This window comes from Molossus molossus, unplaced genomic scaffold, assembly GCF_014108415.1.
Source record: "Molossus molossus isolate mMolMol1 unplaced genomic scaffold, mMolMol1.p scaffold_m16_p_6, whole genome shotgun sequence".
Classification (NCBI taxonomy): domain Eukaryota; kingdom Metazoa; phylum Chordata; class Mammalia; order Chiroptera; family Molossidae; genus Molossus; species Molossus molossus.
In genome coordinates, this window is record NW_023425399.1 from 12,090,307 (window position 1) to 12,367,946 (window position 277,640).

Below are 277,640 nucleotides of genomic sequence, written 5' to 3' on the forward strand. Positions count from 1 at the left end.
TTCGTATGGTTTGTTTGAGGAAATATTTCAAGTTAAGTTATAAAGGCAACTGCAAATGTCAGAACAGGGGCTGAGGCTCCTGGGGTGACACTGTTTCTTACAGTCACAGTTATTGTCTTGGGACAGATGGAGAAACTAAGGCACAAACTAAGAAATGAACTCAGACAAGAACGAGCCATAGAAACCGGTCTCCTGACTTCCAGACTCTGAAGGGATGTTTTGTTTGCTTTTGAGACGGAACATAGTGTATTTGAGCTGGGGCTGATGAGGGAGGATGCTGCTATTTCGGGCACGGTACTGGGGAAGTGAAGGCCGGGTTCCAAAGAGCTCTGGGTCCGAGAGTTTAAGAGGAATCCAAGCCTCAGTTCACAGGAGTAGCACTTACTTCAGGGAGAGAATGTTCAAATTGCCCTGCCCTGTCCTTCTCTGTCCCACCCACCCTAGCACTGCCCAAACACTGGCCACTGTTTTACCTTTTCCTAGAAAGGACCAGTGGGTATCTCAGCAAAACTCACAGAGCATAGTCTTTCGTAGGTTCTGGGCAGGCACTAACGTTTCCCACAGAGCATGGGCCCATGCCCTGGGAGGTCTGACTGCTATTTCCTGCTACATTTCTGATAAGCTGTGAATTCCTGTGCACGTGTGGGTTTTCACTTACGCCTTGCGTGTGGGTTTCTATGTGCCTGTTGGGTCTTTGTGGTATATCTGCTTGCTGCTCAAGGTGCGGACCGCAGACCAGCAGGATCAGCAGAGCTGGGAGCTGGAGAAATAGTGTCTCTGGCCCCATCGCAGACTTGCTGAATCAGAATCTGCAGGTGAAGGTTCTGTGCACCCTGAAGTTTGGCAGCCCCAGCGTATCTGCATTCTCGATCTGGGCCTTTAAAGGCACTCGTGTGTGTCTCTGTACGTGAGGGTGATGTGTCTCTTGTTCAAAGGGGGAGTATTTCCTGAGGGCTGACGGTATGCCAGGCACGCTGAAAGTTCTTAACACATCATTTATATCCTCTGCCTCATTTCATTTTCACAGAGGTCTGAGGGGGAAGCAGAGAGTGGGGTTGATTTGTGTTGAAAGCCTTAAAGATATCCCCAAACTTCTGACCCAGTACATTTTCTTCTAGGCGTCTGTCCGAGCAGAAAACTCTGAAATAAAGAAAATGTGATTCATGCACAAGCTTTTCAGCTACACGGAATTCACGGTAGAAACCAAGAACTGGTAATAAGTGGTTTGTCCTGTGGAGTTACAGAAATGACATTGCTTTGAAGTGAACAACAGTGTGGCCATTAGCTGAGTTCAGCTGAACAGTGTTCCCTGGGTGGCCCGCCCAGGCCAAGTTCACGCGGTGGAGAAGATCCTTGAGCCTGCTCAACACGCTGAACACCGCCCCTGCTCTCACGGGAGATACTTACGACATTCGTGTAACATCCGGAGATGGGGCTGTAACGTCGACCAGAACAGAGGCTGTGAAATCACACATACAGCATAAGAACAGTGAGGGGAAAAGTGCACTTGGATCGGAAAGAACAACCCACACCTTCCCGCCAGACAGGGAGGAGGAGGAGGTCAGTGACCTGCCTGGACTCCAGTCCTGTTAAAGCCGTGCCTTGTTCTCTGCATGAAGTGTTTCTTATTCTCCAGAGCTTGCAGGAGTCACAGTTTGAAAGGAACAAAAGGGATGCTTTGTGAGAGAATATCAATGCTAGCTCTTTTGTGGCGAGGATGGCTGTGCAAATTATGGGCACTTTGGGAAAATGTTTCTCTTTCTCTGTGTAGATTTAGACTACGCTTTCTCAGAGTTGTTTATCCTTCAGGGGTTGTGCGTCATAAATCTGCCTGTCTGTCATCTGATCCAACCAACACTCGCTGGACCCTCCGAAAAATAGATGATAATCTGCAGTTCACAAGACTAGCCGTGTTATGTCAGTGACCGCCCTGGATTATTCTGGGAAACTCAGATGCCAAAGACCTCACTAGCCCACCCCCTGCGCCACTGCAAGGGCTCTTCCAGAATGAGGGTCCCAGGCTCAGGGAAATACACTCCCAGGAGTGTCCCCATGTGTCAAGAAGGCCAAGCCCTCCTTCCTGAAAGGAGATAAACTTCTCAGTTCCACACAGAACACATGCTGAAAACATGGTGACAAGATTTTCTTTCTTTCTACTTTTCTTCTTTAATATTCTGACAGTGATCACTTTTTATATACTTATTTTTTTTGGGTACGTGCCCTTAGAGGGAACCGAACCTGGGACTCTCTGGTCCGAAGGCTGACACTCCAACCGCTGAGTCAAACTGGCCAGGGCAGTGATCACTTTTTCAAAAGTGAAATGCTTCCTAGTGAATTAAAACACTATTCAGAGTCCAGAAGTTACATTTGGTTCCTTTTTTTTTAAAGACGAATTTCTAAAGCAGTGTTAGGCTCACAGCTAAGTCAAGAGGAAAGTACAGAGATTTCCCACATACTCCCCACCCCACACAGGCTTAGCCTCTTCCACTATCAGCATTCCCCACAACTCATCAGTTGCAAGAACCCACACGGACACATCACTCTCAGCCAAAGTCCATAGTTGACATTAGCGTTCACCCTAGTGTGGCACATGCTATGGTTTCGGACAAATGCATGACATGTATACATCATTATAGTACGGTGCAGAGTAGTTTCACTACCCTAAAGATCCTCTGTGCCCCACCTACTCATCCCTCCTTCCTCAATAGTTGAAATCGTATAATATGTGGCCTTTTCAGATTGGTTTCTTTCACTTAGTAATACGCATTTACGATTTCTCCATGTCTTTTCATGGCTTGATAGCACATTTCTTTTTAGTGCTGACTATTCCATTGTCGGGAGGTACCATCATTTATTGTTCATACCTACCAAAGATCATCTTGGTTGCTTCCAAGTTTCGGCAACTAAGAACAAAGCTGCTGCAAACATCTGTGTGCAGTTTTTGTGTGGACGTAAATTTTCACCTCCTTTGGGTAAATACCAAGGAGTGTGATTGCTGAATTGTATAGTAAGAGTATGTTTAGGTTTGTAAGAAACTGCCATTCTGCATTCCAGCAGCAATATTGCTCCACAGACTCGCCAACATTTGCTGTTGTCAGAGTTCTGGCTTTCGGCCACTCTGACAGGTGTGTAGCGGTATCTCATTGTTGCTCATATTTGCATTTCCCTGATGACATATGATGTGGCGCATCTTTTCACACGGTGCTTTGCCATCTGTACTTTAGTGAGGTGTCTGTTAAATCTTTGGCCAAGTTTTTAAATCTGGTTGTTTTCTTATTGTTGAGTTGTAAGAGTTCTTTGTATATTTTGGATAACAGTCCTTTACCAGATGTGTTTTTTGCAAATATTTTCTCCTGGTCTGTGGCTTGTCTTATTCTCTTGACATTGCCTCCACAGAGCAGTTTTTCATTTTCATATATTTTTGGGTAAAGATCACTTTTAAAAAATGTTTTTATTGTCCGGTTGGTGTGGCTCAGTGGTTGAGCATCGACCCATGCACCAAGAGGCTGCCAGTTCAATTCCCAGTCAGGACACATGCCCAGGTTGTGGGCCCTATCCCCGGTGGGGGGCATGCAGGAGGTGCCCAGTTGATGTTCTCTCTCATCAATGTTTCTATCTCTCTCTCCCTCTCCCTTCATCTCTCTCTAAAATCAATAAAGAAAAAAATTTTAAATGTTTTTATTGATTTTTTTAAAGAGAGAGGAAGGGAGAGAGAGATAGAAACATGGATGTGAGAGAGATACATTGATGGGCTGCCTCCGGCACGCCCCCTACTGGGGATTGAGCCCGAAACCCGGGGATGTGCCTTGACCAGGGATCCAACTAGGACCTCTCAGTTCATGAGACAGTGCTCACTCAATCCACTGAACCACACTGCTGGGCTTACTTTTTTTCTTTAATCTTCGCCCGAGGATATATATATATTTTTCCTTTATTGACTTTAGAGAGAGAGGAAGGAAGAGGGAGAGAGAGCGATAGAAACATGGATGAGAGACAACACTGATTGGCTGCCTCTCGCATGCCTCCCACTGGGGATTTGGCCCACAACCTGGGCATGTGCCCTGACCGGGAATCGAACTGACAACCTCTTGGTGCATGGGTCAATGCTCAACCACTGAGCTACACCGGCCGGGCTCACCCGAGAATATTTTTCCCTTGATTTTTAGAAAGAGTGGAAGGGAGGAAGGGAGGAGGAGAGAGAAACATCAATGTGAGAGAGACACATCAATCGATTGCCTCCCACATGGCCCCGATCAGGGCTGAGGATCTAACCTGCAACCCAGGTACATGTCCTCAACCAGGAATCAAACCCAAGACCCTTCAGTGCACAGGCCGATGCTCTAACCACCAAGCACACTGGCCAGGGCATGATCACTTTGTATCATCGTCTTTAGGTCAGTTTCCCTGGGAAACAGTCTCAGAGGCCGAGCTTTCCGAGCAGGAGGCCCCCTGGGGCGCATCCTGAGGAGCAGCACCTGGGAGAGGTGAGAGAAGCCGAGCTGGAGAGGAAGGTGGATGTGATGCAGCTGCAACGAAGCCTCCGCCACTTTCATGGGGAGCCCTGGAGCTCGGGGGCCTTTCCGAGGTGTCCCTAATCAAACAAGGGAGCTAGGCCTTTGAACTTGAACATCAACCAGGCTGTGGGTACAGGTTGCCCTGGGAATGGGGTGTAACTTTGGCCCTGGAAACTCCCAGGGAGGGACTGCGTTGTGAGTGTCAGCCACCAGCGCGCCCAGCGACTGGCCCTGAGTGCCTCGGCCCTAACGGGGGATCCGGACAGCATCACTCTATACTCTGCAAAAAACCAAATGAGCTTGGAAATAAAGGAAAAGATTGTGGGGCTTGGAGATAAAGGATATTCAACTCCACCACTGACTTACTGTGTGACCTTGGGTACGTCTCTTTGGGCCTCAGTTTCCTCATCTGTACCCTAATTGGGATGCCCATAAGTCATAATCACCAAGTAAGCAGATGCCCTGGAAGCTGACCTCAGCGACTAGAGACAATGGGGCTGAGGCGGGGCTGAAAGGGAAGCTCTAGTCACAGGGAGTTCATAGGACTAGATGGGTGACCATTCTACTGGGACTGTCCCTCAAGGTGTTTCTATGAATCATCAACTTGTGAAAGAGCAGAACAAAGTGGGACCTGAATCATCCTTTCATCATGTAAATGAGGAGTCAAGGAACGTGCCCGTGGTCACAGACCGAGTCAGCAGCAGACTGAGAAATCAACCTCTCAGTTCTTGAAACCTGGCCAGCGATTTCTCAATGCTCCCATGTTGCCTGTGCCTTGAGAGACTGAATCAAGGTTTGTTTTGGTTGGGACAAAGAGGTGTCCCCTCAAGCTCACTTCCATGATAGGAGACCTATTTGAAAAGAGTCAGGACGAAAGAAAATTTCCCTCACCCTCTTCTTTAAAAAGGAGAGACCAAGGGACCAGAAAGAGATTTGCGCACAGAACTCTGCGGTCAGCTTGGGACGGCTTTCAAATGTAGCCGGAGTGTTGGAAGGGCCGGTGCTGTCCTAGCACAGTAAGGTTAGAATTAAGGGACCCATGCGATAAGATCAGACTCCTTCATATAGACGTTGGAGGCTTTCAGGGAAAAGTAATCTTGAGGTTCAAATATTTGACTTTCAATAAGCTACTTGAGAGTAAGCTGGAGCCGGAGTGGGAGACGGTGACCCTTTTCCTCTTGCTCCACCAAAAAGATGACTTTCTCTCTCCTCTTCTGGACCCCACCGCTCCAGCACACAGAACCAATGCCGCTGGAAGCTGCGCTCATCCTCCACCCAACGCCAGAGGCATATGTAAGAGAACCGTGCTTGATCGTCAGTGGACCTGGAGAGTGACGACCGCTTATTTATACTTATTTATACGTGGTATTCCTGGAGTGAGGTTTCCGATTCCTCTGCTTTCACTTCCCACCCCGAACTCCACCCAAAGATGGACCAGAGACAAACACTTCCATGTGGGACCCGTGATGAAATGAAGCATCACGTAGAGCTCAAGGGCAGGAAATACAGCCAGACCACAGAGTGGATTCCAAACGGGGGTCAGGACTGCATTATTCATGTAGCAAACAAATTCCAGCTCTCAGTGGCTTAACACAAGAAGAATTTATTTCTTGCTCATGGCATAGTCCCAAGCAAGTGGGGAGGAGAAGCTGGGATCCACACAGAAATGCAGGATCCCTGGCTGCTTCCATCCACGTTCCTCTAGTCCCTTCCATGCACCGGCATGGAAGAGAAGTTTGATGGGCCAGGGCCAGAATTTGGACACATCACTCCCACTCATGGACCAAAGCCCAGTCATGTAGCTACACTTAAATTCAGTCTAGCTGTGTGCCCAGGAAAGAGCGGGGACCGTGGATGCGGGGGGACGCTAAGGTTAGTTGTCTGTAGGTCTCTCCACTCTGCTTCAGAGCCACGTCATTCTCTGTCCCTACCGGCCAGATTCGTGCTGTTAGCCGTGCTCCTGGCCCCCAGGGGTCTTCTAGCATAAAGAGCTCCCACTGCAAACCATTCGCTCGAACATTTCTCCAATCTGAAAACTCGATGTCCAGTTCTGTACCGTAGCCAGTGGGTACTGAGGATTCCTCGTGTCAGCAGGATGGGTTTTGAGTTTCTGTCTCTTGCCCTCCACGTGCGGCTTTTAGAAGAAGAAAAGATCAGAAAGATTTGTTTTACCCTGGCATTTGATACTAGGAGCCCCTAGCGAGGGTGTTACATCTTTCTCTTGTTTTCACGTGATACATCCTGAAGCTAAAGCAGCAGTCTCCTTGGCCAGCACTGCCAGCTTCTTTCAATTCCCCTTCAGAGGGACCCGTCAGCCTGCATTTGGTGCGTGTCCTCTGGTGCGTCCCCACAACAGCGGGCTGTTTCATGTGATTTTATTTTTTGTTTATTTTTATTTATTTATTTATTTTTTTATCCTCACCCGAGGATATTTTTCCATTTTTTGTACAGATAGAGTGGGAGGGAGAGAGAGGAAGAGATAGAGAGAGAGAGAAACATCGACGTGAAAGGGACACATCGAGTGGCTGCCACCCGCACGACCAACCAGGGCCGGGGACAAACTGCAACCGAAGTACGTGCCCTTAGCGGGAACCGAACCCGGGTCTCTCCGGACCGCAGGCCGACGCTCTAACTGCTGAGCCAAACTGGCCAGGGCTGTTTCATGTGATTTTAAAATACATATGAAGCCCTGGCCAGTTTGGCTCAGCGGTTGAGCGTTGACCTGCGGACCAGAGAGTCCCAGGTTTGGTTCCCGCTAGGGGCACGTACCTCAAAAAATAAAAAATAAAAAAAAATAAATAAAATATATGAATATTTCATACTACATATTTATATCAGCAATCTGATTTTCCCAGCAGTTTTTTTTTTATGGTAATATGTCTCCTTGTTGATTCATACAAATTTATTTTAATTTTTCTATAGCATGCCAAGGTATGAAAATGTAACCATTTCACCCATGAAGACCCTGTAGGTTGGTTTCCATTTTGGATTCTTTGGAACAATGTTATAATAAGCATCCTACTACGCATATATGTTCGCACTGGGCAATGTTTTGTCTTGCCTGTATGTCTGGAAGGAAAATTGCTAAAAGATTCATGTGTGTTTTTGTTTTATTAGGTGTCACCCACCGTTCTTCTAAGTGCCTGGACCATGTACATTTCTATCAGCGAACCACCTGAGTCTCTGAGAGTTTCTATGGTAGACTTTTCATTCTTGTCATTCTGATGGATGGAAAAGAGCGTCTCTGGTTGTTTTAATTGGCTTGTTCCTCGTAACTAGCGAGTTGGAGTTCTCTGTTCCCGTCGGCCCCCAGTTACAATGAAACCTCTCCGCTGACTGCTCCTCTGGTCACGGTCTTTTTCTGTAAGAGCTTGGCTATTTTTCTTACTGATTTTTTTTTTTTTTTTATCCTCACCTGAGGACATTTTTCTATTTTTGGTTCAGGTAGAGTGGGAGGGAGAGAGAGGAACAGAGAGAGAGAGAGAAACATCGATAGGAAAGGAACACATCGAGTGGCTGCCACCCACACGACCAACCAGGGCCGGGGACAAACTGCAACCGAGGTACATGCCCTTAGCGGGAACCAAACCCGGGTCTCTCTGGACCGCAGGCCGACACTCTAACCGCTGAGCCAAACCGGCCAGGGCTTTCTTACTGATTTGTAAAAATTCTTCACATATTTTTCACTCTATTTTTATATCAGTTATCATTACCCCAAATATTCACTTCAAAGCTATCATTTATTTTTAACCTCTTTTGTGTTTATACTTTATGTTGATACAGTCAAATGTACCTATTATTTTCTTCCTTCTTTGTGCCTTGCTTAAGGAAACCTTTTTATCCTGAGATAAGTCTAGCATTTATTGAGCTGGACTCCAAACTTCTTCTTTCTACTTCACAGGTGTGGGAGGAACTCCATACATGCAGACATTTCGTTCTCCGTCTCCACCCATCATACTCAATGAGTCAAAGAAGATGGAAACAGAGAAAACTTTGTACGTTTATTTATTCACTCATCAACAAACATTTCCTTTGTGCCAAGCTTCACGTTGGATGCGGAGGGTATGTAGATAAAACAGGTCACACCTTTACCCTCAAGGAGGTATCGGTCACACAGACACGTCTTCATCACGGTACTCTCATTTTCTCCGGGCGTGGGGGATAAGGAATCCCCAGACCACACATACCAGGAAGTCCTAGCCTTAGTGACCTGACAAGAATAAATCTGCAAAAAGAAAATAAAACAGAGCCTCAGCACAGGAACAATCCGAGTGACCCTTACATCCTTCCCACCGGGATGGGCCTCCTGCCGCCGGGCCCTACGTCTCTTGGGTTAAGTAGAGAGAGCGCATGGTGCTGGTCTGAGGTCTAGGAATCACGGACAAATCCAGGCTCTTCGCTGACTCTTGGCTTCAGTCTTCCCTCTGGTAAGATTAGGACACCGGGCCAGAGGACCCTGCCAAGGCCTCTGTGTTTGTGCACCGAGCTAGGGTCTCCTGTGGTTCCAGGTGACCCAGCCATTGAGGCCACAGCCACAGCGTACGGCCTCAGTGCACGCAGCAGCTCCAGTCTTCTTTGGTTTTTATTTTTTAGCATAAGACCTAGCTTTACTGAGTCATTATTATTTACAATTTATGTGTCAGATATCGTACTCAGAATTTTATTCATAGTACTATCTCACTTAATCTTTGCCAAGCTTTTATAAGTTATTATAAAATCATCAGCCTCATTTTGCAGACAAGGAAACTGAGGCTCAGGGAGGTTAAGTCTCTTGCCCAGCTTTTATAGCCGGTACGTGAAAGGGTCAGGTTTGTCTGACCGCCAAGCACTTGCCATAAACCACAGAGCTGGACAACCTACTAATTAGGTTTTTTTTTTTTAAATTGTGGTAAGGCGCACATAACATAAAATTTGCCATCTTAATCATTTAAAATGTTTTCAATTACAGTTTACTTTCAATATTATTTTGTACTGGGTTCAGAGCACCCCCAGTCTTAAAAAGCACTTTTACATTTAGTATTTCAGTGGATACAATTGCATCCATTTCACAGATGGGGAAACTGAGGCTACGAAAGATACAATCAGTCGTTCACAGTCACCCAATCAGTCAGAGGCAGAGATGATATTACAAGACAGAACTCTGTCCCCTTTTCATGGCTCCCTCCCCCTGGCTCATTCCAAGAATCCTTCCCTCCCAAGACCCAGCACTCCCAATCACAGGTGACCCTGGGGACTTCCTGTTTCAAGAACTGGGGGTAAACGGTGTTGACAGGCAGAAGATCTGCTTGGTGGTGGGAGGTATGGGGAGATGCCAAGCACCCTCCTTTGCATGGAAGGGCACCAGGAGGCTGAGGCTGCATTACGATGTGGGGAGATGTGGATCTTTCCAGATCCTCTTACCTCACACTGGCTTGACGCATACGTTCCCACACATTCCCTTGCAGCACTTGAGGCCGTTCAGGCAGTGGCTGTCATTCAGGCACTTGTTTGGGGGGTTGAGCATCATACATTGGCCAGTGACCACGGGACACTTCCCAGGATTGACCTTAACTGGTGAGGAAAAAGCCATAATTCAGAGCTTCCACCCAAGCTGCCATCCCCATCTCTATCCCATGTGTGGAAATCAGGTCTGCCCCCACCCCAGTTGGCACTTTCCTGGGCATACAGAGGGGCAGGCTCCATGTCTAGCTTTTTCTGAAGAGTAACAACAAAGAAGGGAGAAGGAGCTGAATCTGAGTCATGACCACATTCCTGGATGAGGAATCAGCTTCCCAGGAGAGGAGAGAAAACCTAACCCTGGTGGCTGATCCCCAAAGAAGGGAGAGAGCAGTTAGGATTTCAGTTTCAGGTGTGAGGCAGTGCCAACCTCAGCCAAGTACTCAGCCAAGAGGGCGTCAATGGCCCGGAAAAGAAGATACAGATTGTGGTGTGCTGATAAATGTTGTAAGAGGTAACCTCTGTAGCATTTGCCAATTTCCCTGGTGTAAATACTCCCACCGTGATTGATTTCAAGCTAATAATGTGATGTCAACTAGCTTGTAAAAGGCTTGAAAATTTACCAGTTGGCCATTGCAAACCAGGATAAGCCAGCTCCAGGACAGGGCTGCAGAGAGCTCATTAGGTATTCCTGGCCCAGGGCGAGGGAGAGATACGCCCTGGCTGGGAGGGAAGCCCAGAGGGGCAGTTATCAAGAGGGACAACTCATCAGAGATTGAAGAAAAGATAGTGGACAATAGAGAGATAGAAAAAGTGAAAGTGACCGTCGAAAAAGCTATGAGAGAAAAATTTGGAAAGGTGAGCCAAAGGGGATCTAGATGGTGCAACAGAGGAAAAAGCCAACAGGAGAGAAAGAAGCTTGGCATTTGGGGCCGTGGGCCGGATCCTGGGAAAGATGACTTCCAGGTCAGCCTGGGCTGAAAGGAGCCACCACTAACCTACACCTGGATAGCCTGAGAGACTCCAACTCACCTTTGCTAGCACCTTCCACAGCCGAGGACGCCAGGATGCCGAGGGCCAGGAGCACCACGAAGGCCATGAGGCTGTTCAACTTCATGGTGGGGGCAGGTGAGGCTGTGATGGTCAGTGTCAGCTGCCTCTCTTATACCTCTCGCAGTGGGTGTGAACCCACCAGACTCGCCCTGGCCCTCCCGCTGCTGTTTCGTAAGCAGGGAAATTAGGCAAAGATAGTGACCTCGCTGACCAGAGGGCGGTGGCTCTTCTCGAACCCAGGCAAAAGCCTGAGGCCCAGGGAGGGAAATGAAGAACTTGGAGCGGGAGGTGTCACGGGGCTGGCCAGGAAGCCACTCTGGACCACGTTAGGGGATGCTTTGGAGTGGGTGGGGGAGGGAAAGGAGGAGAGGAAGGGCAGAACAGAAGGAAGTTACAAAGGATGTCTTAGAAACCTGAAACAGTCACCAAGGCGCAGCAGTGACATCTCAGTGTTCCCAGACCACCTCACACTCCAGGACTCTTGGGGATTACCCAGGGCCACTCCCTTCCTTAAACTTCCGGTGACACGTTTGTCCTCATTCTCTCCTGACTCGTTTCAATGTGATACCTGCAGTTGCAGGGACTCTGCAGTCACGAGGAGGTTTCTTAAAGAATCCTCATTACACGGCAGATGGAGTGGGGATGTCAGTACCCGACCAGGTCACGCAGAGGGATTTGAGTAATGAGGGTGTGAGAACACGGACAGAGTACACGCCCTCCTAAGCGGAGGTGAAGCAAATCACATGTGAGCCATTTTCCCTGAGATGAACTGACAGGCGAGCAGCCGAACAGCCGGGTGGGGAAGGCGTGGGAAGGGCGAGCCGTGAACACGCCGGGGAGTCTCCCACGCCCCGAAGTAGTCCCACTGCTCTCCCAGGGTTGCAATAGGTTCTCTTTCGCTGAGATTCACTGAGCGCGAGAAGTTCAGATGAAACGATTCTAAATAGCAAGGGAAAGACTATTAAGACGAAATAAAAGAAAAATGCATCGGATTCAGAAGATATAATGTAGGGGAGAAAAGAGGGACCCCCCGACCCCCTTGAGGCTGGCGACAGAAGATCCCAGAGTGACAGGTGAGGACAGGAATTGCAGGGCCACCAGCCCAGACTGGAGCAGGTCGGGGGGCTCTAGGAAATCCATCTAGAATTAGTAGAACGCTGGATGCATATGGCTACATGGAGAGCAGATTTGGGTCACTGGTGAAGAGCTTGTGTTGCAGCAGTGGTGGGATATATAAAACCAAGCATTTCATTTCAGAGAAAATAAACAAGTTGTGTCAAGAGGACAAGTAGTATAGCTTATTACACAGTTGGCTGCCATAGTGTGTACGTAGTCATGGTGCAGAGCTAATCGAAATGATCACATAACTTAATTTCCCCCTTTTGTTTATTTATTTTTATTTATTTGTAATTGTTGAAAACGTTACAGATGCTCCCTTTTTTTCCTCATTGATCCCCTCCTCCCCTCTCCCACCCTGTTCCTTCTTTCTCCAACCTAATGTCTGTGTCCATTGGTTGCGCATATATGCATATAAGTTCTTTGGTTTATCTCTTCCCACCCCTCCCATCCCCCATCTCTCTGAGGTTTGTCAGTCTGTTCCCTACTTCCATGATACTGGATTTATTTTGGTCGACAGCTTATTTTGTTTATGATGTTCCACAAATAAGTGAGATCATGTGATATTTGTCTTTCTCTGATTGGCTTATTTTACTTAGCATAATACTCTCCAGTTCTCTCCATGTAGTCTCAAAGGATAAGAGATCTCTCTTTCTTACAGCTGCACAGTATTCCATTGTGTATATGTACCACAGCTTTTTTGTCCACTCATCTACTAATGGGCTCTTGGGCTGTTTCCAGATCTTAGCTCTTGTAAATAGTGCTGCTATGAACATAAGGGTGCCTATATTCTTTCTGATTGATGTTTCAGGCTTCTTAGTATATATTCCTAGAAGTGAAATCACTGGGTCAAATGACAATTCCAACTTTAATTTTTTTAAGAAACTCCATACTGTTTTCCATGGTGGCTGCACCAGTCTGCATTCCCACCAGCAGTGAACTAGAGTCCCCTTTTCTCCACACCCTCACCAGCACTTGTTGTTTGAGGATTTGTTTTTGGCTGCCATTCGGGCAGGTGTGAAGTGATATCTCATAATCATTTTCATTTGAATCTCTCTGATGATTAGAGATGTTGAGCATTTTTTCATGTCTCTTGGCCATATGTATGTCCTGTTTATCACATAACTTTAATGGGAGGGAGGGGATGGAAGAGTGAACCTATATGCTAGAGGTGTAGGGAGGAAAGAGGTGGACAAAAACCTCATTTTAAATCATGGGAAGTGGCCCGGCCAGTGTGGTTCAGTGGATTGAGCATCATCCCATGAACTGAGAGGTCCTAGTTTGATTCCAGTCAGGGCACATACCCAGATTTCAGGCTTGATCCCCAGTAGAGGGTGTGCAGGAGGCAGCCAATTGATGTCTCTCATCAATGTTTCTGTCTGTCTCTCTCCCTTCCTCTCTATCTAAAAATCAATTAAAACATATATTAAAAATTTTTTTTTTCTTTATTGACTTTTAGAGAGAATAGAAGGGAGAGGGAGAGGGGGAGAGAGATAGAAACATTGATGAGAGAGAACATCGATTGGCCGCCTCCTGCATGCTCCCCACTGAGAATCTGGCCCACAACCTGGTCATGTGCCCTGACCAGGAATCAAAATGGTGACCTGTTGGTGCATTGGTCGATGCCCAATTACTAAGCCACACTGGTTGGGCATAAAAACATTTTAAATCATGGGAAGTCAATAGTTTATATCTAAAACTGAAAAGTCAAGATGTGACATTACATGACTACTTAGGGACAGGGCGGTAACTGCCACTATGATCAGCTGAATGGTTTCTTCTTGGCGGAGGGGTCGTGTGTGGGGGCTGGTAAGCAACTGTTGTTTTTTATAACAACTTCTGTAAAACTATGTGACTCTTTAGTCTATCTGTATGTATGACTTTTAAGAAAATGTTTTTATTGAATTTTTAGAGGAAGGGAGAGAGAGAGAAACATGTGAGAGAGATACATCAGTCATTTGCCTCATGCACGCCCCCTGCTGGGGATGAAGCCCACAACCCCAGGCATGTGCCTTGACTGGGAATCAAACCCCGACTTCTCAGTCCATGGGACGGTTCTCAATCCACTGAGCCACACCAGCTGGGCTATCTATATGTATAACTTTGATAAAATAAAATAAAATATTTAAAAAGAAAGCCTATTATTTCTATTATTTCACTTACCTCACATGATGATGTACAATCACCCAGGTAAGTCACTATGCATTCTTCTTCTTCTTTTTTTAATCCTCACCCAAGGACATTTTTCCATTTTTTATTCAGACAGAGCGGGAGGGAGAGAGAGGAAGAGAGAGAGAGAGAGAAACATAGACGTGAAAGAGACACGTCAAGTGGCTGCCACCCGCACAACCAACCAGGCCGGGGACAAACTGCAACCGAAGTACATGCCCTTAGCGGGAACCAAACCCGGGTCTCTCCGGACCGCAGGCCGACGCTCCAACCGCTGAGCCAAACCGGCCAGGGCTATGCATTATTCTGAGGACAGGATTCTTCTCTCTCTGTTTCTCTCTTTCTGTCTCTCTTCATTCTTCTTTCTGTAAAAAATCAATTTAAAGAAAGAAAAAAGAAAGCCAGATAGACACAGACAGGGAATGAGATGAAGAATAAAAACAAAGAAAATGTCAAAAATGAGAGTGAACCAAAGTATAACGTGGCTAGAATGAGGGTGGGAGACAGAGCTGTCCTGTCAAAGGATAATTTCAGGTGGCCCAGGCACACTCCCAGATGAAGCCTCTTTAAATACTTTGGTCCCTATTTGCCAGGGTTCTCCTTCCTGGAATGCCCAGTGCAAGACCTTGATTGAGCTCTGGCCGTAGAAAAAGAAGAGCTCGCCCCGGCCGGTTTGGCTCAGCGGTTAGAGCGTCGGCCTGCGGTCCGGAGAGACCCGGGTTCGGTTCCCGCTGGGGGCGCGTACCTCGGTTGCAGTTTGTCCCCGGCCCTGGTCGGTTGTGCGGGTGGCAGCCACTCGATGTGTTCCTTTCACATCGATGTTTCTCTCTCTCTCTCTCTGTTCCTCTCTCTCTCTCTCCCACTCTACCTGAACAAAAAAATGGAAAAATGTCCTTGGGTGAGGATAAAAAAAATAAAAATAAAAAATAAATTAAAAAAAAGAAAGAAAAAGAAGAGCTCACCCCCAAGGTCACCAGGAATTGCTCCCTCTCTGAACCAGCTGAGGGGCTCGGGCTCCTCTGAGCGGTGACTTTAATCCAAGCACTGTCTTTCAGCCTGGCTGACCCTTTCTTAGTATTGTACTGTGTTCTGAGACTCTTCCTCCACAACCCTCCATCCTTCCCTCCTCCTTCACTGGAGTCAACCCTGCGTTGTGGTCTGAGGGTTCTCCTGGGCTCTCCTTATCCCCTCATTTCCTGTTGTTCCCTCATAGGCATCTCCCCAATAAACTCTTCATTATCTACTCTTGTCTTGACACCCACTTTGCAGAGGTCCCAAATGAACCCCCTCACCATTTCATTTGTTTGGAATCGTTCAGGCAATGAAGGGAAAGAAAGTGGGGAGGCAGAAGAAGATTAGGAAAAGAAAAAAAACGGGTTGTTGTTTTTTTTCCTAGTAGCTATTACTATCAAATAAAGATGGTAATTAGATTCCATTAGAAACATGTGAGGTTTCTATTTTATTTAAGTGACAATGTTTATCATAGTCCTAAAATTTTATTACTGGCAACTATGTAAGTTATGGTGAAAATATTATATGTCAATTTAAAACATTCTAGGGAATATGTAGTTTTTTTAAAAAAAAATTGTATAAAGATGTATGATTCAAACAGAAATAAATTTTTTTAAGATCACGCGCCACGACCTGAAATCTCTGTGTGATCTTTAATCAAGACAGATTCACGTAGCAGAAAGTGAGAAAATACAAAGCTAAATAATACTTCATTATTGAGCAGATTAAGGGTTCAACTCCCAAACGAAGAGTTAAAATAGTTAAGCTGGGCAACAGACAAGACTTTCTTTTCCTGATCTATGATGGCCTAAATTTTAAACCCTATAGTAACCTAGGACCAAGGCACTGTCTTTCTCCATTTCTAACCCTAAGTCCCAAATCTGGTCGTAGGTCATAGGACTCCTAAGTGGAAAGGCCACCAGCAGAGCCGCAGAGAAAAGGCAGCAGAAAACCTTGCTCCTCCATCTCAGAGTAATGTGCACACCTCCCATGGGACCCAAACACAGCAAACGTGACTTGAAATGCCCCGGGGCCCAAGGTCAGATTTTGGAGTCAGAAATCTGCCCAACAGGCAACCTGAGTGTGAGAAGATGCAGAAACAGAACACAGAAAAGTAAGCACAGGAATTGATCAAAACGATACAGAAAACAGCACCCCCATCCCTTTTTAACAAACCCTAAAAGATCTTCCCCAAAAGCTGAAGTCAGAGAGATCCAGCAGTTATTGATTTTCACGCACAGTGTTTTGAAACATATAGCACTTTATTTCTTTGTGTTGTTTCCATATTAAGCATTGATTGCACTCTGATGAAAGGAAGTCTCGGGTCTGAGAAGAACATGGAAGAATTGGAGACCAGTTATCCGCGTCTACCTGTGCTACCAGTCTTCTCGGCCTGGTTAGGGAGGGGTTCTACCTGGGGAGAAAAGACGGGGTCAGATATAGGCGCATATGGCAGGGGCCACCGACTGTCCCAAGAGCACGGCGGCCTGAATCCTGCTAGGTACCCTTCTCCCAGGAGCACTAAGAGTCAGGGCCTAGGGATTGGGAATTCTAGGCAAGCTGTCCTAAGGAATTATATAATCTTATCCTTTATTGCACAATTTAAATGTGAAGAGGAAAGGAACTCATTATTATAAGCCTGGAACTAAAAAACAAGGGCAGCCCTGGCCGGTTTGGCTCAGCGGTTAAGGGGTCGGCCTGCGGTCCAGAGAGACCCAGGTTCAGTTCCCGCTAAGGGCATGTATTTCGGTTGCAGTTTGTCCCCGGCCCTGGTTGGTCGTGCGGGTGGAAGCCACTCGATGTGTCCCTTTCACGTGGATGTTTCTCTCTCTCTTCCTCTCTCCCTCCCATTCTATCTGAACAAAAAATGGAAAAATGCCCTCGGGTGAGGATAAAAAAATAATAATAATAATAAAAAAAAACAAGGGCAATTGAAAAGAGTCATAATAAACATTCAGTAACCGTCCGGGAGCCCGGAGATCTCATCCAGAAGTCGCAGCCGTTCACAGAACGGCGGAGCCCACTGCACTGAAGTGAACTGTGCATCTGGTGAGGACAGAGGTCTCTGGCTGTCCTTAAGGCACATTTTTCAGGGCATATTTTTAAACTGTGAAAGCTCTGATCTCAGTGATTTGCAAGGGCACTGGCGGTTCTCAGCTCCCTCTGGGCACCTGGTTCCCTGGGAACGTTTCTGGGCAGTGACGGGCAGCTGCCAGGCTTCTTACCTCATTTCTCCCTGAGCGACGGCTCCATACACTGACGTCTACAGTTGTAGAAACAGCACTTCTTGGCGTTCTTGCAGCCCTTATCGAACTTGCACATAGGAAACATTGTGAAAGGGCAACCAACAAAGAACTCTGGGCAGTGTCCGGGTTTGTCCACAGCTGAGGAGCGAGGCCACAGGGTGAGTTGGGGGCACCTGGGCATCGTTCCTGGGCATCTGTCCTAGCTCGTCCCATGAACTCCTCTGAGGAAACGTTCCCCTCCCCGACCACACGCAGGAATGCCTCGCCCTACACGCACCCTTTCTCTTTGTTCCAGGCTGTGCTGTGTGGAGGCAGAGGAGGAGGAAGACCACGGTCAGTACGGAGAAGCCACTCTGCTTCATCTTGCAAGAAAAGCCTGTGGGTGAACGTTGTGGCTGAATCTATTTGTATCGGCTATGGCAGGGGCCCGCCGACAGGGGGAGCTGTAGTCCCCATGGCCAAGGATCAGAAGTGCCTTCATTTGACCTTTCTTCTCTGCTGTTCCTTTCGCTGCGCCCAGGAAGAAGCGCTGTAATAAGCTCTGGGGTTGAACTCTGGGAGCCCATAAGTGCTTCCTCTTTTTCAGGGAGCGTCAAGGCTGGCCTGGCCCTTCCTAATTCTTACTTTATACGGTGGACTTTGAGGTAATGGGAGGGAATTGTCTTTCCCAGGGCATTTCTCAGGTCTGACATCTCCGCTTCTCACTATGTATCCGGAACAATTGAAACCATACTCCTCCCAACAGATTTCATAAATGGGTCCATTTGAAGAGTTTACTTTCAATAAATGGGCGTTTGAAACACACAAAGGCACCAAGACAAGGCGAGATAATGAGCCAAGATCATTCCCAGACTTGGGACTATATTGTGAACTGCAGAGACACAAATTTAAATTGTGTGATGAATATTTTCTGCTTTACCTCTTGTCTTTAGGTCTCCATGACTTTGTTTATTTTTAAATATGTTTTTACTGATTTTTTTAGAGAGAGAGGAAGGGAGAGTGAGGGAATCATTGATGTGAGAGAGATACATCAATCAGCTGCCTCCTGCATGCCCCACACTGGGGATGGAGCCCACACCCAGGCCTGTGCCCTGACTGGGAATCGAATTGGGACCTCTCAGTCACGGGATGACGCTCAATCCACTGAGCCACACTGGCTGGGCGGTCTCCATTACTTTGTATAGACTTCATTTGTTTTTAAGGTCAAAAGTCTAAAGAGGTCATTTTGGAATGTGAACCCTGGGCCAAAAAACCCTCTTAACTCTCTCTGCGCGCCTGTAAAAGTGTGTTGCTCCTGCCTGCTTGGTGGCAAAGGGCACACCCTTTCTTAAGTCATGGTAAGAACCATATTCATGGATGAACGCAGGACCATTGGTACCAGGGTGAGAGGCAGAGGGATGCTAGGAAAAGGATGGCCCTCTGGAGCAGCAACTCTATCCACCTATTTTCTTTCTCCTCTTTCCTTCCTTCCTTCCTTCCTTCCTTCCTTCCTTCCTTCCTTCCTTCCTTCCTTCCTTATTAAAGTATAGTTAGCATAAATATTATATCAGTGTCAAGTGTAAAACGAAGTGAATTGACATTTACATACCTTATGAAGGGATCATCACGATAAGTCTAGCAGGCATCAGTCACCATACAGTTATTACAGTATTATTGACTATATTCCCTATGCTGTGAATTTTTTATTTTATAACTGGAAGTTTGTACCTCTTATTTCCTTTCACCTTTTTCAACCATCCCCCCACCCTCTGGTAACCATCAATTTGTTCTCTGTCTCTGTGATTCTGTTTCTGTTTTGTTTAGATTTCACTCTTTTTCATGGCTGGATAATTCATATATATATATATATATATATATATATATATATATATCTCACATCTTCTTTATCCATTAATGTATCTATGGACACCTAAGTTGCTTCCCTATCTTGGCTATTATAAATAATGCTGCAATGAACATAGGGGTGCATATATCTTTTTGAATTAGTGCTTTTGTTTTCTTTGGATAGATATGCAGAAGTAAAATTGCTGAATCATTTGGTAAATCTATTTTTAATTTTTTGAGGAACCTCCATACTGTTTTCCATAGTGGCTGCACCAATTTACAATCCTACTAACAGTGTACAAGGGTTCCCTTTTTGCCACGTCTTTGCCAACACTGGTTCTTCATTTTTTTTTTTTTAAATAATAGCCATTCTGGTGTGAGGTTCCTCTTCTTTCTTTCTAGTGCAATCCTGTAGTTGCCTCTTGAGGCTTTTTCACTGTGCACCTACACTGCTGTCTTCCAGCTCTAGCTTGGTCTGTCCTCTGCGCATTTCAGTCCAAATTTAGGGGGAAATGTCCTTTCCAATTTTTTTTTTTTTTATCCTCACCTGAGGACATTTTTTTCCCCATTTTTGTTCAGATAGAGTGGGAGGGAGAGATAGGAAGAGAGAGAGAAACATCGAAGTGAAAGGGACACATCAAGTGGCTGCCACCAGCACGACCAACCAGGGCCGGGAACAAACTGCAACCGAGGCACATGCCCTTAGCGGGAACCGAACCCGGGTCTCTCTGGACTGCAGGCCGACGCTCTAACCGCTGAGCCAAACTGGCCAGGGCCTTTCCAGTTTTTTTTAACAGGCCAATAACTTAGCGTCTGCACTTCCATTCTCAAGATGTTTGTTTTCAGTCCCACAACCCTCTTGTAACCATCATGTTGTCAAAGAACTCTGATATTGCAACTTTGATACCAAAACATGACAAAGATATTGCATGCAAGAAAAATAGATGCTGATCTTGCTAGAAAATAAGGTAAAAATTCTAAACAAAATATTAGCCAATGAATTTTGTCATATATAAAAATGGGGATATGTCATGAACAAATGGGGAGTTATTTCAACAATGTATAGTTGGTTTAACATTCAAAAGTAAATCAATGGACTATTCCCTATTAATAGATAGAGGAAAAAGTCATGTGATCATTTTCATATCAATAGTAAAATGTGTGAGAAATCACTCATCAATTAATAGATTAATCACTTAATCCACTAGTGATAGAAGAATATAATGATACAGGATTAGAAGGACACCAAAATGACGCAGAACACTTGGCCTTTTGTGGAGCATTCATTTATAGTTGAATTGTTCTTATCTTCTCTCCAAGTTTCAGCCCTTCTATTATCCTGAAATTCCTGCTGTGCACTTGATTTCTGGTTCAGGTAAGACAAACAGATCAACAAGTCTTTCTCTTATTAGTTTTTATTTTTTTCATTTTTTGTTCAGATAGAGTGGGAGGAAGAAAGAGGAAGAGAGAGAGAAACATCAACATGAAAGGGACACAACGAGTGGCTGCCACCCGCACGACCAACCAGGGCCAGGGACAAACTGCAACTGAGGTACGTGCCCTTAGCGGGAACCGAACCCGGGTCTCTCTGGACCGCAGGCCGACGCTCCAACCGCTGAGCCAAACGGGCCAGAGCAACAAGTCTTTCTCTTCAAGGCTACTCGTGCCCTCGCCGGTTTGGCTCAGTGGTTGGAGCGTAGGCCTGCGGACCAGAGAGACCCGGGTTCGGTTCCCGCTAGGGGCATGTACCAAAAAAAAAAAAAGGCTACTCGTCCTCCTGACTTAGTGAACATCCTACAGGAGAACAAGCATATTAGGACAGGTAGTTCCTGGCCTCGGCTCTGCCCTTGACTCGTAGTGCGAATTTTCATAGGCTTCGGTTTTCCCACCTGCAAGATGAGGGTGTTTGTCTGAATTGCATCTAAGGGGACTTTCAACTCCAAATTCAGTGGAAGATGGTGGTTTGGGGCCTCTGGGATAAGCTGAGAAGCACATGGTGTCTATGCATGACCCTTGTCCCTCTAGACTCCTGGGGGCAGACACACATGGCTGGCTAGAACAGAGTCTCCTTATCTGAGGAGGTTCTGGACAAGGAGAGCCTCAGAAGTGGCCGAAGAATGTCCAAAAATTATCAGCGAGCCTGGCTGCTCACCCCTCAGGGGGCACACGGAACAGCCTGCAGATATAACATCAGGGTTACCGCTCAGCGAAAGCTCCTCCGCTGGAGGACACCGTGTCTCCGGGAGGAGCCTGGGAGCAGCCAGCTATTCCCCATTAGCCGCAGGCTTTGGGACCGCTTTGCTCCTCCTGGGCGCTTCAGTTAGCATCTCTGAATCAATGCACTAATATCGTGCAGCCCCCAAACTGCTCATCTTCCCCATCATTCCTGAAAAGGCCTTTTATGAGGCTGTAGGTGGTTTGGTGAGTATCAGCCAGAAGGCCCCGGAAGCCCTAGTAGCTCCAGTCTCCTTCCTTTTCCTCGTTGGTTAAACCAGAGGCTGGAAGCTGGGGCTAGGACACAAAATGACACAAAATGAAGGGAGGGCGCCTAGCAGCTGCCCTGACAGTGAGAATAGACTGGTATAGACAACATTCGCCTCTTGACTGCTCTGCATACAGACACCGTTTCTATATTAGGGCATATCCACCGAATCAGCCTTGGGAGCCGGAGCCCATGCCTCCACCGCAGCTGGATGGTCCAGATGCTGCCACCGCTCCGTGTGTGCGGACCGGTTCAGACGCCACGTGCACAGGCTCCATCATGGGCGCTTGGACTAGTGATGTAAAGGAGCAGACACAGAGGACGGACAGAGTTAGAATTTATTCCAGCAGCAATGGCAGCAGCATGTCACTTTCAGAAAGAGGAGTGGCAGTGATATCCAAGGCTGAGGCAATGCTGGCTGGACAGGGTGGGACATCAACTCGCCCAGAGGCGCCGTGGTGTGATTGGGGAGCAAATGATTATGGGACAGGCATTAGGGATGAATTAGTGTCTCCATGAAAACACCATGCTGCAGGAAGGTGAAATACCATTTAGTGTGAAAAAGCTGAGACTGTGACCTGTGATGAAACTAGGGGCAGAAAAATAATTCAGGGTCATCAAAAGTGACCTTGGGATATAAATGGCTGTGGATGGAGAAGACAGAAGAAGAGTCTTGCTGTCTAGCTTGATATGAGAAGGCACTTCTCTAGGGACATGTCCATGGTGACTGGGGAGTGTGACCTTCTCTTTCAGAGGTGGCAACATTTGTGCCATTCTCCTTGCATCTGCCAATGGAAAGAGTCCTGGGAGTTTGGAATCCTGCGAAAATCCACAGCGTGGGGGATATTGGTATGTTTGTTGACTGCTCACCAGATGGGATTTCCTTCTGATGCTTTGACACCTTCCTATCTGAGGTGATGTATGAGAGCTGGCCTCCCACTGCAGAAACTGAACAAAACAGAGGGTCTCCCTTCACCCCTGACACCAAGGGCTGTACTAAGATGTTCAGCAAATCCGATAGTCCCACCTGGCACTTGAGTGGTTCAAGCACCAAGGATGAAGGGGCATTCTTTCCCAGGGCAATGCAGTTGTCACCCACAGCAACACCTGATTCAGGGACAGCGGAGGCCGTGGTAGGTCCGGGACTGCAGCAGGAGTGTCCACATCCCACCTGGTTGAGGTGTGGGTCTGCTGTGCTTACTCGGTTGGACTCTCATTCTTACAATGCCGCTGAACCTGAATCGTCCTAATTCCCTGAGCCACGTTTTCCAGGCTGGGTTCTCGGGGCAGCAGGAGCTGAGACGGAGTTAGGAGCTCAAGTTTCACTGCAAAGCAACATCTGTGAAAGTGAAGGAGAAGAAGCAGGATTGGACACAGGGAGCTATCACCATGTCGGACTGAGGGCATCTCTGCCAGCCCAACGGCGAGCTCTGGAGCAAGGATTTTCACCTAGAGGGATCTTCCCTTGGGCAGAAAAGTAAAGGCCCTCATATCACAGCCTTACTCTGTCCCTGGCTGGAGGCCACATGGGTAGGTGTGATCTCAGCTTAAGCACTCACGTAGTGCCTGCGAAGTATTTGAGGTCAGTGGCCGGATAACCACACTCCCTGCAGCTGGGCAGCAAATCGCTTCTGGAAGGGGGTCTGAGCTGCACACCTTCCTACCAGACACAGTGCACCCCTTGTGCTGTGGGGTCCACAGCACATCTCCCTACACATTCAGAACAGTTCCTCCAGGACTCTAGGGGGCACTCTTTCGCCAGGAAACCATAGAGCAGCACTTCTCAACCTGTGGGTTGCAACCCCTTTGGGGGTCGAACGACCCTTTCACAGGGGTCGCCTAAGACCATCGGAAAACACATATTTCCGATGGTGATTCATAACAGTAGCAAAATTACAGTTATGAAGCAGCAACGAAAATAATTTTATGGTTGCGGGTCACCACAACATGAGGAACTGTATTAAAGAAGGTTGAAACCACTGCCATAGAGGTTGGAGATAAGTGTGGCGAACTGTAGCCCAGCCACTGCAGTTGGTGTCAGGGCTGCAGCTGCTCCTCCTCTTCACCCTCCTCCCTCCATTCTAAAGTCTCCTTGTCCTCAACCACCATCAATGCTACTCTCAGGGGCTTACCTGGTGCTGTGACCCAAATCCTAGTCCCCAAGGGGAAAAAGTATGCCACTCATGTAGTAAAAACACTGAGGTAGCTGTGCTAATATCGGACAAAATAGACTTTAATTGGAAAATGGAAATGGAAGAGCAACAAGATGGAAGGAACCTGGGTCTCTGAGAGGGTCTTGATTGGGTGAAGCCACCTGACTAGCCATAGACTGCTTACACTAGACTGCTTCCTCAGAGAAAAGAAATGATCTTATCAGAGCTATTCCATACTCTCCCTTTGTGTCAGTTTAACCTATATGTTAATATGAATAAGAGGTGATTCTTTTAGTTTTGCAAATGTGAACCTACAGTCTGAATCCTGTGTGTGGGTGTTTTTAAATCCAGGCTTTATACATTGGTTTGGAACATGACATTGATCTAACCTAAATCATATATAATAAGGCCTACTTTTACATGTTTGTTTGTTTGTTTTATCCTCACCCAAGGACATTTTTGCATTTATCTTCAGGTAGAGCAGGAGGGAGAGAGGGAGGAAGAGAGAGAGAGAAACATCGATGTGAGAGAGACACATCGACTGGTTGCCACCCACACAACCCCAACCAGGGCCAGGGACAAACTGCAACCGAGGTACGTGCCCTTAGCGGGAACTGAACCCAAAGCCCTCTGGTCCACAGGCTGACGCTCTAACCACTGAGCAAAACCGGCCAGGGCTTTTGCATGTTCTTTTGATTGACTTCTCTGTCTGACACTTTATTCATCTAACAAAACCATCATATTATTTGTTATTACTTATTTTTTGTTGTTAATCTTCACCCGAGGATATTTGTTCCCCCTTGACTTCTTAGAGAGAGTGGAAGGGAGGGAGGTGTGAGGAGAGAGAGAAAAAGAGAGAGAGAAACATCAATGTGAGAGGCAGGGGATGAACCTGCAACCCAGGCATGTGCCCTTGACTGAGAATCAAACTGGCCACCTCATGGTACATGGGATGATTCTCAATCAACTGAGCCACACTGGCTGGGCTGTTATTACTTATTTTTAAGGCTAGGAGGTTCAAATGTCTTCAAGTTCATCTTCATTTTCAAATATTGAAATTTTCATGGATATTCATAGGAACTTTTTCTTCTATATGATCTTTTTTTCCTAACAAAAGAGATTTTAATATAGGAATGAACATGGGTTCTGTAAGCATGATTTTTAAGTTTCTTGAATCACCATCACTACCAGCCCTCCACTTCCAAAAACATCCCCAAAACCACAACAACAAGAAGAAACAAACTGGAGTTTTGAATGTGTTACCGCAAAAGAAAAAAAAACAAAACAAAGAATTCAGTTAGTAAATGGGCAGAGGACTTGAATTGGTTGTTTTCCAAAGAAGACATACAAATGGCCAGCAAGTATATGTAAAGGTGTTCAACATCACTAATCTTCAGAGAAATGCAAGTCAAAAACCACCAAGAGATATCACCTCCCACCTGTTAGAATGCTATTATAAAAACATTTTTTTAAATCAAGAGATGATAAATGCTGGCGAGGCTGTGGAGAAAAGGCATCACAGGTGCCCTTTTGGTGGGAACGTAAATTGGTATGGCTACTGTAAAAAACAGTGTGGAGGTTCCTCAGAAAGTAAAGCTAGAACTACCATGTAATCAAGCAATGTATTTCTGGGTCTGTATCCCAAAGAGATGAAATCACCATCTTGATAAAATAGCTGCACTTCCAAGTTTATTTCAGCATCATTCACAATAGCCAAGACATGAAAACAAATGAAGTATTCAATGGCAGATGAATGGATGAAGAAAATGTGGTACAGATGCACAATGGAATATTAGTCGGCCATGAAAAAGAGGGAAATCCTGCCATTTTTGACAGCATGGATGGACCTTGAGGGCATTCTGTTGAGTGAAGTCAGTTAGAGAAAGACAAATACTGTATGAAATCACTTATGTAGAATCTAAAAACACCAAACTCATAGAAACAGAGAATAGAATGGTGATAGCCAGGGGCTGAGGGGTGGAAGAAATGGGGAGAAATTGGTGAAGGGCAGACACTTTCATTTATACCATGAGTACATTCTGGGGAGCTAAGGTAGAGTATGATGACTATATTTAATACTGTACTGTATTCTGGAAAGTTGCTATGGGTTCTCACATAACAACAACAACAAAATAGGAACTGTGAGGTAAAGTATTTGTTAACCACCCTTATTACGGTAAACATGATATATATGTGTATTAAATTATTAAATGGTATGCCTTAAATTATACCATGTTATATGTCAATTTTATTGCAATAAAGCTGGGGGCGGAAGTAAATTGAAGAGGTAAATATTGATATCTTCACTTTGTAGAGTCTTCCCATTCAGAATTAATCAAGCCTTTTTTATGAACATCATGGACAGCTGTATAGGGTGTTTGTTTTTAAGTCTGCCTGCCTCTTGTTAAGTTTATTTATAGGAATGGTATAATTTTATTGATATCATAAGTGAGAATTTCTTTCTGTTCCATATCTGATTATAGCTAGCTTACAATATCAATAGGATTTACCAGCTACATGATTTGGGGTGGTTACTAAACCTCTCATAGCTCCAATCTTTTAACAAAATTAGAGACGTGTATTAGACCCATCTGAGAGAGTTCTGTGAGATATAAATAAGACTATACAGCTAACATACTTAGCGTGGGACCTGGAACAGGGAACACTAAATACATAAATTACTTTTACCGCCAGTGGTGTATTTTGTATTTGTTCAGGCAAGAGTTTAGCCACATCTGTCATTCGTATGCCCAGATGCTCTGGTATCAGAGCTCTAGCCCAGTCCAGCTGGTCCCCTGGAGCGGGAAACCCTGGCTTGTACGCTCCCGGACAGCAGGGTGCCGGTGCTTCCTGTTCTCTCACCCCAAGCTTCTGCCCACCCCCTTCCACCCACAGCAGAAGCCCAACATGAACAGTTGTTTCAGGTCCAGAATGGCCCAGCTAGATTGTACTTCCAAAGTAATTGCCTGCAACCCCTCACGTTAAATAGACAACTAAGGCTCCGAGAGGGAGAGACATTTGTCTGAGGTCATCCAACAAGATGGGAGGCAAAGCTGGGGCTACAACTCAGGTCTGCTGACTCCCAAGCCTGGACTTTCCTGACTCCACCCAAAATGCTCTTCCTCCTGCGGCTTTGGAGCTTCTTTGTCCAAGGGCAGTGGGGCAGGGGGGCCAACAGCAGAGTCACGAGGTCATTTGAGTTTGCCCAACATATACCCTCCACCCTGGTCACTGCTCTGGTCTCCCCTGGACACTTTATGTCTCCAGAGGACACTATTTACATTCCTACTAAAGGATCAAGGTCTTTGTGTGTCTTGTCTCCTCATTCACATCTTAAAATAGAAAGCCGGGAGAGGATATTGCTTAACCCAAAGGAATTATGTGTTAATCGAGGCATCTCGGGCGTGAACAAGTGAAATTTCCAGGTTCCATTTCCTGGTGACACGGAGACTGTAGTTCTTGGGTTGATGATTGGATTTCTAACAGTAAGCCCGAGGAAAGGGCTTCGTGCTCCTGCCCCCTGTTTTCCTTCACACCAGGAGCAGCTCCCATGGGGCCCTCTCACCCCCGCCCCTCCCTGGGGAGAGGGAGTCCCAACTCCACATCCAACCCCAGGAGCTTCTAAGAGCTTTCAGGAGCACAGAAGTCAGGCGCCAAACCAATGAGCAGAAAGCAGTCTTTTATTAGAAAGTCAACGAGAGAAGCAGCCCAGGCGTGGGGATCTCGATGAGAGAATGAACAGTGTGGGAAAGGGGTTCCAATGCGCTGGGGACCAGGGACTGCAGCCCGGGGACATTCACAGTTGCTTCGAGGATGGGCTCCTCCTGGTGGGAGAGAGGAGAACCAGGGAGGTGATTCCGCAGGTCGAAGCCCTCAGAGGCCGCGGGAGATAGGATCAAGACCACATGTCACCCTCTCAGGACCCCAGTGACAGCCTCTGAGACCCTCAGTCTCCCTGTCACCTCCCAATATCCTCCATCTCACCACCCCAGGATCATTCCCTACCGTTCAGCTTTTTCTGTGCTCCCAGAAGTTACCTCCTCGTCCATTCAGTTCTCACCTCACCGGGGGTTCAAACAGGTCATCCCGCAAGAGCCCATGCAGCACTTCTTGGACCCCCTGCACTCGGCGTCCCTCATACAGGCGTTAGGGGGGTTCATCATGGCACATTTGATCAGAACTCGGGGGCAGGAGCCAGGCTTAATGGGCCCTCTTTGTGCACCTTGGCCAGGCCCTCTGACTGGATGTTGACCTCTAGGCGGACCTTGTCCTTTGAGCATACCATGACCTCTGTCAGCTTCTGGGCCTTTAAAAGGAACTGTTGAAAGAAGAAATGTACCCACAGTTAGACCCTGTGTCCCTGTTTCAATTATCTCGTCTTTCTTCTCAGTCCGGTCACTGCTCACTCCAGTGTCCCCCAAATTATGACCTGAGATGGGGCTGACCCGGCTCTGTGCTCTTGGAAGGTTACTCCCTGAGCTTGGGGGGAAGGCTCTAGAGGACCAGGGTTGTCTCAAGCATTCTTTACTCCCTGTCCCTGCTTTCTAAGTCCTGGTGCTCAGGAGGAGAAGGACACCTTGTCAGTCCTGAGGAACTTTAGTGGAGGGGACACACACGGCAGGAGACCTGAGCTCCTCCTGGCCCTGGAGATCACCCGACATTTCCTCACTCCTCTCCAGGGCGTGATGTCCTCCTTAGCAAAATGGCGGTCTTCACATTACAACAGGGCTTTCTGAGGCCCTGCTGGTTCTTAACCTCCTCTTAGAGGACTGGTTACTCTCAGGTGCTTTTACAGGGCAGACAGGCAGGGGACAGACCCCACACCAGGGCCCAGATTCCTGGGACTCCTCGCTTCGTCCCACAGAAGTCTCAATGTCTGAGGCCAAGGCCACATATCAACACTTTTCCCACAAACAGTCCTCCTAGTTCAGTCCTGAGGCGACATGCACGTGGGGTCCCCTGGGCAACTGCAATGGAAGTGACCACAGGCTGAAGCGTGGGCTCCAGCCCTGCTTGTTGCTCCAGAAATACTCCCTGTGGGCCCCCAGGTCGCCCCTGACAGCCTCTCCTCAACCCAGCCCACCCCCGCCAGGCTGACGTCCACTCACCTCCTCTGAGCGCCACCTCTACAACCAGCACCCCGAGGACAAGGAAAACCGCCAGGACCAAGATGCTGCTGGGCCTCATGTTGACAGACAGTGTATGGCTAAGGTCTGAGGGCAGGCCTGTTATATGAAGCCACAGCTTGGCCTGATGCCAAGGGCGGGCCTGTGGTTTTACAAGGGACAAGGCCTACATTTTTGTGTTTCTACCAGGAACTGTCCACCCCAGCCTGGGAGGCACCTTGGGGCTTTCCCTACAGATTACTCACGGGGAAAATGGCAGACTGTGTTACATCATCTCTGACAGTGCCAAGAGCTGTCCTACTTTCCCACGGAGAGGCAGAGCTCTGGCCCTGGACACCATCACGACCAAATGTTTTACACTTAGAAAGAACATGAAGCCCAGAGGAAAGACAGAAATCACCCAGCGTTGCTCAGCAAGCCAGTGGTCCTGTGTTCTGATTTCAGAATCAAGGGGTCCCCCCTTACTCCCTGACCCCGCAAGCCCCACCCCGACCTACTCTAACAGTTGACCCACCCCCAGCATCCAGCTGGGCTCACTCTTCCCAGGCCCCCCACCTCCCCCAAAAAATCTTGAAGGCAAATTTGCCTTAAAAGTCTAATGGCTCATCACTGCACTTTGCCATTTCACAGGTAGTCTCTGAGATGCACCAAAAAAGTAATAGGGAAGGTGAAAGTCTAGATCTGGAAGGGGATATGCCCTTGAAATCACAGTAAGAAGAAAGAAAACACCCAGAAAAGTAACAGGAAGAAAATAGGGATCATCTATAAGGTGGACATCTACAGTGCTTTCCTGCTTCTTAGAAGAGCACTCTGTTTCTTCTGTCTTGTGTCTTTGTATCATCAACGTTAAGAGTCGAAGGTGGCTGGTCTGGCCGGTTTAGCTCAGTGGTTGAGCGTCAATCCATGCACCAAGAATTTGCCGGTTCAATTCCTGGCCAAGACACCTGTCCAAGTTGTGGGCCCGATGCCCAGTGGGGGGCATGCAGGAGGCAGCCAATCGATGTTTCTATCTCTCTCTCCTTTTCACTTCCTCTCTCTCTAAAATCAATAAACGAAAAAAAAAATTTTTTTTTAAAGAGAATCTAAAGCAGCTGCTAATCATGCAAGTAAGGGTGTGCATTTGTGTGGCTCCATTGAAGTTCAGGTTGATTGACATTCTTTATTTGAATGGACACTACGGGGAAGAAGGAAGCCCCTCCTTCGGTGAAGATGCTAGATATGAGCCTGGGAACTCCAGAAGCTATGGTTCCAGGCTGAGAGGAGTTCAACTGTGTGAGAAGAATGTACCCAATTAATACACTGATAGTAGAGAAATCGTGGCGAGAGAAGCTCGGAAGGCGCCAGCCCACCCTTCACTCCCCTTTCTCTTAAGAGCAGCTCATCCCACACCCCTCCCACAGCTGGGAAGGCTTTCTGCCTAAGCTAGTCGGGGTTAGTATTTTGTCATAGCTATCTAGGTTGAAAGTAATGGAAATTAGTACCCAGAAGTTGGGTGTTACCAGGGACAGAACCTGAAGTGTGGAAGTTATGAGTTGAGTTCGATTGAGACAGAAGAAAACAGACTAATTATTGGATAGCAAACCAGTTGACTAACTCCCCATCCTTTGCCTCTTTGGACTCAGACCACATACCCACCGATGCCGACACGTTAGGGAGATATAAACAAAGATCAGGATGTTGAGGATTGTTGGCTACTTAAAAAAAAAAAAAAGTGATTGCAAAATAAATTATATAAACAAAAAGTGTGTTGAGCAAACTCTATTCTTTAAAGAACAGTATTAAAATAGTCAGTCTGGCCCTGGCCGGTTTGGCTCAGCGGTTGGAGTGTTGGCCTGCAGTCCAGAGAGACCCGGGTTCGGTTCCCGCTAAGGGCATGTACCTCGGTTGCAGTTTGTCCCCGGCCCTGGTTGGTTGTGCGGGTGGCAGCCACTCGGTGTGTCCCTTTCACATCGATGTTTCTCTCTCTCTCTCTCTTCCTCTCTCTCCCTCCCACTCTACCTGAACAAAAAAATGGAAAAATGTCCTCAGGTGAGGATAAAAAATAAAATAAAATAAAATAGTCTGTCAGGCACAGGAGGAGAATGTTTCTTGTATATTGTGTTACCCTATTATCCTACCTCTCCGGTTGCTTCTGTCCTCCTTCCCAGAGGTAACCATTGCCTGAATTTCTGTTAATTAGCCTAATCAAGTATTTTGCCCATTTTTTAATGGGATGTCTATCTGTTTCTTATTGATTTGTGGAGAAATGAAATTCTCATGCATTACTAGTGAGAGTCTACACTGGTGTAATCTATTTGAAAATTTGTTTGGAATCAACTATTAAAATTGAACATGTGCAAAATCTATGATCCAGCAATTACACTCCTAAAAATATACCTAAGATAAATATTTTCACATGTTCACCAGGAGACATGTGCAAGAATGTCCACAAAAGTGCTGTTTCTAATAACAAAATACTGAAAACAGCCCATATTACCAACAAAAAAGTAATGGCTATACATGTTAGGCATATTAATACAATGAAATATTATATACGTGTAGAAAGAATGGCCATTTAATATATAAATTTATTTATAAATGTAATGTAATTTATAGATACAAATACAGACACAATGTAACTCCAATTAAAATAATGTTGAGTGAAAAATGCAAGTCATGAAAGAAAATATTTAGAATTATATGTTTGTTATAAGGCTCAAAACTAAGGAAAACCATGGTATAGATTCTCTAGGCATACTTTTATATGTAGTGAAAGTGAAAGAGGGGTAAATAAAAATGAGGGGCCCAGCTGGTGTGGTTCAGTGGTTGAGCATCAACCCATGCACCAAGAGGTTGCTGGTTTGATTCCCAGTCAGGGCACATGCCCAGGTTGTGGGCCCAATCCCCAGTAGGGGGCATGCAGTAGGCGGCCAATCAATGTTCTCACTGATTGATGTTTCCATTTTTCTCTCCCTCTCACTTCCTCTCTCTTTAAAATCAATAAAGAAAAAAAATAAAATAAAAATGAGGGAACTCATTTATCATGACAGATGCACACAAGGAAAATATATAAAAATCAATTGTATTCTATACATCAACAGCACGTATCAGTAAATAAAGTTTTAATGATTTTTATAATCATATAAAAATATGAGGAACTTATAAATAAATGTAACAAATTCTGTGCAGGATCACTACAGAGAAAATGATAAAACTTCAGTAAGAGACATTTTTTAACACTCCCAATTAGAAAGGTATACCATGCTCATGGATTGGAAGACTCAATATGATAAACTTGCCAATTACCCTCAAAATGATTTTTAGATTCAATACAATCCCAATTAAATCCCCAGAAAAGTTTTTGTAAAAGTAAGCCAAAAAATTTTGGGTAATATGATTCAAAAATGTATACAAAATATGCAAAAGGCAAGATAGCCAAGAGACTCTCTTTTTTAATATATTTTTTTCAAATATGTTTTTATTTATTTTTTTAAAGAGAGAGGAAGGGAGAGAGAGAGAGATAGAAACATCAATGTGAGAGAGAAACATCAATCAGCTGCCCCCTGCATGCCTCCTACTGGAGATTGAGCCCACAACCCTGGGCATGTGTCCTGACCAGGAATCGAACTGGGACCTCTCAGTCCATGGGACAACACTCAATTCACTGAGCCACACTGGCTGGTCCCAAGATACGCTTGAATAAGAACAATTTATAGGACTTTGATATAGCAGATCTCAAGGTTTATTTTAAAGCTATAGTAACTAAGGTAAAGTGCTATTAGAACAATGATAGGCAAATATACAGATTAAACAGGATAGAGGGTCTAAAACCAGATGCTTGCACATAGTGAGAGTGTGTTTTTAATATGGTTATATTACATAAACATAGCTATAATTATATTAAGAAGGCCACACATCATAACATCAATATAGTTTCCTAAGTGGTTGATGGGAGGACAAAGCTAAAGAGGCAAGATAGAAGGCAGAAGGCAAAGAAAAAGAAGTAAATAAATATTGCTTCACCAAAAACCTCATCAGGTCTGATGTATCCTATTACGTTTATAAATATCTTAGAAAAAGAACAACTCTCACTAGATCTGTTGACTGACTTCTGGAAATGTCCATGAAACCTTACCAGAAAGAAAAAAAAAAACACGTTGGAGAGTGGTATCTGTGTTTAGATACTATTTCCGTTGAAACACATAAAACTCTCATATATGCTTATATTTATGGATGAAAAACAGGAAAGGTATGAAGGAATACACACTATGCTGACAATGGACAGGATTGATCCAACCAAGAAACGTTTGCAGGGCCGTCACCACCGCCATGGCCAGTGTGACACGGCATCCAGCATGCTGCTGCAAGTCCAGAAGCATGCCTGAGGCCCACCACCAAGTAACCTGCGGCTGAAGCAGGCCAGAGGCTCAGGCTGAAATTGCACCGTTCTGCCTGCAGAGGGAGAAGGAGTTCAAGGCCAAGGAAGCTGAGGCTCTGGATCCCCAGAATTGCAGCACTGAAGGGAAGGACACCCAGGAGAAGGGGACCACCCTCCAGACCTACTTCCCGCAGATCAGGGACGAAGTCCTGGCTAACCTCTTAGCCTTTGTCTGTGACATCTGGCCAGCCATTCATGAGAACCACCGCAGAAACGGATAGGGAAGAAGAAAGAAGCACCTGTTCCATGGACTGGCGTTTTAGGTGCCTCATTGGAACGGGAAGCTCTCGCGAAACTAGTTACATTCTTCTGAAAGGGCATAAAACTTTTCTACGTATAGTAGGTCCTTTTACTTTTGGAGAATAGCAGATGTAGTTTCTTTGTACAAACTTAGAGCTTATCCAAAGATTTCATCCTTTTACCTCATATTTCTTAGAAATTTAATAGGTATGCATTGATATCCTATGCCTTTTAACTCAAGCAAGATATAACTATACTTTTCCTCTCTTAGATGTAGTAAAAAAAAAAAAAAACAAAAAAAAAAAACAAACCAATTTTTAAATAAAGAGACTAAAAACAATTTTTCCTCCTAAAGCTTTCTTGAAGGTCAGGGGCTTAACTATGAAGAAGTAGTAAATAGTTATTTGTAACCTTGTAAAGTAGCAGGCAGCCTCAAAATGGTTCTTTCTGGTTAAGGGTTAGGACAATGAATATATTTGTTTGGGCTGCTTTTAGTATCTCTTAATCAAAATTACTTGATGATATAATTCAAGAACTTGTTACATGTTATTATTACTTGGTGTACTGATTGATAATCACATAAAAGTAAAGACTTCTCGTCATGCAAAAGAAGGAAACGTTTGCAGGAATTAGCAAAATGACTTCTGTTGAGCACTGAACATTTTGATCGCAGAACCGACTCCAAAGCAAAAGTGGAACAAATAGTTTGTACATATAATCTGCTGTGAAAACGCAGAAATAGCAAAACTTTGATCAAATCAGACAAGGGGAAGAGAAGGTGGATAAGAGAGTCAGCTCCCTGACTGCTTTATATGTAATAGTTTCAAGTTCTATTTTCCATAATAAAAATAAGTGCTTTTTCAAACAAGATTTTTTTATTGATTTTCAGAGAAAGAGGAAGGGAGAGGGAGAGAGAGAGAGAAACATCAATGTGAAAGCAACATCTACCAGCTGCCTCCTGCACTCCCACAATGAAATCAAACCGGCAACCTTTCAGTTGCCCAACCAACTGAGCCACACTGGCCAGGGCAAAAAAGGTTTTTAAAAGAGGTGCTCTTCCCAAAACAGGAAACTTTCACAAGGTAATGATGTCCATCTTGGCCAACATAATTTATACCTTAAATATAATTAAACTCAACACCTGGTGGGTTCTGTGTACCTGAATGAAATCACTGATTTAGGCAATGATCATCCATGGCTTCCAAAATCATTAAGTGAAAGTTTGAGTGAGCCTGGTCTTTACAGGGTGCCAGCTCATCACCCCCCAGTTGATTTGCTGTTTGTAAGTAGGAAAGCACAGCTTTACAATGGCGGCGTCAGGGGACACCACCCAAAACACATTCAACTATCTTCACCACACTGAAAGTGGGTGGGAAAACCCATGTTCCTCCTCAGGTGATGCAAGGAGAAGGCACACCTATAAAGGGTTCGTGCCAAGAGAGTTGAACTTGAACCTCACCAAGCCACTAGATCTAACATTCATCTATGGAAATACAAAGGCTGGAGAGGGAAGTTGCAAGAGATCACGGGGAAGTAATGTGGAACATTCTAGAGAACAATTCATCTTTTTTCTTCGACCAATAAGTGGCATGAAGAAGAAGGAGGAGGAAGGGAAGGAAGAGAAGTCAGAGTTGGAGGGACTGTTCTAGATTAAAAGACATGAACAAGAGTATACAACCAATGCAATGTGTGTACCTTGTTCAGATTCAGACTCGAACACACCAACTGAACAATGCCATTTTTTGAGACAATAAGAAAAATAAAATACAAGGGGAATATTAGATGATGTTAAGACATCGCTGCTAATTTTGTTAGGAATGACAACAACAAGCTGATATGTAAGCAAATGTCCTTATTTCTCTGAGATGCATATTGATGTATTTAAGGGTAAAATGTAAGACACTGAATTTCTTTTAAAATGTGTGAGCCAGAAAGGGGTGGGGATATATACAAAGGAAGTGTTGTGAACTGGTCACTGTTGAGAGTCTCAGTTACAAGATGAATATGTTCCAGTGATCTAATGTCCAGCATGGTGCCTATAACCATCTATACTGTCTTGTCTACTTGGAAGCCACTCAAAGTACAGCTTTAATGTTCTTACCATGATGACAACTACAACAAAATGGTAATTGTGTGGGGTGAAGCAAGTGTTACCTAACTTACTGTGGGAAGCATTTCACAATACATACATATGTGTATCAAATCATCACGTTGCACACCTTAAACTTACACAATGTTACATGTCAATTATATCTCAATTAAGCTGGGAAATATGTTAATTGTTGAATCTAAGGGAGGTAGGTATATGGGGCCTCATGAAAGTATTTACTGTTCTTTTGTGTATTTTTGAAAAATTATATGAGAATGTTTTACCAAAAGAAAAAAAGATTTATTTTTGGAACTTAAAAAATGGATTATTAGGTTAATAAGGAAGAATGAAATACTTGGGCCATGAACGACTGAAAATGGAGATTAATGAAGGGTAACAGGACACTGCCTGTCACTAAGACACATTGTGAGGCTGCAATGCGAGGGGTTACAAAAGCAATGCAGGAGAGAGAATGGTCAAAGGGAGAGAACAGAAAGCCCGGAATCAGCCCATGACATACAATGAGACTTGAGCTTCGGATAAAGCTCTGATTCCCAACCACTGACAAAAGTTTGAATTATTTACTAAATGATACTAGGACAATTGCTTAATTAACTCAGGAAAAAAGGCATTTCCCTATCTCACACTTTATGCTCAAATAAGTTTCAGTTGGATTAAAGAATGAATATGTCTCTCAAAAACCACAAGAGAATTATAAGTAAATATAGAGTGAATAATTATCTGACACTGGAGTCAAAGAGACTTTGACAGCATAAAAAGAAAAAGGGAGAGGCTGGCCAGTGTGGCTCAGTGGTTGAGCGTTGACCCATGCACCAAGAGGTCACCGGTATGATTCCCGGTCAGGGCACACGCCCAGGTTGTGGGCCTGATCCCCAGTGGGGGACATGCAGGAGGTAGCCAGTCGATGTTCTCTCTCATTGATGTTTCTATCTCTCTCTCCTCTCTTCCTCTCTCTCTAAAATCAATAAAGAAAAAAAATTAAAACACAACAAAAGAAAGGGAGAAAATCCAAATGAAAAACTGATCTAACTAACCCCAAATTGAAAACTTTGGTACAAAGTAAAAACAGGAAAACAAATAGGATAGAATTAAAATAAACATTTATCAAGCTCATCTCATTCAATTCTCAAAATCACCTTATAAAAAATATATATATATTTATTATTATTTCTATTTTATAGAAGAGCAAACAGGTTTAGAAAAATTAAGCGACTGTTCAAAGTCACAGAGCTTGAACCTGGTGGCATGTGTATTCAAAACCAGGTCTGCCTGACTCCAGCATATATCTGCTAACCACTTCACCATACTGCTTCTTGTGCATGACAAGTATTAGTATCCTTCATATATAAACAGCTCTTGAAATTCAATAATAAAAATAAAGGCACCCAATAAAAATGAGCAAAGTATAAAACCAGGCAATTCACAAAAGAAGAAATAGAATTGGTCCATATAAGCATATGAAGAAGTGCTCTCCCTCAGCAATATTCAGAGACAGGCAAATTAAAATGAGATTGTTTTCCACTGACAAAAGTTTTATTTACTTCTTTGTAACACTTATCGAGCCCTCAATGAACAGGAAAGACACCGTGTTGCCTGGCCCTGCTTCCAGAGGTGGTGGAGGGGCATCTGAATGCGTGAAGCAGGTAAGAGGCCGTTGGGTTCCCTCGCCCATCTCGGTGCAGGAGTCTGCAAGGCCTTCCTCACTGAAGGGCAGCTGTGGGGGGTTGACAAGCAGCACCCACTCTGGGCGCTGTCTGGGAGCAAGCGCTAAAAACGGGCCAAATGCAGCCAGTGGGGAGGATGGTATGTCTGCTCCCCGGATGGTGGAGGAGCACCCAGATGCTGTCCTTCGCTCAGAAACCACCTGGGAGCCTCCTGTTTTAGTCCAGTTCTGTCTCCCTTTTAGAGAGGGATGCTGGAATGAAGCTCCCACGCTTCCCTCCCCTTCTTCTCTGCCCAGGGCCCATTAGACAGCAGGCCAGGGCTGAGAAGGGTCTGCTGCGGCCTTTCTCGTACTCCCTGAGTGCTGCTCCTGCCCACGCACTGGTGGCTGCCAGGCCTGTCAAGGGTCTTGTGTCCATTCAGCACAGTGGTCAGGCTCTGAAGACACTGGCGGGCTGAGGGTCCCCTTCTGCTGTCAGGGAGCAATCAGAGGCTGCATGCAGGAGCCATGACGGGTTCCTAATGCCTGTCCCCTGGCGGGGTAGATCCTGTCCTGCAGGCTTCAAGGTTGGAGAGTTCTGGGTCCTCCATGCCCCCAGAGGGCATGCTGGCTTAGGTCCCCCATCTGGTTTCTTGAAGTTCACCCTTTCAAGGTGACCTTGAGATTTAAACTCATCCCAGTAGAGGAGGTCAGGTTTGCCTAGGGCTTCCAAGAGTTTCTCTCTTTCTTTCTCCCCTCCCCACCCCGCCCCCTCTTATTGATTTTAGAGAGAAAGGAAGGGAGAGGGAGAGAGATAGATAGAAACATCAATGAGGGAGAACATCGATTGGCCGCCTCCTGCATGCCCCCCACTGGGGACTGGGCCCACATCCTGGGCATGTGCCCTGACCGGGAATCGAACTGGCGACCTCTTGGTGCATGGGTCGATGTTCAGTTGCTGAGCCACACCGGCCAGGTGAGTTTCTCTATTTCTTTATCCAGAGGATCCTGATCTTTCTCAATTGTTTCTCGTCTGAGGGTAAGCATGTTGATAACCATGTTCCCGAAGCAAAGCAGCACATCTTCAGAGAGACTGAGGTCCTTCTTGCAGGGCCCTCGGGCCCTCTGCGTTCTCAGTCCTCCCTGCGTCCAGGTCCACCTTCTACCTGCTGCTTGTCCGCCAGCACCAGGTGCCCACCGGCCCGCTCGGCCCCGCTGCCCACTTCTTGTTTAATACCCTGCATTTGGTCAGTGTATCTTGGGGGCCGCTGGTTGCGAGCAGCGGAACTGGATTTCAGACTGTTCCCTAGACCACTGCCTTCTCCGTTCAGGTTTGTAATGAAAGCGTGGACAGGTTAGAGGGCATGGAAGAGTTCAGTGGTTCTAACCTGGGTCAAATGGCCTCCACTGTGACAGGGCACGTACCTGGTGATTGACAGCCAATCAGAATTACAGGAGGTGGGGCCGATGACTCCACCCAAGGAAGGGATGCGACAAAAACAAGAGGCGTCTCCCGCAGAGCTGGTGGAGGCTCCCACACACAAATTTACTTCCTTTTCAAAAATGTATTGGGGTGACATTGTTAGTAAAAATATTTAAGTTCCAGGTGTACAATTCTATACTACATCGTCTGTATATTGTATTGAGTGTTCATCACCCCAAGTCTAGTCTCCTTCCATCACCACTCCTCCCGGATCTACCCTCTCCTACCTCCCCTCACCCTTTCCCTCTGGTAATCACCGTACTTTTTCATTTACTTCTTTTCTGAAATGCAATTTTAGATATTCAAAGCCTGAAAAATTGCCCTGCCTTTTGATGTAGTATTTCTTTTTCTTTGCTTGTTTCTGGTTCTTTTTAAAAAAATTTTTATTGAGGTATAATTGACATATAACATTATATTAGTTTCTGGTGTACAACACAATGATTCAATATATGTATATATTGCAAAATGTCCGCCACAATTAAGTCTCGTTAACTTCCGCCACCACACATAGTTATAATTTTTCTGTGATGAGAAGTTTTAAGATCTACTCTCTTAGCAACTTTCAAAAATGCAATGCTCTATTATTTTTTTATTTTTTTTTTATTTTATTTATTTATTTATTTATTTATTTTATCCTCACCCGAGGATATTTTTCCATTTTTTGTACAGATAGAGTGGGAGGGAGAGAGAGTAAGGGAGAGAGAGAGAGAAACATCGACGTGAAGGGACACAGAGTGGCTGCCACCCGCACGACCAACCAGGGCTAGGACAAACTGCAACCGAAGTACATGCCCTTAGCGGGAACCGAACCCGAGTCTCTCAGGACCGCAGGCCGACGCTCTAACCGCTGAGCCAAACTGGCCAGGGCGCAATGCTCTATTATTAACTATAGTGACCATGCTGTACCCTATGTCCCCAGGACTGACTTACTTTGTAACTGGAAGTTTGACTGACCTCAAATTTCTAACTTGACAAATTTACCCCAAGAAAATAGTCACATGTGACTCAAAATGTAGGTACACAGATTGTTGTCACTGCTTTACTTATGAGAGTGAAAAAAAAGGAAACCTATATGTTCCACGAAAGGGAGCCGATTACATATGTTTTGGTCTATCAGTCTTTCAAAAGACCATGTTACTATTAGAAATGATGATAGTGGCCCAGCTGGTGTGGCTCAGGGGTTGAGCGTCAACCCATGCACCAAGAGGTCGCAGGTTTGACTCCCGGTCAGGGCACATGCCCAGGTTGTGGGCTCGATCCCCAGTGGGGGGCATGCAGGAGGCGGCTAATCGATGTTCTCTCTCATCGATGTTTCCATCTCTCCCTCCCTCTACCTTTCTCTTTTTCTAAAAATCAATTTAAAAAAAATTAAAAAGAAATGATGATAGCGGAGGGCACTTCTTCACCCAGGAAAATGTCTAGAAAATAATCTCAATTGAAAAAGTATTTATTTAATATACACATGTAGTTTGAAATCGGGGTGTGTGGGGGGGGATAGCTGCACAAAATTCTCCTTCTAAAGAAGCCAAGGGGATGCTAGAATTCCAAAAGCAACGTCAGATCACAGAATGTGAGGCGTGGTTCCTGAGAGCTCAGGAGACAGCATTCTGAGTTAAACCCCAGGAGGAGCTTCCGGTGAGGGCTGTCCTGGACTGGAATAGCTGCTTCTTTCTCAGGGTCAGGTGAGGTGCTGCCTGGCTTCCGAGGCCCAGGAACTGGTTGGGAGCTGGGGGAAGGCAATGCCGGTAGTCTCGGCTCAGTTAGAAATTAAGTGTGTGTCCTTGGCCCAGTTTCCTCATCTTTCAAATAGGAGAGTGGGGAGGGTGGTCTCGATCGCCCCCAGTCCTGGAAGGATACTGTGGCTCAGTGGGGCTTCTGTCTGGGGCCCCTCAGAGCCCCGAGCCCCAGTCGTCTTTTTTCCACCAAATGATGTGAAATCTAAGGTAGGGTTGTTGGCTGAGATGATTTTCTTTTCCCTCAGGATCTATTTGTGCTAGGGTAAGTGTCCTCGAAGCCACCTAGATCTGTTGTGACCATTGACCTCAACCAAACCCAAACCTGTGCTTCCTCTACCCCCGACAGCTGAGCCAGACCCAGACACAGGACAGTTGTACCAGCTGCCATTGGAGGTGATTCATCAAAGGCCCGGAGCTCGCTCTCTCTACCTTCCATGGAAGCCCAAGAGGAGTGGCCAGGGCTGGCCTCACTCACCGTGCCAGCTGGGGCCAGCCTTCTCCAGCAGGGAGCTCTGCCCCTAGCCCTCATGCTTCCTGGCACCCAGAACTCTGAAAATCCTTGCCATTCAAAGCCGACGTCTATCCCCCGCCTAAGCCATTGCTGGGGCTTCAAGATCTGAGAGCCAGGAAAGGGAGTCTCTGACTCAACAACCTTCGCCCATTATACGGATGAGGAAAACTGAGGCCCAAGGAGGGACAAGACTTGCCCAAATCACAGCCCAAGTAGCAATACAGGCAGGACTGGATCATAGCCCCCAACACCCAGGTCCTGCCTCCACCCATCATCAGTTCTTGCACAAGCACCCTGCACTGAGGCTCTTGGGCAGGGGGTGGAGCCAGGATGAGACAGACACCTGCTGCCGCTCCATCCACCCCCTCTTCGCCTTCCCTTACTCAGCTGCTGTAGCCTCCCTGGGGCTGCAGGTGATAATTTAGGGGCCCTGGGCCCTGATCTTAAGTGCTGCAGCAGAAACATGAGGGCCTGGAGCCTCCTCCTCCTGGTGGCCCTCCTGGCTTTGGAGAGCCAGCTGCCTGCTGCCTCTGGCAGGAGGAAGAAAGGTGAGTGTGGGTAGGTGCCTCTGCTCCGGGTACCGTGGTTTCTAACTCTCTGGGGAGCATAAGTGTTTGGGGGAGGTAGGTAGCTCGGTGCGTGTCTGTGTGTGAGCCTCGGATGTCTGCTTCTCAGTGCTCACGTTTTGTTTGTGCTTCTTTGTGCCCACGTCTGTTTCTGAATGCACAGCTGTGTGGGATTCTGGGTGCACGCGTGCCTGTCTCTGCGCATGTGTAGCTCTGTGCCTCTGTGGGCGGAGGACACGCTGTCCATACCCTCTCTGCGCTGGTGGTCTCCACGGAGGTATGTGGATCTGTGGGTCCACATGGCAGGAGATGACCCTTCCTGTCATCCCCTGTGGCCAAAACAGGCTGTGCCTGGTCTGGTCCCCACCCATCTTTTTTCTGTCTTTTTCAGGCCCTCTCTGTCCCCCAGCCCAATCTGTGACAGGGACTCCAGAATTGAGTAGGGGTGTGGTTTTTAGGATCTGGGATCTGTTGGGAGGAAGCTCTAGTCCTTCTTCTCTTCTCCCCACCTCCCCACAAAAGGCGGGGACTGACTTGTCACCAGATAAGGGAGGCCAGGCTGTCCCAGTGGTTAGACAGGTGCCTCCCCACCTGGGTGAGGTGTCAGCTTTCCCCCCCTTCCGGGGCTGGAACACTCTGACCTACATACTCCTGGCCAGCCTGGCCTGGCCTCGGGGAGGGGACAGGAACGGGGACAGGCCCCCAACTCTACAGGGCTCTGGGAGTTCCCTGCACCCTCCGTGCCCCCTCTAGCCTGGCTATGCCTTCCTCAGAGGCAGGGCCCTCCCTGGGGAGAGCTGGTTTGGGGAGGAGAGTGCTCAGAATCCCCAGGCTGAGGACGGAAGGATGAGGGCAAGCTCCAAGGCCAGGCTTCGTTCTGGCTGTGATTCATGCACCATCACCGCATTCCTCCTCGCTGCAAGGCTGTGAGGTCACAGCTATTTGTATCCCCATTTTGCAGATGAGGACACCGAGGCTCAGTGGGAAACCACTTGCTCAAGGCCAAAGACTGCCTCTGAGTCAGTGTCCAAGTTGGCAGCTGAGGACAGGTCTTTGCAATCAGGAAGACTCACCTCCCAAACCTGCTCCTTGTAAAATGAGGCCTCCTGCCTGTCTCTCCCCAGTTCATCACCTCCCCGCCCTTCCCTGACTCTCCCCATGAGCTCTCTGCCCGGCAGGGAAGGGGCGTCTCGCTTTCTTTCTGTGGAAGCACAGTCCCGTGTTCATAAGATTCCCTCCACGCACACATTCAGGTGAGCCGGTGTCTCTGACATGGAGAGACACAGTCCCTGACAGAGTGTCTAACAAGTGTTTCCAGTGGTTGTATTGTACTGGGAAGAGACTGTGTCTGTGCAGCTCTGTGCATCTGGTTGTGTACATGACTGTGTGTGCACGTTCACATCTTTACTCATAACCATGCGTGTGCTATACGTTTACATATACATGACTCTGTGACTGAGTGCATGTGTAATTTCTGTGTATAAGTACAGGATGGGCAAAAGTAGGTCTACAGTTGTGAGTACATGAAGCAGAGTTTATTCTTGTATTATTGTCTATTAATTATTGTATTATTTTCCATAGGACAACTGTAAACCTGCTTCCGTTCACCCTGTATTTATGTGGATAGGCATGTAATATATATGGCAGTATGTCTGTATATTTGTTCAGATGGACATATATCTATTCATGTGAATGTGTTTATACATATATATATAACTACCTTGTATGTATAACTATATATGACATATACATACATATATACAAATAGGTCAGACCATATAAAATTACTATTTTTGTAGATCGAAAGAGTTGAATATCCACATTTCGTATGGTTAAGCTAATTGCATGCATATATCTAAGTGTTTGCATATTTGACTATGTACGTGTACATGTCTGTGTGCATGAACAGGCATATTTAACTGTGACCAGGTAAGACTCATTTTCTGAGTTGGCATATCCAGAAGACACATGTACTGTCTGGCTGTCAGTGTGTGTACCTGGCCGTGTCTGTGTGTACACGTCTGTGGTGGGGAACCTGGGTTGGGAGGGAGGATGAGGACAGACAGATGAAGCCTTGAGTGGAACCCCAGACCCTCTCACACTGTTCCTGGACCTTCCGGGCCCTTATTCTCGCCCCACACTGTTGCTGCCACAGTTCTCCCTGCTTGAGATGCCAGTTCTCATCCTCCCTTCCTGTCTGTCTTTCCTCAAGGCTTAGGTCCTGGCCCTCCCCCCAGAAGCTCTCCCTGGCCCTCCAACCTGACCGACTCCACCCCAGCCCACAGGGAGCTCCCGCTTTGAGTTCAGGCAGCTCCCTCTGGCCCGGCTCCCTGCAGCCTGAGCCCCTCTGGCCAGGGCTGGACCTCAGAGAGTCTCCCAAGGCCCCTCCCAGCCCCAGCCTGGGAAGGAGAGGCTACCCAGGGTAGGGGGCTCCCCAAAAGGCCAAGCTGCTCTTTCTCCAGCAGGGGGCAGCAATTCCGTTGAAGCCACCCAATCACACACCCGAAGTTGACTTTGAGCGCTGTGTAGCAAGGTGCCTACTGTGTGTGCAGCCAGCGCCGGTAGGGGCTGGGGGGGGGGGGGTAGACAAAGGTGAAGTCACAGCACTGGATCTAGCTGCCTCTAGTGGGTCTTGACCCTTTCTCAGATGCTGAGATGCTGCACTGAAGTGAAGGCGGGGGACCAGTCCCTGTCCCCAGGACCCGCTGGCGGCCAGAGCAGAGCGGGGCAGGTCGGAGGGAGCCCTGCCTGGGAGGCGAGGACCCGAGTCCGGTGGGTCTGGGCAGTCCTGCCCTTTCAGGCCTCGACTCCTCCCCCTAAATGAAGGAAGATACTGGTCCGAGCCTTTTGCATGAAATCTGGTAATGGCCCAAAATGCTAACAAGAAGAGTGGCTAGGTGAGCTCCAGGACAGAACATTCTAGACTGTTCAAAGGACCTCCTGAAAGGCCAAGTTAATACAGATCCCCGAAACAATGCCACGCGCAGCAGTGCCGAGCACAGTGCAGATGTGGCCGAGGGTGACTGTGTGACAATGTACCAGGGCTGCCAACAGCCGACACACCTGTGATGTTGGAAGGCCCTTCAAAACCTTTTCTTGCATATAGTCACTGAGCCCCTAGTGTTTTGTGTCAAGGGCTGTGCTTCAGCCTAACGGTGAGCAAAGCGGGGTAGCAGGGTGGCGGGGTGGCGGGGTGGCGGGGTGGCGGGGTGGGGAGTCTCCTGTCATAGCTGCGGCCGAGGGAGAGAGGCAGACAAATACAGTCAGAGTGACCAACTGAAGGGAAGATCCTTTGGGAGCGCGTGGGGCACGGTGGTGTTGACTTAGTTCATCTAGGGTCAGAGATGTGGTGTTTCAGCAGAGAGCTGACGAATGGGGTGCAAGAGGGATCCCCGGCAAAGAGGAGAGTATGGGAGAGGGTCAGGAGCTGCGACAAGGAGAGGCGGCGGCCAGAGAGCCGGGCAGGGGCCGGGCCAGGCGCGGCCTTGTCAGTGCAGGTGGAGATTTGGAACTTCACTTTTTCCTAGTCTTTATGTCACCTGAGGCTCAAGCCTGTCCAGGAGGAGGAAGTCCAGCTTCCCATTTCACAGACAGAAAACTGAGGCTTGGAGTAGAAAGAAACATACTTGCCAGCCATTTGCAATGCAGACGGACCTTGAGGGCGTTATGCTAAGTGAAATAAGTCAGATAGAAAGACAAATACCGTATGATCTCACTTATATGTGGAATCTGAGAAACAAAACAAAAAAAAACTAAGAAATCCAAGCTCATAGATGCAGAGAACAGACTGGTGGTTGCCAGAAGCGGGGTGGTGGTGGGGGGTGGTGGTGAAGGGAGGTCAAAAGGTACAAACATCCAGTTATAACATAAGTAAGTCATGAGGATATAATGTACAGCATGGCATCTATAGTTAATAACACTGCACTGCATGTTTGAAAGCTGTTAAGAGAGTAGATCTTAAAAGTTTTCGTCACAAGACAAACATTTTTTAATAATGTGTGGTGGCGGATGCAGACTGATAGTGATCATTTTGCAATATATACAAATACGGAATCATTATGTTGTCCGCCTGAAACTAACATAATGTTACGTGTTGGTTATACCTCAATCAAAGAACTAAATAAAAAATAAAAAGGAAGCACGTCCATCCAAAAAATACAAATAATAATTTGCCAAAGGACAGGCAAGAACTAAGGGGAGGAGAATTCCCCAGGTCAGCCCTATTCCAGAACTCTGATCTGCCCCCGGCTGCGATACTTGGGGGGTTCTCTTCCAGAGAAGAACGGGGGGTGTCCACCGGACGATGGGCCCTGTCTCCTACCGGTGCCTGACCAATGCGTAGATGACAGCCAGTGCCCCACAAGGATGAAGTGCTGCCGCAGAAGCTGCTTCCGCCAGTGTGTCCGTAAGGTCGCAGGTAAGTGTCCCTCTCCACCTCGCCGACCGCCCAAACCCTGAGCCCCAAGCCCCAGGGCCAAGGCTCAGGCAGGGCTCACCCAGGTCCCTGTTTGCAGTGAAGCAGGGCACCTGCCCTGAGGACCGACTGCACTGCCTCAGCCCAATTCAGCACCTGTGCCACCAGGACTCGGACTGCCAGGGCCCAAGCCGATGCTGCCTCAGCGCCTGTGGCCGGGACTGCCGGAACCCTGTCAGAGGTGTGGCTCCTGTGTGCTGGGCGCCCCCCCCCCACCCCCCAGCGCCAGCTCTGAGGCTCGGTCCAGCTCACCGAGCCTCATAGGGCACCTTCCCAGAAGCCCCGGCCTCCCTGTGGCCATTCCTGGGGAAGTGGACGGGGGAGGTGAGGGGCCTGTCGGGATGATGGAGGAACTGGGATGTCCCCTGGACCATAACCCTAAACAGCCTGCTCTTGTGGAAGGCGGGGGGTGGGGGTGGGGGGGGGGAGTTCTGTCTCAGGGGCCACCAGGGCTGGGCTGCGGGGGGCTGGACTGGTGATCAAGCCCAGAACTCAGAGCCCTATTATGGGAAGGGTTAACCCTTTCCTGCTCTCTCCTCAGACTAATTCTGGTTGAGGATCCTCGGCTCTGACCCTCAGGATGGGGTTCCCAGCAGGAAGAGATGATGACGGAGGGGCCTGGCACTGGCCACTCAGCACTGTCCCTGTCAGCGGCAGTTCCAAACTTCTGATCGACACTGATCCATTGACGTGCCCTGCAGCCCGTCCACCCCGGGGTCTTCCTCCTTGGAATCAGGGTCCAAGGCCGGACCTCAGGGACGCCTCTGGGCACCGCCGGCACACTGAGCTCCTCATGCTCCTCACACCGCCTTCACATCTGCTTGTCCGCGTGTTTCCTCCACCTGAAACGCCCGGTTCAGGTAGGCCTCCCTTTTCGGGGTCCTGGCCTCTCCCCAGCCACCTGAATGTATGTTCCAGCCGTTTCCCAAGCATGTCTGTTCACATCCGTTTCTCAATGTTCACCAGACCTGCAAAACAGCATCGTGCTACTCTATGTACTGCCGTCCCCCCGTCTACCTAATGCTTTCCCTTAAGTGGACTCACTTTTGTATATAAATCATTTCAAAAGAAAAGCTTGATGTCACTTCTATAAACAGGGTAAGCAGGATCACTTGCCACAAATAGAATGTGATTATAGCCCTGGACAGTTTGTTCAGTGGTTAGAGCGTTGGCCTGTGGACCAATGAGCTGTGGGTTCGATTCTGGTCAAGGGCACGTACCTCAGCTGCAGTTCGGTCACTGGCCCTGATCAGGGTCGTGCGGAGGCCACCAGTCAATATGTCCCTCTCACATCGATGTTTCTCTCTCTCTCCCTCTCTCTCCCTCTCTCCCTCCCACTCTGTTTAAAGATAAATAGAAAAATATCCTCGGGGGAGGATTTAAAAAAACAACAAACAGAATGTGATTATAAAAGCAAATGCGCTCAGCCAGTGTGGCTCACTGGTTGAGTCTCGACCCGTGCACTAAGAGGTCGCCAGTTTGATTCCTGGTCAGGGCCCATGCCCAGGCTGTGGGCCAGATCCCCAGTGGGGGGCATGCAGGAGGCGGCCAATTGATGTTCTCGCTCATCAATGTTCTCTCTCATTGATGTTTCTATCTCTCTCTCCCTCTCCCTCTCTCTGTCTAATACCAATAAAGAAAATAAAAAATAAATAAATAAATAAGAGCAAATGCAATGAAAACAGCTAAGTCTCACTAAAATCATGTCCAATTAAACAATATTAAATGTTATTAAATTCTAGCTAGATACTGCCATCTGCCAAGATGGTGAGCCTGAAGCCGGCTCTCTGCTGCAATACATGAAGATTAACAAGGGTTAAAGGATTAAAGACACAGGTCTCCAACCTGAGACTTTCACTCGGAGCATCAGTGTTAGATAATGTCGCATCCCCCTACACCCTAAGGTCATTTCAAATTGCTCCACACTTGGGGAAATGTTGCTTGAGCAGTTGGGATATCATTACTTTGGGGAGGGTCTGTCTCCACCATTGGACAATCCCTCATTCACCTCCTTTCATGAGGCAGGGCCCAGTAAGGAGGGGGGAAGTCAATGAGGGAAGACAGCCATCCCAAGGGATATTCCTGGCCCCAGAGAGCTGGACTCCTGACTATCCCTTTCACCCAGGGCCTGCCTAGGGGAGAGGATGGAGCTGGGCTGACTCCTCCCTGCTTTGTCTGCTGGTCTGTTCTTGTACTGATGGAATCTGGGGCGGGACTGTGAGCTGTGGAGGTGAAGTTGGGGATGCTGGGTCTTCTTTCCTTGTTCCCTGGATGTCACACTGCGGTCACAGGTCGGTCACCATTCCGCCCTTCTGTCTGCCCTGTTGGAAGATGGAAAGAATTCTACTTCCTCGCTGCCACAGTCCTTCTTGTGGGACTCAAATGCCTGAGGTACTGACTCAAAAGCAGCAAATGCTAATTGTATGAATTCAAGCTGAGGCCTAGAAAGGAGAACAATCTGAGAGCCACAGACTCTACGAGCATGGATACTTCCCTTGCTCTTTCTGGGCCTCAGTTTCCCATCCATAAATAGGGAACATTGTATTGTTTGCCCACAGGCCCCCCTCCCCTCCCCACTCTTATCATGGCTTTGCTGGGGGAGAGTATACATCCATGGCCCAATGAATAGGGGTTCAGCCCTGGACTTGTTTTGGCTAATGGGATGTGGGCGCGATGACAGTGAGTTTCAAGGCGAGGCACCAGGCTTCCTGCAGCTTCCACCCTCTGCCATGAGAGGGGCTTGCCCAGAAGCCGCTGGTCCCGGGATGAAAGACACCTGGGGCAGGCTGAGACTCCTAGCCAATCCTCACATTTGCAAGAAGAAAATAAATGTTTGTGACGGGAAGCCAGAAAGATTTGGGTATTGTTTGTTACAAATTTGCTGCAGTAGGAGCTTGTCTAATGCAGATAACGATTATTAATCTTTAATAAATGCCCACGTTTTAAAACATCATTTCGTTCCTCCATCCTATAACCCTGAGAAAGGCGGGCGCTATTATTCCCATTTGACAATGGAGAAATGGGCTTTGAGATAAGTGACTTGCCAAGACTCCCAGCTAAGAGGTGAGCTGCCAGGATTAAGCCGTGCCACGTGCCTCCTGAGATACTGACAAAATCAGCATGGTTAAAAGTACAGTGCACTTACCCTGTGCCAGGAGTCATTTTAATTACTTTCCGTGTAAAATCTCATTAAATCTTCACAGCCTTACTATGTCAGCTTTATGATTTTTGCCCATTTCACATATGAGGAAACTGAGGCACAAAGAAGTTAATGTGGCTAAGTTTGTACAGCTTATAATGAGAAGAACTGGGATTCAACCCCAAGGAGTCTCAGGCCGAAGCTTACAACCTTATTGACTACACTAATTACCTTCTGTCTTAGAAAGTTCCTTCCACATCTGAAAAATGGGGATTACAAAGACCTAAGAAGGTTATATGACCAGCCTCAGTTCTAGGAAGCTGAAACCCAAATCTGTTTGTATACAGTTCATTGCCCTGGGTTTCTTTCCTAAAAGGCATCAGGAAGAAAATTAAGGGGCCCCAGGAGGAGGCTCCCAGTTAGGACTTGGCTGTTAAGGACCCCATGGCTGTCCTGAGGCCCTGATTTCTGGGCTTGTTTCCTGGTGGCAGGTCATAGGCCATGCTTCTCTGGCCATAGGTGGCAGCATCTACACGGTCCATTCTAGAGTTACCTGCTCAGCTTCCGGGCTAACTTGTTACCTGTTCCATCAGGTCTGTGCATTAGTCTGTGCAGTGCCAACTTTGTCCCCAGCTACAAATTCCAGCCCATTCAGCTCTAGCTCTACTGCCTGTGTCCACTGCCCTTCTGGAAAGTCTCCTGGGAGGCTGGACACCTGGGGCCAGGAGCCTGGGTCTTCAATCTCCAATCTTGCTTTCCTCCCTCACTCATTCAATACATGTTTGCTGAGCACTTAGTATAGGCTCTAGGCTGTGCCGTCAAAGAGCTCACGCACTACAGGATGAGACAAAACTCTAGCTTGAGAGTTGCGTGATATGCACCAGACTGGAGGAACCCTGGAGACTATGTGTGGGACCAGGAGGAACCTAACTCAGCCTGCAGACCAGAGACTTTCTGAAGGAGGTCATAGCCAAGTCAAGACCTTGAGTTTTAGTAGGAGTTGGCCAAGCATGACATTGCTAGTCACCCATTCTCCTCCTCTTCCTCACCAACGGCAAAATCCCCAGTTAGAAATATTTATCCAACCCCCAAACTACTTACTGGGTGCTAGTAACATTCTATATTTTGACCTGGATGGCAGTCACATGGATGCATAAATTTACAAAATATTCATTCAGCAGTAACTTAAGATTTGTACACTTTACTAAAAGAACATTACACTTCAATTTTTGTAGTAAGTTAAATTTTTAAAAATTTGTTTCCTTCCCTGACTCTCTTGCAGCTAGGGGTGGCCATGTGACTGAGAACTGACCAATCAGGAGTTAGGAGAAGTCTGCTGGGAGGGGCTTCCCAGAAAGTTACTGTTTTCCTAGCAAATGAGACAGACTCAGCCTTTTGCTGAAGTGCACCAGGAAGGGAAGAGATAACACAAAGGTGTGAATACCGGGAGGCAGACATCACTGGGCGATATTCCAGAAGCTTTAATGCCACACCCAGTTTCTACTTAATTCCAAAATTTCTGTATTTATGCCACATCAAGCTTACTCTTTAGGTAAAAAAATCCATAGGTTCAAATGGCCATTGGGTCCAGGGACTGAAGGAGAATTGGGGGAGTAGCCCATCCATGGCACTGTATGGATTCCCCTTTAACCCCAAAGGCCCATATGCCCCTCTTCCCACTTCTGTCTCACATGAATTCATCCAAAACTCCAGCATGATCTGGGGACAAAACCAGATCCTGGTTCCACTCTCTTCTGCCCTTAGAAAACAGACTTATCTTTTCTCTTTTCGGAAACAACTTCTCCAACTCCAAGGAGAACCCCCCTGAATTTTGGGGAGAGTGAAGGCTGCAGACAGAGTATAAGTCCAGGAAATGGGAGACCTACTTCTCTGCAGATCTGCCTCAGTTTCCTTTTTGGGAAAATGAAAGATTTGGCCAAGATGAGCACTAAGCATCTCCCTGCTCTTTTAACTTTGAGGGAAGACTCGAAGTGATAAAGCCTAGAGCTGCACTGTCCAATATGGTAGCCACTAGCCACACATGGCTACTGAAGACATGAAATGTGATTAGTCCAAATTGAGATTTGCTGTAAGTGGATGTAGTAGGCAGAGTTCTAAGATGATTGCCAGTGACCTTTGTCCTTGTATAATCTCCTCCTCTTTGAGTGTAGGTGCAACCTGTGAATGTGTGTTATATGGCAAAGGGAGATTGTCCTGAGTGGGCCTGGCGTAAGCAGGTGAATTCTTTAAAAGCAGAGCATTTTCTGCAGCTGGTCACAAAAGAGGAAGTCAGCACTCTCGTGTGCCTGGAAGAAGGCAAACATCCATGAGGTGAACTGCCTAAGGGCCACATGTCAAAGAACCACATGTTCCTCTAGGAGCTGAGAGTGATCCCCAGCAGACAGCCAGCAGGCAAAGGGGGACCACAGTCCTACAACCACAAGGACATAAATTCTGCCAATAATCTGTGAGCTTGGAAGAGAACCCCAAGCCCCAGATGAAAAACGTAGCCCTGGTTGAAACCTTGATTTCAACTAAGTGAGGCCGAGTAGAGAATCCAGTCATGAGTGCTGCACAGACTTCTGACCTTTAGAAACTGTGAGATAAGAAATGTGTATTGTTTTAAGTTGCTAAGTCTGTGGTAATTGTTACATAGCAATTAAAAATGAATACACTGGATTTTGAAGATTTAGTACAAAAATGAAAATGTAAAACGTCGTTAATAATTTCTTTACTAATTCCATGTTGAAATTATAATATTTTGGACATACTGAGTTAAATAAAATATATTATTAAGACTAATTTCACCTGCTTTCTTTTTTTTTTTTTTTTTTAATGTTGCTATCAGAAAACTTTAAATTATATGTATGGCTCACATTATATCTATTGCACAGAAGTTTATCTAGAGGACTCAGAAGTCAGCTATATGACCTTGGGCCAGTCAATTCACCTCTCTAAGCCTTATATTTCTTAGCTGTGAGGTTGGAATGATAATAGCACCTACCCCACAGATATATTTGCATCTTAAGTGAGATGAGACCTATAGAATACTTGGCCCAAGGTAAGTGCTTGATAAATGTTGCTCATTATTATTAACAACAATTAATATTTGTAAAGTAGGAATTCTTTCTTGTATCCAGGTCTAAACTCCAGCACCCTCTCCCCAACCAGGCACACAGTAAGCGCTCAATAAATGCTTGCAGATTACACAACCTTGACACACTCTTTGGCAGAGTTCTCCCTTGCCCTCACAAGCCACTCGGAAGGTGGGAATCAGGAACTTCTAAGCCCTGGCCAGTTTGGCTCAGGGGTCGGAGTGCTGGCCTTCGGACCAGAAAGTCCCAGGTTCAGTTCCCGCCAGGGGCACGTACCAAAAAAAATAAGGAACCTCTCTCTGGGCAGGAGAGGAGATGGAGACTGAATATCAAGGGGCAAAATGGTCTGTTCCCAGCTTCTCAGCCAGCAGGGTAACAGCTGAGGCCTTGAGAGGGTGAGGCACCTTCTCCTGTTCCCCTCTCAGACCATCCCTTGGGGAAGCCTTAGAGGATGTGAGTTCTTAACTGAAGTCCACAACCCCTAGCTAAGTGCCCTGAGCACGTGACTGGGCCTCATCTGTAAAAATGGGGAACATAAGACCCTGTCCCTGTCAAGTTTGTGTCAGCAACAACTTGGATAAGTCACCTGAAGCAGAGTGACCAACACATACCAATTTAGGAAGCTGTTATTACCTGAAATACCCCGTTAGGGAGGAACCCGTCCCCTAAATGAGCCCCCCTCCCCCGGCCCCTGGCTTGGGAAGACGTCCTGGCTGTAGGGCCCAGTCCCCAGACACCCTCACACACCCCAACCAAGTCAGGAATAGAAACCACCGCCTCCGGCCGCCCGCGGCTCCCTCCCTCCCCCGGCAGCGATCGATGTGGCCTCAGCCGCGGGGGACGGAGGAAGACGGGGAAGGAGGGGGCAGCGGGGCCTCTGCAGCAGCGAGGCTCGGCGGGGCAGCCCAGCCAGAGACCAGCCCCGGGTGGCCCGCGGGACAGACGCCCTAGGCGACAGGTAAGGGGCCTCCCTCGGGGAGGGGCGTGGTCTGGGAAAGGGGCGGGGGCTGCGCGAGGAGGAGGCAGTGCTGAAGGGTTCCAAGTGCTCTTGCCCTCTCGTAGAGACCCCCCAAGGAGGAGCAATGTGGATGGCCGAGCTTTGGGGGTGGTCCTGTTTGCTCAGCTGTCAAATAGGGTTAGAAAACCTCCCCGGTGGGGTAAGGGCAGGGATTCAAACCAGTGAAGAGTACACGGAGCCCAGAGAAGTGACCAGCACATAGTAGATGATCAAAATAAGTGTTGAAAGAGTCTTGAGATTCACAAAACCTAGTTTCCAGCCTTACCTGTGCCGTGGACTAGCAGAGTAACTTTGAGCACATCACTTACTCTTTCTTGTCTGTATTCAGATTCTTGTTGGGGAAGGCTTCTTGAATTGTCCCATTTCATAGAGCAGGAAGGTGAGTTCCAGAGAGAGAAAGGGATTTGCCTGCAGAGGGGCCGTGCATGGGTGATGGAACTGGATTAGAGACTTCATCTTGTGACACCACATCCAGGCAGAGGGGGAGATGCAGCTGCAGCGCACACATATTTTTCGTGCACATTTTATGCACCAGGGACTGTGCTGCTGATAAACACCTTGCCTCGTGTAATCCTCCTAGCTCACATGGAAAGGACGGTGTTCCCCACTTTACAGATGGGGCAACTGAAGCTCAAGGGTTAGGGTTTGGGTTAGGGCCTACTCAAGGTCAACAGTAAGAGGCCAACTCAGAATTAGAAGCCAGGTCTAACCAGAGAGACATGCAAAGGGTTAACATTTATTGAGCACTTACTGTGTTCTAGGGGTTTTGCACACATACTCACATTAACCCTTCGACTGAAGTGCTATTGTCCCCATTCTATAGATAAGAGAGTGAAAGCCCAGAGTGGGAGGAGACTGGTCTTTGGTCACACAAGTAACAGAACTAAAGACAAAACCCTGACTCGCTTAACATAAGCCCAGGGCAAGTGAAGGACCCACCCACTCCTTGCCAGGCACTGGGCCAGCTGCTTGATGCACACTCAATCCCTGTCCACCCCGGGAAGCAGGCATTACTGAACCCACAGTGCAGATGACATTACTGAGGTCAGGAGGTGAGTCACTGGCCCTCAATTCCAGAAGCACTCAGGGGCAGTGGTCAGTCTAACACTGAGTGTCTACAAAGGCTGAGCATTTCCATAACTTACCTTAATCCTCCAGCCTTCCTCGGGGGCAGGTCTGCATTTCAAAAGAAACTGACTTGAGAAAAAGCATCTTCTTCAAGGCAGTAGGTGCATCTAGGGTGGCAATAAGCAAAAGTTTGCCTGACTCCAGGAGACAATGAATGAGGTGGATAATTTATTAAACCTTTTTCTGGGAGCTAGGTCTGATAAAGACATTAGTTCATCTAACATTTTATTTTATTTTATTTTATCCTCACCCGAGGACATTTTTCCATATTTTGTTCAGAGTGGGAGGGAGGGAGAGAGCGAGAAACATCGACGTGAAAGGGACACTTTGAGTGATTGCCACCTGCACAACCCAACCCGGGCTGGGGACAAACCGCAACTGAGGTGCGTGCCCTTAGCGGGAACTGAACCCGGGTCTCTCTGGACCGCAGGCCAGCACTCCAACCATTGAGCCAAACCGGCCAGGGCCATCTAACCTTTTTAACCTCAGTTGGAGGTGGATGTTTTTATCTCCACTTGAGAGACACTCAGAGAGGTGACATGACTTGTCTACTACAGTCACACAAGAGAGCCAAGGTTCAATCTGACAGATTCTACAGATACTTTGAATAGTTTAAGCCAATGGCTGTCGAACTTGACTACACGTCAGAATCACCCTAAGAGCTTGTTAATACACAGATTGCTGAAACCCATCCTGTTTCTGATTCAGCAAGTCTAGAGCAGGCTGAGAAATTGCATTTTGACAAATTTCCAGGTGATGCTGACTCTGCTAGTCCAGGGAACACACTTTGAGAACTACTGGTCTATCCTTATTCTCCCCACAACCCTAGATGGTAAGCACTATCCCTATTTTTCTAAAGAGGAAACTGAGGTTCAGAGTGCTGGCGTGTCCAAGACCCCACAGTAGACCTCTGGGATTCAAAACCCCATTTCTGTCTGGGAAAGGGAGACATCCTATATGAGCACCCCCCGCCGCCTCCCGCAGATGCCAGGACATCCTGCCATTCAACTGCTCCCATAATCCTCCAAGGTAGAGCTCAGCGTTTGTTTATGCCGATGAAACTAGGGTGGGGATGCTCAGTGCTTTGACCCAAGTCCTCCAGTCCTACGCCTGAGTCTTCAGTCCAGAGGGTACTTGACACCAACTGAGCGCGAACTGCACACCAGAGGCTTCACACCGAGCACCCAACACCCCTGGCTGGTGAAGGGGGCAGGGGATTTGACGATCTTCCTGGAAGGAAGGTCCGGAGACGCTCTCTCAGCGCGCTGCCCCCCTGTCCGCAGAGCAGAGCGCTGCAAACATGGTGAGCGAGTCCCCGGGGCCCGGCGCCAGGGTCCCCTGGCGGCGAAGCGACGAGGCTCTGCGCGTGAACGTGGGCGGCGTGCGGCGGCTGCTGAGCGCCACAGCCCTGGCGCGCTTCCCGGGCACGCGGCTGGGTCGCCTGCAGGCCGCGGCGTCGGAGGAGCAGGCGCGGCGCCTGTGCGACGACTACGACGCGGCGGCGCGGGAGTTCTACTTCGACAGGCACCCGGGCTTCTTCCTGGGGCTGCTGCACTTCTACCGCACGGGCCACCTGCACGTGCTCGACGAGCTCTGCGTCTTCGCCTTCGGCCAGGAGGCCGACTACTGGGGCTTGGGCGAGAGCGCGCTGGCCACGTGCTGCCGCGCGCGCTACCTGGAGCGGCGCGTGGCGCGGCCGCGCGCCTGGGACGAGGACAGCGACACGCCGAGCAGCGTGGACCCGAGCCCGGGCGAGATCTCCGACGTGCAGCGCGAGCTGGCGCGCTATGGCGCGGCGCGTTGCGGCCGCCTGCGCCGCCGGCTCTGGCTCACCATGGAGAATCCGGGGTACTCGCTGCCCAGCAAGCTCTTCAGCTGCGTCTCCATCGGCGTGGTGCTCGCCTCCATCGCCGCCATGTGCATCCACAGCCTGCCCGAGTACCAGGCGCGCGAAGCGGCGGCCGCCTTGGCTGCGGTGGCCGCGGGCCACAGCGCAGAGCAGGTGCGCGACGACCCGGTGCTGAGGCGCCTCGAGTACTTCTGCATCGCCTGGTTCAGCTTCGAGGTGTCGTCGCGCCTCCTGCTGGCGCCCAGCCCGCGGAACTTCTTCTGCCACCCACTCAACCTCATCGACATCGTGTCCGTGCTGCCTTTCTATCTCACGCTGGTGGCGGGCGCGGCGCTCGGCGGCCAGAGGGGCGCGGGCGGCGAGGACCTCGGCGACCTGGGGAAGGTGGTGCAGGTGTTCCGCCTCATGCGCATCTTCCGCGTGCTCAAGTTGGCGCGCCACTCCACCGGGCTGCGCTCCCTGGGCGCCACGCTCAAGGTAGGGCCCTGAGGCCGGGCTGGGGGTCCGGGGGCGGCCGGTGTAACCATGGGCCAGTTTAGCAGGTGAACTTGCAAGCCTGCTGTGTCCAGGTGCACAGTGACTGAAACGACACCTTTTGTACCAGGCAAAGGCCAGATAGCAGGTGTACAGTTCACATCCAGTTTGACCTTCCCAGTAGCCCTGTAAGGAGAAGCTTCTGGCTCTCTCTCTGTCTCAGGGGAGAAAACTGAGGCAGGGCTTTATTGGTCTTCCTTTTCAAAAATAAAAATAAAAAAAACGACAAAGGTCACTTTTGATCTGTCACATACCAAATAACGCATAGGACAAAAATATGCAAAGCAGGATGCTAACTGGCTTCTCCACTGAGCCTGTCTTCTGAGGTTATCAGGGGGCACCGATACTATGGGTCACGCTTAATATACCAAGTCTAGTATAGCCCCCAAGCTTATACTTACCTAGTGCTAATTCTGTGCCATTTTCACATCCATTATTGATTTCATCCTCAGGACAGCTTCCTCAGGAAGATGCTGTTATTTATTCCCTTCCTGTAGATGAAGAACCTGAGGTTGGAGGTTGGCTTTTTAAAGCCTGGTTGCAATTTACTGAGCATCCTCCTTGAGCCTAGACCTGCACTGGGGGTGAATCACTGCCCTGGGAAGCTTACCCTTGAGTAGGTGAAATTAGCCTGGTTTGGGGAGGGAGGACATGTGAACAGCTTAGACGGAGGCCTGAAGAGAGACCAGAATGAATGATGGGAGTGGGACCTGGAGGGAGGGGGTGCCAGGTGATGGGGTTGAAGAGGGTATTGAAGGGCCATGAACTCTTGGCTCAGGATATTGGACTTTATCCGAAGGGAAATGGGGTTTACGCAGGGGCAAGTATTATTGTCACTACTTTGCAGATGTGGAAGCCGAGGCTCCAAGAGGTGACAGGACTTGAGAGGCAGAGCCTAGAGAAAAGTCCAGCTGTGCCTGACTCCAGCACTCACGTTCTTTCTTCTAAAGCCCTGTGTAACCCTGCTAAGGGTCCCTAGAAGGTGCCCATAGATCCCTGCCACCATGGCTTAGTAAAGCCTTTGGCATGCTCTCATGGCAGGGCAGCCAGGATGCTGTTGCAGCAGGGTGACCTGGGCAGAGTGAGGGCGATGGACAGGTACAGAGAATTCCACGAGCCAGACACCCTGAACTCAGCACCCCTCCAGGGATGATCCCTCCGTCCCAGAGCTCTGCCTTGCTTCCAGCACGCAGGGAGCCAGGGCCTGATGCCACCAGCTCTTTCTGCGAGGAGGGAGAAGAGTATTGATGGAGGCTTCCAGGGTCCAAGACACAGCTGTAAGACTCCAGACGAGAGCCTTGCTACTCAAAGCGAGGCCCCTGGCCACCAGCAGCTCTCTCATTACCGGAAGTGTGCTGGAATTGCAGAATCCTTGGCCCTACGCCAGACCCCTCAATTGGCTTCTACTTTTTTTATCCTCTCCTGAGGACATTTTTGCATTTATCTTCAGATAGAACAGGAGGGAGGGAGGAAGAGAGAGGAGAGAAACATCGATGTGAGAGAGACACATCGACTGGTTGCCACTCACATGATCCCATCTGGGGGGAGTGGGAGCGGACTGCAGCCGAGGTATGTGCCCTTAGCGGGAACTGAACCCGGGTCTCTCTGGTCCGCGGGCCGATGCTCTAACTGCTGAGCCAAACTGACCGGGGCAATTGGCTTCTACTTTTAAACAAGATCTCTATGCAATTCCTCTGTACATTACAGTTTGGGAGGCACTGCTGAGACTAGGAGTTCTCAGCCTCTATTAACATTTAGGGCCAGATACTTCTTTGTTGTGTGGGCTGTCCTGTGCACTGAAGGGTATTTAGCAGCGTTCTTGGCCTCTACCCACTAGATGCTGATAGCACACCTGTCCCAGTTGTGACAATCAAAAATGTCTCCAGATATTGCCAAATATCCCCTGCTAGGGGTGGGGGCAGAACTGCCCTGTTTGAGAACCACTGCCCTAGGGCTTGGCTTCAGGGGCAGAGAAATATATGAACCCGTAGGCAAGTGCATTCGGTGAGTGGTCCAAGGAACGTATATATCCTCTCAGCTTCCATGAGAGGCAGAAAATATTTTTGTACTTAGTAGAAATGAGACCAACCGGCCAAAAGTACACGAAACCAACCCTTTGAACTGTGGAATGTGAACTATGGCTCTCTCTGATTCTGCAACAGTGTAAAAATCACAAGCTTTTCATTAACCAGCCGGTGCCCTGAGTGCATCCAGAAGAAAGGAATGTGGCCCAGCAGGCACCCTGGACGATGGAAATCAGGCCTGTGCTCAGTCCCAGGGAGTTTTGCTGCTTATTGTAGTTGAAAGACCTTAGTTTGGAGTCAGGGGACCAGGGTTTTGGCACCAGCTCTGCCTTGCTCTGTGACTTCAGACCTGTCCTTTTTAGTCTCCGGGCCTCAGTTTCCCCATATGCCCAATGCCAAGTCTGTAAGCCCAGCCAGCACTGACTCGGCTTCCTCCTTCTCTTCCAGCACAGCTACCGTGAGGTGGGCATCTTACTGCTGTATCTGGCCGTGGGGGTGTCCGTGTTCTCCGGCGTGGCCTACACAGCTGAGAAGGAGGAGGACGTGGGCTTTGACACCATCCCAGCCTGCTGGTGGTGGGGCACAGTGAGCATGACCACCGTGGGCTACGGGGACGTGGTGCCGGTGACGGTGGCTGGCAAGCTGGCGGCCTCGGGCTGCATCCTAGGGGGCATCCTGGTGGTAGCGCTCCCCATCACCATCATCTTCAATAAGTTCTCTCACTTCTACCGGCGCCAGAAGGCTCTGGAAGCCGCCGTGCGCAACAGCGGCCACCAGGAGTTTGAAGACTTGCTGAGCAGCATTGATGGAGTGTCGGAGGGGTCTCTGGAGACATCCCGCGAGACCTCCCAGGAGGGAAGGTCTGCAGACCTGGAGGCCCCCAGTGGGCCTCCAAAATCTCAGATTTATTAAACCAGGGCACCATGTCCCCCTCCCTACCCCCTAAGTCAGCTACAACAAAGCAGAGATTTGTCCCCTGCTGAAGTTCTTTGTGGTAGCATGACCGCTCCGATCACTCACCCTCGCCTGAAGAATGACACCCAGAGGCTGGGTCCCTTCCTTTAAAGGCTCAGGGCAGGATAGTGTTACCCTAGACTCTGTGAGCCTGAAGGGCGACCCAGAGACTATTTATTTATTTGTTTATTTTAATGTGCTTTTTTTTTTTTTTATCCTCACCTGAGGATATTTTTACATTTATCTTCAAATAGAGCGAGAGGCTGAGAGGGAGGAAGAGAGAGAGAGAGAAACATCGATGTGAGAGAGACACATCGACTGGTTACCACCCACATGACCCCAACTGGGGGTGGGGGACTGCAACGGAGGTACGTGCCCTTAGTGGGAACCGAACCCAGGTCCCTCTGGTCTGCGGGCTGATGCTCCAACCACTGAGCCAAACCGGCCAGGTCCAGAGACCTCTATAAACAATTTGCCAAGCTATCTGGGAACCAGTATGAGTTGGAGAATGATAGTCGGAAGGATGCTAACAATTCCTGAACACCTGCTATCTATTAGCCAGATCATATTTGGCCTAATGTTGGAGGATGAGAATTATCCCCATTTCACAAATGAGGACACTGAGGCTCCAGGAGGTGCAGTGATGTGCTCAAATGGCACGCGACTAGAAGTGGTAGGGTCAAGTGTGGAATCCATGCCTGTTGGTCTGCCAAAACAATGTTCCTTCCACGGTCTTCTGCCCTCACGAAGCTTGCACGGGGTTCTAGTGGGTTCATGGACCTTCGGAGTTGATCCGTAGAGGGGGAGCCCTCTGTCAGAGTGAGGGACAGGACCGGCCAGGGGATTCAGATGTAGGAGCTCTGGACCTCAGCTGTGGTTCTTTTCCAGGAGCTTCCAAAAGGAGTCAGCTCCCTAAGATGAGGTCTGGGGGAAGAGGGAGCTGGCTCCTGATACCCGTAGCTTCCTCCCAGGGCTGGCTTGAGGTACAGAAAAGGGGCCCTGGCCTGAGGCCTGAAGTCTGGACCCCCTGTACTAGAACCTGATATGTGAAGACAAATCCTGCCCCATCTCCAGGTTTCAGCCCATCTGTGACACGGTGACAATCTGGGCCCAGAGATGAAAGCCCAGTGGGACAGGGGAGGCCCCGATTTCAAGCAAGCTTGGCTCAGAAATGTTGGTTGCCAGGAGCTGCCATGCATGGACATCTGTCCCTCCACCCTGGATCCCCCTAGTCTGACCACGACAGTTCCCGTCTGCCCACCCTGCGGACCTCCACCCACACCTTCAGTTCCCATCCAGGCAAACGCTTGCGGCTCCTGTCCCTTTGGGCCAGCTCTAGCCCCCTCACCCCCGCTGGGGGCATTATCTCTATACTCACCTACTGAATCCCCTCTCTGCTTGCTCAACAAGCTGGGAGGCGAGGGCCCCCAAGCCCTTTCACACACTGTTGCTAGAACATCATTCACATTGCCAGTGCCTGACTGTGGCCCTGTCTGTCCCCCACACTGAGCTTCAGGATGGAGGCCACTGTCTGGTGGAACTGGACTTGGTGCAGAGACGGTACTTAGTAAATGCTGACCGGATCCACTGATTTGTATAGCTACTGGGTGCCGGGCACTGGGGAGGAAGAAGAGAGAGCAAGCCCTGGCCGGTTTGGCTCAGCGGTTAGAGAGTCGGCCTTCGGTCCAGAGAGACCCGGGTTCGGTTCCCGCTAAGGGCGCGTACCTCGGTTGCAGTTTGTCCCCGGCCCTGGTTGGTCGTGCGGGTGACAGCCACTCGATGTGTCCCTTTCACGTCAATGTTCCTCTCTCTCTCTCTCTCCCTCCCACTCTGTCTGAACAAAAAAATGGAAAAAAGTCCTCAGGTGAGGATAAAAAACAAAACAAAAAAAAAGAAGAGAGAGCAAGAGGGAGACCTTGCCCTTGACAGGGTGTAGACAGGACCGAAAAGGAGGTCCTTTCAGTTCTGCCCCCCCTTCCTCCTTGCTTCTCCGAGGCTTTTACAATGATTGCCTTGTAGATGCTTGACTCGCTCATTCAACAAATATCCACTGGAAAAGTCATAAGCTGGGGCTTCACATGTGGCCGGCAGACAGATCTTATTTAGCGGAACAGTATCTTTAGTGTATTTGAGAAACGGGAATGCCGTTGGGTGAGGCATGCCCTCCGGCTCCCCAAAGTGCCCCTCGCCACCCACACACAGTCGCTCCTGTGTTAGCCCCACCGCTTAGATTTACTTTACCCACCTGGCCGGTGATTTATTGACATTTTACCAGATTCAACAGATAGAGTGCCAAGCAAAATATATAACCCTGTGTCTTGAAGCTTCCAGACTAGTGGGGAGACAGATTTTAATCCAATAATCACAAAAATATATAATAATGAACTCTACTAAATACAAGAACTATAAGGATATATAATAGAGCAGGGACCACTGACCGAGGTGATGGTTTACCTGCCATCGTATGGATCCACAGTGATTGCCAGTGGGGGCTCCAGGAAAGCAGTGTATCCAGGCAGAGGGGACAGCAGGTGTGAAGGCCTGTGTCACACACAGGGCCTGGCACACAGGCCTCCAGACGTAGATGGTTCCGGTCTACAGACTGGAGCTGAGACTGGAGCTAAGCCAAGGGGCTACTCACGAAGTGACCACACACACACACACACACACACACACACACACACACACACACGGGCCATCTGCACACTCCCCTTGTGACATCTAGGCCCAGCTCTGCCCAGGTCGGGGCACAGAGACAAGGAGGGCTGCATGCACCACCCCCATGGTCTCGCTGAATGTCCCAAGGAGCCAATTAGCTTCCAGACCTTCTGACCCCACAGACAAGTCCCTAAAGCTGGTGGGGGAAAGCTCAGGAGAGAATCGCCTGGCCTGAGTCTATCACGAGGTTGTGTGTGGTCCTGGCAAAAAAGCAACAACCCCCTCCCACTCCCATGTATCAGTGAAAATCATTATGCAAATAAAGAAGCTGGACCCAGGGACCTGTTTCTGCCTGTGTGGAGCTGCTGCCTGGCATGTTTTCTGCGTGGCGGGGAGGGTGGGCTGACGCGGGGAGGGGCTCAGGACCCCTCCTCTGGTTCCAGCATTACCTCTGGCGCAGGTTGCGAGTGACAGGAACCCGGCTGGAACTAACTTAGTCAGAAAGGGTGATTCATTAGCCTCAATCATCGCAGTGATGGACCACGGTTACAACTAGGGTTTTTTGGCTACAAGCAACAGAAACCTTAAGGAAAACAATGAATTTGTTGGAAGGTGTATTAGTTTCCTGTGGCTGCCATAACCAATTTCCACAAATCCGATGGCTTAAAACAACAGAACCCTCCTCTCGCGGTTCTGAAGGCCAGAACTCAAAGGCAAGGGGTCAGCAGGGCCACACTCTTCCGGAGGCTCCAGGGGAGAATTCTCTCCTGGCCTCTTCCAGCCCCCGGTGGCCACCGGCGTGGCTTGGCTTGTGGCGGCATCATTCCAAACACGGCCCCAGCATCGCAGCATCTTACCCTGTGTGTCAACTCTCCCAGTGCCCCACTCTCACGGGGACACCTGTGATGGTATTTAGGGCCCACTCGGATAATCCATGATGACCTCATCTCGAGATACTTAACTCAGTCATACCTGCCAACAGACCCTTTTCCCAAATACGGTAACATACACGTGTTCCAGAGATGAGGATGTGGACGTATCTTCGGGACCACCCGTCAGCCCACGACAGAAGCATATTGGTGCTCACCCAATCAAAGGAACAGCTGACGGACCAGGCCTCGGGAAATACAGGAATGAGGGGAGCACTAGGGATGGCAGTACAGGACCTAGGGACTTTGTTTAGGACACTGCCTCCTCTAGTACCTTCCTTCTCTGGATCATTCTGCTCACAGTCCCAAGCCTGGGAGGCAGGTTGCTTTGCCTGGCTTGCATCATATCCTCTCCCTTGGTGGGGATGGAGGGCAGGGTACCTGGGTTAACATCTATGACAGAGCATGGGGTGGAAGAAAGGTAGTTACCCAAAGAGAAGGCCATGTGATGTCACCAAAACAAAGGAGAGAGGTGTTAACAGGCAAAAATACTAGATTTCTACTGCAATCCAACTCTTGGCTGCCCAGCACACCTCCTTCCTATACAGAGTTGTATAAATGTTTCTGACCTAAGGAAACAATCTCTGCTCTCTAGGCCCTATCAGTGTGATTTAATCAATGCAGTGGATCAGTCTGAGGTCGTATAGGGGAAGCAGGGAATCAAAGCCTTTCTGATCCAGAGCTGGGGGAGAACTGTGGCGTCCCTGCGTGAACAGGAAAGGAAAACGCGTCCTTTCCAGCAAAAGTGGTTTCTGTTTCTTGGGATAATTAGACCAGGAGATGCCTCTTCGCTCCAAGGCTTCATAAGGAGCACATATCTAATGCAGCAGTTAAAATGGGAATCGCCACTTGCTTAAAATACACCCCCTGTCGTTTTCCAAGACCCATCCAGTGTTGCACCAGCCAACCAGGGGAAGCTCGTGGTGCTTTGATAGGAGTCGTCACTCTGCAGGGTCTCCGGTGGGGGCACCGGTCTCTGCAGCCTCCTCGAAGATGGGGTGCCGCTGTTGAGTTTTCTATTCTGGAACAGGTGCTCAACAGGCTTCTATTGGCCTCCATGGGTCAGGGAGCCAAGTGGGGATCTTTTCAAAGTATCATTCAGAAACTGGAGATAGAAGACCGCTTTGGGATCCCACTAGACCTCCAGTGACATGGAAGAAGGTCCAAACACGACTTTTCACGTGATTGGTGGACCTACAGTAGAACTCTCGGACTCAAGAAATTGGTATTAGCTCAAAGTTTTCATCCAAGGTTCCCTGAAAGATTTGAGTATTTACCTTTGTGCAGCACCCCCTTCCCCTGGTCCACGGCCACAGGTGCTGGAGAAGACGGGAAGTGTTCACGTCACATCCGTGCAGCAGCAGACAGCTGTCCTTCCTAGGGGCAGGCCGCGGGAGTTCCGCTCAAAGGGCTTTAGATCCGTAAGCAAACTCGTCTAGGAGACTTGAGAGAATTTTCTTTAGAGAACGTTTTTGGTTTCTGCTTTGTTTCTTACGTTTTGTTGGTAATACAAATCAAGAGGACTTGATTGGTCACCTCCGATTAAACTTTTTGGGGTCCCCTAACCTGAGATGGCACCTCATTCAGAGCCTGCTGAATATTACAAGGACCATTCCCACTTAATTTCTGAGGGTTAGATGCTAACATCTGGCTTCCCACATCTCTGCATTCTTCCTCCCCTCTGCTATCAGGGAGCCCCTGCACCCAGCAATCTTGACCTAGACTTTCCTCAAAGCAAGAGTCAAGAGCCCTGGCCGGTTTGGCTCAGCGGTTAGAGCGTCGACCTGCGGTCCTAGAAGACCCGGGTTTGGTTCCCGCTATGGGCGCGTACCTCGGTTGCAGTTTGTCCCCGGCCCTGGTCAGTCGTGCGGGTGGCAGCCACTCGATGTGTCCCTTTCACATCGATGTTTCTCTCTCTCTTCCTCTCTCTCCCACTCTACCTGAACAATAAAATGGGAAAATGTCCTCGGGTGAGGATAAAAAAAAAAAAAAAGAGTCAAGAGTTCTGGGTTCACTGAGGGCCGTAGTTGGAGGTATTTGTGGGAAGGAGGCACAACACAGATCCAGTCCAGCATCCCTGTCTTCAGAAATATTTGAATTCTTTCCTTTATGATGCCAAGGGATTTGGAGCCCTTTTTATTTATTTATTTATTTTTTTATCTTCACCCGAGGACATTTTTCCATTTTTTTTTTTTTTTTTATCCTCACCCGAGGACATTTTCCATTTTTTTGTTCAGATAGAGCGGGAGGGAGAGAGAGGAAGAGAGAGAGAGAGAAACAGCGATGTGAAGGGACACATCGAGTGGCTGCCACCCGCACGACCGACCAGGGCCGGGGACAAACTGCAACCGAGGTACATGCCCTTAGCGGGAACCGAACCCGGGTCTCTCTGTACCGCAGGCTGACACTCCAACTGCTGAGCCAAACCGGCCAGGGCCATTTTTCCATTTTTTGTACAGAGAGAGTGGGAGGGAGAGAGAGAGAGAGAAACATCGACGTGAAAGAGGCACATCGAGTGGCTGCCACCCGCACGACCCAACCAGGGCCAGGACCAAATTGCAACCGAGGTACGTGCCCTTAGTGGGAACCGAACCCGGGTCTCTCTGGACCGCAGGCCGACGCTCTAACCGCTGAACAAAACTGGCCAGGGCGATTTGGAGCCTTTGAATTAATTCCATTTCTTGTGGGCCAGCGCTTGGTCCAAGTGTGCGCTGGCCAGCCCTCCGTTGTTAGAACCCAGCCAGCTCCTGGCCCGCGCGGACAACGCGGGACCCTGGTGCAGGCCTGCATATGAAGGTCAGCCGGTCCAGCATTACCTTTCCCTCTCCCTTCAAGTGCCACAGAAATCCATTCCCACAAACACTTCCCATTTCTGATGGCACCAATTAACAAGTTTCTGCCCTTCTGAATGGCTCCAAGACTCTTTCCTACTCACTCAGAGTCTGTTTTCACCCTCTAGGCCAAAATGGATCCCCACCTTCCCGCTAGGCAGCCTTGAGGGGGGGTGAGCAGGCACTTGGGAGCTTTCTCCAGTACGGAAGGGCGGAGCTGCTTCCGCCCGGCGTTTGAGGTTGCCTTGGATTTGCCCCATGTCCTCACACAGCCATTCCACTTGTCACTGTCCTACTCTTCCTGTCAATGCCCGACTTCACCAACGTGCAGCAGGGCTGTGCACTCAGCAACTGCATCAATTGCCAACTTTGGTTTTGGAGATCTCGGCCCGACTGCCGAGTCAGGAGGTTCTTTCACCACCGTCATGGGAACGCGCTCCATTCCATTCTGTGCCCAAATTATTCTGGGCTTGCTTTGTTGACCTTCCCTTTACATTACTCTGTGCAGTTAGAAATACTGCATCTTGTCCCACAACCTGGGAATTCCTCACCTTTAACCTTAACTTTGGACTGGAACAAAACTACTCCTTTTCGGAGAGCCGCCTCCTCGGTGGTCATATGGTACCAAGTAACACGGGAAGTAGCCCTTGACCCCCAGTCTGCTGGCCCCAGGCCAGAGCATGAGCAGCGACCTCGTTGTGTCTCACCTCGTGACAACTTGATCATTTCAACACCCACATTTCCTGGAGAACATGTTGCCTGATCCGATTTCTGTATCAATCAGGAGTCTTTAGTTGCAAACAACAGAATCCAGCTCTGGAAAACTTAAGCAAAAAATGCCCTGGCCAGTGTGGCTCAGTAGTGTATCCAGGCAGAGGGGACAGCAGGTGTGAAGGCCAGTGTCACACACAGGGCCTGGCACACAGGCCTCCAGACGCAGATGGTTCCGGTCTACAGACTGGAGCTGAGGCTGGAGCTAAGCCAAGGGGCTACTCACGAAGTGACCACACACACACACACACACGGGCCACCTGCACACTCCCCTTGTGACGGCTAGGCCCAGCTCTGCCCAGGTCGGGGCACAGAGACAAGGAGGGCTGCATGCACCACCCCCATGGTCTTGCTGAATGTCCCAAGGAGCCAATTAGCTTCCAGACCTTCTGACCCCACAGACAAGTCCCTAAAGCTGGTGGGGGAAAGCTCAGGAGAGAATCGCCTGGCCTGAGTCTATCACGAGGTTGTGTGTGGTCCTGGCAAAAAAGCAACAACCCCCTCCCACTCCCATGTATCAGTGAAAATCATTATGCAAATAAAGAAGCTGGACCCAGGGACCTGTTTCTGCCTGTGTGGAGCTGCTGCCTGGCATGTTTTCTGCGTGGCGGGGAGGGTGGGGTGACGCGTGGAGGGGCTCAGGACCCCTCCTCTGGTTCCAGCATTACCTCTGGCACAGGTTGCGAGTGACAGGAACCCGGCTGGAACTAACTTAGTCAGAAAGGGTGATTCATTAGCCTTGATCATCGCAGTGATGGACCATGGTTACAACTAGGGTTTTTTGGCTACAAGCAACAGAAACCTTAAGGAAAACAATGAATTTGTTGGAAGGCGTATTAGTTTCCTGTGGCTGCCATAACCAATTTCCACAAATCCGATGGCTTAAAACAACAGAACCCTCCTCTCGCGGTTCTGAAGGCCAGAACTCAAAGGCAAGGGGTCAGCAGGGCCACACTCTCTCCGGAGGCTCCAGGGGAGAATTCTCTCCTGGCCTCTTCCAGCCCCCGGTGGCCACCGGCGTGGCTTGGCTTGTGGCGGCATCATTCCACACACGCCCCAGCATCGCAGCATCTTACCCTGTGTGTCAACTCTCCCAGTGCCCCGCTCTCACAGGGACACCTGTGATGGTATTTAGGGCCCACTCGGATAATCCATGATGACCTCATCTCGAGATACTTAACTCAGTCATACCTGCCAACAGACCCTTTTCCCAAATACGGTAACATACACGTGTTCCAGAGATGAGGATGTGGACGTATCTTTGGGACCACCCGACAGCCCACGACAAGCATATTGGTGCTCACCCAATCAAAGGAACAGCTGACGGACCAGGCCTCGGGAAACACAGGAATGAGGGGAGCACTAGGGATGGCAGTACAGGACCTGGGGACTTTGTTTAGGATACTGCCATCCAAAGGACCCTCCTCTAGTACCTTCCTTCCCTGGATCATTCTGCTCACAGTCCCAAGCCTGGGAGGCAGGTTGCTTTGCCTGGCTTGCATCATATCCTCTCCCTTGGTGGGGATGGAGGGCAGGGTACCTGGGTTAACATCTATGACAGAGCATGGGGTGGAAGAAAGGTAGTTATCCAAAGAAAAGGCCATGTGATGTCACCAAAACAAAGGAGAGAGGTGTTAACAGGCAAAAATACTAGATTTCTACTGCAATCCAACTCTTGGCTGCCCAGCACACCTCCTTCCTATACAGAGTTGTATAAATGTTTCTGACCTAAGGAAACAATCTCTGCTCTCTAGGCCCTATCAGTGTGATTTAATCAATGCAGTGGATCAGTCTGAGGTCTTATAGGGGAACCAGGGAATCAAAGCCTTTCTGATCCAGAGCTGGGGGAGAACTGTGGCGTCCCTGCGTGAACAGGAAAGGAAAACGCGTCCTTTCCAGCAAAAGTGGTTTCTGTTTCTTGGGATAATTAGACCAGGAGATGCCTCTTCGCTCCAAGGCTTCATAAGGAGCACATATCTAATACAGCAGTTAAAATGGGAATCGCCACTTGCTTAAAATACACCCCCTGTCGTTTTCCAAGACCCATCCAGTGTTGCACCAGCCAACCAGGGGAAGCTCGTGGTGCTTTGATAGGAGTCGTCACTCTGCAGGGTCTCCGGTCTCTGCAGCCTCCTCGAAGATGGGGTGCCGCTGTTGAGTTTTCTATTCTGGAACAGGAGCTCAACAGGCTTCTATTGGCCTCCATGGGTCAGGGAGCCAAGTGGGGATCTTTTCAAACTATCATTCAGAAACTGGAGATAGAAGACAGCTTTGGGATCCCACTAGACCTCCAGTGACATGGAAGAAGGTCAAAACACGACTTTTCACGTGATTGGTGGACCTACAGTAGAACTCTCGGACTCAAGAAATTGGTATTAGCTCAAAGTTTTCATCCAAGGTTCCCTGAAAGATTTGAGTATTTACCTTTGTGCAGCACCCCCTTCCCCTGGTCCACGGCCACAGGTGCTGGAGAAGACGGGAAGTGTTCACGTCACATCCGTGCAGCAGCAGACAGCTGTCCTTCCTAGGGGCAGGCTGCGGAAGTTCCGCTCAAAGGGCTTTAGATCCATAAGCAAACTCGTCTAGGAGACTTGAGAGAATTTTCTTTAGAGAACGTTTTTGGTTTCTGCTTTGTTTCTTACAGTTTGTTGGTTATACAAATAAAGAGGACTTGATTGGTCACCTCCGATTAAACGTTTTGGGGTCCCCTAACCTGAGATGGTACCTCATTCAGAGCCTGCTGAATATTACAAGGACCATTCCCACTTAATTTCTGAGGGTTAGATGCTAACATCTGGCTTCTCACACCTCTGCATTCTTCCTCCCCTCTGCTATCAGGGAGCCCCTGCACCCAGCAATCTTGACCTAGACTTTCCTCAAAGCAAGAGTCAAGAGTTCTGGGTTCACTGAGGGCCGTAGTTGGAGGTATTTGTGGGAAGGAGGCACAACACAGATCCAGTCCAGCATCCCTGTCTTCAGAAATATTTGAATTCTTTCCTTTATGATGCCAAGGGACTTGGAGCCTTTGAATTCCATTTCTTGTGGGCCAGCGCTTGGTCCAAGTGTGCGCTGGCCAGCCCTCCGTTGTTAGAACCCAGCCAGCTCCTGGCCCGCGCGGACAACGCGGGACCCTGGTGCAGGCCTGCATATGAAGGTCAGCCGGTCCAGCATTACCTTTCCCTCTCCCTTCAAGTGCCACAGAAATCCATTCCCACAAACACTTCCCATTTCTGATGGCACCAATTAACAAGTTTCTGCCCTTCTGTATGGCTCCAAGATTCTTTCCTACTCACTCAGAGCCTGTTTTTCACCCTCTAGGCCAAAATGGATCCCCACCTTCCCGCTAGGCAGCCTTGGGGGTGGGGTGAGCAGGCACTTGGGAGCTTTCTCCAGTACGGAAGGGCGGGGCTGCTTCCGCCCGGCGTTTGAGGTTGCCTTGGATTTGCCCCATGTCCTCACACAGCCATTGCACTTGTCACTGTCCTACTCTTCCTGTCAATGCCCGACTTCACCAACGTGCAGCAGGGCTGTGGACTCAGCAACTGCATCAATTGCCAACTTTGGTTTTGGAGATCTCGGCCCGACTGCCGAGTCAGGAGGTTCTTTCACCACCGTCATGGGAACGCGCTCCATTCCATTCTGTGCCCAAATTATTCTGGGCTTGCTTTGTTGACCTTCCCTTTACATTACTCTGTGCAGTTAGAAATACTGCATCTTGTCCCACAGCCTGGGCATTCCTCACCTTTAACCTTAACTTTGGACTGGAACAAAACTACTCCTTTTCGGAGAGCCGCCTCCTCGGTGGTCATATGGTACCAAGTAACACGGGAAGTAGCCCTTGACCCACAGTCTGCTGGCCCCAGGCCAGGGCATGAGCAGCGACCTCGTTGTGTCTCGCCTCGTGACAACTTGATCATTTCAACACCCACATTTCCTGGAGGACATGTTGCCTGATCCGATTTCTGTATCAATCAGGAGTCTTTAGTTGCAAACAACAGAATCCAGCTCTGGAAAACTTAAGCAAAAAATGCCCTGGCCAGTATGGCTCAGCTGGCTGGGCACTGTCCTGTGCACCGAAATGTTGCCGGTGTGAGTCCCAGTCAGACACAGGCACGGGTGGCAGGATCGATCCCCTGTAGGGAGTGTGCAGGAGGCGGCCAGTAGGGGGTGTGCAGGAGGCGGCAATGGATGTTTCACTCTCCTATTGATGTTTCTTTCTCTCTTTCCTTTTCCCTTCCTCTCTCTCTAAAAAAATCAATTTAAAAAATCTAAAAAAAAAAAAAATACATTAAGCAAAAAACGATGGCATTGGATAGCTACCAACTAGGATCAAAGTAAAATTAAACAACTGGGCTCCGAGAAAGACAGGAGCAAGGGCGATACGGGGACTGAGGTAGTTGAGCCCCATGAATCACCTCTCTAGGGCCCTGTAAGTGGAACCCCTTCGTGACAACTGCCTCCATTTTATGTGTCACTCTGCTCAAAGTTCCCTGAAGACGGAGTCTAACTGGACTGGATTGGGTCACATGCCTGTCACGTGGCTAGGGGAAAGGCTGGGGTCACAGACAGCCTCGCCAGGACACAGCAGAGGCTGAAGAAAAAGTACAGCAGGTCCTCAGATAACATCCTTTCGTTCAACGTTCAACGTGGCTTCGCTGTAATGTTGATGAGATGCCACAGGAACCTAACTCTAATTTACATCAATTAGCCTACAATACAATTGGCTTAGTGATGCATCATTTCACTTCAAGTCCTAGAACCTACTGATGTTAAGTGAGGATGTACTTTGTGTGTAGATGTAACAGGTTTTGTTTAGCATCAGGTGTTTATAAGTAACTTTCTCCCACCGGACTCCGTACAGGCTGGTCTCTGCCAGGATGCCTTCCCTGCCACTTCCCACCTCTCCACTGGCCACCTCTTCCTCCGTTTGTAGTTCAGGATGTACTACCTCCTCCAGAAGAGCTTCCAGGACTCTCCAGAACTGACTGTACCCTCACAGGCTGTGTACTTCCTTCTACCATGGTATTGCCGATGCAGCTCTCGTGTGTTTGACCGGCACCCTGGCTGGTTTGTAAGAACTGTGTCTGGTTCGTCTTTAATATCCCTGCCAACTAGCTCAGGACCGGGCACAGAGTAGGTGTTCAGCAGAAGTTTACTCCCATCCCACTACCTCCCCTGGCTTTGGATTCTAGGGTAAACGCAACACAAGGCCAATGTCACGAAGTTCACAGCACCGTCATCCAGGCTGTAGATGGAGGATCTCTTTTTTTTTTTTAATCCTTACCCGAGGATATTTTTCCATTTATCTTCAGATAAAGTGGAAGGAAGGAGAAGGGGGAGAGAAACATATCGACCAGCTGCCTCCCACATGACCCCAACCAGGGCCGGGGACAAACCGCAACCAAGGTATGTGCCCTTGACCGGAATTGAACCCGTGACTCAGTGGTCCGTGGGCAGATGCTCCAACCACTGAGCCAAACCAGCCACGGTGGAGGATCTTATTTTTAAAAAGAGGATAGTCTGTGGTCCAAAGGACAGTTTATTTAAAACAAAGGTGTAGGAAGAAGGAAGGAGGGAAGATGATTCCAACAAAAAAGCACATAGGAAGCATCTCAAATGAAAACAACCACAAGGCAATGAAGGAAGCTGTGTCTCATACATATACAAACCGCTAACTCCGACAGATTATTTACATCCAAACCTTATAAAACAGCATTCAAGTCAGAACTTAAGCCAGTGTTATTAGTTTGTTACAAAAAGTTAAAGCTACAAACTTCACATTTTTTAAGTTGTACATCTGAAACAGCATGTATGCTTTTTTTTTCCAAGTTGGTCTGAGTGCAAGCTGGTGGAAGAGATTTTTCCCCCCCGAACACAAGTAAGAACATGGATTCCAAAGACGATGAATATAATCCCGATGAAAACACAAACATGGCGCTTTAAGAAACGATGGGTGGGAGGGTGTGGACTGGGCAGGAACAGTTTTCCAGTAAAGAAGGAGTTGCTATTTCAGAGGCAACGCGGTATGCTGGAAAGGGCACTGGAATAAAAACGAGGACTGAGTTTGAATCCTGGCTCTGCCATACTCTAGCTATGTGACCTTGAGCAACAGACTTTCTTTCTCTGAGCCTCAGTTTCCTTATCTGCAAAAGAGGACAATAATACCTGTATCTCCCAGAGCTATTGTTTTATTAGATACAGGACTATTCAGATTATCTATTTCTTCTTGAGAGAGTTTAGTACTTTGTATCTTTCAATTAATTTGTCAATTTCACTTAAACTGTTGAATTTATTAGCATAAAGTTGTTCATACTATTAGCCTTCAGTATCTGTAGGGTCCCGAAGGACCTCTCTCATTCCTGATACTTGTAAGAGCTATTGAGTTTTAAATGGTACAAAAAATTTCTGGCATCCGCCAGGTGCTAAATAAATGTTACCTGGATCAGAATCCATAGTCTCAAGGGGTTAAGGCTATAGTTCTTAAGTTGCTCCAGAGTATTGGGTCGGTCTATCTATCTATCTATCTATCTATCTATCTATCTATCTATCTATTTTTCTTCAGAGTATTGGGTCTATCTATCTGTCTGTCTGTCTATCCATCCATCCATCCAACCATCTATCCAGTCTGTCTGTCTGTCTGTCTATACATCCATCCATCCATCCAACCATCTATCCAGTCAAACATTCATCCATCAATCCAGTGGTTGGGAGAAGGGATGATGAAAAAAAAAAATGTAAATGTGCTTCAAAATTACTGATGAGGAAGCAATGAAGATATTCTTGGAGAATTGGGGATTTTTTAAAGACACGGGTTTGGGTCATTGTTTCTTGGAAGGAGAGAACAAGGGGCTAAGAGTTCCCTGGAAGCTTGAGTCACAAATGTTCAGGCAACGGCTGCCACTCGGGACTCGAGGAAAGCAAACTGACCTGTCCTGAGTTTAGTATTCAAGGAAGAGCACGGCTGGAATTTGCTCCTCTGCCTTCCTGTCACTAGAAAACAAATACACCTGGTCGGGAAGTCTATCTGATCCAAAAGAAACGTCTGGCTAAGGACTCTGTCTAGCTAGACTGGGGAGCAATGTACTTTGTTAGACCAGCATGTTGGGTGCGCACATGCCTGAAACAAAATAAACTCCAGATCAAGATTCAAGAATATTTATGGGGGGGAAAACTGAACCTTTTTTCACTTGGATCTAACTTAGGAAAGCAGAACATGGGCAGTGCCCTCCTGTCTGGCCAAGTACGAAGTCCTGCTTCAAAAAGAAAGAGACTGAGGCAGGTCTGTTCACGGGCACAGCAGATGGGCTGGGGAGTGCCTGGCCTGCCCCATGATTTGGTTTTTAAAATTCACTTGGCTGTCAGACTTGACTACTAATTCAGCTGTTTCCCAACTTAAAAATGCCCATTAAGAGTTATTTAGTCTATGCAAGAAAAGGTGGTCACTTCATTTTAAAAACTTTCCCTGGTAAATGCTGGTCCCATATGGCGACGCTATGAACCTGGATTCTACCACTCACCAGCTGTACTGCCTCGGGGGAAGACGCCCTCCCCTCTCTGAGCCTGCTCCTTCATCTGTGACATGGAGATGAAGTACTGAACTCGAGGAGTTATTGCGAACACAGAGCCTACAGAGCTCTGTGCCTGGCTAATCCTAAGTGGTGAATAAATGCTGGCTGCCCCCAGCGGGTCCTCAAATTGTCCTCCAGTCTCGGTATCTGCCACACAGCTGCTTAACTGGCCAAGCCCTGCAGACCAACAACTGCCTCTTGCATTTTTAACAACTTGCTTTAATCGCAAAGAATAGCATCTGGCCACCGAAGGGGAGCATTCCCTGCCTTTCCATTGATTCCCAGGATTGGGAAGCAAAAACAATCACGGAGCCAACTGCAGTGTCCTTAGGTGTAACGCACTCACAGCCCTATCCGAGAGGAAGAGATACAGTATTTGAAAATAAAAACACATTTGCCTTTCCCAACTGTCTCCTCTGCTGCGTGACTAAATGACAGGTGGCCTTGAGACAATGCCGCAGAAGGGCTCAGTGCTGTCTTCTGCAAGCCCTCTGCTCTGCTTTGGGCCCTAAATCTGCCTGCTCGAGGCTTGTCTATCTGCTGACGGTGCAGAGGCCACGGACCGACTGACACGGGATGATCTCGCTCCCCTGGGATCTCTTCACAGCCCCACTCACTGAAGGGCAAAGCAAGAGCGAGTTCCCTAAGCAGGCTTCCCTGGGACAACTTAACCAAAACCAACACAAGTTTCTTCCCTCGGAGAGGGCTACTTGGGTCAGTGCACTGGGAGTGAGGAGCCTGAGGTCCAGTCCCAGCCCCCACTTTCGCCAGCTTTGTGGTTCTGGCCATGCCCTTGCCTCTCCGAGCCTCAGTCAGACCAGATGAAGGCTAGGGTCCCTTCCAGCTCTGGCATTCCACATGTCTGGGTTGAGCCTCCTGGAGAACAAATCTTAAGTCTGATATTCACTATCCTTTCCAGACCCCTTAGCAGTAAAATAAAAAAGACGACAGTCACATATTTGAACGCGGACCACAAAGCAAAGCCCTCTACCCACCCGCAAGGAATGCAGAGCAAAACGCCACGTGTGTGAGCTTCACAGGAACAATGAGAACTTCGAAAACCCTTTTCCCTTTTGCAGACTGAACACAGCCCATGTTTGCTGGGAGTTCCTGGCAGGTCTGTCCCCTCAAAGGGTCACGTCTCCTCTTAAGGCACTGGGCAGTATCTGTGCTGTGACTGTAGGCAGCTGGGAGAGTGGAGGTGGATAAAAGGCGCTGAAACCACAAAGGCCAATTTGCAAAGAAGGCGCCAGGCTTCTCCTGGGACTCGAAAAGTAAACACGACTCTCAAGGCTTTCCCCCGGACGTCACCAGTAGCTCCAGGAGCCAGGGCGACCCACACAAGGCTGAAACCGTGCTGAAAACTGGCCCGAAACTAATTTTTAAATGCAGCCGGGCAAAAGGGTGAGGTTGGCTGCAGGGAGCTGAGCGACCCCAACAGCCCCGGGTGTCGCCTGCCCTCGTGGTCCACAGTACCATAATCTTACAGGAAAGAGGCAACTGCTTAAAACTGTACCTGTACAGAGATGCCACCACACTGAGTGGGGAATCTAGTTATAATTTACATATATATGCATATTTATAGTTTTTAAAAAAGTCTTCCAGAAAGAACACTTGAAAGCTATTGGGAGAAGAAGAACAAAAGACAATGTAAAACTTTCCCAGCTATCACTCAACTAGGAGTCTCTGTTCCTGGGGTTTCACTCTGAGTTTAAAAGCGCCCATAGAAATCCTTTGAAGTATAAACCTGCCTGAGACACACCGAGACGCCCGCTGCCTGCGGGGGAGGCGGCCCTTCCCACTGGCGCACGTTCCTGAGTTCACAAGGTGCTGTGGAGGCGACGGCGGCGGGTGCTGGGTGCTGGCTGACACTGGAGCGGGAGCGCCGGGTGCTCACGAGGCCGCCTGGGAGCGGGCCTCCGGCCTGGCCGAGGTGCTCAGAAGTTCTGCTGCCGCCGCTTCTTCGCCTCGATGGCATCCAGGATCGGCTGCCGCTTCGACTGGTACTTCTGCCGGATCTCTTCGATCTCCTGCTCCATCATGGGGTCCAGGGCCAAGAGCCTCTTCCGAAGGTCCTCCACCGTCCAGCTCTTAAGCTAGAAGGGAAGTGAAAAGTACAGTCGTGACAGAGCCCAGTTCCGTGGCCAAACGGCAGAGAGGCCAGCCTGACAGGCACACAGAGGGAAGGGAGGGCGGAGGACACGAGGCCACGCCGAGCTGGGGTGGCAGAGGTCGGAGAGTGAGCTCAGGCAGATGGCGGCACACCACCACGCTTCTCTGAGCCCATTCATCTCTGTAAGAGCTCCAAGTGCTAATCTCTGGTCGACTGCGCCTTGACCAGGACCGTACGGACTCATACTTTTAACTCCACTACCTTTTAAATTCATCGTTAGGCATTAAAACAACAGTAACTTGATATATGCAAAATAATGGCTGCCTCCTCTTTCTGTCCCACCCAGGACATGGGCATCTGGACGGTGACCATGCCTCCTGGACACCACACCAAGGACGGATGCTGTTGACTAAGGAGCATGCGCCCCCCACCCCCCGTGTCTGGGCGCTGTCACACTCATCAGCGCTGAGTTTACTGGCGATAATCATACGCCAGGTCTCACTCTAAGCACTTTCTATGGATTATCTACATAAAGTTCTAGGGAACATAGATACAACCCAGGGGTGGGGGGAATTGGAGAAACCCTGAACCTTCTGAGTTTCTTTCCATCATCCACAGAAGCAAACAGGGCTTGATACGTAAATTGATAACAATGGCTAACATGTATATAGAGCTTTATGTACACTGATTCACTTAATCCTCGAAACCCTATGACCTGAATACGTTGCAGATGAACAAGCCAATGGAGGGAGTGGCTAAGCGACTCGCCAATGTCTCACAGTGAGTAAGCAGCAGAGTCTAAGTTCAAACCCAGAGCCCACGCTCTTAACGGGCATCGCAGAAGGAGCAGACCCTCAAGGCACAGGCTTTACCACCAGCTCAACCCATGTTCAAAACACGCCTCTGCCTCTCGCAAGTGCTGAGAGACCGAGGCAAGCTGCCGATCTCTCCACGCCTTCCTCGTCTGCAGAAACACCCACGATGCCTCATCATGTTTGTTACTAGAATTAAATGAGTTCGGGCACAGGGCCCGGTACATCGTGTGCTTCAAGATGGCACTGCGTGTGACAACCCTCTCTCTTCACTGAAGCCCAGGGGTGCACCATGTTCCACCTGTGTCTGCAGCTGCTAGGGTGGTTGCCCTTCGTTCATATGGTCTTACTGCACCCAAGCAAGGCCGGTCTGGGCTGGCAGGGCAGGAATGAATGACCTCACAACCCTTTTAATAGGTACCAGTTTCAAGAACTCAAAAGGTTCACTCAAGTCTCAGGAGAGGTTTATAGAACCATCATCTCCCTCCGCCCCTTCCTGAGGCCCCAACAGGGAAGTGGTCCAGGAAGGTGGGTGAAGGAGCCTCTTTCTGTGCCCCCTCCGTCAGGGGGTGGGCGTGAGTGAGTGTGGAGTGTACAGCGGCCGCCCCAGAAATGGTTTAGTGACCTGTCACCACGGGAGTTTTCCTTGGCCCCACCACAGGGAGGTTGTCTGAGAAGTGAGAAGAGCCTACTAGTTCAAGACCAAAGGTCCTTCGTCATGGGGAACGGAAAGACCTGAGAGTGTGGGGCAATGCTGGCAACGTGGGCTGAAAAAAATGCAGCTTCCTTTCCAGCCTGTAGCTTCACACCATCGAGGAGGTTAGTGTTCTTGGCCCAGGGACACACCAAAAAAATGATGCTTGCCTAGTCTTCAGCTTTTCCAATTCCTTCTCCAGAGAATACCCCAGACCGAATACTGAATGTGACTGGCAGTAAAGGACTTCCTCTTTCGGATCACAGATCCTAACTCTGTACTGGCTGTGTAGCCCTGGACAAATAACTTCACCTCTCTGAGCCTCAGTTTCCTCCTCTGGAAAACAGACAATGCCAGGTCCTGTATCCTTGGGCTGTACTGAGGATTAGATGAGTTAAGGGTGTGATGCTCTTAGATCAGAACTTCATACAGTACATACAATGGCAGATGGTAAGCATTCCATAAACGGCAACAGTTAACAGTGTTGTTATTTATGACTGTTACTGTTGCTACTATTATTGTTAATATTATTTAAAAGTCTCTATTAATCTCCATAAACAAGCTGTTACTATAACCTCTGATCCAAACCAGCATCAAGTGAAAAAGAAAATATTCTACACTATTTTGGGCTAACAGTGCCTAAGGGTTAGCTCTTTCCTGCAATGCCCATTAATTTAATTACAGTTCAACAAAGTATTTTTCATCCATCCATCCACTTATCAAATATTCATTGAACACCTACTATGGGTCAGGCACTGTCCAGGGCGCACAGGATACACAGAGGGAAATTACTGTGGTGACAGGTCACTGAACCATTTCTGGGGAGGTCACTGTAGCCCTTCATACTCACACCACCCCCAAAAATAAAATCAGTGCCCTTGTGAAGCTAACGTTTTAGTGAAGCAAGACAGACAAATGACAACGCAGTAAATTCCTCTTACATTAGAAGGGGATACATGCTTTGGACAAAGAGAAGAAATACAGTGAAGGGAGGGGAGTTGGGAAGTGGGAGGGAGACTTGTTGTTTATCTATTGTTAGGATGAAGAGTCGACTGGGAAATGAAGAGACCGAGTTAGGGGAGCTGCGCGCCTCTCCACCTTGCTCTGCGCCTCAAGGCAAGCCCAGCCCCTCTCCTCCGTGAGCCCATTTCCCGCGTGAGAGGGCTGCCTAGGTGACCTCAAAGCTGTTTTCTAGACTCAACGCCTCTCAAAGTGTGATCCATGGATCACCTGCACCAGAATCACTTGGTAAAAATACAGATTCCTGAGCCCCGAGTCAGAGCTACTTGGTCAGACTCCCCGGGAGGTGAGGCACAGGACTGAATGCTAAAGAAGCCCTGACTGGTTTGGCTCAGCGGTTAGAGTGTTGGCCTGCAGACTGAAGAGTCGCAGGTTCGATTCCCAATCAAGGGCACGTACCTGGGTTGCAGGTTCAATCTCTGGCCCCAGCTGAGGTAGTGTGGGAGGCAACCAATCGAAGTGTCTCTCTCACATCGCTGTTTCTTTCTCTTTCTCCCTCCCTTCCACTCTATCTAAAAATCAATGGAAAGCTATCCTCAGGTGAGGATTAACAAGGTTGTGTCTTATAAACCCTCATGTTTGGTAAGCATCTTCCTTCTTGTTTTCTCGGTAGCAAAATTCTCACAAGTAACTGGCCCGTCTCTGGTGGAAGGTTTCCGATTTCTATGCAGCCTTTTGCCCTTGATGCTAATCTGGGGCCACAACAAGCTCCCTTGCTTTATCTCAGCCACCTTCAGACTAATTGACTTGCCCAAAGGCCTTTGGGGCTTAAGTTACACCTGACCTATTAGAACACAGCCAGCCTGTCACTGCTAATGACCCGTCACACCATCCAGATATGGATTTTTCAGAAAACAAGCTGAGAGAATGGTTTCATGGCGCCAAGTATAGCATTTCACCTTCCTGGCCGTTGGTGGCATAAATCAATTTCAAGTGGATTATCTTGCAGTACAATAACTGTGGTTCCACAGTTTTCCTACACCCTACACCCTGAAGGAGCTAATTCCCAAACTGGCCATGTAGGTAGCTTGGGCTATTGTCACGAGTTAATGGCAATGCCTCCATTTAGTATGTCCTCTGTCCCCTAGGGTTCAAAGACCTCTCTGGACTGTAACTCCCACAATTCTATCTCTAGACCAGAATTCTCCTCTGAACTCCAGACTCAGGTCCAGACCAGATCCTACCGGACATCTGTCCCTGAGGAGCCTGTGGAAGTCTGCCACTTGACACATCCACAGCAAAGCCCAGGAGTCCCACCCCTTCCTCATCCCCAGCTAGTCACATCTGATTCTTTCCTTTCCCTCACCACACCCCCGCCCATGTCCAAGCCTTTGATCTAATCTCTGAAATACTGATATAGCGCAAATCCAACAACTTTTTTCCATCTCCATCTCCAACCCGTTATCCCATAGCAGCAAACATAATTAAAAATGTAGAAATGGATTAGATCACTTCACCCTTGTTTCCTTCACACTTAGAACAAAACCCAACCACTCACCAGGGCTACAAAGGCCCACCTCTCTGGCCCCACTGGTCCCTCCAACTTCATTACCTACTGCTCCCCCCTTTGCTTGGGACCCTCTAGCCACACTTTATTTCAGGTCCTCGAATAGGCCACACTTTTCCTGGCCTCAAGGGAAATGATCCTTCTGCCTGGAGGCTCATCCCCAGTTCTTCCGTATCCCCTAGGCCTTAGCTCGGGCAGACGTCCACTTCTCTGGCTATGTAATCTCGAAAGGCCGCCTCCTGTCCATTAGGCCCCATCTCAGCCCCACGTTTATGTCCTCCAGAACAGTCATGGCACCTCGTGGTCATGCTTATTTATTTCCTCTTCCTTGTCTCTCTTACGAGGATGAAAGTTCCAGGAGGCAGGGGCTTCGCCTTGCTCGCTAAGCCAGGGCACCACTGGCTGAAGGAATGAAGCAAGTGGCCCTCGTTTCCCGCCGGACAGTGCAGGACGCACAGCACCGAGGCTTCCCGAGCACCGCCACGTGCGCCAGGCTCTGGGGCGGTGCCGAGCGACTCGGGTGGGAAAGGAACGAGTGCTGCCCTCAAGGCGCTCCCGTTCCTCTGCCGGCTGGGCTCCAGTGCTGTCTTACACTGACCGAGAGGAAGCAGGTCTCCAATCCTGGCTTAGTCAGCAATAAAGGGCATGTCCAATTTATTATTTTTTTTTTTAGACAAAAAAGAACTTGTACCACAAGAAACACACGTTGGAAAGAATGAGATAATCAAAAGAATAAGACATGACCCTTCTGCATGAGACGAAATGAATGCTGAGCCCAGAGCCACAGGCTCTTTCTGAAGGCGGTTGTGCTGAAGGGCACAGACCGCGCACGGGGATCTGGGGGACTTCCTGGGAGTCAGAAGGATAGAGAAAGTAAAACACGCCTCTCATGCATGGCTTCTTAGAATGCCCTGACTGCTTGGGAAGTGGAAAGGGTGTGCTCTGGGGGTGACAGGAAGCACCGTCTGAGGTTATGGGCACTCACTACTGTCTAATAACCACCTAGACTGCACTCGCCATTGCCTGTGACCCTGTCTGGTGGTGCCTGTCACACGTCTGAGCAAGTCAAAGAAGCACCTATGTGCAGATGAGACTTCTCTTAAACCATGAGGTCTCTCTGAAAGTGTGTTATATCTAAAGTAGGCATTTTTTTTTCAATCTGAAATTCAGCCTGCCTCAGTTTCAGCAGGACACAATGCTCTCTTCCTCCTGATTCTACACATACACATGGAAGAAACATGTCAATTACATGAGGACATGCCATGCATTTGGCCCAGAGCTGAGCATTTTCTGTCTGCACTATTTCACTCAACCCATCTGTAAGGTGGGTATCATTACTGTCCTTTACAAATGACGTCAATGAGGATAAGAGTGGGCGTGTACTTCCCCCACAGTGAAATAGCAAAGATTTAGAAGACACTGTAACCACCACCACCTGCAGCGTTTCTGGAAATGGGCCTGTGTTAGTGACAAACGTGGGAAGGCTGACACTAAATACATCTGTGCCACTGTTCAGCAAGAATGGTGACTTCAGGCAAGTATGTGACCTCTCTGGGATTTGGTTTCCACACCTGTGAAATAAGGATGAATGATGCCGCCTACTCCGCTGCCTCTCCCATGTAAAGGTACCAGTGCCCGGTACAGGCATGGCACTGCCGCTGAGGTGTGGTGCCTCAATGCAAGGCTGCTGAACATTATCCCAACCTGATCAACCAACTGACCGGCAGCTCTACAGGGCCAGGAACACTGTCGGCAACATGAAAATAAAGGGCAACATCTACTGGAGAAGCGGACAGCTTCGGGGCAAGAGCACTGGCTTTGAGGCAGATGGCCCTGGGTTCCATGGGAGGTCTGCCCTTGGGGGCTGGAGGCCCTTGGGCAAGCCATCCAACGTGCCTCGCTTCCCCAGTTTTCCGTACAGGGCAATGGTATGTATGCTTCCATCAGGCCCTTATAAAATCTTCCTAATACTTCTCCACTAAGGAAGAAAAGCTGTGCAACTACAAATTAAAGGTTACTACAATTCCATTTTGAGTTTATGATGATTTCAAATCAATACATGAAACTGTTGCCCTGGCCGGTGTGGCAGAGTTGGTTGAGCATCGTCTCATGCACCAAAAGGTCAGCGGTTTGATTCTGGTCAGGGCACATACCGGGTTGTGGGTTCAACCCTCAGTAGGGGGCGGTACAGGAGGCAGCTGATATTTCTCTCTCTTTCTCCCCATCCCCTTTCCTCTCTCTCTAAAATCAAAACACACACATTAAAAAAAAAAAAAATACATGGAATTGATATCAGAATTCCAACCAAAGAAAACATGACTGCATGTATACAAAATATGTACCAAGAAGACTGGAATGAAACGCAGGTAAAACAGAGAAATCCGGGTAAAACAGAGAAATCTGTATCCAAGCAGGCCAGTGACATAATGACAAGAGCTCTGTCGTGGGTCAGCTGATCAGCCCCAACCAACCTGAAGATTGAACCCAGAAAACCTCCCGCCTAGCGAGGGCTCCGTATGTACAGTATGTGTGCATGTATGTAAAGGACATGACTTGATAAATGGTATAAACAAAGACAAAAAGCAAAAGGCTTTTTCTTTAAACAAAGAGATTTTACTATAATATAAACTATATTGATTGCATCCTGTTACTTATTTGTAATTTACTGAAAATAATCCTCAAGTTTACATTGACACAATTATTATTATTTTTATCCTCACCCGAGGACATTTTTCCATTTTTATTCAGATAGAGTGGGAAGGAGAGAAAAGAAAAGAGAGAGAGAGGCCCGGCCAGTGTGGCTCAGTGGTTGAGCACTGACCCATGCACCAAGAGGCCAGCAGTTCGGTTCCCAGTCAGGACACATGTCCAGGTTGGGGGGTCAAAGCCCCAGTGGGGCATGTAGGAGGTGGCCAATCAATGTTCTCTCTCATCGATCTTTCTCAAATCTCTCTCTCAAATCAATAAAAAAACAATTTTTTTCTTAAAAAGAGAAACATCAACGTGAAAGGGACACATCGAGTGGCTGCCTCCCGCACAACCCCAACCAGGGCCAGAGACAAATCGCAACAGAGGCATGAGCCCTTGACCAGAATGGAACCTCTGACTCATTGGTCCGCAGGCTGATGCTCTAACCACTGAGCAAAACCAGCCAGGGTGACACAATTAATTTTTGAACTAGTTCTTTTGCATGCTTAGAATTTATTCCATCTCTGCTCTGGCATGAACTTTCACAACTTACTCTGAGTATCACTATGCACCTGCTTTTTGTTACTGTTGTTTTGTTTTTGTTCTGTGAGTTTTATAAGAGCCTTTGGCCAAAAGTAATAAAGTTTTGACCAAACCCAGATTTTTTCCCTACCCTCATGACTCTGGCTTTCCACAGCAAGAACCCAGAAGGAACTTTAAAAAATTTTTTTATCCTCACCCGAGAAAATTTTTTTTTTATCTTCAGACAGAGTGGGGGGAGGGGGGAGAAATATCAACGTGAGGGAGACACATCGACTGGATGCCACTCACACGACCCCAACCAGGGCCGGGGACAAACCACAACCTTAGCGGGAACGAACCCCGGACTCTCTGGTCCGCAGGCCGACGCTCTAACTGCTGAGCCAAACCGGCCAGGGCCCCAGAAGGAACTTTCATACCTCAAATACAAAATACTAATGGTTCTCACACGGCGCTGCACTGCTACTGTCTAGCATTAAACCTTTCCTCATAAAGACGTAGCGAGTACTGTCTCCGGGTCAGAGCCTGTGCTGGGCCTGGACTGCGCAGGCGCAGGGATGGTAGGGGTGTAATTAAGTAAGGGTGTGTACGGGACAAAAAATATATGGCAGGATCCCTTCACACTGGACGTGGAGATAAATGAAGTACATAAGCCATGAAAAGGAGCTCAGTCTGGCGAACTAAGTGCCTACAGACTGCTCTGCAGTGAGAGCTCCCTTCAGCTAGGTGCCATGTGCTGGGCTCTGTGCTCTGTGCTCTGTGCTCAGCACTGACATGCATTCTCTCACGCAAGCCTCAGGACAGGCTAGGATGTGGTAAGTGTTATCCCAGATCACAGAGGTGGAAACTGAGCCTGAGCGACACAGGAGTTTGCTCATGGCCCTAATGCCAGTAAGCGTAGGTGGCTGTCAGACATGAGCCCTAGTGTGTCCGACTGTAAAGCCCCAGCCAGTTCCGTTTCAAGGCAACACGTGCCACAGGAGTTGAGAGAAGGAAGCCTCCCTGTGGTCAGAGTCTCTGAGAGAAAGATCTTACCTTTCTGGCCATTTCTAGTGCAAAGAATGGACGCTCACTCTAACTCAGGGAGAAGTCTGAGGTACAGAATTTAAACAAATGAAACATAAATCTTATTTCAAATAATTATCACACTTGAGATACAGGGAGCTAATAAAATTAGGTTAAATACAGGGTGGGGGCAAAAGCAGGTTTGCAGCTGTGAGTACTCGAAACTGAGTTTATTCTTATAATATTATTTATTAATTACTGTATTATTTTCCATACGAACAACTATAAACCTACTTTTGCCCCACCCTATAAATGGAAAGGACTAATGAGTTCATTTGTTAATATTAATATAGCTACTCAAAATTCCTTCGGTGCCCTATCTTCCCACACCTCCATGCTTCTGCCAAACAGACTTCTCTCTGTCTTTGGTTTAGGGAATGCCCACTCCACCTTCCAGCCCAGCTCACTCCACTCCTCTTTCTCCATGACTACCTTTTCCTTTCATAAAGTGGGAGCCATTTAAGATCGGAACTACGGCCGAGCCAATGTGGCTCAGTGGTTGAGCATCAACCCATGTACCAAGAGGTCGCCTGTTTGATTCCCAGTCAGGACACATGCCCAGGCTGTGGGCCCGATCGCCAGTGGGGGGCATGCAGGAGGCAGCCGAACGATGTTCTCTCTCATTAATGTTTCTATCTCTCTCCCTCTCCCTTCCTCGCTCTCTAAAATCAATAAAAAAAATATTTTTTAAAAAAGAGTAGGAACTACATCTAATATATTTTCAGCCAAGCCAGCAGAAAAGTGTCCACAAATATTTAACAAAAATATATATCCTCAAGCTTTAAGCCCTTACTAAAAAATGACCTTTTACTGGGTTCCCTCTATTATTAGTAAGACACTAGGTTTTAGAGAAGCTTTGAAAATCTGTAATCAATAAATAAGACTAAGAGTATAATAATACATTTATACATAAGGTTATGTCAATTATCCCAAACTGACCCGTGCACGCCAAAATCAAAATGAATAGCTCATCCAGTGTCATGATTGCAATAAAGTTACAAGGAAAAATGGATGTAAAAATTCTCTCTAGTCTTGGTTGCTCATGATTGCATTTATTTTTATTTTTATTTATTTATTTTTAATCCTCACCCAAGGATATTTTTCTATTTATCTTCAGATAGAGTGGGAGGGAGAGAAAGGAGGAGAGAGAGAGAGAGAGAAACAGCAACATGAGAGGGACACATCAACTGGCTGCCTCCTACACGACCCCGACCAGGGCTGGGGACGAATGCAACGGAGGTACGTGCCCTTGGCTGGAATCGAACCTGCAACTCATTGGTCCGCGGGCCGACGTTCTACTGCTGAGCCAAACCAGCCAGGGCGCTCATGATTGCTTTTAAAGAAAAATTCTGTTTTAAGGGTAGCTTTAGTTTGGTTTATAAATTTCACACTTAAGGAAACCAAACTATGAGAGAAAAACTTTCAGAAAGTTAGTAAACACATAGCTTAGAATAAGTAAACCTCTTAGAGAGAGTAACTGGAATCTCTAAAGAAGGCAGAGCACAAAACTAGAACAGAACGTGATGTTCCTGATAGTTGAAAGCACTGAAGGGTGATGTGAAAGGTATTATTCTTACAGCGATATGAATCTTTCAGAAGATAAGAATACCTAAACACCACTGTATCGAGCTGCTGTTTTAACGCAGCTTAATAATTCAGGAAAAGAGCTGGCTGGTCACATAAGCATCCCCGCAAGCCGTGCCTCTCGGGCTGGAAATTTCCAAGATAAGAAAAGGCCAGGCTTTTCCCTTCCATCTTGCCAAACAGAAGAAGCCCAAAGAATCCCAAGCAAATCTAAAAGCTAAAACACAAACTGATCCTACTTTACTTAATAGAGGGAGTCTTAAAAGGTGTCTTCTGACTAAATAGGATCCAATTTAAATACAGTAAAAGAACAAAATGTTTACAGAAAAACTAAGAATGCAAATAAAATTCTCTGAGTAAGCTATTTTGCAGGCCCACATTTTTACAGATTGGGCATTCTTAAACTGGGAAAACATGTCCGTGAATAGCATTCACTCTCTGGAAAGTATATAAAAATCTCTGTAATGAAGTCCTACTGCTGGGAACACCCATGGAATGAAGGGTCAGAGGTTCACAACCTAAATACCCCCAAAGGAAATATTCCCGCAATATCCTTTGAGAAAAAAAGAATTCTGCAACAAAAGCAGACAAGTTCTATCTGCAAGACATGTCAGAATTTTTCTGTAATGACGATCAAGTCTTGTCAAAAACATAAATCAGGTCTAGACAGAGGGGGTGTGTGTGTGTGTGTAAGAGAGAAAGAGAGAGGAAGAGAGAGGAAGAGAGAGAGATTGGTTTCCGGTTCTGCCAAAAACACATACTGCTAATAGGGATTTTTACAACTTTACTGTTATTTTTGATTTAAGATTGTCCAAAAAAAGATAAGTGTATTCCTATTCTGCAACAGTATTAATATGTATATGTCCCAGATACTTTGGGATAGTCCTTTATTCTTTTCAACAAGTGTTTAATTGGTACAAACAACAAACGTGATTTAATTCATGCCATGGCAATCCTTCTCAAATGTATATAAATTTATGCCAGAAAAAAATTCTTTGTAAGGACCATTATCTAGTTTTTTGGTTCAGAAAGGATGATCACCATCTCCCTAGTAGTAAGCTCATCTAAGCTCAGAGTAAAAACACTTAGCTTCTCTGGTGTAATAACACTGTTCTTTTGTACCCTAATTGTTTTCTATAATGAGCTAGCACCATGCAGAAAGAAACTGCCTCCAATCTGGGGTCTGACAGACGGCTTGGGATATACAATGGCAGGGAGAGGGAAAATGGTGATGACATCATGATATGTACGGCAGATAAATACACCATGGAAGATGTATTTCATGATTGATATGATGTTTGTATTTGTCAGTAAACATATTCCTTGTAGGTTTTCATTTCTTAAACCCTTTTCCCACCATGAAGTGTCTTATTAATAGCAAAAGCATACTGTTATTAGTGCTTTTGAGCTGATAGTACTTATTTCGTAAAGAAGAGGGAGAAAGTGGTGAAAGGGTCCTGGAAGAAGAGGGAGGTAGAGAGGGCATGGGGGGATAAATGGCGATGGAAGGAGACTTGATTTGGGGTGGTGAACACACAATACAATATACAGATGTTGTATTATAGAACGGTGTAATTGAAACATATATAATTTTATTAACCAATGTCACCTCAATAAATTCAGTTAAAAGAAAAAAAGAAATGCCAGTAAAAAGATTGGGAAAGGGGTGGGCTTGAAGATTGATTTAGTAAAGACTAAATTTCTTAGCTGGGGATAGACAGTCTGGACAAGGCGAGTATATACTTCATCTCCTTATATTGCATAAAAAGAAAATTAGGTAGAAAAATAAAAAGCATATTAGTTACCAATTTATTGTCTTTTGCATCAAATGCACGCGTCTATATATGGTCTGTGATAAACAACAGAACCCTTTCCGTATGATGTTAAGCTAACATGCATCTCAGCAGAGAGGCTGGAGAGACAGTGCAGGGAGGAGGCTCTCTTGAGTGTCTGGCAGCGGTGTGGATGTGAGGACAGTTGGTGGAATGGCCCAAATATGGCCCAGAATGTGGTCTCTCTGCAACCTCGGCCTGGCCGTAACCTTCTGGCCACCCTGTCAACATGGACACCAGAGTCCCCACACAGCTTGCAGGCTCTGGAGGCCTCTTGCCCCCTGGTGCCCAGACCCCCAGTGCACACCCATGTCTCTGGCTGCTGATCACCTGCTTCTTGTTGGCACCCTCAAGGGCAGCTGGTGGGCCTTTGGGCCATCTCTGGTCTAGTCAGCTAACCCCTCTGCCATGCCATGGACTAAGGCCTACCACCTCCACTCAGGTCTGAACTCCTGGTGGTTTGTCCTCCACTGGGTACGCCCCGCAGCCCTCGGGAACCACACAGTTTCCCTCTACCTTAGTTACTCTTTTTCCACAGGTAAGAATTCCTCGTGTTAAACTTCTGTGTAACCTACTGTGTGGTTTCTCTCTCCTAACTGGACCCAGACGACTACAGGGATGAAGGACACGAGTGAGTACATAGGAGCACACGTGTGTCCACTCACAGAAAAACTTCTGAAATGCCTCAGCCCAAATAAAACCTTAAATATAAAAAATGCCCAGATAATTTCACGCCTGGAAGACTCTGGTATGTTCATTTGCAACCCAAGTGCAGAACTAAAATGCTCCCATTTGATCCCACTGAAAACTATACTAATGGTGAACAGACAAATAAACGGTGGTACAGCCATAAAACTGGAACCACTGTGCCAGCCAAAGCGACCACCGCAGATACACGGAACGACATGCAGGGGCCTCAAAGCAGCGTCCAAGTGAAGAAGCCAGACACGAAGGACTAAACTGTGTGACTCCATTCCCATGGCTTCGTGGAAAAGACAGAAGTATAGGGACAAAAACAAGGTATGAGGGAGCTCTCAAGGGTGATGGAAACGTTCTAGGTCTTGATTATGGTAGTATTTATATAACTGTGTACATCTGTCAAAACTCATCAAACCGTACACTTAAAAGAAACAAATTTGCCCTGGCCAGTTTGGCTCAGCGGTTAGAGCGTCGGCCTGAGGTCTGGAGAGACCGGGGTTCGGTTCCCGCTAAGGGCACGTACTTTGGTTGCAGTTTGTCCCCGGCCCTGGTTGGTCGTGCAGGTGGCAGCCACTCGATGTGTCCCTTTCACATCGATGTTTCTCTCTCTCTCTCTTCCTCTCTCTCCCTCCCACTCTATCTGTACAAAAAATGAAAAAATATCCTCAGGTGAGGGGAAAAAAAAAAAAAGAAACAAATTTTATTATATATAAGTTAAACCTCAATAAACCTGACTTTGCACAACAAAAAAAGTACCTATCAGCCCTGGCCGATTTGGCTCAGAGGTTAGAGTGTCGGCTCACGGACCAGAGAGTCCCGGGTTCGGTTTCCGCTAAGGGCGTGTACCTCAGTTGCAGTTTGTCCCCGGCCCTGGTTGGATCGTGTGGGTGGCAGCCACTCGATGTGTCTCTCACATCGATGTTTCTCTTTCTCTCTCCCTCCCCCTCTCCCTCCTGCTCTATCTGAAGATAAAAATGCAAAAAAAAAGTGTCCTTGGGTGAGGATAAAAAAAAAAGCACATATCAAAAACTGTAGACGGGGCGGGGGGGATGGAGAGGAGGGTGTCAATAGGGTAAAAAAGGAGAAACATCTGTAACAAAAATAAAATTAAATATAATAATAATAATCTAAAAAAACCCCAAAACTGTAGAAGGTAGTTCAAGTAAGAGTTAAAGGGAACAGCTTTATATGCATATATTAGAAAAGAGAGATGACTGAAAATTAATAAGCTTAATTGCCCAACTGAAGGGGGGGGAGAATAGAATAAACCCACAGGAAGAAGATAAAGCTAAGAACATGAATTCATGAACCCAAAAGCAAGGATTAACAAAACCAAAAGCTGTTTATTTTAAAATTACTGAAAAAAAAAGGGGGGGGTGTGTGTGGAGGGACTCATACATTTGATCAAGGAAAAAAAAAATTAGGAATGAAAAGCAAGCTAGAATTACAGATATTGCAAAATTTTATGCCAAAAAATTTAAAAACTTAGATGAAATCAAGATTTCTAGAAGGGGGGGAACCCTAGATTTATCTGAAATAAAACCATAAAGACCACAGACTAAAAATGATGGGCCAAAAATGTGTATGTAAATGACAGAGACACAGAGGAGGAAATAATCTTGGAAAATAGAGACCAACATGATATTACTGAGCAGAAGTGTTTCTCCTGTAAGCAGGGAAAAAAAGGACTGGTTAATCCCAATTTCCAGTTCTGGCAACATGACAGATTACTTAGATGATGCCCCAAACTTCCTCCTGTAAAAGAAGGGGAAATCTACAGGGGACAGAAACATGGTCTGTATGCCCTCACTTCTTATAATGCTAACTTTGTTATTCCCAGTAAATCAAGAAGACGTAAAGAAAGGTAGGGTAGAACCATGAAAGGCAGAATTTAAGGACACATTGTATAATAATTACAGTAATAATAACAATAATAATAAGCCCGCATTTAACATTTATTAACCATTATTAAGTCACTATGTTAAGCACTTTCTTATATTACCGCCTTTGATCTTCATTAAATCTTACAGCTATAATTATTAACCTGATTCTATAGGTGGAAAATCTGAGGTTTGCACAATTAACCAGTCACCAAGCGGCAGAGATCAAAACTGAACCTGGCTCCGTGTGACTAGTCGGAACTTTTTTCTTTTGGTACGTGCCCCTAGCAGGAACTGAACCCGGGACTCTCTGGTCCGCAGGCCAACGCTCCAACCGCTGAGCCAAACCGGCCAGGGCTAGTCAGAACTTTAATGAAACATCACCTAACATCCACTCCTGGTCAGGCGCTTCCACACAGAGAGAATGAGACAAAGACACCACAATGCAACGCTGAATGCGGAGAGCGCTCAAAGTTTAGTTGCTGGCCAGGGAACAAAGAGTGAGCATGAGACTGGCAAGGTTTCCTCAAGTCATGTTACCATAATGCTCGGTGCTGGCTAAAGGCCAGCGACTAGTTCTCTCTCTGTAAAATGGAAAGGCCAGATAATGCCACCTTCTGTGGAGCTTCTGTGAAGAACAACCAAACACATGGGCAGAAGTTCCCTGGGGGCAAATAAATACATACATACAGACAGACAGACAGACAGACAGACATTTTATTTCCCCGGGGCCAAAATAAAACAGGCAGAGCTTTTAAGCAATGATATGAATTATTTCCCAACTTGTGGAATCCCCGCTTCTCAGAAATGACCGGAAGTGGTCAAGAAAACACTGAAAGGTATCAACCTTTTGTTGGATGTAACAGGCGCTGAAAGCCCACATTTCTCTGAATGATACAGAGTTGGAACAGCTCATTGAGCCAGAGGATGGCATCTAGGAATTTAAGGTACATGTTTTTTGGCACCTGTGCTTCCAGTGAAGCCACACGGAAATGACCTCAGGACAGTACTTCCTAGGGCCCAAGGTGCCAAGATACTACCTGCAGGTGTTAGGATCCATTTCTCATCTTCTGTTCTACTATCTGGATTTAAATGACTTCCTATCACTGGTCATACTCTCTCCACCCCAATTCACAAAACCCAAGGTCTGGATTCAGCTCTTTGGCTCACCATGTGGCTAAGATAAAAACCATCCTGTATTTTAACAGCAGAGAGTAACTGGCCATGAAGAGTGAACTTCCAAGAAGAAAGCTGCCAAGCAGTTCCAGAACCAAACACAGGCAATGGAAAACTGTCAAGCTCACAAAGACTGATGCCATGGTAAGCAACCTCCTGGGTCACAACCACTGGCATTTAAGTCTTGCTCTCTCTCAATGCCATTTCAATAACTGAGTTAAAAACCAAGCTCAAATCAGCTCACACAGTTCACCAGAGAGCCAGGCTACTGTGACCTGAGACAAAGACGACATTCATTCGCCATGCGGTTTCTCAGAAAGCAGATCTGAGCAGCAGGCTTCCCTGGCAATTTTGGACATGCATTTCTCTTTCAGACTGCTGTTCTTGGCTGCTTTACTGGAAGTAAAAAGTACAAGATTCTCATTATATTCCCAAGTACAAATGAGTTCAGCTTTACCATACTTTAAACCCAGCTTTACAGGAAAAACAAGAAATTTAAAGTAAAAATAGTGTACCTTGTCAAGAACAGTTTAGGAGAGTCTTCTCCCCAGAACTTCTCGGCACAATTACCTCAGTAAAGGCCCATTAACACGCAACTGGTCTTTACTCTGGCAGCTGCTGGGCATTGACATAGCACAGCAGGGTCAGAGACCAAAATACTAATCGTGGTCTCCCTTCATCTTTCTTCCAGCACAGGACTGTGAGAAGAAACTCCTCAAAGAAAGACTGAAAAGCAAACAAGCATGGAGATGGTCCAGAACAGAAGGCAAAAATGTGAGAATATAGAGAATGACGTTTGAAAACCAACCTCAAAAGCAGACACAAGCCTCAACTCCTAAACTTGTTGTTGACAAGAAAGAAAACCTGGCCTAGTAAGTTGGAATGATCTAAAAGCAACCTAACTCCAACCCAGAAAGTTCCAAATACTAAATGCCAAATACAAGGAGAATGACTAAGTCAATCAAAATAATGTAATGTGACGACTATTATGTAACCATCAAAACTGATGACTGTATAAATGTTTTTAATGACATGAGAAAATGTGTAAGGTATGTTAAGTAAAAAACAATCAAGATACCATATTACACACACAGAATGATATCATATGGTAATATATATGTATATTACAATATATACATGTACAATAATATATGAGTTTAAAAACCTGGAAGCAAATACGTTAAAATGGAAACTGTGATTATTGCTGGGGGTGGGGGAACTGTGGAGAAATGTTCTTCTCTAAGCTTTTCTTCCATTTCTAAACTTTCTACAATGGGCATGTACTCTTTTTACAATGAAGGGGGGAAAACAGCACTGCGACATCCTAGAAGAGCAAATCAGCACTAAAAAAGAGGACGAAATGTAACACTATTGAATGCTTACTGCAGGCAGGCACTGTCCCAAGTGTTTTACATGCATTCGCTCACTTGATATTTACAACAGCCCTATGAGACAGGTGTGACTTTTATCCATATCGGGTTGGTCGGGAGACTGAGGGCTAGCCAGGTGACATAACAGGTGGAAAAGATGGGTCAAGAACCCTAACAGAAGGACTCTGGTGGTTTTAACCACTATGTATACAGCCTCTCAGCCACAATGGTAGAATCTGCCTTCCTGCCTACAAACCTGACCTAAAAACAAGCATCAATAATAAAATCTGCTTGAAAAGACACTATAATAATTTAGGAGAATATGACAAGAGGAATCTGCCAAGGTACTAAGGTACTCGGATAAATGTTCAAACTAGAAGAACTAAAAGCACTTCTAATTAAAATTATAGAGAGAATCTCTGGGATCACACAGCACTATAGGAGAAAATATACCAACTAAATTCCGGAATACAGAGAAGGCTAGGAGTAAGTGTCAAAGAAAGATTTCTGATAGTTATTTACAGACTGCCTAGAAAGAAAGCATTTTAAAGCTACAACACTAAGACTTGGACAGAAAGGATCTGAATTTGCAACCTCCTCCCCCCACCCCCGGTCCCCAAAAGTCCCCAACAAGAGGCACTGACCACTGAAGGCTAGAGAATAGAAAGAAACTTAAGAGAAAAATAAAAAGCATGGTACCTGATGCCAAATTACATAACCTGCCACCAGCCCAAGAGGACCCCTGACTCTTTTTTCAGAACAGCACTGAAGGCCTTTGGTTAGAAATAATCAATTTTGCTTGGCAAAAAGGCATCAAGACATAGAAGTGCTCTGGCTCAAATTCTGTAGAATCAGCCTATTTGAGATGCATTAAAGTTGATGCCAAAACCAATATGGTGTTCTATTCGGAGGTCCTTTCTAGAGCTTTTAAAAGCAGAAAAATATTGAAACTCAGAATCTGAAGTGGAAACTTTGAATAAAAACAAGCCACTTTTAGATACTAGAAGCCATCAAGATTTAGTAATTCCAAATTTATCATGTATATTAAAAGTTGTTGGTTTTCAGGAAAATTGGCTAGCTGTTTAGAAAAATATAAAGCTGGATCTACCTTACTCTACCCCAAGACAAATTCCAGGCAGAATAAATACTGAAAAAGAAAAAAAAAAAACTAAAACAAAGGGTTAATATTGTTAAAATTTTAGGATGGGAAAATTTTCTAAACATGGTATAAATTTCCATAAACCACAAAGAAAAAGCTACAAAATCAAAGTACATAAAAACTTAAAATATCTGAACAGTTAGACACCGTATATAAAGTTTTTAGAAACAGGGAAAATATCTTTACCATATATGTTAGAACAGTTACAACCTTATTAACTTTGAAATCAACAAGAAAAATAAGAAGTCCCTTAATTTAGATAAATCACACAAAGTGGCAATTCAAACCCCCAAAACAATAGGAAAATTTGATAATACATATGAATTTCAAATTTGTAAAGTTGGACCCAAGCATTCAAGGTGTAGGAATTAACTTTAAGAACATACAGATCATGCAAAGACAGTCATTAAAACAATGTTTAATATTAAAAAGCTGGAGGCCACCTAAATGTCTAAGTCATGGGGATTCGTTAAATCAGAGGCCACAGCGCAAATGTTTTCAGGGACTGGCACAGACGATAAAAATAAGTTCAACAGGCCAGTTATAAAGCAATAAACAGGAGGTTGTGTGATCTGTGCTAAACTGGAGCTCACACCCATTTCAGTAATTCAAATTGTAAAAACTGTATGTGCTGTGGTCAAACCGGCTCTTCCTTCCCCAGCCCCTACGCTCCCAGTTTGACAGGTGTATAATCCATAGCCATGAAATAAGTCCTGCTGCCTGGTCTCTGCCTCCAGCCCAGGAGCATCTCTGTAATGTGAATGCTGATGCTCTTCTACCACATCTGAGTAGCTCTGAGGGTCATGGATGCAGCATCACTGACTCTCAGGACTGGATGAAACCTTGGAGGTCACCTAGTCCAACACTGGGCTTCCCTGGAAGCTTCAGCCATTCAGCCTTGTTCAACAGGCCCAGGTACAGAAGGTAGAGAGGGGGAGGGGATGGAAAGGGAGAGAGAGGCTGCGGAAGGCCAGTAGTCAGAGAATCAGGACTAAGCTTCCCCGTGGGATTTTCATTTTCAGTAGTAACAAAACTGAGATAGGAGGGTAGATGGTGAGAATAAAAAAGAACTCCTCCACATCACGTACCTTTTGTATAACTGTACGTGAAAGAGCACATATGGACTAGACACCAGGGACTCAAGCATGATTTCATAAAATTCTCACACAAAGTGCTGAATTCACATACCAGTTGTTAAGCACATTCCTTCGGCAATAAACTTCTGGACAGCTGTTGCCCTCACTCACCAGGCCGGCACAGAGAAGAGTGGCCTCAGATGAGGTGACAGATGGTAGATGGTATTTTATCACATCTTAACTCATCCTAGTTTATAATTACAGTCCCAGCAGCACTCCGAAAGTAGGAAACCTCACCTGAATCTGGAATGGTTGTGCTTCTTCCCAACGTATGAAAACAACGTCCTGCCATGTTCAGGAACAAGAGCACTTGGGACAGCAAATTTCCTGGCTTTACTTCATTTTAAACCCCATGCCCTTAAGATTTTTTAAACTTCAAAAGATACAATAAATGGAGAACAGATTAGTGGTTGCTAAGATTTGGGAAATGGGGTGGGGAGCATGTAGCTACAACAATCCACAGAGGGATCCTTGTGGGGATGGAACTGTTCTCTATCTTGATGGAGAAACGTCATGGTTATGACACTGGACTACAGAGTTTTGCAAGATGTTATCTTGGGGAAACTGGGTAAAGAGTACACAGGATCTCTATTATTTCTTACAACTGCATGTGAATCTACAACTATCTCAAAATACACAGATTAGTTAAAAAAGGGAGGGGGATATCTTTTTTTAAAAAGATACATCCATGTCTAACTAGTCTCTAATGTGATTTTCCTAAACAAAGAGTAAGTAGCAGCGACTGGTGGGTCTGGAAAGTGGAACCAAGTTCATCTTTCCTGCAGCGGCTAGCCAGCTTCCCATCCAGTGCTGTGCCCATCGCAGGCTCGGCTATGCCAACGGGAGCGTGCCCAGGTCACGGCTCCCGGTGCGGCTTCCTGTGTCTCTGTAGGTCTGTGTCTCTTTCTTCTTTTCATTCTATTTCTCTATCTCTCTCTCTCCCCCCCCCCCGCTTTCTCTCTCTCTCTCCCTTTCTCGCCCTCTCCCTTTCTCTCTCTCACTATTTTATATTAACAACACCTCCATCAGTATTAAGAACATCAATATCTCACTATTTTATATTAACAACACCTCCATCAGTATTAAGAACATCAATATGGGAAATTCCTAGGTCTTACAGCTTCCAGGCAGAGGCAGAGGGAAGCAATCTGATCCAAGAAAACACAAAAGGTCTGTTTGAATCAGTATGTTTGGTATGTAAACCCTACGAAGAAGAAAGTCACAACAGAATTAAGCTCATCTTAGGTATTAAATACTTCAAAGCAAAGAGCATTTAAGTAGGAAGTGGGGGCTGCCTCAGCAAGGCCCTCAACAGAACTGAGGTTGGTTTAGGGCTTGCCTCCTCTCTCTCTAGTTTGGGGCAGCTCAGCTCATTACTTTAACCTTCCCCTCTGGTAGTTCATCTTTCCCACCTAAGTGTTACACGTGTAAATAAAATTTGCCAATGCTACTATGTTGTCTCTGCTAAGCACTAACAGTATTTTCTAATGTAATCTTCTCAATAACTCTGAAGTAAATAGGATTAGTATCTTCATTCTAGGTTAAGTGGCTTGCCTAGAGTTACACATCTCACAAATAGTGAGGCCAGGTCTATTTGGCTCTGGGTCAGTATGTTATATGGCCTCCTATGCTCATTTTGGTCTCCAGGGTGTCCAAAGTACCTTCCCGCATTGTAAAAGAACAGGGGAAAAAACCTGACATATACCAAGCATCTTTTATATGCTTTACACAGGCTATCTCTTTCAGGCTCAAATAACTCTATGACAGATATGTATTATCTCCACTTTAAAGATTAGCAAACAAAGAGAGTTTGAGGACTCTTAAAGACCTTTTAATCTGCCCTTTGTTTAGCAGATGAAGAAACAAGAGCCCCAGAAAGATCAAGTGGCTTACTTAAGGACACAAAGCTAGTTACTGTCAGAGCTGAGATCTGTTTCCTAACCCTCTGCTCTTTTACTTTATGTAAGCTGTCACTCGGAGAGGAACTAACATATCAATAATAGAGGAGGGCTGCCAAGCACTTAGCTAAATGCTTTACACGCTGCACCCAACTCTGATCTAGGGGATTCCCAACACTGCAGGTCCAATAAATGTTTTCTGCTAACATTTTACCAAAGAAGGGGAAAACGTCACAGCTACCAAATTTATAAGCTAATTAACATGCACTCAGAGGAATGGATATAACAAAAAGAAAATATGGAAAGATTTGGAAAGTTTTTCAAAGAATGCACAAGGGGTTCCAACCATGTAATGAAATCACACATTTCAGTAACTGCTGTGTTCACTGTTTTCCTCTAAAATTCTGCAACTTTAAGAGAGCAAATGTCTCTGCCAATAAACTGTAAAATAAGACAAGATAAAGGGAAAGAGCCTGTTAGTGACAGGGTACAAAGCTTCAGGTACACAACAGGATCAAATCCCAGAGATCCATAGCACGGTACCTATAGGTAACAATTCTGCAGTGTGTACTTAAAATTTTGCCAAGAGGGTAGACCTGATGTTAGGTGTTTTAATCAGAAATAATAATAATAATAAAAATAAAGGGGAGGGGGCAGTAAAAAAGACAAGATAATACGCAATCAATACGAGATTACTAAAAGTATTCAATGTCTGTTACAAGGGTAAGAAAAGTAAATGTAAAGAAAAGCTACCGTTGAATAGATAACAGGGTATGAAAGGGGAAAGTTCGGGAAGAAGTGCCTGAATGAGCCTGACAGGCACTGTGACAGATTTCACCTGAGCGAATAGCAAATGTTTGCTTTGGCCACTAAGACGCCTCTACAACAGATACCTCTGTGTCCACAGAAGTTATATCTGGTAAAACCAAGTGTTCTTAAAAGAATAAAGCCTTTTTAGCTGGCACGACATTTCCTGAACAACAGCATCATAACTGTAAAACCCATGGTTACAAAGTAAATAATAAGGAACATCAAAAGAAGGTGTAAATTCAATCGTTCCAACAAGGGGAATAATGTATGTAATTAATGAAATGCAAAGCCTGTCAATCTGCCTTATGTTCTGGTATGAAAAAAACCATTCAACTCAACAATAAATATTCCTCTAATATTACAAAATCCCCAGTAAGACACTATACACCTGAAATCACTCTTTCTGCTCACTATAGTCCCCATGACATATTATATCAAAGATGATTCTTTTACCTGTTTTGTAACATTAATTAAGCACTTAGTATGTGCCTGGAGCTCACAATCACTTTGTTGCATTTTGTTTCCTGTGAGACAACACCCCAGAGTTACCAGAGGCAGGAAGCAACCTGGAGATTTGTGTTCCAGACCTGACTTTGGCACTAAAAAAGTTGCCTTTTAATGTCTCTGGACTTCAGATCCTCAAACTACAAAAAAGATAAGAAACCTTACCTTGCCTATTCACAGGAACACTGTAAGCATCACCAAATAAAGGAGCAAAATATGAATGTGCCTTTAACTATATTAAATGTTCTATTACCCTAATGTGGTGATGATATTACTGTCAGCAGTCTTACAATTCTCTGCTAGTAGAATTCTACCCTAGTTCGAAATGGTAGAATTTAGAACAAACTTGGTTCAAGATAACCAAAACCCCCATTTCATTTGCTCCTTCCTCTAACCCTTTGGGTAAAGTCAGACAGTGGTATTATGCTTGATTTTCATGGACTACAAGCCTGAAACTCAAAGAGAAGAATGACTCATGCAAGGCCATTCACCCCTCTTCTGACACAATTAAAAAAATTTTTTTTCTTTATTAATTTTAGAGAGAGAGGAAATGAGAGGAGGAGATAGAAACATCGATGAGAGAGAACATCGACTGGCCGCCTCCTGCATGCTCCCCACTGGGGACTGGGCCCACAACATCGACTGGCCGCCTCCTGCATGCTCCCCACTGGGGACTGGGCCCACAACCTGGGCATGTGCCCTGACCGGGAATCGAGCTGGCAACCTCCTGGTGCATGGGTCGACACTCAACCACTGAGCCACACCAGCTGGGCTCTTCTGACACAATTCAATGTTCGCTCTACTGGACTATGTTCCAAGGTACCCCTATTTTCAAGGAAACTCACTTCACATGCTGTCCATCTTCCAGGCTGACGGAGTAATTTTATCGCTCATTTTACACAGCCCACAACCTCTCCTTTACCTAAGGAAATCCCACACCGGAGGATGCACTCAAAGAAGTGAGAGGGTGGCATCTATTGGCAAAAAGTGTGCACTGCAATGGGAGTAGTATGAGAGCTGCAAGATTGGAAAACCATCAGTAACATTAAATTTATGACATGAGGGGTGGGTAGAAAGAAAGAAAGAAAAAAACTATATGGAATAGAAATGTAAGGGAAAGCAAGCAGGCGCTGGGAAGTTCTAAAAATGATACTCAAGACCACTCTGGGTCATCAATTTCCAACTGGCAACAGTCCTAATTTCTTTTTTTAAGAACAGTTTTTAAAGCAGTCTCAGGGAGCAAGTTTTCTTTGGTATTGGATCTCTGGCTTTTTCTTTTTTCTTTTTATTGATTTTAGAGAGCGAGGAAATGAGAGGGAGAGAGAAACATCGATGAGAGAGAACATCGACTGGCCACCTCCTGCATGCCCCCCACTGGGGATCGGGCCCACAACCTGGGCACGTGCTCTGACTGGGAATCGAACCAGCGACCTCCTGGTGCATGGGTCAACGCTCAACCACTGAGCCACAACGGCCAGACAGGATCTCTGGCTTTATAATGGAAGTGAATGGCAATCAGTGGGGAAGGTGGTTTAGGTTACTGGAATTCACTCCAAGGCTAATGTTTTAAGAAAGAAGGGGAGAGTGGAGGGAATGAGGAGGAAGTGAATATTGTGAAGTGCCTGTGATAGGCTAAAAGCACTTAATGTGCATTACTACATTATTTTCATATACACAGAATCTATCCTATAGGTACTAGTATTACCTCCATTTTACAGTTGAAGAAACTGAGACACAGAGAGGAGAACAAATTGGCCCAAATCGACTCAGGATTGGACCTAAAAGCCTAGCTGTAGTGATCTGAACTACCAGGCATACTACTGCCTTAGCCAGAACAGTCATTTACCACACAGACACAATCTATTTCCTTACAAGCTGACCCAGCAGCAACTCTAAGAACTTCTAAACAAATGTGAAATCGCACATGTTCCTGTCTAAAAACAACCAACACTTGAGCTGTGTTTTTGTCTCCACAGCAGTACAAGAAATCATCAATCAGCCTTCTCCTATCAGAAGCATCTTCTCAATAACTCTCTTCTGTCTAGTCAGCTCGAAGTGTCAGTAATATCAGCATCAAAATCTAATAGTGAGAAGAAGAAAGGACAAGAGACACGCCTTCCATTTAGAATTATTGGTGCTTGGAGCAAACACTGTCAAAGACAAAAGATGCTCAATTCTGTTGTATTACATTTGAGTGGTGGAGCATCAGGATTTGGGTGGAAACAATATAAGAAATATATCTCAGGTCCTGAGAAAAGTTCCATATCATGTTGTTTCTCTCAACGGTATGAGGCTACAAAAGCAAATAATACTTTCAGAATTCAAATAGGGATTCTTCTTTTGAGGAGGGGGGCAGAAAATTGGCATAAATCTTTTCCCTGTGTCCTTAATGTTTCATGTCCCAGGAATATACTGAATTGTCAAGAGTCCATGCAAGAAAAAAATGGGAGGTGAAGCTGAGAAGAAAGACTGAAGAAAGTCTATTTGACAGTTCAAAAGGAAGAAGAGTGAAAAGACATGTCTAGGGGAATGACCACAATTCAAAGCCACGGCTGGAGATTCAGTAATAAGAAATAAAATTTACATTCATCTCAGTTGAAAATTAAAAACTGCTTTCTAGATTAATAATTAGTTTACATCAAAAATATCTTTTAGTCTAGGCAGGTTTGGCTCAGCAGTTGGAGCATTGACCCACGGACCAAAGGGCCATGGGTTCTATTCTGGGTCAAGGGCATATACCTGGGTTGCAAGTTCTATCTCTGGCCCTGGTCAGGGTCATGTGGGAGGCAACCAATCGATGTCTCTCTCTCACATTGATGTTTCTCTCTCTCTCTCTCCCTTCCTTCCTTCCATCTAAAAAAATCAATGGAGCGGTTAGAGTGTCAGCCTGTGGTCTGGAGAGACCCGGGTTTGGTTCCCGCTAAGGGCATGTACCTCGGTTGCGGTTTGTCCCCGGCCCTGGTTGGGTCGTGTGCGTGGCAGCTACTCAATGTGTCCCTTTCACATTGATGTTTCTCTCTCTCTCTCTCTCTCTCTCCCTCCCACTCTATCTGAACAAAATATCAAAAAATGTCCTCGGGTAAGGATAAAAAAAATAAAAAATAAGAAAAAAAAATCAATGGAAAAATATCTTCAGGTGAGGATTAACAACTATATATATGTATGTATATATGTGTGTATGTATTAAAGTCATTTTTCTTTTCTGACTTCAAATTTAGCAAGATTAAAGTAACTGAACCAACTTTTGCCTTGGTTGAAAGAGATTCAAGCTTAGGAAAGTTCAGGTTCTGATCCCGGCACTCAGGAACTCCGGGCCTGTAAGGACTCCTTCACTCCCTAACACGAGATTCAAGCTTAGGAAAGTTCAGGTTCTGATCCCGGCACTCAGGAACTAGAGGCCTGCAAGGACTCCTGCACTCCCTAACACGAGATTCAAGCTTAGGAAAGTTCAGGTTCTGATATCGGCACTCAGGAACTCCAGGCCTGCAAGGACTCCTGCACTCCCTAACACGAGATTCAAGCTTAGGAAAGTTCAGGTTCTGATCCCGGCACTCAGGAACTCCGGGCCTGTAGGGACTCCTTCACTCCCTAACGCGAGATTCAAGCTTAGGAAAGTTCAGGTTCTGATCCCGGCACTCAGGAGCTCCAGGCCTGTAAGGACTCCTGCACTCCCTAACACGAGATTCAAGCTTAGGAAAGTTCAGGTTCTGATCCCGGCACTCAGGAACTCCGGGCCTGCAAGGACTCCTTCACTCCCTAACACCTGGCAGCACTTCGCTACCTGGGGCATCTACAGACAGGGAGAGTGATTACTCACTCTCCTGTGACAGATGTTATGACTAAATTAGAGTCTCTTTAGTTTATATAAACAGTGCCAGACTGGCAGAGAGACACCTGTGAATAAATCTACTCATTGCTCACCATCACCATCATCAGCATTAACTACACACACACAAAAAGAGCTCCACAGGCTTAAAGTATGTAACTTGCTTCTCAAAACTAAAAGGCTAAAGTATGAACCTTAAGAAACAAAGATAACGATTATAAAAAGTTTCGCTCTCTATTTCCAAATAAGTTTATGAAGAGACCAACTTTAAAACCACTAGAAACAACCTATCATCAGAGGACTGGCTGAATAAATTGCCGTGCATCGAATGAGGGCTATCTCCTTATACTGCTACGGAGTGATTTCTGGGATATATAGTTAAGTGAAAACAGAAAGGAAGTTTGAAATGTGTATAGTATACTGATGCTTAGTTAAAAATGGGAGTACAGCCCTGGCCGGTTTGGCTCAGCGGCTGGAGCATCGGCCTGCGGACCAGAGAGTCCTGGGTTCAGTTCCCGCTAGGGGCAAATACCAAAAAATAAAAAATAAAAAATAAATGGGAGTACAAATATACATGTATTTGTGTCTGTGTGTGTGTGTGTGTGTGTGTGTGTGAGAGAGAGAGAGAGAGAGAGAGAGAGAGAGAGAGACACTAAAACCAAAATATAACAACACCCTGGCTGGTGTGGCTCAGTTGGTTGGGCGTCGTCCCATGCACTGAGAGGTCACTGGTTCCTGGGTTGGGGGCTAGATCCCTGGCAGGGGTCGTGCAGGAGGCAGCCAATCCATGGTTCTCTCTCATTGATGTTTCTTTCGCTCTCTCTCCCCCCTCCCTTCTTCTCTCTCTCTGAGATCAATAAAAACATATTTTAAAAAAAAGTATTATCAACTTTAAAAAAAATGTAACAACAACAAGAGGGAGGAAACAGTAGAAAGGATAGGGACAGAAGGTAAGTTTGCATAACTTTGTTTTGTATATTTGTCTTTGGAACCATATAGTTTATATAATTATACAGTGGAACAATAAAAAGCAGTATCTAAAAGCAGAAAGCAAATGAAGCAAAAAAAAATCTATCTACGTATTAAGTCTATGGAATAACCACATACATAGAAATTATTCCACGTGACTTTAACGTGCAGTAATTTGACCATACATCTCAACTGGAATACGGCCTAAGGACAAAGAGAATTTCAATACAAATCTTAAATTGTTTTTAGTAATTATTGTTGGTGGAAGTGTTGGTATTGTAATTCTGAGGCTGACAGATTATGGGATATAAAGCAAATAAATAATTATACTGGTGTTCCTGGAAAGTGAATTATTTGGTATGAGGGAAAGAAGTTATGAATGTAGGATCAATGTGGTTAAATAAAAACCCTCTGATATTCAGCCTATACTGGAAATAGCATCAGAACTCATGAGTTTGTAATAAACATATTTTCTGTAATAAACATACATTGAAAGGGTCTAGAAAAAAATGACCTAACTGCCCTGAGTATGCCTTGTACCCAGATTGTGGTCTGTAAATACCATTTCCCACTAAAAGAACCAGAGTTCCTTCAAAAAATGGCTGTTTCTACAAACTCAAAGAAATAGAGAGTAGAATGGTGGCTGCCAGATGCTAGGAGTTGAGAGAAATGGAGTGATGTTGGACAAAGGGTACAAACTTCCAGCTATAAGATAAATAAGTTCTGCGGATCTAATGTATAGCATGACAACTGTAATTAACAATACTGTATTACATACTTCAAAGTTGTTAAGAGAGATCTTAAAAGTTATCACCACACACAAAAAAGGTAATCATGTGAGGGGCTGGAGGTATTAACTAACCTTACTGTGGTAATCATTTCTCAATATACATATGTGTCAAATCATCATGCTGCACACCTTAAACCTACATGTGTTATATGTCAGTGTGGTCTCAATAAAGCTGGAAGAAAAAAAAGGCTGTTTCCAGGTTTGGAGTAGGAAAGTGCAAGATGAGCCTAGAGCACTTCATCATTTAAAAAAAAAAAAAAAGGCAAGGAAGCTATCAAAAACTACTGAAGAGTATATACCTCAATAAACCAGAATTGGGAAAAACAGAAACAAAAACAAAAAACTACTGGTGTAGTATCAAGATGGCAGAATATGAACATAAAAACATAATACTGTGAGGATCAAAATGCACCTAATATTTTAAAATCCATAAATTCATAATGATACAAACAAAATCAGTGGTAATCTTTGGAGGATGCTAAGGAACCAACCCATTATTTTGAAAACTGGTAATTAAAGGGGGAAAATTAAGTATATACTCTGTTTTTCTATATAAATTATATATGATATCTACATAATTAATGAAGTACTTCATTATAGAAGTATTTCATTTGGTAAATGGAGAAGGAGTGATCAAACATCACCATTCTGTAACCTCTAACAAAATAATGCATCTAGGCAATGATCCCAGTGGCTGATAACAGAAAAAGAGAGATGCGCATGTATCCAGGTATTCTGAAACTCTTGATGAAAGTACACATATCACCTATGAAATACCTTTGCCAAAAAGAGCTGAACCTGAGTCTGATCGAGCTCTTAAATCAGTAATTCTCAGTGTGGCCTACGAACCCCAGGGAAATCCTTGACGCCCTCTTAAAAAACCTGTGAGATCCAACTATTTTCATAGTAACACTAAGACATTATTTTGCCTCTTCTATTGTGCTGACATTTGCACTGATGCACAAATGCAATGGTGGGTAATCAAGAAGCGGCATCAAATGGTTCTAGTAGCTGTTTCATTCTTCACAACCACAGGCTCGATTTAAAAAACAACAACAAAAAAAAACTTCCTTAGGATGTCCTTGAGGAAGCAGTAAAAAAGTATTAACCTCATTCAAGTTTGACCTCTGAGTCTACATCTTTTTAATAGCATCTGTGCTGAAACGGGAAGTCTGCATACAGCGCTTCTGCTGCAAACTGGAATGCGACGGTTGTCTGGAGGAGAAGCACCTGTGCAAAGGAGCTGAGAGTTTAACCAGCTGCTTTTTCATGGAACATCGTTTTTACTTGAAAGAATGGCTGACAAACTGTGGTTATTTAGACTTGAGTATTTGGCAGGCATTTTCACAAAAATGAACTAAGTGAGGTGAGCTGTCACTTCAAAAAAAAAAAAATATATATATATATATATATATATATATATATAGAGAGAGAGAGAGAGAGAGAGAGAGAGAGAGAGTGTGTGTGGCCAGTGATAAAATTCAAACTTTCAAACAAAAATTAGAATTTTGGAATTCCACCACTCTGAGCTTGACAGCTTCGCTCAGACACTTAGAAATTTTTCTGATAAGATTGGTGGTAATTTTAAGGAATGTGATCGTTTTTCCTATTGTATAATACACCATGCCAATGGCTGGATGACGTAGGTAACTCATGGAACCAACATTTTCCAAATGACCAATGCATGATATTACAAAATCATGTGTGAGTAAAAATTCATTTAAAATGCAAGGCATGCAAATCAAAACCACAATGAGATACCACCTTACACCAGTCAGAGTGCGTCAGAAAGTCAACAAACAGCATGTGTTGGTGAGGATGTGAAGAAAAAAGAATCCTTGTGCACTGTTGGTGGAACTGCAAACTGGTACAGCCACTGTGGAAAACAGTATGCACGTTCCTCAAAACACTAAAAATAGATACACCATATGACCCAGCAATTCCACTTCTGGGTATTTTTTCACAGAAAATAAAACACAAATTCAAAAAGATATATGCACCCCTATGTTCACTGCAGCATTATTTACAATAGCCAACATGCAAAAGCAACTCAAGTGTCCATCAATAGATGAATGGATAAAGATGTGATATATATGATATATATAATGATATAATATTTATATACATATATAAATAAAATGAAATCTTGCTATTTTCAAGAACACAGATGGATATAGAGGATATTACACTAAGTGAAATAAGTCAGGCAGAGAAAGACAAATACTGTATGGTTTCACTTATATGTGGAATCTACAAAAACAAAACAAACGAACAAACAAAACAAAACAAAAACAGAGACCAAAAGGATAGTTACCAGGATGCAGGGAATGGGAGGATGAGTGAAAAAGGTAAGGGGAATATAGTTAATATTATTGTGATAAGTTTACATGGTGACAGATGATTACTAGAATTAGTGGGGTGATCACACTGTAAGGTATAAAAATGTCGAATCACTATTATTGTACACATGAAAATAATATAACTAATATAATATAGTATACCAACTATACTTAAATTCTGAAAAAGTTCAAGATATATCAGTGGATTTTAATATTCAGAAAATGAAAAGCTTGCTGATATAGTTTCAGATTCTGCATTGCAACTAATCTTCAGGAAACCACCAGTTAAATTTCAATGTAGTCTCAAAGAAGATTATCTACAATGATCTGAAAAGGCTATTAAAACACTTCTCCCTTATCCAACTACATTTCTTAGGTCAGACTTTCTGCATATACTTCAACTGAAATGTGTTACAATAGATTAAATGCAAAAAACAGACATGATAATCTAGCTATCATGTGCTCAACAATACAAGTTGAAAAAATGTAAATAATGACATTCTTCTCATTTATTTCTTTTTATTTGAGGAGACAAGGTTATTTTTCTTAAAAATATGTTCTTCACATTAATGTGTAATTGGGTTTATTATTTTTATTTATTTATTTTTAATCCTCATCCGAGGATACTTTTTTCCATTTATCTTCAGATAGAGTGGGGGAGGGGAGGAAAGGGAGAGAGAAAGAGAGAGACATCTATTGGTTGCCTCTTGTATGACCCCAACCAGGGCCAGGGACCAAACCGCAATTGAGGTTACGTGCCCTTAACAAGAACTGAACCCACGACTCAGTGGTCCGCGGGCCAACGTTCTAACCACTGAGCCAAACCGGCCAGGGAGGGTTTATTATTTTAAATGGATTAACACATTTTTCTGTTTTAATTTATAATTCAGTAAAATTCAATAGATATAACCCACATAAACAAAAGTTGCAGGGGTCCTCAACAATGCTTAAAAATGTGAAGGGGTCCTGAGAACTCCTATTCTAGATCAAACTGCCAATTTACAAGAAATTCAAAAACCATATTAAGTAGACCACTTACATGCAATTAGCAATATCTAGAATGTGAAAAACAGTACGGGACAACCGATCTCTTCAACAATATCAGAAAGTGGTGCCCCGGCCAGTTTGGCTTAGCAGTTAGATCGTCAGCCTGCAGACCCAAGAGTCTCGGGTTCAATTCTAGTCAAGGGCAGGTACGTCAGTTGCAGGTTCGATCCCCAGTCTGGGTCGGGGTTGTGCAGGAGGAAACCAATCGATGTGTCTCTCTCACATCAATGTCTCTCTCTCCCTTCTTCCCTCCCATTCTATGTGAAAAATCAATGGAAAAATATCCTTGGGTGAGGATTAAAATAACAAAGTGGATGTGTGTGCAGGGTATGAAGGGGAGACCTATAAATTAAAAATGATTTAAGAGATCTAGAAACTGAGTGTAATACATGAATTTTACTTGGTCCCTAATTCAAACAAAGTAGGCTAGCTGGTTAACTCAGCTGGTTGCAGCATGGTGCTAATTCAAACAAACAGTAAAAATAAAAAACGCATGAGACAATTGGAAAAATTGAACACTGACATGGTAGGTATTTTATGGCATTAAAGAATCATTAGTCTTAATTTTTAAAGGTATGATAAAGGTATTGTGGTTATGTTTTTTAAAGGGATCTTTATAGATACATATAGAAATATTTAGAAGTAAAATATGTGAGGGATTTTTTTCAGAATAATGAAGTGGTATAAGTGGTGGGAATATCAGAAGTGCAGGATTAGTCATGAGCTGATGATTGTTATAGTTGAGTAACGGAAACTTCATTAAATTCTATCTTGCCAATGGAGGCTGGAATATTTGAGGATATACACTAATTTTTAAAAATTCATTTAGAAATAAATGGACCATAAATTCAAAGACAGAATGTTTGGGGGATGTTTCTTTAGTTTCTATAAGATGGCAGATAAAACTTCAAGCTGTAGATACCTGGGTTCCCACAAAACATCAAGTTGCATCCTTGAGAATATTAATTTAAACATGAGTAAATAAAGCATCTTTGCTACCATTGCAATAATGATTTTAAGTTATAGATAAGAAATAATAATCTCACCTCTCACCAAATGTCTAATTTCTAAAGTGTATAGCCAAAAGCAAAGAGTGCAACCTAAAAAAAAGAGTAATTGACTATGTCCTAATAATCCAGTAAAGTTTCTTTATAAAAACTCAAAGAAGCCTGGCTGGTGTGGCTCAGTGGATTGGGTGTCGTCCCATGGACTGAGAGTTCCCGGTTCAATTCCCAGTCAGGGCATATGCCCCGGGTTTCAGGCTCAATCCCCAGCACTGGGTGTGCAGGAGGTAGCTGGCAGATGTATATCTCATATCAATGTTTCTATCTCTCTCTTCCTTCCTCTAAGAAATCAATAAAAACATATCTAAAAAACAAAAACAAAAACAAAAAAAAAACAACCTCAATGAAATCTCCACTTCACCATCACATTTGGAGCCCTGATCTAGGAAAGAAAGGTTAAGATCAAGATACATAAAACCAGGGACTATCAGCCTCCTGGGGAAAACTCGAGGCCTCTGAATGGCTTACAACTTTATAACTACTCAGAAAATCCAAGCAATCAATCTTGTTCAGGTTCTGTTACTTTTATCAAATTAATTTTAATAGTTTAACGGTTTTATATCCTGATGGACCCATTATCTGTCACATAACTTCAGAGAGATATTAGGTTATTAGCTCTTTGTGCTGCATTAGAATTCTATTTTTAATTTCTCTGATTTGCCAAGGAAAAAATCTGAAAAGAGTTTGCATGTCTGCAGTAAAGGTAAGGGCACACTGGGCACTCACTTCACCTGAAGGGCTCTCCCGCAGTCCCTCTGGCCCCCTTCCTCACACACCCAAGCACACCGTACACTCCAAGTAGAGGCTCTCAGTAATTCCTGGCATTCCACATTCCTCAACGCCTCCAGACACACTTCCCTCTCAGCCCACAAGGCCCTTTCCCCGCTTCTCCAGCTTGAGAATTCCTAGTCATCTTTCAAAATACCCTCTAAATAAGACTTCTTGATGCCTTCCCTTGGGTTCTTGTGCCCTCTTCTGGGCTCCTACAGCACTTTTTATATGCACTTTATGAAGAGAATTTACCAGAATAGCCCAGAAAGAGGCCATACAGTGTAGGTGGTTAAGAGGCTGGGCCCTGGAGCCAACTGCTTTGGTTCAAATCCCTGCTGTGCCACTTACTATCTGTATAACCTTAATCAATTACTTACTCCCTCTAACCCTCAGTTTTCACGTCCATAAAATGGCAATAATAATATTACCCACCTCGTGGGATGACTGAGGATTGAGATAATATACATAAAGGACTTAGACTAATGCGTGGCACACAGTAAATTCTCAATAAATGTAAGCTATTATTAGCACGATGCATCAAACTTATTTAATTATCTTTTCTGCTATTCTGTGAACTCTCTCAAGGTAGTGACTGCATTTATTGAATTAATTTAGAGACTATGTTAGAATTTAACTGAAAATAGTGAACTGACTTTAAGCCAGACAACAGCTAGATGTTAGGAATACAAAGACGAGTATAGTGAAGTCCCAGCTGTCAAGGACCTTGAAGTCTTCTTGCCTATTCACACAAAGCACACACAGAGGACTTCAATGAATAGACTGAATTATTATGTGGGGGCCAGCTACTATCAACTCTTTTGTCTAACTAGAAGTTCACTTTTTTTTTTTTAATCCTCCCCCAAGGACATTCCTGCATTTATCTTCAGATAGAGCAGAAGGGAGAGAGGGAGGAAGAGAGAGAGAAACATCGATGATGTGAGAGAGACACACTGAGTGGTTGCCACCCACACAACCCCAACCAGGAGCAGAGACAAACTGCAACGGAGGTACGTGCCCTTAGTGGGAACCGAACCCGGGACTCTCTGGTCCACAGGCCGATGTTCTAACCGCTGAGCCAACCCGGGCAGGTCTGGAAGTTCACTTTTTAAGAAGAGTATTTAAGTCTTCAACTATCATAGTTTTCATTGCTATTTCTTTGTATTTCTATCAGTTTTGGGATAAATATGTATACTTTATATTGGTTCATGACTTACATCTTCTGGATCAAATACATCTTTTAGCAACATATATCTCTTTCCCACGCAATACGTGTTTTTCTTGGATTCTACTTTATCTGACATTAACATTCTTACCTACTTTTTTTAAGTATTTGCCTAGTGTATCTCTTTCATTCCTCTGCTGTAAACATTTCAGTGATATTTTATTTCTTTTATAAACAGTATTTTGACTGCTTTTTTTTTTTTTTTTTAATCTAGAGTCTCTGTCTTTTTTTTGTTGTTTTTTTTTTGTTTTGTTTAATCCTCACTCGAGGACATTTTTCCATTTTTTGTTCAGATAGAGCAGGAGGGAGAGAGAGAGAAACATCGACGTGAAAGGGAAACATCGAGTGGCTGCCACCCACACAACCCAACCAGGGCCGAGGACAAACTGCAACCAAAGAACATGCCCTTAGCGGGAACCGAACCCGGGTCTTTCCGGACTGCAGGCCGACGCTCTAACCGCTGAGCCAAACCAGCCAAGGCGAGTCTCTGTCTTTTAACAGGAGATTTTATTGCACTCACATGTATTGTGATTATTGATGTGTTTACATCTGAACTGCTGTCCTGTGTCATGCTCCAGCCACAGTAGCCTTCGTTCCTTCCTTACACATACCCGCAAAGTCCTGCTTCAGAGCCTGCGCACTTGTTGGTCCTTCCACCTTCCTCCCACGGCTTGCTTCCGCCTTTGTTCAGGCCTTAGCTGAATGTCTTATCCCTGCAAGGCCTCCTCTCACATTATCTCTTTATTGCTCCTTTTTCTAAAAATTATTAGTACCTGAACTGATATGTGACCTCCTCGATGCCTGTTTCCCTCACCACACTTCAGCTCCAGGACAGCACGAGGCTGCCCGTCTTGTTCACCACCCTGGCGCACCGGCCATCTCAGACTAAAACCTCAGTGTGTTCTGGAGGACACATGAGTCAAACTGGTTTCAAGTTTACAGCTTTTTGTGGCTTTACGAACGGCAAAATGGGAGGGTCTGAATTCTCACAAAAGTAGCATTCATTTCCAAAATGCAATCTGTTCAGAGAATATGAAACACCAATTTTAGAAGATACTACTGTATTCTCAAGCACCTTTTATTTATATTTAATCACTATATATATTAAACACGAAAGGAAATCTATGTTGCATTTTCAACTTGGCAGATGAAATGCAACAATTTTAGAAATGCAACGAGTGTTGAGCTTCACATGAAAATATAAAGATTTCTGTCAGCATTACATCCTGCCATTCCTGATTAAATTACTCCCTATTTGCCATTTTGGGCAAAAAGTTGATTTCAAAATAGCAACTGCCTTCACAGGAGAAAGAGAATATCGTTTCCATAATTAAATACTGCCTGCCAGGAAATCAAAGTCTCTGTAGAGACTGCTGAGGGAAACATGTCAGCTAGTCTGACCCACGCCCTTCTCTAAACTTAGTGAGATTATCCAGAATTCTTTCCTCACTCAGCGAGCTGGCTCTTTCTTTGCCAGATGTCACTTACAAATGTGTGTTTCCCTTATTTGATACCTTCAATAAGAGTCCTGGAGACTCAAAAGGGGAGTGAAAAGCAAATTTAAAAATCATCCAATACTGCCCTGGCCAGTTTGGCTCAGCAGTTAGTGCGTAGGCCTGCAAACCAAAGACTCGCGGGTTCGATTCCAGCCAAGGGATGTACCTCGGTTGCACACTCTTTCACATCGATGTTTCTCTCTCTCTCTCGCTCTCTCTCTCTCTCTCTCTCTCCTCTCTCCCTCCCTCCCTCCCTCATTCCCTCCCACTCTGTCTGAAGATAAATGTAAAAAATATCCTCAGGTGAGGATTAAAACATACATACATACATACATACATACATACATATCATGCAATACTAATAAAATATAAATACATCCTTATCTCTGATTTTCAAGAGCATCTAATTGGAAAGAAAGAAGAAACCCATATGACTTCAGTGGGTTAGAATCATGCATAAGTAGGTTGAAACAGATTAATGAGTGCTACCTGTCTCCAGAGATTCCAATGCATTGTGTTGGGGGTGTGGCCTGAGAACTTTCTTAACTCTTTATTTTAAATGGTTATTTTTTTCTCTCTCTTTCTCCCTGCCCCACCCTCTCCCTCCCCTAACCTCTCTCTCTCTCCACCCCCCTACCCCACCAATCTCCCTTTCCTGCTTTGTATTTTCTACAACACTTACCACTACCTGACACACTAAATATTTTACATCTTCTAGAATGAAACCCCCATGGGAAATGGATTTTGGGCTGTTCTATTCACTACCATATTTCTAGAAAAAGGTAAAGCACACACTGGTACTCAAACACACTAATAAATAAATGAGTGGACAAATAGATAGTAATGACAGATGCATAGCAGATGATGAATAAACACATGAATAAAGAACAAATAGATGATAAAACAAATGAACTTGAGTTCTAACAGGGGTTCAGTGACTTATTAGTTAAATAACCTCAGGTGAGCTTTCTGGTCCTCAAAAGATCTCCTTCATTAGCTGTATGACATTCTTGCCACTCTACAAAAGTAGAGATTATGTTATGGAAGAAAAGGCATCATTTCCTCTAAGCCAGTCAGTAGGGCAGTGGAAAGCCAGAACTAGAAGGGCCTCTCAGAATCCAAATATAACGCCTAAGCTAAGCTCCTATAATCAACAACAGAATTATGACAGAATTTAACAATGTAAAATTTTTTAAAAAAGAAAAATGTAAAAATTAAATATTCCTAAAGAAAAAATACTTTTCTAAAATATTCAGAAAAGGAATGTACACTCCTTAGCTTGCTTTCCCCACCCCCCAAATTTTTATTGCCTCTACTCATTAAATCTCTGGGAACATTAACAAGTGTCTGTGGCTGAGGGAGAATGTTCCACAGCAGAAAAAGGAAAAAACACACCCAGTTTTTCATAAGAAACTTTGGAACAACTTAATATTCATCCGTGGGCTAAATTCAGAAGAATCCTCGCAGAGAGCCTAAAATTAGGATAATGGTTAGCAAAACAACAAAGATACTACAAAACAGCATTAACTGCCCTCCAGTCCAATTCTTAAATAAAACCTCACAATCTCAAACAAACTACTAAAGACAGAGCATTTTCATTTGATGACTGAATGTTTCTTTTACCAAGTTCATACTCAACAGAAGAAAAATGGCAAGTAAATAAAGGATTTTTTAAAGCAAAAAAGATGCTACTAACTAGGAGAGCCAGAACTGCTCAAATGTCAGTCAAAATGAGGTTGTTGTCAACCCAAGGCCCTCAGCCCAGAGGCTGCTTCCAGGGGTGGTCGCAGGAGACCTGAACCCCGCCGGAAAGTGCTCGGGCACTTTCAGTGAGATGACAAAACTGGCTGTGTGTATTTCAAATCGCTGTCCCCAGCACACATAACCATGTACTTCCGACACTACTTACAAACTCATAGTCTCCATCCTGTGGTACTCTCCAATCCGAAGAGTTCTTCAGTGGGCCAGGTACACTCTTGCCCAGGCTGTTGATCTGATTTTCCTTTTCTTTTTGTTCAAAGTATTCAAGGAAAGATGGTTTTGTAGGTTGCATGGTCTCATCCCTTCCTGAAAACCAAGAAGAAGAAAAGGTAAAATATAATACCTCAGATTTCAGATAAGTTTAATAAATAGATCTATCACCATCCAGATGGGCTCCAGCCTCTGAATCCATACCTCTTTGTTAGATAAGGACTTCAAAAATCTAATGAAAACTATAAGAAAATACACAAATGTTCACTGAAAATATTTCTCATACAATTCCAGAGGATTACAGCCCCCTCCCCCAAATACATGCAAAGGTTTCCTCAGGGTCCCTTTTTCTAAGTGGAAATACTTGGGAAACACAATGACTCTGAGTAACGTGCAAAAAATATTTTTGGGTCTCCTATAGCAAATAGTTCCTGTAATATTAGACTGAAAAAAGAGGAGCAAGCAAAAATATCTATTAATCATCTACATAGACAATGTTGTCTACAGGCACTGCAGCAGGAAAAGGGGACTGATTCAGCAGAGTGAGTTCCCTTGATAATCTCAATTGGACTAATGAGAAAAATAAGCCTGAAAAAGAAAATATAAGCAAATCACAATCTACTCCATATAACATAACATATAACATAGCTTTTAAAATACTATTTACAAATGGTTTATGATAAAGTTAAGGGAAAAATAGGATACAATATATACAGTTTGATATAAAATCTATAAAAGCACACACACAGGAGAGAAAATAAAAAGACTGAAATAAAATATACCAAAATGTTAACAGGACTTATCTCTGTTAGTGTGATTGTATTTACTTTTTTAAAACAGTTTCCTTTTTTATTTTAAATAATTTTTACTTTTCCAAGTGTCCATGGGTAGATAAGTGGATAAAAAAGCTGTGGTACATGTACACAATGGAACACTATGCAGCTGTAAGAAAGAAAGATCTCTTATCCTTTGAGATGGTACGGAAGGACCTGGAGAGTATTATGCTAAGCGAAACAAGCCAAGCAGAGAAAGACAAATATCACATGATCTCACTTATTTGTGGAATATAATGAACCAAACAAACTGATGAACAAAATGGACCCAGAGACATAGAGGTGGGGTACAGACTGACAAGCCTCAGAGGAGAGGGTGTTGCGGGGGAGAGGTAAACCACAGAACTTAGATGCATGTATGCATAACCAATGGACATAGACAATAAAGCTGGGGATGGGGTGGGGGGGATGGGGAGGAGGGTGTCAATGGGGGAAAAAGGAGAAACATCTGTAACAAAAACAAATTAATAAATAATAAAAATAATTTTTACTTTTCAATTATAGGTTACGTGCAATATTATATTAGTTTTGAGTGTACAACCCAGTGATTTATATAACTTATGAAGTGGTCACCCCGATAAATCTAGTACCCATTTGACACCATACATAGTTCTTTTAAATATTTTTTAAAAGAGGATAGTACAAGATACGTATTAAATACTGATTATAAGAGTTACAACTGCCCAGAAGATGGAGAAATCTTGCAAGCTGGGGTGGTCAGGAAAGACATTCTCAGGTTGGACCTCAAACCATCCGCAGTTACAGAGCAGGGCAGTTATGTAACCGCAGTTAGCATATCAGAGCAGAGGATAGCAGTTACTAGTTACAACTAGTAACAATAGCAAAAAGAATTATTTTACTGGCATGACTTAAAAACCTAGCTAGCTTAGTGTACCTATTTCACATGTTGAAGTGGCTCTGTGCCTATGCTTAGCAGTGCAATACTGGGAATGACAGTCTTTATTTAGTGCTTTCCGTGAACATGTGGGTCTATATAGCCCTTTCCCCAGGAACCAGGGAAAAACACGAAGGTTCAGAGCCTTAAGAAGTGGATGGGCTATGTATGGTGCCAGTGGGTACTAGTAATATTGGGGGAAGCATTTCTGAAGTTATATAAATGTCTAACAACTATGTGTACACCACCTGAAACTAATATAAAATAATTCTGAATGTAAACTGTAACTGAAAAATAATTTTAAAAAAGATGCCTTGGTTTCATCCTATTTCTGAGCATCGTTCTGTGATATCCAAATAGCATGCCAATAAATTCATGAAGAAGATGCAGGAGGGAGAGAAGGAAGGGGGGAGGGGATGGAGGATGAAGAGAAGCTGAAGGAGGAGAAGGAGGGGGAAAGAACAGCAAGTGTTTCCCGCCTGGCACCCTTGTTCCTTGCAATCTTATCTCCTGACCTTGCCTAGTCCAGTTTCAAGCCAGCACCCTTACTGCCTCTGAGACACTTGTCACTGACTCACTATCTCCACTGCCAACCCCAGATTCGCCCACTTCCAGATGTTACCAATAGCTTACTTCACTGTTTGTTTGCCTCTTCACTTATTAGGAATTAACCACAACATTTGCTAAGACCAGTCAATGAGTATGTGCTGAATATGTGTTTTCTTGTTTGTTCTAGGTATGATGTTAAACGCTTTTCAGGCTTACTGTCTAATTTTTTTTTTTATCCTCACCCGAGGACATTTTTCCATTTTTTTGTTCAGATAGAGTGGGAGGGAGAGAGAGGAAGAGAGAGAGAAACATCGACATGAAAGAGACACATCGACTGGCTGCCACCCACATGACCAACCAGGGCTGGGGACAAACCACAACCGAGGTACGTGCCCTTAGCGGGAACTGAACCCAGGTCTCTCTGGTCCACAGGCTGATGTTCTAACCACTGAGAAAAACCGCCAGGGCTTACTGTCTAATTTTTAAGTTAATTTTATGTGTCTATAATATAGTTCTGAAGAAGCTCCAACAGAATAAAACTTGTAACAATGGGAGTGTTGGGATTTGTTGACAAGTCAGGAAGCGAAATCCTTCTGATCAGACCACTAACTCTGCAGCAAGCCTACACATAATCCTACGTATCAAAAAGGAGTGTTCAGAGAGCCCCCTTGAGCCAGCCAAGCAACCGCTGACATATGAAGTATTCAGTGTGCTTTTATACAAAATATCCTTCCTAGATACCTTGACCAGTTGAACAGAACAGAAAGTCTGGAAACAAAATAGAAAGTCCACATGGCCGTCCAATCAACTGGATGGCTATCTGGAAAAAGATTAAATTGGATCCACACCTCATACCTTAAACCAGAAACACTCCAAATGGAGAAGAGCTCTAATTGTAAAAATGGAAACCACAAGTACTAGAAGAAAGCATGTGTGAATACATTTAAAACTGGGTGTGGAAAAGGCTAACTAGGGCAAAAACCCAGATGCAATAAAAAATGAATAGATGAAAACCTTTTGTGTGAACATCACACATTTTTAAAAAATTAATAAGCACACATACACTATAAGCCAAGACAAATGATGAATTAGAAGAAAATATTTGCAGCAAACACCATAATTTTTAAAAGAATCTTCTTTTTTAAAAATCTAAGAGTTCTTTATATATCAGACTGATAAATTCCTAAATACGTAAAGAACTTTGAAAATCAAGGAAGAGAAGACCAAAAATGGGGTGGTGGGGCTGAAGACTTGAAAAGATAGTATGTACACAAAGATACCCAATTAGCCCTTAAATTTTTTTTTTTAATGTTTAGGTTCACTCATAATAAGAAAAATCAAAACTACTCAGAGATGCAACTGCTTACATTTTAGATTGGCAAAATGTCTAAGGCCTGTTAACTCTATTTGTTGGTAAGGGTATGGGGATATGCACTTTCCTACACTATTGAACTGGACTGCAAAATAGTACAAGCCCTACAAAGGAGATCGGGCAGTATCTAAATACCAAAATATGAAACAGGAGAAGGAACAGAAGAATCCTGTGGTGTTATATTTGAACTGCAAGTATTAGCATGAACTCATAATTTATTTTTAAAAATAAATTCTGAGCTCTTTTCATTAAAGGCTCTGAAGCAACAATACCCGATTCCAATGAGCACACCTAGGGCTCAGATCTTGGTTTCTAAAGACCATTCCCCACTCAAAGGAACTAAGGCTTAAGAGAAATAGCTCATTCCAGGTCTAGGGCAGAAAAAGTATAAAATGGGCCTGGACATCTTTTGTGTCAAAAAAGCAAGCAAGTATTCAAAAACTGATGGGGACATTTCAATAGGATACAGGAGCCACCTTGAGAGGCTCCACTGGTAAATTTTGGGATACTCTGAGTGAGCATCAAAAGATTAAACTGAATAAAAAGAATCCATGAGCTCAGAGTAATAATTTGAAAGTGAAGAAGATTGGAAGGAGAAGGGAGAGCTCTTCTTTAGAAAAATCCCCACTTGAAACTGTATAATGGTAACAAAGAGAATACCCTTTCTTAGGAAATACACACACGCAGAATAGCTCCTGTCTTACAAAATACACACTTAATGTTTAAGAGTATATCAAACACTTGCATATATCAAACATCAGTATCTCCTCAGTACTTCTTCATTTTATGTCTGTATATCCATCTATCTTTATATATGCACAGAAAAATTATTGATAAGAATTCGTCAACAAAAATGGTAACTTCTAGATAGAACTAACAGGCAATTTAAAATATGTTCTGTGGAACTGTTATTTAAAAAACCATAAAGACACTTTATTCAGAAAGCATCATATCTAATAATAAAAATTGTATAATTAATTCTATATACTTCTATAGTGCTTCATTAATTCCTTTTGGGTACAATACTGGTGGGTTTTAGAAATCCAAGTCTTTAAACCAGGGATAAAACACTAAAGATAACTTTTCTTTGATCTAATTCTAAAACATGGCATAAATGCCCTGACTAGTGTTGCTCAGTTAGTTGGCCACCATCCTGTATACTGAAAGGTTGCTGGTTTGATTCCTGGACAGGGTACATGCCCAGGTTATGGGTTCGATCTCCAGAATGAGGTGTGCAAGAGGCAATTGATGTTCTGTTCTCACATCGATGTCTCTCTTCCTCTTTCTCTCTCTCTCAAAAATCCATTTAAAAAAAATCTTTTAAAATAAACAAATAAAACATGACATAATAAAATCAAAGGAATGTGTCCGTTAAGCTAGGATATAATCATTTGTCTAATTTCTATCACTGTTGACATGAAAAAATGAGAACACTTGCTTTCATATGATATTCTCATCACAACTTCATTACCACCATATAAATAAGCGGAGGGAAGAAAACGTGCACTTATTAGGCACCTACCAAGTGCTAGACACTGTACTATTTCACTTAATCCTCAAGTCTTTTGAGGGATGTATTGTTACTTCCACCTTATTTCTTATGAGAAATTTGCCCACGATTTCACGGCTAGTTATCATCAAGGGTAGTCTATGAACCCTCATCATCAAGTTTTAAGTCTGGTTAGCTGCATCTCCTATTGCAACTTCTCTAAAATCAAAATGAAAATTCTTGACATGTCAGAATTGCATTAAGTTGAGTGTAGAAAGAGCAGGGGAATGGAATTTTCCCAGTAACCTTATCTACGAACTTTTCTTTCAGCACTTTTGAGTTAGATGATCAAGTGTGCTGGACAACAGCCTGTCAGTACTGAAAGCGTAAGAGGATCATTCCAAGCTGATTAAAGGCAATGCTGTCCCCAGGGCTTCAGCTGGCCGGTGAGCTTTTTGTTCCAATGTGAGCTAGGGCATTTTTTCAGGTGTATCCCAAGAAATGAAGACGTTCAGTTGAATGATAATACCAGAAACCTGAAGCCATAGGGAGAGCAGAGAAGTCAAACTTTGAAAATAGGCATGTCTTGCTTGGATTGTTTTATCTGATGGAGAAAATACATGAATTCCTATACTAGGACTGGCCCATTTTTCTTTGTAAGCAGCATCTGGCAAGCTAAATGGACATTCTGTCTAAGCCCACAGACAAAGGGGTGAATTCATAAGCAACTGTAGCCTATATTTATTTCCTTTTGAAAAATGCCATATAAAAGCAGAAGAACCCAAATGGCCATCAACAGATGCATTAATAAATAAAATGTGGTATATCCACACAGTGGACTATTATTCAGGAGTAAAATACTGATACACAACGTAGATGAACCTCAAAAACATTATGCTAAATAAAAGAAGCCATATTCACATATTCACCAAAATATCACATATTCTATCATTGTATTTATATGAAATGTTCAGAATAAGCAAATCTGTAGAGACAGAAAGAAGGTTAGTGGCTGCCTAGGGCTACAGGGTTGGGACAAGTAGGTGAAATAGTAAGCGGCTCCTAAAGGATATGAAGTTTCTTTTGGGAGTTATCAAATGTTCTAAAATTAGGTTGTAAACAAAACACACAATGGAATAGTATTCAGCCGTAAAAAGGAATGATATACTGATATATGCTACAAAATGGATAAACCTTGAAGACATTCAACTTAGTGAAAGAAACCAGACATAAAGGCCATATTTGTCTGATTCCACTGATCAATGCCCAAATCAGGCAAAGCCAAAGAGACAGAAAGCAGATGAATGGTTGCTTGAGGATAGGGGAAAGGGAGAATAAGAAGTGAATGCTAACAGGATTGAGGTTTCTTTTGGGGGCGATGAAAATGTCTGGAATCCAACAGTGGTTATGGTTGCATAACCTTGTTAATACACTAAAATCCACAGAATTGCAACTTTAAAGTGGTGAGTTTTATATGTGAATTACATCTCAATTTAAAAATAATAAAAATTTTAAAACTACATTATGGTGGTGGTTGCACAACTCTGTAAATACACTTAACAAGCACTGAATTGCACATTTTCCTTTATTTTTTTGCATTTCAATAACTTTATTGAAATGTATATCCCTTAGTACCAAAACATAATGGTAGTTGGTTAGGTTACCTCTGCCAAGTAAAAATTAACATGAATGTAATCAAAATATTGAAATATATCAGCCTTTTGGGAAAAATGGAAAGTTATCTACAAAACACTGTTTATACAATGTAAGATATATTGTGGTTCTCTGGTTTATTTTCCAGTGCATATTTATCCATAGCATGACGTGAAAATTGGGTACAGTCATCCTGGATGGACTCAGGCTACATACACAATGCACTGAGAGCTGTTTATAACACTTTTAACAGTGTAGATCTCCTTATACTCACTGACTTAATAAAAGTCCTAAACACTACCTCAGCAACCTCATGGATATGAAGATGTGTATTTAAATAAGACCTTCTGTTGGCACAGTAGGAAAAATTAGTGAAAGTATATTCTCTTTATTTTATTTAAATTTTTTTCCTGTATTGATTTTAGAGGGAGAGGAAGAGAGAGACAGAAACATCAATGAGGGAGAACATCGACTGGCCGCCTCCTCCATGCCCCCCACTGGGGATTGGGCACACAACCTGGGCATATGTCCTGCCTGGGAATCAAACCAGCAACCTCTGGTGTATAGGTTGACGCTCAACCGCTGAGCTACACTAGCCAGACTATTCTCTTCATTTTAAACAAAATTCTAAAGTAGAAGCAATGGCAGTTTTAGAAAAACAGTCCTTAGTTAAAACTTCAGGAGTGTTAAATCACTGAATTGCACACTTAAATGGTATATGATATGCAAATTATATATCAATGACTCAATTTTAAAAATCAGCAGGACCTCTTTCCTCTACTTTTGCTTTTATTTCTGGATTCACATGAGCTACAGCACAATGCCAAGGTCATCCTGACTGGGAGGGGCTTGACCAATGCCTGAAGTCCCTTTTCTCCTTTGGAATGACCATCTACTAGACATTAAACTTTATACCCTTTCGCCCTGGCCGGTTTGGCTCAGCGGTTAGAGCATTGGCCCGTGGTCTGGAGAGACCGGGGTTCGTTTCCCCCTAGGGGCATGTACCTCCGTTGCAGTTTGTCCCTGGCCCTGGTTGGCTGTGTGCGTGGCAGCCACTCGATGTGTCCCTTTCACATCGAAGTTTCTCTCTCTCTCTTTCCTTCCTACTCTATCTGAATAAAAAATGGAAAAATGTCCTGGAGTGAGGATAAATAAAAAAAATTCATAAACTTTATACCCTTTCATACTAAACTTTCATTTTTAAGACTGTCACTGTCAAACACAATGGTCAACCTACTCTCTCCTAATTTCTACAATAATAACTCTTTTCTACCTTAACAGTAATTAAGTCTGTTTTAAACTAGAAAACTGGACAGAGCCTGCATTTTCTTCTCGGTTTCACACATGCGTATTTGCAAAAAAAAAAAAAACCTGAGCAATCCCTCAAGACGTTTTTTTTCTTCCTCAGAATAATATGCCTTATCATAAGGTCACTTGTTTTGTTTTTCAATCTAACATTTACTATGTGTGTGTGGTTTCTGGTTTTGTTTTTGTTAGTGGGACCCTACATGTATTAACTCATTTAATTACACAAGTTATTCTTCAAGTTTCTGTGTGTGGCCATAAATGTTCCTTTAAAACCACTAAGAATTACTGGAATCACAAGTTATAAAATTACCTGGAGCCCAACTGAAATAACTCTGCCAGTTAACCAGCTTGGGTAAGTGCCTCTCTGTAAACTGACCTGACTTCCCGGCAATGGTACTCTCGTTCTTTAATCTGGTGAGCCATCGTATATGAACTCAGAGATTGAAATCCACATTTCTAAGGGTTACTAACCAGAGGAATGGAGGAATGGAGGCAGCACATCTGAAAACATACAGGTGAAAATAACCCATACCTTTGTTATTTTAACAATTTCCTAATTCGCCTCACCTTTTCTGGTCTTTCCACTGACTCTTCTGAAAAAACACTGTTATATCACTTTTCTGATAAAAATGTCCTTATACTACACTATTACCAACAGAATCAAGCTCAAACTCCTTACTTTGGCATTCGGTGTTCTCCACCATCTGGTCAGCATCCACTTCAGCCACACAGATTATCAATGTTTTTTCCTACCTTTCTGACATTGTGCCTGCCTGGAATATCCTCCCTGGCTTTTCTGTATCTCCAAGACTTTGTATTCCTTCTTACAAATTCTTTAACACTTTTCTATACTACTTACCCAGCACTTGGCCCAGGATTATATTACCTTCGTATGTAGAGGTCCTATAACCTTAACTAAGGTATGCCGTCATCAAATGCCACCATCTGAAGCACCTAGGTGATGCTTCATTGATACAAACAAGTAGAAAGAACAGGTACAGTATAATAGGCACTCCATAAATATTAGAAAACGATCATAACAACTGTCATCTTCCCCTTTGACCCTATAAATTCCCCATCAGCGATAAATGTCTCAGTTGGTTTTGGTACAGTACACACTAATGACACACAGTGACTACCTAACAAATATTTCTTGCTTGTTATGAAATAATTATTTTTTAACAAATACTGATTCCAAGTGATAGTTTTAGAACATAAACACTTAAAAGGATCATCTACTTTCTGCTTATAGATCTATTTAAATTTATCAAACTGCATCTCTATTTTCTCACTGAACAAGAGGAGCAAACAGGTCAATGCAGCTAAGAGCAACAGAGAAATATATTCCCCTAAAGGACTGAAATTGAGTTAGCTGCCTCTTAGGCATGAGAGTCAAAGTATATCTTTTGGGACTCATTTTCCTTTGCTCTTCATCACAATCACATGACTGCCTTCTCTTGGCTTGCCTTCACTGAACTATGATGAAGCACCTTATCATCCCCAAAATATAGGTCTTGAGCCTTTTGCCCAAGTTACACTGCGATCTGGTACTTTCATATCCTAACATGTGGTCTGGCAGGGTGTTTTGAAAGAATTTTCAGGCACCAAGAGTCTGTGCTTTTTGGCTCATTCCAAAAGAATCAAGAATGTTAGTGGTTTCCAAAGATAAAAAGTGGGCCCAACATCTGGACACAATTAGAAAAACTGCACAAACAATTAGGATCTAGTCTCCACTCTGGCATGATGACCTTGAATTATTTGTGCAACTGTGAGAAAAGTCTCGGGACCAAGATGTCTGCGTTTCTATTGTAAATCTCACCCAGGAGGGAGCTTTTGATAAATGCCCAGTGAACGACAGTGACTTCTTTCAGGAATGGAAAAAATTCCAGTCAGTAACACATTCCACAGTATTAAGATAAGAGTTTAAAACTCTACAAAGGAAGGCTCATGTGGATCCGAAGTCTAGCCTTCTTTAAAATCTGCCATCTTGTATTTTGAGCTATTTAACAGATTCTCAGAACATCTATCATCTTATTTACAAAGACTTTCTCTCTCTCTCTCTCTCTCTCCCTCTCCCCCCCTCCTCAGCACATTTTTTAAAAGTTACTGAAACTGACAAGTGACCTTCCTTTAGTTTTACCATTTTCATGCCAGTGTTCAGACACAGAGGTGGCATTTACAAAGCATCACTAATACCAAGAGTGAAAACTAAAAACCTAACTGGCAAGAGAAAAGGAATCAGGACACTAAAAAGTGGCCCTGGTTCAAGGATATTTTAGGTCCAATTAAATTAATGCCACTGTCATACATTCAAAGACCCATATAACTAATAAACTACCCATCACTTTTGAGCATTTCTATGCTAAGTATTTACATATATTATCTTGTATCATCTTCACAACCATACAAAGTAGGAACTTTTATGGCCCACTTTTTCAGACTAGGAAACTGAGGCTCGAGAAAGGAAATAATTTGCCCAAGCTGACTCTGAGCCAAGTTTCGAACCAAATTACTGATTCCACAAATTACTGTTCTTTCTCTATGCCTTTTTCTTTCTCTTGCTCTTACTCAGAGATATGATTCTAATAAAACTAGCTGTTTTAAGTTTGAGCTTTGGTAGGTATAACTACACAAGTGCTATCTGAAACTCTCGATTGATGCTGACTTGAGTGGCAAGGATACGTGAACACTTAATATGCTCTGATGATAGCTTTAAACATCTTGAAGATCAGAAATTAGACAGTAAGCCTATTGTGGTAAAAGAAGTGTTAAAATACCTGCAGTCCTTTATGTTCTATTTACCGTCCTTCCAAATGCTATTATCTGAGTCCCAGAGAATGAGACAGATAACACACAAGAGAGGCAATGTTATAACAATCCCCTTCAAACAACTGCAGGTGGAAAGAAAATAGGCTATGAGTCAAGAATGTCCATCTTATGCAGCTCTGAAATTAGTATCTGATGGATGGTGGTGAAATAAAATCACTTCAACAAGAGCCTGGACTTTGGTTTGAACGTGAGGAAACTCAGAGCAACAACAGGAGTCTTCATGAGACTTCGGACTTCTGGGGATCTACAATACCGATTATTTTTATTACCTTAGTATCATCATAGGAATTTACCTAGAACACGCTTCTGAGTTACCCTAACATAATTATGCCACTATGATTTAAAGTTCTATTTCAAAGAGATGAATGTGGCAAGTGCTCTAGAATAAAAATCAGAAATCTATGAATAGAGTGCATGTTTTAAAGAGAAACCATCCACTCACTCCCTTTAATTCACTGAGTCACATTTGAAAGGCTCTGAGTCAGTGGAAACAACCTTTCAATTCAGTCGTCCATGTTCTGCCGGCCCTGGCCTCACAGCCTGGGGACAGGAGGGGGAACTGACTGCTATGCATCCCCTGGCATGCCGGAAGGACAAGGACGAGAAGCCATGAATCATATAGCCAGTGAGCCCTGGGAGGGAGAACTGCATGTCAAATCTTCAGTAGATGGATACATACTGTTTTAAGTGGCCATCCATCCTTTGGCCTGTCATTTCCTCATCTGAGGCAACAGCATTTCACTACTAAACTATAAATTTTTGCAAATCAGGCTATCTTAGTTGCTCCAAGATTTTTTTATCGCTGCCTCTGAAAAAAAATCTTTTTGTTTTTGTTTTCAAATATACTTTATATATAAAGTATTATTAAAGCATATACTTTATTTACCGAATAGAGATAATGTAATATACTTTATTTACCAAAATATTTTTAATTTTGGAAAGGTTGGATTCCTTCTATATTTCTGGTATAGAACTAGAAGTTCTCATTTTGGCTCCTAAATATTAACAACCTATTTAACAATGATCAAATAAAACACAGGAGAAATTCTCTTCTTTTAAAAAAGATATTTGCTTGAGACTGAAATGGTAAAACTACTTTTCTGCATATTAAGACACACCAACAAAACCTACATATATTTTAATATATAATGCACAGGAGACAATAGCTACAAAATGTCCTTATTTTCACAGTACTAATGGCATTCAGTACCCAATAGATTACTTAGAATTACATATAGTAATACTAATTAACATCTTCCTAAACCTCTGTGATATGCTTGATTTTCTGAAGCACATATTTCTATCAATATTAATGACAGGAATAATACCTGAATCAGTTAGTAAAAACCAACAATCTTAAGGTATCACTTTATTAGAAAACTCTTAAGTGAAACCCTTTCAATTTATAAGCTATCCCAAATTAGCCTCTTGAGACATATTTCTAAAAACTGAAAACCATGGACTGAAAATCATTTAATGCAACATGTTGACATAATTCCATAGGTACAAAAAAGTTGCAATGACTACCCTTCACCCAGATTCCTCAAATAGTAACATTTCACTACATTTGCTTTATCCTTCCATCAATCTGGCTAACTCGCTTACAAAACCTTGTCTGTTTATCAGCACACTGTGAGTCTTGATAACACAAAATAACAATATCAGAAACGGTATTACTGACAGGCTAGAAAACAAATGTCTCAAAAAAATACTAAGAACTATCATACAGACCATTACTGATTTTTAGATAGAAGGGGGGGGGAGGGGAGAAAAACATTGATGTGAGAGAGAGACATCGAAAGGTTGCCCCCCAAACAACCCAGATATGTGCCCTTGACTGGAAATCAAACCCAAGACCCTCTGGTGCTCAGGCCGATGTTCTACCCACGGAGCCAAACCAGCCAGGGCAAAAAATAAGCAGCTTTTAAAATTCACACATTTGATTTTTAAAAGGCACTTCTGACTAATTCATGTATTACAAAAGAAATATGTAAAAAGCACAAAGCACCACAAGTTGGGAAAAAAGATTTACAATGTACCACATACAAAACTTATGCGATGCAGCTAAAACAGAACTTAGAGGGAAAATGACAATGTTAATTGAATACATTAGTAAGCAGGAAAATTAAACAGCTGAGTGTTCAACTCAAAAAACAATACGATTTAACACCAACTTTGATTAAAAAACGTAATCTCTGAAACTAGAAATAGATAAGAGTTTCTTTAACCTGATAATGGGTATCTATACCAAATTCTGCTGCAGAATCAGACTTAACGGTAAAACATTAGAAGGACTTTCTTTAAGGTGAGGAATAAGACAACAATGCCAATATCACCTCTGTTATTTAAAACCGTACTGGAGATCTTAGTAAGACCAAAAAAAAAAAAAATATATATATATACATATATATACACACACACACACACACACACACACACACACACATACACACACACACACATCTATCTATCTATCTATCTATCTAGAGAGAGAGAGAGAGATCAAAAAGAAAAAGAGTAACTCACAGACAATAAGACAGCCTTCATAAAAACAAACAAAAAACCTCTGAAGAACAGATAAAACAATACAAAACAAAAAAATCAATTTAACAAAAAGATCTAAAACACTTTTGTGGATAAACTTATGAAGTTATCTAAGGATAGAAGAAATAAGCCAAAGAGATAAAAAGATAAGACATGTTCATTAACAGGAAGAATTAACATCATAAAAATGGTAAACCTGCCTAACTAATCTATGTATTCAATGCAATTCAGTCCAAATCCCAGTGTTATTTTATGAAATTTTATATACTATAGCTAAAAAGTATATAGAAGAATAATGATCTAAATTTCAAAGAGTAATCTGTGGGAAGGGAGAATTTATTTTAGATAGATACACAAAAAGCATACTGTATAAGAAATGTAGTTTCATGAAAATACAAGTTACTTTCTAAGAAAATACCCTGCAAAATTAAAAGTACAAGTCACAAGCTGGAAGAAAATATTTACAATGCACATAACAGACAAAAAAAATTAGTATCTAACACAAAGAACTACCATAAATCAGTAAAAAAAGAAAAGGAAGGAAAAGGCTATTCTCAAAGAAAGTGTTAGACTCTTATAGAGACAACATGGAAGTGAATTAGATGAAAATCAAAGAGGCAACCTGGCCGGTTTTGCTCAGTGGATAGAGCGTCGGCCTGTGGTCCGGAGAGACGCGGGTTCGGTTCCTGCTAAGGGCATGTACCTTGGTTGCAGTTTGTCCCCGGCCCTGATTGGGTTGTGTGGGTGGCAACCACTCAATGTGTCCCTTTCACGTCGATGTCTCTCTCTCTCTCTCTCTCCCCATCCCACTCTGTCTGAACAGAATATCGAAAAATGTCCTTGGGTGAGGATAAAAAAAAAAAGAAAAAGAAAATCAAAGAGGCTAGGCAATAAAAGCAATAAGATGCCATTATTAATATTTATTTTGATACATAAAATAATTTCCCCAAGTCAGTTCTGCACTAGAATTTGAAGTTTTGTTTTTTAAATCTTTCAACTACTTGGTTAGAGTCATTTTATATGATGAAAGTTTCAAAACTATATGCATGGTACCATGATACATATAGAAAACATCAATTCTGGTTAAGAATTCTGAGAAATCTGGGAAGAGAGAAGAAAAATTTAAACTATTTTGACAAGTTTTGACAGGTTTTGGCTGGCTTCAGTCTTATTTGAACTTTGCCAAGTATGAGGTATCCAAACTTCTACCTAAATAAAATAAAGACATTGCCCTTAGTGTTGCTGTGGTTACTTAAAATAGATTTAAAAATAAATAGTGGTTTTAATCTTGAATAAAGCCTACCATAGAAAGATTTGAGAAAACAAATGGGAACACATTTTTAACTCATAACCTATTGCAGAGCTCCCCCTACTGGCCAGAGGAAGTACACTGATCCTAACACTGACAGAATCTCTCACGTCACTTCAAGAATATGTCCTTCTGTTCTTGGGGGCAAATAATATTCTTCGATAGCCCTTATCAAAAACAAAAATCACACAAACATAAACACATAACAGAAACTTTCCAAAATCCTGAAACTGATATTTTATCCAGACATATGTTTTCAAAGTATTGTGGGCCATGGTTCTTACAGGTGTTCTGAATGTGTCTTATAAAGCAATCAAATCTCACCCCACTCTAATCTCCTCCCTACAACTGCAATCTGATCCTTTTTTTGTTGTTGTTAATTCTCACCCAAGAATATTTTCCCATTGACATTTTAGAAAGAATGGAAGGGAGGGAGGAAGAGAGAGAAACATCGATGTGTTAGATACATTGACTGGTTACCTCCCACATGACCTTGACCAGGGCCGGAGATCAAACCTGCAACCCAGGTAGATGCTCTTGACTAGAATCAAACCTGTGACCCTTCAGTCCTTGGGCTGGTGCTCTAACGGCTAAGCCAAACTAGCCAGGGCTGCAATCTGATTCTTTACTGTAGATTCAGATATATACAACCAAAACATACTCCCTCATGTAACAACATCATTAACCTATCAACAGAGGCAGACCCCTTTTGAAAATAATCTACCTTTGCTTCTGAAAATCCTGGGGAAACATATTATTCAAACAACCAGCAAGGAAATTTATGTTCATGTAGGCTGAGGCTTGGCAACACAGACCCTAGAACAGGAGCCTCAGTCCTGTCCCTCAACAACTTAATAAAGGGGCTCTCTGAGAAGCAGTATAATATAATGGTTAAGAGCTTTGAAATCAAACACATCTGGCATCAAGTCTTGGCCCTTCTATTACTCACTATGTAATCCTGAGCAAGTAACTTAACCTCTCTGCTCAGTTTCTGTTACTGTAAAAGCGGGGGGTGAGGGGCAGTTTATGGCTATATTCACCACACAGCATGGTTGTAATGATTAAAATATGTGAAATGCTCATAAAGTATTAAGCATAGAGCCTGGTATATATTTAGTGCTTAATCATTAATGAGTATTATTAACAGTTATAATGTCTATCCTCTTGAATATAATAAATAATTTAAATATAATAATTATTTCTAAAAATAAATATCTCTGGAATCCAGAAGCCAGCACCAGTCTTACCATGAATCTTGGCAAGTTTCATATTATGGATCTAATGCCCATAATGTTAGGGTAGGCTTCCAAAACAAATCAGGAGTTTAGTAGAGTGAAAGGAACATAGACTCTGGAGTTTGGTCAATTCCCAGCTCTACTACTTCCTAGCCATGTGCCGTGGGCAAGTAACAGCCCCTCTGAACCTGACCCCTTATGGAGAATGTACAGAAATATTGCTGTAGATGACTGAAAGAGCCAAAGCGCAAGAGGCCTAACCTCCGGCTCCAAACACAGAGAAATTCAAGATTCAAAGAAACAAAACAACTCCCCCACCCCCCAAAAACCAAAACAAAACCAACAACAAAAAACACTGTAGTGTCGCCCTGGCGAGTTTGGCTCAGCGGTTAGAGCATCAGCCCGCAGACCAGAGAGACCCGGGTTTGGTTCCCGCTAAGGGCACGAACCTCGGTTGCAGTTTGTCCCTGGCCCTGGTTGGGGTTATGTGGGTGGCAACCACTCGATGTTTCTCTCTCACATCAATGTATCTCTTTCTCTTCCTCCCTCTCTCCCTCCCGCTTTATCTGAAGATAAATGCAGAAGAAAATGTCCTCGGGTGAGGATTTAAAAAAAAAAAAGGAAAGGAGCCAAGACACTGATAAAGGGGAGGCAGAACTCTATTCCCAGCATAAAGATAGGAGCCAAGACTCAAGGACATGGCTTAGGAATGGCTTCGGCCCATGTAAGGGATGGAAAGAGTCAACTTCTAGAAATATAATTCCTGAGCTGTACCACAAGTTTACTACCAGAAATGAGAAATAATCTAGACTACTCTGGAGAGAACCACCCCTTTGGGCCCCAACAGGGATGCCTATACAGCCCAAGGAACACAGTGACCTCCAAAGAAGGTACTTTCTACTGAAGATAATCTCACAAAAATTACAAAGCACAAGAAGAAATCTAGGGTGAAAAAGGAGAAACATCTGTAACAAAAATAAAATAAAATTAAAATTTAAAAAAAAAAAAAGGAAGAAATCTAACAGCATGAGAAATAGCAGACACCATAAACAGCAGAAATTTGACCCAAGGAACTCAAGATAGTAGATTGATCTAAAAGACAGTTTAAATTAAAGACATTTATAATGTTCAAAGAGATGAATGAATAAAATTTGTTAAGATAAGATAGCTGCTATTAACCCTTGTGGAATGTCAACTGGTAGCACAAACCTTTTGGAGGATAATATGGCAATATATTAGTCATGGGTTATATGATTTTTATAAACATGTGGACTATTAGAGCTATAAGTAACAAGGAAAATAAGTAAGTTTAAAAACTCTTTAGCTTTATGATCCAGTGATTCCACTTCTAGGAATATATCAAAAAACAAAACAGAAACACTGATTCAAAAGAATATATACACCCATATCTGCATCGTTATTTACAATAGCTAAGATCTGGAAACAGACCAAGTGCCCATCAGTAGATGAGTGGTAAAAAACTGGTACATTTACACAATTTACCACAATGGAATACTACTCAGTCATTAAAAAAAAAAAGGATATCTTACCTTCTGCAACAGCATGGATGCTACTGGAGAGTATTATGCTAAGCCATTCAGAGAAAAGACAAATACCATGATTTTACTTATATGTGGACTCTAATGAGTAAAATAAAGGAACTAAATAGATACAGAAAACAGACTGACAGTTGTTAGAGGGGAGGGGTTTTGGGGGGCTGAGTGAAAAAGGTAAAGGGATTAAGCAAAAAACAACAAAACCAACTCAAAGACACAGACAATAGTATGGTGATTACCAGAGGGAAGGGGGTGGGGTGGGAGGAGGTAGAAGGCAAGGGGGGAATAAATGGTGAATGGAAGAAGACTTAACGTTGGGTGGTGAACACACAATATACAGATGATGTATTATATAGAATTGTACACCTGAAGTCTATATCATTATTTTAATTTTTTTTTTAAACTGATTTTAGAGAGAGGAAGGGGGAGGAGGGGAGAGGAAGGGAGAGAGAAAGCGAGACAGTAAGAGAGACAGAGAGAAACGCTGATGTGAGAAACATCGATCAGTTGTTGCCTCTCGCACATGTCCCAACCGGGGATCGAACCTGCAACCTGGATACATGCCCTGACTGGAATCGAACCCACCACCTCTTGGTGTATGGGACAGCGCTCCAACCAACTGAGCAACACTGGCCAGAGCTGAAACCTATATAATTTTATCAACCAAAGTCACCCCAATAAATTCAATAAAAATTTAAAAATAAATAAAAAAGAATAATTCTTTAATTTTACTGATATAAGGAAAGTGAATTATCCAATCCAACACAGATAGTATCTGAGTCAGGCTTAGTCAATAGTCTCCTTTAAATGTTTAAAAATCAATTCTGAATAAATAATATGATGCTTGAGTTTTGCTTTAAGTTAATTCAGCTTGTTATTTTCCTTTGGGAAGTTGGGGCTGAAATATGATGGGCAGTGAGTTAACCATTTTTGAACCTGGGTAATAGGTTCACTGGAGTCATGATATTATTCTGTGCAATTCTGTATGTTTTTGTTTTCCATAATGGAAAGTTTAAATAACTCTTAAAATAATAAGACATCAAGATCTCAAACTAAGTGTTAAATCTTCAAACTTGTGACTCAAAAGCTGTATTATAAGACCTGCAACAGATTGCTTGTGAACGGAATATATTTACTATCACTCAGCCGTGACTGTTGAGGTTTTTAAATGATTTTTTCATCATGACTATAATAAAAGATGCATGTTTTCTCATTAGGCATGCTAAAACTATCCAAGCTCAGAAACTGAATAAACAACTCACTGAATTAATTAGCACTTGAAATATGAAAATTACATTAGAAACAAAATTAATTCTTTAAATTAAAACAGGCAGATTTTCCATAACTCGTGCATGCACAACACATGTTAACGAGGCAACCTCGATGTGACATGGAGATTATAATCATCTGCATAATTAAAGCCCTTCCAAGAAGAAGAAGATATGGCACTCAGAGGCAAAGAAAAGAACTGGAGGTCAGCAGCTTATTACTGCAAAATAAATTTTCCTAACAGATCACATGGGCTACTTAAAAAAGAAAAAGAACAACTAAATTTAGTTCATAGCATTCACTTGATAATTTATTCAATGCCAAGCACAATATACATCTAGGATGCTTCAATCTTGAGTTTAGAGGATAAAACATACCCTAAGAACACAGTAAGAATGACAAATGTCACTTTGTAAACATCCATTTTTAAGGCCATAAAAAGCAGTGAGAGGAGGAAGAAAGGAGGAAAAAAAAATATATATATTCTTTCTTTGTTGTTAATCCTCACCAGAGGATATCTTTCCATTGATTTTTTTTTTTTTTTTTTTTATCCTCACCCGAGGACATTTTTCCATTTTTTGCACAGATAGAGTGGGAGGGAGAGAGAGGAAGAGAGAGAAAAAGGGAAACATCGATGTGAAAGGGACACATCGAGTGGCTGCCACCCGCACGACCAACCAGGGCCGGGGACAAACTGCAACCGAGGTACATGCCCTTAGCGGGAACCGAACCCGGGTCTCTCGGACCGCAGGTGGATGCTCTAACCGCTGAGCCAAACCGGCCAGGGCAAAGAACATTTTTTTTTTTTTTTTTTAATCCTCACCCGAGGATATTTTTCCATTTTTTGTACAGATAGAGTGGGAGGGAGAGAGAGGAAGGAGAGAGAGAGAGAAACATCGACATGAAGGGACACACTGAGTGGCTGCCACCCGCACGACCAACCAGGGCCGGGGACAAACTGCAACCGAAGTACGTGCCCTTAGCGGGAACCGAACCCAGGTCTCTCCGGACCACAGGCCGACGCTCTAACCACTGAGCCAAACTGGCCAGGGCCTTTTTTTTTTTTTTATCCTCACCCGAGGACATTTTTCCATTTTTTGTTCAGATAGAGCGGGAGGGAGAGAGAGGAAGAGAGAGAGAGAAACATCGATGTGAAGGGACACATCGAGTGGCTGCCACCCGCACGACCAACCAGGGCCGGGGACAAACTGCAACCGAGGTACGTGCCCTTAGCGGGAACCGAACCCGGGTCTCTCTGTACCGCAGGCCAACGCTCCAACCGCTGAGCCAAACCGGCCAGGGCCCATTGATTTTTAAAGAGAGTGAAAGGGAGGGAGGGAAGGGGAAAGGGATAGGGAGAGAGGGAAAGAGAAAGAAAGAAGAAAGAGAGAGAGAGAGAGAGAGAGAAACATGGGCCGGGGGTCAAATCTGCAACCCAAGTACGTGCCCTTGACCAGAAGTGAACCTGAGACCCTTCAGTCCATGGGCAGATGCTCCAACCGCTGAACCAAACTGGGCAGGGTGACAAAAGATTCTTAAGGCAATGCATAGTTCAAAGTCCTAATTTACAGGACATACTATAACATCAGTAGTATTTTTGGTGGAATTGTATTTTTCTGATAAATGCTAGAAAATAATTTGGGAAAACTTCTAAATACCTATAATCCTATTATTAACAATTCCTACTTTTTTTTTAAATCCTCACCCAAGGATATGTTTTATTGATTTTAGAGAAAGAAGAAGGGAGGGGGAGAGAGAGAAACATCAATACGACAGAGAAACATCCATGGGTTGCCTCACCAGGGATCAAACCCAAAACCTAGTTATGTGCCCTGACTGGGAAGTGAACCCACAACCGTTTGGTGTACGGGACGATGCTCCAACCTACTCAGCCACTCGGCCAGGGCAATAGCTCCTTTTAATATTTGGTTTATTTTCCTCCAGCTTTTTTATTGGTTTATTTTCAGTCTTTATTCTAAGCACATATTAACGTGTTAACTTATTTTTACTTTTGTAAAACTGGAGTCATGCTATAATTTTGATTCCTTCTTTCCTCACTTAACAACATATCCTAAATATTTTCCCCAAAACAGGACTTTTTAAATTAATTTATTTTTGTTACAGATATTTCTCCTTTTTCTCCCTAGACACCCTCCTCCTGATCTCGCCCCCACCCCCCAGTATTGTGGTCACCCATACATGCATATAAGTCCTTTGGTTTATCTCATCCCTCCCCCCCCTCCTCTGAGGTTTTTTAACATTTTTGTATGGTGTAGTATTCTATCCTATGGTTGCATCATAATTTATTTGTCTAACCATCTGCTACTAAACATTTAAATTAATGCAGCTTTTAAAAAAAATTTTAAGTAACATGTTTGAAAAGATTCTTGAATATAACTTGCCTAATATCTTCAATTATTTTCTTAGACCAGATTCCTAGAAGTGGAGTTTACGGGTCAAAGGTTTGAACTTTTCAAACTCTTGATACATATTACATTCCAGAAAAGTTATACAATTTACATGTCCACCAATAGTCCTGCTACTCTTTCCCATCCATGAGGTTCTGATCAGAGGCCAAACACAGGTAAGTGATCAGTGGCTCCAAAACAAAGCAAACAAACAAAAGTACCTCTTCCCTTCGAAAACAAAGGGTTGATTAGAAATACAAACACCTGAAAACAAAGGGTTGATTAGAAATACGAACACCTGAGAGGTGAAACTTAGCGGGGACTGCCGAAGAACCACACCCTGGAACTGCCTGTCCGGCCACAGTAAACCAGCTGCAGCTGCCCCGAACTCCCCACGCCTTTCTCTTGCTTCTAGGAATTTGTGAGCATTGTTCCCTCGCTGGGACATCTCCAGCCTACCCTACTCACCTGCCAACCTGCCTGCCCTTTTCCTCTAGGAATGTTTCAGTAATCCCGTCTAAACTAAATACTCTTCCACTCTGCTTGGACAACACCCTACATTACCTCTATTTTAGAACTTACTTCATACATTGAAGTATAATTAATGGTCCATCCCCCACACTAGACAATGAGTTCCTTCAAGACAAGGACTGTTTCTTCATTCCCTGTTGTATTCTCAGCATCTATCAAAGTACCTGGGATATAATAGGCACTGAAGAAAAATTTATTAAATGAATTAATCAATCAATCACAAAGCAGAGGGTCTAGCGAAGGGGTTAGAGAACTTTTTCTGTCTGTAAAGGAACAGACAGCAAACATTTCAGGCTTTGGGAGCCACAGGATCTCAAGTCAAATACTCAACTCTGCTTCTGTAGCACAAAAGCAGTATAGATACCATGTAAATGAATGGACATGGCTAAATTCCAATAAAACTTTATTAAAACCAGGTGGCAGGTCACATTTGGGATGTAGATCAGAGTTTGCCATCCCTGGTTTAGAGGAAGAAATTTTTTAAAAAGATGGCAATGAAAAGATCATAGAGACTTAATGCTTTAAACCTATGCAAAGTTTAGGCAAAACTGTACTTATATAATCAATTAGTATCGCTTTATACTCTCAAATTCCTTTCCTCTGTGACTTGGTCTGTAACACAGAGGAAGAGGAAAGGAAACTGAAGAAGGGAGGAGAGGATGATGCAATGATGAGAGCTAGGCTCAGGTGTTAGGCCTCAGCCACAGGTATAAATGGGTCAGTGGGGTAAGTAGATACAGGCTTCTACTCCAAAGGATTTGATAGGACTCTTAAATGTGTACAGTCATCCTGAATAGACTGAGTGTTGGTGAACCTGGGTTAGACACACAGGGTATTATGAAAATAGACTGAAGATATATACAGTGAACAGCTCAGAACTTCATTAGCTCAGAACTCTGCATCAAATCAATGTATGGACTTGCCTCCACAGACCCAGGAAAAGAAGGAAAAATGACACATTCAATGAGAGAAGGGCCACTCAGGTTCAAAAGCAAGTCCCTTCTCATTGCTGATGCTTTCTTGCCTCTGACTCCACATGCCAGCTTCCCCTCCCCAAGCCCATGCCCTCACCACCTCCCTCCAGTGTTTCTATTCCTTTGGTTGCAGCACTAGAAGGGGCCTCGAGGCTGAGCCTGTGTGGACCGCATGAACCTGTTTTCTCTGGAATGCGTATGGTCTGCCTGAGAAGTTACTATATTTGAGCAGAGCCTTACTTTTCATAGTCCCTTCCTCTTCCTCATCCTCTGCATTGATCACCATGGTGCCCAGCTGTGATGGCAATGTGTCGTCATGTTCAATCATTGTATTGGCTCCATCACTCATGGTGCTGGCTACTCGGACAGTGCCCATCTCATCACCTGCTGCTCGAACCATCGTGCCAGAATCCAATTCATCCTCCTCCTGTAAAAGGACCAAAATCTCAGTTTGGAGCTAATTTGATCAAAAATGAGTTTTCTGAATTACTATTATTCATCTTGGTGCAAATATTTCTGGATTTGACACTTATTCAGATTCTAAACCTACTTTGTAGAACTGAGAACACTCTTATGTAACCAAGGAACATAATTTTACCCACGGGAGAACAGCATATCTAACCTTAAAGGACCCGCTCCCTGTCCACTTCTTAATAGAGTTTTGCAACATAGATCTAAGGAGCTCAGGGGCACCTCCTTGGAATCCCAGGGTTGTGAGGGAGTATGAAATCTACATATTTAGTATGAATTCTAGATACCCCAAAAGGACACTGAAAAACCAAGCCTCAGTCCTGAGCATTCTCTTTCCCAAATAAAAAGTCACACTGAATAAAAGACAAATCTGAAAATGTCTTAGCACTGAGAAGAGCACGCACAGATGAAGCAAGCCTTGGTCCAGGACAGGACAGACTCATGTAAGAAGAGTCTCCAGCTCCAGGACGATCCAACATCTACGCATCTTACCTGGCTTGACAATCATGAAATAACAAGCATTAATGCCTAGGCCCAAAGCCAGGGCTACCACTCACTGAGTTTTCTTCATCGTCCTGGTCCACCTCCCGCTGCTGGGCTTCCTGGCGTTTCAGTTTCACATCCATGGCTTCGTTAATCAAGTCCCTCAGTATTGACACTCCTTTGGCGCTCTTGACAAATGGGTGCTTTAACAAGAAAGTGACAAACAATGGGGACAGTTTATATGCACCAGTGCCAAAAGAATGCCTATCACAGAGCAGGTACTTGATAATACGTGTAGAATCAGTTCGCCTTCTGTGTTGGACAACAGCTAAACCATGCTCACTTTGTAACTGAGCAGATGCACAGTCAGGCTTTGCCCGTCTTTTTCGGCCTGGCTGGAACTGTCCCCTCCCTTTCTCTCTGCCAAATCTAGAGATTATCAACAGGGCGGTATCACCCCCTAGAGGAAGTTCTATAGTTTTGGGAGCTTGTAGTTACAATGTTTGAAGAATAGGAACAGCATGAGAGGGGAGACTGCAAAGTGTGGAACTTGGGTTCAACAACACACTGTGGCACATTCTACACATCTTTCGATGTCTCAGTACATGTATACTTTGATAAATAAGACTGAAAACTTTTTCAAGAGATAAGTAAAAGGTCTACTAATTTGGGAAGTAAGTGTGGAGTGGGGACTTAAAGGGAGTAAAGCCCTGGTCAGTGTGGCTCAGTGATCAGAGCATTGGCCTGCGCCAAGGGTCTCGAGTTAGATTCCCAATCAAGGGCACGCACCTGGGTTGCAGGTTTGACTCCCCGCCCTGGCTGGGCACATGTGGAAGGCAACCAATCAATATTTCTCTCTCATATCAATGTCTCCCTCTCTCACATCAATGTCTCTCTCTCACTTCCTCCCTTCCTTCCACTGTCTCTAACAATCAATGGAAAAATATCCTTGGGTGAGGATTAACCAAAAAACAAAAGGGGAGAGGGAATAAAGACATTGTTTAGAAATCACTGAATAATTTACTCATCCAGCTTATTCTTTCTATTCAATGTACTACAGCATTTCCAACTATGTATTTAAGTAAAAAACTAATTTAGTGTAAAAGTGTAGTTACTGCAGAAATACTAAAGCTAGTCACAAACATGTAACAGATGTCGGCTCAAATATTCAATCAGCAAAGACGCTTGAAACACAGAGATATTGCTAAATATCTTTTATAAAAATGAAAAAATCTAATAGTTATGCCATCTCACATTTTTGTTGTTTGTGGCACAATTGTAAGAAATCTGTTGTAAAAGTTACATATGGAAATTCTGTTGCCTGTTGTTTTCCAAACTTATTCTGATATTGTCCACAGTGTTTCTCTTTGTAATCCATTCTCTATTCCCCATCACCCATCACAGGATATGGTCTCCAAGTTCTTTATAAATACTCCATGGACTGAAAGTATGCCTCCACACGTGGTGGGCTCACAATACAGGAGATCTCTCTCTCTCTCTTTTTTAATGTTTTGTATTGATCCTAGAGAGAGAGGAAGGGAGGGACAGAGAGGGTAGAAATATGGATGAGAGAGAAATATCATCAACTGGCCACCTCCTACACGTCCCCCTATTGCAGATGGAAACCACAACCCGGGAATGTGCCCTGACCAGGAATCCAACCAGTGATCTCTTGGTGCGTAGGACAACACTCAACAGAGCCACACAACTGGGAGAGGAGATATCTCTTCCATAAAACTTTATCAGTACCCCAGCCAGGCAGGAAAATAATTTGCCACTACACTTAGAAATAAGATCCAGTTCCTTTGTAAGAATATCTTATTTCCTGTTCTCTCCACTGGGAAAGCTGATAAGATCATTTCCCTCCTCTTACCATATCAAATAAGTGTGGTCTGCTATTACTTACCATTAGTTTTATGCCCACCTATTCATATTCCTGTATTTCGTGAATAGAATGGTTTCTGTTCTTTTTACTGCTCTTAAATCTAAATTCTTTCACGATGATTGGAACAGGTCTCTAACTACTTCATTATGTCTGTAAGCTGAGTAAGGCTGAAGCATTTCTATATTGACAAATATATTATTTTATTATAAGTTATTATCTTTATATGTCTCCATTATATCATAGACATTATATTATTTTAAATTATAGACATAAATAGATTTATTATCTATGAACTTCATTCCAAAAGAGTAATAAGTGTTAAAAATTTTTATATATCTATATCTATATATATCGTCTGATATGGTTGAAAACCACTGGCCTAGCCCTGTAATAATAGCAAATATTTGTCAAATCCATATTGTACTATCTTTAACATGTATAAAACATCATTCAAAATTATACATATTATATCATTTAATCTTCATAATATATGATAAGACAGGTACTCTGTCTCCATTTTATAAATAAGAAAACTAACATAACAGAGAAGTTATGTTACTTGCCTAAGGTCATAGAGCTAGTAAATAGGGAGCCAGGATTCAAACCTGGGCAGTATGAATTCCAGAATCCAAGCTCTTAACCACTATGCACACTGCCTGACAAATCCCACCCATCCTTCAAGGTCCAGGCACAGAGTAGTTCCTCCAGAAAAGCATCCCTAGTATCTCCAATTCAAAGTGGCCTCCTTCCACCCTGAGCTACAACAGCACCTACCATTAATTTCAGTTCTTTGCCAGAACTGGGTAGATGTGATGGTACTCCTGCTTTGGAATAAAAAAGACCTCGGTTCTTATCTCAGCTCCGCTGTTTACCAGCTGAGTGTCTCAAAATGAGTTAATCTCTCTAAGCTTTCATTTTCTCACCTATAAAAATAATACCCAGCACAGCCCGTGTGGCTCAATGGATTGAGCATTGTCCCATGGACCGAGAAGTCCCGGTTCAATTCCTGGTCAGGGCACATGCCGGGGTTTCAGGCTTGATCCCCAGTAGGGGGCGTGCAGGAGGCAGCAAACTGAAGTTTCTCACATGGGTGTTTCTCTCTCTCTCTAAAAAAATCAATAAGAACATATTTAAAACAAATAAAAATAATACCCATCCCTCACAGGGTCTCTGCAATGAGTAAATGACATAAAGTGAAAAGCACCCAGCACACAGCAGGTGCTCACTAAATGTCAATTCCCATTCTCTGATCCCATAGAGCCCTGTATTTTCTTGCTGTACTGTCTTGTTCAATGACTTAACATTCTCTTCCATGTCTTTTCTACTCAGTTAGATCTAAACCTCCCAAGAGGCGGGAAATGTCTTATACTTCTTTGCCATCTCCACGTGGGTGGGTTAGGAGCATCTTTCCGTCAGGATGTGAACGAAAGACAGAGGGAGCAGCCCAGGGTGATCCGTACCTGTAGGAGTTGAGTGGCTGTGGCTCTCTGCTCAGGGCTCTTTACAAGACACTGCTTCACAAAATCCATGAAGCTATCTGACCACAGTTCTGGCTTTCGGAATGTGGGAGGAGGGTTGGTAGGAATCATAAAGATTGCCTGGTTAAAAAACGAAACAAAAAGCATTTGGTAAAATAAATTGATGCTCCAATAAAAACATAACTAGGAATACATGTGAAGTTTGATAAAATAGTTTTTCTCTTATCCACTGAAGAGCCCATCCAAATCTAACAAAAGTCTAAGTATTCAAAGTAAGAAGTATGACAATTTAAGAATGTGATACAGCTCTCTCTTCCTCCCACTCCCCCCCTTCCTCCCTCTTTCATATGTATCCTTGTTCTCCGAACCTCACAATATCCACCACGCTGGTTTTTATTTTTGTTAACCACAGCACATTGCCTCTCAAAGTGAAAAGGCAAGACCTAAGAGCATCAATATCCTGAAGATAAAACCTAGCCCCACAGCTGTTGAATTTCCCTCCTCCCTAAAGGTTACCACCATCACTGGATGTAAGTGACTGCAAGGAGACCATAAACCCAGAGGTCCCCAAAGTCACAAGGGATTAATTTATTTCCAAGCCAATTCAACATACTTGAATAAAAAAATTGGCCCACTACATTGTAGTTAGTTAAAAAAATAAATAAAACTATTACTTATTGAGTTTCCAATAAAAGAGCCACAGTTTAAAAAACAAACAAACATAAAACTCTTTGTAATAATCAGTTTAAATTATAGTCTTTAAGTCTAAAAATATAACCAGTAAATCATTCCACCATTCCCCACTTCTGCCCTCCCCCTACCAAAAGAGGGGAGTTTATCTCTGGGCCCATGAATTCTTTAAAAACAAACAAACTGTTAAGTCTTTCAGTAGGAGAACTAATTGATCAGAGAAGGAGCTGGGTTGGGAGGTATGAAGACTATAAAGCCCCCGAGGAAGGGTTGAGGTCTTATAACGGTGCTGTGGGGAGGGGTCCTGGAGTGGGTCAAGGCTGGAAACCCCTTAGGGTGTTTCGGTGGAGAGTAAACCTATGAGTTCTCAACACTCTAAAAGTAGACGGAGGTTGGAGAGCACAGAGTCTCCAGAACTTACAAATTTAAATAATTGCAAGGACTAAGCAGGAAAAAGACAACACATAAACCAGACTGGGTGCTAGTGACATGAGTTCAAAAAAATAGTTTGCTTTCCTCTTACTACTACTACAAGACAAACGTTCAAGAAAACACTGCAGTAAAGTGACCACTGACACTTGGTAAACAGGCAATTGTGGAGACTGATAAAGTGGAAAGCCATGCTCTGTACAAAGGAGACGACCATAACTCAGCTCTAGTTAACGTTGCTACGTTAAAATGTGAGCACCTAGCCCTGGCCGGTTTGGCTCAGCGGTTAGAGTGTCGGCCTGCGGTCCCGAGAGACCCAGATTCGGTTCCCGCTAAGGGCACGTACCTCAGTTACAGTTTGTCCCCGGCCCTGATTGGGTTGTGTGGGTGGCAACCACTTGATGTGTCCCTTTCACGTCAATGTTTCTCTCTCTCTCTCTCTCTCTCTCTCTCTCTCTCTCTCTCTCCCCCTCCCACTCTATCTGAACAAAATATCAAAAAATGTCCTCGGGTGAGGATTAAAAAAAAAAAATGTGAGCACCTAAACTACAAAAATATACATTGCACAAGTCAAATCAAGCATTTCTGTGGTCCATGTCCTATCTAGGGCTATCGATATACAGCCTCTCGAATGAAGGATAAATTATACTTTAATTAATTAGAGACTACAACTAGTGGAAGTGTATCATCTGGATTCTAGACTGACACTTATCAATAATATACAATTAATTAATTTATCATTTGGTACCTAACCAAGTAAGTCATTTAACTAACTTTCTAATGATGACCAGTAACTAACCACCCCAGTGGTTTCCTACCCATTTCCTTACCCTCATTGGATGGATATCGGCATATGGGGGTTTCCCTTCAGCCATTTCTATGGCAGTTATTCCCAACGACCAGATGTCTGCCACACAGTTGTACCCAATTTCCTGAATCACTTCTGGAGCCATCCAAAATGGCGTTCCTATTACTGTATTTCGCTTGGCCATGGTATCCTAAAATAGAAAGAAGAGAGATCACTGCTAAGCATTGAAACTACTAAGAAAAAAAGACTTTTCCAACAATAAGAAATGCCTTACATTTGAAATACATATAAAAACCATTCTCAAGCCCTGGTCAGTGTTGCTCAGTGGTTGGTGTCAGCCCATGTACTGAAGGGTTGCAGGTTCCATCCCCAGCTCCAGTTGGAGTCATATGGGAGGCAACCATTTGATGTCTCTCTCCCACATCAATGTTTCTCTCTCTCTCTCCCTCCTTCCTTTACACTCTACCTAAAAAAATCAATGGAAAATATCCTCAGGTGAGGATTAACCTCCCCACAAAAAAAATCCCTACTCAAGGCATGACCAAGCAAGTCACAAAAGGAATTCAAATGACCTGGAGACATAAAAGATTCTCAGTTACTAAAACAAAAAATAACAATCAATAAAACACTAAAATAAGATTGACAACAATTAAAAGGATTACTAACAACTAGTGTTGACAATTGCATAAAATTATGCACTGAAGTACACTGATACTATAGTATAAATTGGTACAACTTTTGGTAGGCAATTTGGTAATACTTATTCAACTTAAATGTCCATATCCTTTGATCTAAATCTACTGCTAGAAATGTATCTTATGTGTAGGCACTCCAAGATATCCAGGGTGGGGCAAAAGTAGGCTTACAGTTGTAAGTACATGAAATAGAGTTTATTCTTGTATTATTATTTATTAATTAGTGTATAATTTTCCATATGAACAACTGTAAACCTACTTTTGCCCTACCCAGTATGTACAATTATTGTAGGAATATTTGTAATGGGAGGAAAGGGGAGGGGGAAGAAAAAGAAAATAACCCAAATAACCATCTAAAGGAGGTTAGTTAAAAAACAATAAATATCCATACAATGAAATACCATATTTTAAAAAAAGAGAGCAATAAATATATATTTCTGTCATGGAAAAAATGTACAAGGTATATTATGAAGCAAAAGAAAAAAAATTAGTTTGAGAATTATATACAATATAGCCTGTTCTGGTAAAAGATAAATAATGAAATAACAATCAATAATAATAAATACTGCTCTATAGATAACAAAAAAAGAAGAAACTCAAGTAACATACACCAAACTATTAACAACAATTACATCTAGATGTTACAAACACTAAGGACTTCTTTCCATCCTGTATACTTCTGTAACACTCTATGGTTTACATGAGTGCTACATTTGCAATCAGGAAATTGGAAAACAGAAAATTATATATGCATGTACATACGTGTGTATATATATTTTTAAATAATATATATTTTATACTAGTATATACATATATTAGTATAAAATATGTACATATATAAAGTCTTAGTTTGGGGATTAAAGAAAGATATAGAGATATAATACACATATTTCTCTGTTTTTATTATTATTACATGTGCTTTTATTGATTTTTTTAGAGAGAAAAAAGGGAGAGATAGAAACATAGATGTGAGACAGAAACTTCGATCAGCTGCCTCCTGCACGCCCCCTATTGGGACCAAGCCCACAACTTGGACAAGTGCCCTAACCAGGAATGGAACCAGAATTTCTCAGTCCATGCTCAGTCCACTGAACCACACCAGCCAGGCATGACAGGTGACATTTTTAAATCAATCTCACTTTGTCGGTCCTATGTGAAAAATTAACACAGGAACTATATTACTGTTTAGTCATTTCCTTTGCTCTGAAGCTTGAAATTTGCAGGGGTATTTTCTTTTTTTTTTTTTAATCCTCATCTGAGGACATTTTTCCATTTTTTGTTCAGACAGAGTGGGGGGGGGGGAGAGAGGGGGAGAAAGGGAGGGAGAGAGGGAGGGAGAGAGAGAGAAAGAGAAACATCAATGTGAAAGGAACACATCGAGTGGTTGCCACCCGCACGACCCAACTAGGGCCGGGACAAATGCAACCGAGATACGTGCCCTTAGCGGGAACCGAACCCAGGTCTCTCTGGACCGCAGGCCCACGCTCTAACGGCTGAGCCAAACAGGCCAGGGTGCAGGGGTATTTTCAAATGGTGATAGTCAAAGTTGTTTTCAAAACTTATAACTAGAAATGGTTATAAATTTTTTTTAAATTAAGAGTAATGAGCAGAAACTGAACCAACTAGATCAATGGAAACTATTAAGTCCAGACTAACATGTTCCAGGTAGATTTAAAATTAAAAAAGAAAAAGAAAACCGTACATAATGCCAGCTCTAAAAAAGCAAACAGTATTATCTATATAGTCTACAACCCAAGAAAACTGTTTGATATATAACTTTGTTGCAAATTTTAATATGTATCTGTCCAGAACTCTTTTTATTTTTCTATATATATTTCACATACACCAACGTATTTTAAAAAATCAGATAATTCTAGACTTCCTGTTTTGAAAACATGTGTTTTTTTTAATTGCATGCACTGGTGAGGCAGAAGGAAAATCAAGAGCCTGTAGTGTATCCTAGACCCAAATGAGGACAGTGTTTTCAGTAACTGCTACCTGGAGGTTCACTGAGAAGACATTATGGCTTATTCAAAGAAAGAAATTTGCATTTAATTCTTCTTCCTTTTATAAAGATATAGCCCAATAGAATTTAAACTTCTACTCTGTCATTTCTTGTTTTAGATTTTATTTTTATCAAAGTTAAGCAAATTTAAACTATGGGAACTGAATCCCAGGAAAGGATCTAAAATAACCTACTAGCTCTTTGGTAACCTATTGGTACATTCTGATTTTTTTTAACTAATATAATTAAATCAAGTATTATATTTTAAAAATAAATAAAAGGAATTCTTTCTCAGGACAGAGCTGAAAATTACCAGTACAAGTAACATTTTTACTTACTGTAAGTTGTCCTGCTACCCCAAAATCTGCAAGTTTTGCGTGTCCTTCTGTATTTAGCAAAATATTTCCTGCTTTGATATCTCGGTGTATTTTTCTCATAAAATGAAGGTATTCCAGTCCCTTAAGTGTTGATTGTAATATTGTAGCTATTTCATCTTCTGTTAACTGAAAAAAACAATGAGAAATCAAAATTCTATCAGTTTACATCAGCACATTCGAAAAAGGAAAAAGAAACAGATCCTACCTCCTTTCCTAGAATATAAATATAAGATCTTATTCAATCTGTAAACAGCATTTGACAGCTTATAATACCACTGCTACACTGACCACTCCCCAAGTTATATTTCTAGCCCAGATCTCTTCCCAAACATGAGATTCATATAGCTGCTTACACAACCTCCACAATGAATACCTAACAAGTATCATAAGCATAACATGTCAAACTCAAATTCTTTATTTCTGCCACCAACTTTGCCCTCTTCTTACCACCCACCCAACCTACTCTACTCTTCTCAGTTTCTTCTCTGTTAGTAAAAGGCAATTTCATTTTTCCTGTTGCTCTGGCCAAAAACCTTGAGGTCATTCTTGGCTTTTTCTCTGTCTTCATTATATATCCAAACATATTTTCTGTAATCACCCTCGTCCAAGCCATCATCATATCCTGCCTGAGCTATTCTAATAATTTCCTAATCAGTCTTGTTGCTTCTGCCCTTGACCCTCTGCAATGTATTTTCCACACAGAAGCCACAAAGAACGTTTTAAAATGTAAGCCAGATCTGCTCAAAACCTCAGTGGCTTCCTAAATCACTCCAAATTAAGGCCAGTCCTCACCAAGGTCTTACATGACCTGGTTCCCAGCTACCTTCATCTTCTACCACCTTCTACCTTGCTCACTCTGCATCCACCATGTAGGCTTCCTTGATGTGCCTTTTCACCCACTGTCCCCTCTGCCTACAACGCTCTTCATCCAGATTTCTGTATGACTTGCTCCCTTACTTCACTGTCTCTGTCCAAATGTCACCTCATCAGAAAATCAGAGAGGCCTTCCGTAGCTCCCTCCATTCCTAGATCAATTTCTATTCCTTTATCCTACCTTATTAGTCAATGCAGCATTATCATCACCTGACGTATTATGCATTATTTGTATACCTACTTATGTACTGTCTTCCCCATTGGAAACATATGCTGCATTTAAAAGTGTCTTTGAGCCCTGGCCAGTTTGGCTCAGCGGTTAAAGCGTCGGCTTGCGGTCTGGAGAGACCCGGGTTCAGTTCCCGCTAAGGGCACGTACTTCGGTTGCAGTTTGTCCCCGGCCCTGGTTGGTCGTGCGGGTGGCAGCCACTCGATGTGTCCCTTCACGTCGATGTTTCTCTCTCTCTCTCCCTTCCTCTCTCTCCCTCCCACTCTATCTGTACAAAAAAAATGGAAAAATATCCTCGGATGAGGATAAAAAAAAAAAAATAAAAGTGTCTTTGAGCCCTGGCCAGTTTTGCTCAGCGGTTAGAACATTAGCCTGCGGTCCAGAGAGACCCGGGTTCGGTTTCCACTAAGGGCATGTATCTCAGTTGCAGTTTGTCCCCAGGCCCCTGTTGGGGTCATGTGGGTGGCAGCCACTCGATGTGTCTCTCTCACATCGATGTTTCTCTCTCTCTCTTCCTTCCTCTCTCCCTCCTGCTCTATCTGAAGATAAATGCAGGAATGTCTTCGGGTGAGGATAAAATAAATAAATAAATAAAAAATAAATAAAAGTCTCTTTGGTCTGTTTACTATTGTATCCCTAGCACCAAGAAAGCCACCTGACACATAGTAGGGTGCTGAAAAAAATATCTGTTGAATGATGATGAACACATAAAAGAATGCTGGGTACTGAAATAGAATACCTGATCAGTCCCAGTCCTAAACAAACTCAGTCAATCCACAAGTTCTCACTCAGTTCCCTTTATGACAAACTCACATTCAGAAGGGAATATACTATGGAGAAAAAAATACAAGATTTGGAAACAGAAAGACCCCACTTTCACTCTTGGTTCTACTCTATAGCTGTGTGACTTAACCTAGTTATCAAACTTCTCTTAGTTTTAGTTTCTCAATCTATGAAATAAAAATATCACCTTTCTTCAAGAATGCTGTGAAAATGAAATGATATAAGGCGTGTCAGAATCTACTACACTATCAACCCATCAAAAAATATTTAAGAAGCATCTATTATGAGCCAGGCACTGTGCTAATAACATTAAAAATAGCCAACACTTACTAAGCATTTAATCTATATTAGGCACTTTTTTATAAAAATCCTCACCCAAGGATATTTTTCAATGGATTTTGTTTTTAGTTAGAGTGAGTAAGAGGGAAGGAAGGAGAGAGAGGGAGAGGGAGGGAGGGAGAGAAAAAGAGAGAGACAGAAAGAGAGAGGGAGAGAAACATGGATGTGTCTGAGATACATGGATTGTTTGCCTCCCATACAACCCTAACTGTGGCCAGGGATCAAATCCACAAGCAAGGTACATGCCTTTGACTAGGAACCTAACCTGTGACTCTTCGGTCCACAGGCCAAGGCTCTAACCACTGAGCAAAACCAGCAGGGCTAGGCACTATTTTAATAATCTCATTTAGTCCTTATAATAATCCAATGAGGTGGGTACTATTATTATCATCACCATTTTATAGATGATGAAGCTGAAGCACAAATTAAGTAATTTGTGCCAAAGGTCACAGAGCTAATAAATGATAGTGCTTTCACTCAAGTCCAACCAAACACTACTGGCAGGGTAGCAAGCTGGAGTCTGGAGTACCTTCTGTGGCCAAAGAAATCAAAGCTCATCACTTGCTTCCTGGCTCCTTATTCTAAACAGCTGAGCTATTGGTAACACTGCCTCCCAAAAATATGTGAGTGACAAATACAACCTTTAATTTTCTAGTAGCCACATTTAAAAAAGAAAAAATAATGCACAAAATTAATTTTGATAATATATTTTACTTAACCATATATATCCAAAATATTATCATTCTAACATGAGTTCAATATAAAATATGTTATACTTTTTAAATTCTTTTTTTGTAATAATCCTTCAAAATCTGGTGTGTATTTTATACTTATAGCGCATCTCAATTCAGACAAGCCACATTTTTAAGCCCTCAGTAACCATATGTGGCTAGTGACTATCTGAAATTCAATCACAGTAACAGCAAATACTCTTTCACAGAAAGTATTCCCTGATCAACAGGATGTAGAGGAAGTTAATCTGTGAACATTGTGGGTAGGAGAAGAAAACTAAATCCAAATTGAAACATTTAAAATGTACTGCTTAACAACTAGACAGCCACCCCCCACCCCTACCAATACAAAACAAGCAAAGCATGTAAATATCACCGGCTTGGGTTGTTGTCAAAACTGCCACAATTAAGAGACATGAAAGAGCAAAGGGGAAAAGAAGAGGGAAAAGGGAGGGAAAAGGGAAACTGTGATAGTCATCTCTGCAGGTGTGATAGTAGAAGAGTGCATGAAAAAAGGCAGCAAAAAGACAGCATAAGAGACTAGCTCAGTGGTATTATTCTAGAAGGCAAACTTACTGTTTTGCTTCGTAATCGAATGATATCAGACACAGAACCAGCTCCGCAGTACTCCATAACAATCCACAAGTCTGTATTCTTAAAATAACTGCCATAGTATTTGACTACATGAGGGCTAGAGATAAAGAGACAGTACAAATTAATGGAAAAGCCTTGAAACATTAATTCATGCTGTTAAACACCTGACATTTTCTTTGCTCAAAAGAGCAAGTTTTCATATTTATGGTTAAAATGGACAACCTGATAAGAATGTAAACTAGTAAAACTTTTTTTTTTGGGGGGGGGGTGGATTAGTAAATAACAAAAGTGGGAAAAAACATATGGGTCCTTTAACTCAGCATTTCTAAGTCTACAATTCATCCTTAAAAAATTACAGATATTCAAAAAGAAATTAGTCCATCACAGTACTGTTTATAAAACTGAAAATTCAGATACCATCTAATATAACATTAGGGAGTTTAGTTAAAAACATAATGAAATATCCATATAATGAAATAACCATAAATCCATGGAAAATGTTACAGAATACTTGATAAATGAGATTTCCTGCTCTTACACATTCACTCACACACACACACAGAATAGAGATTACATAATAGTAAACACAGGGAAACTCCAAAAAAAAGAAATGGAAGGATAATGTTACCAAGTAGTATTTAATAATTTTTTCTCCAAAGGGAAGTGATTTTATTTTCTTCTTTTTATTTGAATTTTTCCAAGAAGTCTTGTGTACTTTGGGGGAAAAAAACAAAAACCCGCTACAATATCTTATAAAGAAAAAACTGGGGGTTTCAAGAGATACCAAATGAGGAATTTCAGAGAAAAGTCAAACATCCCATTAATACGAAATAATCTGCCATTTGAGAGCTACCAGCTTTAACTGGCTAGATTGTTATCAGAGCTAAATAATGTTGCATAATAGCTGAAGATGTTACAACCAACTCAGCTTCATTAACTCTCAGACTTTCAAGCACCTTCATCCCTGGGAAACATACCAATAACAAGGACAGCAGGAAAAACCCACGTAATAAACATTAATGAAGAAATGGATGAATAAGCCTTTTAATGTACACATCACCACACTTGCTCACCCTTCCTTCAATTCCTGTGGTATTTACAGCCTCTACAAGGCAATTACTGTCAGGCACTTCTTGTTGGAATATGTTCTATATATCTTGTATTTTCAGCTAGGTTTTCCTGTACATTTATATGCCTGGCCTATCCAATCAATCTACTCCCAGAGGATGAGAACTCAGCCCTGTATTTATTTGTATTCCTTACAGTTCTTAGCACAGAGTAGGCGCTTCAAAAGATCTCTTCTTTAATTACAGACATTTATACACCCTGTTTGGAACACAGCTGTTGCGTGGTTGCTCAAAAGTGGCAAAGTCCCAATTTGCAAACTGGAAAGAGCTCCCTTAACGTATCTTATGGAGGAGGAAAAGCAATCCTGTTACCTTACTCTGGTCAAGCCAATCAAGAAATAGCAGGTTTTGCCCTGGCCGGTTTGGCTCAGCGGTTAGAGCGTCCGCCTGCGGTCCGGAGAGACCCGGGTTCGGTTCCCACTAAGGGCATGTACCTCGGTTGCAGTTTGTCCGGAGAGACCGGGTTCGGTTCCCACTAAGGGCATGTACCTCGGTTGCAGTTTGTCCCCGGCCCTGGTTGGTCGTGCGGGTGGCAGCCACTTGATGTGTCCCTTTCACATCAATGTTTCCCCCTCTCTCTCTCTTCCTCTCTCTCCCTCCCACTCTATCTGTACAAAAAAAAAATGGAAAAATGTCCTCGGGTGAGGAAAAATAAAATAAAAAAGAAATAGCAGGTTTTTATCTCCTTGTCCAGTAACCACCAACGTACAGAGAATAAAAGAAAGGCAGGGAGGGAGAAGACACATGACTGCATTCATGAGTCTGTGAGATTTAAGGGCTCCTGGGCAAATTTCCTAGCAGGTGGCTCCCCCTGCCCTAATAGTGAAGCTTTACAAAAAAAAATAGGAGGTACCAAGTTGATCTGCTGACCAAAAGAGCTTTAGAAGAATGAATGTAGCCTCATGTGCAAGACTTTCTCATTCTCCTTTCAACTCCATAGGGCTGGCATTGCCCCTAGATTTGTGTTTCTCTCAAATCTAAATGGTACTGGCAAAGCCTGCTCCATCACTGTGACCACCCAAGTTGTCACGGAATTTCAGAGCAAACCATGTGCTTTTCTGCGGTCGCCTGTTGGCCTCACTTCCTGCTACAGCATTTGACAAATCTTAGTTCCTCAAAAATAAAATACTTAGCTACTCTTAGCTTGAATAATTTCTTTAAAATACAAGGAAAGGAACAGTAAGACAGAAATCATTGTTTTCTTTTTACAGATCTATCTGTATATTCTAAGGTTTCTAAAGCGAAAAGCATTTGAATGATCTCTTCTTAACTGTCTCTGCAGAAATGTTTTCTCAATAGGAAGTAACAGATCATATAAGAAAAAAAAAAAAAAAAGCCAGCACCACCTTCTCCCTCTACGCCTCTTCTTCCTACTTTTGAAAAGGGCTCGCTGAAAAAAAACAAAACAAAAACCTATGCAGAAATAGAAACTATAGAAGTTTAGTTACTGAAACACACAAACCTTTTCATCATATTTTTTTCTAAAAAAAAAATTAATAGTGATTCCATTAAGCCCTCCTTTCTGCAAAACATCTAAGTAAATGCAACTTGAGACATCAAACTATTTAAATAATCACAGCAAATTCAAAACCACATTCTCGCCAAAGTAATACCACCTGCCTTTACCTGTCACACTGCTGCATTATAGAGATTTCTTTGATTATCTCCTGCAGGTCTGATTCCACAGGAACTTGTTTAATAGCCACAATCTGACCGGTCTCTTTATGAATAGCTTTGTATACGCTGCCATAGGACCTATAATTGGGGAAAGGACAACATTGATAAAGTCAAAGCAAGCCAAGAGATAAAAGTGGTAAAACAAGCAACTGACAGTTCTAATTTATATGCCTAAGTGCCTAATACGTATATACTTAGCTACATTCACAAAATTGAGATAGATGAAGTACTTTCAGGGCGGGGAGGGAATGCCATCAAGAGAACTACTACAAGATAGCATCTTTAAAAACTTAACATTTAAATTATACTGAATGTGTTAGTATGAAATTATTATAGTAGCTACCAATGCATGCCTGATATCTACCAGAAACTGCCCATCATCTCAGTTCATCCTTACAAAAAATAATGACGAAGGGGATCATTATCTCTATTTCACAGGTAAATGTGAAAAGGCTCAGAAGGAATACATGACTTGGCCAAGGTCACATAAGTGATAATAAGTGGTTGGTCCAGAATTTCAATCCAGTTGTGACTGAATACAAAGCCTATGCTTGCTCCACATCTATACTGAGTCACAAAAGTGGAGGTCTTTGTTTTCTTGTGTTCACTCTCTACTACCGAGAAGTCCTTCATTCCTTGCTCTTCTTACTTGCAATAAAACTTAAAACACTATGGAAAAAAATTGAAGATCTAAGTCTCTTTAAATGCTACTATCAAGTGAACAGAGCACATAAATATTATTTTTGCCTTTTACTCTATCTTCTCTTAAGAGTTTATCAAGATAAATAAAAAGCATATGTACCCATCCAATTTGGAGGCTAAAAGAATATTCAATTTAGAAGCTAAAGACCCAGGATTTGAGTCCTACCATCACATCTACATAGTTTTAACTCTGCTGTGCCTCAATTTTTTCCTCATCTGTAAAATGACAACATAAACTACTTTACAAGACAGTTGTGATGGTCAAATGACATGCCATCATCATCTTAAATAAGTTGTATCTTCACTGAAATCCTGATGGCTGTCAGTGAAATAAGGAGTAAACTGTCTTTCATGTTTCCCAAATATACCTGTTTCTTCACACTGTCTTGGTGAGAAAAGATCAAAAAAACAGTGTGACCAAATATATCAAAGTAGTTGAGTGCTCTAAGCTGCCAAAATGGTACTCAAGAATCATTTCAATGTGTTTTTAAAACGCTATGCAGAATACATAAAATTTCCACTCCATCAGAATCCCTTATGTTGGCAAAACTAGTATAGTGATCTTTAAATGCTACATAAAACTTTTTTTTTTTTTTTTTTTTTTTTGCAAGAGTAAAGCAACCATTGACCATTCAGAGAAGACCCTTCTGCCATGCTAAGATAATCCTCTGATTTGTTAGGGTGGTAAACACCTGGTCCCAGGGGATAAAGCACGGTGGTCCAAGCCAGTCACAATAATCCTATTTCCTTCAACCAGTGACCTAGTTCTGGCCAATAAAATTTGAGGGGAATTCTGCTGAAGGGTTTCTGGGAAAGACTTCTTCCCAGGTAAGAGAGAGAAGTACACAAGAAGGCCCATTTTTACTTGCTACTTCCTTTCCTGCTTTGGTTACTGTCATGTGAGCCATGATGCTTAAAACTAATGGGGTCATCTTGAGACTATGAAAATTACACAAATGCTAAACCATCATCAAGGCAATTAACCATTCTGTAATCTTTCACCCCCAGATTTATTATTAGTTATTAAATGACCTTATTGGTTCGCCACTGTTAGTTGGGTATTTCGTCACTTTAATCCAAAGTTGTTTTTTTTAACTTATCTTTATTGTTGAATGTATTACAGATGTCTCCCCTTTTTCCCCCCAAAGTTATTCTTGATACACCAATTCCCATATTGTGAAAATGCCTTTGTTTCACCTTCATTCTGGAATAAGTTTTGCTGGATTCAGAATTCTTCTTTGACAACAGCTTTCCTTCAGCATATTTACTGCAGTTTTCCAGCTTCTACTGTTGTGCTCAGAAGTCAGCCATCACAGATTATCATTTTTCACTGGCAATCTCTTTCTGTAACTTTTAAGATTTCCTCCTTATCCTTAACATTCTATAATTTTACTATAATTTAACTAGGAGTCGATTTATTTGGCATTTCATAAACTTCAATCTGAAGGCACATGTCTTTCTTCAAGTCTGGAGAATTCCCAGCATTATCTCTTTATTTCCTCTTTGTCTCCTCTAATATATCCTTCTAGAATTCCTCTTGGATCTGTATTGAACCTCCTCAATCCATGTTGTCTTCCTGGTTTCCAACACTGTATTTCTCTGTCCTGCATTTTGTGATTGGTCTCATTTCTCTCTTTCAATCACAAATTATTTTCAATGTTGTCAGTTTACTGTTTATCCAATTTATTAGGCCTTCAGAACTTTTAATAATTGTAGTTTTCACTGTCAAGATTCCCAACTTCTTTACTATTATGGGGCTAAATGCTCATGTTACTTCTTTAAAGGATGTTATTTGCTCCTTTTATCTTTTTAAAAATCATAAACGAACATGTTAAATCTCTTTCCAGATTGCTCCATTACTTCTACTTCCTTGGGTGTGAATTCCTCCATTTGTTAGGTCTGATTATCTGATGGCATTGGATTTGCTTGTATGAGTTTCCTTTTATCTTGAATGATTTTCCTCTGTATAATGCTCATGATCATGAGCACTCCATGACATCATGACGGTTTCATAGTCATCTGGGCTGTACATTTAAATCAGGTCTCGTATTAGAAGTTTGGGGGTTTTGTCCCTCAAGAGACCATACATGAATGCAGTCCAGGCCCAGTTCCTATTGTCAGACCAGCACCACCCTTTTTTCCCTAGGCCACAGACAAATGATACTTTCTAGTGGCAACCATATTTATCTCAGCTTTGGTTCATAGACGCAGAGCCTCGTCCCAGCCCACAACTTCATGTAGGAAGCTCACCTGCAATCTCCTGACAAGGATAGACATGCTTTACCACAACCCCCCTTATTATTATAGATATCTTTTCTATCATTGGTCCACAGCTGGCTATGTATCCTAATATTTTAAAAATTAATTTTCACCCATTATTCTTAGATATTTAAAATGGAAAGGAGAGGTCTCTACATACACTCACTCAGCAATGTTGACCAGAACACCCTCCATGCTTCCCAACGCTATCTTGATAGCAAAGAAAACTATAATAGCTCACATGAGCAATTAAGATACATGATTCTGCCGAGCTGGTGTGACTCAGTGGTTGAGCATCTACTCATGCACAAAGAGGTCGCCGGTTCTATTCCTGGTCAGGGCACATGCTCAGGTTGTGGGCCAAACCCCCAGTGGGGAGCATGCAGGAGGCAGCCAATCAGTGTTCTCTCTCATTGATATTTCTATCTCTCTCTCCCTTTCCCTTCCTCTCTCTAAAAAACAATAAAGAAAAAGAAAAAAAAAAGATACGATTCTACATACTGCACTTACAGGAATCTGAAGAGGATTTAGAAGGCTTCAGCAATCATGCCATGCTCCCTTATAGGCAAGGACCTTAAGACCTGGTTCCCTACAACAGAAACTAAGTTGTTCAATGAACTTTAACTGGCAGAGATGGTGGGGAAGTAGGTGTTTCCCATAAGCCACACGAGGCAAGGATCAATGTAGAAAAACAGAAATATATGAGTACAAATTAACTAGGTACAAGTCTTAACATTACCACTCACTAGCTATGAAACCTAGGGTTTTGTCAATGTGTAAATCGTTAAGTAAAATAGGAAGAAAAAGGCACTAGGCTCTAATTCAAAACACTTTCCAAGTGCTGTCCAGTCATCCTGGTCTGGAGCTTTGGCTTCGCTGTCTACACATCCACACAATTTCCTTAAAATGCAGACTGACTGCATCTTCCAGAATCCAGGACTGTCCGTTAGCCGAGCTCATTACACAAGGCACACGTCAGTCAGAGTTCGCAATCCATTCATTTTTCAGAGCAGTTTACAGATGGCGTGGCAGTTTGTGCTGAGAAAGTAAGTGCTGTTAAAGTCTTCCTTCAGGATTTTGCTAGTTAAATGAGGTTTGATCAAGTTCATTCAGCCACAATGACAGAAATTCAAGCATTTGTGGAAAGAACATGGGAAGAAACAGTTGAGGTATTATTTGTTTTCTCCCTTGTAATATTTTTATAGGAAAATTTCCATAGATGAGGATATCCATCGATCTAAAACACAATAAAAAACAATAATAATTAGCTTAGTTTTTCCTTACATTATATTCCTGATATATTCTGTCTGGAGTTTTCTTTTAACATCCCCCAAACCCAATCAACCCAGAGCTCCTTTCAAGAACACCTAGATATACTTGAAGACTTAAGATTTAACTATGATTTGATATGAGATTTGAAAAATGCTTCAGTTGATAGTTTAAAATAAAATAATGGTAGCCATTTTCGGAGCACTTACTATGTAACAAGCACTGTACCAAGTACTTCACCCCCATGATCTCATGTAATACTCCACCTAATCCTATGACGGAGATACTAACATCCCCATTTTATAGGTGAGGCTTGTGAAGCTTCAAAATATTAAGCAATTTGCCCAAGCCCACTCATTTATTATGACTAATAAACAATAGAGCAAGAGTTTTCACATAGGTCTATCTGACTTCAGAGTCTATATCCTTACTATTCTGACACACCTATATTTAAGAAATAAAAGAAGCAAGTCAGTTACATAGTCAGTTATGCCCAGCGCTCTTTATCTTATTCAAATATTCAAAGCATAACCTGAGAGCATTGTCAGAGTAAGGGCCTAAGAGTCATTTCCTTGAGGAAAATAGCAAGGATGCCAAGCTAAAGCTGAAAAAGGCAGGCAGGAGATGTAGAGGACTGTCCTTTTCCCATACCTTTAATGCTGCCAAGTAACTTGCAGTCTTCAGAGTCATCTTGCACTTGTTTTCAAGCAGCACAGATGGTGTCATCTTTTACTTTCCTTCTCTGCTGGATTTTGTGCTTGATTCCAAAGAGTACTTTTCCAGCTTACAAAAAGATGATGACTAATGTTTTGTACAAGGAGGTAATCCATGAAAAAACGTATTCCATGTAATCCAGGATGAGGTTTAACATTATTGTTGAACTATATTAGGCATAAATGACACTAAACCCCAAAATAATTTAATGACATATAAGACCTGATATTGAAGAGCGTACAGTAATTAGACAACAGATATTTAAAAATCAGAACATATATAGTAAATAGACAATGGACATTTTTTAAAGTTAACATTTCAGGTCTCTTGAACCAGTACTCCCAAGAGATGAACATGCGCACACACACACACATTTGCTTACATATGCAAACTATTTCTGAAGGATACAAAAAAACCTGTTATACTGGTTGCTTCTGGGATGCTGAGAGATACAGGCAGGGAAGAGATTTTTTTCACTGTATACATTTTTATGTTTTTGAATTTTGAATAGGAATCAATTACCTATTCAAAAATAAACAACAAAAACTTAAGAAAGGGTATACCTAGTATTTTAATGTACCAGTAACTGCAGGAGAATAAATAAACACACGAGAATAAAAGGATATGTAAAAGTACAAAAAATTATGATGTTACCTTTATGTATAATGGCCATTGGCTATCACTAAATATCATGTCACCTGTACATTATAAACTCCTTCACAAATCTGTGCTTCATGAAGTCCACTGGTTCCCAACCTGGGATTTTGGATCTCTTAGGAAGCTATAACACTAGTAATAGTCCTTGACTTATTAACTGTATTTCACATTGCACAAACTGAAATGCTGAATTCCATTTTTTTTATTCAAACAGTTATTACATATCAATCATAAGCTATGAACTACAAATAAAAATGTGTGACTAATAAAATCTTTTAAATGAAGTATAAACTAATTAGTGCCGTCAAATAGATAAAATCATGCAAACCATGGAATCTACAACAGAAAAAAAATAGATGTCCTTGGTGTTAAAAAGACCAGGAATCACTAAATCTGTCATCACTAAATCTGTCTATAATAGTGACTGGGGGGAAGAGGAAAAGGCATTTCAAACTAAATTTACCTCCCACCGCGCCCAGAGCACTGCCTACACGCATCATTCCCCTTTCTTCTCCTTGGGTTTGCAACATATTGCCATTAGAAAGGTTCATATCCTTCTGGTATTGGAGAAAGAAAATGACTGGGACCTACTGGCCTACCTATATTTTCTGTACACTCACCCTTCTCCAAGTTTCTCTAAGACATCAAACACTTCTTCTGGTTGTTTAGTTAAACTATCTTCATCCAACTTTTTCAGCTGCCTGTGAATGAAGAAATATAAACACAAAATGAATTTTACTTGCTAGCAACTAGAACACAAAACACATTTTTATTTTAAAATTAGCATCTTAGGCCCTGGCCAGTTTTGCTCAGCGGTTAGAGCGTCGGCCCACGGACCAATGAGTCAAGGGTTCGATTCCAGTTAAGGGCACAAACCTCCATTGCAGTTCGTCCCCGGCCCTGGTCAGGTCATGTGGGAGGCAACCAATCGATGTGTCTCTCTTACATTGATGTTTCTCTCTTTCCCTCTCTCTCTCCCTCCCTCTCACTCTATCTGATGATAAACAGAAAAATATCCTCGGGTGAAGATTTAAAAAAATAATAAATAAAATTAGCATCTTAGAAATGTCTCTATGAAGTCTTCACTAGTAAACAATAACAAAGGTAAACTAAGAGGCTTTTAAGGGAAGCTGGAGGACTGTCCTATATACTTCCTTTTAAGGGAAGTACAACATGCGTCCTGGGGAACCCTGATGAGCAAAATCAGGACCAGATGGTGGAGAGCTACCAAGAGGCTAACTTCAGTCCAACAAGTGTAAGAATCTCTAACAATAAAAGTAGTTCTGAAGTGGTCCCTAAATCCCCATCACTGGAAACTTTAAACAGAAAATAAATCGTCATGTGGCTGTAATGCTATAGAGTGGATTTAAGCATTAGATATAACCTTTAAAATTAATTCATTTAAATCTTGAAATTCCATGAATTAAAATGGTATAACTATCTCTTCAGAAAAGAGGTCTAATGTTAGGTTTACTATGAACTGAAACATGGTCTTGGACTGGAGGCCAAAAAAGACATAGAAGACCCTTGCTCTCCATTAGAAAGTTGTTGATTTTGTCGAAACACAGAGATTCTACAGGTATCACAGGAAGTGTAAAGTATATACTTACACATGATCAAAAATAAAAAATAGCCCTGGTCAGTTTGGCTCAGAGATTAGAGCGTCTACCCACATATGGAAGGGTCTCGCCTTTGATTCCGTCAAGGGCATGTACCTGGATTGCAGGTTTGATCCCTGGCCCCGAGTCAGGGCTGTTTGGAAGGCAACCAATTGATGTGTCTCCCTCACATCAGATGTTTCTCACTCTCCCTCGCCCCGCCCCGCACCCCGCTCCCCCCTTCCTCCCTTCTGCTCTATCTAAAAATCAGTGGAAAAATATCCTCAGGTGAGGATTAACAACAACAAAAAAAGTAAATAACTACACAGCTGAGAGTTTCAAATAGTATCACAAAAACTCTCCCAAGGATAGCCATGTACCTCTGACTAGTCCCCAGAATCAAAGATACATGGTTGCTTACAACTTTCAGATAATTCATATTTTTATGACTATGGTAAACAACTGTGACAAACATGGCAGGTTAAAAATTAACAATATATATTTTTAAAACTCTGAGACCTCTGAAAATTATTAACGGGCTTAAAGAAGGAGCTTGCTAAGGAATATTTGTGTGTGTGTGTGTATCTTCTACACAATGACTTCCTGAAACTACAAAAGACAACAAAGAAAAGAGAGCTCAGGAAATGGTGAAATATGGAAGTAGTTACACTAGAGATTTCTTTGTAAAGAAAAAGGTTTAAACTAGCTGAACAATACCAAGCTTTACAAAAACAAAAACTTGAATTTTAAAAATACACATACACACACGTAATTTCTTAGAGAAAATAGCAAAACCATAAGACAACAATAAAACCAAACACTGATCTCAAAAGAATAATCTAATAGAATTTTCTAAATATCGAAGACTATGTACTAGAGAAACAGTTTTCTTCCAAGTCAACAAGTATCATAACTTGAAAATTAGCATAACAAAATGACCACGTTGACCTCTGAAAAACAAAAGGTCCTAAAAATTAAATTCCAATGACATCATTAAAAACTCCCAGCTTCTAAACATAAAGGGCTGAAGTGAAACTCCTCTTAAACTTCAGAAGTAAAATTTTTCTTTTTGAAATATGTTTTTTACTTATTTTAGAGAGAGAGAGAAACATCAGTTGCCTCCTATATGCACCCCCACTGGGGATCAAACTCGAAACCCGGTATGTGCCCTGATCAGGAATCGAACCCTCGACCCTTCGGTACGTGGGACAATGCTCAACCAAACTGAGCCACACGGGCCAGGGAAGAATCAAAACTTCTGTGAACTCAGAGGTTAGAATGACATCTCATACATCAGAGGGGTTTTTTTTGGAAGCACTGAATTTATAACTATACAAACAAGGGACAATACCTTATCCCTCAAGTATATTTAAAGTTTTATAAACAGTTTATACGAAGGAAGATGAAATGTGTTCCCTTAACGTGTTGACTTTATGGTTAACAAAAAGCTAAACTCACTATTTCAACTGCACGGAGACCACGGCATAACAAAGGAAACTGCTGAGGCCTGGGGGACAGCTGCAACCCTCTGATAATACTGTGACAAGTTCAGCTTTATATGCCTGCTCAGATACTTTTTAAAACAATCTAAGAGCTCTTTTTTTTTTTTTTTTTTTGGTTCAGGCTTAAGGGATCTTTATAACACTGATGCCTGATAACCCGGAGGTAGTCAATAAATATTTGCTAAATGGATTAACAAATATAATGATGGGAATCATAAACCTTTATCAGCAGTGTTTGTGAGTTTTCAAAATAAAACAGAACTTCACCCTAAGGAGTATCACTGGATTATCAATAAATAGGATTTCTATGTAAAATCATTTGATAAGTAAGTGAATGATATTATATACTGTAAGTCCTCATGGAAGAGGCACTAAAACCACAACAGCCCAACTTAAATGATTCAGCTCTCTCAGCCGGGGCTTGCCCAGGTCCTAGGTAGTTTCACGGCTTGCTCATAAATGAATAGCCCTGGCCAACACAGCCTCCATGGACCAAATACCAGCGGATGCTCTCCTCCTAAGTCAGATGGCCACATGGATGGCCAGCATCCCAGAAATGCACTCTACACCTTCCGTCACACATTATCTAATGGCAATTCACTTTAAAAATCAACCTCCCACATAACCATCAGCTTTAATCTATCATCACTCACTTAGTCACACACAAATGTCAAGCTCATGAACACAAAGAGCATTTCCTGCATTGGGACTGCTATCCCTTGCTAGAAACACATACCGTCTGAACCTCTGAAAAGATACCTTGTACCTTTCCAAACACAAATAAGGGTGTTTATGAATTATTACAGGTTTGGCTACATCTCACACTTCTTTCTCCATTTTAAAACTCTAGCAAGCTTCACTTCATTTATGTATACCCATGCCTCTTTCCACACAGTATTTGATATGGGTGGGTTACAAGTAAACAAGTTGATGAAGTTTTGTTTTTGTTTGTTTATTATCCTCACCCGAGGACATTTTTGCATTTATCTTCAGATAGAGTGGAAGGGAGAGAGAGAGAGAAACATCGATGTGAGAGAGACACATCAAGTGGTCACCACCCACACGACCCCAACCAGGGCCGGGGAAAAACTGCAACCAAGGTACGTGCCCTTAGTGGGAACCGAACCTGGGACTCTCTGGTCTGCGGGCTGATGCTCTAACTGCTGAGCCTAACCGGCCAGGGCTTATTTATTTATTTATTTTATTTAGAGAGAGAAAGGAAGGGAGAGGGGGAGAGAAAGAGAGAAACATCTATGTGATAGAGAAACATCGATTGGCTACCTCCCCAAACCCAAAACCTGGGTATGTGCCCTGCCCGGTAATCAAACCGGCAACCTTTTGGTGCACAGGACGAAGCTCAACCAACTGAGCCACACTGGCCAAGGCGATGAAGTTTTTTTAATGATAATAAAAATAATGTATTCCCCACCCCCTCAAATTCATATGTTGAAGTACCTCCAAATGTGGCTGTATTTGGAGACAGAGCCTTTAAAGAGGTAATTAAGGTAAAATTAGGTCATAAGGGAAGGCCCTAATACTATATGACTGATGTCCTTATGAGAGGAGATGAGGATATAGATGGGTACAAAGGGAAGATGGTGTTAAGACACAGGGAGAAGACAGCCAGCCATCTACAAACAAGGAGACAGGTCTCAAAAGGAACAACTCTGTGGACACCTTGATCTCAGACTTCCAGCCTCCAGAACTGTGAGAAAATAAATTTCTACTGTCAAAGTCACCCAGTCTGCAAAACTGACATGGCAGTTTTAAGAAACTAGGACAAATGATGTTAAGTTAATTTGCTGCAAACTAGGTAGTCCACTAGATATGAGAGCAGGAAAGCACCAGTCATTTGAAAATTCAGCCCTGCAACACTCTTCTCTTGCACATTTAATACATTTTTTAAAATTCAAAAGGCACAGGGATGATTGTCAAAAAACAAAAAGGTTTACTCTTTTTTGCCCAAGATTACAAAACACAAAGCAAAGGTAGAAACAAAAATCAGATGTCTAATCGTCTTTTCAATTAAACCCAAGCCTTGGAGAAAGAATGAACATTTCAGAAAGAGATACAACCAGTGTGCATTTATAACTGAATCACTATGGTGCTAAGGCCCTGGGAAATAGGGTTATTTCCAGAGAGGCATCAGAGTGAGGCAGTTAAGAGCATGGACTTTGGACCACACTGCCTGCATTAAAATCCCAGTTCTGCCAATTACCAACTGTGGGACCTCCAGCAAATCACTAACCCCTCTGTGCCCCAGTTTTATCACCTGTAAAATAGAAATACAGAAATATACATAATAGGATTGTTGTGAAAACCAAATGAGTCAGTAGTAAATTGAATCATACGAAATTACCATTTTTATAGGTCAAAAAATGGTCAAATATCAGCATTTTCATATGGTTCAACAGGAAGACACTGAAAACAGTGTCTGGCATTCAGTAAGTGCTGTATGAATGTAATGATCATTATTATTTCAGTCTTAGCACACTACAGGAGGGTGAACTCTGAGTCCATCCCAACCAGCTATTTGCCTTCTGCACTGTTTGTGCACTTCAAAAACAAACCCCGAGTGTGCAGCTCTAGCTGCCAATCCCTTCCCTTCACCGCTCATTGCCCCACACTCCCACACACTGAACACTTCCTACTTTAGTGCTCATTCTGCTGCAGGAAGTCAGAGGTCTCTGTGAAATAGCAGCTAACTAGCTGCACCTCAGAGAAGCATGATTCCCTCAATCTCCACTGTCTACTTTTCTCCAGATGTGGCCGAGTGACATAAGACTCTGGTGTCCACAGAGCAAACCAATGATACAGCTGCAACCAAACCATGAGTTGAGACTTTCTAGGCTCAGCCACCTCCCTGATCTTGACTTAAAACAATTCCAGGTAGCTGTAGGATCTGGAACTGATACTCACAAAACAATAGAAGCCTGAAAAGGGCACCGTGGCCCAGACCTAGAGCAAAGAAGTAAACTCACAGGGCTGTGTCTCAACTCCTCTAGGCCTCAATTTGCCCATCTTGAAAATACTCTTTTATTTCCTTATCTACCTCCCAACATTGTGTTTTGAAGGGCTGTGGAAGATACAAGGAAAATAAGACACTGAGTATCAGGAATAAAAGATGCCATTAGCCCTGGCCGGTTTGGCTCAGCAGCTGGAGCATCGGCCTGCGGACCAGAGAGTCCCGGGTTCGGTTCCCGCTAGGGGCACATACCAAAAAATAAATAAAAAGATGCCATTACCGGGGGGCGGAATAGGGAGGAGGGTGCCCAAGGGGGTGGGGAGGAAACATCTGTAAGAAAAGTTAATTAATTAATTTTTTTAAAAAGGTGCCATCACCATGCTAGAGTAAGGACACTACCAAGATCACCTTCCTAAATGCTATCCTCTTCGAAGCTCTCCCTGGCTAGACCTTTACCCCTTCTTGGTACACCTTCAGCCTTAGGAGCAAAGCTTTTTGCCTTATCAGACCTTTCTCCCACTGAACCCCTCAGGTGGGACTTCCTCCCTTAGAAAGTCCACCCAGCCTTCCTCTCTGCTTGTCCGGATCCATCCCTTAGACCCCTCAAAGGTTCTCATCTTGCTTCAGCATTACCCCTATCTCAGTAGTCCGGTCGAGGAGAGCCTCCCCCCAGTACCCACCCCCACCCCTCCGCGCCCTCAGCAGGTGCTCTCCCGAACTCGTCTCTGCGGTCCTCCGCAGCTGCTCCCTTAGCGGTGCTCTCCTACCCCCAGAACGTCCCCTACAGCAAGCGCGCTCCCGAACCAGCCCCACGTTTGTCCCCTTCCTTGCATGCTCCCCTGTGGACCCCCATTCAGCAGGTGCCTTATCAGCCGGATCGCCCCGCCCCGCAGGTCCCTTCGCTCCGGAGCTCGCAGTCGGGTGTCTCCCCTCCGTATGTTCCCGCCTTTCCCTACCCCATCCCTTCCACCCAGCCACTGGCCCCTCACCGGCGCGGCGGGTTCCTCAGCTGCACCGTCTCCATGGCGCTGCCGGCAGCCGCCCAGACCCGCTCACTGCTCCATCCTCCCCCGGGACCTCCCAAAGCCCGCCCCGCAGACCCTCCCACACTTCCGCTTTCCGCCCATACCGGAAGTGGTGCGAGGCACAGGGAGCTGGGCGGGGCCGGGAGGACGTGGCCTAGATCACGTGGTGTGCCGGAGCGTGGACCGCGGAACGGTGAAGCCAAGAAGGCTTCTGCTCTGAGTGTCCAAAGCCAGGCTCCAGACTCGATGACGTTTGCTCGTTGGGAAGCTGTTTGCCCCCCAGGCCCGGAACCCATCTCTGCCTCAGCCCGGGCCCCTCATTTCTCAGAAGGAGATGCTGAGACTTCTTGCGAAAGCGCCGGTTTGATAAGAACTGTACATTCTGAACAAGCCAAGTTGTACACAATTCCTGGGAAGCGCTGCTCCAGGAACTCCTGGAAGTATTGGCGGTTTGCTAGCTTTCTTACCTGGTTGAATTCTCCAGATGGAGGCTAGACCCTGCGTACCCACCCTGTCCTTGCTTGTCACAGGGCATCAGCCTGCAAATTGCCCCACCCTCTTTTTTTCTTTTTCCCTTTATTGATTCTAGAGAGATAGGGAGAGGAAGAAAGAAATAGAAACATTCATGAGAGACAATATCGACCGCAGCCTCTTGGATGACCCCCACTGGGGATCTGGCCCCACAGCCTGGGCATGTGCCCTGACCGGGAACCTAACCAGTGACCTCTTGGTGCATCAGTGGATGCCCAACCACTGAGCCACACCGACTGGGCACCCCACCCTCTTTCTTAACTGCCTCACCTTTGAGTCACTTTGCAGACATAAAAATAGCTGATGTTTATTAAGCTCTTGCTATGTACTTGCTTTCATGTATTATCTCATTTAATCATTATATCAAGCCTATAACGTTATCCCCAATTTTATGTATTATTTGACATACAGTGCCTACTACGTTCTCAGCACTTTACTATCAACTCCTTTAATACTCTGATCAACTTTAGAAAATAAATGCGATTATTACTCATAAGGCCACAGAGGTGAAGATTGCAGAGCTAATCGTATAGGTTTAGGGATTTCAAGTCAGGTCAGATTCTAGAGCCTGCACCACCAAACTGGACAACCTCTGATGTGTATCCTCTAATTGAACATGAGAGTCAGGGGGCTCCCCTTCCTCTCTGAGCTCCAGTTTCAACTACTGCCATTGGTAAATATTCAGTTGCCACCACCATCGATGAATGTTAGGAGAAAGGCAGATGCCCCCCATTTTACCATGGGGACAGTTATAGATGAAAACTTAGCCAGAACAACCTTTCACCATTTTTAATTGTCCTGCTTTTCCCAAAGGTATGCCATCTATGAAACTTAACACCAGAGCAACACCTTTGAGAGCCACCCAGATATGGCACCCAATATTGTAAAAACAGAATGGAGCCATTACCCTGACACAGGAGTAAATATTTACTGAGGATCTACTATATATATGCCAGTTACAATCCTAGATTGTCAATCCTTTAAACAACACTATGAAGTAAGAATTATTATTCCCCGTTGACAGGTAAGGAAGCTGAGACTCACATATACACAGCTAGTGAGAGCAAAGGTTTTAACTCAAGACTGTCCCAATTCCACAAAATCCATGTTTCATTTGCCACTTTGCTCTATTGGAAATCTGTACAAATGGCAGTGGGAGCCTTGAGGAAGTAAAGATTAAGGAGAGTTTTTACAAAGTTCAGGAAGCCATTACATGTCCCTCCCGCAAGAAGTCAATTTTCAGTCCTCTGAAATCCCCTAGCACTTTTCCTAGACGACTCTACTTTTTACCTTATGTTCAGATCCCGCTGCCCACTGGATTTTTTTTCCTCCTTGAAGGATCTAACTTCCCATTGTGACCACACGCTCATCCCTGTAGATGAGTAGGTACTCAATAAACATTTTTTCTAATCCTCACCCAAGGTTAATTTTCCATTTATCTTCAGATAGAGTGGGAGGGAGGGAGAGAGAGAGAAACATCAATGTGAGAGAGACACATTGACTGGTTGCCTCCCCCACCACCTCAACCAAGGCCGGGACTGAACCACAACCCAGGTATGTGCCCTTGACTGGAATCAAACCTGCAACTCTTTGGTCCATTGGCTGACGCTCTAACCACTGAATCACACCAGCCAGGGCTCAATAAACATTTAAAAAAATAAATGTCAGCCCTGGCCAGTTTGGCTCAGCGGTTACAGCATCGGCCCATGGACCAGAGAGTCCTGGGTTCAGTTTCTGCTAAGGGCACGTACCTTGGTTGCAGTTTGTCCCTGGCCCTGCTTGGGGTCGTGTGGGTGGCAGCCAGCTGAAGTGTCTCTCTCATATCGATGTTTCTCTCTCCCCTCCCCCTCCCATTCTATCTGAAGATAAATGCAAAAATGTCCTCGGGTGAGGATAAAAAAATAAAAATAAAAAGATAAATAAAATAAATGTCACCTGGCCAGTATGGCTTAGTGGATTGAATATCATCTCATGGACTAAGAGGTCCCCGTTCGATTCCTAGTCAGGGCACATGCCCACAGTAGGGGGTGTGCAGAAGGCAGTCGGTCAGTGTTTTTCTCTCACATTGATGTTTCTATCTCTCTCTCTAAAAAATAAATAAAAACATATTTTAAAAAATAAAAGTCAATTTGTCAATACACAATGTCAAACATCCCTCCTTTGCCTCCTTCCCAGGATTTTTCCAGAAGATAGGCATTACCTTTGGAAGGTACATAATGTCTTTCCACTGTTGAGGGGGCCCCAAAGGCCCACCAAGTTTCAAGGAGGGCAGACAGAGATTCTTTCTCTTGACGGGGGAGTGGCAAGGTTCTGGAAAGGCATGGAGGAGTGAAAATAGTATTTTGGCCATTTGCGGAAAATACAATTTGCCACAAGTGTACTTGTGTGGTATATCACTTAGAATATATTCAGTTACAAGCAATTGAAAAAAACAACAAGCATCTAAATGGTGACTTAAGGCATCATGGCATTTGCTGTTTATTAATTCTAGGTTGATTCAGTGGCTCAACAATGTCAATTTTGTGCTACTCAGCATGTTGGCTTTTCATATTTGTGCATTTATTGCTTACAAAATGGCTACCACACCTCCAGGTATCATATCCTTAACCCAACACTACCCAAAGCAGAAAGAAACAAACAAACAAAAAAAGATATTTCAAAGTCCTGTACCTCTCTCTTTTTTCAGGGAAGAAAAACTTTCCCATGAGCACCCAGCAGACATCATCTTACCTCATTGGTCAGATGAGATCACATTCTTATCCCTTAACCAATCTCGGGCAAAAGAGAATGAGATTATTGTTGTTGGTAATGGCAACCCCTGGAATGAATATATCTGCTAAAAAGGGATCCTGGTGGCTAATTGGGCTCAAATTTATAAACAGAGCCTAGCAGCTAGTGCTAATCAGGGTTCCCTCAAACATGCCATGCTCCAAGGAAAAGTGACACTGAACTGCCTGCCTACTGTACTATGCTCCTGCCAGCTGAGCTGACCCTTATAAAAGAATTCCTGGATTCAAAATTCTACCAATAGGACTGAGATTTTCCATATCCAACGAGCTGCAAGGCTATATCCTCATTTGCATCTTCATCGACCCATCAGAGTGGCTCCATATTTCACTAACTAGGATGGTGCTATTTGGACCAACCATACCGTGAGGATTTGAAGTCCTTATTTGCATAGAAATGGGCCAATGAGTGGCTGGGGAGGATGGGTGGGCACTCTTGTCTATAAAGGTCTGCTTCCCCTCAGTCTCTGGGGCTTTACTTTTGGTTTCCACTGGAGGCTGCATTTCCTTGGCTAGAGCACTAACACCAGAGATGCCTCATTCCTAGCCCACCTCACCACTGAGCTCTTTTCACTGAACAAAGTTTCCCCCTTTCTGGTGCCCCAAATAGGGGATTCTTGTTGGTATTAATTGGCAGTGGTGACCTTTGGTTGACAGTTTAGAGAAATCTTGAATCATTTCCTGGGCCAGGAGAATCTTAGGCAATATTTAGACTCTGGAAGCAAAGATGGATGCTGTTGAGTAGATAGACAGACAGTGGTGTGTGTCTCATCTGGTTTCCCCACCATATTTAGTGTTCATTCTTTCTTCTTATATGGGGCCTGTGCCGGGCTGAGAGGATTCAGATGGAACAGCCATCCAACCCTCAGAAAGTGGGTTAAGAGTTTACACAAGTAATTATAACGATTCCTGAGGGCAGAGACCAGGTCTTTTCAACAAACTTTGTAAATGCATGTTGGGTACCAGGTCCTATTAGGTCTTGGAGAGACAAAAGTAAAGAAGACCTACATCCTGCTTTTAAAGACCTCCAAGTCTTTGAGAAAAACTGTAAACTGACAATCACAGAGAGATAAGTACTAAATTATGGATAAACCCCAGGAGGAATGGGAGCAGAGGAGGGACATAGTGGAAGAGAAGAGAATTCAGGAAAGGCTTTCAGAGGAGATATTTGAGTTGTTTATAGGTTGAGCCAGGCTCAGGCAAGAGAAAAAGTGTTAGGGGGAAAAAAGTTCCAGGAGAGGAGAGCATAAGCAAAAGTTAGGAAGCAGGAGAAACAGCGTAATGTATGCAAGTAGCAACAAGCAGTTAAAAAAACATGGAGTATTAAGTGGGACATCAAGTCAGATGAGGCTGAAGATAAGCTGGTTTTCCTCAGGGAAAGATCTTTATCAATGTAGCAGTGCATTCATTTATTAAATCAGTGTCTCCAAAGCACTAGGTGCCAGTTAGTTTCTAGCCTCAGGGACTGTGCTCTTGCTACCCCTCTGCCTAAATCTTCTCAGGTCTCAGCTCAGTCATTAGTCCCTGAGATGCCTTCCCCATCTCCCTTAGCGCAAATAGTTTCCACGTGGTCCCTTTCTAGTGCATCAGCATTCTGTTTTCCTTACAGCACAAATAACATGAGATTATCCTCTCCATTTGCTCCTGGGTTAATTGCCTGTCAGGTCCCACTAGAATGTAAGCGCCACGCGAGGGGGACCTGGTCTTTCCCACTGTTTCATCTCATCCATTGCGTCCTGGTAACTCAAGCCCAACGCAGCTCCAGGGAGATCGCGCGTCTCGCAAACGTAAGCTCCGAACTGAGCATGCGCCCCGCGCCGAGAGCCGAGCACCACGGACCACCGCTCCGCGCAGGCCACACCTCCGCCCGCTCCGTCCCGCCCCTTCCCGGCCAGGTTAGCCGTCCGACCCAGGACTCGCAGCCGGTGCTTTCCCCGGACGCTGTTCCGCAAGACTCGGCGGCGGGAACGGAGGCGGCCGCCATTTGCCGGCGGGACCCCGGGATGGCCCCCAAACTCTCAGAGTCCGTGGAGCGGCTCCGCGCCGCCGGCAACCAGAGCTTCCGCAACGGCCAGTTCGCGGAGGCCGCCGCGCTCTACAGCCGCGCGCTGCGGGTGATGCAGGAGCAAGGTACCACCCCGGCCGCCCGTTCTCTCCGCACGGCTCCCCTCTCCCGTCTCCCCGGCCCCGACGACCCCGCCCTCGCTCCATCCCTGCCTCCTTCCCTTTCCCTGCAGCCCACCGTCCCACCAGGCCCTCCCGCCACCCTTCCCGCACATGCCCCTTTTTGGGCTTCCTACCAGAAACTTCCTTAGCCCTTTCTTTACGTCTGGAAAAAAAAAAAAATTGTAATATGGTTTTATTACTCGTTCTTTTTCACTTAATGAGATATCAGAAATATATTTTCATCTTAATAGATTTTTTTTATCACTTTTTGATTGTGGTAAAAAACAACAACACTACATTAAATTTACCATCGTAACATTTTTTTTAAGTGTAGTGTCAGGTGTATACTATTAACATTGTTGTGCAACAGACCTCTAGAACTTTTCATCTTGCAGCACTGGAACTCAGTACCCGCTAAACACTATTTCCCCCATCCCTTCAGCCTTTGGTATCCACTTTTTACTTACTATATCTATGATTTTGATTACTTTAGGTGTTCGAAATGAGTGAGATCATACCGTGTTTGTCTTTTATGACTGGCTTACTTCCCGTAGTATAGTCCTCGAGGACATTATAATCCATACTGTAGCATGTGAGAGGATCTCCTTTTTCCCAAGACTGTATAGTATTCCACTGTGTGGATATACTACTTTTTAAATCCATTTAGCCATTGATGGACATTTGGATTGCTTCCACCTCTTAGCTATTGTGACTAATGCTGTGATGATCGCGGGTGTGCAGATGTCTCCAAGATCCTGCTTTGAATTATTTTGGATATATACCCAGAAGTGGGATTGCTGGATCAAATAGATATTGTTTTCTTGTTTTAAATTTTTTTTTCTTTATTGATTTTAGAGAAAGAGGAAGGGAGAGGGAGAGAGAAATAGAACTATCGATGAGAGAGCATCAATTGACCGCCTCCTGCATACTCCCCTCCCCCAAGATTTGGCCCACAACCTGGGCATGTGCCCTGACTGGGAATTGAACCAGCGACTCCTGGCACATGGGTTGATGCTCAACTACTGAGCCACATCTGCTGGGCTCTTTTTAAAAAATTTTTTAAAAATATTTTTTCATTATTGATTTGAGAGAGAGAGAAACATCAATGAGAGAGAACTTCAATTGACCACCTCCTGCATGCCCCCAACTGGGGATTAGGCCCACAACCTGGGCATGTGCCCTGACTGGGAATTGAACCGGTGACCTCTTGGTGTATGGGTCAGCACTCAACCAGTGAGCTACGCCAGCTGGGCAGTAGTTCAGTTTTCCATGGTTGCTGCACCATTTACATTCCCGCCAACAGTGCACAATAGTTCCAACTTCTCAGCATCCTTACCAGCATTTTGTTCTTTTGATAGTGGCCATCCTGATAGGTGTGAGCTGCATGCTTTTTAACTGTCCTGTTGCCCCCATCCTATTATTCGGGCCTCATTCCAACCCTCCTCCTCAACCATTCGCTCTTCGATTAAATTAGTATTTGTTGAGCATCTGTATCTACTGAGTGTATAACAAGACAGGGAAGGTTCTTTCAATGAGAGAAAAGGGGGAGAGGCTAGATCTTAAGCTAGTAAACAAGATGTGTTTGGTAATGATCAGGGGTATGCAGAAGACAAATGTGTGATAGAGAGTTGACTAGGGAGCTCCATTAGAATGAGGGCAACTACTTTGAAGAGATGACATTTGAGGTGATATCTGAATGATCAGAAGATGCCAGGTGCACAAAGTTTTGGATGCTGAGCATTTCAGGTGGAGGGAACTGTAATTACAGGCATACATTGGTTTATTGTGCTTCTGTTTATTGCGCTTTGTGTCTTTTATACAAAAGGGAGACAAGATACTCCACCAGCAAAAAGATGACTACTTGCTTTATTGTGGTGGTCTAGAACCATACCCACAATATCTCTGAGGTATGCCTGTACAAAGGTACCCGGATGGAATAAGTTTGGATGCCCCAGGAGCCATTGTGACTGAGCCAGTGGAGGGAGAAGTAAGACAGGGTCAGACAGACAGGCAGAACTTTGTTGTAGAGACATTTTACACAGTACACTGTAGTAATGAGTTTAGGTTTTATTCCCTGATGGGAAGTTTCTGGAGAGGAGTAGCATATTCTTATCAGTTCTCCCAGCCTCCAGCTCATTTCAAGCAACCACAGCCCTTTGCCCAAAACCTCTTCTCCAAAGTGCCCTACCAAGGAGCCCTCATTGGAATCTCTTTTCTGTAGTACCTGTTTCCCTTTGCCTTCCTTCTCCTCATTTTTTTTGGCTAGCATTTATTGAGTGCTTTACTGTGTGCTAGACATTACAGACATTATGCCTTTATATCTTTATGCTAACCTTTGACTAAGACACTTTATATTCTTCCTTGGTGCTGCCTATGGAGGCGGCAGCCATCTTTTACTCAGCACATGGCTGCCCTCAGATCCCTCGTGAAATCCAAGATTGTCAAAAAGTGGACCAAGAAATTCATCCTGCACCAGTCAGACTATGTCAACATTAAGTGGAACTGGTGGAAATCCAAAGGCATTGACAATAGGGTGCACAGAACATCAGGGCCAGATCTTGATGCCCAACATGGGTTATGGAAGCAACAAGAAAACAAAACCCATGCTGCCCAGTGGTTTTCAAAAGGAAGTTCCTGTCCACAGTGTCAAGGAGCTTGAAATGCTGCTCATGTGCAACAAATCTTACTGTGCTCAGATCACTCAGTGTCTCCTGAAAGAACTGCAAAGCCACTGTGGAAAGAGCAGCCCAGATGGCTATCAGAGTCACCAACCCCAATGCCAAGCTGCACAGCAAAGAAAATGAATAGACAGATTGTGTACACATTGTATTTGTGTTAATAAAGCCATAAAATTCTGCCATCTGGCCAAAAAAAAAAAAAAAAAAAGCTTTGTAGATGAGGAGTCCAGAAGAGTTAAATTGCCTACCCCAGGGTTATACAATGAAGACATGTCATAGGCAGGATTTGAATATGGGTCTGATTCCCAAGTCCAAGTTTTTAGTCATTTTGCTAGACTTCTCCCCAAATCCTCTCCAAATTGCAGTCTTATTTTGTTTGAGCTTTTTCAGTTTCAAGCCACTCTTGCCCCCTTTTTTCCTGCAACACTCCTTTTTAGGTCTGCCTGCTTGTCTCAGCCTCACTTGAGGTTGCTGAAGAATCTAAGATATTGATACTTCTGCCTTTTTCTTTCATCCTACCCCAGCCTGCCTGGAAAAGCATGTGCTTTCGTATGGAGTTTTTCTGGGTCCCCAAAAGAGCTGGCCTGGTATCCAGATTTAGTAGGGGATCAGAGTTTGGTTCTCATTCTTTTCTAGATAATATATGGGCAAATCCCTTGATTTCTCTGATCAGTTTTTCTGTTTGAACGGAGAGTAGGGAGCAACCTAGCACAATGAACCCTTCTTTGAAGTGATATCTTCATGTGATAGGTGAGCACATATGATCAGAGAGAGTGAATGATTTGTGCAGCATCACAGGCTGGATAGTAGGTTCTGATGTCCTTTCCACCATACTGCTGCTTCTGAGCACCCATGCTCTGGGGACTTGAGAAGGATTACAAGTTTTGAGTGCTTGTACTTGTCCCTTAAGGGCGAGGGTGTGTGTATATGTATATGTGTGTGTGTGTGTGTGTGTGTGTGTGTGTGTGTGTGTATATATTTTTTTATTACAGATGTTTCTCCTTTTCCCCCCACTGATTCCCACCTCTCCCTCCCTCCCCGGGCGAGGATATATTTTACTTATCTCTACATTACTGTCTCAGGGCCTGGCAAAATAAGAAAAGATTTATTCTTTTTTTTAAATGTTTTTATTGATTTTTTTAGAAAGAGGAAGAGAGAGAGAGAGAGAGAAACATCAATTGGCTGCCTCCTGTACACCCCCACCAGGGATCGAGCCTGCAACCTGGGCATGTGCCCTGACTGGGAATCGAACTGGAACTTCTCAGTCCAGGGGAAGACGCCCAGTCAACTGAGCCACACCGGCCGGATGAAAAAATTTATTCTTTTATTGTTTGTTATTGTTGATATTGAGTGAAAGATATGCATCAATATGGTAACATGATACTTAGTGACAAAAGCATGTTGCAGAAGGATAAACAATTGGGTGCCAGTTAGAGGAAGCTTTAAAAGATATAAAATATCTGATTACATATATAATAAAGATAAACATGCATAAGAATGTTACATACCAGCTTCAGGATTGGGCTAACATCTGGGGTTATGGGAATGGAGTAAGGAGAAAGGATGAGGACGAGTGGAGCTTTAGGCATATCAAAAATAAAAAAGCTTGGAAACAAATATAATGTATGCTAAATCTAGTGATGGATACTGACTATGTTGTACTGTTTTCTGTATGTTTTACAATTTTCAGAAGAGAACTTGGTTTCAGTTACTTTGGGAATATATATCTAGGAGTGAAATTACTGCATCAACTTGAAGTAGTTTTTTTTATTTTTTCACTGTGGCCCATGCTAGTGTGGTATGTGGTAGCTGAAAATTAACTTTTAAAAATGAAAGTCATTGTGGTCACAGTAAAAGACATGAGCTTCTGAGATTCCTGAACATGAGGCCTGCCTTTAGAGAAATGTCTGACAATGCTCCTCCCCACTGGGGAGCTTGAGTTCTTCCCCCGAGTAAGTTCGCTGTAGTCCTGCCAGACCCGCGGGGTTTTTCTCTGGCAAAGTCCTGTCTGATTTGACCAGGTGGAATTAGTCTCTGTCTTATCTTTTCCTCTTTTTTTCATTCTTTAGTTTCCATACTTTTTGTAATAAAATGCACACACACAGCCAGGTAGTTACAGCATGGATTTCTGTGAGGCAGAGGCCAGCTATTTCATGTTTGTCTTTTGCCAGGTACCGAGTTTAGTGCTGGCATGAGTGAATAAGATGCTTGATGTTCTCGCTGCCATGTACTAATGACAAACTTGCCAGTCTGTCGGACCTGCGAGCCTGATCAGCTTGCAGTCATCTCTGCTCCCTTTTACCAAAAGCCCAGAGCTCAGAGTGCGAAATGGACGTCATATCCTGAGGCATCCATTTCCCGACTTGTTAATCTCCTGCTTTCTGCTTCTACCCGGGCAGGTTCTTCGGACCCCAAAGAAGAAAGTGTTCTCTACTCCAACCGAGCAGCATGCCACTTGAAGGATGGGAACTGCAGAGACTGCATCAAAGACTGCACTTTGTAAGAGGTCAAGGGAAACTTTGGGGTGCCTTAGGGGCTCAGAAGAGGAAGCTGGGTTTATCTGGTTTGTTTCTTCTTGGGACTGATCCCACCAGTTACATCTGTGACAGATACTAGGAAGTGTCATTCAGTGTCACCAGGTCACTGAGAATAGGAGGCTATACTTGGTCCTTGTGGCACCTGTCTTGTGTCTTTGGGGTCTTGGCTCTGCTATTGTAAAAGGAGTAGGGGTGGGCACTTACAGGTGGTTTTCAAACCTTTGTGAGATGTGGGGCCTGGGGATGAGGTAGAGTTGTAGAATAGTTAGTGGCTTGCCCAATTATCTTCTGGGGTGGATGAGAGAGAGGAAGGGAGGGAGAGAAAAAAAGAGAGAGAGAGGTTAACAGGTAGCCAGGAAAGAAGCAAAGAGAAAGGAGAAAATGGTCTCCTTTAATGACCAGGTATAGAGGACATTAAACAATTTTTCATATTTCTTTCTTTTTCAAACCAGTCTGATATTGCCTTTTTTCATCATCGCTAAACTAGCATGCATACCTTAAATGTGTTCTAAGATCTGCTATCCTGTGACATTGCCTTAGACCCATGCCCTGGTGATAGAAATGAGAGCGGTGAGCATGCTCATGGAGCCTGTGCTAAGTTGATTAGTACCAGGTCCTGTGCTAGATTTCCTTCTTAGCGTGCTCATGACTACTCTGTGGGGTAAGTTTACCATCCTTCCCAGGCTAGAAATGGGTTGCAGAGGATTGAGGCGGTAAAGTGATTTGCCTGGGATCACATGGTTAGTGGCAGAGGTGGAATTCAAACACCACTCCTTCGGACTCCAAAGCCTCTATGGTATGCCCATCGGGCCACCACTCTGTGGAAACACATAGAAGCATAAAAGCAACAAGGTACTTGCTCTTGGTTTGGGGGGGATTGCAACTATGAAAATTGATGCATGTGCACACGAATCTCACAATATTAGTGGCCCTCTGCCCTCTTCCCCTTCTTTACTTCAAACTAAGTTGAAAAGTCCCTCTTCTAAGGTCTGCCATTTTTAGTAGTGGCTCTGTGCCAGAAATGACCCCCTATATACGGAATGCTATAGATGAACCTGCCTGGATGGAGCTGCGGGGGGCGCCTTGGTGACTTAGCAGCCAGATGACATTTTTGCCTCCTGCTGTAGAGCACTGGCCCTGGTTCCCTTCAGCATGAAGTCCTTGCTGCGGCGAGCATCGGCCTACGAGGCTCTGGAGAAGTATCCCCTGGCCTATGTTGACTACAAGGTTGTGCTGCAGATTGATGATAGTGTGACGTCAGCCTTGGAAGGCGTCAACAGGTGAGCCTGCGTCACCATGGACATTCCCCGTGGAACTCCCTGCCCTCTGTCATTGGCTTGGAATGATCACTTTGCTCATCTTCTGGCAGGATCCGTTTGGGGTAGGCTTAGAAATTCCTGATGACCTTTTGGGCAAGGAAGGAGAATTTGCTGTCATATTTGGTAGGTGTTTAAGGTGTCAGGATTATTGGATTATTTTTTTACCCCTAGATGTTCAAATTCATTCACACAGTATAATTTGTTGAGCTCTTTTGAAGGTGGTGTGCCAGGTTCAGTGGGAATACCAAAACAAAACAAATACAGACCCCACTTACCTCAAAGAGCTAACCAGAGTGGGGAATGTGAGACCCACACACAAGCAGCTCAGACCCGAGGCTATAGGATATTGTGTGTGGATATGGTTCAGTATATTGCTCAGTGATCCCTTCGCAAGGCCCCACAGCAGTTGACGTCTCACGGATGTTCTCATTTATGTGATTGGTCATGTTGCCCTTCTTTGCATGGGCTGCTTGAAAGCCAAACACCACACTAATAGCAAACCCTTGTTAGGACTTCATGGTATATATATTTGTGTGCCATTTCTGTCTTGACTTGTTTTCTCTCTGCCTCTTTTCATTTCTGTCATTCAACAAAATCTGCCACTTATGTGCCAAACTGCACTAGGACCTCGGCTGATGCCCAAGACATACCTCTTCCTGCCCTGATAGAGCCCCTGGTCTCATGGAGAACACTCGTCAGTAATAGGCAAGCATAGTACAAGAAATGAGGCAGCACAGGGGGTAAAAAGGCGGCACCTAGCCAGCTAGTGGGGTGGGCAGCAGGGAGGGTTTCCAAAGGAGGTGAGCTGAGACAGAGATGAGGAGAGACCTGGGGCCAACAGCCAGCAAGGAGAAGGCAGCCTGTGTGAGTGTATAGAGATGTCCCTGAGAGAGCACGACCTACATCAGTGCGCTGCCTCCTGCACGCCTCCTGCTGGGCATTGAGCCCAAAACCTCAGCATGGTCCCTGACCAGGAATTGAACTGGCAACCTACTGATCCATATGGGTCACTGCTCAACCACTGAGGCACACTGGCTGGGCAAGATTTGCATTTTTTTAAAATCTCTGAGCGCCCTGGCCGGTTTGGCTCAGCGGTTAGAGCGTCAGCCTGTAGTCCAGAGAGACCGGGTTCGGTTCCCGCTAAGGGCATGTGCCTTGGTTGCAGTTTGTCCCTGGCCCTGGTTGGTCGTGCAGGTGGCAGCCACTCGATGTGTCCTTTTCACATTGATGTTTCTCTCTCTCTCCCTCCCACTCTGTCTGAACAAAAAATGGAAAAATGTCCTTGGGTAAGGATAAAAAAATAAATAAAAATCTCTGAGCATTAATCAGATGCTTGCATGGCTTTATAATAGAGCCATTAAGAAATGTAAAACAGCCCTGGCCGGTTTGGTTCAGTGGTTGGAGCGTTGGCCTGCGGTCCGGAGAGACCCGGGTTCGGTTCCCGCTAAGGGCACATACCTCGGTTGCAGTTTGTCCCCGGCCCTGATCGGTTGTGTGGGTGGCAGCCACTCGATGTGTTCCTTTCGCGTCGATGTTTCTCTCTCTCTCTCTGTTCCTCTCTCTCCCTCCCACTCTACCTAAACAAAAAGTGGAAAAATGTCCTCGGGTGAGGATTAAAAAAAAGAAAAAAAAAGAAAAAGAAATGTAAAATATGGCCCTGGCCAGTTTGGCTCAGCAGTTATAACGTCAGCCTGCGGTCCAGAGAGACCCGTGTTTGGTTCCCACTAGGGCGCCGCACCTCGGTTGCAGTTTGTCCCCGGCCCTGGTTGGTCGTGTGGGTGGCAGCCACTCAATGTGTCCCTTTCACGGTAATGTTTTGCTCTCTCTCCCTCCCACTCTATCTGAACAAAAAATGGAAAAATGTCCTCAGGTGAGGATAAAAAAAAAAAAAAAAAAAGAAATGTAAAACATGGTCCTTTCCTCAGTAATGTGTGTTCCTTTGGGGTTAAGATAGGGTTTAACTGCCCTTAACAAGCAACAGATCATCACTTTGAAGTTAACATAGTGTGGCCCTGTCAGTGTGGCTCAGTGGTTGAGTGTCAGCCCATGCACCAAGAGGTCGCCAGTTTGATTCCCGGTCAGGACACATGCCCAGGTTGTGGGCCTGATCCCCAGTGGGGGGTATGCAGGAGGCGGCCAGTCGATGTTCTCTCTCATCGATGTTTCTGTCTCTCTCTAAAATCAATAAAGACAAAAAAATTAAAAAACAAAAACATAGTGTGACCAAACGAAGGCCAGGCAGGGAGGGAGTGTCATGATGGCTGAACTGAGGAGACTTTTGTGGGTGGCAGACTCCTGTTCCTCTCCTGCTGCATGTTAGGAGGATCTAAAGAGATGGTTCAAACCCGGGGAAGTTGATAACTCTGGCCCTCATACACCTCCTTCGGGTTTGTGAGAGGAGGAGCATCTGAACCCAGCTGGAAACCTCCCGTCTTTGATCCTGCCTTCGTTTCCAGAATGACCCGAGCTCTCATGGACTCACTTGGGCCCGAGTGGCGCCTGAAGCTGCCCTCTATCCCCTTGGTACCTGTTTCAGCTCAGAAGAGGTGGGGCTCGGAAAACCACAAAGAGACAGCTAAAAGCAAATCCAAAGAAACCACAAGTGTCAAGAGCAGAGGTAAGCCATGACTTCCTGCTCAGTTTTGCAGTTTCCTCATAGCCACTTTCTTTAGAGTAACCCTGTCAAAATTGGCCTTGTTTAAGCTGAGTTATAAAAATAATATTAAACAAAGAAGTCTTAACCCCTTAGAGATGGTCTCAACTCTACAGTGAGGGTCGAGAAGATGTCCCCCACTGTCAGGATTGAGCGATATGAGGCATGTTGATCTCCTAGCCTGGCACATAGGTTTCCAGTGTTGGTTCCCTTCTCTCTTCTGGCAGCATTTGGGGTGTATCAGATTGGATACGTTGGTTATAAGAACAGAAAACTCACCATGGTAAAAATAATTAATTGGCTTATATCATTGAAAACTCTGGAGTTCAGGTTCAGGCAAGGTTTGCCCGGCAGCCCACTAGACTGTCAGGATCTGACTGCATTTCTCTGTACTTCTCTCAGCTGTCTTCTCTGGTGCGGTCAGGTCTGTCTGCAGGCAGGCTTCCCTCTTAGCAGTAAAAGAGCTGTGGCAGCCCTGGCCAGTTTGGCTCAGGTCCAGAGAGACCCGGGTTCGGTTCCTGCTAAGGGAGCGTACCTCGGTTGCAGTTTGTCCCTGGCCCTGGTTGGGTTGTATGGGTCGCAGCCACTTGATGTTTCTGTCTTTCTCTCTCTCTCTTCCTCTCCCTCCCTCCCACTCTATCTGAACAAAAAATGGAAAAATGTCCTTAGGTGAGGATAAAAAAAAAAAGCTATGGCAGTTCCTGGTCTCATATCCATATGCCATGCCTCATGACCCAGAGGGAGAGAAAAACTTTTTCTGAGAGGGTTTCTTTCTCCCAAATCCCCGACTCTCATCTTCTCAGTTTGTTCTGGCCTGTTTGGTCATGGGCCATGCCCTGAACTTGTCACTGTGACTGAGGACTGAGATTTTGTGATTAGCTCAGCCCTAACCCCTTTGCCCTACCTCCACAGCAAGAGGGTAATGCTGCCCCAGGAACATGAGCACTGTGTGAGTCCCTGGGGAGGAGAAATAAGAGAAGCGAGGTCAAGGGCAGGTAGCCCTACACAGGAGACTGTCCACTTCGGCTGAGTAGACAGAGAGGTGTTCTTCAGTTGGGGGCTCACTGGATGCTCCGATAGCGCTGCAGGGCAGTTGTCCCGGCTCGGCAGCTAGGTGTTGAGGAGAGGTGGTTCAGGAGGGGTCGGGGCTGGAGCCTTGTGTGGATGGCGGGAGTTATCCCCTTGCCCGGAGGAAACCTATCTGGCTAGGTAGCATTCGCTCTTGTTTGCGGGAGCCTGGTAACTGTTGCCCACTCTTCCCTAGAATGAAAATGTGGGGTGCTGATGAACCAGATGGCTTCAGTGCATCTACCATGAATTCCACCCTTGCAGAGTCACTGAGCCGTGTGTGCTCCAGGCCCTGTAAGCAGTGTGATACCGCATGGGCAGTCTTGGCCTTTGGAAGCTCTTCTTCTAATGAAAGGCTGAGACAGACAGCATTTTAAAATATGGAAATAAGTGCTTACGAGTCTAGTATATGGGGAGTTCAGAATTGGAATTGACATGTGCTTGGGAATGTCGGGGAAAAGGCTCACAGAGGAGGCAGCAGTGAAGGGACAGGTTGAACTGGGCCTTAAAGGGTGAGGGTGAGGTTCTTCAGTGGGAAAGGGACGGGAATTCTTGGCAGAGAATTCATGGCAGAGACAGTGGAGAGCTAGGGTGAATGCATGGGGTGTTGCTGGTGAGCAGCAGGATGCATGGCTATAACATGGTGTGTTGCAGAACCGGGGTAAAGCTGAAGCTGTGTGTAGAAACTCATGCACATGCGCACAAGGAGACATGTACAAGAATGTTCACAGCAGAATGTTTATAACATCAAAAAACAAAACTGGAAATAACCCAAGCCTCCCTAAATTGGAGAATGGAAAACCAGTTGTATTGCAGCATTGAGTTTGGACGAACTGCTACAGGTGTTACACATCGACACAGTCAGTTCTAGGAATGTAACTTTGAGTGAGGGGAAGAACACAGGGTCATAGAAGAATACATAGAATTACGTACTTGTTCCTTTACATAAAGTTCAAAGACAAACAACAAATGGTTTCTGGATACTATTACCTATAGTAGTTGAACTACCAAAAACAAAAAAAGGGAAGGATGCACAGAGTGGGGATAATGGTCTCCTCCGGGGGTGGACTGATTTGGAGAAGGGTCCACAGGGCTTCAAAGGTCCTAGTAAATGTTCAGTTTCTTCAGGTGAGGGATGAGTTCAAGGGTGTTAGTTTTACTCCTAAAACCTTACCCTTGTCATATTTTTCTTTTCTGGGTGGGGAAGGGGGTGCGGAGAGGGGGGCGAGCAGCGACAGCCGGGGCAGCCCCGGGTCATAAATATTACTTTATAAAGATAGTTTTTAAAAATGAAAAAAGCAGGTGCTATGGGAGCTGGAGCCGGAATAACTAATTCAGGCCTGAAGGCCGGGTTGAGCAGCTCGGGTTTCACCTTCTCTCCCGTCTCTCCTTGAAAGCTGGGCAGAGTGGAGGTGAGGCTCAGACCAGACGGCGATGGGAAACAGCACCTGCCCTCCCTTTTCTGAAAGCCTGGAACACCAGATCTTCCGGCTGCCAAGTGGCAGGGTGCTCATCATGTGTGTGTTACCGTGTGCACGTATAAATATGCTTATACCAGGAGTGCTCAGCCTCTTCTGAATGAAACACTGTGGTTAATGTTCCGGAAGCCGGAGACCGGGGGAATCGTGACCAGGAAAGACGCTTTACCACAGCGTAGGAAGCCTCTGGGGAGGGGGCTCTGCCGAAGAGACCCCACTGATCTCAGCTGGGCACCTGCTCCATGGTTTTTTCCTCTTCTGAATTTGTATCTAGTGCCTTCTGGGGATGTGGAGAGAGCCAGAGTTCTGAAGGAAGAAGGCAATGAGCTTGTAAAGAAGGGAAACCATAAGAAAGCTATTGAGAAGTACAGTGAAAGCCTCTCGTTTAGTAACCTGGAGTCCACCACGTACAGCAACAGGTACCTTCCCCACAGCTGCTGGCCTGGGGATCTCAGGACATTGGATATTTCGTTCCTCAATCTTCTCTCGGACTGTGGTGGGCTCTTGTTCCCTAGCATTTAGTCAGTCTGTTAGAGCTCAACATGCAGTCACACTCATTTTGGTTGTCATGAGGCAGACGTTGCCAGTGGCATTCACTCTTAAAGGGATAGAGACCGAGGGATGCCAGAGGGGAGCCTGGGCTTGGTTAGCCCCCTTCCCCAGAATTTTCTTTAACCACCTAAATCAGCATACGAGGTCTCGCTACATAGCCACAACCTCAACACAAGTCTTACAGCCCCCCACCTTCCCGGGAGGCTCCCACCCTATGGCTTCTTAAGACGACTCTTAGAAACTGTGGCACTGAGAGCACAGGGCAGAGCCCAGGGTGTGGAGTAATTGTTGCCTGGCCTGGGAGCCAGAACCAGGTCCCATCTAGCCTGGGGGGTTAGACTCCTGGCACTGTACAAGGTCCTGCACCACGTTCCTCTTCAGTTAAAAAAATCTTGGATCTACTGTAGGCTCACCATTCTTCATCCAAACCTGTGTTTCAGATTTTAAAACTATAATATGGTCCGTACACTGAATCACATGCCATCTAGGGTCTGGGCAGCTTGTGAAGTTAATTGTTAGCATTTCTGCAGTGAAACATAAGGAAGTTCCATGTTCACATGGGGTGGTATAAAGACTAGCCTCATGTCCATTAAGGTCAGGGTTTACTGCCTAACGGGTTAAAAAGGAACTTTTAGTTTGAAAGCTTAAATTCTGGACCTGTGGCTTTCCTGGCTGGTTGGACCAGGGGCGCCTGTCTGCCAGGCTCACGTGAAAACGGCTGTAGCCCACTGGGGCCGTGTTCGAGCAGCAGCATCTGCTCACTCCTTTCTCTGGCTCCCTGGCCTTGCTCCCATGTGGCTCGAGACCTCCAGTACCCCGTTATCCTGCCCATTTCCCACGTTTCGGGACAACGTTTTATTTAAGTGCTGTTTCTCATGCCAGTGTGTCTGTGCCACAGTTTTAGTTTCTGTTGCTTTATAATATCTTGTAGGGCTGTCTTTTCCCATCCTTCTCAATCAGAGCAGCCCTGGCTATTTTCCCAGATTTGCTCTTCCAACTAAACCTTAGGATCATTTTGACAGATTCCCAAAAGTATCTTGTTGGGCTTTCGGTTGTGATTATATGGAATTTATAAACTTAACTTAAAGGACTGATGACTTTGTACAAAACTGAATTTTCCATCCATTATGGCTGAAATTATACCACATTCTGGATGTCATTTTCATGCCCCACCTCCTGCACATGCCCTGTGTAGACGGTGCCTCACCTTTGGCTCGCTTCAGTTCTCTTAGTGCAGCTGAGAACGTGGATGTCACCCCTAAGGTACCCGGCCCCTGCAGCTTGCCAGGCCCTCACTGGACCTCCAGAGACTCATTTAGAACTCACAACAGTTCTTCAGGTTAGGTGATGGTCCCATTTTACCTGTGAGAAAACAGCTTCGGAAAGATGAATTAAGACACACAAAGTTAAACAACTCAGACGTAGTGGAGCTGTGACTGCAGCCAGGTCTTTGTGACTCCAGAGCTTGGGATTTCTTCACTCACTCATGTTATCTCCTAGACTGCTCTGTAATGAAAAGTAAAATAGGTACATCCAACTAAGCGACCACTCTGCACCCGTTCAGAATGACGAGGTGGAGGAGATAGACTTTCATACCGAGCTCCAAGACATCTGACTGTTCTGCTGACTGTCTCTGGAGAAAAGGGCTAGAATTGAGTGGGGAAGATACACACACATACTCTTTTCCCCGTAGATGCAGGATGGCTTGCATGGATATGCATGACTTACTTTTTTCCAACATTTTGAAAATTTTCAAAATACAAGTTGAAAAATTTTTCATTGAACAAACCTATACCTACCATCTAAATACAATTTTGTTATATTTGCTTTATCACTATTTAACCATCTATTGATCCACATCAAAGTTGCAGACACCTTTACATCTCACCCCTAACACACCAGCATGCATATCATGAATTCAAGCCCAGCATTTATATTTTTGTTTTCTTAAGGCAGGTAACTTTAATCTGTCAAGGGGAAGGTTTCAGGAAGCCTTTTCTTTGCTTGAAACAGCGCAGTGTGGGAATGTGAGGTCGACAAAAGGCTAGAAGTTAGTGAGCTCGGGGTCTGGAGGCAGGAGAACCCGAGCTGAGTTGGTTCTGCCCTCAGTGGTAGAACCTTGAGCAAGGTGCCTCACCCCTGAGCCCACATTCTCACCTGTGGAAGGTGCTGGGGGGGTTGTGAGGTTGAAGAACAGGTGAAGTGAGCATCACAGAGCAGGTGTTCAGCGAATCAAGATCACGCCTCACACTTCCTCCCTGCTCTGGGGGCCCTAAGGAGGGACTGAACTCTGGTCTCTCCCTGTCAGAGCGCTCTGCTATTTGGTCCTGAAGCAGTACAAGGAAGCGGTGAGGGACTGCACAGAAGCCCTCAAGCTAGATGGGAAGAACGTGAAGGCATTTTACAGACGGGCTCAAGCCTATAAGGCCCTCAAGGTAAGATTCCCATCAGAAGGCACCCACTAAGCTGCGGGCATTTGTGCCTGTGGGCACTTCCAGAGCATGGTCAAGAGGAGGTGGCGGCTGCCATAGCCCTTCTCATCTGGGGGCCCCGGGCAGCTCCAGCCCAGCCTGTGGACTAGGGTTTCAAAGCCTCTGCTATCTCAGCAGCCGTCCCTACTTCCCCTTGGTCGCACCTCAGTCACAGCACCGTCCCCACGCCCTTCTCTATTCTATTAGGACTATAAATCCAGCTTTGCCGACATCAACAGCCTCCTAAAAATTGAGCCCAGGAATGGCCCTGCACAGAAGTTGCAGCAAGAAGTTAACCAGAGCTTAAAGTAAAAACCCAGAAGGGCAGCAGGAAACCTCCGCCATACGACCTTCCTCTGTGCCTGCCTCTGGGACCCAGCATGCCCAGCTCTGAAGCACCCTCCTCTGCCCTCAAAGAGGCGGTGGCCTCCCACCTCTTAAGAGGCTTTGTTCAAATTAAGCTCAGTGTAGCCAAAACCCAGACATTGTTTTGCTGGAAAGGTCCCTGCTATGCTGAAGCCCTGTTCCCGTCCCCCTTCCTTGGACAGCTGGCGGATCACACAAACGGCTCCGCCCCTGCCCCAAGCATGCTCCAGACCGAGCGAGCGCTGCCTTCGAGCTTCATCAGACCCACCTCACTGTGGTTCATCTGAACTAACGGAACTGGGGGGCGGGACTAGAAAACCCTGGCCCACCCACACCTAAAGCAGCCTGTTGAGCTGGTTCTCCAGGGCTGCCATCCTGCCCTGTCCTTGGCTTAATCCCCTGTGTGCTGAGCTCCAGCCCTTTTGGCCAGGCCCCTCTGGTGGGGATGCAGAACCCTGACCCTGAGGTGGCTTTGGGGCTCTGTGCTGCCTCCTACATGGAGGTACCTAAGCCATTTCAGGAGCCCAGAGGTGTGGCCACTCCTGAAGGTAGAGGGGGAAGAAGGGCCTCCTTGAAGTCAGTGTCCTTCCATTCTGGGCAGGGACTTGCCTTTTGACTCCAACAGTGGCCCTCCCAGCTTATTTCTTTGTTATAGGAAGTTAATTTGAACTGAACTGACTCTGGTTTTGTTGAACTGTGTGTTTAAGTGAATACATTAAACGTCTTTGTTCTACATAAATGTGTTGTACTTCCATTTATGCTTTTTCAGCTTTGTGCTTGGGATTTTGTAATAACACAAGCTACCACTTTTTGAGCATTCAGCTCATTGAACAAGTTCACTGAAATGTGTGCTCGGGCCAGGCCCTGTGTATAGTACTGGGGAACGACAGTGAATGAGTAGACATGGCCCCTGTTCGCCGAGGGCTGAGTCTAGTGGGACGGGAGACATTAATCAGGTGACCCCAGGAACAAGTGTAGAACTGCAGCCAGCCTGTGGGCTTTAAAGGAGTCACCACAATGCTCCCGCTGCCTCGCAGGGAGATCTGACCCTGTGGAGGGAAAGGGGGCCCTGAGGAACTAAGCTGGAATTGATTCTAATGTGGGAGTCTAGCTGGTGAAGAGGGGAGGGGCAAGGCCCTCAGGAGGATGGTGAGCACAGGGACCACTCCAGCTCACGGGCACGGTTGGATGAGGCTGGAGCGTGCTCTAGCACCCAGCTACAAGTAAGGGCTGCCTCCCGTTCCTGGGCTGCCCTACTCGGTTCCTCTTGATGAAGTAGCAGTTTGATGACTCCGCGAAGCAGAGCAGACAGGTTCCCATCCCTGAGTGCAGAGCAGCACTAGCTGTTAGCGAGCTGCTGTGACCTCTCCGGAGTCCGCTGAGCAATCACAGGCCTGCGAGCTGAAGGGGGTCTAAGTCCACAAAGGCCATGGCCATGGCCAGGGGACCGTTTCAAAGCCGGGTATTTTACCCCTCGTAGTGCCCCTCTTTTTTTAAAAAAAATTTTCTTTATTGATTTGAGAGAGAGAAACATCGATGAGAGATAACATCGACTGGCCGCCTTCTGCATGCCCCGCACTGGGGATCAGGCCCACAACCTGTGCATGTGCCCTGACCGGGAATCGAACCAGCGACCTCTTGGTGCATGGGTCGACTCAACCACTGAGCCACACCAGCCAGGCGCCCCTCTTAAGCAGGCGGGGCTCTTGCTCGATTTGAGGCAGGGTTAGCGGTGACATCCAGTCACGACTGACTGACTCCTTGAGGTCTAGAAGGCAAGTATCTGGATTTACTAATGAAAACCTGGAAGCTGAGAGCAGGACAACCTGAAGAGGCTTTGCCCTTCCTGCAGGGGAGGAAAATCATGACCCGGGAAGGTAGCCTGAAGCGTCTCCACGGGGTTCTTGACGTTAGCCAGTCCCTCGGCCAGAACCCAGAAGCAGTTGCTGCTTCCGGGTGTTCCCTGCACCGCCCCTGTGGCTGTAGTTCAGTCCTCAGTGCTGTGTGATGACCACCAGTTAGCCACCCATGCACCACTGGTGGTGGTGCCTGCTGCCGCGGGCTCTCCCAGAGTCCTGCTAGTGCCTGCAGCCCCATTGCCCACACCCTGTTTCAGCACTGTTCTCCTTTCCGTTCCTTACAGCCAAAGCCCCACCCCGTCAAGCCTGCCCTCTGCCCACCTCCCTCACACAAGGCCTCCTGGGAGACAGACCAGTTTGCTGCACTTTTAATGCACAAAGCAATGGGGCGCAGGGAGGGGATGGAGATGGTGGGGGAGGGTACAGTGGGGATAAATGGTGATGGAAGGAGACTTGACTCAGGGTGGTGAACACACAACACAGTGCACAGATTTGTGCACCTGAGACCTGTATACTTTTGTTAACCAGTGTCATCCCAATAAATTCAATAAAAAAGAGGGGAAGAATGTAATGGGCTGGCTGGGGTCAGCCTTCGTTCCACACACACAGCTCAGGTACAGATACAGCCCAATTGGGAAACCAGTTACGGTTCACAAGGCCTTAGAGCCAAGAGCAGGAAAACTGTTCTCTTGTCAGCCGAGGGAGTGAGGATTCCACTTTCTGGGGATGAAAGAGTAAAAATCAGTGTTTCTGAAGTATGGCAGACACCTGGTCTTCTTCAACTAAGGACAGAGACTGGACGAAGCCAGGCCTTTGGGCAGGCAGAACGGAGCGAGGCAGCGCCCAGAGGAAGTGAGGCCAGGCAGGGCAGCTAGAACGCCTCCTTCACGTTGCAGTCGGCACCCATGCCAGTCACAGGGCTTCCCCCAGATTCCTCCAGGGGCCTCAGAGAAAGCAGTGTTACAACATGGTTACAACATGGTGAAAGCCAGCTGGTCCTGCCCAGTTCTTGACTGCTTCTGGGCCCAGCTGCTTCTGTCACCGTTCCTCCCACCCCGCCCACCCACCTGGTTCCAGTCGCCTCCACTTTCGTCTGCTCCTACTCCATGGCCTGGTGAGCCTGCAACACTGCCAACGCCTCTTCTACCTGTGGGGCAGTGGGAGGGGCTTAGTGCAGCTGCCCAGCAGGGTCCCAGGGAGCGCCTTGACCTCCCCCTGCTCCACATGCTAGATACAAGAATTCCCCTCCCTCCACAGCATTTCTGCAGGGCCCTCATCTGACTGCTGCTTGCCAGCAACCGGGTCAGAAACCCACGGTCATCTTCATCTTCTCAATACACGTGCGCTGCTGGACAGCTGGGAAAATCGTAACCCTTACAGAGTCAGAACACAGGTCCTGTGCCAAAACCTTGCCTATGGAGCTGCAGAGAATCATCTGTCCCACTCACGATTCCGCAGGTATTAGCAAGAAGATAAACCTCATCTGTCCAGATGGCAGCCTACTGGCTCATCTAGGAGACGCCTTGGTCCTTAGCTGTCCTCTTGCCCTCAGGGCTCCCTGGCACCCAGGCCCCAGCCCACCTTGGCATTGAGAGACTCCGGAGACTCCAGCATGAGCAGCAGTTCCGAGTTGTCGATCTCCAGCAGCATGCCCGTGATCTTGCCAGCCAGCTGCGTGTGGGCATCGTAGATAAGGGGGTAGAGACGCTCACCTGTGTGGAACACCTCTGGTGGGTTATGAACACACACCTGGCTGATACCCCAGCATCCCGGGGCAGTACTGTGGAATGGGGCAGTGAGGCATCTGGGTGGCTGTCCCCAAACCGCTCCTTCCAGGTGATGTTACTTAACCTGGCTACCAGCAGCCTCTTTCCCAACTGAAGGGGGCATAGCCAACCTCAGTCTGGAGGTCAGTCTGCAGACTCCTACTTGATGTTAGATGTGAAGTAGTTGCATAGCGTTTGACACAAAATGTGGTTGCTTTTTAAGGACTACTCTTGTTCATTTTGCAGGAAATAGTTCCAAGTAGACACACTGAGATTCTAGACAGGATATGATAAGGCTGAACCTGACTTTTTGGGGGGTGGAGAGCCAAATACACAAGATAAATCCACCTTCCACCATCAGGTACTCCTAGTGACGGCCTAGTGTTCGCAGTCAGCCCATCTTGGCAATGTGTGGAGGGGCTGGGCAGGCTGGGGTGCCTGGAGTGGGAGGGGTTTTCCCTTGAGCAAAGTGAAAATGTTTACAAGAACTGCCAACAGAGCTTTCTGCCTCCATTAAGCCCACTGCGATTTTTTCTTTGAGGTGTAGGTAAAAAGTGGCAAAACCCCAAGTGAGTTGAGGAAACAATGGGGTGGTGGCAGTGGGGGCCTACAGAGAAAGGTCCGAGAAGGGTCAGGGGATCTTGGTGACCTTGAGGAAAAGAAGCTGCCAAGCACTAGCAAGCCGTTCATTCGTTCAACAGTTAGCAGCACCCTTGAGCAGGGCCTGTCACAGACACAGGAAGAACTGCACAGGGTCCAGGGTCCAACGGAGAACCACCGTTGTTTCTCCTGAAGCACATTTATTTCCCACCTTCCTGCACTGGGCTCCACTAGGGAAGCTGATGAAATCTGGTGACAGCTTCTTCCCTTCCAGGGGAGATGTGAGGAACCCCAACACCCACCTTATGTGCCATGACCCGGCAGAAACCCAAGACCATACCCTTCATACTTACTCCACCTCCTGGCCCCTGATCTCCCCACATCTGGGGTCTGTCCCAGCCAAAGTCAAGAACAACAGAGCTGAAGAAACCCTGGGCACATCTGGTCTGACCAGTATTTTAAGATGAGAGAACAGAGCCTAGATTATTGGTCACCTAGCAGGTTGGTCAGTGGCAAAGCTGGACCTTGTCTTCACGTGTGACCTCCACTCGGTGTTCCCCACCAGGCTAGCCAGCTCCCAGCCCCCCTCCTCCTGCTACAGAGCAAGGGAACCAGCCACTCACCAATCATCTGCTTTTGCTTGTGCAGTGGTGCTGCGGCCAGCATGGATGCGGTCAGGGGCTCCTGTCCAGGGAGGCACACAGCAGGCTCCTGGACCTGCACATGGTGCCGGGGACACATCCCTTAACCACCACGGACAGGCAAGGCCTTGAAACACTTAACCCTGTCAGGTGAGCACAGGCCTCCAGGAAGGCTCTGGAAGAGGGGAGCGGGGGGCAAGGTATGGACAATCGGGTGGGACAGAGGCCCCAACAAGGGCACGGTGGACAACATGACAAAGTTACACTCTGAACAGCTGTTTTCCACAGTGCTAGGAACCTCTAAAGGCCCCCGATGCATGCAACCAAATGAAGCCATACCTTACTAATCATTTTGTATCAACGCACTTTTGATCAGGTAGCTTTTAGGGCCATATTCCCAATATACTTCTGACCCTTTCACTTCTGATCTTGATAACTTTAAAGGCATGTTGCTCCTTAAAGACTACTCGCCCGACCAGTGTGGCTCAGTGGTTGAGCGACAACCCATGCACCAAGAGGTTGCCGGTTTGATTCCCAGTCAGGGCACATGCCCAGGTCGTGGGCCCAATCCCCAGTGGGGGAAATGCAGGAGGCGGCCAATCGATGTTCTTTCTTATCAATGTTTCTGTCTTTTTCTCCCTCTCCCCTCCTCTCCCTCTAAAATCAATTAAAAAAAATAGCCCTGGCTTGTTTTTCTCAGTGGTTAGAGCGTCGGCCTGTGGACCAGAGAGGGTTCAGTTCCCGCTAAGGGCATGTACCTCGGTTGCAGTTTGTCCCTGGTCCCGGCTGGGGTTGTATGGGTGGCAACCACTCAATGTGTCTCTCTCGCATTTATGTTTCTCTCTCTCTCTTCCTCCCTCTCTCCCTCCCAATCTATCTCAAGATAAATGCAAAAAAAATGTCCTCAAGTGAGGATAAAAGTAAATTAAAGAAAATAAAGAAAAATTAAAAATATAAATAAAGACTACTCTTTCCCAGCTAGTGTGGCTCAGTGGTCGAGTGTCAACCCATGTATCAAGAGGTTGCCAGTTTGACTGCTGTTCAGGGCACATGCCCGGGTTGTGGGCCCAATCCCCCATGGAGGGCATGCAGGAGGCGGCCAATCGATGTTCTCTCTCACCAATGTTTCTATTTCTCTCTCCCTCTCCCTTCTCTCTAAAATCAATAAAGAAAAAATATATTTTTTAAAAAGACTACTCTTGTTTCTTTTGCGAGAAATAGAAGTGTGCATGGTGAAATTCTAGACAGGAGATGAAAATGCTAAGTTTGAGACTGGGGGTGGGGGGTGCACAGGGAGATGAATGCACAGCCTTTAAACTTAATGATGGTATTTTCAATTCTGTTTTGCAGATTAATCCCATCCTTGCTGCCCACACATAAATACTAAGGAAATCCAAATTCAGTTGGTAATAACCCAGGCAAAGCAAATCGTGACTAATAAAACATGGTCCTGGCCCTTTTCCTCCTTCTGTTAGTAAGGGTGATCTTCTTTTCTTTTAATATGTTTTTATTGAATTTTTTTAGAGAGAAAGTTGGGGAGAGAAAGAAACATTGATCGGCCGCCTCCTGCACCCCCCTACTGGGGATCGAGCCCACAAGTGGAGCATGTACCCTGACAGGGAATTGAACCGGGACCTCTCAGTCCATGGAGGATGCTCAATCCACTGAGCCACACCAGCCGAGCATGGGTGATCTCTTTTTGATTGTACACATGAATAAACGAAACTTTATAAGCCAAGCAAAGGAAGAAAACTAAGGCCCAGAGAGGGCCAATACCTTAGCCAAGGTTCTAGCCAGGCCCCCTAGAGCCTGCACCAAGAGGGCAGCTGGGCCAGCCTTACCTCGTGGGTGTTGGGCGTTCCCAAGGAATATCTGTGTGTCAGGAGAGGCCCGCTTGCTGTACAGCATCCTGCCTCACCAGGTCCAGTGGTCTGGGTACCAATGTTGGCTGTAAGAAATAAGCAGGGCGTTAGGGCCTGGGAGCAACCTGAAGGCATAAAGCCTAGAGAGCGCATTCACGCAGAATCCGCAGCACTGAGCCCAGTGCCGGCACACGGATGCACAAACACCTTTCACACGTGCGTGCCTAGAGTCAACACCTACACCCTTGTTCATAGCTGCTGCCGTGAACCTACTAAGTGCAGATCTGGTGCTGAGGCCCTGCATGTATGATCTCATTCACCCACACCACAAAACTGTTTTCATCCCCATTTTAAAGATGAGGTGATCTGTTAACAGAAGTTAGTGAGGCCACAGAGTAAAGGTAACGCCAGGAACTGGGCCTGCAAGACTCTGGAACCCTCGCTAACCACTGTACTGCACAGCCTCTAAAGTCAGCCCTGCTCTCCAAGAGGGTCACCACGGAGGCTGGTTCTGATCCCCGACTAGTGCCAAGCCAGCACCAAGCCCCTGCCCCTGCCCCCTCGCATGCCCACTCCTCCTGGTCCTGCCTCCACTCACCCACTCTTTGGGTGTGGGGCACCCAGTGTGGCACCTGGGTGCAGACCTTCCTGACACTGCTGATGTGGGCCAGGGAGCGCGGAGACGTGGCTGGTGGCCAGGCCACTGAGGCAGCTGCAGGGTAAGTGGCTTGTGGTACAGAGAGCATGGAGGAAGAAAGGTTGGCAGGAAGCAGGGGCATTAATCAGAGTGACACACCATACCCCGCCGGTTCCAGGAAGAGGAACCAGACATTAAGAGCAGACAGATGAGTGGCTTCACCTCTGCAGGCAGACCCAGCACTCCAGGAAGGGGGTGTGGATGTTTGCTATTACAAACCGACTCATGGCTCCCAGAGCCCCAAGAGGCACAGGTGGCACGGTCACACACCTTCGTCCCCACAGAGGGTTTCGTCAGGTAACCTTCACTCTTAGAAAAGGGCCATTTATCAGCAACACAGCCAAAGGCGTTTCACTTTCTCAGCTTTGCAAGAATTTTCAGCCACAAATCAGTCTTGAGCCGACTGAAGAGAAGGCGAGCCTTTCGCAGGCTCGGCGCTGTGCTTGGTGCGCTTACACGTGCCTCATTGAGGCCCACATTCAGCGGAGGAAACAGGCTCACAGAAGAAGTTACCCACCCAAATTAACACCCTAGGAAGTGACAGAGACAGGCCTGACCCCAAAGCTCATGTTCTTTAACCATGATGTTACACACTACCCCATCGGGCCCACTCTCATGAGTGGAAGGGGCTGGGTCACTCACACGAGGATCTAGGTGGCTGAGCCGTCCACCTGGGGGCAGGCTGGACAGATGGGCCAGAGCCATAGTATGTAGCCTGGGCTGGAGGCTGTGTGGAGAAGACCCGGAGTAAGGGGGGGTGCAACAGGGGAAGTAGAAACTGCATCCCCTCAGGGACACCATCACAGGAACTCCACTGTCCCCTCCAAGGGACTGGTTAGTAAAGACCCACAGTGCTGGGACGAAGGCTTGCTTCCTATTTCAGGATGTCCACTATTCCTCAACCCTCCAGGGCAAGATCTCCGGTTCCATCCTCGCCCTTTATTATCGGAGCTACTAGCCCAACGACCGGCCGGGATAAAACGGTGACACATTCTACTGAGCAGGAATTTCCCCATTCTAGTAGCCTTTAATGGCTAACACCTTTCTACTTCCACACGAACTCCCTTCCCAAACCATGCTGCTCAGAGATGGTAGCAGGCAGGCACCCTGCCAAAAACGACCATTTCAGTTGGGGGCGTGCTACCTACTCTCCGGGTTGGGACAGTCAGAACACATACTGGCACATGAGGGTAGGACAACGTAAGTGATCAAGAAACCTTGGCTTCCTTTGTTTACTGAAATTGTTCCCAAACTTAAACTTGACCAGAGAGTCTCCCATTGGCAAGCACGGTTGGACAGTGACACTCTCAGCCCTTTCAGAGATGGGGTGAAAACGACCTGCTGTTTCTAGCAGAAGCAAGTTGGGAGCCTGTGTCTGCCTGTGAAGCTCTCTTCCTGCTCTACCTGGCCATCTGGGGTTTCGGGTTGGCCCTCACCTGGGGCACGCTGGGCAGGAAGTAGCTGGCAGGCTGCTGGAAGGAGCCCAAGAGGGGGCCGCCCAGGGCCCGCATGGCCGAGAAGCGCTGCTGCATGAACCGGTTGGTCAAGATGGCCTTCCGTTCCTCTTTGCGCTGGGCCAGCGCCACGTACAGCGGCTTGGTGCCCAGGATGCACCCGTTCATCTCTGTGACGGCCTTCGTTGCCTCTTCTGGAGAGGAAAAACACACAAAGCCAAACCCTTTGCTGTGGCCACCCTCTGTCATCACCTAAAAGCAAGACAAGACAAGGGCTGCTGGGGGAGGGGAAACAACTCCTGGGGCCTGTTCCCCTCCTCCCAGGGGCCCCAACCTGGCCCTGAGCAGGCCCAGCAGGAATTTGCCATCAGGGGTGTCCTGTCACCCCCACATTCACGGAGGCTCACTGCATGCCAGATACGTGACACTCCTCACATCACTGTGACCCCCACTTGATAAGTGAAGACAGTGGGGCTCTAGAGTGACAGGTCTGAGACCAGCCCACTTGCTAACCTAGGGCTGCTCATGTTTCGCTGACCATTCCCCAGAGGCAGGGAGAAGAGCTGCATTCCAGAATATATTTTTAACCTGGCCGGTGTGGCTCAGTGGATGAGCCTCGACCCATGCACCAAGAGGTCACTGGTGCGATTCCCAGTCAGAGGACATGCCCAGGTTGTGGGCCCGGTCCCCAGTGCAGGGCATGCAGGAGGCGGCCAATTGATGTTCCTATCTCTCTCCCCCTCACCCTTCCTCTCTCTAAAATCAATAAAGAAAAAAATATATTTAAAAACAGTGGGGAAAAAATATTTTTATTTCTCAAAAGATTTTCTTAGGCTGTGATGGGAAGCTGGCTTAATTAAATGTATATACCTTCCTCAGAGGGGCTGAAATGATGTGAGATGATAGTCCAGGCTTAGTTAAAAATCTAAGAATAGGGCAAGTTCTTCAGCCAGGGCCACAATCAGACATTTCAGTTGAGGTCACTATGATGAAAACAATCTGCATTTCGACTACTTCTTGGGTTTTATTAAGCTAGTCATACAATTCTCTACTTCATTTGTGAATCATGGACATCAAAAAGGTCCTCTTCTTAACAGCTATATTTCCTGGAGATTCCAATGAAGAGTTAGATTGGTAGGGAATATGAAAATAACTTGAATTTCTATTCTTGGTACTTTAATCTGTTAATCTTATTTTTAGTAGAAATAAAACTTTTTATCATTAAAAAAAAAAAAAAGCCCAGGCTGGTTTGGCTCAGCAGTTAGAGCATCGGCCTGCTGATGCGGCCAGAGTCGCGGGTTTGATTCTAGTCAAGGGCATGTACCTCAGCTGCGGTTCAATCCTTAGCCCTGGTCAGGGTCATCAGGGAAGCAACCAGTTGCTTGTCTCCCTCTTATCAATGTCTCTCTCTCTTTCTCTCCCCCACGCCCCCTATTTGAAAATCAGTGGAAAAATATCCTGGGGTGAGGATTAAAAAAAAGAGAGTGACTTGTCCAGGGTCACCCAACCAGTGGGTTATATGTCAAGACTCCAATGCAATGAACCATCTGGTAAACCCCCATTGCCTCCGCAAGGTCTTGAGCCAAGTTCTTTTGAAGTCTGGAAAAGAGGTTCTTAGCCTTTCAATTAAAATATCATTTTTATTTTGGAATAAATTTAGATTTATAGAAAAGTCTCAAAAATAGTACAGAGTTGCTGTACACCTTTCACCGAGCTTGCCCCAATGTTAACATGGTACATTTATTGAAACTACCATAGTTACATTGGCACAATACTATTAACTACATTAGCTACAATACTATTAACTAAACTGTACATTTCATCTGGATTTCAATAGTTTTACCACTGACATTCTTTTTCTCTTCCAGGATCCAATCCACATTACATTTAGGGTTCTTGATCTTTTTTAGAGTCAAGACTGGCCTGGCTCACCTACTCCATGAGAAATAGAGCTGAGATAATTTTTGAATATGCTCTATTAGAGCCCATGCCCTGCACCAGTGATTTTCCAACTGTACTTTGCTACCTGCTCATATAGAAGCCTTAACCTGAGAGTTCACAGATCCACTGGGAGGTCAATGGATGGAATTCAGGGGATCTGCAAACCTGGATGGGGAAAATATGGCATCTATATTTTCACATTAGCATTTCCTTCTATTTTGAATGTGGGCAACAAAAAATATAGTAGTATTAGCTGTGCTTGTGACTGTCAAGAAGAGAAAATATTTTCACATCACATTCATTATTGCTGATCTCAAAATAACTTTTATGCTAATTGCTACTTCACTAGATCTTGTAGTTTGATGCATTAATAAAGAAGTACATACTGCTACCACCTTAGCATTTTGATAATTATTTCAATATAATTGTGTTTTGTGGTTCTATCAGCTTTCCTTTATGCATTTAAAATTATTCTCAAGCCTTGGCCAGTTTGGCTCAGCAGTTAGAGCATTGGCCTGCGGTCCAGAGAGACCGGGGTTCGGTTCCCACTAAGGGCACGTAACTCGGTTGCAGTTTGTCCCCGGCCCTGGTTGGGTCGTGTGGGTGGCAACCACTTGATGTGTCCCTTTCATGTCAATGTTTCTCTCTCTCTCTCTCCCTCCCACTCTATCTGAACAAAAAATGGAAAAATGTCCTCGGGTGAGGATAAAAAAAATAAATAAAAATAAAATAAAATAATTCTCAAAAAACAAGTATTCTCAAAAGGGGTCCATAGGCTCTATCAGACACCCACTTTTTCTTGGCACAAAAATACTGTCTTAAATTAACAAGAACTTACGTTAGGTAGAAAAAATAATAATAAATTAGTACAGCTAACACTTATGCAAAGCTTACTATGAACTTGATAGTGTTGTAAGCACTTTATATACATTCTCATTTAATTTTATAAATACTAATTTATATGAAAAAATACATTAAATTATATAAAAATATATAAACTTATATGAAGTCAATTCACAAGATAGGTGTGTCTCAACTCTAAGCAATACAGATTTTTACACTTCCCTTCATTCAAGGAGGGAGGTGAATCTCCTGAAATTATATATGCAATGTATGCAAATAATTAGATCATGATTTCACTACTTATTGTGGGCAGGTGCTCTACATGTAGGCTCTTCAGTTCTCAGGAAACCTCTAGAAGTAGGGAATGTTGCTCCTATTTTACAGATGGGCAAACAGAGCCCAAAAGGCACTCATTTCCCTCAGGTCATACAGCTAGTTAATGGCAGGACAGGGGTTCAGACCTGGTTCTGATTAATTTTAACATCCTAGCTTTCAACCACGATACTAAACCAAGTACGCATTTGCCGGAAAAGAGGGCCCACAACTTCTTGTGATGTTTAATCCAACTTCCTGTTGCTTAATTTACATATCCCACAGCTTTCTGTCACACTTTTCGTCAAAAGCTCCTTAACTCAAAAATTGTTACAACCTTTCCTCCAAATAACAGGATCCCTGAAGGACATTTAAAGTTGGATTTAAGCCTGGCCGGTGTGGCTCAGCGGTTGAGCGTCAACCCATGCACCAAGAGGTCACCGGTTCTATTCCTGGTCAGGACACATGCCCAGGTTGTGGGCTAAATCCCCAGTGGGGGGCATGCAGGAGGCAGCCAATCGATGTTCTCTCTCATTGATGTTTCTCTCTCTCTCCAAAATTAATAAAGAAAAAAACTAAAATAGATAAAATAAATAAAGTTGGACTTAATAGGCAAAAGAACTTGTAGACCACTTCCTAAGAATGTAACCATCAGAACACATGTGCAGGTCTCCAGCCCCATTACCCACACCGATCTCTTTGGAAGGTTCCTCATTCCCACCTGCAGCTCCCTACCTCCTCACAGCCAAGTCAAACCCTTCTGCCACTGCCACTTCTTACAGGAAGCCCTCCTTCCTGTTCCACTGAGCTACTGCAGCTCCACCTCCAATACTTACCCCACCACCCAACACATGCCTTATAGATTTGAGTTAGTGATGCTTCTGACTTCCCCACTAGACTGTAAGCTACCCAAGGACAAGGACCTGTTCCTGTGTGCTTCTCATGGGGCCTGGTAAAAGCAGCAGGTGTTTAAGTATGCAATAAATGAACACTGGGCCATCTTAAAATCATCTGGGGAGATTTTCAAAATAAAATGCCCTGCTCTGGCCAGTTTGGCTCAGCAGTTACAGTACTGTCCTGCGGACTGAAGGGTCATGGGTTTGATTCCCAGTCAAGGGCATGTATCCGAGTTGTTGGCCCCGGTCGGGGTTGTGTGGGGGGCAGCCAATCAATGTGTCTCTCTCATATCACTGTTTCTCTCTCTCTCTCTCCCTCCCTCCCTTCCACTCTATCTAAATAATAATAATAATAATAATAATAATAATAATAATAAACATATCCTCCAGTGAGAATTAACAAAAAAATAAATAAAATGCCCAGTCCTTACCCTCAGAGATCTACATTTACTTTCTCTGACTCAGGTGTTTGTATTAGGAGCACCCTAGGGGATTTCACTGAGAAGTCAGGGTTGAGAACCATTGCAGCCCAACTTCCTCCTCTTATACATGAGGCTCAGAAGACATCTGCTCAAGGTCACAGAGCTACTGAGTAGAACGGCCAATCATCACACCTCAGATACCAAGGCGGCTTAATAAATGGGGAAGAATAAACGAAAATGATGTAGCCCCAACCCTCTCGTTCTTCAGATGGAGAAACAGGCCCAGAAGGGGTATGTCACCAGCCAAGGCCAGGCAACGAAAGTCAATGGAAATACTAAGACATGAATTTCTGGAATCTGGCATACAGGAGGCACTCAATAAATGCTTGTTGAATGAACCAAGGGTACAGTGAGCCCCAAAAAGACCAGCTGTGTGACTGGGACTGTATTTCTACCCTCTTTCCCTCCAGCCCAGGCAAAGTCCAATGGGATCAGACATAGTCCCAAATCCAAAAAGTGTAGCTCAGTGCCAGCTCCCTGGAAGCCCAGGGAGGGAGGAGGGGTGCGTGGGCAGTGAGGGTGGAGGGGAAGGCCGCCTGTCCACTGGAGGCGCCCGCAGCCCTCACCTTGGCACTGGTGATCACTCCATAGGGAGAGAACTCTTTCCTCAGTCTCTCATTGTCAATGGAGTCGTCCAGGTTCTTCACATACAGGTTCACACCCTGGAAGAAAGGACACTGCTAGCTCTGCCTCCCCTCTAAGCTCCCGATTGCCTTGGAGTGTGGGGTGTGGGGTGGGTGTGGGGGTGGGGGTGGGGGGCCGCCGGGGGCAGTGGAAGCCCTGGTCACCATGCCTCCTGTTCCCAGTCTCGCGCAGAACCCATGCACCTCCCCAATCACTCAGCGTGCCCATCACCTGGAAGCTGGAGCCCCCCCACCCCTAAAGCCCAGTTCCCAGACATGGGATTGATAGAGGAAAGAGTCCCATCAGGGCCACCCACACATAGAAGCAGCTGCCACCAGGAGGCTGACCCGCACCTGGTAACGACTCAGCCGGTCCTGCTTCATCTGCTGGAACCTTCGTTTAAGCTCATTCTGCCTCTCCGCCCGCTTCTGGGCCCGGCCCACATAGAGCAGACGCCCGCTCACCTCCTTCCCATTCATGTCCATCACAGCCTGTGCAGAGAAGATGAAGTGAGAGGGCTTGGTAACCACCCATAAGGCCCTGGTCTTAGCCAGGGCCTCCAGTCCCACCTCAGGGGTCTAGAAGGGGCCACCTGCCAGCCAGGCCAGCCTTGTTAGCTGAGAGTAACTAGTACCAGGATAAAAACATGGGACACAATTTCAGAGTAAACTGTAGATTGTAAAAAGTCTTGCTTCTGACTCTATTTTAAAAAGGGAAATTAAAGTTTGCAATCTCCCATATTTGATAATTTATAACTACACAGATTTTTTTTAACAAAGTAGCAAGCATAATTCTTTCAAAATGGCACAATAGCATAATCAATACTCTTTACTTCACGTTGGATTTCACAGCACAAAGAATCCTTCTGCTAATTGTGAGCACTTTCGTTTCAGAAACCTTGGTGTCTTAACTCTCGCTGATTTTGCTTTCCTTCAGTTAACTGGCCTGAGCTGCCAGACCCTAACTTGCCGGTGGCCTTGGCTGCATGAAACCCTCCATCTTCTGACAGATGTGCAATTTCTCTCTGCAATCCATTCATTTTGAGCTGAATTTGCACTGACTTATCCACAAAAATCAGCACAAGGCACACATCCATGTGTGTACCAACTCAGTAGTTAGGGTTAGATAATGGTGTTAGTGAAGAGAGATGTTGAAGGGAACTGACTTTTTCAGTGGTCAGTTCATTAGTAAAACCTTTCACACGATGACTTTTGCTTTCCCGCCTAAAGAAGCAAATACAAGTAAATATACCTTGTGGACTCAGGAACTGCCTGTTCCACAGCAGTCTTAAAGGTCATCACCAAAGTCTCCAAGACTTTGGAGTGAATGGGCCCCTGCAGCTTCATCCATGTGCTCCCACTTGTCATTTTACAGTCAGGGTAACCAAAACCCAGAGAGAAGGTGGGACTTGTCCAAGGACACACACCTTTCAAAGGGGCCATTTACTTAAGAACAAAACTTCAGAGTCAGAAGAGTTGGTTCTAATCCCAGTGATCACTCTTACTAGCTACAACCCATGGACCTGAATAATAACAGCAGAGCCCATATTAGCGGGGGTAGAGAGGAGAATGTAGGCAAAACCCTTAGCACAGTGAGAAGTGGCTGCTGTCACAGTGGCACCAGGATCCAGGTCTCCAACCAGAAGCCACCACGAGCTGAGCTCATGTCCAGTGATTGCAATGGGGCAGCAGCCATGCAAACAGCTTTATGGTGGGAGGCCACACATAACATTGTTATTCCAGCTTTGTCACTGTGTGACCTTGTTCCATTCATTTGCTCAGCAAATACGTATCTGGTACCTACTGGCAGGTACAATACTAGAGACTTAATGGTGAAACGAGACCCAGCCCCTACCCTCCGTTCTATACATGGACATCTGTGCTAATGATGGAGGAGACAGATGGTATTATAAGTAAGTAAAGACAGAAAGAGGCGCTTCTTGAAGGAGGGAAAGTATAAGCTGAGACCCAAAGGACAGGCACTGTATAGTCTAAAGCTGTCCAGTATGGTAGTCACTAGCCACAAGTGGCTACTAAGCACTTGAAATATGGCTAGTCTGAATTGTGCTATGTATGTACCAGATTTCAAGGAATTAAGTACAAAAAAGGGTACGCAAAGAAAAAAAAGTCTCAATTTTTATATTAAATACTCATTGAAGTGGTCATAATTTGACTGTTAATTTGAATGAAGTATATTATTGAAATTATTTTCAGTTTCTTTTCTTACCCTTTTTAATGTGGCTACTGGAAATTTTTATTTTTTCAATCTACTGGAAAATTGTAAATTGCACAGGAGGCTCACGTTACATGTTTATTGGACAGCACTGGTCTAGAGAGTCGACAAGGGAAGTGTTGTGGGAAGACAGCATTTTCAAAGGCCTGGAAGCAAGAAACAGCATGGCACACTCCTCCCTGGCCTCAGTCCCACCATCAATTCGAGAAGAGGGTAGTGGCTGCCTCGAAGGCCCCTTCTACCTCCCGTGTGGCGAGAATCTATAATAAGCCTGCTCCACGGCTTGGAAGCCACTGAAGGAGGCCGAAGCCTTCTGCCTTCCGCACAGGCAGGAGGAGCGCTGGCTCATGTGACTGGGGCTGGGGAGGGACTTCCTCTCCTTCCACGGGCAGCTGGAGCCCTCTGCTCCTGATCTCCCTTCTTTTTTTTTGTGGTATGTGCCCCTAGCGGAAACCGAACCCGGGACTCTCTGGTCCGCAGGCCAATGCTCAACCACTGAGCCAAACTGGCCAGGGCGTGATCTCCCTTCTTCCTAGTCCTGGCTCAGCACCTCCTCCGGGAAACAGGGCATTGGGAGGCAGGCTCCTACCTTCTGGGCTTCCTCATGCTTCTCAAAGTTGACAAAGCCAAAGCCTCGGGAGCGGCCGCTGTCGTCCCTCATCACCTTCACACTCAGCATCTTCCCTGGGAAGGACCAACCTGGCTCAAAGGGGACTCTGGGAAGCCCCAAGGTGTTCCCCTTTCCCTCCCACAATTCTCCAGGAAGCCCCGGGAGGGCTCCTCCTCCCAGCCTGAAAGTGACGCCAAACTCCCTTGAAAAACACACTCACCAAACTGGGAGAAGAGCTCCTCCAGCCCCTGCTCATCTATGTCCACTCGGAGGTTCTTCACGTAGATGTTGGTGAACTCCATGGCCCGAGCCCCCAGCTCAGCCTCCCGCTCCTGCCGGGACTTGAAGTGGCTAACGAAGCTGTGGACACACCAACAGGGTAGGCTGCCAGCCACCCTCATCTCAATTCCAGCCCATGCAGCAACCCCGGGTCATTGGGGCCAACTGCCACCAGCCTCTGGCCTCTGACTCCCTCATCAGAAGACTGGACAGGGCAATACTCTATAGATGGACTATATCCAAGGCCCAACCACATTCCACAGCCAAGATTCTATGTTCCATCATAAGGTTAGAAGACTTCATTCCTGTGGCACATGCACAGGGAAGTCCTACCAGACACCAGGCAGCGGAGTACACAGGAGATAAGAGCATGAACTTGGGAGTCACACTTGAATCCTCGCTCTGCAGTGGCCTAGCTGTGGGCCCCTGGGCAAGTTTCTTAACCTCTCCAAGTCTCAGTGTTCATTCCTGTAAAACTAGGGATCAAATTCACACTGCAAGTATTTGCTCATTCATTTACCACGTACTGGGTACCCTGGAGAAACTGGTGGGAGAATCAGACACAATCCATGCTAGTGTTGCTTTGGGGGCACTGAAGTCACTTAAACACAATATTAATTTTAAAAATTGTAATCTCCAAGTTTATGTCAACACATCTAGGGAAGTGTCATAGATTAAGAAAAACAACACAAAACAAAAAAACTGCCCTGGCAGGTGTGGCTCAGTTGGTTGAGCGTCATGTCAAGAGGTCGCCAGTTCAATTCCCTGTCAGGACACATGCCTGGGTTTCGCTCTCAATGCCCAGTAGGGGGCATACAGGAGGCAGCCAATCAAAGTTTCTTTCTCTCTTTTCCTTCCTCTCTCTCTAAAATCAATAAAAACATATTCTTTAAAAAGGAAAAGAGCCCTGGCTGGTTTGGCTCATAGGTTAGAGCACTGGCCCCGAGAACTGAAAGGTCACAGGTTTGATTCCTGGTCAAGGGCACGTACCTGGGTTGCAGGTTCGATCCCTGGCCCTTGTCAGGGTAGTGCAGGAGGCAACCAATCGATGTGTCTCTCTCACATTAATGTTTCTCTTTCTCTCTCTCCCTTCCTCCCTCCCTTCCACTCTTTAAAAATCAATGGAATGCTCTGGCCAGTTTTGCTCAGCGGTTAGAGTGTCGGCCTGCGGTCCAGAGAGACCCAGGTTCGGTTCCCACTAAGGGCACGTACCTCAGTTGCAGTTTGTCCCTGGCCCTGGTTGGGTTGTGTGGGTGGCAACCACTCGATGTGTCCCTTTCATATCAATGTTTCTCTCTCTCTCTCCCCCTCCCACTCTATCTGAACAAAAAAATGAAAAAATATCCTCAGGTGAGGGTAAAATAAATAAATAATAATAAAAAAATAAAAATCAATGGAAAAATATCCTTAGGTGAGAATTAACAACAACAACAAAAAGAATAAGAAAAACAACAACAACAACACAAAGCATAAGAAAATTTGATAGTATCTATAGCATGGTTAGCACAAAGTTATAGCTGGCACTAAAAACTGGAGAAAACTGAGTGGCCAAGGTAAACTTGGACAAATTGTAGCTAACAAAGATAATAACATGCTTCTGGGGAAAGCCCACCATCGTTCAATTTTGTTGACAGAAGCCTCCCCAGAGAAACCCTGCACAGAATGACTCTCAGTGAATCTCCCAGCTCAAAGTCTCCATCACTCCACAGTGACGAGCATGGGGCTGAGCCATCAGATGGGCAGAAGCAAAACTGGGGGAGGGGCACTGCCAAAGCAGTTTCTCTTCAGCACCTGCATCTCAGTTTTCCCATCTGTGAAGTGGGGATGATGCCAAATGGAAATGTATGAAGATGGCTGGCTAAGCATATGCCTACTTTCCCTCCCATCCAAAAATCCCATGAAACAACACAAAAGGCTTAAGAAAAAAATTCACAGGCATGCAGAGAAGGCTGGGTCCATTGATGTCTGGCCATTAGCTGTTCCTGCCAGAACTTCAGAATCATCACTTCATTTACTACTCAGAACGGTCCTCTGAGCATATCAGCAGTCCCATTTTTACTTGAGGAAAGGGAGTCCCTGAGAGATTGAGCCACTCTTCCAAGGTCACACTGCGAGGAAGAATACTGGCTGCTGCTCAGTGCCTGGTGCCCATTAGACGGTGGTGCCGAGATTCTGTTCCTTCAGCTTCGGCCCACCCTCCACGCCCCCACCACTCACACTTTTCGGTCATTTAGCAGCATCCCATTCATGATGCTGATGGCCTGCTGCGCAGCCTCATGGGTCTCGAAATGGACAAAGCCAAAGCCTCGGGAGCCGTGATCATCACACACCACCTGGGCCGCAGAGAAAAAGGACAAGGAGAGCATCCGACAGAGGACTCAGGTAGGACAGAATGGCAAGATGATGACAACGGATATCTGAGTGCTTGCTCTGGCCTGTGACAGACACTCCTACGTCACACAACAGCTCCATTTTAGAGACGGGAAACTACAGCTTGGAGGTGTCGATCCACTTGCTTAAGCTCACACATTAACGAGGGATCGAGTCCTCAAACTGAACACAGGTCCTCTATGCCACAGACACGTTTTTCATTATCTTCCTAAAGCGATGGGCAAGAGGATCAGATTCAAACCCCTATTCTTTTTTTTTTTTAATCCTCACCTGATGATATTTTTCTATTTATCTGCAGATAGAGTGGGAGGGAGATAGAGGGAGGGAGGAAGGGAGGGAGAGGGGGAGAGGGGGAGAGAGAGGAAGAGAGAGAGAGAGAGAGAGAGAGAGAGAGAGAGAGAAACATTGATGTGAGAGACACATCGACTGGTTGCCTCCTGCACGACCCCGACCAGGGCCAGGGACGGACTGCAACCGAAGTAAGTGCCCTTGGCCGGAATCAAACCCATGACTCATTGGTCTGCGGGGTGATGCTCTATTGCTGAGCCAGACCAGCCAGGGTCAAACTCCTATTTTAGAAACATCCTTGTTTCTAACAGCAAATTAGAAACAACTTGAGCATCCATCGAGAGGAGACTGGTTAAGTAAGTTACAGTACATTTGTACCTGTTGACTGTAGGTATGCAGCTGATGAGAACATGGTGATTCTGTGGCTGACAGAGTGATCTGGAGGGTATATCATTAATGGGGGGGGGGGGGCATCAAGCCCAGCTGGGTTAAAGTGGGCATCCACATGAGAAAATTTTAAGCAGAAACACACAAAACTTAACAATGATTATTTCTGGGGACTAGGGTTGAAAAGGATGGAACCTTCTTTTTCACTTTATTCCTTTCAACATTGTTTAAACTTTACCAATTCGCCCTGGCCAGTTTGGCAGTTAGTGTCGACCTGTGGACCAAACGGTTGCAGGTTTGATTCCTGGTCAGGGGCACGTACCTGGGTTGTAGGTTCAATCCCTGGCCCCAGTCAGGGTTGTGTGGGAGGCAATCAATTAATGTGTCTCTCTCACATCGATTTTCTCTCTCTCCTCCCCCCACTCCCCTGCCCTTCCTCCCTTCCATTCTATCTGAAAATCAACAGAAAAATATCCTCAGTTGGGGATTAACAACAAAAAATAAATAAAAATAAACTTGACCGCCCAGCTGGTGTGGCTCAGTGGTTGAGCGTTGATCCATGCACCAAGAGGTCGCCAGTTCAATTCCTGGTTAGTGCACATGCCCAGGTTGTAGACCAAATCCCCAGTGGGGGTCATATAGGAGGCAGCCAATCAATATTTTCTCTCATTGATTCTATCTTTCTCTCCCTCTCCCTTTCTCTCTAAAAGCAATAAAGGGGGGAAAAAAACAAAACAAACAAACAAACTTGACCAATTCATGTACTGTTTCAACAAAAGACTTGCTTTAATGCAAAGACCCCCATTTTGTAAGCTTCCTAACTCAAATTAGAAGGACAAAGCTCGAGAATGAGAAACATCTTCAGGCCACATAGTTCCCATCCCTCTGGTTGAACTTAGACAAAATCCACTAATGCCCATTTCAAGGTGACTGTGACTCCACCCACCCTGCAGTCAGTGCCCCAGGTCAGCTAAGGGGCGTTTTTCTGCCTAGATGACCACCCCGGCCTCCCGACCCAGCTTCCATGCTGACTACTGGGATGCTTTCTCTAAAATGGAATTGTGGCCCAGCTGGTGTGGCTCAGTGGATTGAGCACTGTCCCATGGACTGAGAGGTCCCAGTTCAATTCCCGGTCAGGGCACATGCCCGGGTTGTGGGGCTTGATCCCCAGTAGGGGTCATGTAGGAGGCAGCGATTGATGTTTCTCTCTCACATCGATGTCTCTATTTCTCTCTCCCTTCCTCTCTAAAAAAAAAAAAAAAAACATATTTAAAAATAAATAAATAAAATGGAATTGTGATGGTGTCCCATTGGGACCTCACCTACAGTAGCTCCTACTGTCCACAGAACTAGATCAACTTGGCATTTGAGGCTCTTCAATTGGCCCTGAACTAGTATTGCTTCCAAATCTAAACCCAACACACCCTCCTCCCCTCTCCAGCCCCAAACAGGGTCCCCCACTTTCAACTCAAGCCCCAACTTTTCTATTCAGATTCTATCATGTTGACTAGGTTCCTACTTTGGGCCTAGCACCTGTTAAGAGTATCGCTTACTTTACTTATCTTGTTATAGTTGCCATAAGACCCCTGTCAGACAATACTTTTTTTTATTGTTAATCTTCACTTGAGGATATTTTTCCATTGACTTTTAGATAGAATGGAGGGGGGTGGGCAGGAGGGGAGGGAGGGGGAAGAGAGAGACACACACACACACTCGCACATTGACTGTCTGCCTCCCGCACAACTCCGATAGGGGCTGGGGATCAAACCTGTAACCCCAGCATGTGCCCTTGACCAGGAATCAAACTCTTGACCCACTGGTTCGAGGGCTGATGCTCTAACCGCTGAGCCAAACTGGCCAGGGCCTTTCAGGCAATTCTTAACCTCTAAGCCCCATCTGATTGGGGAAAATGGGAATAAATATTTATTGAGCATCTACTATGTGTCACATCTTATTCTAGGTACTGGGATACAAAGATAAATAAAAACAAGATCACTACTCTTATGGAACTTCACTCTACTGTAACAGAAATCTTAAAAACAAGGTGTGGCCTGGCTAGTGTGGCTCAGTGCACTGAGCATGTCCCATGCACCAAGAGGTCATCAGTTTAATTTCTGGTCAGAGCACATGACCAGGTTTCAGGCTTAATCCCCAGTAGAGGGTGTGCAAGAGGCAGACGATTGGTGTTTCTATCTCTCTCTGTCCCTCTCCCTCTCTTTAAAGAATAAAATAAGCCCTGGACAGTTTGGCTCAACAATTAGAGCATCATCCCTTGGACCAAAGAGTTGCGGGTTCGATTTCTGTCAAGGGCACGTACCTGGGTTGCAGTTCAGTCCACAGTCTGGGTCGGGGTTGTGTGGGAGGCAACCAATCAATGTGTCTCTCTTACATTAATGTTTCTCTGTCTTTTTCTCTTTCTCTCTCTCTTTCCCTCCTTCCCTCCCTCTCACTCTGTCTGAAAATGGAAAAATATCCTTGAGTGATCATTAAAAATAAAATAAAATAATGAAAAAAAAAATCTTAAAAAAACCCACACACACAAACACACAAACACAAAAACCAAGGTGTGGCCATTCACTGCCACGATGGTCTCAATTAACGACCTTCCTATACCCACACCCTTTTTCCTATAATTTCTCCTGAATTGGGGCTGGTCTTGTGACTTGCTTTGGCAAACAGAATGCAGGGGAAGTGCCAGTTCTGAGTTTAGATCTCAGGAGGCCTGGTGAGCTTCCACCCCGTCTCCCGGGCCCTGCCATGGCCACAAGGCCAGCCTGGGCAGCCTGCTGAGGATGCAAGGCCACAGGGAGGAAGCTGAGACGTTCCTTCCGGCTGGCAGCTAATCACTGCCGAGAAGCAGAGCTGTCCAGCTTTCCGTGGGCACATGAAAGAGCCCAGCCGAGACCAGAAGACCTGCCCAGCTGAATTCAGCTCTAATGGCCGACTGCAGAAGTATGAGCGAAATGATGGTTGTTGACAGTGACGAAACTTTGGGACGGTTACGCAGCAAGAGTAGACTGAAGCACAGGTGGCCTCTGATACGTCTGGGAAGATGAAACTGAAAGAACCACTACTACTCAGGTGCTTGCTGAACCTGGAGCTTAACTGAAAAGACCTCATAGACTGTAAAGTGAGGTACTGCTAGGAATCCCTCTACCACACAGGCACTTGACCCAGACCCTCTCAAGAGGCACACCCACCTTGCAAGACAGGATGTTCCCAAAGGTGGAGAAGGTGTCGTATAAGGCCTTGTTATCAATGGACTCCTCCAGGTTCTTGATGAAGATGTTGCCCACACCCGACTTTCGAAGTCCTGGGTCTCGCTGGGACCACATGATTCGAATGGGCTGGCCTTTGATCACCTCAAAGTTCATTGTGTCCAGTGCCCGCTCCGCTGAACAGGAGGAGGGGAGAAAGGAGCAAGTTAAGGGGACTCTCTGGGTCTCACTGAAGATAAGAGCCTGCAGGCTCAGGAGGATCGGGAGAATTAAAGTGTGTGGCACTCCTCCTGCTTTTTACCATCTCATGCCTCTCCTCACTGTAGCCATGTGAGCACGGATTCCTACCCCTATTTTACAGATGGGGAAACTGAGGCTCAGGAAGGAGAAAGATCAGGGACTTCCAGGAAAGATGGCAGCATAGGTAACCACAGTCCTCACCTCCTCCCACAACCACATCAAAATTACAACTAAACTACAGAACAAACGGCCTTCAGAACGGCCTGAAATCGAGCTGAATGGAAGTCTCACAACTACGAATTAAAGAAGAAGCCACACCCTCACGGGTTTGGCTCAGGGGTTAGAGTGTCGGCCCTGGGACCAATGAGTTGTGGATTGGACTCCGGCCAAGGGCACGTACCTCGGTTGCAGCTCGTCCTTGGTCCTGGTCAGGGTCGGGTGGGAGGCAGCCATTTGACGTGTCTCTCTCACATAGATGTTTCTCCCCCCCGCCCCCCACCACCTCACACTCTATCTGAAGATAAATGGAAAAAATATCCTCTGGTGAGGGGGAGAAGAGGGAGGGGAGGGAGGGAGGGGAGGGAGGAAGGCAGCCATTCGATGTGTCTCTCTCACATCTATGTTTCTCTCTCCCCCACACACACACTATCTGAAGATAAATGGAAAAAACATCCTCTGGTGAGGGGAAGGAGAGGGAGGAGAGGGAGGGAGGAGAGGGAAGGAGGAGAGGGAAGGAGGAGAGGGGAGGAGGAGAGGGGAGGAGGAGAGGGGAGGAGGAGAGGGGAGGAGGAGAGGGGAGGAGGGAGGAAAGCCAGCCACACTGAGACTGGTAGGAGGGGTGAAGGGGTGAAGGGGTGAAGGGGTGAAGGGGTGAAGGGGTGGAGGGGTGAAGGGGCGGAGGGGTGAAGGGGCGGAGGGGTGAAGGGGCGGAGGGGTGAAGGGGCGGAGGGGTGAAGGGGCGGAGGGGTGAAGGGGCGGAGGGGTGAAGGGGCGGAGGCGGATGGGCTGGTCCCACACCCATGTGTGGTGGATAAAAATCAGGAGGGACACCTCGGCTGGGAATATCCTCCCTGAGGAATGAGGGGTCCTTGTCCCACACCAGGCCCCCAGCTCAAGGTTCCAGTGCCAGGAAAAGAAGTCCCCATAACTTCTGGCTGTAAAACCAGTGGGAAGTGAGGCTGAGGGAGGCTGACACTACTAGAGCCCCAGGCAGTTCCTCTTAAAGGGCCCTCACACGGACTTACTTGGACCTGCTCCCTCTGAGCTCCAGCGCAGAGGGGAGGCAGTTTGAAAGGTGCCAGAGACATACGGGAAAGATGAGTTGTCATCAGGGTGAGAGCTGGAGAGGCAGCTTTCTCCTGGACAAACGTGCTGGTAGGGGCCCTTGTCCTTTTGGTGAGCCCTTCCCCACGAGGTCAGCAGATGGCCACCATATCTAGGACTCCAGCAACCTGGCTTACATTGTTTGCCCTGCCCTGGTGATTCCTTGAGGCCTTGCCCCACCCAACTTCTGGGCCCACCCAAGTTGTTTCCAGTGGCTTTACCATAGGATTGTCTTGTTTGGGCTCCTGCTTCAGATTTTCCTAAATTCTCTCAAACAAGCAGCATCTGGCCACAGCAAGCCCCACACCTCTCGCTAAGTGGCCCCAGGCCTAGCACCTAGCACTAGAAGCAGCCATCTGCAGATCGCTTTGTAGCTTATGCCTGGTGGCCCCGGATAGACACAGGCAGTGGCTGACCCTGCCCCAGAGCCAGCACACTCAGTGGACAGCTTCAGACCACGGCGAAGGACCACCACCCAACCACCTCCACAAGAGACACACTCAAGGAATGGACTCAGTGGATACCAGAGCCCTGCTCTGTGTGGTGGGCCCCTGCACAGCTGATCATCCAAGGTAGTCAGAGGTCGGTGGTTAGGGGGCACAGCCTGTCCTTGCAGCTGATTAACCTGAGTAAAACCCTCCCATTGACATGCCATCAGCAATCAAGACTCAGTTACAACAGAAGGGTGCACTGTCCACATGAGGGGTGGACCTCGAGAGCTTAGCTGCGTGACCAGGGAGGCTGTGCCACTGGACCCTACAGGACACCTACAACAATAGGCCAACCTACGAAGCCTAGGAGACATAGCAACTCTACCTAATACATAGAAACAAACACAGGGAGGCAGCCAAAATAAGGAGACAAAGAAACAGGTCCCCAATAAAAGAACAGAACAAAACTCCAGGAAAAAACCTAAGCGAAATGGAGATAAGCAATCTAACAGATGCAGAGTTCAAAACACTGCTTATAAGGATGCTCAATAAACTTAGTAAGAATTTCAAGGAACTTTGTGAGGACCTCAAGAGCATAATAAAGGACCAGTCAGAAATGAAGGGTGCAGCCTGGCCAGTGTGGCTCAGTGATTCAGCGTTGACCCATGCACTAAGACATCACTGTTCGATTCCCGGTCAGGGTACCTGCCCAGCTTCTGTGCCAAATCCCCAGTGGAGGGCATGCAGGAGGTGGCCAATTGATGTTCTCTCTCATCAGTGTTTCTCTCTCTCCCCCTCTCCCTTCCTCTCTCTCTAAAAATCAATTTAAATATATATATATATAAAATGAAGGGTGTACTAACTGAAAAAGAATAATTCAATAGTAAGTAGAGTAGGTGAAGCCAAGAAGCAAACCATTGATTTGGAATACAAGGAAGCAAAAACACCTAATCAGAACAGCCAAAAAAAATCCAAAAAAACTGAGGATAGTATAAGGAGCCTGTGGGACAACTTCAAGCGTGCCAACATTTGCATCATGGGAGTGCCAGAAGGAGAGGAGAGAGCAAGAAACTGAAAACCTATTTGAAAAAGTAATGACAGAAAACTACCCTAATTTGGTGAAGGAAACAGACATACAAGTCCAGGAAGCACAGAGAGTTCCAATTAAGATGAACCCAAAGAGGTCCACACCAAGACACATCATCATCAAAATGCAAAAGGTTAAAGACAAAGAGAATAGCAACAAGAGAAAAGCAGCTAGTTACCTACAAGGAATCTCCCATAAGACTGTCAGCCAATTTCTCAAAAGAAACTTTGCAGGCCAGAAGGGAGTGGCAAGAAGTATTTAAAGTGATGAAAAGCAAGGACCTACAACCAAGATTACTCTATCCTGCAAAGCTATCATTTAGAATCGATGACCATATAAAGAGTTTCCCAGACAAGAAAAAGCTAAAGGAGTTCATCAACACCAAATCAGTATTATATGAAATGTTGATGGGTCTTCTTGAAGAAGATTTAAAAAAATACAAACAATAAAATGGCAATAAATACATATCTATCAACAATTGAATCTAAAACAAAATGAACAAGCAGAACAGAATCAGATTCATAGATACAGAGAACTTTTTGTTGGTTGCCAGATGGGAGGGGGTTGGGTGAAAAAGAAGATGGGATTAAGAAGTAGAAATTGGTTGTTAGACTGAGGAACCTCAAAGAGAATGGGGGAGGTGGGGCAGGTAGAGAGAAACCAAAGAACTATTATGCATTTATGCATAACCAATAGACACAGACAATGGTGTGGTGAAGGCAGGAGGGGGGTGGGAGTGGGAAGGAGGAGGTTAAGGTGGGGAGGGACATCTGTAATACATTCAACAATAAAGATATGTTAAAAAAAGAAAAGAAAAGAAAAAAAAGGAAGGAAGGAAGATCAGTGGCAGAGCCAGGTCTTCTGTGGTCTCTAAAGCACCGAGTAGATAAAACTGTGAAGGAGGGCCCCTATGACAAAAGGTGGTGGCAGTTTGAGGAAATTAAAGCTCAGAGTTGCTGAGCAGCAGAGCTGAGATTCGATCCCAAGTACTAGGGTTTTGGGGGAGGTGAACATCACCTCTCTGAGCCCGTTTCTTTCTGTAAAGTAGGGATGATGATGTTAACCACCCTTCCATACCTAACAAAGGGAAGTAATATCATCTACCTCCACCTTGTTGGACAGAGTGAAAAGTAAATAAGGTATGCAAGGTACCTTGTTCTTTGCACAAGGCACAAAACAGGAGGTTGGCGAGTGGCAGTGTGCCTAAAAGCAGCTATTCCCTCCTGCCACTGCTACTGCCTGTCCCCCCTCCCAGGTAATATGCTGTCCCCTGCTTCAAGGACTCCTCTCCTTTCAGAAGCGTGGACAGGAACTGTGCAGAACTCAGTGGAGCATGTTTCAAGAAGTCCGGTTTTTCCATTTAGTCCTGCCAGTGAACACCCAGGGGCAAAACCCTTTCTCTGGAGTTCAGCTTCCCCATCTATGAAGTCGGCCCCAGAGGTCAGGTTGCAGGGCTTGGAGGAAGATGGAAATGGCTGTGGGTGGGGAAAGCAGGGCAAAGGGGAAGTCCCCCTGGAATCCCGCTTAGTCACCCACTGGGAAACAGGCTGAACCACCCCAGCAAACCCCTAGTTCAGGGAACCTCCCCCCATCCACCCAGGAGATGCGGATAAGGGCGCCCTCTTTTGGACTTGGCCAATCAGGCCTTTTTTGGTTGTTTCTGGAGTCTTACACCTGAAGACTACAGCTACTATTATTTTTCTTAGGTTACCACTTACTGAGCCTTTACATATACTGGAGATACGTCACAGCCACAGTTCTCCTTCCATGCTATTGGGGAATAAGCCTTGGCCCACATTTTAAGATGAAGTGCCGAGTAAACTCTTGCTCAAGCTCACACCCTAGTGGCAGAGCTCCAGCAAAACGCGGTACCCTTAATTTTATTTATTTATTTTTATTTTCACCCGAGGACATTTTTCCATTTTTGGTTCAGATAGAGTGGGAGGGAGAGAGAGAGAGAAACATTGACGTGAAAGGGACACATCGAGTGGCTGCCTCCCGCATGACGCAACCAGGGCCAGGGACAAACTGCAACCGCGGTACATACCCTGAGCGGGAACGGAACCCGGGTCTCTCTGGACCGCAGGCCGAAGCTCTAACCGCTGAGCCAAACCCTTAATCTTTAAACTCGCCTCTTTCAACAGGTGTGGACATAGCCACCTGGCAAGCTCTAATCAGTCCTATCAGCTCTGAGATAGGGGTTGTGGAGTCTAACGTGGAAGCGGCTCTTCAGGGTTCGCCAAGGGGGAGTCGCCTGGTGCAGACCTCATGTCACGCTGTCGGGAGAGGCCGAGCCCCAGGCCCAGCTCTCCTGCCTTCCCCACTCATCACCTGTGTCGCCTCCCACACCGTCCTCACCAGGTGCTTTGAATTTTCTCCTCCCAGCCACTCTATCAAGCAGGTCTGATCCCCATTTTTCAGACTGGCAACTGAAGCTCAGAGTGGTTGAGTAATTTGCTTAAAACCACACAGCTGCTGGCTAATTTTAGGTCGGCCTGACCCCAAAGCCCTTGGTTGTTTCCACTCAGCCTTAATATCTCCCCTTCCCAAAACGGAGCGCCAGTAAACCACACAGTAGACGCACACTAATTGTTAATTCCTGTCTCGGGGGAAGGTGGGGGGCGCCTCTCTGGGCCTCCGTTTCCCTGGCTGCAAAATTGAAGATGCAGGAGCAGAGATGAAAGAGCGGGTGGCGGAAATGCTATCGGTCCAACCGTGCCCCGGTCCGCCTGTCCCTCGCCCCGGGGCTCACCGTCGGCCGGCTGCTGGAAGTTGACGTAGGCATAGCCCAGCGAGCGGCGGGTGGCCACGTCGCGGCACACGCGGATGGACAGGATGGGCCCGGTGGGCGAGAACTTCTCGTACAGCATAGCCTCGGTCACGTCGGGGTGCAGGTCGCCCACGTAGAGCGAGGCGAGCGGGAAGCCCCGGCCGCTGGCGTTCATGGTGGGCGGCGGGGGAACCGAGGAGCCGGACAGCGCGGCCCCGCGCTCGACGCCGGTGTGCGTCCCCCGGGCAGGAGCCTCGGCGGTGGCGGGCGCGCAGGGGCAAGGGACTCTCACTCCCGGGGCGCGGCGCCCCTCCCTTTACCATCCCGCCACGCCCCCCGCGCCAATCGCCGGCGCTCGGGCCCCTCCCCTCTTAGCTGCTCACCTGGGACCCCTCGACGTTCTAGAAGCCTCAGGTGGGCAGCATCTCTGGCGCCGCCTCTGGAGGCAGGAGAGCCCTCACCTGGCCCGGGGTGGGGCCGCGGAGACGCGGAGGAGCTGAGCCCTCTGGGAGGGCCTAAGGCCTGGGTTCTAATCCCCATGCCATTTCCTTTCTGGGCCTGCTTCCCTCCTCCGTGAACTCCATCTTCGCAAGGACTCAAGACCACACACTTTCTCTGCCTTACGAACGATAATTCCGAGCCAGATGCTTGGCTGGTTTCAAAGGGACCTATCCACCTGAAATAGTCTTTTTCTCAAGACAGCCCAGATTTAGTCCCACCCTTCTGGAACCGGCTTTGTGACTTGACTGAATGCTCCGTGTGATTTCGAGACCACTAAGGCCATCTTTGACATTGACTCTTATGTTGCCAAAGACTTTTTCCTGGGCTATCTCCCTGCCCATCTCTTTCTCATAAAAAATCCACTCCACTTGCACACCACCAGGTTCACCAAATCCCTTGTAATTCAGCCTCTATGGGAACAGTGAGGACCTGATAGGTCAGGGCGGCGGTCCCAAGCTGAACAGCAAGACCTCTTTATCAATTTTAAGTGTGCAGTTTCAATCTGTGGGATGGGGTCATTTCTGAATTCCAAATCCACTGTGGGACAGCACTTCACCTGGCCTCTGAGAGGCTCCTGATTTCCCTGCTGCAACAAAGCAGGACTGTTCCCGCTAACCTTTGGTTGGGTGTGACTTTGACAGGTGAAACAGCTCCAGAAGCAGGGGCAGGAGTCTGTCTGGCTGCCCAGCCTACAGTAGTAAGCAAGCACCAACCAATTCTACTCTTGGGCTCAAAAATACCCCCCACCCAGATGTCTTTTCTTGCCTTGCGGGAAATCCCATGAGGAAACAGTGCCGCAGGATACCACAGTGTTGGGACAGATGAGACTGGTATTACTTTGGAGATGACCAGGCCTCATGTAGCCATCTCTTGATTACATCTTGGTGTCTTGGTTACATCTCAGGGTTTTAAAAAGGAGGAAGGGCTTTAACAGACCTGACACCCAGGTTGGTGGAAGGTGGATAGGTTTTATTTTATCCTCACCTGAGGACGTTTTTGCATTTATCTTCAGATAGAGTGGGAGGGAGAGAGAAACACTGATGTGAGAGATACGTAGACGGGCTGCCACCCACACGACCCCGAGGCCGGGGACAAACTTCAACCGAGGTACCTGCCCTTAGCGGGAACCAAACCTGGGTCTCTCTGGTCCGTGGGCCGATGCTCTAACTGCTGAGCCAAACTGGCCTGGGCGGATAGGTTTTTTAATGGTAATTTCTTTCCCTTGACAACACCTTGACTTCCGGTTCTAAAGGACGACATAAAGCTGTTGCCTACTTTTAAAGAAAAGAGTAGAGCCCAAAAAGTGTGATAAAAAAAAGTTTGCTAACTCTAGTAGTGATAGAGATGGTGCCACACATCAATTCACAGGCAACTAACTGATAAAATTTTTTTATTTCACTTTTGAATTTTTACACGTTTCCTGATTATTCCGTGTAAGGTGGAAACTAGAACTGTTTAAAAGACATACACAAATCTAGTACATCAATAACCGGGGATTTTTCTTTTTTGCTATACTATTTTCACAACCACAGGTGTGCTTGCTAGGCAGTATAACCATCACAGAAGCAAACGTGAGGCAGAATACTGGTAAGGAAAAACAAAGCAAGGAGGAGCTACCAGATATACAGACAGGCTCGTTCCACGTTCACTACTGCATTTTCAAGCGCCAAGTATTTAACTGCACATTTTTGTTCAGCTAGAAAGGAGGGATTTTTTTTTTCCTTTTTTGGTTTGTTTTCATCAGTGCATGAATGTTTTTCTCATTTCAGCAGATGGACAAACAGATGGACACTACAGCTATGTGGAATGTTAACGAGGGGGTATGATACTGTGAGACTGGTAGGCCCGGGTATTCTGGATTCTCCCCATTGTGGTGTTCATGCAACTTCTCTGCATTATAGGGTCTTGTTTAAACATGCCTGTGAACTTGCCTGGATGAGGACAGTTGGGAGATCTGGTGACAGGTACTAACAAGCATTATCAGGGCTGACTGTAATACAGGGAGAAGTTGTGGATATTTGCAAATACTTTTTTGATTCAGATCTTGGTGTGACGGAAGAGCAACGACTGTGCTGCGAACTGGAGGGAGACAGGGCTACGGTGCTGGAAGCTCTTCTGGACTCTGAAACAAGGCCTGCTCACCAAAGTGCTCACCAATTCCACTCCTCACCCCTCCAGGCCCTATCCCTGCCCACGTAGTATTAAACTGTGAACAAAAGATAAAAAGACAAATAAAGATAGACTTCAAAAAGAAAAGAAAAGGAAGGAAACTGAAGGACAGAAATTGAAAGAGGGAAGAGAAAAAAGTCAACAGTTAAAAGGACAGTGGGAAAGAATGTTTAAATTTTAAAACTTAAAAGCCCCGAGCTAGGAAGAACCAAAGACAGAGTCCTCCTCATGTGAAAGGCAATCTCTGCCGAACATTATTCTTAAAGGTACTACCCAGGACACAGACACGGCCATTCATAAAATACAGGCGTTCTCTCTTCTTTAGTTCCCGGTTACAAGGAAAATAGATTCCACAACTGAAGCACGAGTCATAAATCCGTGACATTGTTATAGGACAGGAGTTTTAGTCACATGTGTTGTATGAGCACTGGACTTTCTCATGGTGTCATAACCCAGTTATCTGCCACAAAGAATTTCAACTTTAGGCTTTGAGTTTCCTCAGAGGAAGACACTGGACATCTGCGGTCATGAGCTTTTGAGTGGCAAGAGCCCCAACTGGTCAAGTGTCTATAAGCCCTGAACAACAGGCAGAATTACTGTGAATTGCCATCAAACTCAAATGTGAAATGACAGGTGTCTCACTCCAAGTTCCAGCATCACAATATAATCTCTATAACTTTCTGTACAACTTTACAATGGAGCTGTATTTCAGTGACTGTTTTGATATCAGATTAAACTTTCCCAAAAGTTAGATTAAGTCAGGTCTATTTTTTCTACCAGTAAGAGTTCTGCTTAGTTACAAAACCCCATAATCACAGTGTTCAGTTTTTTAAAAAATTAAACACACAGTAATCCTGTCAATGTTAAAAATCAAAACTTCAGAATGCCATGGCATTTATGTGACCAATCAGAGTTTAAGATACAAATACCAGCTGTTTATCCCATGAACCATTTTTGCTAGGCTGAGGCTGTGAAAAATCGAAAAGTCGACGTACGATTCTTTTTTTCTTTTTTTTTTTTTTATCGCACAAAGAGATATATGTGGAGGGTACAGAGTGACACTGGACAGATCACGGAGCACGATAGACATTAGTTCTCTCCCTCCCCAGCATCTCCTTCATCTCCCTGGTTTTCTGACGTCCACAGCTGCAAGAGAAAAACAAAGCCATAATCAAAGTAGGGCTACTAAAATTTACCCGGGGCAGTTTCCCAGTCTGGATATCTTATCTCTCTTGACCGTTTAAAATTCTTCCTGTATGAGTGCCAGCAGTGATGACTGCAAAGGTCAAAACTTTAGCACTCATTTAACACTTACATTTAACTAATTTAACACTTTAACCCTCCAAAAGCAGTCACTGAAATCAGAAGTACTTACAGTGAGATTGTCCCTAAGCAACTGCATGATCAGCGTGCTGTCTTTATATGACTCTTCATTCAGTGTATCCAATTCAGCAATTGCTTCATCAAATGCCTACAACAAAGAACCTTTAGCAAATAAGTCACAGGTTCTCCAGAGCACATTTTGCCAATTTTTTTCTGCTAACAAGTGAATATTTCTCCTATCTAATACTCTGGGGGAACCTAGGTCATTATTATCTTGTCTTCCAGTTGTTTCAGCAAACATAATGCATGCTTATAAAGCACCAACCAACAATGACAAAAATTCCTAGGTAAGAAACTTGACTGTACCTAATAAATCAACAGCATTCATTCTAGGCAAATTCACGTTAATTTTTAAAAGTAATTTCTAGTAATCCTTGAAAATCAACAACAGCCCGGCGGGTATGGCTCAGTGGTTGAGTGTTGACCCCATGCACTAAGAGGTCGCCGGTTCGATTCCCAGTCAAGGCACATGCTCAGGTTGTAGGCCTGATCCCCAGTAAGGGGCGTGCAGGAGGTGGTCAATCAATGTTCTCTCTCATATATGTTTCTATATTTCTCTCTCCCTTCTTCTCTCTCTAATATCAATAAAGAAAAACAACAACAAACTACAACTCAAAAGGTCTAGATACAAGTAATAAAAGGGAGAACAGAAATTCACACCATTAAATCTGATTTGACTAAGTAATGGAGCTTGAAGAATTAATTTCACATACATTTTCAAAATTTAAAAAAAATTAAAATAACACTGTACATGGTGAATAACTACAAAAATACGTAGAAAAGGCAGCTGGGTTACCAAAAGAAGATTAGGAGGTAACCCAGTGCACATACAAAAACATGGTCCTATTTCTTGCATTTCCACGGCCATAACTTCAAATCCTAGTGCAAGGACTATAATAAATATACAACAGAGGACTACAGCCCAAAGTTTGACAAGAAACAAACTACTTTAATCTGAATTTTCCACAACCACCCCCGAAAAATAGTAATCAAACAACAAAAACAAAACAAAAATTAGCAGGTGTTAAGAACCCAAAAAGTAGGTCTGAATATGTTTCATAAAAGATATACACCTATCCCCTAGAAAAGTCTTCAATTAAGTCCAAGACAATGAGTTATAGTCATGGTAATAAGTTACCAAGAAGCACAATGCTGTTCTACTGTGATCAGAAACCACAGAGGGCCTTTCTCACCGTTTTTGCCAGGCTGCAAGCCTTTTCCGGAGAGTTCAGAATCTCGTAGTAAAAGACTGAGAAGTTCAGTGCCAGGCCAAGTCTAATGGGGTGTGTAGGCTGCATTTCTTTCTTACTAATTTCAAATGCTTCCTGGTAAGCCTGCTGAGAGTTTGACACAGTGGCTAAAAGAAAGATACGAAACATTAAAGGCTGGGTTCTTTCATAGGCGACATCATACACTGGACTATGATCATATTATTTTACCAAACTGGGCTATCATTAAATGACCTATCAAATGAGGGGTCAGTGTCTCCACCATTTGATTAACAATCATTTGCTAAATGTTTGTTCTAAGCCAAGTACTACATTAAACGCTTTGGGAGAAAACAAAGACAATTAAGACAAAGTTCACTAAAGCACTTAAGAAATACAGAAATAACCTTTAACAACAGAACATAAAAAACAATATGCTCTAGTGGAAAGGTCATAGACTTTAGACCCAAACGCGAATGACCCAACTCTTACTCACTAGGTGTGTGGCTTGAAGTGAAAACCTCCGTAGTCTAGGTTTCTTTATCAGAAAAATGAACAGACTTCCATGTAAACTCCCAAGGTTATGTAAGAAATAAATGAAACTCTACAATACTTGGCACATAGTAGGCACTTAATAAAACACAGCTATAGCCCAGCCAGTGTGGCTCAGTGGTTGAGCGTAGACCCATGCACCAAGAGGTTGCCGGTTCGATTCCCAGTCAGGGCACGTGCCCAGGTTGTGGGCCCAATTCCCAGTGGGGGGCATGCAGGAGGTGGCCAATCGATGTTCTCTCTCAACAATGTTTCTCTCTCTCCCCCTTCCTCTCTAAAATCAATAAAGGAAGAAAAAAACTAAAAAACAAAAAAATACACAGCTATAATTATCACCATCACAGTAATAACATGTATGTGATCAAAGAAATGTATCACTACTTATATGATGGCTTCATGCTATTAAACTTTTTAATGTTGTACCTCCAAAAAGAGAGCTAGTAAATAATCCTCAAGATAAAATTCTCTAAAAGCACTGCTGCACCAGACTTTTAATGCCCTCCCCCATCTTTCCCTTAGGTACATTTTGATCTGTCAATCCCTGTGACCCCGTTTATCATAGGTCAGCACAATGCTATGGTCTTTCAAATTCTGAGTACTGTGATGTTAGTGTCTATGGTGAAGAGACAAAGCAAAAACTGCTAAAATTATGAAGGAAGACTGGCTCCACTACTGGTCAAATTTCTTTCTTTAATAAAATGTTACTTACTTTGCTTATTGTCTCCAGATGCCACCTCAGAAAGATATCTAAAATAATCTCCTTTCATTTTCAAGTAGAACACCTTACTTTCTGGTTGTGTAGCATTGGGAATAAGATATTTGTCCAACAGCTCCTAAAAAATGATTCATATTTTGTTAAGAATCTGGAAATATTATTTACAAGATGTTACAACTATGCCTGAGATTCATAATACTACCACTTCTAAATAATTTTTGTGAAGATTTGAAAAAATATTTTCATCCAAAGCTTTTAAAGGTTTTTAGTAGATGTCTGTTTTCGTCTGTTAAAAATCACTGCGACCATCCATAAGGGGTTGATAAAAGTAGAGCCATACAATGAAATGTTATGCAGGCCTTTAAAGTGACAATGCAGAACTACACTAATATAAAAAGGTTCTTAAAAGAAGTCTGGGTGGAGGGGGAGAGATTATAAATACATGAATCCTATTTTTATACTAAAATTCATACGTGTACATGCACAAAAATATGTATAGAAAAAGTCTGAAAGTATATTTTTCAATGTTAATAATGGTTCCCTAAGTGACAGGAACTATCCGTATGACCCTGGACAAATGACCTATCCTGAGCCTCAGTTTCCTCTGCTCTCCAATAGGAAGCACAACAGCCATCTTCTAGGGTAGGTATGAGAAAGAGCTAATGTACATAAAGTGCTTAACACGTTGCCTGGCACATAGTAAGCACTCAAAAGGTAGCTACTACTATTATTAATAACAAATTCCTTTAAACATTTATGCTTACAACAAAAGCAGTTCTGAAGGAGTCCAAGCTTCGTAAACAGAGCAATATTTTCGAAGAGTTGTTTTAGAATGTGGCATCCTGAAAAACTGGTTAAGAGGCAGTAAGTACCATGCGTTCTTCACATTCTTTCAGATGCTCTTAAAAGCTGGTCTACATTTTCAGGAATTACGGAACTTTCTTGCCCTTGGAATACATGCCATACTTCATCTGAATATCAGATGTACCTAACATTCAGGAATTAGTGCACCATTAACAAACCCCCAAATTACCAACAGGCAACAAATTTAGTCATGACATTCTTACACTATGAGTCTAACAAATAGAGCAGCTCAATGCAAAAGTTTAGTCATAGGGGATTTAATCAATCAAAGTGATCTTGAAGATGCAAAGGGCAGTAGTCATTTTAATGTTCTTTGCAGACAGACAGAGTGTAATTCCTTATGGGTTAGGGATGATGAGAACTGCCTGATGGCTGGCAAGCTCTGTACAGGTTTTCAAAAGAAAGGTGTCATGGGCAGTAACTCGGAGAGGCAGCCAGCAGGGGAGGAGGTAGATCCACAAGTGTGAATTCCTTTTCCCTTCAAAGCAGCCCTCACTGTTCATTTTTACCTGATTTCACCTGGAAGAAAAAGAAAGTTCCCAGTGGGCTCAGGATGTGAGGGAAAGACAATATGATCATGATTGCTCTAGGATATGCACCCCTCCCATCCAACCCCAGATGATGGTCCGAGTGAAAGCAGTTAGGAATCAATCATCTGACCAAGGCTTATATAGAACACGGGAGAGGAGAATTCCCAAACCACTGTTGATTTGGCTTTGGAACGCAGGCCCAAACTGACTCGACATGGCACGGCTAACTTTTGGTCAAAAACAGGACTTTACACTGGGCAGGCATGACTGGGGAGAGGCTGAAAGGCAGCTCAACCTGTTGCTCCTAATATACAGAATAGCCTATCTGTAGCTGCATCTACCTATAATCCTGCCTATCTGGACTCAATTTCTAAAGAAAAGATGGAGGGATGTTAACTAAATGTTCCTGTTTTTCACAGGTCTTTTTGAAGGGAGAGGAAAAGTCCCCATAAGTGATCAGCAACCTCTGCTCAAATAGGTGGTGAGGAAAATCACATCATATGCTTAAAAATTAGCTGCAAATGGTGTGCAGCTTTCCAGCACATTCAGACAACTTTGTCTCATAGCTGTTTGCGAGTTTGCATTTGTACATCAAATGAATACAATTTACAAACCACTGTTGGAAACAGAAACACTGGCCTTACCAGAACATCATTGCAGATGTCCTGCAGTTCTGCCTCTATCTTCTCCCGGTACTCTTTGCCCATCTGCTGCTTCTTCTCGTTCCTCTCTGTTTTCTGTTCAATGCTGGAGATGACACGCCAGGAAGAACGGCGGGCGCCCACCACATTCTTGTAGGCAACAGAAAGCAGATTTCTCTCTTCATTGGAGAGTTCGTGCCCTTGTTCCGTGACAGCCTTCATGGCTGCAGCCATGTCATCATAGCGCTCAGCCTGCTCGGCGAGTTTGGCCTTCTGTACCAGCTCACTTTTATCCATGGTCATTCCCTAGAATGAGACCAAGAGAAAAAGAAAGAGAAAGCACATGTCAGACTTCAGGGCCCAGGAAATGCATGTGTGAATCTTCTTCTAACTCATCTGAAAAGAATCATACCTACATGTGAAACGTCGACTTCCAGAGGCCCTCAACAATACTGACCAGAAGCACCTATCAGCTTAGGTACTTTGCTAAGGTCTTTTTAGTACTTTGGTAAATTCATTTTCCCAACTCTTCTATAGGGTAGATATGTTCACAACAGCCCCTTCCTCCTTCTTTGAGGTGAATAGAAATAGAGGTTCAGAGAAAGCAACACTGCTTGGAGACAACAGAGGGCCAGAACTCAAATTCAAGACTCTGTCTCTAGAGCGTCTGTTTTCTTCCCCTTTCCTAATCTGCCTCCTCAACACATAGAGCCAGTTAATAACCATTTCTTTGGAAACTTATGCTAAATGTATGTTTACTTTGTTCAAGAATTATCTGGTTTTGACCAAATCTGCCCCCCCCCCCCCCCAGTATAGGAAAAAACATGTTAAGTGTGATGATTGCTTCAATCTCCAATTTTAAGAGTATCTTCTGCAACTTGCTAAATTTGTTACAAGAACACACGGTAGCAAAGTCAAGGGCAGGCAGATTTGGCTCTATCCAGCACCAAAAAATGGTGTGAGACCTTGCCCTGGCAGGTGTGGCTCAGCTGACTGACCATTATACCGTGCACTGAAATGTCACCAGTTCGATTCCCTGTCAAGGCACATACCCAGGTTGCGGGTTTGATCCCCAGTCAGGGTGCGTGCAGGAGGCAACCCATTAATGTTTTTCTCTCTCTCTCAAAAAATTAAAAACCTATTTAAAACAAACAAAAAAAGTGGTATGATCTTGGTCAAATCACTTAACCTCTGAGCTTCAGTTTCCTTAGTGGAGAACAAGAAAACTACCAACTCTCCACAGGTTGTTGTGAGGGAAAAATGACCTAATAATCCATGTGAAGGCGCTTTGGAAAGTTCACAGCACTATATACAGACATCAGGCAGTAGTTCTGCACATGCTATAGGATGCAAGAGATATGAGTGTATTCAACAATATGCACAGCAACAGAGCTTCAGACAATAACTGAGTCCATTTAAAAGTTTTTCTGAAATAGACAAAAATTTTAGTGGCTTCAATTTATCATTTTATCAAATCCTTTATACAACAATCAATGAATACCTCTTAAATTATTCACCTCACCTTTGTTAATTCTCCACTATAATAATCACCATTTACAGAGAATACAGTAAGTTTTGGATGACATGTAGCTAAAAAACTATTTATTAACCAATACAAAGTTTTATGTACTGATGGTTTAAATTTCAATATATTCATCTATGCCAGTATAAAAATACACTAACATCCTAAAGGATAAAATAAGATACTGTTTTAAACAGTAGTAGGAATATCTATATCTATATCTATATTTTTTGAATCCTCACCTGAGGATATTTTCCCACTTATCTTCAGATAGAGTAGGAGGGAGGGAGGGAGAGGGGGAGAGAGAGAGAGAGAAACACTGACCAACTGGTTGCCTTCCACACGACCCAACACGGGCCAGGGACCAAACCACAACTGAGGTACCTGCCCTTGACCAGAATCAAACCTGCTACTCTTTGGTCCGTGGGCTGATGCGCTAAGTGCTGAGCCAAACCAGCCAGGGCGGAATATATCAGTATTTTTAAAACAAATTCTTTCATTACTATATACATGGTATAACAATTTAAGACTCTGAAAATGGTTAATAGTTTTAAAATAGCAAAGGAAGTATAACCCTATTCACAAAATAGTTTTGCCTCAAAAGTCATTTCTGTATTTTCAAGGAAGAAATTCTATAGATGGCCCCCTACCACCTAAAAATATTTTGAGATGGAGCACAATAAGATACATCCCAAACCTAGACAATTCAGAAAGAGTGGGTTTTCTAGTTCAGAACTATATTTCTTCTGCTTAATATCTAAATCAAATTCAGAGTTGTGTTTTATATAAGGCCTGCTAATTCTAAGTTTACACTCAGTGAAAAAAAAAAAATCTCACCTTGATTTATTTGACATCTTCACCCACATCACTAAAATGAGACTATATGAGAGATAATAATCCTCACAAAATATTCCATTTGCTTTCCTACATTTCCCGGCAATCCCCTGCACATAGAAGGGGGGTCACATGGTTAGTTCTGTCCAATGAAACATAACCAGAAATGATGCTACTTCCAGCTTGAAACTGCTAAAAGCCTATGTGTGGTTCACCAGGCTTTCTTCTTACAGTAGCCATTTAGAAGGCCATGCATTCTAGATGATGCTGTCACAAAATAGTGCAGTTTCTGTAAGCTGAGTCTGTGAGGTGAAGGAATTCCTGTGGACATGCAATGTGAAAGAGAAAGAGACTTTTGTTGAGTTAAGCCATTGAGACAGTGGGGCTGTTTGTTACCACAATATAACCCAGTCTACTCTAATATAAGCACATCAAAAAAATATACCACTCGAGGGGAGGAATGGGGGACATCTGTAATACTGTCAATAATAAATAAATATGTGGTATGCACACACACTATCATCTTAAATTTATATACTTTCTCACTATGTCTAAATTTCTTGACCATAAAGTCTTTGAGATCAGGACACTCTCTCCATCCTTCAACAACCCTATTTTATTGTTCCTAAAAGAGAAGCAGAAAGAAGCCAACTTTCAATGAACCTTAGAAATTTCCCAGTCTGCAGACTAATACCAAGGCAGCAGTCACTCAGTGTTCCACTCCAAAGTTCACAAAACAGCACCTGTGCAATTCCACATGGGAAAGAATCCAATTAATAAAGTACTGGCCAAAAGCCAATTCAGAGCTGAGCCATCCCATGCAATATTATAAAAGAGAAATAGAGAAATACAAAGGATCAAACCTGCTAAAGGTTGCCTGGAAAAATCTCTGGTCCTACTAGATCCCCCAATTAAGATGCACACCTCCTCTCCCCTTCCCAAGCATTAAAAGTTAAATCATATCTCTCTGAAGAATCCGGACTACTCTTTGGTCCCTCCCAAATGTACACACCCTATTTCTCAAAATAAAATGTGATCTTTCTGGTTGGGGGCCAACTATTTCAAGCTTCTTTGGGATCACTGCAAGAGCTCTTGGAGATTGAGAACCTATCATGATATGGAAAGATTAAACATATGCCTTAAACAAAGTATGCAACTGCTTAAAAAATGTAAATTACACACACAAAAACAACTTACAACAAGCAAAAGCCATAGCTAAATGCCTTGATGCCTGTTGCTTACGTAACTTTTGACTTATATAACGTGGATTCTGAAGAAGCTAGACCAATTTCAACAGGAAATGGGTTACACAACACCCAGCAGTTAGGAGGAAGGCAGCAGGCAACAGAGAACTGTTTAAATTGTTCCTGTGTCTACAGCTATAATAAACCTCCCATGTACAATCTTTCCCTAGTCCCGTTGCTTTCAGTTTCTTGTTACCTTTAGCTCTCTTCATGTTCTTTGCTGCCAGACCCATTCTTTTTTTTTTATCCTCACCCGAGGACATTTTTCCATTTTTTATTCAGATAGAGTAGGAGAGAGAAAGAGGAAGAGAGAGAGAGAGGTGAAAGGGACACATCGAGTGGCTGCCACCCGCACGACCAACCAGGGCCTGGGACAAACTGCAACTGAACCCGGGTCTCTCCAGACCACAGGCCATCGCTCTAACCGCTGAGCCAAACTGGCCAGGGCAGACCCATTAACACTGATTGTCACTTCTTGTTCAAATTCCTTTAAAGTCCCCTTCTGCCAATAGTAGAGTCTGATTCTCTTCCACCAGGTGAAGGCTTTCCAGCCTATCTTCTCCAGACTTTTCCCAAAACATGCCATCCACACAATACGTGCTTCTGTCAAAATGGTTTTCTTACAAAGTATGCTTTTCTGTCTTTGCTCACCAAGCCACTCCTCTACCTGGAATGTCCTTTCCCACCTACTCTGCATACAAAATTATTTCCGAGCCTGGCTCAACTGTCATCTCCTCCATGAAGCCTTCCGATAAGCTGCTCCGCTTGAGCTGTCTAGTATGACAGCCACTAGCCATACGTGCCTAGTGCCACATGATATGGAGTTAAATTTTTAAAAAGTATTAAAATTAATTTCACTGGTTTCTTTTTACTTTTTAAATGTTACTATCAGAAAACTTTAAATTACATGTGGCTCACATTGTATTTCTATTGGACAGTACTACTCTAAACTGAAAATATTTTCACAAAGCATTTCATGTATACCTCTCTTAATGTCTTATCACATTTCTTCAGTACTAAAACTATTTGTGTGTGTCCCTTAAGTCCCTTACAACACCATAAACTCCTTGAAGGCATATCTCCCACAGCACCTTGCATGCAATTGGTATGAACAAAAATATCTGCTGAATGAATGAACAGATCCCCAAATGAAAGAATAGCAAAACTGCAACTTTGGTAGAATTCTCACTCTTCTCAAATAATTCAAAGCACCTATTCTTCCTAAACATATTAAGTCCTCATTATACTGGTACCTTATTCCTTGTACTTCTGGTAGCCTACTTCAAAATTACTTAATCATGCCTCTACCCTTACTCAATAACTTTCAATGACACTCTTTTGGCTACTCCATCAAATCTAAACTCTACCTGGCTTTCCAAGTCCTTCATAAGTTGGCTCCTCCAGACCCGTTAGACTTTCTCACCCACTATTCTCCAACATGTACCTTTCTCCCAGGCTGAACATCACTGAATACTCTATAAATGCCACGCTCAAACATGCCCAAGATTGCTTCTGTATAGTAGTCTTCCCTTGTCTGTGGTTTCGTTTTCCAGTTTCAGTTACCATCACTCAACTGCAGTCTGAAAATATTAAAATATTAAACTGCGAGCCATTCTGAGTAGCGTGATGAAATCTCACATCGTCTGGGTCTGTCCCACCCAGGATGTGAATCATCCCTTTGTTCCAAGTATCCACAATGTAGCTGCTCTCTGCTGGCTAGTCACTTAGTTGCCATCTTGGTGGTAGTGGGGGCAGGGGTGGCAAAAACCATTCATATAACTTTTATTACAGTATAGTTATAATTGTTCTATTAGTTACTGTTGTTAATTTCTTACTGTGCCTGATTTATAGATTAAACTGTATCATAGGTATGTTATGTAAAGAAAAAAACATAGTATATACAGGGTTGGTAATACCTTCAGTTTCAAACACCCACAGAGGTCTCGGAACGTATCCCCTGAGGATAAGGGGACTACTATAGTTCCTTTCATCTAGAATGTTCTATTACTTCCTGCCCATGTGAACTCTATCCATCCATCTAGGGCCAGAAGAGCTTTCCCTGACTACCCCTTCCGAACCAATCTACCCTGCCTATGAATCCAAACACACTGTAGCCTATCGCATGCTCTAGGGCTTCTCTATACCTACTTTCTATGTGTTCTATACTACAGATGATGAGCACTGTACCACTTACAGTTTCACATGTGCAGGATCTCAAAGAAAAAGCTTCACACGTGTTTCTCATTTATTGCCTAAACCAGGCCAATCACAGAACTAATGCTCACAAAGTATCTGTGGATTTTTTCAACAAATCATTACTGGGACAGCAGAAAGAACACAGGCTTTCTATGTGTGGTATGGCAGAAAGACAACAGGACACTGTTAATGGATCTGCCACTACACAGCCACATGAGCTCATTCCACCTCAGTCTTCCAGTCTGTAAACTGGAGACAACAGCTTCTACCTCAGAAGAGGTGGTGCTGTGAAGATGAGGGGATAAGAATTAAATAACATTAAACACAAAACCATTTTTTTTAATGCATAATGAGCATCACTCCTCTAAAAGTACCTACACTTTATTATTTAGCCCACACATAGGGAGCTTCATTTTTTTTTTTTTTTTTTGATATACAACCCACGAAAAGGAAAAGTAAATCCAGATTAATCCTGTAAGGAAGTGAATATGTTATGTTAACAATTGATAAGACTCCACCCCCCAATGTCTTCAAATGGACACAAATGTTAACTGTAACAGTTTTATTCAATAGTTCCTAATTGCATTCTATAGCTGTTAGGTAGTGATGGTTTATTAATCAGGACTTAACTTTTCTTCTGAGATTTTGAAGGTTGGTTCCAGACCAAGATAAACACCAGCAAAAGAGCCTTTATTTGCCTCCTAAAAAGCCTTAAAAGACTGCAGTCTGTCATCAGGCCTGGCACTAACAGCAAATCAAGGCAGGACAGCAGAAAAATTTATTAGAGGCCGAAAGAGGTCTAACCCTGCAGTGAGCCAAGAGGGTTCCTTGTGCTGCACAGATCAAGACACCGACAAGCTCCAGAACAGGATTTCTCAGGCACAGCCACAAAATGACAACGGCTGTCGGGCTGTTCAAAGCCACGAGATGCGGCACTTCAGAGGATAATCTAAATATCCCAAAGGGGAGTGGTTCAAAAAGAGATAAATGTTACAAGATTACATGGCCATTAAAAGAATGGATCTAATGCCACAGAAATACTTTTTAAAGAGGTATAAAGAAGGGAGGGTAAAGCTGCACCACAACATTTCATCTTTGTAAAATACCTCGTAAAGAACATGATGAAGAATAATTCTACAGGTGCCCATGAAATAATAGGATTTTCTTCAAATAAATGAAACCCTAAATCGGACTGTAAATTCTGAAACAAGAGTGCATCTATGAATCAACCTAGGCCCCCTATCTCCATTCTTTGCTCAAGGAATTATTTTTCCAGCCAGGGTTAGAATACTGAGAGGTGATTTCCCAGTGGTCAGAAGCGGATATCCAAAGATAGGAAGTAAAAAATAAAGGGCTATCTATCCATTGTTAATCCATATATATATTTTTAAGCACTGCAAAAAACAAGAGTTGAAAATGACGGCAGTGGCTTTTGGAAATATTAACTATCACCTATGTTTTCTTAAAAAAATTTTTTTTCTTGTCCTTTATTGATTTGAGAGAGAGGAAGTGAGAGGGAGAGAGAGAAAGAAACATGGAAGAGAGAGAACATCGACTGGCTACTTTCTGCATACCCCTCACTGGGGATTGGGGCCACAACCTGGGCATGTGTCTTGACCAGGAATCAAACTGGTCACCCCAGCTGGACTTATGTTTTCTTTCCAAAGGAAAGAACATCCTTAATTTAATTGAGTTTAATAATTTGTCAGAAGTTTAAAATGAGAATTGTATATCTATTATTATGTCAGGATTACCGCAGCTCTGAAACAAATATGAGCGGACCTGATTCACATTGCGTGACCTTGGGCACATCACAATGGAAAGCCCTACATACAACAAATCAGAGCTTCTAAAAGAAATGAGGTGATTTAAAAAATAACTTAAATGTTAAAAGGAGACATTAATAGCTAACAAACAAGATGATGTACATAAAATGCTTAGATAATTCTGGTCAAAGCAAAAATTCTTAAAATACTTCACAAAGATGTAATGTACATAATGAAAAAACTACCAGTATTTCCAAAAACTCTTGATTATTCACTGAGGAGTTCTTTGGTAGGAATGTTAAAAGACAGCACATATTTAAGGATAATAAAGCTGCTTCTTGGAGAATAAACCAGGTTAGAATGAGAGGGAACAGGTTTAGTTTAAACATGACTGGGTCCTGACTTGGCTTTATGGGTTGGGGGGGTGGGTGTGGGGTTTTACACAGAAGAGAAAAAGGGAACTCCTAACAGGGATCAAAAACACAGATGTATGAGTAAACAGCATTTTGTTTTTCTAGATGAATGAGAAATCAAAGGCCAAGGTAGATACAGAAATGAGAACAGTTATCAATCTGGAGAGAGGAAACTGCCAGAACATTTTAACAATCTAGGCTCAAAAGTTTGCAAGGGGTAAGGAACTGACAGTAAATTCTGACAAACTTTCACAGATGTACCATTTCAGATAGAACACCCGGAGTACCACAAAGAGACAGCTCTGGAGCCATTCTGTTGAAAGAACATGCCAAGCTCCTGCAGGACGGACTGAGGAAGTCAGTGGGACCAGGTGGTTAGTGGGTGTCACCCAGAAAAAGTATTCCTGACTCTTAAAGAAAACTACTCACTGAAAAACGCCCACCCTAAAAATGCTTGCATGCCATTCTACACACAAAATTCAGAGTCCTGTAATAAATTTAATTCCATTCAAACGTTTGCGGGCTCTTTGTTAGAAAATGAAACACGGCATGGCTGAAACACAAAGTCATTAGCACGATGTCCAGAGAACACAGAATTGTGGAAGGAAGCTGCACTTCTATTTGAAAATCCCTTCCCTCTCTCACATCAGTGGTTGAATATCATTGTTAATTGTGTCCAATTAGCCAAAATTAAACTAAGTGATATGCCCAAAATTACACAATGTGAATCAGTAGCAGATAAGACAATCAATTGATCTCCTGGCTTTAAAGTAATCAATCTAAAAAGACAATATGCTAATTCTTGTTCAAAAGCTTTGGGCCCAACAACAAAATGGGGAGTGACCCAGTCCATTGACCAGTACCACATACATACTCCATAGGTTACCAGACCTCTGAGTCTTTCTCATGCCTTAAATAGGCAAACCTACTTAATAGGGCTCTGTAAGGAGTACATTTGTTCCCAATGCAAAGCATTTAGCACAGTCTCTGCACATTGTAAGCACGCAAATGTCAGACACAGTAGAGTCTACACAAAAGTCTAACAAATGGTCACCTGGTGAAGGGACACTTACACATGCCTTATTCTTTTAAATTCAGACTGCTTTCTTCAAAGATTTTTACAAAGAAAGGCACACGGTAACTTACCCATGCCTAGTTCTAAAATAGCAGTTATAGTTTACTGTAAACGTCTTTGTTGGCTCCCACACTGGATTGTGAGCTTCAGGTAGGAGCCCAGACTTTTATCTTGGGTGCCCAACACATAGCACAATGCCTGTCAAGCTGAATATGAAACCTTTTGATCAATTGATGCACTTTTTTAAGGAAGTGAAAGGGCTGCTATTTCCTACATAGACAGAGGCAGGCAGACCACATCTGACCTATAAAATACAGACATATTTATACTGTCTTAGACTACTTTTATTCTTTTTTTTTTTTTTTTAAATGAAATTTATCGGGTAACCTAGGCTAATAACATTATTAAGTTTCAGGGTACAATTTTATGATATATCATCTGTATACTGCACTGTGCGCTTACCACCCCAAATCTAGTCTCCTATCACCAAACATTTAAACCCCCTTTAGTCTCTTCAGCATCCCCCACCCCCTTCCCCTGTAGTAACCACCACACTATTACCTGTGTCTGTGAGTTTGTTTGTTGTTCTTTTTATTTTTTAAAAGAGCCACTTCAGCTCCTATAAGAAATAATACTACACTTTTTGACTGTTCCTTAGCTACCAACTATTATATTTACAGATTGAAACTGAGCTTCAACAATCCTTGGAATACTTTCTGTCCACCTCATCTATTCAAAAGTCCAATCAGTTAGCTATAACAAAAGCCATACCATCTAAATGGAAAAGTAACAAACAAACAAACCCATTAATTATGGTCTGCCTAAATGTTCAAAGCACTAAGAGTTTATTTTATATCAACTCATTTAACCCTGAGAATCCTAAGAGGTAGGTGTCACTGTCCCTTTTACAGATGCCAAGAGTTACCCGCCCAGGGCCACACAGGTAAATCTGGTACCTGCTCTTTCCTCTATACAGCACTCTTCCTGACGATCAATTATGATTCTCAATGCTTGCTTAATGAAAAGAGAATGAACAATATTTCGAAGATTCTTAAAGTTATTCCAGTGAGGTTTGAGAACTGACCTTAATTTATCTAGCTTTAAAAGCCAAAATCAAATTAAGCAGTTAAAAACAGCGTATGCTTGAAACTCACCGACTGTTCAAGAAGCTTTAAGGTAAGGTTTGTGGACAAACAATAACAGCCAGGGCGCACATGTACTTTATTGTTGCCCTCAATCTCTGTCCTGGTCAAGGCCATTCAGAAATAACTTTATTGTTGGGGGTCTTGGGGAAAACAATGAAATAAACTTACATAATAGAGAAATGGCCAGATTTTTAAAAGGTCATCTCACTCAGTCTGCTGGGAATGATTTGTTCTCTTGAGGCCATGAATCAATTTCATCTCATTACACAAATACAAAACGCTGCCTATATTAGATTTTTTAGCAGAGAAAGCAGCAAGATAATAGGATTTTAGCATACACATCACAAAATGGAAAGTGCATTGGTCTATATTTCCTTCCTAAATATTCCGCTTAGAAAAATTCCCTCAGAATCCAACTCTGTTAGTTTGTCTATTAGTTTCTCCATCACCACACAGAAGTGATTCATAATGAGACCAAGATGATTCCAAATCTTAAAAGCTGTTATTATACAATTAATTTCTTGCTCCCTAGCTAGTGAACTGTCACCTCTAGACACTCAGAAACAAAGTTTCTTTACAAATGTATTTTAGTTTATTCTCTAAGGTATCCATCCTCATTAAAAGAAAAACTGCTTAGTCTGATGCCACTGAAAGAGCAGGCATTCTAACAGGATGTTATAATTTAGAATTTTCTCTCTACTTATGTAGATGTATTCCTCATCCCCCCCCCCCCCAACAAAGTATGGAAAAATCTAAAACTCTATAGAAAGGTAGAATAGTATGGTCCTGGCCGGTCTGAGCAGTTTGAGTGTCTGGCCCATGGACCAAAGAGTCGAGGTTGTGCAGGAGGCAACTAAGTGATGTGTCTCTCTCACACTGATGTTTCTCTCCCTTTCCCCTCTCTATCTTAAAAAAAAAAAAAAAATCAAAGGGAAAATATCCTCAGGTGAGGACTTAAAAAAAAAAGGTAGTATGATAAAGAAAAATTAATAAAGGTGATCCTGACTAAATTCAATTAGATGAAGAACCTACGACTGGCTAAATCAGTGTGCCACAAAGTAACTGATGAACTTTCTCTCTAGTATGAAGCAAATACTAGGAAAAATGGTCTTTCACAAGCAGTATCATCCCTTCAGTCCAGAATGTGTATATCCCCTCCCAATTACATTGTATTTATTTTCAAAAATAGCTAAAATTTCTGTTTAAACACAATTATTTTAAAAAGGCACATGTAAAGAAAAATTAAGGTGAAACAGTATACACACAAAAGATATACTGTGTAGAGCCAGACTACTTGGGTTTGATTCCTGGCTCCAACACTTACTTACCTTGTGCTTTGTGTGTACATCCCTAGGAAAATTATTTAAGTTCTCTGTGCTTCAGTTTCTTCATCTGTAAAATGAGGCTAACAGTGCTTACCTACCATTGGCTGTTATGAAGGATTAGTGAATGTGTAAAATGCTTAGACAAAGCTTGGCACATAGTAAGCTAAACAATTAGTAGTTATTATTATTACAGACGGATTGTTTGATGCTACCTCATCAGTTGGTGAATAAATCACAAATGAGTGAACTCTGCATGTGCCTGCGCTTTATAGTATATACACATCTAATCTTATATATGTGTATATTCATTTACATGGTCAAAAACATGTACTGAATATCTACTATATCCCAGATCCTTAATTACTGAGTTCGTCACAATAACACATTAAAGGCTATCACCGTTTGCATTATACTGATGAGAAAATGTGCTCAAAAGATTGGAGATGCTAGACACAAAATAAGATTCTGCAACACTATGTCTATTTTTTAAAGCAGCATGTATAAAAAGGTTGGGTCTCATCAGAATGCAACTGGAGGGGAAAAAACCATTAACAGTAAACTCTGTGATTAGAAAACAAAACCAACCGCTTATATTTAACAATCTACATTTTATGGAAGACCTCATGACAACTTTGGAGCTACAGAAACCAAGAACCAGAGATTAAGCAGCACGCTGAAAATCACACAGCTAGAAAATGCTGCAGGCAAGACCTGAATCGAATTGTTCTGACTCCAAGTCTAGTGTTCTTTCTGCTTCTATATCCACAGCCAAATGGGTAAAATGCACTTTTTGCAGTGGCCCCAAAATCTGGAGACTCTGCCTTGGGAACTGGCATCATGGGAATGTGCTCAGCCTGGTTTTATGGAGGCTGCCTCCCTGCTATAGAGCTCCAATTCTAAAATGGCTTCAACATAACACAAGCACAGCATGATGGGAAATGTACAGAAGATTATAGGGTAGGAGCCATACCCCAGGGGCTGACAGTCCATAAATATTTACTACTGATGAATGCAGATATTCAATCTGAAAACCAGGTATGTGGTCTAGGCCAAATCACCTCACTTCTCATAAAGACTCCATCTGTAAGATGGGTGAATGGTTTCTTATCTCTTTGAAAGGAGGAGCTAGGAAAATAATTCAGCAGTTGTTACTGAATGATTAGCCTTCCATTTTGAAGACCACACCTAAAATGTGGGTCCAGAAAACTGACAGATTTTACCCTTACCATCCTGTATGCTGCTAAGGACATAGATCCGAGAAAAATGAGGGCTCAGGTAACTGAGACACATACCCACAAATAAAGAATGGGGTGCAATGGAAGTGTTCAAGAAGAAAATCACTATGAACCAAGTCATATTTATACATTTTAACTTCTAACAGGAAAATGCAAAGCTGAGTAGCCACGTGTCCTGTTCTATAAACTGCACATGTGTATGGTTTCATACGAACAATTGAGACAGAGCGAGAAATGCAATTTTTGTATCTTTACAAGTGCTTCATCTTTCTTTTGGGGCTCCTGTGGCAGCCTTTATATATATATACACACACACGTGTGTTCATAACATCATCTTGCCAAATTCCATCTCCTACACAGGGCAAGCAAAACCAGAGCCTGATGCTATCTAGCCTTCCAAGGAGAAAAGCAGTGAGGCTAGGACAAGAGACATGGATGGGTTCGTACAGAAAGGTTGGCAAACTGTCTTACCAATACTGCCACCTTTGAAAACCCCTTTACACGCGAGTTCTCCATTTGCAGCAGACAAAGATGTGCTCATCTTATGAAGAAAAGGGCCCCAAATCACTCCCACCCTTCCCTACCACCAGGGAGGCCATCAGGCAAATCTCAGTGCTAAAAACATGCTAACACACAGTATGGGGGAATTTTGGGCGAGGATACAAAAGACTCTGGCATTAAGACGGTAAATACCGTGGGAAAAGACTCGATTCTCAGTCTCTGGCATTTTTCCCCCCCGAGGATCCGGCCTGACTCGTTAACCGGTTCCAACAAATGCATTTTCTTGACTCCAACCTCAACCCTGTGCTTCCCAGGGGCTCTCGGGTCCTGCCAGGCTCCAGAACCAGCGGCCGATGATGAAATGGCTTTACTGCAAAGTGGGAGGGGGTTTGCTCTCTGTTCTCTCCCAAGGTTAAACCCCTTGCCCATCCTGGGGAGTCCAGCAGGGGCACTGGGGCTCGAGAACTCGCCCACATCTGGTTCAATTTTAATTTTGGGGAACCGGAAAGCAAGAAGCAGGGGTGACAGGGCTGAAAAGGTCGGATCTCGACGCCCCAGGCGCAGGGAAGGGTCGCGCGGGGACCGAAACTGGGCAGTGAGGGAGGGTCCGAGGTGCGCGGCTCGATTTTCCCTCCGGCCCGGCCCGGAGCCGCACCCAGCCGGCCCGGCAGGGCCGCAGGCGGCGAGGGCGGCCGGGCCTCTCCAGGAGCAGAGGGCCCGGCCCCGGAAACAGGGAGGGGCCGCGGCGAGGCCGGGCCCGTGCCGCAGGCGGCCGCGCGGGGCCGAGGAGGGCGCGCGCCGCTCCCCCTGGAGCCCACCCGGGGGTCGCCCTGGTCGCCGCCGCCACCGTCGCCGGGGGGAGCTTCGGGCTGGGGCCCCCGGGGGCCCCGGGCGGACCCCGCGCCGCACTCACCGTGGGAGGTCGGCAGGGGGCAAAGACGATGGCGAGCAGAGCTCCGAGCGCGGTGACCGCTTCCTTCCCAAGCCCACTCCTCAGGCAGCAGGAGCAGCGGCGGCGGCGGCTGCAGCGGCGGCACGGCAGCTACCCCGGCTCCGGAATCGGCGGCGGCGGTGGCGGCAGCTCCACTTCCGCTCCGGTCACCACTTCCGCTCCGGCCCGAGCCCCGCCCCGCCCCTGCGCCGTCTCCTCATTGGGCGAGCGGGGCACGGGGTTGCCCCGGCCGCCCGAGAGGGGCGCCGACGGAGGGCGGAGGAAGCCGGGCGGAGGGCCGGGATGCGGCGAACGCGGGAGGGCGGAGGGCCCGGGCCGGGAGGGGCAGGCGGGGGGCGGAGGGGACGGAAATGGGGGCGGGGGAGCGGAAAGAGGAGGTGGGAGGAGAGGGGCAGTGTGTCGGGGGAGGGTCAAGGACCGGGACGTGGGGGAACAAGGACCGGGCGAGGCTGGGGTTGGGCGGGCCTGGCGCCTCTGCTTAGGCTTGGAGCTCGCCAGGGCCAGGCCGAGTGAGTCCGAGGTCACCGGCCCCTACCCCACCCGAACTAACCGCCCAGGGCTCGGAGGGTGAGGCCCCTTTCGCTGTGTCCTTTGGGAATACTGGACCTGAGGAAGGACAGAAATTGCTTACCCCTACATTTCCCTCCAATCCTCTCTTCAGTCCTTAAGGGAATTGAACCGATGGAGGGTTTTTTTGAGGTGTGTGGCTATGATTTATTAATGGATTGAATACCCTCCTTCCCAAGCTCTTAGCGGAAACGCAAGGAGAGGAAACTGGCCCCCACTGCCCCGACTGCCCTCTCCATTAACAGCTTTCTGTGCCTCCCAAGGCAGTTCACTCTTTTTTTTTTTTTTAAATTGAATTTATTGGGGTGACATTGGTTCATAAAATTATATAGGTTTCAGGTGAAAGCAGTTGACTCACACAATTCTTCAAAATGCCTCTCACCTCCACTTCCTTTTATCCATTCTTTCAACAAATATGTCCTGAGCAGTCTTTGAGCCTAGTGTTGGAGACAGCAAGAGCAGAGGAGGCCCTTCTGTCTTGGGGTGTGCAGTCTGGGAGGAGAAAGGACAAGGTGGATAGGTCTTTGTCATCTCCTTTACCCTGACTCAGCTTAATGACAGACTTCTAACTCATCACCCTACTCCCAGCCCTACCCCCATCAGCTGCCAAAGTGATCCTTTACAAATGCCATTCTAATCATGTCCCTTTCTTGCTTAAATCCTTTGGTGGTTACTCAGACCCAGAAGACAATTGAAAAGCACCTCTAGTGTGACAAGGTTCTCCAGAAGCTGTCCTTACCCTTTTGCCGTTCTCTGCTATTTCTCTGGGATCATAAAACCCCAATTCAATTGGATGATTCTTTCTCCTCCTAATAAGCTAGCTCCAGTATTTCTAAACCATTTGTGTTCCGTGCCAACAGTTTTTAAAGATGAGATTTCTGTGAACAAAAATCTGCATCTCTGCCTTGTCTGGTAACACTGTATCCACATTTCTGTGTGGCAACAGTTGCCTGAAGCCATGGAGTGGCTGCCCACCCTAGATCAGGCAGGGACTTTTCATAAGGTCCCCTCCAGACCAAGTCTGCTTTCCTCATTCATGTTACCTGTCATATAGGCATTTGTGCCAGTCACCCCTCATACCACCTTTTAACTTGAGCAAGATTGAAGGAGAGTGTTATGTAATGAAAACAGCATGGATTTTACATCAAAACCACAGGATTTGAACCCCAGAGAAGTTTCACAGGGCAAAAGCTTCCCCATGGGCATATCCAGAGACTGCTCAGGTTGAAATCAGCCTTAATGTGATATGAATGCCTTATGCCCTGATCTAAAAAATAGCCTAGTGGGTCACAGGCCTCATAATGATTACACCACAAATAACATCATCAGTGCATCGAGGGAACAGAAGTGCCCTTTACCAGGCATCCCTGGGTGCCTGCTAAAGTGTTGCATGGATTTGCTGCTTTCACCATCTCTGCTTCTAGGCCAAGGGTCAAAAAACCACAGTTATTAACTGACAGAGACACAAACAAATTCTAATATAATGTGGCGGATGCAGCCATCAGAATATATATGCCCAGGGTATTACTGGAGCCGGGGAGAAAGTCATCCAACCCATCTTGGAAATGTGATGGAAGAGTAGGAAAGACTTCCTGAAAGAAATGATACTGGAGCCTTAGAGTCCATAATGAAAAATTTTTTTTTTTAATTTGTAGACTTCATTTTTTCAGAGCAGCTTTAGGTTTATAGGAAAATTAACCAGAGAATGGAGTTCCCATATACCCAATGTCTGCCACCCACAGTTTCCCGTTTCAAAATCTCACATTACATGGCACATTAGTTACAACTGATGAACCAATACTGATACATTGTTAATAATTAAAGTCTATAGTTTACATTAAGATTCATTCTTTTTGTTTTATAGTTCTATGGATTTTGACAAATGCATAATATCAGGCATTTACCATGACAGTATCATATAGAACAGATTCACTGTCATAAAAATCCCTGTGCTTCACTATTTAAACCTCACCCCTTCTTTCACCCCAACTCTTGGCAATAACTTCTCTTATACTCTTTAGTTTTGCCTTTTCCAGATGTCATATAGTTGGAATCATGCACTGCATAACCTTTACTGATGGTTTTTTCATTAAGCAATGTAATTCTTTCATATCTTTTCATGGCTTAACAGCTCATTGCTTTTTATCACTGAATATATTCCATTGTATGAACATTCCAGTTTCTCCATTTACCTACTGTTTTGGATTGACTCACCTCCTCTGAAAAGATATATTGAAGTCATAATCCATGGTACCTGTGAATATAACCTTATTTGGAAAAGAGCACATGTAATCACCATAAGACAAGGTCATTAGGGTGGACTCTAATCCCATATGATTGATGTCTTTATAAAAAGAAGAAAATGCCCTGAGGAAATACACAGGGGAGAGGGCCACCAGGTGACAGAGGCAGTGACTAAAGTGATGCAGCTACAAGTACCAAAGAATGCCAAGGATCCATAGCCACCACCAGGAACTAGGACGAGGCAAGAAAGGATTCTACCAGAGTCTCAGAGGGGCATGGCCCTGCTAAAACTTTGATTTCAAACTTCTGCCTCCAGACCTGTGAGAGATTACGTTTGGTTGTTTTAAACCATCTGGTTTGTAGTGCTTCCTTACAGCAGCCCTAGGAAACTGATACACCTCCTGAGGGACGGGGCATCTTGAGTCAGCTTTTTTTTTTTTTTTATCCTCACCCGAGGATATTTTTCCATTTTTTGTTCAGATAGAGTGGGAGGGAGAGAGAGGAAGGGAGAGAGAGACAGAAACGTCGATGTGAAGGGACACATCGAGTGGCTGCCACCCGCATGACCAACCAGGGCCGGGGACAAACTGCAACCGAAGTACGTGCCCTTAGCGGGAACCGAACCCGGGTCTCTCCGGACCACAGGCCGACGCTCTAACCGTTGAGCCAAACCGGCCAGGGCTTGAGTCAGCTTTTGATGAATAAAGCTGCTGTAAACATCTGTGTGCAGGTTTTTGTGTGAACATAGTTTTCAACTTAGTTGGGTAAGTACCTGGGAGCATGATTACTGGATCGTGTGTTAAAAATATGTTTAGCTTTGTAAGAAACTGCCAAAGTGTCTTCCACAGTGGCCGTACCATTCAGCATTTCCACCAGCACTGAAGGGGAGTTGCTGGTGCTCCATATCCATGCCAGCATGTGGTGTTGTCAAGTATTGGTTTGTTTTGTCTTGTTTCAGCCATTTTTACATAAATGTGTAATGTAAGAACCTGGTTTGTCTCTCCAAAAGTCTCTTTGTTCCCAATATTCTGAAATTTCATGATTAATGGACTTGAGACAGCCAATGGATCCCTTTCTTCCCTTTCCTTCTTTAAAAAAAAAAAAAGATTTTATTTTTGACAGTATTGCAGATGTCTGCCATTTCCTCTCCTTCCCCCTCCACCCAGCCTTCTTTCCTTCTTTTCTTCCTTCCCTTCCTTCCTTTTCCCCTCCCCTCCTTTCCCTTTTCTTCCTTTTCTCTTTTCCTCTCTTTCTTTCACTTTTTATTATGACAATTTTCAAACAAACACAAAAGTAGATAAAATAGTACAGTAAACTCCATGTACTCATCACCCAGCTGTAGCTTACTATTCTAAGTGGGGCTTGGAGTGGGGGGCGGGTGTTTTAAAGTCACCACAGCTGTGAGTGAGAGGGCGGGGTTGCTACTGCTACTCCAACTGCTGCCATCATGACGGTCCTATCACATGAAGCTGGGGACCAGGCACTGGATTGGGGAGTCTGGCCACTGACATTTGGCTCAACAGTAAAGTTCAAAGACAAGAGGACTGTTGTTGTTTGGCTTGAATAAGAAGTTTAAATTGCAGGGTAGTGCCCTGGCCAGTTTGGCTCAGCGGTTAGAGTGTTGGCCTGCGGTCCGGAGAGACCCGGGTTCGGTTCCCGCTAGGGGCACGTGCTTCGGTTGCAGTTTGTCCCTGGCCCTGGTTGGTCGTGCGGGTGGCAGCCACTCGATGTGTCCCTTCACATCGATGTTTCTCTCTCTCTCTCTCCCTCCCACTCTATCTGTACAAAAAATGGAAAAATATATATCCTCGGGTGAGGATAAATAAAATAAAAAATTGCAGGGTAGTTTACGCCATGCCAATGTGCATGAGGTCTTTGATATCCATCCAGCCAATTTTGGCTCTCGTTTTAATGGAACAAAGGCTGAAAGCCCGACTCTGAGAGATCTATAGGTATAATCAGAAACAGAACTTCCATAGCTCTCACTAACTTTGCCAGACAAGGGTAGGCTGTGTCCAGGAGACCAGAACTCTCCAAACTCACTGAATTGAATTTTGGTGATACAATCGTCTTTGCTTTCATAGAAATGAGGTCACTGGAAAGGTAGGCATCATTAATGTAAAAAAAAAAAAAAAAATGACTATGAATCTGTATTTCTATTCCATGAAAGCTGAACCAGAAATCAGTTTCACAGCAGTTCTAGAATTTGCAGATTTCTACCTGCAGAGAAAGTGACAGGGCATCCTCACGCTCCAGTGCTTCCTCCAGCCTTGGAAGTTCACAGAGCTACCCGCCTCCAGTCTCTTTCTTCAGAGTGCCAGCTGGGCAAAAAGAGCCATTACTTTATTGGGTGTTTGTGTGTGTATTTTAAGAATGATATTTTTTAACATTTAATTTAAAGTGAGAAAACACCTGCTGTATTCCTTTTAACTAATGTATTTTTATTACATGGTGATGCATGAGTATATTTTCATTATATGGAAATGAAAATATTAAGAATAAAAGCTAGAGTCCTCTATGATCGCCGCCCCCCGCCCCACGCCATTTCTCCTCCCCAGAAAGTAACCAAGTATCAATTATATAGCAGTGTGCATCAGTCACAGTAGGTTAGGTTATGCTGCAATAACAAACATCCTCAAAAGCTCAGTTCCTTACAACCACAGAGATTTATTTCTTGATCCTTACATGTTTGTCATGGGTTGGCTTTAGATGTATCTCTGGATATGGGTTGAAGAAGCAGCTGAGATATGCTAATCTCATGGCGGAGGGAAAAGAACGGTAGAGACTCTTAAAGCATCCCCTTGAAGTCTCATATCACTCTCACACATATCTCCTTGATCAAAGCAAATAATATGGCCCAGCCTGACTCCAGGGGGTACAGATGTATAATTTGTGAGTAGGGAGGGGCAGTGATCATTTCCCCAAAGTTTCATAGAGTATAGAAACTATGGAAATAGGTATGATTTTTATATAATTGATTATGGTACTGAACCTTACTTACTTCATGCAAAAAGTGTCTTAGAAGTCTTTCCATGTCATACAAATAGATCCATCTCCTTTCTAAACAACCACACAGTATGCCATAGCATGGATGGATGTACTATAGTTGAGCTAGTTCCCTATTTGAAGACATTTAAATTGCTTCTCGTTTTTCATTATTGTAAACAAGGGTGTAGCAAATTTCCTTTACTTGCCCCTTGTGCATATGAGCAAGCGTTTCTCTAGGGTGGGAAGAGGAGTGGAATTACTGGTGAATAGCTCTCCAAAGGAACTGCCAGTTTTCTCTCTGTACCCTAATGTGGCACACTCATAAGGAAACTCACAGAGAGTTTAGTAACAGGACTGTTTACAAAGTGTAGCGCAGTACCCCAGGCCTGGTACTCTGGGGCTGTCACTACCCCTGGGCCTGAAGGAGCAAGAAAAGAGAACAGTTAGTAGAACACAGAGGAGAGTCATGTGGAAAGGGATGGGTGAAGCCAGCCCAATGTGCCCCCATTGGAAGGAGCCAAGGGAATAAATGTCTCAAATCACTCTTTTCTCTCCATTCTCCTACTGGGCTGACCTCAACCAGATGTCAGAGTGCCAAGGAGTCTGTTGATGTGGCCCATGCAGGCCTGCCTCCTGGGACACAGAGGAGGTGGAGAGGAGAGAGCCAATCTGGAGGAGCACCACTTTCCCGCCCACAGTCCAGGAAATGACTTAACTGTTTGCAATATCATAAACAAAAAAATAGTACTTCAGTGCATTTTAAATTTGCATTACTCTAATTATTAGCGAGTACTTCAGCAGATAACACAGGGACACAGTGTTGAGAAGATGTAAAGCCAGATACTGCTTCAGCACTGTGTAGTCATACTGGGGACCAGTGAAGAGGAAGAACCAAGAAATAGATCTGGGGGCATCTTTTATGTCCTGGATCAAGCCTTACCTGAAGCTACTAATAACTGTTTAGTAACAGAAGCCAATGAATTCCCTTTTGTTTTAGACAGTTTTGTTGGTCATGATGATGATGATGATGATGATGATGATGATGATGATGAGTGTGTGTGCTGATCACTCATTACAAAAAGGACTCTAACTGGTCTGAAGTTTGAACCACATTCTTTATCTCATACCAGGCTTTGTATATGTATTGTATATATAAATTTAGGGCTGAATGAGGCCTTAGATACTATTCTATTCCAACCCTCTCATTTTTTAATTTATATGTTCAAAAGTTAAACATACAAAAATATGAGAGAGTAAGGTAACAAATCTCTTTTCATTTTTGCTTCTAATTGTAAATAGTAAAAATAAGAGAACATTGTAAATAAAGTTGAAATCACTTTTATACTCTTCCCTAGTTCATTCTCCCAGGGAGAAATACCATCATGAATTTGCTTATATATCTTTCCTATCATATTTTAATATTTTAACCACATATGTATATATCCATAAATAGCACATAGAATTGCTTTATGGGTTAAACATTTTTATATGGCCCTGGCTGGTTTGGCTCAGCGGTTAGAGCGTCAACCCGCGGACCAGAGTTGTGGGTTTAGTTCCCATCAAGGACACGTACCTCGGTTGTGGTTCATCCCCGGCCCTGGTCAGGTCATGTGGAAGGCAACCAGTCAATGTGTCTCTCACATTGATGTTTCTCTCTTTTCCTCTCTCTCCCTTCCTCCCTCCCACTCTATCTGATGATAAATATAAAAATATCCTTGGGTGAGGATTGAAAAAAAGAAAAAAATTCAATAAAAACATATTAAATTTTTTAAAATATTTATTTATTTATTTATCATTTTTTGGTCCGTGCCCCTAGCGGGAACTGAACCCGGGACTCTCTGGTCCGCAGGCCGACGCTCCAACTGCTGAGCCAAACTGGCCAGGGCAAAATTTTTAAAAATTTTGTATGAATGCCACCTTGTGAATGTATCATTGCAATATTTTGCTTTTATCACTCAGCATTAGGTTTTCGAGACCTAAACATGCTCATACTCACAAATGTGGTTCATTTTCACTGTTCCGATCTACTCCGTTGCCTGAATATGCCACAGTGAACTTAATTTATTTCTATAATATACATTGAGATTATAGGTTGTTTTCTTTATGCTGCAATAAACATCTCAGAACAAATCATGGGACATACTAGCAAGACTATCTCTAGTATATATTTAGAAGCTGAACTGCTGGATCACAAGATACGCACATTTTCCAGCTTTACACTAATGGTTAATTTACACTGGTTGTGCCAATTTACATTTCCACCAACATTGTAAGAAAACTCCTATTTCCCCCATATCCACATCAATACCTGGCTTTTTTATTCTACCACTCTGATTGGTGTGAAGTTTTAACAGCTTGTTTTAATTTGCATTTCTCTTATTACTAGTGAAGGTGAAGGTAAGCCTCTTTTCCTGTTTATTGATGATTCTGCTTCCTCTTCCAGCCCCTCCTCTCCATCCCATTTTACTAGTGAGGGAATATGGCAAGGGTCACGCAGTTCATTAGCAACAGTACTGGGTCTAGAACTTGAGTCTTCTAACTCCAGCCAAGTCTTTTTTTTTTTTTTTTTTAGCACACCCAACCACTTCCAGACATAAAATTTTAGAATGTTATTGTTTCTACTAATAGAAACAACAAATGAAAAATCTCCTTTCTTTAATTAAATATAGGGACTCTGGACCTGGCCAGTGTGGCTCAGCGGATAAAGCGTCAGCCTGCGGACCAGAGAGACCCGGGTTTGGTTCCCACTAAGGGCACGTATCTCGGTTGCAGTTTGTCCCTGGCCCTGGTTGAGGTTGTGTGGGTGGCAGCCAGTGGATGTGTCTCTCTTATGTTGATATTTCTCTCTCTCTCTTCCTCCCTCTCTCCCTCCCACTCTATCTGAAGATGAATGCAAAAATGTTCTTGGGTGAGGATAAAAAAATAATAATAAATGTAGAGACTATGAATTATCAATAGTTGGATGCTGTATCAGCTAGGGTTAGGACAAAAATGCCAGATATCAGTGACCTTAACAAATTAAAAGTTATTCTATTCCCCTTTTTCTGTTAAAGTTGTAGATAGGAAGTTTGGGGTTGATTTGGTGATTTTGTGCATAAAGTCTTCTGGGACTAGGCTCCTTGGATCTTGTTGCTCCGTTCTATATAGCTGATATTTCCAAGCTCACCTCATGGTCCAAAATGGCTGCTCCAACTCCTGCCATTATATCTGCATCCAAGCCAGAAAGGAGAAAGAGATCGGGGGTGGGGGATGGAGGTATTGGGGGCAACCCAGTTGTCTCTTAACAAAATGTTCTAGAATCTGCTATGTGATTATCTGAGTTACATCCTGTTGGGCAGAAGACAGTTACATAGTCATACTTGGCCATAAGGGAGATTGGAAAAATTAGCAATGATTTGGAGGACCATCTGCCTAGGCACAAGGGAGATGACCTTTATATACTATTCAAAGTCCAGAATTGGACAGACATCTGTATCTGGTAGGTGAGTTGGTTCTCCTTTCTAGGAGGAGTGTCCCTGTCCTGTAACATCTGTGATCTCTGGCTCTTCCCTCAGGGAGACTCTTCCTTGTCCAGTATCCTTAAGGCCATATCTAATAGACATTAGTGTCACATTTTATGGGATTATATAGATTTTATAGCCCTGTTTCCTGATAGTTTGGGGATCTTGGAGTTTCTTGTTGCTTTGTAGAGGAAAGGGAGACATTTATTAGGGGGGATTTAGCGGTCTCTGCCACAGATGCTGAGAAAAATGCCTGGCTGCATGGCAGTTTGTTTTCTCTTCTACCTGAGATTCTGAGAGCACCCCACAGTAAACTTCCTGCATGCACACCTTCATGTTGGAGTCTGATTCCTGGGGAGCCCAACCCATATTAGACAGAACTCAGTTTGAGTTATCCCAAATATGTTCTAGCTTTGTATGTGGCCTTAGACATCGTAAATCCACTAGAAGTCTTTGTAAGTCACAGAGTTTTAATGTCTAGAGATTCAATGATGATAGTATTTGTCTCTTCTAGTTACAGTGATAATGAAGAGTATATGCATGTGAAGCACTTAGCACCCCTTTGCCCTCAGCTCCTTGCAGGCATTTCCAGAAGCCGTTGTCCTCAGGTCTCACTGAAGCAGACCTGTTGTACTAACTTCTTTCCAGCAGATGACGCCAGTGGATAAGGCTGAAACGCTGTTCAGCTCCCTTACAATTTTTGCTACAGATTACACATCAGTTTCACATGCATCATCTCATTTGATTCTTCTTCAAACCATTTACCAAGTGCTGACTAGTCTATCATTTATTCTTTCATCCCTTCTTCAACAAATGCTTACTGAGCACTTCCTCCAGCCAAAGGACAGCTTTAAATCCCTTCTAAAACACGATGATGGCTAAGAAACAACACTATTACAAAAAAAAAAGAGAGAGAGAGAGAGAGAGAGAAATAAAGTAAATAAAATGTCAAGCCTCTGTTGGAAAGTTGGATTATGAGATAAAAAGATAAGTTTCAGCCACCGGTTCTGCGTTGGTGCCAACTCGTGTTCTTGAAGGAGGCTGCTTTAATAAAGTGGAAGGAGCTTAATTGACTGAAACTGAGTCAGAAAGAAAGCCAAGGTTCTTCCCTAGGGACCATTCACAGTCCTTCCCAAGGGCTATTGATCTGAGGCAGAGCAACTGGTCCCCAGGCTGATTAAATTGCCAAGTAGAAAAAAGGAGAAAAAAACCCATCAAGGAAGTGTTGAAGGGCTTGTGGGGGAGGTGAGGTCAGCTGACCTGGATCAGGAGCTCCAGGCAAAAATGACAGCAGGTCCTTCAGCTTTGCAGGCAGGCCAGTGGGCATTCCTGGGAGCCACAGGCCTAGGGCCCAGCTGAGATCGACTTCTATGGTGGTGATGAGAGTGCCCACCCCACCTTCTCACACCCACTCCAGAACTGTGGGGGAATGAGCTTCTCTGAAGGTCACTTCAGCAGTGAAAAGTTGGGGGTGCCAAACAGGGCTCCCTCCATGGGTGAAATCCCTCTCTCCCTCAACAAGTGATCTCTGGTTTCCAAAATGCCACCATTAGTGATGCAGTGTCTCTTAAAATGCATATTTCAGGAGTTAAGAGCAGGGTTTCTATATAGGGGTGTGTGTGTGTGTGTGTGTGTGTGTATGTGTGTGATCATCTTGACTTGGAGAAAAGTCTGCAAATATACTCATCAGTTGTTAACATGGGTTATCTTGAGCTGCAAACTAGGAGGCAGAGCCTACACCACGTGCTCATGTCCGAGATGCAAAGGAGCTGCCTCCTCAGTGGGAACTGAACTCTGGGTCCCAAAGAGTCTAATTAAGTAGGCAATTCCTTTAAACAAAGGAAGGGGGTTCAGATACTGGGAAGGAAATATATAGTGCCTTATTAGCCTGATAACTGTAGTAAAATTATTGAAATCTCAGTACCCAAGTTTCTCCATCTGTGATGTAGAAATAATACTAAGACCTTTCTCAAGGTGTGGCTTAGAAGATGAAAGGAGTTAATACATGTGTGGACCGTGGAGACACGGAGAAGCCGGGCTCTCTCCAAAGCGGACAGCTGCCACAAGGGTGGAGAAGTACACTCATGTTGCTGGATTTCTAATTTGTCTAGGGAAGCCAGAAATCTGGATTTTATGTGAAATCTCTTGGTTTTTAATATGTGGCAATGAATACAAAACCTTTTAAAAACACCATGTGGGCCCAAGCGGTGCAGAACCAAATAAAGCATAGAGTCTGTGTGAATGCACACCTGCGCCCAGGGTCCAGTGGTTGACCTCCAGTCCAGTGAGAGAGACAGACGGGCATGTGGAAGATTTCAATCCAGCCTGATGAATTCGAAGATGGAGAGACGGGAAGTGCTGGCTGCCCAGAAGCAGAGATGGGGCGGGGGGAGTCTTTGAGGAGGAGATGACACCTCCTAGAGGAGGACTTAGCAGGCCAAGAAACTGGGTCGGGCAGTCCAGTCCCAGAGAACAGTAGGGAGCTCAGTGGGCAGGAACCCAGCAGACTGGCAAAGCTCAGGTGTCAGATGGGGGTGGGGAGGGCCAGATAGACAGTGGCCTCGATCACATCATCTGTTTGTAAAACCATATCTTAATATTCCTTCTTTGTAATTTCTGTTGTTTTTGATAGCAAAAAACGGAGGTTGTTTCTGTGCCCCCAAACAACCAATTTCTGTGATAAAAAGAGGTCCTTTCAGCTATCAAAGTTGGCAATGAGTCTCTTTCTCCCCCCACCTCCACCTCCCCCACATCTGTGTCTCCCTCTTCTCCTTAGAGTATTAAAGAAAATAAATACTTTGACCTTTGTCAGAACACCTTGGACTTGCCTGGCACAAAAAGAAACAATTTGCATAGGAGGAAATGTTTCAATTCTTCCCAGATGGCTCTCTCTCTCTCTCCTCTCTGTCCAGAGCCAAGGGCAGTTACGATCCTCAGGTGCAGCCAGCAGGGCCCTGGGCTGGAAGTCAGGAGCCCGTTCTTGTCCAGGTTCTGAGGACTGACTCCTTGTGCAGCTGTGGCTAAGACCAGGCCACTTACACCCGCCTGGAATTGGGCTTAGAATGTGCGTGCTATACAACATGTGGCTCATTGTACCTTAAGTCACTTTCACACACTTATCTTACATCTGGTAGATTTGTAACATAAAAATAGGTGGTATAATAAATTAATCAGAGAACCCATAGTGATAAGGTCTGGCTGGGGCAGACTTGGGGGTGGAAAGCTACTAAGGAGGAGAGGAACATGTTCTTCAGGCCCCGTATTTGACGACAAATAAGAATTCCTGTTATTCCACATCCTCACCAGCTTTTGGTGTTGGTGCTTCGGAGCTTGGCTGTTTCGGGGTATCTCATTGCATTGAATTTGCAATGAGACACAAAAGGGGGAACATATTTTCATCTATACCTCTCTTTTGAGAGGTGTTTGACCCATTTTTTAAAATCAGATTGTTTTCTTGTTTTGAGTTATAAGAGTTCTTTGTATACTTTGCATTAACAGTCCTTTTTTTTTTTATCAGATGTGTCTTTTGCAAATATTTTCTCCCAGTCTGTAGCTTGGTTTCTTATTCGCTTCACACTATCTTATGCAGAAGTTTTCAATGTTAATGAAGTCCAGCTTATGAATGATTTCTTTCATGGATCATGCCTTTGGTGTTATATCTAAAAAGTCATCACCATGCCCAAGGTTTTTTCCAGTTATCTGCTGGGAGTTTGGGGCATGTACATTTATTTATTTATTTATTTATTTATTTATTTATTTATTTATTTATTTATTTATTTTTATCCTCACCCGAGGACATTTTTGCATTTAACTTCAGATAGAGCGGGGGGGGGGGGGGGGGGGGAGAGAGAAGTATCAATGTGAGAAAGACACATCAAGTGGCTGCCACCAGCACAATCCCAACCAGGGCCGGGGACAAACTGCAACCGAGGTTTGTGCCCTTAGCGGGAACCGAACTCGGGACTCTCTGATCTGCGGGCCGATGCTCTAACTGCTGAGCCAAACCGGCCAGGGCAGGAATATGTACAGTTTTAATCTAACCTGTGGCTTTTGCCCCATCCGATTGGTTTTCCAACAATGCCCTTGTCATATTGTCCTCTTACTTTCACTGCAATGTGAACATTCTATAACCTTCTCCCTTATCTTGCTGAGGAACATTTAAAATCTCTAACTACTTCTATCCACCAGGGCACTTCCCCTATCTCTACAACTCTTCTTATCACATCCGACTGAGACCTACACTTCTGTGACCAAGGTTGTTTGATTTTACGCAGGCTCAGGGGCTGATGTCTTCTCTCAGAGGTGGAATGACGTTTCCCAAGCTCGTGGGACTGACGTGGAAAACCGTATGTCCATGTATTCACTGATAACAAGAAAAGTAATTGGTGAGCAGACTGGAATATTCTCATCAGCATGACCAGCACATTCTTTCCTGAAGGCCTATCTAAGTGAAAAGTCAAATCATACAGCGAAGGTGGCTTGGTGAGCATTTGATCACTCAGTTCTATTGACTAAGTGCCTTTGACACATCAAGCCTTGTGCTAAATGCTCAGTAGAGAATAGTGAATGAGAGATGGGTTCTGTGTTCACGAACCCTAAGGTGCAGGGAGAAGACAAGCCCTGAACAGATAATGAGACTTCTAGGTAAAAACAAAACAAAACTCACCTTAGCCCTTGCTTCCTCTCTGGACCTACTGAAATATCAGCACAGAGATATTTTTGAAAAGGCAAAGCTATAAGACAGCAGTGGGCACACTGTGGCCCAAGGTCAAATCTAACTCGTTGCCTGTCTCTACACTGCCTGTAAGCTGAGAACAGGTTTGCTTCCCCACATGGTTGGACAAACAAAATCAAAAGAAAAATAATATTTGTGACACATGAAAATTATATGAAATTTAGATATCTGTGTCAGATAAAGTTTACTTGGAACATAGCCATGCGTTCTAATGCGTGTTCCATGTGTCGCCTATGGCTGTTTTCACGCTACAATGACATAGTTGAGTAGATGCAATGGTGACCATATGGCACGCAAAGCCAAAAATATTTACTCTCTGGCCCTGTCCGGAAAAATGTGCCAATCCCAGCTCTCAGCAGCAATGTCTGATGGCACTTTCGGCAAGGATGAAAATGTCATGCGTTGTCCAGTACAGTAGCCGGCCACTAGCTCCAGGTGGCTACTGGACACTTCAACTATGGCTAGTGCGGCTGAGGACCTGAAAATTTCATTAGTAAATAAATATTGTTTCAGTTTAATGCATTTAAATATAAATAGCCGCTTGTGGCAGAGGTAGCTGTAGAAATAACAGGAGACACCAGGCATTGTGGAAGACGAGGCCTTGCCCCCAAAGCAGAGGGATTCGGTGAAAGTTTACCTATGGAAGACTTATGCCCTGCCCAGCCTCCTACTCTCAGGCTTCTGTCCCAACGTAGATTCCAAGATGCTGGCAGGGAGGCTTATACTCTCCTAGAAAGAAGCTAGAAGAGGCTTCTCTGGAGAATTTGACCAGCTCAGGAGGAAAGATCTGAAGATTCTCCCTAATGGAGAGTCTCACCAAATCTCGGAGTTAATAAGGGCTCCTCACGTGCCCCGGGCTCCCACTGAACTTTAGTCCGGGTCCCACCCTTTGCTCTGAGAAGACAGCCTGGGATCTGGGTCCCACCCTTCGCTCTGTGTGACAGCCCAGGATCATCACACATTCGAGGAAGGATAGAAACGAGAAAGAGACCAGACACACAAATAAACAGACTTAAACAAAGATCCATGGGAACACATCTAATTAAATTTGGAGGACCATGAAGTTGGATGAGAAAAATGGTCTCAATTTTCACTAAAGTCGACTTAAATCCAGCCTTTCCTTCACTTATGAACAGTAGCAACAAACCATAGTTGTATTAGCAGTTCCTGTGGCTTCATCACCAGGAGGAGCCAGATATTTTCCTATCATAATGTCATGGTGGAAGTTATCTCAAAATATCATTTATGCTCCTCGTGACTTGGAAATGACAGTAGCTATTAGACACACTGCTAAATCTTCTAATATAGAAGCACATATGTTACTGTATGACAGATTTGTTTTTTAAATATTTTGATAACTGCATTTCAATATAAATGATTTCCTTTGAAATCCTATGTATGGAAGTCTGTTCATTTAAAAGTACAGGGGTGAGCCCTGGCTGGTTTGGCTCAGCGGTTGGAACGTTGGCCTGTGGACCAGAGAGTCCCAGGTTTGGTTCCCGCTAGGGGCACGTACCAAAAAACAAATACAAAATAAAAGTACAGGGGTGGGCAAAAGTAGGTTTACAGTTATAATATAAATACATAATACAATAATTAATAAATATTAATACAAAAATAAAGTCTGTGTTTCGCGTACTCACAACTGTAAACTTACTTTGCTCACCCCTGTATTATATTGAGAAGCAGACCACAGACTTTATCAGATAGCAAAGGTGTCCGTGGCCCCAGAGGGTTAAAAGCCCCTGTATTAATGTTCTCTCGAGAGTTACAAGTGGATGAGGAATGGAAACAATAATCGTCAAGCACTATGTGCCAGATTTTAGGCCTCATAATTCTAAGAGTAGGTCTTATTATTATTTTGATAGCTTTCATTAGTACTTTGAAATGCGCCTTTTGTCATTTCAATGGGATGTTTGGAGGGAGGAGAGATACACAGATGTGTTTAATCAGCCCTCTTGACCTGAGAGGTCAGCTTTCTTTCTTTCTGTTATCCTCACTTGAGGACAAAACTGGGAGGGAGAGAGAGAGAAACATCGGTGTGAGAGAGACACATCAAGTGGCTGACACCCACACCACCCCAACTGGGGCTGGGGACAAACTGCAACCGAGGTATGTGCCCTTAGCCGCGGGAACCGAACCTGGGACTCTCCGGTCCGCAGGCCAATGCTCTAACTACTGAGCAACCAGTCAGGGCTCAGCTTTCTTTTGTAAAAATGGTACATGCACATCATGAACAAGTTAGACGAGTACAAAGAGGACAGCAAAAATCACCTCCAATTGCATTACCTGTTTGATGAGCGTTGTGATTCCTAGACAGCACTGTAGGGGCGTACCCATAAATATACATATACACACAAACTTACATAATGATAATGACATGTATAAAGATATATACATAGCCCTGGCCGGTTTGGCTCAACTGTTAGAGTGTCAGCCTGTGGACCAGAGAGACCTGGGTTCAGTTCCCACTAAGGGCATGTACCTCGGTTGCAGTTTGTCCCCAGGCCTGGTTTGGGTCGTGGGGGTGGCAACCAGTCGATGTGTCTCTCTCACATCGATGTTTCTCTCTCTCTCTTCCTCCATTTCTCTCTCCCGCTCTATCTGAAGATAAATGCAAAAATGTCCTTGGGTAAGGATTAAAAAAAAAAGATATATACATAATTTTTAACAAAAACAGGATCAAACTACACATTTAGTATTATTACTTTATTTTGTATTCTTTTACTACATAACATGTTGCATTTATTTTCCTTAGCAATGATAGAATGAGGCGAGTAATTATTCTTACCATACAGGTAAGGAAACTGAGACTCAGATCATTAAAGCCTTGTCCATAATTACACATGCTCAGAGAGGAAGAAATCTCTTGGTCATCCCAGAACTACTTACTCTTCAAGGACCTCATCTCTGTGAGGGGCAACCCTAGAGTTCAGCTGGACCGAGATGTCCTCTTGTCAGTTGTGTTTACCTGAGAGCTTCTAACCTTATAGTATAGCTGGAAGGTTTCGTGATTTCAGGGGCTTCTCCCTCGAGTGCAGGGACCTATATGGCAAGTCTCAACAGAGACCTACTGCTGAAAAACTTCAATTTAACACTCACACTCAGAGACAGGAATCTGGCGCATCTGGGCTCCTTGCTTTATTTCTGTTTTGATTCCTCTGTGAAGCAAATGGGATCATTGAGCCAATTCCTCTCCTTAACCCAGATGCAGCAACTCACCACTAGGTGTCTCTGTGGGCACCACGTGTGGCAGTGGAGAGCCATTCACGCAAAGGCTGACCTCTTCCTGCTGTCTGGATCCCAGGAACTGGAGGAAAATGAGAGAAGGTAGACTTACTAAGGTCAGTGTCAGGGTTTATTTAATCTGCAGGATCCCAAAGCTTGGATTGGCTACATTAGAATCACCCGAGGAACTTATTGAAGGAGTGGTACCAAAGTTTTGCTCCCAGATTGGTGGGTGTCAACTTTGGCCACACATTAGTAACATCAGGGAAGCTTTTAAAAATGAAATAGCAGGCCTGGCCGGTTTGGCTCAGCGGTTAGAGCGTCGACCTGCGGTCCAGAGAGACCCAGGTTCGGTACCCGCTAAGGGCATGTACCTCGGTTGCAGTTTGTCCCCGGCCCTGGTTGGTTGTGCGGGTGGCAGCCACTCGATGTGTCCCTTTCGCATCGATGTTTCTCTCTCTCTCTGTTCCTCTCTCTCCCTCCCACTCTACCTGAACAAAAAAATGGAAAAATGTCCTCGGTGAGGATGATAAAAAAAAAAAAAGAAAGAAATAGCAGAGTAGGTGTGTTAAGGACTGGATATTTGTGTCCTCCCAAAGTTCATATGTTGAAATCTTACCCCTATCCATGTAATAACATTAGGGGCTGAGGCCTTTGGGAGGTAATTCGGGTTAAAATGAGGTCATGAGGGTGAAGCCCTCATGAATGGGATTAGTTCCCTTGTAAGAGTCACAGGAGAGCCAGATCGGTGTGGCTCAGTGGATTGAGCATCATCCCAAGGACTCAGAGGTCCAGTTTTGATTCCCTGTCAGGGCACATGCCTGGGTTGCAGGCTAGGTCCCCAGTAGGGGGCATGCAGGAGGCAGCTGATTGATGTTTCTATCTCTCTCTCCCTTTTTCTCTCTCTAAAAGAAATCAATAAGAGTCACAGGAGAGCTTGGTTCCTCTTCTTGCTCTCCACCACGTGAGGACACAACAGGAAGACAGTGATCTGCAGCCTGGAAGAGCACTCCTACCAGAACCTGACCTGCTGGCTCGCTGATCCAGGACTTCCAACCCCCAGAACTATGAGAAATAACTTTCTGTTGTTTACAAGACACCCAGTCTATGGTATTATGGTATTCAGTCATAGCAGCCCGAACTGCTGCTAAGGCAAGGTACTCCAAGTTCCTCCACAGAAAAGTCGAAAAGATGAGCAGGAACTGCCAGAACCAACTTTATCAGAACTCTGGAAAACTATCAAGGTTTACAGCAACCAAGTGAATGCTCAGTCAAGGAAAAAACAACAACTTTAAAACAGCCCAGGGCAAGCAATCTCAGGCAGAATTATAAATAGCATGGCTGTGTTGAAGTGTTGAAGCCAATCTGCCATTCCTGAGACGTGTGTTTGTTTGTTTGTTTTTAGTTGCTGGTATTCAAGGCACTAGTTGAACATAAGCTAGAGGAACAGAGACTTCAGTGAGTGCATATGACAAAGAATGCAGTCTTTGTAAAAGAGTTTGGAAAAATCACTAAACAAGTGGATGACTGCAGCCCTCAGCAATCAAGATCAGCCAACCCTGGGGAAGGAGAGTTTATAATATTCAAATGTTCATTTCTCAGGAGAAAAAAATCACAAGGCATACAAAGAAACAGAAAGTATAGTCTAGTCAAAGTAACAAAATAAAATGACAGAAAGTATCCCTGAGGAAGCCTCGACATTGGACTTGCTAGCCAAAGACTTTGAATCAACTTTCTTAAATAGTCTCAATAAACCAAAGGAAACTATAGACAAAGAATGAAAAGAAATCAGCCCCGGCCGGTTTGGCTCAGTGGTTAGAGCGTTGGCCTGCGGACCACAGTCCCGGTTTGGTTCCTGCTAAGGGCATGTACCTCAGTTGTGGTTTGTTCCTAGCCCCGGTTGCGGTCATGTGGGTGGCAACCAGTCAATGATGTGTCTCTCTCACATTGATGTCTCTCTCTCTCTCCCTTCCTCTCTCCTTTCTTTTTTATCTTTATTGTTGAATGTATTACAGATGTTCCTCATTTTTCCCCCATTGACCCCCTCCTCCCCACTCCCCCTTCCCTCCCGCCTTTTCCCCACACTGTTGTCTGTGTCCATTGGTTATGCATATAAGTTCTTTGGTTTATTTCTCCCCACCCCCCAATCCCCTTCTCTTTATTTGTCAGTCTAGCAACCAATTTGTTCTTCTTAATCCCTTCACCTTTTTCACCCATTTCCCCAACACCCCTCCCATCTGGCAACCAACAAAATGTTCTCTGTATCTATGAGAATGTTTCTGTTCTGCATGTTCATTTTGTTTGTAGATTCCATTGCTGATAGATATGTATTCATTGCCATTTTGTTTGTTCATGTATTTTATCTTTTTCTTGAAAAAGACCCTTCAACATTTCATATAATAACGGTTTGGCGGTAATGAACTCCTTTAACTTTTTCTTGTCTGGGAAACTCTTTATATGGCCATCGATTCTGAATGACAGCTTTGCAGGATAGAGTAATCTTGGTTGTAGGTTCTTGCTTTTCATCACTCTAAATATTTCTTGCCAGTCCCTTCTGGCCTGCAAAGTTTCTTTTGAGAAATCAGCTGACAGTCTTATGGGAACTCCCTTGTAGGTAACTAACTGCTCTTCTCTTGCTGCTTTTAAGATTTTCTCTTTGTCTAGAACCTTTTGCATTTTGATGATGATGTGTCTTGGTGTGGGCCTCTTGGGGTTCATCTTGTTTGGGACTCTCTGTGCTTCCTGGACTTGTATGTCTGTTTCCTTCACCAAGTTAGGGAAGTTTTCTGCCATTATTGTTTCAAATAGGTTTTTGACTTTTGTTCTCTCTCTTCTCCTTCTGGCCCCCCAAGATGCGAATGTTGGCACGCTTGAAGTTGTCCCAGAGGCTCCATACACTATCCTCATTTTTTTGGATTCTTTTTTCTTTTTGCTGTTCTGATTGGGTGTTTTCTGCTTCCTTATATTCCAAATCAATGGTTTGCTTCTTGGCTTTACCTACTCTACTGTTGAATCTGTGTAAATTATTCTTTATTCTTCAATTCTGACTATGCCTCCTTCATTTCTGACTGGTCTTTTTTAATGCTCTTGAGGCCCTCACTAAGTTTATTGAGCATCCTTATAAGTAGTATTTTGAACTCAGCTTCTGTTAGGTTGCTTATCTCCATTTCGCTTAGTTCTTTTCCTAGAGTTTTGTTCTGTTCTTTCATTTGGGACCTGTTTCTTTGTCTCCTCATTTTGGCTGCCTCTCTGTGTTTGTTTCTGTGTATTAACTTAATGAGAGGTATGGGGCTAGCTGAGACCAGATGCTGCTTGTTTGAAAGGACTTAGGAAAACCTGAAGCAGGATCCAAGACAGGCCAATCCTATGGTTAAGCATCTGGCAACAGCTTGGGTGGGCCTGAAAGTTGGGTGGGGCGGGGCCTCAGGGAGTCACAGGGCGGGGCTACCAGTGTGAGCCAGGTTGCTGGAGTCCCAGAAATGGCGACTGTCTGCCACCCCAGGGAAGGGTTCACCAAAGGAACAAAGGCCTCCAACAGCACGTCTGTCCCAGAGAAAGCCCCCTCTCCAGCCCTCGCTCCAGTGCCAAACAGCTCAGTTCTTCCCTGTATGTCTCTGGCGCCCCTCGAGCTGCCTCCCCTCCGAGCTTAGAGGGAGAGAGTCCGATAAGTCCGTGCGCGGGCCCTTTAAGGAGCTGCCTGGGGCTCCAGCCGCTTCAGCCTCCCTGAGCCTCAGTTCCTGCTGGTTTTTCCAGCCAGAAGTGATGGGGATTCTCTTCCTGGCACTGGAACCCTGAGCGGGGCACCTGGTGTGGGACGGAGACCCCTCAGTCCTCAGGGAGGACCTTCCCAGCCGAGGTGTCCTCCTGATTTTTATCCGCCACACGTGGGTGTGGGCCCAGCCCGTCCCCTCCACCCTCCTACTAGTCTCCATGTGGCTGCTGCTTTAATTCCGTAGCTGTAGGACTTCCATTCAGCGCGATTTCAGGCGGTTTTGAATGATGGTTGTTCTGTAGTTTAGTTGTAACTTTGATGTGGTTGTGGGAGGACGCTGTCTGGACCGGAAGTCAACAAGATCTCTCCTTTCTTCTCTATCTGAAGATAAATACAAAAAAAAGTTCTCAGGTGAGAATAAAAAAGAAAAAAAGAATTAAAAGAAATCAGAGCCCTGGCTGGTTTGGCTCAGCGGTTAGAGAGTCGGCCCGCAGACCAGAGAAACCCGGGTTTGGTTCCCGCTAAGGGCACGTACCTTGGTTGCGGTTCATCCCCTGCCCCAGTTGTGGTTGTGTGGGTGACAATCAGTTGATGTGTCTCTCTCTCGTCCATGTTTCTCTCTCTCTCTTCCTCCCTTTCCCCCTCCTGCTCTATCTGAAGATAAATGCAAAAATGTCCTCGAGTGAGGATAAAAAAAAAATCAGAAAAACAATGTATAAGCAGAATGAGAATATCAGCATTCTATCAAAAGAGATATTATATCAAAAGAGATAAAGATGATGGGATAGGAACTAAATAGAAATCCTGGTGCTGTAATGTAAAATAACAAATGAAAAAATCTGATGCCTATGTCTCACCCAGCTCTAATTACATCAAAATTTCTGGGTGTGGGGCCGAAACCTCAGTATTTTCCAAAACTGTCAGGGTGGAGAACCATTGTCCCAGAGACTCCATTTTAGGAGGTCCAGGGCTGTGCATTCCAACCTTGGAGACACATTAGTGTCACCTAAAGAACTTCAAAAAACACTGATGTCTAGACTCTTCCCCGGATCAACTGAACGAGAATCTCAGAGGGTAGGCACTGACTACTGGCATTTTGAACAAGCTTCCTGACAATTCTGATGACCAGTCAAGTCTAGGAACCCTGGTGGATCCCACAGTGTTCAACCTTCATATCTAGGAAAGCCTTTTGTTCAACTGAAAGATCATCAAGAGCCCCAAGACCTACACATAAGTTAATAACATTTATTTATTCTAAAGTCCATTGATGAGGCTATTGCGATTGGAATCACTCGTGCATGCCTGCATTAACTTATAGTGATAAAAATATGTCCTGAGGGCTCTGCAGTGGGCCAGGCCCTGGTACTACAGCCGTGCACCACACGGACCTAGCCCCTGCTCTCACAGAGCATTCCTTCTAGCGCAGAAGCCATAGATAAACAAAACCCGACATGAGTATGTCAAGCAATAAGAGAATGAAAGTGAGACAAGAAGTAGAAGGAGCTGAGAGCTGCTATTGTGGATAGAGTGGGCAGGGTGTCCCTGAGTAGCTGACATTTGAGAAAAATGCCTGAGGAAAATGAGGGAGTGAGCTTGGAGCTGGTGGCTATCTGGGGAAGAGCTGGCGAACAGAAATATCTGAACTCTTGGTTTAAGGATGATAGTCCCAACGTCATATCATCTAGTTGCTTTCTTTCTTTTGTTTTGGGTGCATCTCTTAGCTGAGTCTGGCAAACCTGGCTCCTCTGCTTTCCACTAGCTGTGTGGATTTTGGGCAAGTCACATCATCCCTAGGTGTCATATGTCACCCATCTACAAGATGTATATACTAATCGTAATATTACCTACCTGGGAAGGGAAAAGGAGGTAGGGAAGTGTAGTGCAATGGTTAACAGCATGGGTGTTGGAGCCAGACAGCCTGCATTCAGAGTCTGGCTCTGCTGTTTTTTCCAGCCGTACAACCTCGGGCAAATTACTTATCCTCTCTGGGCCCTTGGTGTGTGTGGTAGGCATTATAATGCCCTCCCCCAACCCCTTGCAAATGTCAGCATCCCGATCCTGGACCTGTGCCTGTGCTAGGTTACATGGCAAGAGGGAATTAGGGTTGCAGATGAAATTAAGGTTGCTAGTCAGGTGACTTTAAGATCAGTAGACTGTGTTTTCTAGGTGTGTCCAATAGGAACACTAGGGCCCTTAAAAGTGGAAGAGGGAGTCAGAATGGGAGATGCAGAGAGATGTGACCACAGAAAAGGGGTCAGAGTGAGGTGATGTGAGAAGGACTTGGCTCCTCGTTGCAGGCTTGCAGATGAAGGGGCCACATGCCAAGGCATGCAGGTGGTCCCTAGGAGCTGGAAATGTCAAGGAAATGGATTCTCCCCTGGAGCCTCCAAAAAGAGCACAGACCTGCTGACACCTTGATGTTCGGACCTCCAGGGCTGAGAGAATACATTTGTGTTGTTCCAAGTGCTAAGTGTGCGTTAATTTTTAGAGCAGCGATGGGAAACTAACAGTGCTCGATAAATGTTAGTTCTTGCCGTTAGGGATGCCTTCAGCTTTATATCAGACCCCTGGTTAGAGTGCTAAGTAAACACCAATCACAACAGAAATGACAAAGCATAGAATTCACCAGAAGGGGCACACCAGGATGCCTCTACCTTTTCTGCTTCATTTTTTGGCATCCTTTAGCATCTGAAACCACTTTGTTCACTGTCTTTAAAAATAAAATTCTGCCCTGGCCAGTTTGACTCAGCGGTTAGAGTGTTGGCCTGTGGACCAAAGAGTCGTGGGTTCGATTCCCATCAAGGGCATGTACCTCGGTTGCAGTTTGGTTCCTGGCCCCAGTTGGGGTCCTGCGAGAGGCAATCAATTGATGTGTCTGTCTCATATCAATGTCTCTCTCTCTCTCTGCCTCCTACTCTATCTGAAGGTAAATAGAAAAATATCCTCAGGTGAGGATTTAAAAAATTAAATAAAAATAAAATAAAATTCTGAACCAGCTACTTTGTTCCACTACCTAGGCCTAACTGCATACCCGGATGAACGTTAATAGGTTTTTGACAGGGAGGGGCAATGATGAAATGGAACACACGCCAGGTTGGAAGTCAGAAAGGCCAAGCCCTGGTCCTGGCTCTGCCTGTCTGGCTGTGTCACTTAGGTCATCTTGCTTCCCCTCTCTGGGCTTCATCTTTACCATTTAGAAGACGAGGGAATTCAACCAATAATAACTCCCATTTGTTGGATACCTACAATGTACAATTTATACATATGGCCTTGTTTGAACCTGTACAAACGGTTCAAGTAAAAACTGTACAAAATGTCACCCCCATTTTATAGTTAAAAAAGTTGAGAAGTTCAAAGGGCTTACATGACTTGCCCGAGGTCACACAGTCAGTATTTGGCAGAGGTGAGATGTAAAAACAGGGCTGGTTGACCTTTTGATTAGCCTGTCTAACTTGCACATCTTTTGGAGGTCAATTCCATCTTTAAAGGACGTATCTATGCTGTTTCCGGTTTTCACTATAGGCCCTAAAGAGAATGACGAAGGGGCTGTTAAGAGCCCCAAGGCCACCCTTCAGCCTTCACTAACTTTCCACCTTTGGGCTCTGAAAACTGGCCCATTTCTTGTGTTTCTGAGAAGCTCTGACTCAGTCCCTTAGAGGCCTCCCACATGATGATCCAGTCCCCATCCCACCTTTGGCGACAGACACTACCAGTTGCTTAAACAGTATCTATTCTCCCTTTCCAATGTGCCCCGTTGAAAAGAACTCTCCACATCTCTTGCCGCTAGGGGTGGTCCTCTGACCCAGTTCTGACCAATGAGATGTAAGTGGAAATTTGGATGGGGCTTCCTGAGAATCTGTTGTCTTCCTCAAACAAAGGGGTGGGAAAACTCAGTAGGTACAGGCTCTTTCTCACTGCCTTTGCTTTCATTCTTGCCTGGGATATAGGTGAGATTTCTGGGAGTGGAGCAGCCATCTTGTGACTATGAGGGTGTGAGCCACTTACTGAGAATAACAGAGCAAGAAGATAGAAATAGCTTCAGTCCTTAATGATTTCTTTGAGCCTCTATGCCAGCCTGGACTGCTCACCCCTTGAATTCTTGTTACAGGAGAAAAATAAAGTTTTATTTGGTTACATGCAACTCCATGCAATTCTAACTGACAAGTTCTCTAAGAAAATTCTCTCCTCTGCCCAGTAGCCCTGACATGTGGCCTTAATAAGCACCTGTGGTGATCCAAAAATAGACCTGGGGGAGGAGGGATTGGCCGTGACTGTGATTCTGAACTTGCTGAGCCATCACCTGTTCCATCCATGCTCTGAAGAAGAGTACCATTAATTACACTCTCCTCGGCCACCCAGGCTGCGTCTGTGTTCTCAGAGAAGCTCAAATATAGCTCAGGCTCCTGCATGGCTTTTGCTGAGTGCGCAGCATCTGTATGTCTGGCAGCCCCAATAAAGGATGGGGAAGCTTCTCCTGGGAGAAGGGAATTGTGCGCAGGGTCTGAAGAAGGCACTAGAAACCAGGGTTGTTGGCAAGGCCTGGTTCAAGGAAATAAGACCTCCCCTTCTGCTTCCTGCAAGGTGGATATTATACCTCCTACCTAGCAGACAACATTACTTGCTTGAGGTCCTGAAGGCAGGGTGACCATGTATCAGTCCTGTTATTTGGTTGCATGCAAAAGAAGTGAACTCTATAACTGGAGGAAAAAAGGGGGTGGGGGAAGAATATGGGATGACTCACAGAATTGCAGGCAAGGCTGAAACACCAACTTGAACACAAAGGGAGCCATAGTCCCAGGAGGTCTGGGTAGCAGAAACCAGCGTTGGGATGACGTAGTTAGGTCGTGAGCCCACTACTCAGTTAGAGGGCAGGACGCCTTGAATGGCAGTCTTTCTAGACGGTATTGGAAAGAGTGGCTTTCCTGAAGCAACCCCAAAATTTCAGCACGTGGAGACTGGCAAGACGATGCTGAATAGTAAAAACAACAAAATGTCCACTGCAGATAGTATAGAATCGGTCAAGGGTTTCAGTTTGGGGAACAGGCTGGCCTTGGCTAAAATCTTAGCTCTGGCCCTGGCCGGTTTGGGTCAGCGGTTAGAGCACTGGCCTGCGGTCCAGAGAGACCCGGGTTCAGTTCCGGCTAAGGGCACGTACCTTGGATGCAGTTTGTCCCCAACCCTGGTTGGGTTGTGCGGGTGGCGGCCACTGGATGTGTCCCTTTTATGTCGATCTTTCTTTCTCTCTCTCTCTCTCTCTTCCTCTCCCTCCCTCCCACTCTTTCTGAACAAAAAATGGAAAAATGTCCTTGGGTGAGGATAAAAAAAAAGAAAATCTTAGCTCTGCCCTTTACTATCTGTCCTTGGTCAAATCCATTTCCTCCTCTGTGAGTGACGAGAATGAGACCTGTTTACAACCAGGAGAATGTAAGCTGTTGAGGACAAGGTCTTTTGTCTTTCCCCCACTGTTATGGCCCCTGAACCTAGCTAGGGCATGGCTCATAGTGAAGCTCAATACATATTTATTGAATGATTGAACGAACTGTATACGTGTCCCAGAAAAGATAATGCAACAGGTGCTTGGAGTGGAAAGTGAATACCCACTCCTGCCTCACCACCTCACTCTGGGGAGGGAGAAGGTAAGAGAGGGCGAGATCTAGGCAGGTTCTGAGATAGATAAAGACTCCACCCTCCGGACTCGTCCTGACACACCCCTCGCCAGCACGCTGCCCTGTGTACGCACATCACAGTCGTCTGCCCTCGCCTCCCAAACAAGGCTCTTCGGCTGAAAACCACAGTCCCATGTTCAGTGCAGGATGGATCCCTTCCAGCAATCCCAGAAACTTCCTGATATAATGACGGGTGTTAAACTGCTTTGCCGGGTCAAGAAGTCTGAAGTCACCCCGTCCCGGTGAACCATGACCTACAGTGGCACACAGAGTAAACCGCAGCCCTGGGGAAAGTGCTCGTTGCTTAAAAACACACAGGAGGACGTCGCTGGCGAAATAACTGTATTTCAACTCCGTCAGGCATGTTTTTATCTGTTAGTCTTAACAAGATGGAATTCTAAGGTGTTTCTTTTCCCAGGGCCATTGTAGAAATACAAAGCAGAAAACAGAGAGACAAATCTTGAAGACTAGGGATTTTTGGTATCCTTGGTCCCTCAAAAACCAGCATCCTTGTCATAGTCATTGTCAGCCTCAGAAACATCCCCATCACCACATGATTTCTCACACTACTGTCACACCACCATTATTGCCACCATCGCCACCAGGTCACCAAGTACTATGAACACCACCACCAACCCAACCAAGCCCAATGTTGCCAACAGCCATGAAACCACCACCACCATCACCACCATGACCACTTCTAGCATTTCCATCATCTTCACCTTGAAAATTATCATCAGCATTGTTATCACTACAAAACAAATGATACTGGAGCCCCACCTGGATGCCCTTCATCAGGTTGGTACACTCGTCCCCTAGCTGCTGTGAGAGTTGGTGACTCACAGGTCACAGCTACTCCCTTCCCCTGAGAATTCCTCTCAGCCCACAGAACTTCCTCACAAGGAAATGCCTGGGAAGTCCCACTCCCGAAGACAGCCTGCACCCAGTGACCGACTACCTGGGATGTATAAATCCCCTGACCCCTTGCCTCATGCTGGGACAACTCTGTGATAATCTCCATGCTCCAGAGCTCTCTGTGGGACCAGGCTGAGGATAGACCTCAGCGAAACCCACAATTTTTGCCTAACTTCTCTGGTCCGGATCTGCTTCCCTCATCCCTTAACAGGTGTCACCTTGAGATTTCTCTCAATAAATCACTTCTACAAGAATCCCACTTCAGACTTTGCTGCAAGAGAACCCAACCTAAGTCACAATACTGCCACTTTAGTCAGTGCTCCAGGAGACAGGTTTCAGAATGTGTTTCTTGTCCGTAATCCCTTCTTGGAGAAATTCTCCCTGCACAGGCAGGGGTGTGCTGGAGTTGTCCAGTTCTAGCTCATGAGGGCCCATTGCACACATTCTTCTCAGCTCTGCATTCAGTGACATCACATTGGTAGCTTGAAATCAGTCACGGTGGGAGTATTGACACCATGGAAGTTGGCAAAAACAGTTTTGTTGTTGTTTGCTTGTGTTGGAGTGCTGATTGTTACATATGACTGGCATACCACTACGCACAGGCCACCGTGCAATTCCAAACCTTTGTTGAAATTCCAATCCGAAGTTAAACTTCAGGGTCTGAGATAGACTCCTATCCCTGGGGAGACTTATCCACAGATCACCAGTAGTGCATACGTTATGTGGCCTGGTGAGACAAAATGGCTTAGGCCAGCAGATGTCTCATGGTATCGAGAAATCAATAAAGTATGGTCAGTTGGCAAGAAGAGTTGAATAATGATAAATCATAGCTATCATTTATTGAATGCTAAGCTAAATTTGTGTTGTACTAAGCATTTGTGTTGCATGCATTATCTTGTGTAATTCTTCTAATACCCCTTGAGGAATATTACCAGACCCTTTTATTAGATTGAACAAGTTCAAGGAGGTAAAATGCTCGCTCAAGGCCACATCACTTGTTGGTGGAGAAACTGGGATTCCACCCTCCATCTTTGGACTCCAGAGCCTGTAGTCATAACCACTCATGAAATGGATTTGGGGGCCTAAACAGGCAAAAACCACAGGCAGAATGTTATAAGGGAGGAGAAACTAGAGCAAGTAGAATGTGCTCATCAGGATACTTTGCTTTCAACCAGACTTGAACTAGCTTCAATCAAAAAAGAGTTCTTCATTGGTTCAAACCCATCCTTAGGTGGGGCAAAATGGGCGGGCTTTAGGACTGACTGGAAGAAGAGTCTAGAATCCAAAAGCAAGCAGCTCTCTCTCTCTCTTTCCCTCTCCTCTCCCTTTTCACCTCTCTCCATGTCTTTGTTTCTCTCTGCATATTGACATCTTGCCAAGGAGGGGTTAGGGGAAGGCTGTCCCAGCTTCCCTGGGCCCTTGGCCTCATCTGATCACAGAGGGTAGTAGTCCAAGGCATCCAGAGAGCATCGCAATCCTGGACCCAAGGATTCATGCCAGGTGACTCTCTGATCAACGAGGAGACAGAAAGATTATGAAGATATAAAAAATCTTATGGCCCTGGCCAGTTTGGCTCAGCAGTTAGAGCATCAGCCTGAGGACCAGAGAGGCCCGGGTTCAGTTCCCGCTAAGGGCACGTACCTCGGTTGCAGTTTGTCCCTGGCCCTGGTTGTAGTTGTGTGGGTGGCAACCAGTCTATGCGTCTCTCTCACATCGATGATTCTCTCTCTTCCTCCCTCTCTCCCTCTCACTCTATCTGAAGATAAATGCAAAAATGTCCTCGGGTGAGGATAAAAAATATCTTATGGGTAGGGTATCATTGCCAAAAGCTCATCTTCTTTCCTCATGACTGAATTCCTGTACTTACTCCTCGGCAGCCAGTGGTTTGAAGTGAAAGAGACATAGCGTGGGTTTGATGTCACAGAGATCTAGATTCAAACAGAGGCTCTTCCGTGCCTACCCTGTACATAGCCTGAGAGATAGTTGATGGTTAACTGACAGTGTGGCTTTGGGCACGTCACTTCACTGTAAGTCTCAATTTCCTACCTAGAACATGGAGGTGATCATCACCATCCGCTAAGCAGAGTCATGAAGATTAAATGAATGAGATGAAGCACCTGGGACATGGATGGTACTTAGTCAATGTTAGTTCCCCTACCCACTCACTTTTCCTGGAGAATCAGCTCTCCTGTTACGTCATCTCCAACTTGACTAGTGAGGTGGCCTCCACTCTTACCCCGGGCTGTAGGGTAAAGGGAAATCAATTATATTAAAAATAGCTGGGTAAGGCAGTTACATAAATCCCAAAGTCATCTCTCTCTTTCCCTGCCACCCTGGCGAGCCTCCAGGCCAATTAAACATTGATGTTGTAGCTATACTTATCTTCTCCTCCTTCTTCCAGCCAAGACTTGGACATCAATTCTCTCTTTCAAATAAGAAAGAAAAAATTAACTCTCACATTTGTGGAGTTCTTTGGTTTAAGAGACACTTCCAGATTCCCTGTTTTCATGTACTTATTATAGAAATTCAAGCACTATGGAAAAGTACACACAAGAAAGTAAAAAAAGTCAAGTGATCCAGGTCAACATCACCAGTGTTGTCAGGTTGAGAGCATGTGCCCCTGATAGGATGTGATGAGAAGAGCACATCACTTCTGTGGTCTTCTTCCCCAAAATGTCTAACCGCAGTCCAATCAGGAGAAAACATCAAACAAGCCAAAACTGAGAGACATGCTACAAAATATGTGACTACTACTCTTGGCAAATGTCAAGGCCATGAAAGACAAGAAAAGACTGAGAAACTGGCATAGGCCAGAGGAGATTAAGGAGACAGGACAGCTAAATGTAACGTATCCTGCTTGGAGACGGGGACAGAAAAAGGACATCAGTGGTAAAATTGGAAAATATGAATAAAGTTTGTAGTGTAGTTAATAGTATCATACCAATTACCAAGTTAATTTCTTTTCTTTGTGTGTGTGTGTGTGAGTGTGTGTAGGGTTTTTTTGTTTGTTTGTTTGTTATTCCTCACTTGAGAATATTTTTCCATTGATTTTTAGAGAGAGTGGAAGGGGGAGAGAGAGAGAAACATCGATGTGAGAGAGACACATTGATTGGTTGCCTCCCATACGACCCTGACTGGGGCTGGGGATTGAACCTGCAACCCAAATATGTTCCCTTGACCAGGAATCAAACCCATGACCCTTTGGTCTGCGAATTGATGCTCTAACCGCTGAGTCAAACCAGCCAGGGCCCAAGTTAATTTCTTAATGTTGATAAATGTTCCATGCTTATGTGACATTAGAGGAATGTTAACATTAGAGGAAGTTGGATGACGGGCAAATGGGATAGTACTTTATGTACTATCAACTTTTCTGTAAATCTACAGTCATTTCAATATTAAAAGTTTATAAACAGAAACAAACAAAAAAGCCTGGAATTCACATAATTCAGATAAGATGAACATTGTAGCAAACATCTTTCAATACATATATACCGATAATCAGAAATAACTTTAATTATTTCATATTATAATATTCTTCTCAAATGTTGAAAGATATTCATTTTACTTGGATTTAACAGAATCTTTAAATGAAAGGAAAGATGAATTTTTGAACTTTAAATAGATATCTTTCCATCAAAGAGATAATAGCTCCTCAAAGATCCCTTTGGAAAACATCAAAGTTTGTAGTCAGCATCTTTTTTTTTTTTTTTAATTTTGTTTTCAATTCCAGTTGGCATTCAATATTTCAATTTTAGCTGCTGGATATTGCAGTGAAACATTGGCATTGTTATACTTTTTCCCATCTTCTCTCCCTAAACTTCCTGTTTTATATTAGTTATAATGATATTTTTACATTGTTGAGTGAATCTGTTAAAGACTGTTTTTGGTTATGGAAACCTAAGCAAACAGTAGTTTAAATAAATAGTGAAGAGTCAGGCAGTTGCTGTCACTAGTTCAGTGCCTCAAAGATGTCAGAACTGGGTTCTTTGCAGTTCTTCTGCAATTTTCCTCATGGTTGCAAAACAGCTGCTGCTACTCCAGCCATCATGTTCTTGTTCCACCAAGGAATACATAGAAAATAATTCGCTCAAGAAAGGAAAGCTTTGCACAAATTCTTATTCTGTATCTCATTGGTCATAGCTGAGTTATTGCAACCTCTAGCTGCAACAAAGGCTAGGAGATGTGGGATTTTTTACTAGGCACCTTTGGTGGCCCTAGTAAAACTGGTATTTCTTAGTAAAGAAGAAAAGAAGAACTATTAATTCTCACAGTTATATTTCATATTTACAGGTAATCTTATATACCAACTCTTCTTTATACTTGAATTCTTTCTTTTGATGCACCTCTTGGTTGGCAGGATTTCATTGTTGGGGTGAGCTGAGGCTGGGATCTCAGGAAGCACCCATAAGAACCTGCCTTGAATCTCCCTAATTTCTCCACTGCCTTGGAATCAGACTCTAAATGGAAAGAAAGGGTCAAGGTGCCCAAACCTGCTTCCCTTCACCAGGCAGAAGCTGTCCCTGAAAGAGAGGAGACAGAGGTGGCTCACCTCCATCAGAAATGGCTTGTGGCAGCCACTGTGCTCCTGGAGTCCTGGCATCTGACTGGCAGCAGTTGGATGAATTGTCTGGGGTGGCTTTGTGTAACACCCGCCCAGAAGGATTTTACAGTTGGAGGAATTTGTCTTAAAGATGTTGCTTCTAGTTCATCCGAGGCACCTCAGAGCCTCTCAGCTTTTCTTTCCACGCAGGGCTGGACACTGGCTTCTCTCCTTCATTCCCCTATTCTTGGAACTGCGGAGTCCTGCCCGCACGACCAGACTCAGATGGGTGCCCAGGACTGCAGACCCTTGAACAGCTCTGCCCACCCCCACTCCCAGAATTCCAGGTCTGGACTAACACCAGCTCTCATGTGTGTGTTCCCCTCTCCCACCCCCCTCCAATAATGAACTTGACATTATGTTCCCCAATTATGAAAATAACATGGGCTCATTGTAAAAGTAGAGAGAATAGTATGGAGAATAAAATAAAAATTATACTCAGCAAAAATCACTGCTAACATTTTTCTGGTCTTTTCCTCCAGGACTTTTTCAATGCATTTTTAAGTGACCTATACTTATATAAATTTATATAAAGCACACAAATTTTAACTACACAACCAGATAAATTTTTATGAATGAATACACTGATGTGAACACAACCCAGATCCAAATCTAGAACATTCCCCGTAGGCTTCCCGATTAATGACCCCTCCACTAAATCTTGATCACCAAAGACTAGTCTTTTTTTTTTGGACATTTTTCCATTCTTTGTTCAGGTAGAGTAGGAGGGGGAGAGAGGAAGAGAGAGAGAGAGAAGCATCGATGTGAGAGAGACACATCGAGTGGCTGCCACCCGCACGACCAACCAGGGCCGGGGACAAACTGCAACCGAAGTACGTGCCCTTAGCGGGAACCGAACCCGGGTCTCTCCGGACCGCAGGCCGACGCTCTAACCGCTGAGCCAAACCGGCCAGGGCCCAAAGACTAGTCTTTCCTAATCTTGAACTTTATAGAAATGGCAGAGATGCATTTTAAAATTAAAATGAGACATAACTGTTTTACATCATGTTTTTTTTTCCCAATTAATATATCATGACTATTTCCCCGTGTCATTATTCTTTCAAAATTTCTTTTTCGTGGCTATGTATTTTATCATATGATTCTATGTGATTTGTGTAATCATCCCTCAATTTTTGCACATTGTAGTTTTTTCTGAATTTTTGCTGTTTTAAACGGTATTAAAATAGCACAGAGTTTTCCAGAGGGTAGGGTAGCAAGGTGATTCAGAGCATGGGTTTGGATTTAAAGAGCCCAGGGTTTGAGCCCCAGCCTGTCACTTACCAGTTGCTTGAACTTTTGCAATCTCTTTGAGCCTCAGTTTCCCCACCTGAAAACGGACGCAATAACGCTCATCTCATCGTGTGTTGCTGGAAGGGATAAATGAGTGAAGCGAAAAGTACGCAGCGTATTTCCTGGCAGAGTGAACACCCAGTAAATGTTCAGCTGCTATTATTCATCTCCATGTTTACTTCTAATTATTTTCTTAGGGAAAATTCCTAGAAGTAGAATTGCTGGATCAAAAAGAATGCTTGTCTTTAGGTTTTTTTTTTTTTTTTTTTTTTTTAACACAGTCTGCCAAATTGCCCTCCAGAGAAGCTGTGCCAACTCACAGAACTACCAGCTGTGTGAGGAAAAGTCCAGAAAAATGCTAGCATTGGAGGTGTCCTTTCATTATTCGCTCAATACTGAGAATCAGCATAAAAAAACAGAAAAAAGAGGAAGGGTTGTGATTGTTGGTTTGCTTTCTAGTGAGGTTGAACTTTTTTAAAAAAAATATTGTACATTTGTTTTCCTTCATTTGGAAATTTGCCTGGTCAGGTGTTTTGTTATTATTATTATTATTATTATTATTTTCTATTGGGACATGTGCTGGTGTTTCAATAACTGGACCACTACCCAGTTCAAGAAGTCCTGTTCTATCCTGCTTGGGTGGCATTTCCTATAAGAGGGCTTGGTCCTCATTCCCAAGTCCCCACCTTGGTGGTCTACCTGATTTCCTGGTTCCGATTCTTGCCAGGACCCCTTGCTATCTATCTCTTTTCACCACACCTTGACAGCCTGAGATGTGTAGGTTCCCAGAGCAACTAATAATTTAGTGTCTCTTGTTCCCTTTAAGTACATGTTCCACATTTATTTAGAAGAGAGACTGGGTGATGCATGAAGTGAAGTTGAGAAGCAAGACCCCTTGTGGCAACAAGCAATTCAGCTCTGGCCCCAAACTTGCATAACTGGCTTAATGAAACTAGAGCCCTGCAGTTAGGCAGATCCATCTTCCTTAGAAGGCTGTTTGACAGTCCAATCATCTCCCCCATTCCCCTATACCCCATACTGTTTTGTAAAGTATCATCTTTTTTTTTTTTTTTTTTAAACAGAAATTCTTTCTTTCTTTTTTAATCCTCACCCGAGGATATTTTTCCATTTATCTTCAGATGGAGAGAGAAAGAGAGAGAGAAAGAAATGACTGGTTGCTTCGCGCACAACCCTGACCAGGGCCAAGGAGGAGGTAGGTACCCTTGATTGGAATCCACCCCACGTCTCTTTGGTCCCTCGGCAGATGCTCTAACCGCTGAGCCAAACTGACCAGGGCTACCATCTTTAAATGGGCATAGTGACACCCTTGAGAGGAATTCAGCTCAGTACAGTTCTCTCCGTTTCATTTTATCTCTAAGTTGTTTTAGAGCCCCAGAGATGCTTGGCATCTTCCATAGATTGGCACTATTGGTAAATGTCCATCTGAATAGTGCCTTACTGGTTCTGCCTGGATTTCTGAGATCTTTGGGGGTCATCCTTTGCCAAAGAGGTGATCCAGGAGGAAAGGTCATGATGGAAATGTACAGAAAAGCTGGTTGTCTTGACAAAAGACACCGTTCTCATCTAATAGATTGGAGAATTTTAAAAAAATTATCACCTGAGGATATTTTTCTATTTATCTTCAAATATAGTGGGTGGGAGTGAGAGAGAGAAATATCTATGTGAGAGGGACACATTTACGGGTTGCCTCCTGCGCGACCCTGACCAGGGCTGGGGATGAACTGCAACCGAAGTACGTGCCCTTGGCCAGAATCGAACTTGCAACTCATTGGCCCATGGGCCGATGCTCTAACCGCTGAGTCAAATTGGCCAGGGCAGGAGAATATTTTTTAAAGGGAGAGAGAGAGAAGGAAATAAATTGAATTATCTAGTAATTAATTTAACCAAGCATTCCAGAAACAAACAAACAAACAAAAAAACCCAAAACTATTAAAAGATTTTTTTTTTTTAATCTCTGGATAAATAGAGGACCTCGATAAATGGAGAAATTGCCTGTTTGTGGCAGATTAGGCATAGCATTGTAACGATGTCAATTCATGTATTTTGAACTAAAGATCTGTAGGAGAGAAACTGGATAAACTAATTCTAAAATCTGCAAGAAGAATGGGTTTCCACAAGTAGCTAGGACAAGTATTCTACAAAATACAAGCAGAGGTGGGATCTCACCTAACCAGGCATTGGGGCACACTGTAAACTCTAATTTGACAAGGCATGCTGTCAGTGCAACAGCTATAGACCAACGGGACAGAAGAGAAGAATCCAGAGGCAGACCCATGTACATGGCTGTTTGGTGTGTGACAGGTGGTAGCATCAATCATTGGGAAGGATGGATTGTTTGAATGTGTGGGAGAAGTGACTCCAGTATGCAGAGAAAATGAAATGATATCCTGTCCACACCACATAAAGACAAACTTCAGATGGTTTAAGAAGCTATAAAATATTAAAAGGTAAATCTTTCTGATATTGAATTAGGGATATCTTTATCTTTATGATTTTCATTTCTGAAATAAGATACAAAGCATCCAAACCATAAAGAAAATGATTGAAGGATGTCTGTTCAATAAATAACATCTCATACAAAACTAATGAATGCTTGACAGATTGGGAAAAGGTATTTGCAACAACAATCAGTAAAGGATTAAAATGTAAATCACACAAGAAACTCAGCTGTAAATCAGCAAGAAAAAAAAATCTGGCAGCCTAATAGAAAAATGGGCAAACTTACTCTCAGAGGAACTCAAATAGTGAATAAGCATACGAAGAGCGACGCAACTTATTAGTAACCGGAGAGAGAACAATTGAAACGCCCAGCCGGTGTAGCTCAATGGTTGACCATCGACCCGTGTACCACGAGGTCACTGGTTCGATTCCTGGTCGGGGCACATGCCCAGGTTGTAGGTCCGAATCCCAGTGTGGGGCATGGGGGAGGCGGCCAGTTGATGTTTACTCTTATCAATATTTCTATCTCTCTCTCCCTCTCCCTTCCTCTTTCTCTTAAAAAAAAAAAAAATGAACGATTGAAACAACAATGACATACTGCTCTTCCTTCATCAGACTGGCAAAAAGAAAAAAGGTGATAATCAAGTGCTGGCCAGGATGGAGCGAAATGAGGACCTTTGCTTTGTAAATTAGTGTAGCCACTCGGAAGACAAATTTCAAAATATTTAGTCAAACTGAATATGTTTTTGTTTTTGTTTTTTTATCCTCACCCGAGGACATTTTTCCATTTTTTGTTCAGATAGAGTGGGAGGGAGAGAGAGAAATATCAATGTGAAAGGGACACATCGAGTGGCCGCCACCCGCACGACCCATCCAGGGCCGGGGACAAACTGCAACTGAGGTACGCGCCCTTAGTGGGAATCGAACCTGGGTCTCTCTGGACCGCAGGCTGACGCTCTAACCTCTGAGCCAAACCAGCCAGGGCCAAACTAAATATGTTTTAATCCATTTTTTCAAATTGTGGGTTATGGCTCATTAATATGCTATCAAATCAGTTTAGTAAGCTGTGAGCAACATTTTCAAAAGGAAGTTGAATTAAGTAGAATAAAACACATCAGAATGCTTTTCTCATAATAAGGGTAAGTGTTATTTCACACAAATTTGTTCTACTTATGTGTGCAGAGGGGGCCTTACCAAATTATAATGTAAAATATAATTCTTATTGTGGGTCACAGTCAAATAAGTTTGAAAGACACTGGTAACCCTACCACCCAGCAATCCCACTTCTACACAGAAACTCTAGCAAAGATAAAGCGATAGGTATGAAGATATTCACCACAGCATTGTTTATAATAGCAGAGAGATGGCAACCAGTTACATCAGTCTGAAAATGAATTTTATTTATTTATTAAAAATTTTTTTAAAATTGATTTTAGAGAGGGAAGAAGGGAGAGGGAGAGAGATAGAAACATCGATGAGAGAGGACATCGACTGGCCACCTTCTGCATGCCTCCCACTGTGGATCAGGCCCACAACCTGGGCATGTGCCCTGACCAGGAATTGAACCGGTGACCTCTTGCTGCATGGGTTGATGCTCAACCACTGAGCCACACTGGCTGGGCAGTCCAAAAATGAATTTTAAAAATAAAGACAAACTGCCCTGGCCGGTTTGTCTCAATGGTTAGTGTCAGCCTGCAGACCAGAGAGTCCAGGTTTGGTTCCTGCTAAGGGCATGTACTTCGGTTGCAATTTGTCCCCTGCCCTGGTTGGGATCTTGTGGGTGTGACCAGTTGATCACATCTGTGTTTCTCTCTTCCCCCCTCTCTCCCTCCCGCTCTATCTGAAGATAAATGCAACAACAAAAAATGTCCTCGGGTGAGGATAAAAATAAAATAAAGACAAACATTGAACAGTAGTTCAAATAAATAAATTAGGGTTACATAAGTTAACACAGATCTTAAAAACAGTATCAGTTGAACAAAAAGGGGCGATAGAACAAAATGCATAGCACGATAACGTGAGGCCTGCATCCAGCCTCCAGTCTGCCCTTTCCTCCCTGAATCGGACACAAAGGCACCTGCCAGTAAACTACATTTAGAGGTTTCTGGGAGTGGGTCTGGCTGAGTCTGGGGTTACTTGGTTTCGAGAAACAAATCAAGGAAGAGGTTTTATTGAAGGGAGGCAGGGGAATATCAAAGAGGTCATTGGCAGGAAATGCCATCAGGTGATTGTATCCATTGGGATGCTTTCTGTGACGAAAAACAGCCCAAAGTAATATGTATTAAACAATAATGAAACGTAGATGCTAACAATGACACTAAGACACTAAGTAGGACAGCTCCGAGCTTGGGTAATTCGGTGGCTCAGTGACGTCGTTAAGGATCTGGGTTCTTTCTTTCACCTGCTTTGCCAAACAGTGTTTGGGTTTTGTCCTAATTTAGTTTCCCTCCTGGTTGCAATGAGTATTTGTCCAGCAATGGAACTGGTAATGTTTATCTGTACATGTCTTTATCAAGAGGGAGGGAACCTTTTCAAGTAGATGGTTGCCCCCCAAATTTCACTCCCATCACATTGGTCAGAATTGAGTCACAGACGTACACCAAACACTGGCAAGAGGAATGGCTGTGTAGTGGAGGATGAATCACCCAAATGAAAACAGGAAGGGGAGGAAGATGGATTTGGGTAGGCAACCCACCAAGTATGCTTCAGAGGACTTCAAGAAGGAATGGAACTAACTGGGAACCGAAATATCAGGCACCAAGGCTAATTTTCTCTGTTCATCTCTGCAGAGTTTTTCCTCCCTCTCTCCTGCATCTGGCTTTCTTTGTCCCACGTGGCCTGTGACCCAGACAGGGCTTCTTTAGCCTCATCTTAATTTCTCCTCCCAGTTCAGGTACAAGTACCCCTAGTAAATGTGCTAGCCAGGATAGGCCAATTGCTGTAACAAACAAGCCTGACATCTCAGTGACTTCAAAGAATAAAAATGTATTTCTTTAAAACAAATTTTTAAAATTGATTTTCTAGAGAGAGAGAGGAAGGAAGTGAGAGAAAGAAATATTGATGTGAGAGAGAAACATCCTGCACGCCCCCTACTGGGGATTGAGCCGGAAACCCAGGCATGTGCCCTGCCAGGGAATCGAACCAGGACCTCTCAGTCCATGGGATGATGCTCTAATCCACTGAGCCACACCAGCCAGGCTAAAATTTCATTTCTTGCT

The 277,640-nt window shown here is 44.5% G+C and overlaps 7 protein-coding genes and 2 long non-coding RNA genes across 10 annotated transcripts; 3 read left to right on the forward strand and 6 right to left on the reverse strand.

Moving 5' to 3' along the window:
• Positions 1–8,519: 8,519 nt before the first annotated feature.
• Positions 8,520–11,073, reverse strand: LOC118619298. Its single transcript, XR_004957152.1, has 3 exons — positions 10,983–11,073; positions 9,915–10,064; positions 8,520–8,739 (listed from the first exon to the last, which is right to left on the reverse strand). It is a non-coding gene; the product is annotated as an uncharacterized LOC118619298 (long non-coding RNA).
• A 16,593-nt stretch (positions 11,074–27,666) lies between these two features.
• Positions 27,667–29,216, reverse strand: PI3 (peptidase inhibitor 3). Its single transcript, XM_036245577.1, has 3 exons — positions 29,113–29,216; positions 28,065–28,322; positions 27,667–27,828 (listed from the first exon to the last, which is right to left on the reverse strand). The coding sequence occupies exons 1-2, from the start codon at positions 29,189–29,191 to the stop codon at positions 28,066–28,068; spliced, it is 336 nt and encodes a 111-aa protein (XP_036101470.1). The 5' UTR covers positions 29,192–29,216; the 3' UTR covers positions 27,667–27,828; position 28,065.
• Positions 29,217–41,732: 12,516 nt separating this feature from the next.
• WFDC5 (WAP four-disulfide core domain 5) lies at positions 41,733–46,865 on the forward strand. Its single transcript, XM_036244680.1, has 4 exons — positions 41,733–41,817; positions 46,112–46,252; positions 46,350–46,501; positions 46,851–46,865. The coding sequence occupies exons 1-4, from the start codon at positions 41,733–41,735 to the stop codon at positions 46,863–46,865; spliced, it is 393 nt and encodes a 130-aa protein (XP_036100573.1).
• Positions 46,866–48,465: 1,600 nt separating this feature from the next.
• On the reverse strand, positions 48,466–54,762 carry LOC118618919. Its single transcript, XR_004957114.1, has 3 exons — positions 54,707–54,762; positions 53,827–53,969; positions 48,466–48,630 (listed from the first exon to the last, which is right to left on the reverse strand). It is a non-coding gene; the product is annotated as an uncharacterized LOC118618919 (long non-coding RNA).
• A 680-nt stretch (positions 54,763–55,442) lies between these two features.
• On the forward strand, positions 55,443–60,200 carry KCNS1 (potassium voltage-gated channel modifier subfamily S member 1). Its single transcript, XM_036245449.1, has 3 exons — positions 55,443–55,521; positions 55,973–57,015; positions 59,544–60,200. The coding sequence occupies exons 1-3, from the start codon at positions 55,446–55,448 to the stop codon at positions 60,006–60,008; spliced, it is 1,584 nt and encodes a 527-aa protein (XP_036101342.1). The 5' UTR covers positions 55,443–55,445; the 3' UTR covers positions 60,009–60,200.
• A 13,671-nt stretch (positions 60,201–73,871) lies between these two features.
• On the reverse strand, positions 73,872–165,971 carry STK4 (serine/threonine kinase 4). 2 transcript variants are annotated; one of them, XM_036245209.1, is made up of 11 exons: positions 165,873–165,971; positions 159,439–159,519; positions 153,167–153,295; positions 150,396–150,510; positions 146,826–146,990; positions 143,810–143,977; positions 141,843–141,980; positions 138,572–138,700; positions 137,784–137,970; positions 114,728–114,885; positions 73,872–76,903 (listed from the first exon to the last, which is right to left on the reverse strand). In XM_036245209.1, exons 1-11 carry the CDS (start codon positions 165,905–165,907, stop codon positions 76,745–76,747), a joined length of 1,464 nt encoding a protein of 487 aa, XP_036101102.1. In that variant the 5' UTR covers positions 165,908–165,971; the 3' UTR covers positions 73,872–76,744. The 2 variants fall into 2 exon arrangements, with proteins under 2 accessions (XP_036101102.1, XP_036101103.1); XM_036245210.1 differs by lacking the exons at positions 159,439–159,519; positions 165,873–165,971 and adding an exon at positions 155,117–155,676.
• A 5,151-nt stretch (positions 165,972–171,122) lies between these two features.
• Positions 171,123–187,315, forward strand: TOMM34 (translocase of outer mitochondrial membrane 34). The gene is made up of 7 exons (XM_036245286.1): positions 171,123–171,355; positions 176,469–176,568; positions 177,734–177,886; positions 180,382–180,542; positions 183,399–183,543; positions 185,985–186,111; positions 186,355–187,315. The coding sequence occupies exons 1-7, from the start codon at positions 171,229–171,231 to the stop codon at positions 186,457–186,459; spliced, it is 918 nt and encodes a 305-aa protein (XP_036101179.1). The 5' UTR covers positions 171,123–171,228; the 3' UTR covers positions 186,460–187,315.
• A 1,740-nt stretch (positions 187,316–189,055) lies between these two features.
• PABPC1L (poly(A) binding protein cytoplasmic 1 like) lies at positions 189,056–215,921 on the reverse strand. Its single transcript, XM_036245285.1, has 15 exons — positions 215,729–215,921; positions 209,878–210,071; positions 205,829–205,944; positions 203,553–203,692; positions 203,312–203,406; positions 200,844–200,981; positions 200,433–200,528; positions 195,375–195,644; positions 194,581–194,665; positions 193,840–193,968; positions 193,221–193,327; positions 191,362–191,455; positions 189,954–190,084; positions 189,440–189,519; positions 189,056–189,092 (listed from the first exon to the last, which is right to left on the reverse strand). Exons 1-14 carry the CDS (start codon positions 215,919–215,921, stop codon positions 189,472–189,474), a joined length of 1,836 nt encoding a protein of 611 aa, XP_036101178.1. The 3' UTR covers positions 189,056–189,092; positions 189,440–189,471.
• Positions 215,922–219,424: 3,503 nt separating this feature from the next.
• YWHAB (tyrosine 3-monooxygenase/tryptophan 5-monooxygenase activation protein beta) lies at positions 219,425–238,652 on the reverse strand. Its single transcript, XM_036244485.1, has 6 exons — positions 238,479–238,652; positions 224,313–224,615; positions 222,269–222,392; positions 220,993–221,156; positions 219,792–219,887; positions 219,425–219,562 (listed from the first exon to the last, which is right to left on the reverse strand). Exons 2-6 carry the CDS (start codon positions 224,610–224,612, stop codon positions 219,506–219,508), a joined length of 741 nt encoding a protein of 246 aa, XP_036100378.1. The 5' UTR covers positions 224,613–224,615; positions 238,479–238,652; the 3' UTR covers positions 219,425–219,505.
• Positions 238,653–277,640: the final 38,988 nt, after the last annotated feature.

Coding starts and splice junctions, on each gene's coding strand:
- PABPC1L (XM_036245285.1), bottom strand. CDS start 215,921: ATGAACGCCAGCGGCCGGGGCTTCCCGCTCGCCTCGCTCTACGTGGGC. Junction 203,693..205,828: donor CTGCTAAATGACCGAAAAGT/GTGAGTGGTGGG, acceptor GTGTGTCCACAG/CTTCGTTAGCCACTTCAAGT. Junction 191,456..193,220: donor GAACGCCCAACACCCACGAG/GTAAGGCTGGCC, acceptor CACCATGTGCAG/GTCCAGGAGCCTGCTGTGTG.
- TOMM34 (XM_036245286.1), top strand. CDS start 171,229: ATGGCCCCCAAACTCTCAGAGTCCGTGGAGCGGCTCCGCGCCGCCGGC. Junction 176,569..177,733: donor TGCATCAAAGACTGCACTTT/GTAAGAGGTCAA, acceptor CTCCTGCTGTAG/AGCACTGGCCCTGGTTCCCT. Junction 180,543..183,398: donor CACAAGTGTCAAGAGCAGAG/GTAAGCCATGAC, acceptor ATTTGTATCTAG/TGCCTTCTGGGGATGTGGAG.
- WFDC5 (XM_036244680.1), top strand. CDS start 41,733: ATGAGGGCCTGGAGCCTCCTCCTCCTGGTGGCCCTCCTGGCTTTGGAG. Junction 41,818..46,111: donor CTCTGGCAGGAGGAAGAAAG/GTGAGTGTGGGT, acceptor GTTCTCTTCCAG/AGAAGAACGGGGGGTGTCCA. Junction 46,253..46,349: donor GTGTGTCCGTAAGGTCGCAG/GTAAGTGTCCCT, acceptor CCCTGTTTGCAG/TGAAGCAGGGCACCTGCCCT.
- KCNS1 (XM_036245449.1), top strand. CDS start 55,446: ATGCTGACTCTGCTAGTCCAGGGAACACACTTTGAGAACTACTGGTCT. Junction 55,522..55,972: donor TCTCCCCACAACCCTAGATG/GTAAGCACTATC, acceptor CCCTGTCCGCAG/AGCAGAGCGCTGCAAACATG. Junction 57,016..59,543: donor CCCTGGGCGCCACGCTCAAG/GTAGGGCCCTGA, acceptor CTTCTCTTCCAG/CACAGCTACCGTGAGGTGGG.
- STK4 (XM_036245209.1), bottom strand. CDS start 165,907: ATGGAGACGGTGCAGCTGAGGAACCCGCCGCGCCG. Junction 153,296..159,438: donor TTAGAGAAACTTGGAGAAGG/GTGAGTGTACAG, acceptor CCCCAATTATAG/GTCCTATGGCAGCGTATACA. Junction 138,701..141,842: donor CAGCCACTCAACTCCTACAG/GTACGGATCACC, acceptor TTCTTGTTAAAG/CACCCATTTGTCAAGAGCGC.
- PI3 (XM_036245577.1), bottom strand. CDS start 29,191: ATGAGGCCCAGCAGCATCTTGGTCCTGGCGGTTTTCCTTGTCCTCGGG. Junction 28,323..29,112: donor AGAGGTGGCGCTCAGAGGAG/GTGAGTGGACGT, acceptor TTCTTTCAACAG/TTCCTTTTAAAGGCCCAGAA.
- YWHAB (XM_036244485.1), bottom strand. CDS start 224,612: ATGACCATGGATAAAAGTGAGCTGGTACAGAAGGCCAAACTCGCCGAG. Junction 222,393..224,312: donor ACATCTGCAATGATGTTCTG/GTAAGGCCAGTG, acceptor ATCATTTTTTAG/GAGCTGTTGGACAAATATCT. Junction 221,157..222,268: donor ATCTGGAGACAATAAGCAAA/GTAAGTAACATT, acceptor TCTTTCTTTTAG/CCACTGTGTCAAACTCTCAG.